Source organism: Carcharodon carcharias, chromosome 19, assembly GCF_017639515.1.
Source record: "Carcharodon carcharias isolate sCarCar2 chromosome 19, sCarCar2.pri, whole genome shotgun sequence".
Classification (NCBI taxonomy): Eukaryota; Metazoa; Chordata; class Chondrichthyes; order Lamniformes; family Lamnidae; genus Carcharodon; species Carcharodon carcharias.
This window is the reverse complement of record NC_054485.1, coordinates 94168703-94394241: the sequence shown is the minus strand read 5'-3', so window position 1 is coordinate 94394241 and position 225539 is coordinate 94168703. Positions and strand designations below refer to the sequence as shown.

General features: G+C 43.3%; 3 protein-coding genes and 1 long non-coding RNA gene across 14 annotated transcripts; 2 read left to right on the top strand and 2 right to left on the bottom strand.

Annotated features, from left to right (window-relative positions):
* Window positions 1–49876: 49876 nt before the first annotated feature.
* On the top strand, window positions 49877–88746 carry LOC121291642 (T-lymphocyte surface antigen Ly-9-like). Of its 2 annotated transcripts, XM_041213107.1 has the most exons (6): window positions 49877–50111; window positions 72035–72361; window positions 75336–75623; window positions 78878–79003; window positions 84051–84124; window positions 87980–88746. In XM_041213107.1, the coding sequence occupies exons 1-6, from the start codon at window positions 49988–49990 to the stop codon at window positions 88160–88162; spliced, it is 1122 nt and encodes a 373-aa protein (XP_041069041.1). In that variant the 5' UTR covers window positions 49877–49987; the 3' UTR covers window positions 88163–88746. The 2 variants fall into 2 exon arrangements, with proteins under 2 accessions (XP_041069041.1, XP_041069042.1); XM_041213108.1 differs by lacking the exon at window positions 84051–84124 and having other exon boundaries at window positions 87980–88175.
* Window positions 74652–183850, bottom strand: LOC121291639 (RNA-binding protein 4B-like). 10 transcript variants are annotated; one of them, XM_041213099.1, is made up of 5 exons: window positions 183560–183834; window positions 181446–181752; window positions 146843–146943; window positions 83924–83953; window positions 74652–75107 (listed from the first exon to the last, which is right to left on the bottom strand). In XM_041213099.1, exons 1-5 carry the CDS (start codon window positions 183662–183664, stop codon window positions 75006–75008), a joined length of 645 nt encoding a protein of 214 aa, XP_041069033.1. In that variant the 5' UTR covers window positions 183665–183834; the 3' UTR covers window positions 74652–75005. The 10 variants fall into 10 exon arrangements, 9 of the variants coding, with proteins under 9 accessions (XP_041069033.1, XP_041069034.1, XP_041069037.1 ...); XR_005946042.1 differs by lacking the exon at window positions 146843–146943 and adding an exon at window positions 101767–101922 and having other exon boundaries at window positions 75006–75107; window positions 183560–183832; XM_041213098.1 differs by lacking the exons at window positions 74652–75107; window positions 83924–83953; window positions 146843–146943 and adding exons at window positions 154045–154356; window positions 157503–158243 and having other exon boundaries at window positions 183560–183684; window positions 183799–183850.
* Window positions 183851–207394: 23544 nt separating this feature from the next.
* On the bottom strand, window positions 207395–219080 carry LOC121291644. The gene is made up of 2 exons (XR_005946043.1): window positions 218771–219080; window positions 207395–208074 (listed from the first exon to the last, which is right to left on the bottom strand). It is a non-coding gene; the product is annotated as an uncharacterized LOC121291644 (long non-coding RNA).
* LOC121291643 (RNA-binding protein 4-like) lies at window positions 207795–216182 on the top strand. Its single transcript, XM_041213109.1, has 3 exons — window positions 207795–208009; window positions 212146–212452; window positions 215532–216182. The coding sequence occupies exons 1-3, from the start codon at window positions 207905–207907 to the stop codon at window positions 216080–216082; spliced, it is 963 nt and encodes a 320-aa protein (XP_041069043.1). The 5' UTR covers window positions 207795–207904; the 3' UTR covers window positions 216083–216182.
* Window positions 219081–225539: the final 6459 nt, after the last annotated feature.

Here is a 225539-nt window from a genome sequence, read left to right as displayed (position 1 = left end):
CACTTTTTAGAAGGATGTGACTGGAGTTGGGCAGTGACTGTATACTGGAAACCCCCAGATCCTATTTCTGTTCACCACCACCACCCACCCACAACCCAGTCCCACTCCTCCTGTTTTGCTGCCTCTCCTCCCTCTGTTTCCATTGCCCTTCCCCTTTCTCTCTCTTCATCCATTTCTTTCATTTAAGGAGAAAGATGGCAAGGCAGAGAGAGAGAGAGAGAGAGAGACATAGGGACAAATCCACAAACAGAACCTCAGTAAACAGAATTAAAATGGCCGTTTATCTTTTCAGTCTCTAGAAAGTGCTAAACTCCCTATTTCAGTTTAGAAAGAGGCTCCTGACTCCTTCAGTACAACTTTTAAAATCACCCTCCCAGGATTTAAGCCACACCTTCTGAAAGGATCTGAGTGGAGCTGGCCAGTGACTACAAGACCCAAAGATCCTGTCTCTTTCTCACTCTACACAAGCACCACCCCCCCCACCCCCCACCCCACCTACCTACCTCTGTTTTGCACCTCCACTCCCCTCAGCTCCCCTCTCTCTTTGCTTCCCTCATTCCCTCCCTCTCTCTACTCCCGTTTCTCTCATTCAGGGGAATGTCCCTATCTTGGTCCTTGTTCCCATCCCTCTTTCTTGTTCTCTCTGTCCATATCGCTCTGTTTCTTTCCCTCTATCTCAAGTAACCTTCATTGAAATGAACTTTGAACTATTTCTGTCTCCCCATCTAAAATAATGACAAATCACATGGCTGTTTGTGGACAGTTATTATTTATTAAGGGTTTGAGAGACAGACAGAGAAGAAAACCTGGAGATGGTTAGACAGGTAGGGAAAGAAAGCTGGAGACAGAGAGCAGTAAATCTCAAGTCAGAACCTCAGTAAAATGAATTGAAATGGCCACCATGCATCTGATTCAACAGTCAGGTTCACCTTACTGTCTAAAACACCTGTATTATTCTGGAATTATAGCTAGACTTTAGACAGCTTCGCATTTCGGACTTTTAGTTTCTTCTTTGTCATGCACTGGGGTTGTGTCAAATCACAAGGCCAGGCTATTTTAAGCCCAGGGTTTCAAACTCCAGGAGCCCAATTCAATAGAAACTGGTTCACTTAAGGAACCAAAAACCAATCATCCCTCAGAGAGCAAACTTAAGCCTGAAGGAAATAAATAGACACATCTCACTTGGGTCCCTGGCTGAAGCCTGTGGAACAGGCCTCAGCCTGTCTCCTCTGGAGGAAGCTTCCTTCCAATGATTCTAAGCTTTCCTTCTTTAGATCTTCATCTTGCAGTGACAAACTAGGACAGCAAGTGTCCAGAGCTCACTCCCTCAAACTCTCACAACATCTCAACACAAATAAATCACAGTTATAAACCAGGTTGAGTGAGGGAAACACACACAACACACACACGTTAAACCAGGTTGGGAAATATGTCTACTCTTTCTAGAGAGAGAGTGTGTAGGGGGTTTATTGAATTGGGACGGGGATCTTTGCCATATTTAGCCTGAGGGAGCTGTATGCAGACCTCCACCCCCTGAACCTCTGACATGTTGAGATGTCTCTTGGTCTGCTTCCTGGGAGACCTGTCCATTGATATGTTCATCGCAAGAAAATACACCTTGCTGAATTTTCCTGACCATTGATATATTAATCCCAGGACAGCAAAACTTTGCCATTACTTGGTTATTTTTTAACATTTCACTGTCAGTACAGTTTGGAAAGATCATATATCCCACACTTGCCCCTAAAACACTCACATTAAACCTCACAATATCAGAGAATGAGGACTTTTACTGAGGTTCAAACTGTGTATTTCACTTATATCAATGTGAACAGTCTGTATGTGTGTTTCTGTCTTACTGTCACTGATGCCATAATATAACCCTTTCTCTCTCCCTGTCTCTCCTTGGGCAGCAATACATGGAGCCATTTCTAGGTTAATTTTAAAACTTTTAAATATTTCCCTTGTTGAGTATCTCACAACAGTTTGAAAATATTAAACATTGATCCCACAATCATCCCTAAAACACTCACATTAAAACCCCCAATACATGACTGGAAAGCAAATGCATTTGAAGTAATGTTAAAATAGCCCTGGTCTATTTTGATCTGCATTATGAATGACTTGACAAAAAGATTGAGGAAGCAATTGTGAAAACAGAATTTTAAAAAGGTTTTAAGCCAGTTTTAGATCTCTATTTCTTTCGCAGGCTGCCAGGCCTGTTCACTGACTGAGTTTTACCTGGTCAATATATAGGCCCAACTTCGGGGCAGCTTTCTATGTGTTATGATAGGAAAAGTGTAAAGAAAATCTTGCCATTTATTTTCAAAGTTTTGGCCAAGAGCTTCCTTCCCCACCCTACCTTTCCGATTCACCTGCCGTGCTATCCCTTCCTTACAATCATTCTAGTACAGCAGACAATGGCTCGATGCTGCTCAGCTGTTCCTCAATCCAGAACACCAAACCCAACTTTAGCTCATTGTGGCCGGCTCCAATGGAGCTGTTGAATACTTGGAAGTAGCAATAATCCAGGTGAGGTGACACAGTGGATGATAAGATGATAATAATAATAGATGAGTGCGATGAGAATCTGCTGAGGGGGTGTGGGTGAGAGTGGCCAAAGGCAAAAAGGTTGAAAGTCAATGGTGGAAAATAAAAAGGTCTGGAAATTTTTTCTGACAAGGAGTTGTGTGATTATAGCACATTTTAAAATCAGTGGTGAAATTCAGATGCTTCTAGGCCATTTCAAATGGGTGGATGTATTAGACTTAAAGTGGGTAGAAACATCTCTTTATTTACCCTAAATTAAATGGAAGAAAACCTGCCTCAAGGATAAGCCTGGAATGGTACTTAGGCAGGCCAGTGTAAAGTAAAATAATGCTGGAATAAAACCCCTGCTGCAGATGAAGAAACTGCCATATTGAGATACAAGCATATGGCAAGGAGCATCTCAGTGAATCCCATGCTTGTCTCACTAGTGCCGGGTGTCCCTGCTCCCTCCACTAGCCCCCGGCTCCCGACCTCGTTCCTGGTCATGCCCCTGGCTGGGTTCCTGCTCTCGGTCCCGGCCTTGCTTCTTTCTCGGCCTCCGCCTCCCCACCTCGTCCTGCGGCTGCAACTTACACACCAGAGGCAGCAATGGGAAGGGAGTCCAGCACAGGAAGTGGAAATGCAGGCTGCATGTGGGGAGCAGCAGCTCCTGGGGCTGTGGCCTCTGCTTCTCCCGAGCACACAAAGGTAGCGAAAGGTTGGTCAGAATGGTGGCAGATTAAAGAGAGGAGGTGAGCAATGGCTTTCTCTGGGCCAGGTAGGGGGCAGAAAAAAGTAACATGGCGTAATTCCTTGATGCAAAAGTCAGGCTATGCTGGAAGTTTCTCATCCATATGGTAGGCCATATTTATGGTGTATTAATTTGATCTGTCTGCCTGTTTTAATAGCCAAGGAGTCATGTCCAAAAGGATTTTATACCAAGTGGTGGAGACATGAAGATCTGCTCTCTGTAGTACCAAGAACAATGAGATGGCGAATCACCAAGAGCTACAAAGAGAGACTTGCCCAGGCTGCTTCCTGTGCTGTTGATGCTGGTCAGCCTGCAGCTGGCAATACAGACAGAGACATGGGCAATGAAGGGGAGACTGGGCCCAGGCCTAGCCAGCAATTGCAGTGTCCTGCCAGGCAGCCTGATCACTGTAATGGGAGTGAACTCACAAGGTAAATTAGCTGGTCCTTGACCATATTGCTCACAGGCACAATCATGTTTCGTGTGTGCCGCTTTTTAATGTTATGAATGGATTACACAGATTCCCTTTACTTGCAGACTGATAGGTTCTCTGGCGATAGACAGGCCAGGATCGGAAGAACATCATTCTTCTCCTCAATCGGGCTCCAGGAAAACACTTAAGGCACAGTATCGGCTTCAAGGAGAAGAGATGAATAGCACAGCTGAAAAGCTTGTTTTTGAAGATGGTAAGGGGTCAACTTTAAAATACTGTCACAACCTAGAAAAAGATGCTTGTCATGCTTTGACATGTATCAGTAGCATGGTCTCGCAATGACCTCATTTTTGATTTGGGATCACACCATAGTTGATATCACTGAAGGCTGGTATCGTCTGGAAATGAAGCATTCTTCTAAGCTGAAACAAAGAATTGCAAATATGTGCATTGCTGGTGCACAAGATTTCTTTCTTCAATAAAATCAATGCCCTTGAAAAATTATCTGGCTGAAACATGGCTGTTAATGGCCAGCACAGCTGTTCTTACTATGTACATGCATTATATGCTTACACTCAGCTAATTCTTTTGCAGTTGTCAACATTGAAGGGTTTTGTGTAAGACTCTGCTTTGCTGGAGGAAGAATTGGATCCAGCGTGTATGTTGGTGGGACAGGGAGCTTATGGGTTATTTAATTTGCCACAAATCAACTCCCTAGTACCAAAAGAATGAACCCAGGCAATATCATCCTTGGTGGTTCCTGGTTTCATGAAAGAAAACCATTCATGGCCACGTACCTGAAGCCATTCCGTGACTCACTGGAAGAATTGTATAAAGTTGGTTCTAACGTGAGATGTGAAATCAATGTCGAGGTACTTCCTCTATGTGGAACCTGCGATTTGCCCGCAAAAGCTGGTGTCATGAACATGACTCAATTCAATGGTGAATTTGGTTGTCCCAATTGCAGACAACCAGGACAAGTTATGGAAACTGGTAGGGGTCATGCCAGGCTATCGCCTTTGACCCTGATAAAGCTGATGGGCCTTGCAGGAATCACAGAGAAACCATTCAATGTGCAACTGAAGCCAATGCAAGTGGAAAACCAGTGCAAGGGATAAAGGGTCCTTCATGGTTTTCAACTCTGGGAAACTATGACTTGATACAAGGAACTGCCATTGACTACATGCATGGTGTCCTTCCAGGAGTTGTCAGGCTGGTACTTAGGCTGTGGTTTCAGCCATAATATCGCCTGGACACATTCAGCATTAGTAGATACATTAACAATGTTGATCAGAGGTTACTCAGTATAAAGCAACCAAACTTCATCTCTCACATTCCAAGGTCTATCAAACAGCATATGGTATACGGGAATGCAAATGAGTGTAGGGCCTGACTTTTATATTAAATCCTGTATTGTTTGGCATTCTACCTGATGATTTCTACCAACACCATCTAGAACCATAGAACCATAGAACACCATAGCACAGAAAAACAGGCCATTTGGCCCTTCTAGTCTGTGCCGAAATATTATTCCGCTAGTCCCATTGACCTGCACCCAGTCCATGACCCTCCAGACCTCTCCCATCCATGTACCTATCCAATTTATTCTTAAAACTTAAGAGTGAGCCTGCATTTACCATGTCAGATGGCAGCACTTTCCACACTCTCACCACTCTCTGAGTGAAGAAGTTCCCTCTAATGTTCCCCCTAAACATTTCCCCTTTCACCCTAAAGCCATGTCCTCTCATGTTTATCTCTCCTAATCTAAGTGGAAAGAGCCTACTCGCATTTATTCTGTCTATACCCCTCATAATTTTGTATACTTCTATCAAATCTCCCCTCATTCTTCTATGCTCCAAGGAATTAAGTCCTAACCTATTTAATCTTTCCCTGTAACTCAACTCCTGAAGACCTGGCAACATCCTAGTAAATCTTCTCTGCACTCTTTCAATCTTATTGATATCCTTCCTGTAGTTAGGCGACCAGAACTGCACACAATACTCCAAAGTTGGCCTCACCAATGTCTTATACAACCTCACCATAACATCCCAACTCCTATACTCAATTCTTTGGTTTATGAAGGACAGTATGCCAAAAGCTTTCTTTACAACCCTGTCGACCTGTGATGCCACTTTCAGGGAATTATGTATCTGAACTCCCAGATCCCTTTGTTCCTCCGCACTCCTCAGTGCCCTACCATTTACTGTGTATGTCCTACCTTGGCTTGTCCTTCCAAAATGTAACACCTCACACTTTTCTGCATTAAATTCCATCTGCCATTTTCTGGCCCATTTTTCTAGTTGGTCCAGATCCCTCTGCATGCTTTGAAAGCCTTCCTCACTGACCACAACACCTCCAATCTTAGTGTCAGCAAACTTGCTGATCCAATTTACCACATTATCATCCAGATCATTGATATAGACAACAAACAGCAATGGTCCCAGCACAGATCCCTGAGGCACACCACTAATCACAGGCCTCCAGTCTGAGAAGCAATCATCCACTACCACTCTCTGTCTTCTCCCACACAGCCAATTTTGAATCCAGTTTACAACCTCTCCATGGATACCAAGTGTCTGAACCTTCTGAACTAACCTCCCATGTGGGACCTTGTCAAGGACCTTACTAAAGTCCATGTAGGCAACATCCACAGCCTTTCCTTCATCTACTTTCTTGGTAACCTCCTCGAAAAACTCTACAAGGTTCATTAAACACGACCTGCCACACACAAAGCCATGCTGACTATTCTTAATCAGCCCTTGGCTGTCCAAATAATTATACATCCGATCTCTCAGAACACCTTCCAATAACTTAGCTACTACTGACGTCAGGCTCACCGGCCTGTAATTACCTGGTTTACTTTTGGAGCCTTTTTTAAACAACGGAACAACATGAGCTACCCTCCAATCATCCGGTACCTCACCCGTGGCTAAGGACATTTTAAATATTTCTGCCAGGGCCCCTGAAATTTCTACACTAGTCTCCCTCAAGGTCTGAGGGAATATCACGTCAGGCCCTGGGGATTTATCTACCTTTATTCGCTGTAAGGCAGCAAGCACCTCCTCATCTTTAATCTCTATATGCTCCATGACACTACTGCTTGTTTCCCTTCCTTCCTTATACACTGTGCCAGTTTCCTGAGTAAATACTGATGCAAAAACACTGTTTAAGATCTCCCCCATCTCATGAGGCTCCACACATAGACGACCACTCTGATCTTCAATGGAACTAATTGTGTCCCTTACTATCCTTTTACTCTTAATATACTTGTAGAAACCCTTCGGGTTTACCTTCACATTATCTGCCAAAGCAACCTCTTTTTGCCTTCCTGATTTCCTTCTTTAGCATTTTCTTACATTTTTTATACTCTACAAGTACCTCATTTGCTCCTTTTTGCCTATACCTGTTATACACCTCTCTCTTCTTGTTAACCAGATCGCCAATATCCCTTGAAAAACCAAGGTTCCCTATGCCTGTTAACTTTGCCTTTAATCCTGACAAGAACATGCAAACTCTGCACTCTCAAAATTTCACCTTTGAATGTCTTCCACTTACTGAACACATCCTTGCCAGAAAACAACTTATCCCAATCCGCTCTTCCTAGAACCTTTTTCATTTCCACAAAATTGGCCTTTCTCCGGTTTAGAATCTCAACTCAAGGACCAGACCTATCCTTATCCATAATTAACTTAAAACTAATGACATTGTGGTCACTGGACCCAAAATGTTCACCTACACATACATCTGTCACCAGACCTGTCTGGTTCCCTAATAGGAGATCAAGTATTGCATCCTCTCTCATTGGTACCTCTATATATTGATTTAGAAAACTTTCCTGAACACATTTGAACACATCTTCTTTTAGTTGAAGCTGTTTATATACTTTTGTTTTATTCATTCAAGGGATGTGGGCTTCGCTGGCCAAGCCAGCATTTATTGCCCATCTCTAATTGCCCTTGAGAAGGTAGTGGTGACTTGCCTTCCTGAACCACTGCAAGGAGGGAATTGAAAATGCTGAGCTTTTACACTGTAGATGGGTCATCATTCATTACTGTGCAGTTTTTGGAGCACTGTACACTGACCAACATATGAGTTTGCATGTGCATCACTTACTTCATTTAACGATGATGTCCAGGCTTTGGGACCACTCTGGGTGTCCGGCTGCTTTTCTTTTGAAAGTCTTAATGGAAAGTTACTGACATTTGTCCATGGCGCAAACAAACCTGTCATGAAGATAGCAAAGGCTGTTACTTCTATGCTTAGAATTCTTGAATTTAGTATGAGATTGCCTCTTGATCCAAGGTTTCTAGCTTCTACAATCACTTGCAAAATCAAGGAACCAAGCGTCCACATGGAGCTGCCATTGCAAAGGATATCTATGCATTAGATAAAAAGACATCAATAACTGATCAGCAGGTATTGTTTGTTGTGGAAAGTGCAGGACTAGCTCCAAAGGCCCTGTTCTCTTTCTTCCATGCCAAGATTCATGGTTTGATTGTGTGGTTTTCGGTGTTCCACACTAAAGAGTAGGATATCATCTGTTTTTATTTTGGAAGATGTAACTTTGCCTGGGTAGAATTACTTTTGAGACTTGTAAGCTGCCCTTGTGTCAATGCCAAAAAACATGAATGTGGCTGTGTATGTGTTGCAGTGGTAAGAAGATTAGCTGTTGTTAGAAGTTAGACTCTGCAATGATGTGCTGACAGGAATTATACTCCCTCATGTATATTTAGTATGAAGGAAATTTGAACAGCTTACAGCAGTCCCTATATAAGATCCGTAAAAGATATTTGTGTGTACATCAGTGTTGGTAAGGCCAGGGACAACTTGTCTGATCCTGAACTTATATCTTTGTCCCCTAACCATGTTGAACGTGATTTGAAATTGTATCATGGCAGCACTACCTTCACCAAATTCTGTCCGACTATAAAGTTTGAAGAGTTGCCACCTTGCACATTTTTGAAGGGTATATGTCCCAATAAATTTTAAAATCCGTTTTGCCTTGTGTCTCGGTTCAGTGTACCTTTCACATTACAGCACTGATTTTACTTAGCTTTTCCCTTCAGGACAAGATTACCCATGGAACTGGCATGACATGGAGGAAGAATTGCTATTTTCCCTTGTTACATTCCAGGTCTTAATTTTAAAACATGCTTTTGCCTTCAGGGCAAATGCCATCGGCAGCAAGGTTGCCTTCTGCATATGATATTTCTCAAGGCTGAAGAGGTACAAAGTGCATCTTCTTCCACGTTTTTATTAACCTTTCCTTTCTTTACACTGATGGAAGTGACATTTAGAATTTTTTTAATAAAAATTTTCTCTCCAAAGCAAACTGATTGCTATTGAACAATCCCACAACCCGTGACAGTGACCATGAATGTGGGGGAATGGACAGGGAATGAAGGGAGGCTGTCAGCTCCAATCAGAAGGAAATTTTCATAATGTCTTATGGCTGAGAGAAGGAAAGATCTGGAATAAAAAATACCTGCTGGAAACCTCCTTCCAGCATTCAACAACAACAACTTGTATTTGTACGGCCCCCTTACGTCCCAAGGTGCTTTGCAAGAGCGCCAACTAAATTTGACACTGAGTCACATAAGGTGGTATCAGGATAAGTGACCAAAAGCTTTGATAAAGAGGTAGGTTTTAGGGAGCATCTTAAAGGAGGAAAGTGAGGTGGAAAAGTGTAGGGAGGGAATTACAGAGCTTGGGATCCAGACAACTGAAGGCACGGCTGCCAATGACAAAGCGATTTTAAAAATCGGGAATGCATGAGAGGCCAGAATTAGAGGGATGCAGATATTTTGGTGGATTGTAGGACCAGAGGGGGCTATGGGCCTAAGGAGTGGTGAGGCCATGGAGGGATTTGAAAACAATTTCAAAATCGAGGCATTGCTTGACCAAGAGTCAATGTATGGCATCAAGGACAAGGTGATGGTCTGGGAACGGTATCTGGTGTGAGTTAGGATGTGGACAGCAGAGTTTTAGATGAGCTCAGATTTATGGAGGTTAGATTGTGGTATAAGAACATGGCTGTAAAGCAGACTGACTAGGGGCTGAGGCAACAATATGTAATCAAGTATTCACCAGGAGGGACACACGGGAACATTCACAGCTTTAAGAACCTTTATTAATGGAAGTTTTCAGCTGTTAAATGGTTGGACATAGTGATAAAACAATAAATTTACCAACAGCTAAACAGTGGAATACAGCACTGATAAATCAGAGTAAACAGATCCATATTGTAGGATTGGCGCAATGGTGTTTGTATAAGTGATTGTGCTTCTTTCTGGGTATTACAACTCCAATCTTGCTCACAAACATTTGATTTTTTTCATTCATAAAGGTGCCATTTGGATTGAAGCATTGGGTCACAGCACCTCCGAGACAACTGAGTAGTGATAGGCTGAAGATTGCTGTTTATTACAAAGACAGCAAAAACAAATCCCAACCCCCCACCCCCCCAGTTGTTAAGATGTTTCAAGAGACTGTTTCAATGGCTGCACTTTGCACACATCAACATAAGTAATTTATTTATATATTTTAAACTCGCATTGTGACTTGCCCATGGCCAACGTATGCCAATTAAAACGCTCAGCTTTGTATCAGGTTCACTTATTCAGAAAAAGTTCCTAAAAGCAAATAATCTCTAAAAATCACCATCAGTGATTTGGTTGGGAACAGATCTGCCAACCTGTGTCTTGAGGTTTTGCACAGTCTATGTCCCAACCTGTCAGCTCATTCGCAATAAACCTTTCAGTCTATGCAATGACAATAGTGTAAATCTGGAAAGCTTTTACAAGCTTAGATTGGATTCAGTGTCATCCAAATTCTTTTATCTAGAAGCAAATTGTTCTCAGCTGAGCAAGCAGAGGGCTATATAACACACAATTTAAAATACATTGAAAATTAAAATTAATAAACGTATTGTACTTTCTAATCTGAGCTCGCGAAAAAGCATTCATTGGAAGTCAACATTGGGGTCACCTCAAATTTGCTCAGTGTGGTGACATCACCCTCAACTCCCCCATCAACCTTCGAGGCACTTGTCGAGGACAATTCAGGTAGAGGGCCACAGATTGTTATGTCCAGGGTCCAGCCAGCCCAGGGGTCTGTTCCATGGAGGCACTTCCAGAGGAGCTCAGACACCACCACTGTCAACAGCCTCTTCCTCCCAACATTGAGTGACAGTTGAAAGCCAAGTGCCAATGTGACATTTCACATCCCACCCACAGGGGAAGATATTCCTCCTCTTTGGTCACTGGCTGCCTAAAGTACAATGCAGTTTTGACTCAAGAACTTGGAAGCAGAGGTTTCATTGGGAAAAGCGAGAGAAAAATCGGGCTAATCATCCAACTTCAGAGACTCTTCCAAAACTATTTGTAGGACAGGAGAAGCTATGAATGCTTTCCTGGGGAATAAGTTAATTGACCCGCTTCCCAATCACGTTCTGAGATTCAAACTCAAATGGAAAGCCACTCAACTTGGAACCAGTGTTCCCATCGAGTAGGGATGTAGAGACATTAATAACCTTCATTTTCCAAACCAGCAGTTGCAGTGAGGGTTACTCATTCATACCAATACATCACTCAGGGACAATTAGGATGGGCAAAAATGTTGGCCTTGCCAGCAACACTTACATTCCATGAAAGAATTTTAAAAAAGTCATATTTAATTCACTAGTGAGACAAGCAACTCTGATGCAGATTAAACCTATACTTCACAGGGGGCACTGTCAGTCTTGCAAAGCATCCCATCAAGTTATTTTGATCTCATTTAGCAACACAATAAAAGTTATAGCTCATGATAGAGCTGGACAAGAAAGGCGGTTTGCAGAACAATCCTGATTGTTATTTGAATCAGGAATTGACCAGACTTTTTTTTAAAAATAGGTTTAAACCCGGTACTAAAATCGCAAACAATCACGCGTGATATTAACATTAGGACACATAGCTTGTATTAACTAGCCAGGTGCTCGTCACCATCATGGGGTAGGGGAAAGAAAGTTTGAAAGAAACGTTCTTTTGAGTTGGATAAATTTGCAGGTACCCTGAATGATGTGCTGCAAAATGGAGTTTCGGGGGAAAGGGAAGGGAAAAGAAGCCATTTCTGCTCGTACAATACAGCTGCCTCAGCAATCCTAGTGATCTGTTGTAAGACCCTGAGCGCTCGCTTTGAGATCTGTAGTTGTCATGGCAGCAACGGGACTGCATGGTAGCCAGCGTGGATTTCGTGAACAAAAACAAAAATACCTGGAAAAACTCAGCAGGTCTGACAGCATCTGCGGAGAGGAATACAGTTAACGTTTCGAGTCTGAATGACTCTTCAACAGAACTAAGGAAAAATAGAAAAGAGGTGAAATATAAGCTGGTTTGCGGGGGTGCGGGGGGTGGGGGGGGGGTGACAGGTAGAGCTGTTTAGAGGGCCAGTGAGAAAGGGAGTTTTAGTAAACACTTTGTCAAACACCAGGAGAGAAATGGAAAGCAATGAAGGTGAACAAGGCGAAAGAGAGAGACAGAAATCCTGTGGGAGAGAAGAGCAATATTTTTGTTTTTGTTTTGGATTTCCAGCATCCGTAGTTTTTTGCTTTTATGTTAGTGTTTAATTGACTACCACTTCTCTTCAAGGAATGCCTACCTTGAAGAAGTATTTCTCTTCTCTCCGACAGGATTTCTGTCCCTTTCTTTTGCCTTGTTCACCTTCATTGCTTTCCATTTCTCTCCTGGTGTTTGACAAGTTGTTTACTAAAACTCGCTTTATCACTGGCCCTCTAAAGAGCTCTACCTGTCCCACCACCCGCCTTCAACCAGCTTATATTTCACCTCGTTTCTATTTTTCCTTAGTTCTCATGAAGAGTCATTTGGAATCGAAATGTTAACTGTGTTCCTCTCCGCAGATGCTGTCAGACCTGCTGAGTTTTTCCAGGTATTTTTGTTTGTGTTTTGATATTCCAGCATCCGCAGTTTTTTAGATTTCGTGAGCTCACTCGGACATTCCACTGCAGCACTGAGACATTTTGTGAATGAAAGCTGAGGTGCTTGCATTATGGCTGGGTTGACAAGAGCTGTCACGGAGGTGTCACATCCAACTTGGAAAAGAACGGGCTCCAAGCAACTGCTCTGTCCATGTAAGCTGCTTGGGTGCATAACAGCAATTGGGAACATACTGTACAGGGAAACCATCAAGGCCGTGCATGAAAAAAAGGTTCCCTTTGAGATGCACGCATGCACGGTGATGCATTAATTTTAAAGTGATAGGGCAGTGACCCACAATCTAACCAATCTCAAGATTAAAGGCATTTCTTGAATTCCTTTGTGGATGCATCAGTGACTTTTTCTCTGGACGGAATCGTCCCAGGTTTGCACTAGATGCAGTAGCAGGTGGGAAAAACAACTTTTTATCCACCAGCCACATTTGGGACTTCTCACGCCATATCATCCCAATCCTGCCACATTAACTATGCATTCCCAGGAAATATGTCTTTTCGATGGAGGGCAGGTTCTTATTCACCCACCATGCTGTCACCTCGCTGCTTCATCACACCGGGTACCATATTTAAAGTGCAGCCGCGCAAACACCTCCCAGTGCTTCCAGCCCAGGACTGCTGAACAGGAAACATGGCCCTGAAAGGCAGGAAGACTGCAGCCCCACCCACCCCTCCAGGGTTACTGATGCGGCCCTCAAGCGCCTCTTAGATGCTGTGGAGGCTGCCACGATGTCCCCTTCCCCCGCTCTGGCCGCAGGAGGGGCAGCAACATCACCAATCCGGCATGGGAGGCAGTGGCAGCTTTGGTTAGCGTTAACGCCCTACAAAAGAGGACAGGCACCCAGTGCTGAAAATGGATAAAAGATTCTCCTCCATTCCGCCAGAGTAGGTCACTCTTCCCATCACTCTCAACTCACACACTCACAAACCTATCACACATCCACATGGATTTCACTCACTGCCACTTCAAGGGACATCACGATTCACACTCTCACACTCACCGTTACTGTCCTCATCCTGTCCAAAGTACCACTCACCATCAACACAGGCCAGGCATACTTATCATCTGGCCTGGCAGACATCCTGCTTACACTCTCTCCATCTCTATTCATACAGCAAAGCTGGCTTACAACAAGAGGGAGCGGTCGCAGGCTGGTTGAAGAATGCCTCAATCAAGGTCCTCGCGGACTGTGAAAACAAAGCCATCCAGCTGGCTGGCGAGGATCTGGACTGTTCCTGTGCTGACAGTGAGGTCAGTGATGCTCTACCAACGAGGATCCAGCAGCGCAACATCCATCAGACAGCCATGCTGTGCGTGATGTGTCCTGTTTAACAGGCCATTGCCATGCACTAATTATCTCTCCTTGATTTTGCAGGGACATATGGGAAGCAGCCAACAGAGTTCATGACCCATGGCCTCAAATCAAGCCCCGAGCAAACCTCTGAAGAGGATCTGAAGGCACCTTCATTGAAGACCCATCACAGCACTCACCCGCATCCTCCATCAGCGCAGAGAGAAATAAACAGAGGACTGCTGGAGGCCAGAAATCCGCTGAGTCTGAGTCAAATGACGAGCCTCTGGACTCGGTCATGTCTCAGTTGCTGGAGCTGCAAAGGCAAGCACGGGAATATCAGGAGGGGATGCCCGCTGTACTCCTCAGATTGCAAGGCACAATGAGGAGTCTGTTCACCTTCACTCTGAGGTGATAACGCTGGCATGCCAGTGCACTGAGGTCAATACCGGTAGGATGGTGGCTGCGATGGAGACCTTGGTCCGGGGCATTTGCCCGGGACTGATGTGCAGGCTGAACTCCATTGCTGACACCATAGTTGGCTTCCAATAGTGTGTAGCGAGGGGGTGTCGAGCAGTTCAGTCTCACTCCAGCTCCCCCTTCACAGGGAGTCGGCAAGGGCTCATCAGGCACCCATAGGGAGGAGGATCAGTAGATGCACACCCTGGAGCCTGGCGTTGGACAGGACTGCTCCGAGTGCCTTCTTACCGGGGTCGAGCTCTGGTCATATACCAGCTGATCGCTGCCATGTCGTGGCACTGGCTGGGTCAATTTGACCCCTCCGCTGGGAGGGGGATACCTCAGCAGGGCAGAGGTGGACCCCCAGGTAGAGGAGGCTGGTCCTGCTCAAGGTGAAAGGCCTGAGCTCCTCGGGTATGGGGTCCATCTGCCACTGACTGACCAGGAGCCCAGAACACTTGTCCCAGTTGATCCTGGCAGAGGACGCAGCAGAGTAGACCTCCTGGCACTCATGCATCCTCTGCAGGTCAGCTGGAGCAGTGAGGCACATGTCATCAGCCTAAGCTGAGAGGACCACCCCGATGCCCGGCCATGCAGAACCAACCCTGACAACCTCCCCCGCAAGAGGCGCAGGAAAGGTTCCACACAGATAGAATACAACTGGCCAGACAGGGGGCAGCCCTGACGCACTACTTTCCCAGAGTGAAGGGGCTTGGGGACCCGTTAACCATAACTAGACACTCTGTGGCAGAGTACAGAATTCGGATCCAGGCAGCAAAACTTTTCCCGAACCCGAATGCCCGCAGAGTCCTGAATAAATATTCCTGATCCACCCTGTCGAATACCTTCTCCTGAAAGGTGTATAATGTCTCGGACCAGACGGATGTTATCAAAAATGGTGCGGCTCGCGACCGGGTCAGGGTGGATCATGTGGTCCAACACGGTGCCTAGGCAAGAAGACATTGTAATCCACACTGAAGAGGGAGACCGGGCACCAGTTTCTTGGTAGCAGGGCATTGACCACCCTGCGCCATGAGAAGGGCATCTGCCCGGTCACAATACTCTCCCCAGGACCCCCGTGTAGTCGTTCCCCTGGACGTCCCAGAATGCCCTGAAGAACTCCACGGTCAGCCCATCCAGCCTCAGGGATTTGCTCCTGAAGAGGCTGTCAAGGGCACCGGTCAGCTCCCCCAGACTTATAGGGGAGTCAAGTATTCCGGTGCCCTCCAGGCCAACCTGCGGCAGGTCCTCCCACAAAACTCTGCGAGCATCCTCGCTGGACGGAGCCGGAGAGAACAGGACAGTGTAATAGTCTCGGACAATGGCCTTGATGCCCTCCGGATCCCAGACAAGGGATCCATCATCGGCCAGCAGCGTAAGGAGCTGCTGACGAACCCCGTGCCTGTTCTCCAGCGAGTAGAAGAAGGGGGATCCACGGGACCCCCCGAGTTGCAGGTCCCGCAGCGCGCCCTTCTTCTCTTCGTATGCCAGCCGCAGGGCCGGGTCCACGTCAGGCTGACGGAGGTGTGACTCCAGGCTGAGTACCACCTTTCCCAACTCCTTGACCTGGATTTCTGCTTCTTTGTCAACCTCCTTGTGTACCACTGACAAAAGACGCAGACATGAGCCTTACTCACGTCTCACCGTAGCCTCAAGGAAGGGAAGCCTCCTCACTTCCTTCTCCAGCCGGTCCAGAGACCTCAGAATGAGTCCAGGAACCGCTCGTCCTCCAACAGCAGGTTGTTAAAGTGCCAGTACGTGGACCCCATCTGAGCGCAGAACAAAGCGAGCTCCGCCCACACCAGACAGTGGTCCATGAACGGCACCTGCCGCACAGAAGCCGCCGGAACGCAGGACACGAACACCTTGGAACCGTAAAGGCAGTCGAGTCTGGACTCTCCAGCTCCAGGTGACACGAAAGTGAAAACACTGGAGTCAGGATGGAGATGTCGCCAGACATCCACCAAGTCGGAGGACCCAACTAGGCCCCTCAACTTAGTCACACCTAGTATGCGGTGCTGGGCACCGTGACGGTCCCGGGCTCCGAGGGCACAGTTGGAATCCCCCCTGAGGATTCACCCACGTCAATGGAGCGGCGAGTGGACACTTGCTTAATGAAGCTCACTTGCTGCTGCACGCCCAGGGGAGGGTACACATTCACAAAGTGAAGCACCGCGGCCCCCAGGTGCACAATAACATGCAGCAACTGGCCTGACACTGACCCCTTGACCACCACCCACCCCCCCACCCCCAAGATCTCCAGCTGGAAATGTGGGGTCAACAAGACAGCCACCCCACCAGAATTGGAGGCTAGGTGACTCATGTAGATTCCCCCTCGCCACTCCAGGAGCCGCATAGCTTTGTCTCCCAGAACAGTAGGAGTTTCCTGCAGGAAGCACACTGCTTACTTCCCATCCCAGAGGACCAAGAAGGTCTGGAACCTGCACTGTGCATCCCTGCTGCTGCTGATGTTGAGGCTGGCTATGGTAGTCTTCATTGTCAGAGTATGTTCTACCATCACCTAATGCAAAGTGCAAGAAGAAGAGGACTATTTTAGTCATTCCTTTCCTTCAGGAGCCCAGCGAGAAATGAGTGGACCCTCCTCTTAGCATTCCAGTCCAGCCCAGGGGCCTTGAGGGACTCGCGGGCAGACCAGAACACAAGAGAAAATGAATGCCACCAGAATAGGGCTGACTGGACCCTGTCTCAGTGACCGCAATTACTCACTAAAAATCCTGGAGCTCCCGTAAAGAGATGGGGGAAGAATTGGTGGGGGTTGGTGGGATGGGGGGGGAATCAAGGGATCCACCACCTCACCTGACAGCGGCTCTAAGTCGTCCCCAGTGCTCACCATCGAAACCCCGCCCTCCTCCAGGTCGTCGACTCCGGCTTCCAATCCCTTCCCCGTGTAGAGTACGGGGGCTGGTTCTGAGCCGCCAGTCGGCTCCACCTCCACCTCAATCCCACCCCATGATCAAAGGCAGAGGGGTGCTCTTTGGTGTCCTCTTGGTGATATGGGTCAAAGGGCAGCGGTGGCTCAGAGCCCCGCTCACCCCCAGGCCTGGCGAGTCCGGGAAAAGCTCCGGACCTCTGAAGCTGGTGCCCGGTGCTGAAAGTTGGGAGGGAGCCTTCCTCGCCACCGCCACCCGAAGACCCATCGGTTGGGGCCATGAATGGGCTGCCGCAGCCCCCTGGTGAGCCAGGTGGCACATCGGGAGCACAAGGTGGGTGGAGGGTGGGGCACCACTGCAAAAGGGCGATACCCTCACCGACCCCCGAGGGGCGCTGCTCAGGGGACTGCAGCAAGGGGGTCGGGGACTTGCGCTTCCCCCAGAAGGCAGAGCGGGGATTTATGGGGCGGAGATGCTGCCACCGTTTCATGGGGGGAGGGGAGGCATCCGACCTCACCAGTCGCGAGCTCCTCCCCCCACTGAGGGGTGGCGTCCCTTCTGGGGCAGGCTGGGGGCTGGGAAGACCTCCATCTGCGTGGCCCCCTGTCGCCTCGACCAGCCCCTCCGGACGCTCCGCCCTCTGGGGTTTGGGCAGGTCCGCCCTCTTTAATACGACCATCAGACGTGTGCCCCACCGCCACCGGACCCAGGAATCTGGGCGGAGACGACGCCGGGGCCGGATGATGATTTTAACCCCTAAGCCGGTGTTTTCAGGGGTCTGGGGGTCAGGGCGGGTTTGGGATGTCTGGGAAGGGGGCCACCTCCAGGTGGCGGGTCGTCCTCTGCGCCATCTTGCGGCGCAGCATCTCCGCACCCCCCCCCCACCCCCCAACATCTCGCCGGCCGCTGAGATGGCGGCGCCTGCCGGGGAAGGAGACGAAGTGGTGGCGGGGCTAAGAGGAGCGGCGGTGCCAGCCACGGCCAACTGGATGGTTCTGGTGGCCTTGGAGGTGGGGCAGTCCTTAGGGACGTGTCCCAGCCCTTGGCAGGCCATCCGCGGTCCAGAAGACCCTATAGGCGGCCCCCTTGTATTCCACATTAAAGCCTCCCCTCCACGCACTCCTCCTGGGCCGGGCAGACAAAAACCTGGCACTGGAAGGGGTGGACGTGTCGGGAGGGCCGTGTGCTTGAGGCCGAGCAGGATCGGCGCAACCCCTGACCTGACCTCCCCCAGTTGATGGAGGTGGGGGAGGAGGAGCTCACTGGGGACGAAGGGCGGGGCATTGGAAATGATGATCCTTTGGGCGGAGGCCTCCAAAGGGGTCCACCGCCAGAAAGGTCCCGCCCACAGTCCCTTTTCTAGGGCCAGGTGCACCGCCCGCTCGGGCCTCAGGAAAATTACGGCTTTTGTACATTTTCGAGGCGGCAACTATGGCTGAGGGGCCGACAACCCCAGCCATAGCCTTGCGCACACGCCTCAGTTGTCATTTTGGGGTAGGCATAGCTCTTTACCCCCAGGGCCTTGGTGAGGAGGCAGGAGGGTGACGCAGATGCAGCTGCACCCGTATATGTTTTCTTTTGGGGGCCCCGCCGCCAGTGACCAGTGACAGCACGGCCTCCACATTTGCTGGGAAAGCGCAGCTATAGGTGACTCTGTTGCAGCTGTAGGGGCTGAGCCACAGCCACCCCGAGTGCAATATTCAACATTATCACACCCTGGGGAGAGGGGGAAAGGATGGTGTAACCTCCCCCTCCGGGATGACAAAAAACAGAGAGGAGCTGAGGGAGGAGGGTAAAGCACAGGGAGACACAGGAGGGAAAGGCTAAAGGGTAGGTGGGTGTCACTCGGTGGAGTGGAGTGGGAGTGTGGGTGGGGGCCTTGATGTTCTTTCCGTAGCAGCGATGGCGATGTCTTCACCAGGCAGCTGGTACTGTCTGGCACACAGGAGTAAGCCCTGTCCCTCTTCACCAGGCAGCACTGGCTACCTGGACTTAGACACGATCAGAGCAAGGGGGAGGTGCTGGTTGGCAAGATCTTAAACAACACACACACACACCCCTTCTCCCCCAAGTCTCTGCGGCGTTCTTCTCTCCTCCCACTACAAAACACACGGCTATCTTCAGCGCTCACCAAATAAAAAGTCCAGACATCCGCCCTGGATGTTAAACCAAACAGTCCTTGCCTCCTGGCCTCCCTGTCCTGCAGCAGCAGCACCTCCTCTTACTCTCACTCACTTTCTCCCTCCCTCCCTCTCCTCCAGCCCTCAGGCCTTGCAGGCTCCAGATACCCAGCAACACAGAAGATGGAAGAAGGCTTGAGGGAAGACAGCAACATAATAATAATAGGAACAGCCACAGGAAAACAGCAGCAGGAACAGCCACAGGAAATCCCACAGCAGCATGAACAGCCACTGGGAATCCCACAGCAGCATGAACAGCCACAGGAAATCCCACAGCAGCAGCAGGAACAGCCACAGGAAATCCCACAGCAGCATGAACAGCCACTGGGAATCCCACAGCAGCAGCAGGAACAGCCACAGGAAATCCCACAGCAGCATGAACAGCCACTGGGAATCCCACAGCAGCAGCAGGAACAGCCACTGCCAGCACCAAGCTGAACCACAGCAACAGCACACAGCAACAAGTTGCAGTTGAGACCAATCAGATTTTCATTGAAGTCAAATTCCACCAGTGCCATGGCAGGATTTGAACCTGGGTCCCTGATAATTACCCTGGGTCTCTGGAGTACTAGTCCAGCAACAATGCCACTACACCATTGCTTCCCTCCCCACCGAGATAAACCAGGAAGCAGAGCCTGGGCACAGGTGTCAACCACTTGTACATAACATTCACTATTGTAAATAAACTTGCAAGAATGCCGCTCTGCCTATGGCTCCTTGTTCTGATGAGTGTCCGTGGCACTCGGATGTGAAACCTTGGTTCCTGCCCAAGATAAAATCAGGTGTCTCAGTCCAGGGCCTCTTCCCTGTGCTCTGTACAGCCTTCAGACCAAAGGGATAGTCCAACCTCACACTCCGTGGACACATAACTGACGCTTCGCTGGTGCTTGTCATTGATGCCAGAATGTCGTGGGCAGGCATCAGATTCTGTGTGTGGTCTCAGCACCTTTAGGGTGGGGCTGGCCCCCATCTCTTCAGCATCTGTGACGAGTGACGCTGTGCTCCTGAAGGGGTCAGGTGCTGAAGGCTGACAAAGGATCAGGTGCATTTAAAGTTTCACAACTGCATCTCCATGATATGACCGTGATCACAAAGTGCAAGCGGGCTGCCCTCGGCCAGACAAAAGTCAAACATTCACAGATATAATGTGAGGGTCTATGGTGTCTCCTCACTGCATGTCAACATCATCCTCCATACATCTAGCAGCTCTGAGGTCCTCCTGAGTTTGGCCAGTGTAAGGGCCTCATCACCATCATCGTCACCTTTGAGGACCTCATCACCCGCATCCCCGTTGACATCCACCTCATCGGAGGAGACATCCAGCTCCTCCATCTCCTCCCCAGCCAGCTCCTCTGCCCATTGCAGCAGGTTGTTAAGGGTGCAGCAGATGACGACAATGTGTAACACACTCTGTGGACTATATTGCAGGCCCTCACCAGGCTGGTCCAGGAATCAGAACCTCATTTTTAGCACCCTTGTGGTTTGCTTCACCAAGGTGCGAGTTGCAGCATGAGCCTCATTATACCTTCCCCTCTGCTGCAGTCTGAGGCCGCCGTAAGGCTGTCATCAGCCATGTTCTCTGTGGGTAGCCCTTGTCCCTGAGGAGCCACCCCTGCAGCTTCTGTGGGCCCTGGAAGATATCAGGGATCTGTGACCGACCTAGAATGTAGGATGTATTTGTGGTGGTCGCATACCAGCTGCACATTCAGCAAATGGAAGTCCTTGCAGTTGATATAATTGACCGCTTGTTGAAACAGGGACGTGAGCACCACATGAGTGCAGTCAACCGCACCTGTGGGAAACCTGAGATCTGGGAAAAGTCAATTGCACCTGTTTCCTGGCTCTCCTGGTCTCGGGCAAAATGAACAAAGTTGTGTGCCTTTGCGAAGATGGCGTCCGTGACATTGTGGAGGCATTTTTGGGTGGAGGCTTGCGATATCCCACAGAGGTCACCTGGGGAGCCCTGCAAGGAGCCACTGGCGTAAAAACTGAGCACCACAGTCATGTTCACAACCACTGGCAGTGGATGCCCTCCGTGTCCCCATGGTGTCAAATCCAGATGTGACCAACCAATTCCCTAAATATACACAGTCTTCGGTGACACTGGTTCTCAGTCATCTGCAGGAATGAAAGGCAGCATCTATAGACCCTGCGCCTAGCTCGGTGCTGACCGGCGACGCCTTGCTGTGGTTCTTCAGCAGCATGTGCAGGAGCCCCAGCCGCTCCTTCTTCCTGAGCATGTTGCCCCTCCCTCTGCGCAGTGAGGCACCTCCATCACTCTCTTCTTCATCCTCCCCGCCCTCAGTATGCAAAAGGCTTACAGCTTAGTCACTATACTCCATGCTCCTGATGTATTCCTCCTGTAGGATAGAAGAGAGAGACACGTGGGTTATCTTGTGTATACTAAGAACCTCTCTTGGTTAAGTCTGAAGTCTTAATGCACCCCATAGAGTGCCACCACTTGGATGACGAGAGTTTAGTGCGCTGCATGGCTGCCTGAAACCCCAGCCACCTCCCCCCAGTTCCACCCGACCAATTGGCAGCTGCTTTGCCCACTGGACTGCGTGCTGTGCTCTCAGCTCAGGCACAGGCATTCTCCTAACCCGAGCTGCAAGGCTGCACTGTTAACTTGAACCATGGGGGAGACCGGTCTAAACCGGGATGATGACCTTACAAGGGGCTAAGAGCATCTCCACCAGTGACTGCTCCATGTCAAGCTTTCGCAACGTGCACAGTTGTCCAACTGTTCTGCAGTCCTCTAAAATGCTTATTAGTTTGCAGCCTGTGCCCAAGGGGTGAAAAGCTTTGGAGCAATTGGTGGGACTTTGATGCCTCTACATTCATTGAGTGGGTAGATAGGCTAGAGGCCCCGCTCCAAGCATATCAATGTGGCTGCATCTGAACTGTCTCAGTTGCAGGGGAATGGTCACTTTATACAAGGTTTCCCTGAAGCGCGGCCACTTCCCTCCCCCCACCCCACTCCGCATGTGCTTGTGCACCACCATCAACTGCAGGGCAGCCCTTCCTCTCGCCCCACCAACTCGCCTCAACAACAGGCAGCACTTGCCGCCTCCCCAACTTGCCTCAACTTTGAACTACAACAGGCGATCTTTGCGAGCACTGCTCAACGTTACTGTGCACGCCACCTCTGAGTTCCCCTCAAAATGCAGCCCGTCAAGTGCAAGTCTTATATATGCTATAGTGATGTGCTCGGACAATCCAGCGTGGGGTGATGATTCCGGTGGGCTGGCCTCATAATGATATGCAGATGTATTACAATGAGGTTCGGGATGACCAACAGTGGGAAATGCGGCCCACCATTGATGAGCAGAGCGGACGATTGCAAACTGGTTTCCTGATGTTGCGAAACCAATTTTTAGCCTTCTCACCATCTTGCCTGCTTGCGCTGCCGAACATGCCCAACACCACTGGGCACAGAAAATTCTGCCCTCTATTTCTCTATCACTGCAAACAAACATGCTTCAACTAACAGAACAAAACGAGATTAATTTATCATGACTAAGGTCAGATCAAATACATTCAGGGGTGGGGACAAGTAGCAGAATGGACAAAATACTGGCTGCAAACAAAAAAAACTACAGAGTTGGGTTACAAAAATAACAAAAAGACAAAACTAAAGGCTTTGTATCTGAATGCACATAGCATTCATAAGAAAGTAAATGAATTGATAGCACACATTGAAGTAAATAAATATGATCTGATAGCCATTACAGAGATGTGGCTGCAGGATGACAAGAATTGGGCCCTGAATGTTGAGGGATATATGACATTCAAGAACAATAGAAAGCTAGGTGATGGTGGAAGGGTAGCACTGTTAATTAAGGATGGCATTGGTGCAAATAACTAGAGATGACCTTGGTTAAGAAGATCAGGATGTAGAATCACTTGGGTGGAGATGAAGTATAATCAGGGAAAGGAGTAACTAGTGGAAATGTTCTACGGGCCCTCTAACAGTAACCACAACTTATATAAGAAGAAATATTGGGTGCTTGTGATAAAGGGATGGCAATAATCATGGGTGATTTTAATCTACATATAAACTGGAAAAAACAGATTGGCAGTAGTAGCCTGGACAAGGAGTTCATAGAAATCCTTCAAGATAATTTCTTAGAGCAGCACATCCCAGAACCAAGCAGGGAGTAGGTTATAGTATTGTGTAATGTGACAGGATTAGTTAATGACCTCAGACTTAAGGGTCCCCCAGGTGGCAGCGACCACAATATGATTGGATTCTACATCCAGTTTGAAAGGGAGAAGAGTGGGTCTAAGATTAGTATTTTAAACTTAAGTAAGGGAAATTTGTAGGCATGAAAGCTGAGCTAGCTGAAGTGAACTGGGATACAAGGTTAGGGGATAGATCAATAGAGAAGCAGTGGCAGAAATTTAAGGGGATATTTCAGAATATTCAGATTAAGTATTTTCCTACTATAAAGAAAAATTCTAAGGGGAGGACCCAGCATTCATGGTTAACTAAAGAAGTCAAGGAAAGCATCAAACTTAAGGAAAAAGCATATAACTGTGCAAAGATGAATGGTAGGTCAGGTGATTGGTCAGAATATAAAGAATGGCAGAGAATTACTGAAAGGTTAATCAGGAAAAAGAAATTAGGGTATGAGAGGAAGATAACTTGAAAGATACAAACAAATAGCAAGAGTTTCTACAGGTATTTAAAAATAGAAAGAGTAGAGTCTCGCAGGGATCTGCGCTGGGGTCTCCACTTCTTACAATTTATATAAATGATTTAGATGAGGAGAGCGAAGACATGATAGCTAAATTTGCAGATGGCACGAGGATAGGTAGGAAGGTATGTTGTGAAGATAACATAGGAGGTTACAGACATATATAGGTAGGATGAGTGAATGGGCAAAAGTCTGGCAGATAGAGTATAATGTGGGAAAATATGGAGTTGTTCACTTTGGCAGGAAGAATAAAAAAAGCAAAGGATTACTTAAATAGAGAAAAACTGCAGAATTCCGAGGTACAGAGAGATCTAGGTGTCCTTGTGCATGAGTCACAAAAAGCCAGAATGCAGGTACAGCATCTAATCAAGAATTCCTCCTTTATTATTGGAGGAATTGAACATAAAAGTAAGGATGTTATGTTTCAGTTATACAGGGCATTAGTGAGACCACATCTCGAATACTGTATGAAATTTTGGCCTCCTTATTTAAGGAAGGATGTAAATGCCATTGGAGGTGGTTCAGAGGAGGTTTACTAGATTGATAACTGGAATGAGCGGGCTGCCTTATGAGGAAAGATTAGATGGACTGGGCTTGTTTCCACTCCAACTTAGAAGAGTGAGGGGTGACTTGATTGAAGTATATAAGATCCTGAATGGTCTTGACAAGGTGGACATGTAAAGGACGTTTCCTCTTGTGGGTGAGTCAAGAACTAGGGGCCTCTGCTTTAAAATTAGGGGTCGCCCATTTAGGACGGAGATGAGGAGAATTTTCTTCTCTCAGAGGGTTTTGCGACTTTGGAACTCCCTGCCTCCGAAGGCAGTGGAGGCAGTGTCATTGGACATTGTTAAGACGGAAGTAGATAGATCCTTGTTCAACAAGGAAATCAAAGGTCACCTGGGCATAGATGAGAATGTGAAATTCAAAACACGAACAGATCAGTTATGACCTTTGTGAATGGCGGAGAAGGCTTGAGGGGCCAAATGGCCTACTCCTGCTCCTATTTCGTATGCTTGTATGTTTCCACTTTTAAGGGAGTCAAAAACTAGGCCTGACCCTCTGCGGAGATGTCTGCCATTGTCCAGCTGCCATTGCTGATTGCCGACTGAATGACATTACCAACAGATGGTGGGGCTGAGTCAATATTGATCTCTCTCCTGCTGTTTGGTTTGAATTTCTGAACTCAGAATGGCATGCAAGAAAGTTATATATATATGTTTGACTCCAAGCTGCAGCTGCAGGCAGAGAGCTTATTGAAAGTTTTGGGCTTCTTTGCATATGATTTACCAATCATTTAAAATTTACAACTGAAAAATTGTGTGCAGAATTAATTTTCAATTTAGAGTATATTCCTCATAGAAAAACCTTCAAAACCTCAGAAGGCCACTCAGCACCTCAGTCCCGTTCTGTCATTCCCTTAGTTCATGGCTGATTTGTACATGAGCTCCAGTCAGGCACCTTTGGCCCTGCCCTTTACACAAATACCTAACAAATATCTATCAAACTCAGTCTTGAAAATTTCAGTTGCCCAAACATCCACTGCCATTTGAAGGGGAGAATTCCAGATTTCTACCACCTTTGTGTGAATAAGTGCTTCCTGATGTTACTGATGAATTTCATTGTTCTAATTTTGAGGCTCCTTCACGGCAAAGTTTGGCTCTGCTGAGCGCTATGCTTCTGAGTCTGTAAGCAGGAGTTGAGTAGTAGAATAGATAGAAAGTTGGCTACAAAAAGAAAAGCAGAGAGTTGGGGTACAAGGCAATTATACAGACTGGAATAGGATGAGAAATAGTGCTTCAAAAGTATCAGTGCTGGGGCCATGCTGTTCACCCTTTACATAAACAATTTGGACTTGGGAATCATAGGTACAATTTCAAAAATTATAGATGGCACCAAATTGGGTGTACACTGAGAAGCGTGTGAGCGGAGGATCCTAGGCCAAGGCAGTCAGCAGCACCTGCAGGAGATCACAAGAGGAGGACCCTGGGGCAGGCAGTCAGCAGCTTCTAGATGAGAGTGTGAGAGGAGGGCCCTGGGACAGGCAGTCAACAGCACCTAGAGGAGACAGAAGAGCTATAAAAACAGAGTGAGAAGTGGCAAGAGTTTGAGAGCAGAGGTGACTGAGGGAGTTTGGTGAGGAGGGAGGAGGTACTCCTTTTTACCTTTCCTCAGAAAGAAGAGCAAAGGCCTTGGTAAGTAGGACCTGGTGAGTAAATTAGAAAAAAGTGTAATATTTTTAACAAGTTGCTGTACTTGGATTTAACTGGGAAGTGCCAAGGGAAATTTAGGGCCAATATAATAAAGGAACATAAATAATCAAAAGTAGAATAAAGTTAACATAAGGGAAGTAGAGTTAAGACTTGACAGGGCAGTTCAGTTGACTGGAATGCGTGCCCTGTAATAAGTGCGAATTCATGGGTGCTACCAGTGCCCTAGAAGATCACATGTGCAGGAAGCGCTGCCAGCTGCAGGAACTTGAGCTCTGAGAGGTGCATCTGGGAGGCTGAGAGCTATGTGGATAGCACATTCAGAAAGGTGGGTCACATTGCAACTTAAGGGCCTGGAGACAGAGAGGGAATGGGTGACCACCAGCAGTCCAAGAGAAGTAGGCAGGTAGTGCAGGAGTCCCCTGTGGTCCCACTCACAAATCGGTTTTCCATTTTGGAAGCTGGTGAGGGTGCTGGTTCTTCAGAGGAGTGTAGTCAGAGCCAAGTTTGTGGCACCACGTGTGGCTCGGCTGGAGGAAGGTGGAAGAAAGAGCAATAGTGATAAGGGATTCATTGGTTAGGGGAACAGACAGGTGTTTCTGTGACTGTAATCGTGACTCCAGGATGGTATGTCACCTCCCTGGTGGCAGGGTCAAGAAGGTCACAGAGCAGCTGCAGGAGATTCTTCTGGGGAAGGGTGAACAGCGAGAGGTCATGGTCCACATTGGTACCAATGACTTAGGTAGGAAGGGGGATACGATCCTGCAGTCAGAATGTAGGAAGCTTGGGAGAAAATTAGCAAGCAAGACCTCAAATGTAGTAATCTCCGGATTACTCCCAGTGCCACATGCCTGTTGGTGCAGAGATAAGAAGATAAGGCATATGAATGAATGGCTGGAAAGATGGTGCAGGCAGGAGGGCTTTAGATTCCTGGGACACTGGGACTGGCTGTTGGGGAGGTAACACCAGTACAAGCCAGATGGATTGCACCTGAACAGAGCTGGGACTGAGTTCCATGTTAGTGCTGTTGGGGGGGCTTTAAACCAACTCAGCAGGGGTATGGGAACCAAGAGAAAATATTAGAGAGGAATTCCAAGGTACACAAAATACCGGGACAGACAGATAGCACTAGTATAGAGAATAGTAAGTTAATAGATGAAGTCTGGGTGAGGGAGAAAGTAACAAAATCTAGATCAGGGTTACTATGCATTTATGTGAATGCACAGCGAAGAGGAAGTAAGATTGGGTAGCTACAGGCACAGATTGCCATGTGGAAATATGATGTTGTGGCGACAACAAAGACTTGGCTCAAGGAAGGGCAGAACTGGGTGTTAAATATTCCTGGGTACAATGTGTTCAGAAAAGATAGGAAAGGAGGAGGGGTGGCAGTATTGGTTAAGGAGACCATTGCAGTGCTGGAGAAAGAGGATGTCCCAGAGGGTTCAAGGGCAGAATCAATTTAGATAGAGCTAAGGAACAAAAAGGATGCAATTACATTGCTTGGTGTAGTCTACAGACCGCCAACTAATGAGAAGGATGTAGAAGAACAAATCTGCAGGGAAATTAAAAAGGGATTCAAGTATTATACAGTAGTTATAATGGGTGCCTTTAATTATCCGAATGTAGACTGGGACAGAGGAAGTGTAAAGGTGCAGAGGGGCAAAAGTTCTTAGATTGTGTTCAGGAAAATTTTCTACAGCAATATGTGCCCAATCAACAAGAAACACTGCACTGTTGGACCTGGTTCGTGGAAATGAGGTGGGGAAAGTATCAGTGGGGAAACATTTAGGAGACAGTGATCATTGTATTGTATGTTTTAGGATGATAATAGAAAAGAATGATAGGCAATCCAGAGCGAGAGTAATTAACTGGACGAGAGCAGAATTCAATGGGGCAAGAACGGAGTTGGGCCAGATAGACGAACTTAAGATTGGTGGGAAAAACTGTAGCTAAACAATGGATTACCTTCAAAAAAGAATTGTTTCGGGCCCAGTCAAGGTATATCCCATCGAAAGGGGAAGGTAGGGCAAACAAATCCAGAGCTCCCTTGATGAAAAAGAAGATAGAAATTAAGATAAAAAAGAAGTGTGCTTATGACAGGTGTCAGGTAGAAAATACAATTGAGAACCAAGAAGGAATACAGAAGGTTCAGAGGAGAGGTGAAAAGTCATTTCTGAGGAGTGAAGGGGGGTTATTAGAAAAGACTGGCAGCCGGATAAAGGGGAATCCCCAAGTCTTCTATAGGCATATAAATAGTAAAAGGGTAGTAAAAGGGTGGTAAAAGGAGGAGTAGGGCTGATAAGGAAATTTGCACATGGACATACGGGGCCATGGTTGAGGTATTAAATGAATATTTTGCATCCATCTTTACCAAGGAGGTAGATGCTACCCAGGCCACATTGACAGATGAGGAAACTCTGTCACTCGAGGGGTTCAAAATTAATAAGGAGGAAGTGTTGAATAGACTGTCAGTAATTAAGGTTGACAAGACACCAGAACTAGACGAAATGCATCCAAGGACAATGAAGGAAGTGAGAGTAGAAATTGCAGGAGTGCTGGCCATAATTTGTCAGTCTTCGTTTAACTTAGGGGAAGTGTCAGTGGACTTGCCAATTGCAAACATTGTTCAAAAAAGGTTGTAAGGGTAAGCCCAGCAATTACAGACCAGTCAGTTTAACTTCAGTGGTTGGCAGGATTCTAGAAACAATTATTCGGGATAGAATTAGTAGCCACATGGAAAAATATGGGTTGATGAGGAAGTGGCAGCATGGATTTTTAAAGGGGAAATTGTGTTTAACTAGCTTGATGGAGTTTTTTGAAGAGGTAACAGAAAAGTCAATGAGAGTAATGTTGTTGATAGTGTGTATATGGAATTTCAAAAGGCATTTGATACAGTGTCACACAACAGACTTGTGAGAAAAGTTATTGCTCGTGGAATAAAAGGGACAGTAGCAATGTGGATACAAAATTGGCTGAAAAATAGGAAGCAGAGAGTAATGGCCAATGGATATTTTTTGGGCTGAAGGAAGGTTTGTAATGGATTTCCTCAGTATTGGTCAGTATTGGGACCCTTGCTTTGCCTGATATATATTAATGATCTAGATCTTGGTGTGCAGGGGACAATTTTAAAGTTTGTAGATGATACAAAGCTTGGGAGTGTTGTAAACTGTGAGGAGGACAGGTGGAACTTCAAAAGGACATAGATAAGCTGGTGGAGTGGGCAGAAAGGTGGCAGATGAAGGTCAATGTGGAGAAGTATGAGGTGATGCATTTTGGTAGGAAGAACCTGGACAGACAATATAAAATAAGGAGTAAACTTCTGAAGGGGGTGCAGGAGCAGAAAGACCTGGGTGTATATGTGCAAAGATCATTGAAGGTGGCAGGACAGATAGGGAAAGCAGTTAATAAAGCATATAATATCCCGGGCTTTATTAATTGAGGCATTGAGTACAAGAGCAGGGAGTTTATGCTGAATTTATATCAGACCTCAGCTGGAATATTGTGTAAACTTCTGGGTGCCACATTATAGGGAGGATGTGAACACATTGGAAAGAGTGCAGAAGAGGTTTATAAGAATGGCTCCAGCATTGAGAAACTTCAGTTACAAAGATAGATTGGAGAGGTTGGGACTTTTCTCCTTGGAGAAAAGAAGGCTGAGAGGAGATTTGATGGAGATGTTCAAAATCATGTGGGGGCTGGACAGAGTAGATAGGGAGAAGCTAATCCCGCTTGTAAAAGAATCAAGACAAGATGTCACAGATTTAAAGTGATTTGCAAAAGAAGCAAATGCGACACGAGAAAAACTTTTTCACACAAGTGGTTTGGGTCTGGAATACACTGCCTAGAAGTGTGGTGGAGGCAGGTTCGATCGAGGCATTCAAGAGGGCATTAGATGATTATTTGAATGGAAACAATGTGCAGGGGCCCAGGGAAAAGGGAGGGCAATGGCACTAGGTCATAATGCTCATCTGGAGAATCTGTGCAGACATGATGGGCAGAATGGCCTCCTTCTGTGCTGTTAAAATTCTGTGATTCTGTGATAGTTAACACTGAGGAATATTCCAGAAAAATACTAGAAGCTGTAGGCTCCCTGTGCATGTTCATCAGTGTTCTCCTGAATGCTGCTCCTTTGAAGTCCTTCTCTGAATTACCTACCTCAGGATTCCCTGTCAACCCTGAAAAGTCCTCCTTACTAACATCTGGGGGCTTGTGCCAAAATTGGGAGAACTGTCTCACAGACTAGTCAAGGAACAGCCTGATATAGTCATCCTCACGGAATCATACCTTACAGATAATGTCCCAGACACCACCATGCACAGAGAGCCTACTGCTGCTAGTATTTTTCTGGAATCTTCCTCAGCGCACTTCCAGGCAGTCCTCAGTCCAACCATCTTTAGCGGCTTCATCAATGACCTTCCTTCCATCATAAGGTCAGAAGTCAAGATGTTCGCTGATGATTGCATGATGTTCAACACCATTTGCAACTCCTCAGATACTGGAATAGTCCATGTGCAAATGCAGCACGACCTGGACAATATCCAGGCTTGGGCTGGCAAGTGGCAAGTAACATTCACGCCACACAAGTGTCAGGCAATGACCATCTCCAACCATCGCCTCTTGATGTTCAATTGTATTACCATCACTGAATGCCCCACTAACAACATCCTGGGGGTTACCATTTACCAGAAACTGAACAGGGCTAGCCATATAAACACTGTGGCTACAAGAACAGGTCAGAGGCTGGGAATTGTGCAATGAGTAACCTACCGCCTGACTCCCCAATGCCTGTCCACTATCTACAAGGCACAAGTCAGGAGTGTGATGGAATACTCCCCACTTGCCTGGATGAGTGCAGCTCCCACAACACTCAAGAAGCTTGACACCATCCAGGACAAAGCAGCGCGCTTGATTGGCACCACATCTACAAACATTCACCCCTTCCACCACTGACACACAGTAGCAGCAGTGTGTACCATCTACAAGATGTACTGCAGGAATTCACCAAGGCTCCTTCAACAGCAACTTCCAAACCCATGACCACTATCATCCAGAAGGACAAGGGCAGCAGCTAGATGGGAACATCACCACCTGGAAGTTCCCCTCCAAGCCACTCACCATCCTGATTGGAAATATATCACTGTTCCCTCACTGCCTCTGGGTCAAAATCCTGGAACTCCCTTCCTAACAGCACTGTGGGTGTACCTACATCACATGGACTGCAGTGGGTCAAGAAGGCAGCTCACCACCATCTTCTCAAGGGAAATTAGGGATGGGCAATAAATGCTGGCCCAGCCAGCGAAGCCCACATCCCGTGAATGAATTTTTAAAAAATGCATTTGCTATCCATGGAGTTGGTACATAATCTGCACTTTTCCTCTACCTGGCTGCAGTCCAGTTGTATCCGGTGACTCACCATCTGAAGCTCCTGACTCTATACTGTGATGTTAGGATTTGTAAGGGATCAATATGTGGATGGTGTAAATGACACATCCCATTATGATGGTTTAGGAGAACACATGAGTAGGAGAGGGGAAGGAGAATGTTCACGGCTTCAGCAATGTAACATCTAGCTATTTCAGTTGTACACAATAAACCAGTTGTTGTTTGAACATACTAACATCTCAGTAATCATTCCGAAGCTAGTCTAACCAACATCCAACATACGTTTTAATGTATTCTGTCACAGCCATCCACTTTATTCATAACCCTGCCAAGGGTTCAGGTGATGCAGGCTTCCAGTTCTGCTCTGTTCCGTGTTTAACAACCACCTTGTTCCCCCAAGAAAGAGGAAAGAATTTCAGAAATTGTATTGCAATCGTGTTTGGGTGATGTGTCTGAGCCTTAGCTCAGAAAGATGGGTGTTGGGCTGTGTGTGTGAGGATGAGTTAAGTATCTGAATGTTAGGCCTTAGTTGCCCATGAATGCTGATGGATGAGTGACGTGATTGTGATGCATTGAGCAGTGTGAGAGGTTGGTGTTCTGGTGTGTAGTAGACATCATGTGAAGATACATTCACCAATCTTGACCATCTGTGAGAGGTCATGGAACTTCTTCCTACATTGTTTCCATGTCGTCATGGCCATATTCCGGGAATTGACCTCCTTGCTGACTCACTCCCATGTCCTTTGGATAGTGGATCTTGAGGGCCTCTGGCCCTGTAGAAACACAGCAGCTCTCCTCCTCTCAACCAACCAGGCTAAGGCCTCCATGACTGCACCTGAGAACCTGGGAGCACTGTCTGTTCCTCCATTTGGTGTGTTTCTCCTTGCAACCATTTCCACAACAGACAGTCTGCTGCATATTCTGTGCAATGTGTGGAGTTCCACTTTAAATGGGGCAGGGAGTCTGTAAGAGGGGCAGGCTACCCGCTGGGCCGCTGGGCCACTATTGAACATGTAGCTAGCCACAAGTGCATTCCATGCTGGTCTGCACAGGGAATCATTAAAATGAGGAAGGGGACACAAAGTTTGCATGCTGCCTGTCTCAATACGACTGAGCACAGGCTCAACACAAATCATGACCATCATTGGTTCAAAATCCTGGAATTCCCCTCCCCCTAACAGCACTGTGGGTGTACCTACATCACATGGACTGCATCAGTTCAAGAAGGCAGCTCACCACCACCTTCTCAAGGGCAATGAAGGATGGGCAATAAATGTTGGCCTAGCCAGCGACGCCCACATTCTGTAAAATGAATAAAAGGGGGACTCCCAAAAATGGGAGCCCCCAAATTTCTCCCCATTGTTCTTGGTCTCCTCTTCAGAGGAAATAGTTCCTCCATATCCACTGTTTTGAAACCTTTAACATTTTGACCACTTCAGTGAGATCACTCCTCAGCCATCTAAATTCAATGCAATCAAAGCCACATTTTTGCAAACGATATAAAAACATGAAATGCTGGAAAAACTCAGCAGGTCTGACAGCATCTGTGAAGCGAGAAACAGAGCTAACATTTCAAGTCCGTATGACTCTTTTTCAGAGCTAAAGGGAAGTCATTTCAATATTCCATTTAGCTCTGAAGAAAGTCATGCGGACTCAAAACGTTATCTCTGTTTCTCTCTCCACCGATGCTGTCAGACCTACTGAGTTTTTCCAGCATTTCCCGCTTTTATTTCATATCTCCAGCATCTGCAGTATTTTGCTTTTACTTTTGCCAATGATCCTCTTAATTGAACCCTTTGTTGCCTGGTATCATTCAGGTGAATCTGCGCTGCACCCACTTCTTAAGGTGCAGTGCTTAAAACTGAATTCAGTGCTCCAGATTAGATGCTGACCACAGTTCTGAGAAGGATCCCTACCAAGAGCACAATATCAGTAAATCAAGTTCCCTCACCTTTTCCTCTAACAGCCACCTTCCCACTTCACTTACATGGTTCTCGTCTTCAGAAAGAACAAGTGAAACCTGCTTGTGGCTGAAACCATTAACTCTTTGAACCCTTGTGCACAGCTCAACAACCCAAGTTGTCTGATGAACATTGCAATGATCATACTCCCTACTGTAACTGAAGGCCAACAACCCTCTCTGCACAGCAACAAGCCGCTCGAGGGATGGCTGTTGCTGTTGCACCATTTGATTCCGATGCCCCGCTCCACCCCACAACTGCTTGCACCTGCAGTGTGACATGTCAGTGAGCCAAAGACCATCAATGCATTTTAACTGTAAAAGTCCCAAGAAAGGGCTGAGGGTATTGGAAAAGCTCTTTCTCTTTGAATCTCTCAATGCCAGTGGACATGGACTGGGAAGCAGAGGTGAGCAGCATTAACTATTTCATCCCAATGTGTACATCATGGTGAAAGCAGAAATGCAGCCCTGGGAACCAAACAGTACGAAGCCTCCAGTTGCCATCCTCCAAAAACAGCTACGTGGACCAAGCCCCAATAACCATTTGTGCACCTCCCCTGTAACCTTCAATTGCATGACCATTACCACATCTCCTCCATCATCATCAGCACCTTGGGTGATTATTACTGATCAAAGCTGAGCATTGCTGACAAACTGCTCACTTCCTGACCCCTCAAAGCCTCTCCACCATCTGTAAGGCTCAGGGCAGGCATTTTAATGGTGCTGCCACCATTCACCTAGATTGCTCGAGAGGCGTGATACCATCCAGAATGTAGCAGTCACTTCACTGCCCACCTTCCACTGAACTTAATATCAGGCCATTCAATTGGATCTTGTTTGTTCCGAACATCAAATCCATTCATCTGCTCGAACTTTACTCGAACCAGTTGCTCAATTTAATTCTTTTGATCATTTTTTTGGCATCTGCTTTAATTGCAGATGAACTAATGGTAGTATAGTCAGCCTTCACTCATATATGACTGTATTATGGATGAGACATTGACCTGAAAAATTGACTCTGTTTCTCTCTCCACAGACACTGCTTGACCTGCACAGTGTGGTACAGCTGAAATTTCCCAGCCTTGTTGTGGCAGGGGTGAAGTCAGAGGGTCCAGGAAAATAGAGGGGAGTCATGTCTGAACAGCTGCCCAACACGTTCCTAGTGCCTGCACACGTTCCCAAGGTGGAGTGGGAAGTGGAGGCCTGCCCACTGGATGGAGCCAGGCAGGTAATTTAAATGTTTAAGACCCCAATGAGGGGAAAATTTGCAACAGTCAGGGTTGCACCCCCCTCCCCTCCCCACCCAACCCCCCACCCACCAACCACTCACCGCTGTCCGGCAAGGTGAGCAGGTCTTTGGAACCGGCCTCCCCATAGCAGTCTGAGAGGACATCAGACTCAGACTCTCCATCCCCACAAAGAGGGGTCCACAGACTGGAAAGGCCATGATCCAACCAGAGAGGTTTCACCAATGATCCAAGGAGCTTTGCCCTCTCCGAATTATTTTAAGGCAACCTCTCAGTCCTCTCCAAGTGGGGCTACCAAGGTTATAGAGCTACTGGCTGGTGACTGGGCCAGCAACATTGGGAGGCCGCCCACCCACCTTAATAGGACAATAGTTGAGAGGTGGCCAGGTAGGAAGCCACATCTTGGAAAAAAGCTCTGCTGGTCTGCCTCCCAGTAAGTATGGCTCGGGACCACCGATTGATCCACCCCACATCCTTTAGCAATCTGCAAGCAAGCATCTGGACCAGGCCACTTGACTAAGCATATCCAACCTTTCCGCTAAATTTAAGCTATCAATTTTCACCTCATCCATTACCTCTGTCATCTCTGTTTCAGCTGACACAATTGTCAATACTCCTCTTCCTTAGTGAACACTAGTATAAAGCACATCGCACATTTTCTAACTTGCCCTGCATCACTGAATATGTATCACATTCTTTGTCTTTGTCTCCCACTCAGCTTACCATGACCAACTTACTTTTTACATACCACTTAAAGATTTTTGGATCAATCTTCATGTGACCACCATTCTTTTCTCACCTTCCTACTTTGTTTTATTTCCCCTTTCGCTTTATTGTTTTAGGCCTGATTCTTTCCTGGAAAATGTGTATCTGACATAATCATATACCGTTTATTTTGTTTCATCACATTCTCTATCTCCCTTGACTTCCCAGGACCCCTGGTTTTGTGTGCCTATCTATCACACTTTTTTGGAATATACCTAGCCGGCACTTCAAAAACCTCTTCCTTAAGGATTACCCCATTGTTCCATTACAGTTTTCCCTGTCAGTCTTTGGTTCCATTTCACCTCTGGCTAGATTCCAGTTTGACTCAATATTGCTCCTTGCTTTTCTCAATTACTGATCTAAACCTTATGATACTATAACCATTCTTTCCCACATGTTCTTCCACAGACATTTGGTTCCTAGCACCAATGCCTCCTTCCTAGTTGAATCAATATTTTCTGCTTTTATTTCAGATTGTCAGCATTCACAGTATTTTGTTGTTGCTTCTGTATCAAGCTTCAATATGTTCGTTCACTGAGGCTGCTACATCAAAGGGTTTCAGTAAGGCCAATCCCTCTATTATTCTTTGGGAGCTTTTTTTCTCATGAGATGATGCTTTATGCCTTGGTGGTTAACTCTGTGTTGAACATTGTCTGGTTTGACTCAAGAGTCCCACTCTGGCATGGCAGTCTCTTCCGCATTTTTTGCAGATGAAGATATTGGGCTGAGAAGATGCAGGATTTGCTGTTATCTGTTTTCTTTGTGTTCTCTTCTCAGCCACCTGAGCTTTCTGTTTCACTTCGTCTCTTCCAATGCCCCTCCAGACAGTCAGCCTCCAGAGGTAACAGCGTCAACAACAGTCTCTCAGTTGCTTGAGTCAATGCCTGCCATCTCCCTATCTCAATGAGCAGGAGTCCTTGTAGAGGAAGTAAGGATATCCAGCAAGTCATGACCTTCATGAAGCCATTAATTACATAATGTTACTGGAAATTTTTTTTTTAGCGGTTTAGCTTGTGGGGGTGTCTGTGTGTCTTGATTGGATTAAAGCCAGCTAGTCTGGGTGCTTTGATATATAGTAGTTTTGAGATGTAAACAGAGAGGCAAAGAGTACACTTGCATTTTGCTGAATCAAGCATTCAAGAGTGGGAGTGAAATCTTACACCTAGCTAGGGGACACCAATCAATGTTTATATTACTAATAAAATTGGTACCATGAAAGGGGTTTTATTGTAAGAAGAGGTGGAGTTCAAAGGGCCTGATGATATAATGAAAATTTACATTCAAAGTGAAGTGCTGGGTCTAACAGAAAGCAATTTTGTGTGGGCAGAGTAGAGTCATGTAACATCAAAGTAGCTGGAAGCCGACAACTGTCTGCAAAGGAACCAAAGTGAAAGGAAACTCATTTTGAACTTGTAAGGTGAAAATGCTTTGCCTGGTGTCTGCTTAAAGTCTACAGGTTGTTGTTGCCTTAGTGAAGATTTGTTTGGGAATTTGTTAAAAAGATATGGTAGTAGTAATGCATTTCCACATGGCTACAAATATGTTTAACTTCTGTAAATTAATAAATATCTCATGTTTGAGTTTGATATAAAAACCTCTCGAGAACTGGTGGTTTTATTCCTGAATTTAGAGCTACATCTCAAACATACCGCCTGTAAATTTAAGTAATGATTCCCTCTGGGATTTTAAAAAAACAGTCTTTACCAACTGCTATGTCATAACAATTGGGGGCTCTTGCAGTATAAAAAATATTTCTAATTCCTTGATTGGTTTGGAATTGGTGAATCTCAAAGTAACAAGTACGAGAAGCACTTTGAATTCAGGAGTTGGTGAGGTATTTGAGAAGTGGTGAGACTGTAAGATGACTTTGGAATTTGCTAAGACTTGTCTGGGTGCAGAATATATAACTCTGATTGGGGGAAAAAAGTAAGTTAACAGAATTGGCAGATAAGTTAAAATTGGGGTTACCTGAGGGTGCTAGGAAATCAGATATAATTAAAAGTATAGCACAACATCTACAGTTGGAAGTGAAACCTGGCACTAGTGAGTCACAGCTGGAGGTAGTAAGATTTCAGTTATAAATGAAGATGCTTGTTTTTAAACAAGCAAAGGAACTGAAAAAAAACTTGAATTAGAAGCAGAGGACAGAGAAATGGCTTTTAAAAGGCAGGAGAGAGAAAGAAAACAGGAAAGGGAATTAGATGGTAAAGATAGAGAAGGAAGAAAATGAAAAAGAGAGAGAGAATTCCAACTGAGAATGTTGGCAGTTTAAAAGGAGATGCCAGTATGTGAGGAAAGACTTATCTCCAGAGTAGAAACCAGTGGGGAGATGTTTAAGTTTGTACAAGCTCTTCCAAGGTTTGAGGAAAAAGATATTGAAACATTCTTTATTTCATTTGTGAAGCTAGCTAAACAGATGAAATAGCCACAGGAAAACTGGACATTACTATTACAGTCTAAGTTAGTGGGTAGGGTGCATGATGTATATGCTTCGCTATCAGAAGAAATGTTGGTGAATTATGATGTGTTGAAAAAGGTTGTTTTTGAATGCATATGAATTGCTTCCTGAAGCATACAGACAGAAATTTAGGAATATGAGAAAACAGCCTCGGCAAACTTATATTGAGCTTGAAAGAGTAAAACAAAGTAATTTTGACCGGTGGATACAGGTGTTAAAAATAGAGACAATGTATGCTGCTCTTAGGGAAGTAATTCTTTTGGAAGAATTTAAGGATTCAATCCCTTTGTTAGTGAGAACTCATGTGGAGGAACAGAGGGTTGATTCTGTAAGACACGCAGCTGATGATTATGAGCTAGTTCATAAAGCTCCTCCTTTTTGTTGTCACCCTTTCAAATTGGAGAAGGATAAAATGTGGGAAGGTGAAAGGAAGGTAGGTAGTCAGGGAAGAGAAGGAGTAGCTGGAAGTTCCCAGGAAGTTTTCTCTCAGAATAAAAAGGAAGGTGCTGAAGGTAGAAATGACATTTGAAAATTGAAGTGTTTTCATTGTAATAAAGTGGGACACACAAAGTCAGTGTGCTGGAAATTTCAGGAAAAATCTATTGGAATCTTTGGGGTACAGAAAAGCTCTGGAAGTAAAAGTACTGTGGGTTCTGAGGTTCAGGCACAAGAGAAACCAGTGGTTTATGTAGAGGTGAAACAGGGAGAATCAGTGTTAGGTGAAGAAATGGGAAGGTATTCACAGTTTACTCAAGAGGATTCTGAGGAGCTGGTTGCAGAAATGTTTAAAGACTTTGTATGTGAAGGGAAAGTATTCCATGTGTACAGAGTGGGATAGGTAAAGATGTTAAAATTTTAAGAGACACTGGGCTAGTCAATCCTTAATGTTGTGGGATAGTGATATTTGCTGTTCAGAGTATTGCAGGAACAGGTAGTAATAAGTGGGGTGCATGGAGATACTAATTCTATTCCATTGTGGAAGGTAAATTTAAAGATCAAATGGAAAACAGGTGAAGTTATAGTTGGAGTGCTGGAAAAATTGCCCATTGCAAGTGTTCAATTTATTCTGGGTAATGATATAGCTGGATTGCAAAAGTGGGTGATGCCTATGGTAGCTGAGCAGCCTGTGGAAGTATTTTCAACAGAGGTGCTACAGAAGGAACATCCTGGATTGTTTCCTGATTGTGTTGTGACGGGATCGCAGGGTCACAGGGAAGGACAAGAAAAACGAGAAAGGCAGGCAGTTCAAAGGCAAGAAGAAGGTGTTGAAATCCAATCAGCTGGCACTGTGTTTGATAACATTGTTCAGGAAGATGGAATACAGGACAATTCAACTGAAGTGTTTCACTCAAAGAGGTTAGTGGAGTCACAAAAAAATTATTTGCAATTAAAGCATTTATAGCAGAAAGCTTATTCAGAAGCAGAAGCAAAATGTATTCCAGTATGTTATTACCTTTGGGGAGATATTTTAATGAGAAAGCTGAGTTCAGATCATGTCTCAGCAAATGAAAACTGGAGGGAAGCGCATCAGATTTACGGCATTAACATCAAGAGCACTTGAGAAAAGAAGTGGGGCCATTTACAGCCAGAGCACTTGTGAAAAGCAGTGGGGCAAGCCATTTATAGCAAGAGTTCTTGAGAAAAGCAGCAGGGCCATTTACAGCCAAAGCGCTTGAGAAAAGCAGTGGGACCATTTACAGAGAGATTGCTCGTGGACTTCATTTGAAACAGAGAGTGGATGAGCTTGTGGACTTTATTTAAAACTGAGGGTGGGTGAGCTTGTGGACTTCATTTAAAACAGAGAGTGGGTGAGCTTGTGGACTTTATTTAAAACAGAGCAGGGAGAATTCATTTAAAAAGAGCACAGAGACCAGCTGATTGGTGAGTTGAATTGGTAAGTACTTCTACTCTTTAGCTAAAATGAAGATCTATAATTAGTGTTTAGATCTCTAGTTTTTATTTTCTCTTTCTTAAAAATAGCCTGTTAAGTATAAGATCGATGCTGGTGTAAATAATAAAATTCAATAAAGGGTAAAGAGTAGGGATACTAGAGTAATTAATTAATAAATTAAGTAAAATAAGATGGCGATGGCTGGATGGGCAGTGTGTTGCTACTGCTGCACGAGGGGGCTGCTGGACACCAAGGTGGTCCAGAGCAGATACCTCTGTAGTAGGTGTTTGCAGCTCGAGGAATTTCAGATCCGAGTTAAGGAGCTGGAGTCTGAGCTGCAGATGTTGCGCCACATCAGGGAGGGGGAAAGTTATCTGGACACTTTGCTTCAGGACACAGTCACACCCCACAGGTTAGATAATTCTAATTTTATCTGTGATCAAGGACAGGAGGGTGTGACTGCAGGTGAAGCAGGTATGGGGATCCAGGGGGGTAGCGTTCAAGGAGCCTCAGCCCCTGAAATTGTCCAACAGTTATGAAGTTCTTGCAAGCTATGTAGACGAGAGCAGGGACTGGAGGGAGGATGAACGAACTGACCACGGCACCATAGTATAGGGAGCCATTCAAGTGGGGGAGGAAATAGGAAGGTAGTAGTGGTAGGGGACAGTATAATTTGGGGGATAGATACTGTTCTCTGCAGCTGTGAGCATGAGTCCAATAGGCGGTGTTGCCTGCCCGGTGCCAGGGTTAAAGACATCTCCTCAGGGCTGGAGAGGAACTTGGAGTAAGAGGGGAGGGATCCAGTTGTTGTCATCATTGTTGCTACCAATGATGTTGATAGGACTAGAAAGGGGGTTCTGCTGAAAGAATTTGAACAGTTAGGAGCTAAATTAAAAAGAAGAACCTCCAAGGTAATAATCTCTGATTACCCCCTGAACTACAGGCAAACTGGCATAAGTTAAATAAAGTCAAGGAGTTAAATATGTGGCTCAAAGATTGGTGTGGGAGGAATGGGTTTCAGTTCATGGGGCACTGGCATCAGTACTGGGGTAGGAGGGAGCTGTTCCGGTGGGATGGGTTTCTCTTGAACCATGCTGGGACTAGTGTCCTGGTGAATTGAATAACTAGGGCTGTGGAGAGGGCTTAAAACTAAATATAGAGGGGGGGGGGGGAGTTCTGGAGAGGGGATAAGTAGGCTTACAAAGCAAAAGAATATGGTGGCATTGCAGGGCAGCTACTTAGGTAATGATACCTAAAGTGTGACAGGAAGGGATAGAGTGTACAAATATAAAAAATGCAGCAAATAGGGTCAAAGGTGGAAATAATGGTAAAAAGGCAAAATTAATGTGTCTTTACTTAAATGCACGTAGAATTCGGAACAAAATCAATGAATTACCAGCACAAATAGAAACCAATGGTATGATCTTATAGCCATTATGGAGACATGGTTACAAGGAGATCAAAGCTGGGAAATAAATATTCAGGGGTATGTGACTTTTCAAAAGTACAGGCAGGAAGGAAAGTGCAGTGGGGTAGCTTTGTTAGTCCAAGATGGAATAAATACAAAAGCAAGAAACGATCTTGGATCAGAAGATGTGGAATCCATATGGGTGGAGGTAAGAAATAACAAGTAGAAGAAGACACCGGTGGGAGTAGTCTATGGGCTCCTAACAGTAGTTATGCTGTCGGACAGAGAATAAATCAGGAATTAATGAGGGCATGTAAAAAACGCAGTATATTGATCATGGGTTACTTTAATCTCCATGGAGATTGAGAAAATCAAATTGGCAGAGGTAGCCATGAGCAAGAATTCATAGATTGCATTCAGGACAGTTTCCTAGAACAATATGTTGTGGATCCAACCAAGGATCAGGCTATTTTGGATCTAGTAATGTGTAATGAGGCAGGTTTAATAAATGACCTCAGAGTAAAAGATCTCCTAGGAAACAGTGACCATAACATGGTGGAATTTAGCATTCAGTTTGAGAGTAAGAAACTTAGTTTGGAAACATCTGTGATAAACTTAAATAAGGATAATTACAAAGAAACGAGGGCAGTGTTGATTGGAGCGGCCTGGGAAAGGAGTTTAGCAGAAAAGGCAATTGATGAACAATGGCAAACATTTAAGAAAACAGTTCATGACTCACAACAAAGATGTATCCCAATGAGAAGGATTGTAGGAGGGGGATAAACCAACCATGGTCAGCCAAGGAAGTTAAGGATAGTATCAAAGTTAAAAGAAAGCATACAATGTGGTAAGCCAGAGGATTGGGAAAGTTTTAAAAACCAACAGAGGACCAAAAAATAATAAAGAGGGAGATAATAAACTTTGAGGGTAAACTAGCAAGTAATATAAAAACGGACAGTAAGAGCTTCTTTAAATATACAAAAAGGAAGAGAGAGGCCAAAGTCAACATAGGCCCCTTAGAGAATGAGGCTGGGAAAATAATAATGGGGAACCAGGAAGTGGCAGAGGAGTTGAATAAATACTTTGCATCAGTCTTCATGGTAGAAGACACCAATAGCATATTAAAAATATTAAATAATCACAGGGCAAAAGGGAGGAGGGGAGGAAATAAATACAATAACTATCACTAGAGGAAAAAGTACTAGGGAAACTAATGCGGCTAAAGGCTGATAAGTCACATGGACCTGATAGGTTGCATCCTAGGATATTAAAGGAAATAGATGCAGAGCAGTAGATGCACTGGTAGTAATCTTCCAATAGTCCTTAAATTCTGGAAAAGTCCCAGAGGATTGGAAAACTGCAATGGAACACCTTTATTCAAAAAGGAAGGGAGAGAAAAAACAGGTAACTATAGGCCACTTAGCTTAACATCTGTCATTGGGAAAACGTTGGAGTCTATTATAATAGATGTAAATAGCAGGGCATTTAGAAATACATAATCTAACCAAGCAGAGTCAGCATGGCTTCATGAAGGGGAAATCATGCCTGACAAATTTATTATAATTCTTTGAGGAGGTAACAAACAGGATAGATAAAGGGGAACCAGTAGATGTAACATATTAACATTTCCAAAAGGCATTTGATAAGGTACCACACAGAAGGCTACTAAATAAGATAAGAGCCCATGGTGTTGGGGGTAGTATATTAGCATGGATAGAGGATTGGCTAATTAATAGACGATAGAGAGTTGGAATATGGGGGCCATTTTCAGGATGGCAACCTGTAACTAGTGGAGTGCCACAGGGATCAGTGCTGGGGCCACAATTTTAACAATATATATTAATGACTTGGTGATAGTACATTCATTTCCCTCATCCAAGTTTGCGGATGACACAAAAATAGGTGGAAAGGCAAGAGGTGAGAATGACACAAAGAGTCTACAGAGGGACATAGACACGTTAAGTGAGTGGGCAAAAATGTGGCAGATGGAATATAATGTGGGAAATTGTGAGGTTATGCACTTTGGCAGGAAGAACAGAGGAGCTGAATATTATTTAAATGGAGGAATACTGAAGAAAGCTGCAGCACAGAGGGATTTGGGGGTCCTTATGCATAAATCCCAAAAAGCTAGCATACAAGTTCACCAGGTAATAGGTAAGGCAAATTGAATGTTGGCCTTTATTTCTAAGGAAATGGAATTTAAAAATAGGGAAGTCTTGCTAAAATTATACAAGACACTAGTTAGACCACACCTAGAATACTGTGAACAGTTTTGGTCCCCTTTTCTAAGGAAAGTTATACTGGCATTAGAGGCCATCCAGAGAAGGTTCACTAGGCTGATCCCAGGGATGGGGGGATTTTCTAACGAGGAGAGGTTGAGTCAGTTGGGCCTGTATTCATTGGAGTTTAGAAGAATGAGAGGCAACCCTATTGAAACATATAAAATTATTAGGATGCTTAACGGAGTAGATGCTCAGAGGTTGTTTCTCCTTGTTGAGGAGTCTAGAGCCAGAGGGCATAATCTCAGAGTAAGGGGGCGCCCATTTAGAACAGAGATGAGGAGGAATTTCTTCTCTCAGAGGGTAGTCAATCTGTGGATTTCTTTACCACAGAGAGCTAGAAGCTGAGTAGTTAAGTAGATTGAAGGCTGAGATAGACAGATTTTCACTCAGTAGGGGAGCCAAGGGTTATGGGGAAAAGGCAGAAAAGTGGAGTTGAGGATTATCAGATCAGCCATGATCTCTTGAATAGAGGAGCAGGCTCGATGGGCTGAATGGCCTACTTCTGCTCCTACATCTTATGGTCTTATAGATTATTATCCCATTAGAGCATAGAAATGACATCCTGAGGATTGTGAATAAAATTCCAATGGGGGGGGGGGGGGTGGTGCGGGGGTGTTGGTGTGTGGGGGGAGGGGGGTGACATTTAGGAATTAGGAAAACACAGGAAAAGATACAAAGTATTTTGTTTGGCCAGGACTGGATGGGATGTAGTCAAATTTTGTAGAACCTGTCATACATGTCAAATAACAGGAAAATCATAAGCAGTGATTAGGCCATCTCCTTTAATCCCAAAACCACCATTTGAAGTACCTTTGACCAGGGTCATGATTGATTGTGTAGGACCCCTCCCTAAGGCTAAAAGTAGAAATCAGAATTTACTGACAATAATGGATGTGTCTGCCAGGTTTCCTAAAGTGATACCTTTGAGAAATATTACAATTAAGAAGATTGTGGAGGAGTTAATTAAATTTTTTACACAATATGGTTTACCTAAGGAAATACAATCAGATCAGGGGTCAAATTTCATGTCACAGTTGTTTAAGGAAGTAATGAACAGTTTGTGAATAAAGCAGTTTAAGTCAACAGCTTATCACGCGGAGTCACAAGGAGCTTTGGAAAAATGGCATCAAACTTTAAAAAGTATAATGAAAGCATTATGTCAGAATTATCCACAGGATTGGGATACAGGAATTCCATTTTTGTTCTTTGTTATTAGAGATGATCCTAATGCATCGACTGGTTTTAGTCCTTTTGAACTAGTTTATGGTCATGAGGTAAGGGGACCATTGAAATTGTTTCATGAGAAATTGGTGGGTCAAAATTCAGAAACTATTTTCCTGGATTACATATCAAATTTCAAGGAAAGATTGTACAGGGCATGTGAGTTGGCTAGGGAATATTTAAAGATATCACAGCAAGTGATGAAAGCGAAGGCAGATAAGAAAGCTAAAACTCGCAGCTTTGTTTCAGAAGAGAATGTAGTAGTTTTGTACCAGTACTAGGTGATTCATTAAATGCAAGATTTAGTGTGCCTTACAAGATTGAAAAGAAATTGAGTGAAGTAAATGATTTAATAAATACTCCAGATAGAAGAAAGTAGCAGAGGGTGTATCATGTAAATATGCTTAAAAAGTACTTTGACAGGGAAGAGGAACAAAAAGAGGTAGTAGTTATGGTGGATGATGAGAAAGAGGTAGAAGTGCAGGACTCTGAAATTGATTTTCCTCTAATCTTGTAACAGTCTCTATCACAAGGGACAAAGTATTTGACAAGCTAATGGGACTAAAGGCAGACAAGTTGCCAGGACTCAATGGCCTGCATCCAAGGAATTGATAGAAGAGAAATTGGTCAAAATATTTCAGAATTCACTGGATTCTGGGAGGGTCCCAGCAGATTAGAAAACCGCTAATGTGATACTCCTGATCAAGAAGGGAGGGAGACAAAAAGCAGGAAACTATAGGCCAGTCAGCCTAAAATCTGTTGTTGGGAAAATGCTAGGGTCCATTATAAAGGAAGAAATAGCAGGACATTTAGAAAAGCTTAACGCAGTCAAATAGAGTCAGCATGGTTTTGTGAAAGGGAAATCCTGTTTGACAAACTTGTTAGAGTTCTTTGAGGATATAACAAGCAGAGTTGATAAGGGGGAACCAGTAGATGTAGTGTATCTGGATTACCAGGAGGCATTCCATAAGGTGCCACAGAAAAGGTTATTGCATCAGATAGGAGCTCACAGTATTGGGGGTAATGTATTAGCATGGATTGAGGATTGGTTAACACACAGAAGACAGAGAGTCAGGACTAATGGGTCTTTTTCAGGTTGGAAAGACGTAACTAGCGGAGTGCCACATGGATCAGTCCTAGGGCCTCAATTATTTACTATCTATATTAATGACTTGGAGGAGGGGCAGAGTGTAATGTACCCAGATTTGCTGACAATATAAAAATAGGTTCGAGGTCATGTTGTGTTGTGGACATAAGGAGACTGCAAGGGGATTGAATGAGTGGCCATAAGGTTGTGAGTGGGCAAAAAACTTGGTAGATGGAGTTTAATGTAGGAAAGTGTGAGGTCATGCACTTTGGTAGGAAAAATAAAAAGGCAGACTATTATTTAAACAGAGAGAGATCCCAAAAAAGTGCAGCACAGAGAGATCTGGGTGTTCTCGTGCATGAAACACAAGAAGTTAGCATGTAGGTGCAGCAAGTAATTAAGAAGGCAAATGGAATTTTGGCCTGTATTGCTAGGGGGTTGGAGTTTAAAAATAGGGAAGTCTTGTTACAACTGTACAGGGTGTTGGTGAGGCTGCACCTGGAGTACTGTGTACAGTTTTGGTCCCCGTATTTAAGAAAGGATATACTGGCATTGGAGGCAGTTCAAAAGAGATTCACTAGGCTGATCCCTGGGATGAAGGGGTTGGACTTATCAAGACTGTCTAAAAAGGTTAGGCCTTTATTCACTAGAGTTTAGAAGAATGAGGGGTGATCTTATTGAAATATTGAGGATTCTGAGGGGGCTCGACAGGGTAGATGTTGAAGTGCTGTTGTTGTCTGGCACACTGACCTCTACCTCACAGAGGCTGAGCGTCAACTCGCAGACATTTCCTCCTACCTCTCCCTGGACCATGACCCCACCACTGAACATCAAGCCATTATTTCCAGGACTATCACTGACCTCATCTCCTCTGGGGATCTCCCTCCCACAGCTTCCAACATGATAGTCGCCCAACCTCGGACGGCCCGCTTCTACCTCCTACCCAAAATCCACAAACAGAACTGTCCCAGTAGACCGATCGTGTCAGCCCATTCCTGTCCCACGGAACTCATTTCTTGTTATTTTGACTCCATTCTTTCTCCCCTTGTACAGTCCCTTCCCACTACATCCGTGATTCTTCTGACACCTTATGTCAGATCAACAATTTCCAGTTCCCTGGCCCCCAACCGCTTCCTCTTCACCATGGACATCCAATCCCTCTACACTTCCATCCCCCACCAGGATGGTCTGAGGGCCCTTAGCTTCTTCCTCGAACAGAGGCCCGAACAATCCCCATGCACCACTACTCTCCTCCGTCTGGCTGAACTTGTTCTCACACTGAACAATTTCTCCTTTAACTCCTCTCACTTACTCCAAATAAAAGGTGTGGCTATGGGTACCCACATGGGCCCCAGCTATGCCTGTCTCTTGATGGGGTATATGGAACATTCCTTGTTCCAGTCCTACTCCGGTCCCCTCCCACAGCTCTTTCTCCGGTACATTGATGATTACTTCGGTGCTGCTTCATGCTCTCGTCGGGACTTGGAAAAATTTATTAATTTTGTTTCCAATCTCCACCCCTCCATCATTTTCACATGGTCCATCTCTGACACTTCCCTCTGTCTCAATTTCTGGTGATAGACTGTCCACCAATATCCATTACAAGCCTACTGACTCCCACAGATAACTTGACTACAGCTCACCACACCCCGCTTCTTGTAAGGACTCCATCCCATTCTCTCAGTTCCTTCGCCTCCGTCGCATCTGTTCTGATGATGCTACCTTCAAAAACAGTTCCTCTGACATGTCCTCCTTCTTCCTTAACCGAGGTTTTCCACCCACAGTCGTTGACAGGGCCCTCAACCTGTCTGGCCCATCTCCCGCGTATCTGCCCTCACGCCTTCTCCTCCCTGCCAGAACTATGATAAGGTTCCCCTTGTCCTCACTTATTACCTCACCAGTGTCTGTATTCAAAGGATCATCCTCCGCCATTTCCGCTAACTCCAGTATGATGCCACCAAACACATCATCCCTTCACCGCCCCCCCACCCCCGGCAGCATTCATAGTGATCGTTCCCTCCGGGACACCCTGGTCCATCACCCCCTACTCCTCAACCCCCACCTATGGCACCTCCCCATGCCCTCGCAAAAGATGCAACACCTGCCCCTTCACTTCCTCTCTCCTCACCGTCCAAGGGCCCAAACAGTCCTTTCAAGTGAAGCAGCATTTCACTTGCATTTCCCCCAACTTAGTCCACTGCGTTTGTTGCTCCCAATGCGGTCCCCTCTACATTGGAGAGACCAAACGTAAACTGGGTGACCGCTTTACAGAACACCTGCAGTCTGTCCACAAGAAAGACCCAAATCTCCCTGTTGCTTGCCATTTTAACACTCCACCCTGCTCTCTTGCCCACATGTCTGTCCTTGGCTTGCTGCCTTGTTCCAGTAAAGCCCAACGCAAACTGGAGGAACAGCACCTCATCTTCTGACTAGGCACTTTACAGCCTTCCGGACTGAATATTGAATTCAACAACTTTAGATCTTGAACTCCCTCCTCCATCCCCAACCCCTTTCCATTTCTTCCCCTTTCCTTTTCCAATAATTTATATAGATTTTTCTTTTCCCACCTATTTCCATTATTTTTAAATCTTGTATGCCCTGCTAGTCTTTCCACCCCACCCCCACTAGAGCTGTAGCTTGAGTGCCCTACCATCCATTCTTAATTAGCACATTCGTTTAGATAATATCACCACCTTCAACACTTCTTTTTCCTTTGTCTGTGACATCTTTTGATTATCTGCTCCTATCACTGCTTGCTTGTTCCTACAACCACACCACCCCCCCACTTCTCTCCCCCACCAGCAACCCCCCCCCCCCCACCACCTTAAACCAGCTTATATTTCATCCCTCTTCTAATATTCACTCAGTTCTGTTGAAGGGTCATGAGGAATCGAAACATCAACTCTTCTTCTCAGTCGATGCTGCCAGCCCTGCTGAGTTTTTCCAGGTAATTCTGTTTTTGTTTTAGATGTTGAGATCTTTCCACTAGTGGGGGAATCTCAAACAAGGGGACATAGATACCGAATAAGGGGGCACTCATTTAACACTGAGATGCGAAGGAAGCTCTTCTCTCAGAGGGCAGTGAATGTCAAGAATTCTCTACTCCTGAGAGCTGTGGAGGCCAAATCACTGCAAGTATTTAAAGAGGCGCTAGATAAATTTTTGATATATCAGGGAGTGGAGGGCTAAGAGGAATTTGTCTGAAAGGGGAGTTGAGACCTGGGGCAGATCAGCCATGATCTTACTGAATGGCAGGGCAGGCTTGAGGGGCAGAATAGCCTACTTCAGCTCCTATTTCTTAGGTTATGTTCTGATAAGGGCAATGCATCTTCACTATTGCACTGGAGTGTCAACCTTGATTTTTATGCTCAAAACCTAGAACAGGATTTGAACTTAGAACCTTATGATTCAAAGACAAGTGTGCTATCAACTGAGTCACAGCTGACACAAGGCTGATAGCTGATGGAGGTTGCACACTGCAGGGCCTCTGAATTGGTGACCTTATCCGAGCAAGAGATGCCGAGGATACATCCGAGACAGGTCAGTCTTTTCTCCTGCCTAGCATGTGTTGTCCAGGACTCAGTGCTGAGAGACAGCCTCTGAGATGTCTTCTTTTTTTCCTCAACTGAAGATTTCCTCCACCGCTGTGGACAGTCCTTGACCGTGTTCACCACATTTCCCGCACTTCTCCACCACCCCTTCTCCTCCCTCCCAGAACCACGAGGAGGTTACCTTGTCCTCATCTTCTCCCTGTCAATGACACCGGATCATAGCCCGAATTACTCACCAACATATTGAGGTCACGGAAGTGTAAAACAGCAGTAGGAGGCACCGAAGCGTGTAAAGAACAGAGCCGCAATGTACATCCTCCGTCGATGCAGCTTTTTCATCAGAGAGCAGAATATGTTCGGACCAATGTCTGTCTTTCCACCCGGGATACTTATCATTTGGTTGCTCCTGGCGCTTTTAAACGACCCACGAGGTGAGTATGTTTTAGATCACGGGGCAACCCAAAATAAACGTCGAGCAATCGACACAGCGGAGAGAGGGCACAATACCGCGGATGCTGGAAATTTGAAATTGAAACAAAAACAAAAAATGCTGGAAAAACTCAGGTCTAATAGCACCTGTGGAGAGAAAAACAGAGTTAACGTTTCATCTGAAGATGAGTCATACGGACTCGAAACGTTAACTCTGTCCTTCTATCCACCGACGTTTGGAATTGCTTGGAGTACAATGCCTTTGTCAATTTAAATGGATGATTTATTTCTCCATCTTCTCTGTCCCTTCCGGTGTTTCGGGGATGCTGTGTATTTGCGACCTTTTTCTGTTTTTGATTATCAACAGTTGCAGATTTTCTTCTCTTTGTTCCCATCCCTGCGCCCATGGGGGTTACCATTTTGTAAGACTTGAACGCTCAGGTTATGCTATGCGGGCACAAATGGGTGTTCAAACAGAAACAAAAACAGAATTACCTGGAAAAACTCAGCAGGTCTGGCAGCATTTCCAGGTAATTCTGTTTTTGTTTTGGATTTCCAGCATCCGCAGTTTTTTTGTTTTTATATTTTTGTTCGAGCAGAAAGGTTACCTCACAAGTGCTGGTTTAGGACTGACAGATTGACAGATCATTCAAAGGGGCCAAGGGTCTGTAACATATAGCAGGGTAAAACAGCTCAGGAGAACAATATATCCAGTCCCATTCAAATGTTTAAATGGGCAGAAGCCCTCGCTGGAAGAAATATGCAAACAGCAAAAGTAACTGAGCTGGAACAGGATGCAAATTGAGGTCACTTCCTCGGTAAAACAATGTTTATGGAAAGCAGCAGCAGTTAAAGCTGGAGGGTCAATAAAAAGGGATTTTCGGTTGGTAATAGGTGGTGTGTTTAATCTTTTCTTTTTGATAATCAGTTTACAGTTTGAAAGTCCCGTATTTCGGAATTAAAGGTATTTTGGCTTATCACCAGTGTAGAACAGGTTCGAAATGGAAATTGGAGAATATATTTATTCGTGTGATGTGAGCATTGGTGATGGTGCCAGCATTTATTGCTCACCCCATTCCCTTGAGATTGTGCCGCTGAGTGAGTGAACAGCTGCAGTACTTATCAATACAGCAGTTAAGACCCAACTAAATAGCTTGCTAGGCCACTTAAGAGGGCAATCATTGGATCTGGAGTCACATATAGGCCAGACTCGGGAAGGCTGGAAAATTTACTTCTCCGAAAGTCATTAGTGAACCAAATGGTCTTTTACAACGATTCAGTAGTTGTATGCTCTGCATTATTCATACTATTGCTTGCAGTTCAATTTAATTAACTGAAATTAAATTATCCGGCTGCTGTAGTGGATTTTAACTAATTTCTGATCATTAGGCTCAATACAGAAGGTTCAGAGGAGAAGTGAAAAAACGAATATGGGGTGCAAAGAGAGAGTGTGAGAAGAGACTGGCAGTTAATATATATGGAATCCAGTCCCCTATAGGCATATAAATAGTAAAATGGTGATAAGAGGAGTGGGGCCAATTAGGGACCAAAAAGTGGATTCATGTACAAAGCCATGGGGCATGATTGAGATGCTTGAGTACTTTGCATTTCTTTTTACCAAGGAAGAAGTTACTGCTCAAGACAACGAAAGGAGGTAGTTGAGACTGGATGAGCTAAAAATTGTTAAAGTGGAGGTATTAGATTAACTGATTGTACTTAATTGGTAAGTCACCAGGGCCGGTTCAGATGCATCTAAGGCTGAGGGAAGTAAGGGTGGAAATGTCAGGGGTGGTGCCAGATGGTCGGAGAATTGCAAATGTTGTACGCTTGCTTAATAAAGGGAGTAAGGATAAGCCCAGCAATTACAGGCCAGTTTAACCTCAGTAATGACGAAGCTTTTCAAAACAACAATTCGGGACAATATTAAGTCATCAAGACAAATGTGGATTATTTAAAGCCAGAATGGGTTTAGTAATGCCAAATCATGTTTAACTAACTTGCTTGACTTAACAGTGAGGGCTGATGAGGCAAATGTGGTTGGTGTGGTGTATATGGACTTCCAGGTTGGCAAACTGTAACTAGAGGAGAGCCATAGGGATTAACTATTTACAATCTATATTAATGACTCAGATGATGGGACCAAGTGTATTTTAGCCAAATTTTCTGACAACACAAAGATAGGAAAACAAGTTGTGAGGAGGCTACAAAGAGTCGGCAAAGAGATATATTTTGTTTAGTCAAGTAGGCAAAAAATTGGCAAATGGAGTATAATGTGGGAAAATTAGGTTGTCCAATTTGGCAGGAAGAATAGAAAAGCCAGATATTATTTGAATTGAGAGAGACTGCAGAATGCTGAAGTACAGAGGCATCTAGGTGTCCTTGTACATGAATCACAAAAATATAGCATGTAGGTGCAACAATTAGTTAGGAAGGCATATGGAATGTTGGTCTTTATTGCAAGGGGGATGAGGTATAAAATAAGGGAAGTCTTGTTTCACCTTTACACACCATTGCTGTGACTGCATACAGTTTTTACCTCCTTATTTAAGTATGTGTATACTTGCATTGGAAGCAGTTCGAAGAAGGTTCATGAGGTCGTGTCCTGCAATGAAGGAGTTGTTTAATGAAGAAAGGTTGAGCAGGTTGGGTCTATACTCATTGGAGTTTAGAAGAATGAAAGGCGATCTTATTAAAATATACAAAATTCTGAGCGGGCTTAACAGGGTAACTGCTGCAAGGATGTTTCCCCTCATGGGAGAATATAGGATTAAGAGGCACAATTTAAAAGTAAGGGGTCTCCCATTGAAGACGGAGATGAGGGGGAATTTTTTTTCTCAGTGGATTATTAATTTTTGGAATTCTCTTCTCCAGAGGACAGTGGAGCTTGGGTCACTGTCTATCTCAGCCTTGAATATATTCAGATTTTTGATCTGGGAGATGAGTGATTTGGGGTTCAGTGGGGGGGGGGGGGGGAGGGGGGGGGTGCGATCAGCTGGAAATTGGAGCTGGCTTTAATCCAATTAAGATACACACAAACACACACATAGAATTCCAATTTAAAAATAATTTCCTATAACATAATAGACATTAATATTTCTTCATGATACCATATAAAACACTAGTTTGTCCTCAAGTGGACTATTGTGACTGGTTCTGGGGACCACACTTTTTCAGTGATGTACAGGCATTAGAGAGGGTGCAGAAAGGACTTACAAGAATGGCTTCAGGAATGCGGAACTTCTGTTAAATGGATAATTGGAGAATCTGGAATCTGAATTGGAGAATAGCCTTGGAGAAGCAAAAGTTGAGGGGATATTTGATAGAGCTGTTTAAAATCATGAGGCAGTTGCACAGAGTAGCTAGGCAGAATCTGTTCCCTTTGATGAAAGGATCCAGCACCAGAGGACACCGATTTAAGGTGATTGGCAAACGAAGTAGTAGCGACATGCTGTAAAACGTTTTAATGCAGAGAGTGGTTAGGGTCTGGAATGCACTGTCTGATGGTGTGGTGGAGATAGAGTCATACAAGGCCTTCAGAGGAGAATTGGGATAATTATATGGAGAAACAAATTGCAGTGCTAAGGAGAAAAAGTGCAGTGAATTGCTACTGTAGAGAGCTGGCATGGACATGATGGCTGAATGGGGTCCTTCTGTGCTGTAGCCATTCTAGGTTTCTATGATTAGTTCATGTCTGTGGATTAAAAGTTAGTAGTCTAACCAGTCTGCCACCATACCAATATAATTGGTATTACACCATTATTCACAATTAAAATTACTGTCAATGTATTTTTTAATTCATTGTCGCTCTTCTGTCCACCCTGCAGTAAACTGGTACAAGCTTCCATCATATCAGCGCCTTTTGTTCTCTTCTGTCTGATTTTTCATGGTACAGCACAGACTGCTCATTTCAAGTTCAGAATATAGCCCAGAAACATATTTTATTGCTTTGTAAATATTTGTATCATTCATGACCGGATACAGGATGTTTAACATAGTGTGTGACAGTGGGGCAGGTATAATTAAACAAGTCTTGATTAGGTTTGGAGTTTGGCGAAGAATTATTTGGAACCTTTTTTCCAGGGGATTTGATGAATTGCGATACACTGCACCAGGATTGTGAAAGAAGTGTATTCGATGGGGATTTTCTCCCACTCTGTGCTTTTTAACATCATAGACTAAGCAAGCTATACGGGGGAAAGGGACCAACCATGGTCAAATTGGTTTGAATAATTTTGAGTTGATGGGGCCTTGCTACTGGATTTCTGATTCCCTCATTTTCTATTGGAATGCTATGGCCATGGAAGAGTTTAGCTATTGGACTGTGAAAATGGAAAATGGGCTTAAATAAGGGTGTAAATATCCATTCATTCATTCAACGATACAGAAGGAGTGCAGTGACACAGGCTTAGGGCTTGTACAGCTAAGTTTCATCCCAGGCAATGCCTTTACCAATTGAGCCATCAAGCTGGCTGATGATTTATCCTCTGTCATCCAACCTGCGTCCTTAGCGTGGCTTCATCTTGTGGCCTTTCATAAAATACATTTCATTATCTGACTTGGATCCTTGTTGAAATGTGATAGTATTTTCAAAAGTATGATAGCAGGTCCTGGCTCTCCACATTACTCACTGTTAAGTCATTAGAATTATTCTGTTCCTAATTTTTAATGTAGACCCATTATATATGTTACATTAATCCATTATACCTAGAGATGGCCACGGACTGCTCTCAAATTGGACAAGTTTCTTCTTTAAAGTTCTTTCTAAGGATATGGGCGACACTGGCTAGACCAGCATTTATTGCCCATCCCCAATTTCCCTTCAGAAGGTGGTGGGGTGCTGCCTCCTTGAGTCACTGCAGTCCATGTGGTGTATGTACACTCATATTGCTGTTAGGGAGTTCCAGGATTTTGACCCAGCGATTGTGGAAATGCAAATAGAATAAATTGCTTTTGCTCCTCATTACAACACACACTATGGGGTTGGTTATCTCAGTTGACTAGATGTCTTAGAGTGTGGTGCAGAGTAATACCAACAGCATGGGTTCAATCACTGTATGGTAGAGGTAATTCATTTCCTTTCCCCATAGGTGTGAGTCATGATTATGAGCTCTCAGACAGAGGGGATCCTACATAATGATGACAACGCATACAGATGTCCAATTTTGTGGATGGAAGCAGTTAAAGCATCTCCATCACTGCCTCCTTAGTGGTTTGAAGCATTTGCTGATAGCTGCTCTGGAATTCCATTTAGATGAATCTCTGTTATGGTTGGACCAAGGCTGGAATAAATTCTGCAGCTGAGTGGTCAGAGTGGGAGTCAAATTGAGCGTTGATGAGCAAACTGAGCATTGGGCTGAGCTGAAAAAAGAGACATGTCGAAGCTTTTTATCTTGCACTCATCAGAACATTCGCAAGATTACTAAATGTAAAGGGAACAAGTTATATTTGTTGAGAAGTGCGTGCTGATTGGTTTTCAAGTGGACTCTGGTAGAGGCATTGCCAGGGAGAATGCACTGGTTAACTGATGACTGACAGTTAACTGCCAAGCTTTGTTTAAGTTCAAACCAGCTTGATGCTGGTCGAGGCATTGCCCTTGGAGAATGAACCAGAAAATGGCTGTCACCTATTTTGTTCAGTTGAAACAGGTGCAATGTGTGTGTACATGTTCTTTCTGTCTGTAAAGAACCCTGTGTATTAACAAATGTCGCTTCCAGCATGCGTAAGTGCAGCACACCGCGAGCTTGAATAATAATCTTAAATTGGTTGTTGGTGTAATTCTTAGGACTGTGTAACAAATGTCCAATCACAGAATCACATCTAATGTTAGACACTATGTTTTGTGTTTTGCAAGCACAGGCTGGTTGGGTACTGTCAGTACCTTGCCTGTTGCAAACAGCTGAAGGGATGTGTTGTTTGATATGATCTGCAGCTTTTGGGACATATGGCCTACACACCTAATAACATTGAAATTCATATATCACACTACTCATTTGTGCAATAAGCAGAATGTCTGAGCTTTGGCCATGGTTCCGATGGTTCTGATTGTTACCAAAGGAAGAATATATTTGTCTTGGAGAGGGTGAAATGAAGGTTCACTATGTCCATTGCTACACGATTTCCCAACATGAATATACCCTTTCAGTCACATTTACAGACCAGGAAGATCATGCATAGATTTTCCTGTGCAATGCTGGCTGAGAAGCCTTTCTCCCAGAGGTAACTGAGCGGATAGATGGCCACTGCCTACTTTCACCAGGTGAAAGACACTAATGCCTTATATTCTTTGCTATGACATTGTCTTGGCAGCTTAAGAATATAAGTAATAGATACAAGAGTAGACCTTTTCCTGCTCCACCCATTCAATAAGATCATGGATGAACTACTGTATCAACTCACTTTCCTACCCTAGCCCCACGTCCCTTGATTATTTTAGTGGCCAGAATTCCATTGAATTTTGTCTTACATGTACTCATGGACTGAGCATTCACAGCATCATGGGGGAAAAAATTCCAAAGATTCACAGCTCTCTGAATGAAGAAATATCTCCTCATTTCAGTCCTAAATATATAGTCAGCCCGTATCTTGAGACTAGACTGTTAATTCAGACTAGCAGGAGATTACACACTCAGTATCCACTCTGTCTAAGGATTTTATATGTTTCAATAAGATTGTCGTTCTTCTAAATTCCAGAGAATATGAGCCTATTCTACTCAACATCTCCTCATAGGACAACTCCTTTTAATTCTAAGGATCACTCTACTGAATCTTCTACCAAAGCAAGTATATTCTTCCTTAAGTAATAGCCACAATCATAACCGATGCTCAGTTTGCTCGAAGGTGTGACCTCTACTGCCTTGTAGGACAAGGGTTCCAGGCACATGGGGACACCATCACCTCAAAGTTCCCATCCAATTCACACATCATTGTCGCTGGGTTAAAATCCTGGAACTCCCTACCCAATAGCACTCTGGTAGTACAACACCACGTGAACTGCAGCGGTTGAAAAAGGCAGTTCACCTGCATGTGAGACTGTTGCTCCTTAATTGCAGTTTTTTTTGAAGAATGGGTTCCTGAAGTGTGGGTACTGAGACCATTCGGTTGAGCACAATTGTTTCTTCATTCTTGGTCGAGGAACAGCACACACTCACACTTTATCTCTTCCATTCTCAAATCCTCAATCTCTTTGTTGCTCAAAACTGCACCTGCTGAAAATACTTCTGACCAACATGGCTTCCAATTTCTCTTTGCTCTGCATGGCCTACTTGATGCACTGCACCGAGCCTCGAAGATTGCAGCGCATTTGTGCATGCACTCATCTTAAAGGAACAATGCTTATGAGTCACTAGCTACTTTCTTGTGAGTGGATGTTGTTGGGCTGTTGTTTACAATGGTAAGATACCAGGGTAGTGTTGGTTACAAAAATAAAAACAAACTGCGGATGCTGGAAATCCAAAACAAAAACAGAATTACCTGGAAAAACTCAGCAGGTCTGGCAGCATCGGCGGAGAAGAGAAAAGTTGACGTTTCGAGTCCTTATGACCCTTTCAACCAAAAAATCGTTGAAGGGTCATGAGGACTCGAAACGTCAACTTTGCTCTTCTCCGCCGATGCTGCCAGACCTGCTGAGTTTTTCCAGGTAATTCTGATTTAGTGTTGGTTACAATCTGGCAGGGACAGAGATGTTGTTGGAACATGAGGGGGGCGGGGGGGGTGGTGGGGGTTGGTGTCTGAGACAATTAGCAGTTTTAACCTCTTCACCCTTAAGTTTTGAAATGATTCTAAGTGATATCCTAATGAATTACAGTAACTATATTTAATGAAGTATGAGTAAGATTCAGTAGTATGAAACTGCAACAGCATTACCATTACGCCTGGGGCAGATCGCCATGTGACTACACCCAATGGCCATGCCCAAGGTCATGTCAGTCAATGTGCCATGTACATCTGTGGTCCCACCACCAGCCCATCCTTCCATGAGGGTTCATCTGTGCCATGGTCCCAAACCTCCTCTGGCCAAACACTTTTACAATGTAAATGCTCTGAGATCCCCTTTCTTACACTCTTGCTATGCTGCAAAGCCTATGGAGACTAATTTAACCCAAAACTGATTTGAGATCAATTACAAAAGGTGTCGCACACCCAGACCAGGCCAGTGTTTCATATCCTAAATGTCATCTATGTTTTTCCTACTCTCAGATCATTATTATTATGTGTTGTTTCAATGCTAGTGAATGGTCAAGGCAAGAAAAATATTGTGATCTTGGTACTCAGGTGCCTTGATTAAGATTCAGGGTACTATTGTTTTCTCTGCCCTATCTTGGTCTCTGAAATTATACTAAGGCGTGTTTATCAATTAGTTCTCACACAGCAGCCTGTTTTCATGCACTGATTAAATTTCTGCTGAAGTTTACCTTTTTACAATTTGGTTCCTTTTGAATATTTGGGGTTAATGAAAGCCCACTCACAGTTTCCCATCAAGCCATCTCTCAACCACATTTCCCAGGGCATGTTACAAGCAGGAATGAAAATGTGGTTCAGTATAAGATTCAGTACAAGTGTCATCACATCACTGCTACTGGAAGCTTGAATATACAATATTCTGGAAGCCCTTTCAAAAGAGAGAGAGTATGAAGTCACATACAATAAAATTAAATAATTGTACAGTTGGTCGTAGTATTTAAGTTGTTTTTTTCTGTTAAATTAGCAAGAAAACCCAATGCAGGGATTTCCCAGTATTCTTAAAATGTGTCAGAGTCAGAGAGGTCTACAGCACAGAAAAAGGCCCTTCGGCCCATCGAGTCTGTGCCAATCAAACAAGCACCTACCTATTCTAATCCCATTTTCCAGCACTAGGCCCATAGCCTTGAATGCCATTGCATCGCAAGTGCACATCCAAATACTTCTTAAATGTTATGAGGGTTTCTGCCTCTACCACCCTTTCAGGCAGCGAGTTCCAGATTCCCACCACCCTCTGGGTGAAAATATTCTTCCTCACATCCACTCTAAACCTTCTGCCCCTTACCTTAAATCTATGCCCCCTGGTTATTGATCCCTCCACCAAGGGGAAAAGTTCCTTCCTGTCTACTCTATCATAGTAGGGTGACTACTCATAATTTTATTCACCTCAATCATGTTGCCCCTAAATCTCCTCTGCTCCAGGGAAAATAACCCCAGTCTATCCAATCTCTCCTCATAACTAAAACTCTCCAGCCCAGGCAACATGCTGGCAAATTTCCTCTGTACTCTCTCTAATGCAATCACATCCTTCCAATAATGTGGATTCCAGAACTGCACACAATAAACTAGCTGTGGCCTAACCAGCATTTTATAAAGTTCCAGCATAACCTCCCTGATCTTATATTCTATGCCTCGGCTAATAAAGGCAAGTATCCCATATGCCTCTTAACCACCTTATCTACCTGACCCACTACCTTAAGGTACCGGTCGACATGCACACCAAGGTCCCTCTGATCCTCGGTACTTCCCAGGGTCCTACCATTCATCGTATAATCCTGTGCCTTGTTTGTCCTGCCCCAGTGCATCGCTTCACACTTATCCAGATTAAATTCCATTTGCCACTGATCAACCCATCTGACCAGCCCATACAGTCCTCCTATAATCTAAGGCTATCCTCCTCACTATATACCGACCTACCAATTTTCATATCATCCACGATCAACCCTCCTACATTCAAGTCTAAATCATTATATATACGACAAACAGCAAGGGACCCAACACCGATCCCTGTGGAACCCCACTGGAAACACCATCCAGTCACAAAACCACCCCTCGACCATCTGGGACCCTCTGCTTCCTGCCACTCAGCCAATTCTGGATCCAATTTGCCAAATTGCCTTGGATCCCATGGGCTCTTACCTTCGTTATCAGTTTCCCATGCGGCACCTTATCAAAAGCCTTGCTGAAGTCCAATTAGACTACATTAAATGCATCGCCCTCATCTATACACCTGGTCATCGCTTCGGAAAATTCAATTTATTTGGTCAGACACGACCTCCCCTTAACAAAACCATGCTGACTGTACTTGATTAATCACTGCCTCACCAAGTGTAGATTAATTCTGTCCCCCAGAATTGCTTCCAATATTTTCCCCACCACTGAGTTTAGACTGACTGGCCTGTAGTTCCCTGGTTTATCCCTTCATCCCTTCTTGAATAACAGTACCACACTGGCTGTCCTCCAGTCCTCTGGCACCTCTCCTGTGGCCAGAGAGGCATTGAAAATTATTGCCAAAGCCCCTGCTATCTCCTCCCTTGTCTCACTCAACAGCCTGGGGTACATTTCATCCAGGCCTGGAGATTTATGTACTTTTAAGCCTGCCAGAGCACTTAGAACCTCCTCCCTTTCTATGCTAATTTCTTTAATTATATCACAAGCCTTCTGCCTGATTTTCATACCCAGGTCGTCCCTCTCACTTGTGAACACTGACACAAAGTATTCATTTAAAACCCTATCTACATCTTCCGGCTCCCCACACAAATTACCACTATGGTCCTTAATGGGCCCTACTTTTTCCCTAGTTATCCTCTTACTCTTAATGTACTTGTAAAATAACTTTGGATTTTCCGTTATTTTACCTGCCAATGTTTCTTCATGCCTCCTTTTTGCTCTCCCAATTTCCTTTTTAAGTTCCCCTCTACACATTCTATACTCCTCTAAAGCTTCCGCTGTTTTGAACCCTCGGTATCTGCCATAAGCTTCCATTTTTCTCTTTATTCAATCCTGTGTATCTCTTGACACCCAGGGTTCCCTGGGTTTGTTGGTCCCACACTTTATCTTTACTGGAATATGTTGGCCCTATACTCTCCCTAATTCCTTCTTGAATGAGTCCCACTGCTCTGACGCAGATTTACCTGAAAGTAGCTGCTCCCAGTCCACTCTGGCCAAATCATATCTGATCTTGTTAAAATCGGCCTTCCCCCAATTTAGAACTCTGATTTCTGGCCCATCCTTGTCCTTTTCCAGAACAACCTTGGATCTAACGGAGTTATGATCACCATCTGCAAATAGTGCAGATATCACTTGCCCGGCTTCATTCCTTAAATTTAAGTCCAGGGCCGCCCCATCTCTTGTTGGACCTTCTATGTACTAGCTTAAAAAGCTCTCCTGGATGCATTTTAAGAATTCCGCTCCCTCTAAACCTATCACACTATGACTAACCCAGTTAATGTTGGGGAAGTTGAAATCCCCCACTATTAGTACCATATTATTTCTGCACTTCTCCGAAATTTGCCTACATATCTGCTCTTCTATTTCTGTCTGACTACTTGGAGGCCTATAGTACACACCCAGCAATGTGATTGCTCCTTTTTTGTTTTTCAGTTCTACTCATATGGCTTCATTTGAGGAGCTTTTAAGATGTCATCCCTCCTTACTGCTGTAATTGATTCCTTGATCAATATTGCAATACCCCCTCCTCTTTTACCTCCTTCCTTGTCTCACCTGAAGACCCTATATCCTGGAATATTGAGCTGCCAATCCTGCCCCTCTCTCAACTATGTCTCTGTGACAGCAATGACATCATACTTCCATGTGTTAATTTGTGCCCTCAACTCACCTGCCTTATTCGTCAGGCTCCTTGCATTAAAATAAATACCATCCAACCTTGCCAAACTCCCTGTGCCTTAACTGACCTTTAATTTCTATGCCTTCCAGACTCACTTGCTCTCTCTTCTAATTTTGGCTGTGCGTCTCCCCCCTGCTGAACCTCCTCTCAGGATCCCATCCCCCTGCCAAGTTAGTTTAAACCCTCCCCAACAGCACTAGCAAACCTTCCCACAAGGAAGTTGGTCCCATTCTGGTTCAGGTGCAACCCATCCACCTTGTACAGATCCCACTGCCCCCAGAAATGGTCCCAATGTGCCAGAAATCTAAAGCCCTCCCGCCTGCAGCATCTCTCCAGCCACGCATTCACCTGGACTAACCTCCTATTTCTATACTCAGTAGCGCATAGCACCACAAGAAATCCAGAGATTACTACCTTTGAGGTCCTGTTTTTGATTCTGTTTCCTAGCTCCCTAAATTCTGCTTGCAGGACCTCATCCCTCTTTCTACCTATTTCATTGGTATCAATACGTACAACGATCTCTGTCTGTTTGCCCTCTCCCTTTAGAATGCCCTGCAGCCATTCAGTGACATCCTTGACCCTGGCACCAGGGAGGCAACATACCATCCTGGAGTCACATCTATAGTCGCAGAAACGTGTGTCTGTTCCCCATACTATTGAGTCTCCTACCCACTCTTCCCCTCTTATTCCTTCCCCCCACCCGATGCAACTGAGCCACTCACAGTGCCATGAGCATGGCTGCACTTCCCAGAGGAACCGTCACTCTCACTGTTTTACAACACAGAAAAACGGTTCTCGAGCGAGGTGCACCCTGGGGATTTCCTGACACCTTTCTTATGACTGATGGTCACCCATTCCCTCTCTGTCTGCAGTTCCGTAAGCTGTGGGGTAACCATGTCTAAAAACGTGCTATCCACAAAACTCTCAGCCTTGCGGATGTACCTCAGTGCCTCCAGCTGCCGTTCAAGTTCCGAAACTCAGAGCTCAAGTAGCTGCAGCTGGTGGCACTTCCTGCACACATGGTCTGTCAGAGCGCAAGGAACATTGTGAAAGCATTTGGTGGGGGCTGTAATTGCTACTAGCCCACATCTTTTAAGGAACCCTGTAAAATGAAACAAAGAACAGTTTATCCAGCTGTAAATAAAGCGACACTTGCCTTGCCAGAAATAGCAACTGATTATAAAGCTACACTGTCCATCAAACACCCTCGGGGCTGTTACAGTATGGGTTAGAAAGAGAGCAAAGCTCCCTCTACACTGTCCCACAATGAACTCTGACGAACTAGTTCCCTGACCCCTTTAATAGTTTTACTAACTGCAAGGATAGAGTTGGCCAATTGAGCCTCCTTCACCTTGTCCCACAGTTGTTGTGGAAGAAAGGGCTGAGCTCTGACTGACAACTTCATCTAGTCTCCTGCCCCCACTGCCAGGATCTGGAGGGGGCTAACTTTCAACTGGAATGCTCATTTTAGGCATGTGTGCTGTGCCTGTACGTTCAGCTTAAGTCTCAAACCAATGTTGTTGTTTGGTCTCGTCTAAATATTTTGGGTGGGGTGCTTGGGTTTAGTGAAAACACACAGGTAGCACACCAACAAGACCAGAAAGTCTGATGGCTCCTCCAAATCAACTGTTAAGCACTGAAGTGCAGTCTGGGGTGCTGAAAACCACGCAAGCAAAAAATAAATTAATAAAATCATTATTATGGCTGTTTTTGAGTGTCCTCTCGTGATCCCTTTATAGAAAGTCATTTAGGCTGCTAAATGCCTGATACCAATGCGTGAACTGCTGTTGAGCGAGTATGCCAATTGGCATTAGAAGACAGTATTGGGTCCTGATATAAGAACTGAACTCTAATAAGGCTCTCGCTGTGTCAGGTGGAAGCACCTGCTGCCCCTGTTGCAAGGCCTACCTGAACAAAATGCACCTTGGGCAGTCACTTATTTTCCAGCAGCTGTTGAGCATTAATCCCCTTCAAAGAGTTTGAAACAGAAGGGATCTGCCCTGAAGAAGAAGCCCAAGTCCAGATGTGCCATCAAACAGAGACCAGCCACTGGCTTGATCTTGAGAAGTTTATATTGGAATGCATTATTGAAAACTATTGGAATGGTTACATTGTCACCAGAAATGAAATACAGTTATACACACTTAAGTGGCCAAATCGAACCCCGAGTGCAGAAAAGATTTCAGAGCAACAGCTAGTTGGTGTAGCCACTTTATGGAACAGAACAGTCCAGTGTTGCTGCAAAAGGCCAAGATTGCTCAGAGATCACCAAAAGACCTCGATGCCAGAATTACCAGTTTCCAGTGATTCATCAGAAGCACGAGTACTCATTGTTCACATCAACAACATGGATGAAACTCCCATGAATTTTGATATGTCCAGCAACCGAACTATGAAATGGAAAGGTTCATTTGGCTCTAGTGAAAAGAACAGGACGTGAGAAGACAAGGTTCAAGGTGGTTCTAGCCTACATGACCAAGAGAACAAAATTAAAATCTGTGGTAATTTTCAAATGTACAACTATGCTGAACAGCAAATTCCCTGCAGGCGTTTTTGTGCATGTCTACCATGACAACAGTTGGATGGATGAGCATGGAGTGAAGTTATGGATCGATAATGTGTGGAATAGCTGTCCCAGTGGCCTACGTAAAGACTGCAGTGGGACATGTTCTGATCTTATATAACCGATGACATCAAGAGGTGCCTGTGAAGAAATGACACTCATACTGCAGTTAGACCCCCAACCACCACCCCCCAACCCCAACTCCAATATAATGGGTGTGTGCCTACACAAACTATTCAAGGATCATGTTTGCACTGAGTGGAATAGGTGGATGGTTGACAGTGGGAAAAAACCTTCACAAAGAATGGAAATATGCACGATGCTCTGCTTAATGTTTTGTATGCTTTTATCAAATCGGAGGATGCTATTAGTACACAAAGTGTCACCAGATCGTTCAAAAAATGCAGATTATCCAACTCAATGGACGGAGAGGCAAGGGGAAGATGATTTCTCATGGAGTGATGATTCTGAGGTGAAGGCCCATATCTGATTCAAAATGAGATCCTTATGGTGATGTAGCAGCCAGTGACTCGGAATGAATTCAATTAACTTTGCATCAGATGCCGAAGACAATGAATTTGACAATTTTAAAACACTGATTGTGGTTAACGGTATCTTTGTACAATGAATTGATTCAATAAACCGTGCCACATCGATTTAGTATGAGTTACCAGTATTATGTTTTTTTTCACATTTCAAAATACTGACCACCTGCACTGGCAATTCACATTTTGTACTTGGCGTTTCAGTCAAGCCCTGTTTTTGGAAGGCTATTTTGAGATTTCAAAGGTTGACTTATACACTGCAATCTATGGTAAGTGCGTTTTTTTCGCAAACTGACTAAATTTCCAATGTATGTTACCAGCCATATCTCTAAATTCAATTGGGGGTTATTCACTGACACTGAGACTCAAGCTGTCCCATTGGGTAGGAAATATAACTCATTGCTGACGTTACTAACTGCTTTGGACAGAAGACCACAATTACAAAATACATGAGCTGAGCAGTTAAGCATAATCTGTAAGTGCAAGACTTTGCATTCCTTTGCTGCTTACCTGCTTCACTGTTGCACAGTTCCATTTCCACCCCCACCTGCTCCCTCTCTGTGGGTCGAAACTACTTAGTTCTCACAATCTTGGTTAGATGTTAGTACTGGTTCAGCTAATAACTCTCTTGCCTCTCAGTCAAAAGGTCTTGGGTTCAGATCCCAGTCCAGAGAATCTAGGTTAACAGAGACATTAAACTGGGGCTCTGTTTGGCCCCTCAAGTTGATTAAAGAATCACGTTACACTATTTCAAAGAAATTTCTCCCTGATAATCCCTCAACCATCATTGCTAAAACAGGTTATTGAGCCACTATCTTGTTGCTATTGGTAGGATTTTGTGCCAACTGGCTGCAGCATTTCCCATATTAAGACAGTGACTATACTTTATTGGCTGTAAAACACTGTTGGACATACTGAGGTCATGAAAGGTGCTATATGCATGCAAGTTATTTGTTATTTTCCTTTAGCCTCCCCTGTAAGTGCAGTGAGGTCTAACATTTCAGTAACTGCTACTGTCTGGTGTTCAGCCAAATGTACCAGACAGTGAACATAGCAGCTTATTTATTACTGCTGAGCCCAAACACACTTGTCCTCATCCAATGTTCACACTCTGAACTTCCAAAAGGGTGTGGGGAGAAGTCAGGAGCAGTAGTCTAAATTCTGTTAATGGGTGTCTAATTCAGTGGCAATATGAGGCAAGAAGCCAGAATTAAGCCATATTTAATGACATAGCTCGTTGAGGAGGCCTTGTGCTGCATTTACTATCCCTGCAGAACTCAGCACAAACCTATCATTTAACAGTTGGTAGCATCTAGTTCATCACAGTTTGAACTGGCTAGGACTGGAATTGGTGTATATGCAAAACACAAAAACTGGTTTTGTAATGGAACATCCTACGTGCTGGTAGTAGAGGGTTGCAGTTTACCCCGTGAGCCTTGCAAAACGTATAGGAGAAGTAAGACTCCAATGAAATATTAAACAATGTATTGGCCCAGACATCTGCTTTTCTGATTCAATTCCTGCTAGAGTTCTCTTTCTTTACTTCCTGTGCTTGATAGCTTTTATGATGCATTCCCTACTCATTCAGCAAAAAAGGAAAATTGTTAATCATTTTTTATCAATAATTTACTCCCATCCTACTCAGAATGAATTCAATTAAGTTTGCTAAGTAAACAGAAACAGCTGCTGTATAGTCGACAACTCTGCAACTATTTACACACTACCAGATGCGTGCAAAGCCTGAAAGTCATGGGGGAAAACAGGTTTTCAATGACATTGCCCTTGAACCAACATGATCAAAATCTGTTTAGCTCATCATCTTGTCTGTTATTTATTGGACCTTGTTGTCTTTGAATTAGCTGTTGCGTTTTCCTACAAAACCAGTAAAACTTGGCCTAAATAGCCAAGTGGTTATGGTACTGGGTTTGTAACCCCAAGATCAAGAGTTCAAATCTCACGATGGCAAACTATGAAACAATGTAACTTCATCTGAAACAGACAGAAACGGGTTTGTACTCGAAAGAGTTACAAAACCAGTGTCAAGTAATTAATTTAACGTGAAACACTCTGAAGACATCATAAGATCCTGTGCTAATGAAAATCTGTGTATTTTTCATTATTGAGCATTCATACTTTATCCATTTTACCAACTTTGTTTCTGAACATCAATTTTTATTCAGACACCAGAGTCTGCTATGCTTTTCCACAGCAATGCAGCTGCTCATGTTTACTTAATCTGGAGGAGAGAGCAGATTGCGATTAATAAGTGTTAGAGAGCCCATGTTAGACAATAACCTCTCTTTCATGTGGGTTTAATGGCCCAACTACCTTTTTCTATTTGACTCATTGGGACTGTCATTGATTGCAAAGTTGTTTACTACTTCTCCTCTCACCCCCACCCCCACTTGCATTTCCAATTAAAACTCTGGCTAAAGGCTGATGATAAGGTAGGCAAACATGACATTACCTCCGAATCAGTCAGGTGTAGACCAGCTAAATGCAGGCCATAAAAAGTATATTAAAAACACTGGGTTTGTTTCTATAGAAATAGAATTGTAAAGCAGAGACTTTATGCTAAACTTGTGAACCTTGATTAGTCCACACTTGGAGGACAATGATCAATTGCACTCTCCATATTCCACAAAGAATAGAGAGACACTGAAGAAGGGGTAAAAAAAGATGTACTGGAATACTCTGCCATGGACATGTTCTCTGCTGTAGATACTGTGTAGGACTATGTGGACTGGAATTGTATTAAATCTGAAGGCTGGGATTAGCAAATGTCAGTGTTTTACATCCCACTTATAATCACTTAAGAGGTCTTTAGTGAAGACTTAACACTTTCTCACCAATAGAAAAGGAAGATCAGGAGTAAGTCACCCCTGGATCATTAGCAGTAGAATATTATACACAAAGTGAAGAAACAAGTTACATTCTGAACCGCGCTCTTTGCACCAACCATGTACAATTTACCGCTCAAATCCTTCTAATCCTGCAAAACGAAATTCCCCCCTCTGCACCCAGTAATGAATCAAACTAAACCTTCCATTATTTAGGATTGACCCCACACCTCCTGGGTTCAACATTTTCTTGGTTCCTCCAGTTTAGGAATTAGGATATTCCAGCTATCTGGAAAAACCCTGTTCCCTCCAGCCTTCAGTCCGATTCAACAGGTTTAAGTTCCAGGTGTTACTGAACTGTCACTCTTTGGTCTTTCTTTGGTGTGTTCTATGTAATTTTGGATTTGTCTGAGTCAGTTCGGGCTATCACTGCCTGCTCACATCTCTCCTTTCTGTTTGCTTCTCCCCAAATTTAACTGTTTCCATTCCTCTCTCGAAGGTACTAGTTCTTGCTGGGTACGGGTCCCTAAAGTAACCCAGTCATCTAGGCCAACTGCTTATTCTTGCTGTGTGTTCACTGACAGTAATTAGTCACAGACTTTTTGACCTCGGAGGGCATTGCAGCTGAAAACAACCCTGCCTTCGCCTGATTCCCACTTGTGCTTCCAGGAGAGGCCACTGGATTGTCATTAGGAGCAGGAACTAAGGTTGATTTTAACCTCCCCTGCCCCAGCAGCCCAACTCTGTGGCCTCTACTACCAACCATCTAACTCACATTAAAGATTGAACCCAGGGCCTTTCCTGAATTGCTCATGCTATACTTATCAACTCAGTGAACATCAGAACAACTAAGCATGAATAATTTAATACTGCCCTTTCTCAAGCTTATCTACTATCAAAGTAAAATCTTGATACTGACATTATCTAGGATTAAGGGGAGGAGAGATACTGACAGGGACTAGCAACAACGGTGAGATTAGTTTTGATGAAGAGAGTCCTTCACCCGATTCGGGCTGATGCTGCCACAATACAAACCCTACCAATTTACAGCTGTGTTTTGAATTATTCAGTGTCCTGGCCTTATTCGCCCTCCTGGAAACTTTCTGCAGCTGTTGCTGACCCTCTCTAATGTGGTAGTTTGTGTATTTCCTCTGATTCACAAATTGCTATCAGGCTAAATAATTTTGGCGATTTATGGGAATGGATTCATTTCACCCAAGCCCTTCCTGTAAATGCTCAATGTTACAAACCAAATTAGAATCTGGTGATATGACTGCATATAAAAGAAATTTGTTTTAATGCAAATCCAGACAGGAGAAACAAATGAATTGTTCAGGGCTCAGAGCCATAGTATAGATAATCAAAAAAAAATGAAGCTTATTTAATTTTATCCTCCCAGAACACCAATTCTCCAGCCTTCCAATTAAAGGACCACAGTTTTATGAACTCTGCTCTCCAGTTAAAATCAAGGCGTATACTGGAAATACATCCAGTGTTTTGGTGATCAATTCATGGCTTCATAAAGAAAATTGCTTCCATTTTTGACATGAGATTTCTTCTTTTAATTGACTCTATGCCCCAATCACTGGGTAGAATCTACACATTCTACAACCACCCAATTTCCTTCTGCAACCTCTGGTGTTTGACAGGAAACTTACTTGAGACAGGAAACATGCACAAAAGACAGGAAACTTACACGAGACCTTGCTGAACTCCCTGACTCCTGGAATTAGCTGTGTTCCTCTCACAGGAGGTAAAAGAAAAAGGCAGCAGAGTACATTTCAAACTTTCGACCCAGGCATAAAACTAGTGTTGTGGATCAACAATGGGTTGGGGGTAAATTTGACTCTGTGCAATAGTGTAGCACAGGTGATGGGGAATCAGCAGCAAGTTTTACATCTCTTCCAATATTTATTTTTTGTTAACTTTCCACAAAACTGGTTTTACACCTGAGCTGCTGAGTCTATCCCAACGTTCAGAGCAGCAGAGAAATTCCTCATTTGGCCCAAACTTGCAAATCTTACAGCCAGGCATCCAGGATTGTAAAGGTGTGGGAAGAAAAGGACATTTAAAAGAAAATGAAAAATTTGTGTGAGGCATGGGTTAAGAGTGGAGGAGTGGAATGAAGTTAGTAATGCTTTTAAAAAGTTCACATGGGCATGATGGACTGAATGGCTTCCTTCTGTGATGTAAGACTTTGAGTAAAGTGAGGTATTAAAAGACAAGAGAGTGATGCAATGCACTGTTTTCACTTGGAGGTGAGGAGAGAGCAGCAGAGCTGGATTGAGGATGGAAAAATCAGAAGAATTTAGCACTAGATTAACATTTTTGTCCGTTTCCTAGTTAAAGGCAGTCAGATTGAGAGGCTGGCTATTGGGCAATGGGCAAGCAGGCTGGCAGCAGCAAGGAAGTGGAGATTTGCAAAGGGGGAAGGAATCTGAGGGCAGTGGGGTAGGAAGAGGGTGATTTGGAAATAGGAGACTGAGAGGGTAGGGGTTAGAGATCAGAAACCGTGGAGAGCAAGATGGTGGTGGTGCAGGGGGGGTGGTTGGAGTGCACAGCAGAATTGAAGATGGGGACTTTGTGTCGGAGGTCGTTGGCAGCGGATGGGTGAGAGGATGCCTTTGGGACCAGAAGCCAGAGGCAGGAGGATGTTGGGGGGTGGGGGGAGGGGGGGGGGTGCGCTACCAGAAAGGGTTGAGATTTGAGTCCTCAGGCATGAGATAAGAGGCCTCAGGGAGGGGCCAGAGCCTTTGTTGGGTGGGTCGGGGAGATTGGAATGGTCAAGGGAGTGTCGGATCTTGAGGGCTTGGTGCGGCATTTATTCTGGGTTTAGCAGTTAAGTGAAGAGGTACTTGCCTCTTGGTTCTAGCTGCCTTCACATTCTTTCAGCTGCCAAGACCTGGATCATCTGAATGGTCAGGGTTAAATTTAAAATTGTGCATCAATGTAAGGCTGCCAACTTATTTATATTTAAATTGCCATCCACCTCCTGGGTGCAGGTTCATCACTCTACTCTTACCCTGACCCCATTACTCAAAACTAGAAGTTTGTGCATGTCATGATTCAGATTTTTAACACTTTAAGCTTCCATTCAACCCAAACCTGATTTCTGAGGTTCAAATGCCTTCCTTTGATTCTACATGTAAAAAGGAATGTACTTAGGCCATTTGTTCATTCATTATGGCCATGTGTTTTGAGAATTTAAGCTGTAGTAACACTTTCATCTCAAATGAAGGTGGTGGTTTTAAACCCTACTCCAGGGTGTTGACCACAAAATTTAGGCTGACATTAGATGCACTGCAGGAATTCACCAAGGCTCCTTCGACAGCACCTTCCAAACCCACTACCATCTAGAAGGACAAGGGCAGCGGTTAGGTAGGAGCACCACCACGTGGAAGTTCCCCTCCAAGTCACTTGCCATCCTGACTTGGAAATATATCGCCGTTCCTTCACTGTCGCTGGATCAAAATCCTGGAACTCCCTCCCCAACAGCACTGTGGGTGTACCTACACCACATGGACTGCAGCAGTTCAAGAAGGCAGCTCACCACCACCTTCTTAAGGGCAACTAGGGATGGGTAATAAATGCTGGCCCAGCCAGTGAAACCCACATCCTGTGAACAATAATAAAAAAAACTGTTCAGTACTGGGGGAGTTGCACTGTGGTCTTTCTGATGGGACGATGGTTAAAGGCCCTGTCTGTTCTCTCCAGTAACTGTAAAATATGTCCTTCGCATTATTTTGAAGAAGAGTAGTGGAGTTTTCCCCAGTGTCATGATTAAGTTATCCTTCAACCAACATCATTGAAACAGGTTATTTGGTCATCATCTCATTGTTGTTTTTTTGTGGGAGCTTACTATATGAAAACTGGCTGCTGCATTTCCTACAACAGTGAATACACCTTACAAAGTACTTCATTGGCTATAAAGTGCTTTTGGAGATTGTGAAAGGCACTATATAAGTGCAAATTTTTATTTCTGTTTATGTTTTGCTGTGAATCGATGATTTGGATATAAGAATCATGTGTTAAATTCTCACACTGAAGATTTCTCTAACTTTAAGAGCCCTGATTTCTGACTGATGCTATATCAGTGTTTGTGTAACTCTGAGATGTGTTTCCGAATTGGGGTGGGGTATAAACTTAACAGGGGTGTAAAAAGATCCCAAGTTTCTTCTTCTTGCAATAATCCTGCAGAGGGGGAATATCTGTGGGATCAGGCACACGCTCTCTGCAAAAAGGGACTTTACAAAAGACATTACACCAAGTTATTGGAGAGTTTGTTCGGCATCAGTTTAGGAACCACAGCAAAGGAAGGCATGCAGTAAAGCGGCAAGTGCAAACAAACCAGAACTAAAGACATTCATGGCTTTTCCTTCTGTTTATGTTCCAGGTCTGGGACAGGCTGATGGGAATCTGCAGGTGAATGGAATTCTGGGACAGTCAGTTACTTTACCGGTAAATTTACCATGGACAGACCCTTTGATAATTACCTGGGACTTCAGAAGCTTATCCACTCCAAAAAAGATTCAAATATGTACAAAAACTCGAAACAGCCCAGCAGAATGTAACAATGACCTTGGACAGAGGGTCAGGTTAAACCTTACTGACTACAGCCTGGAAATACAGACCCTAATAAAAAGTGACCAAGGTTGGTATGAAACTAATGCAAGATCAGAACAGGACGTTCACGAGGAAGTGGTGGAACTGCGAGTTTACGGTAATGTCATTTTAATTAAAGAATGCCTTCTCTGACCTAACCATCCTTATATGTTTAAAGGTGATTGGAAAGATATTCTTGGACTTGTGCCCAAGTGCCTTGGATCACGTGGATGGAATGAATACTGGAAAATCAGATGGGTTGGCATGCATGCCTGCAAAGGAACCTGTGCTGTTTTTAAGTATATGTTAATGTAGGAAAATTAGACTGGTTCCTCTATGCAAGTGACCTCTAACCCACCCAATTTTTTGTTGTGTTTGTGTCAGACCCAGGAGAATATTCCCTGAAATTCTGACTTTTGATGTATATACATAATGCAAGCAGCTGGAATATCATATCAAAGCAAATTTTGCCATAAATATCATGGAAGGATGTCATCCTGTTTCATACTTTCTGTGCTTATCAAAGGCAAAAGTAAACCTGAGAGCAGGAAGACTTAGACCATCATCCTGCCATCATTCATGCATCAAGAAGGACGAATTTCCTGAAGACATGCTTTATTGTCACAAGTATACCAGGGTTAGACTTCCAACTGGCCTGTCGACTCCATCCCAAATCTTGAGAATGGGCTCATTGGCATAAAAAGGTTAGACACCATGCCATTTACTGTGCAGTGAGGGCATTGGAGCTGTGCAAGAGCAGAAATATCAGAGCAGTGTCCAGCTGTTCTGAGAACACTGCAGATGGAGATCATATTTTTTAAAAAGGTGCTGCTGTAAATGCTCAATTGATCCAACATTTCCCAGTTAGGTGCCCACCCACATGAAAGAATATTATATTTTTGCCAAGGCAGGGGCCGAACTAGCATGTTTTCTGCTGACAGAATATCATCCAATCAATCTTGCCTCTTTAAAATGTGTCAAAATGGAAGTGAGTGCCTGCATCTTGCATTGAATTTCAAGTGTTGCAGAACTGGCGTGCTCGTTTCCTCAATCCTACACTTCACATACACAACTTAAGACTTCCTTCTGCCCTTTCGGATGTGCTTTTCAAATGTAATATTTAAAACAACTTCTTAAAAACTACTATGTGGCAAAAAGTCCCAAATCATAACAATCCCTCAATAAAATTCACCCTAAAAGGTAGATTCATCTTCAGTTATCTGCTCAAAGGCAGCTCCAACCCACAGTGCCACAAACCACACAATGGGTAAGGTAGGGACTGAAACCCAAGCTGTTTGGCATCAATCTGATCCACACTGGCCATCCAGCCAACTGAACCAAACAGCCCCCCGCCCCCCGCCAAGGAGCCTGGCTTACATTTTTATATGCATGCTCTAGCCTGGAGCTCTGGATAGTGGTAGTAGAGGTTCCAATTTCTTTCCATCACATGGGTGACCAGGAATCTCTCCTGGTCTTACAGCTTTCTATTAGCATATGTTCGAAGGATTTACAAGATGATGCTCAACCTTGTCTGGTCACATTATGAACACACCTTCCTTGGCCATCAAGCCCTGGGGTTGGACATGAACCCTGGGCTTCTGACTCAGAGGCAGGGCTCTACCACTGTGCCACAAGATCTCCTCATATGTTATTTTTTTAAAAAGAAACTTATCCATTGAGAAGTGGCAGAAAGGACAGGCTAGAAAAGATAAATAACATTAATACCCTGCACCCAGCATCAGAGATATTCAGTACAATGCGGGAAAACTCTCCCGCAATACCCTTGCTCGCAATAAATCTCATTCACCCATCAACCCACTGTGCTTGCTGCCTTACACTGGTTTCCAGTTGAGCACTGCCTTGATTTTCAAAATTACATCATGTTCAAATCCTTCCATGGCCTCACCCTTCTCTATCTCTGTAATCTGTTCCAACCCAAAAACCTTCTAAGATATCTGTACTTGTTAGCTCAGTTGGATAGATGGCTATAGAGTGATACTAACGGCATAGGTTCAAATCCCTGTACTGGTTGCCATAGTTCGTGGAGGCTTGCCTTGCCCCATGATTGATGTGGAGAGGTGCCCCTCAATCTATATGACCAATTGTATATCACTAATCAAGATGTATGCCTATTGCCATTTGTGGGCTGCAGCTAATTACTTATTCTAACTCACTCTCTTGTACATGCCTAATTTTAATTGCTTCACCCTTGATGAACATTCCTTCAGCTGTCTACCCCCTAAGCTTTGAAATTCTCTCCCGAAATCATTCCACTTTTTCCTTCCTTCAAGATGCTCCTTAAAATGTATTTTTTTTTGTTCATTTGAGGGATGTGATCATTGCTGGCAAGGCCAGCATTTACTGCCTAAACCTAATTTCCCTTCAATTTTTCTTTGATAACGTTCCTGTGAAGTGCCATGAGATGTTTTATTATGTTCAAGGCACAATATACATGCAAGCTGTCATTGCTTTGGACAAGAAACAGTGTAAACGTCCACAGATTAGATGGACATTAAGAGGGAATGGTGTAGTACAGAACAATATTATTTTTAATTCATTCTCAGTGTGGCCATTGCCATTGTCATTTGGACCAAATATTTATCGCCCATCCATAGTTGTCCTTGAGAAGGTGGTGGTTGATGGTCTTTGTGACCTCCTGCAGTCCCTGTAGTGAAGGTATTCCCATAGTGCTGTTAGGTTGGGGTTCCAAGATTTTGAATCTACGATGTACAAGGTCTCTTGAGGCAGGTGGGTTGCCGCTGTTATCTGTGAGTTCCTTCATTTGTCCAAAGTAGTAGCTTCCAGCTTCTGATCACAAGGCTCCTTACTGAGGGAGTCAGGAGCATTAGCTTCTGTTGCTTTTTCTGTGGGGGATTAAATAAAAGATGGTCAATTGATCTTCTCCTGTATTGTTATTGAAAGGCAAAGAAACTTAGGCCAGATTAGGAAAGAAGCTCTTGGAAATCCTTCACTGATCCACCAAACTGATCAAACAAGTTCCATTATACCATGTCTGGGAAACACATTCCCTGATATCCACCTACCTTCTATATCTTGTATCATCAATTTTACTTGTGCTTTTCTTTAAACAGAACGTTTATCAAATCCAACAATACAGATAAACAATGTCTCCTCTAATGGGATCTGTAATGTTAGCCTGAGCTGTGTCATGGAAAACAACAGTGATCTGAGCTACACCTGGTGGAGAGGAGCAGAGATGATCACATCTGGTGAGCCACACAGTATGCCCAACAATGTGTGGAATCTGGAAGTGTCCTTAAATCTACATGATAACAACACAATTTACAAATGCACAGTGAAAAACCCTATTAGTGAGGAGGCGGAGAGCATTGATCTCGCAATGGAATGTGACATGGAAGGTTTGTGCTATATCTTTTTAATGCTGCAGTTTCCAGAAGCAGTGAAAGATATCTTTTCCCAGTTTTCTTCCCTTCTATTCTGATAGCACTGAATCTTGCTGGGGACAGTTTCATGGGTACTGGATGGACTGTTGCTTGCAAAGAGGCATTTGGAGTCTAAGTGTGAATCTTCCTTTGCTTTTTCCATTTCGCTCCTGGAAGTGGATTTACTCAAAATTATAGCATTATTAAATTCAATAGCAGTTCTATGTAAGACTGCAAGACTGCCGCCCCCATCAGTTACTCAAGTTGCTGGTAAGCATCGGGACCATAAAGAAATCCTGATAAGCACACAAGTGCTGTAATTGCCAGGGAAGTTTAAACTTTTGATGAGTCAATTTGTGTTGCCCGGAACACCAGGATAATGTCTCTTGCACTGATTTCTTGGGTTGGTTATGCGCTGCTTACCCTAGAAATTATACACTATTTAATATCTTGTATAACTCATTGATTAACAGTGCAATTCAATCCACACCTAATCCCAACCCCCAACCTGACCACCCACACCCCTGACCCAACAAACCCCCTCCCCCACCAACCTGACACAAGTACCCAGCCCCTATCCAACCCCGACTACCCACTCTTATCCCATGACCCACACACCCACTAAAGTACTTGAGACTTTTAAAAACTTATCTGAATATGCAGATAATGTTGTAAAACAGAGGATTCTCCTCGGCGCTGCTCCTCTTCGTCACTTTTATCCTAGATTGCTGCGCCATAGCTTTTTTCCAGCCAGGATCGGGAGTCCTGGCTGAAAGTGTCCACAAAGGTAAGCAGGGAATGATCTCCGCAGGCAACAGCAATATGCACAGTATCGCCGCTGATTGGAAGATCTGACTCATGCATTTTCCTTGATACCTCCAATAAATGTTTAATTGAGTTTCACAGACAAGCAAGATGCCAGGGTGATGGGAAGGGCACTATAAACGGATTGTATCAGTAGACTAAGGAAAGGGAATAAAATAGCAAGTGCTCCCACTCCTCACCATTTTCTGGTGATACCCTGCCGGAAAACGCACACCTGTATGAACATTTGGTGATAGCCAAGAGTCAAATAGCTTGTTCATACTTGTGGTGGGGCAGTGAATGAAATTTTAACTTAACCTGACCTCAGCAAACTGAAGAGATCCGGTGCACCCTGCCCAACTTTACTTTCCATTGATGTCATTGGGCATGGTGTAAAACTGGAGATTCACCCGATCCCATGAATCTCCCAAGTGCCGGGTTAGGATATGATTACCCCTCCCTGTCTAGATGGCTTTGCTACCAGAATGTGGCTGACATCTATGGAACCGTACTTCTACATGAGTCGGTGTATTTCTTAAAATTTATTATTTCACAGGATGTGGGAAGTCAATTGGCTAGGCCAGCATTTATTGCCTATCCCTAATTGCCCTTGAGAAGGTGGGGGTGAGCTGCCTTCTTGAACTGCTATAGTACATGAGGTGTAGGTACACCCACAGTGCTTCTAGAGAGGTGGTTCCAAGATTTTGACCCAGTGATAGTGAAGGAACAGTGTCCCTTCCAAGTTACAGGTCAAGTTGGTGTATGGCTTGGGTGGGGGGGGGGCAGGGGCTTAGAGGTGGTAATGTTCTCATGCATCTGCTGCCCTTGTCCTTGTTGGTGGGTTTGGAAGCTGATTTCGAAAGAGCCTTGGTGAGTTGCTGCAGTGCATTTTGTATATAGTACACTTTGCTGCCACTGTGTCGGTGGTGGAGGAAGTGACTGTTAAGGTGGTGGACGGGGTGCAAATCAATTGGGCTGCTTTCTCCTGGATGGTGTCGAACCTCTTGAGTGTTGTTGGAGTCGCACTCATCCAGGCAAGTGGAGAATATTCCATCAAACTCCTGACTTGTGCCTTGTAGATGGTGAACAGGCTTTGGGGAGTCAAGGGGTGAGTTAATTGCTGCAGAATTCCCAGCCTCTGACCTGCTCTTGTAGTCACAGGTCCAGTTAAGTTTCTGGTCAAAGGTAACACCTCAGGATGCTGATGGAGGATTCAGCAATGGTAATGACATTGAATCTCAAGGGGAGATGTTTAGATTCCTGCTTGTTGGAGATGGTTATTGCCTGGCACCTGTGTGGCGCGAATGTTACTTGCCATTTATCGGCTCAAGCCTTCGCCTTCAGAAGATTAAAATTATTCTTCAGTCAAACTCAATAAGCTGGCAATGGAAACTTGTCAGAATAGGCCATAAGAAGGCTGCCTTGCCAAACCAATTACCACCTCTCTGCCCTTATCTAACTCCCTATACTCCCTGCTTTAAAATTAATGCCTTTAACTTTGCCTGAGTCAGAACTACAAGAATCGGATTATCAATAGCTGTAACTGGTCCATTATCATTTACATCTGCTTAAGCCTTCAGCTTTGGCATTTCATTTTTTCCCGAATTTGGGCTAAACTACCATATGAAATTAGTTGCAAGCAAGCTTTTCTGAATTATTTGAGTCAGAAGAAAGATATTCGGGGTCAGAACACTATGGCTTTAATTGGAAAAATCACAAGTCAAAAACAAGCAGAGAACGAGAGAATCATTGAGCAGGAATCTATGCTGTGTGCCATTGACTGCTGCACTTACTGATGACCAGGCTGTCCTTTTATCTTACCATTTTTGTCTTGAAGAGGCTTGCATTTAGGATTAATCTTGGATTTTGGAATTAAGGCAAACAGTCATTCATTATCAGGCAACATGAGAAAAAACCTTTTCATGCAGCGAGTGGTTAGGGTCTGGAATGCATTGCCTTCAGGATCTGCTGGAAGTAGATTCAATCATGGCTTTCCAAAGAGTATTGGATAATTATCTGAAGAGGAAAATGTTTCCACGGTTATGAGCAAAAGGGAGGGAAATCGGACTGGTTTGAGTTGCTCTTAGAGAATCAGCATGGGCATAGGTCAATTGGCCTCCTTCTGTGGCTGTAAACATTCTATGATAGGTTGAACACTAATATCAGAGGACAACTTGTGTTTATTGTGTTGAAATTTTCAACACTAGGCCTGGACCATGATGCTTCCTTCAGCCATTTTTATTCCCAAAGATTAGTTCTCAGGCCATCCCATGAACATGGAATTCTGGGGTCTTTTATTAGTTCTCTTCACAAATTTGCATTTCCTCCACAATTTCTATTTTAATTTTTTTAAGGTATACTTATTTAACATTCCTATGTGTTAACACATGAATAGAGTCACAGTGAAAATGTTGTCGTCTTTTCAGGTAACAAGGCACGAGGCAACCAACAACTCCACATCGGCCTAATAATTGCTGGGATTACTATATTTATTTTCATCCTGATTACCATATTCTTTGTGTTGAGGAAGAAACATCTCAAGCCCAATGAAGGCAGGTACTCTTGATTGTTCATCTTTTTGTGTCACAGTTTAATTCCAGTGGTTAATAGCTGCTAAGCAGGGCACATAAGGTGGAATTTAATGCCCTCCCCGCACCCCCAAGGCAAGTTTGGAGGCAGGGAAGGGGATTTAATTGGGCAGGAGGGTGCCGGGTGGGGAACATGCAGCCTTTCCACCTCTACCCCAATTAAGTCTGGTGCGGCAGCTTGTGGAAGGCCTTTCCACCCTACTGCCAACTGAGAACGTTAGGTAGGCAATTAATGCACACTTCAGGGTTTCAATCCGCCACTACTGGTATTCACCCAGTGTGGGCAGGGCACTCGTCATACTATGAGCCCAAAAAGCAAATCTTGCTTGCAGGCTCTTGGGGGTTGGGGTTGTCCCTTATTGTCCGGCAGTCACTGCCTAATTGAGGGACCTGGCATTGGAAGGGTACAGCACTGAAAGCCACCCTGCCTGCCCTTGCTGCTGAACCTCCTCCCCTGCGAGTCCCTGCCTTGCAACCCCTTACCTGCCTTCAGTCATCTGGGTCCTTCAGCGGCCCTGGGTCTCTCTGGTGGGTACATTACTGACAGCTGCCATCCCACCAGCAGGCACAGCCTACAATGCTCAGCGGCCGGCCTCTGATTGGCTGGCAGCTGTCTGTGAGTGGGACTTCCATCCCCAGAGACCTAGATCCCAGGATCCCGCTGTCCATTTAAGTGTCTGATTGGAACTTCATATGGCGAGGATGCATTAAATACCGCCCACAGTTTTCCTCACACAAGATCACAGCATTCATTCATAGCTGGATCACTGGTTTTAATTACCATCTAGTCCTTCTGACTGTTGGTAAGAGCTGCTGGAGTGAGACCACATAATCTCCTGAGCAGAATTTCAATATGAATCCTAGAAGTGAATGGACTGTGTCTTAGCACACTTTGGTACTTGATCCATAATGATTGTGTTTGAAATCAAGTTCCAGATGTGAAAGGACAGTTATTAATGCACTTTGAGACTTTATCCCATACCATCCAGATTTGAGATGAAAGGACAAAGTCCAATGCTCATGACACCTAGTTCCTTGGCAGATGCTATGCCATTGCATCAAGCAAGTGGCTGCTGGTTTGAGAAGAAGTTTGATTCGATGATTTTAAAAAGGTTTAATGGGTGCTGTTCAACCTGTGTACTGATTGTATCAAATTAATTTATTTTAAAGCTCTTAAATTGAAACTAGTCACCTAACAGCAGAAGAATGCAACTCATTGTGGTACTGACATAACAACTGATAAAGGTCATAACTGATTTGACCAATGTACTATAGAATATGGACTTCTTATCAACTACAAAAGATTAGAAATATACTGGGTAGGATTTCTGTTCTGGGGTTGGGACACCGATGTCAGGGCCATTTCCAAGTTCTGATCCTGCATGGCATTGTGACACATATGCTGTGATTTTTGAATGAAAGGCCACTTAATGGCCAGAGGATGCACTTATCATCCAACAAAGATGGTGGACAGCTCCCAGTGCTGGAGGGCCAACCTGGTAAACCCACAGGTAAAAAAGGGAGAGGACACCTCAAGATGGTTTAAATTCCATCCCGAAGTCTACCACTGCTCCACATCCATCTCTCCCACCTTGTTCTGCCATCGGGAGATCATCTCCTTTCACTGGCTGTGTTTTGGCCACTGTGGGGAGCCTGCCTGTTGACTATAAGATTCCAGTTGGTGTGAGAGAGCCTTAGTAAACTCCTTAGTTGCTTCAATTGACTACCCACCACTTGGAGTGAGGGGGATGGGGGTGTTGTCTTTGCACCTCCTACCTGGCCTCCTTGAAAATGACCCAGAGGCAACTCTCCCATGATGATTTTTCTACTCAGCAGCCTCCAGTCCCACCTTCATGGCCATTTGAAAATCTGGCTCATTATCTGTGAGCCACTAACTCTAACTATCTATAAAATATCAACCAACAACTTAGACATTTCTTGGATCCTGTGGAATGAGGCCCTTCTCCCACCTTCATGTATAAACAATCAGTAGCCATAATATAAGCACCTTAGCAGATTCTGTTTACTGTAGGTATGCAGATTGTACTAACTGACAGTGATTTAATGGCACACTGGCACCCAAAATGAGATCTTGAAGGAGGATGAGAGAACAGGAGTGGGGGTGGGGGGGAAAGGTTGCATCGAGTTTTTAACGTGTTCCTACAAAAAAATTGGAAAGGAACCAAGATGTCAAACACCACTTGGGGTGGAATTTTTCACTTAGCGTGCAGGCACGCGCCCGACATGCCCAAGTGGAAATAGCGCATGATGATGTCAGCTGAGCGTCCTGGCATCATTGTGCACTTGCGTGATATTTCAGTTGGCGAGCGTGTGTGAGAGTCAGCAGCGCACCTGCCGACATTTAAGAGGCCTATTAAGACCATTAACATATTAATCAACCATAATTTTCGCTGCCCGTTCATTGTTATGTTTGGCTGGTGGGTGAATTGGCCAGGCGGCCTTTGCCCTTTTTGAGGAAACCACATCCAAGGGTGGGATGAGGTTTCCGATATTAATTTTTTTTTAAATTAAAATGTTTGCTCAGAATATATGTTCTGGTGACTGATTCTGATACGTGGGCATTTTCCCCCAGTTTTACAATCTTTATTTGTGGCATTTAAATTCTTCAGCTCCCTTACCCTCTCTGCCTTCAGGGAGTTTTCTGTGAGCACTCCCCTGTGCCTGCGCTGACTTCATCATTCGCCCTGCTCCCGCCCCAACCCCAGCGGCGCTGAGCCTTTCAGCGCGCTGTTCATGCAAGCTGGCTGCTAATTGGCCAGCCAGTGTGAAATCACAGTTGGGGTCTGATCGTGGTCGGGGATCCATTCCTTGGCTGCTCGGGCTTGCCGATCGCGGGCACCCACCGAACTAAAAATCATACCCTAGAATATTGATGCAGTATTGCTATACGCCAGTGTATTTGATAAACACTTTATCGCAGCAGAATTACAGTCTGCTGGACAACCAAGGGCTCCATTACTGCACAAGATCTGCAGCCACCTTTATCGCACCACTGAACACTAGAAAAGAAAAACTTGCTTGATAGGTGAACCTTCTCTTACTTCTAGATCTGATTTCTCTTTTTTTTTCTACTTGAATCATATTATTGCAGTCCGGGCTTTTCCTGTTCTTGAAATCTCCAAATATTCTCTCAGCCTCCTTTTCCTATGCTCCTCCAGTAAAATGATTGATGTGGAAGAGTAGAAGATTCAGGAGAGGAAACTTATGTGCACAAGACATTAAAAACAGCACCTCAAAGTAAATTAGGATGCATGAAAAACTAATGGAATACCAGGCTTTTGTGGCAAGAGGCACAGAATTAAAAGTTGAGATGTAATGGCGAATATATATAAAGCATCAATGAGACCAGTTAAGAGTACTGTGCAGAATTTTAGTTCTACAGTCACTAAAGATGAAGAGGCAATAGAGTGAATACAATGCAGATTAACCATGGTGCTGTGTGGAGTGAGGAAATACCAAAACAGAAGACTTAAGGTTGAGATGTTTTTGTTAGAGCTGGAGATTTGTGTGTTTAAAGTTATCAAGGAATGGGAGAGTACATAGAGGCAGATATTTGCAGCACTGTGTCCAATGACTCAAGGGTCTGGAATAAGGGGATATAAGATTAAAAGTAAGATACTTGAGACAGAGAGTAGGAAAAGCAATTGTCCACAGAGAGTAGTGAGACTATGAAATGTACTTCCAGAATTAGTGACTGAGTGAATGAAGCAGGGACCATAGAATGAATGTCATCAGGGCTGTGATGTCCACATATTATAATTTAGTCACATAGCTCTACGTGACTGGATATTGGTGGAGATGAAAGCCATAACTTTGATGGAGATTCAGTGGAAACAACGTTCTGTTGAAGTTGATTCCAAGGAAATTAAATCCCCATGCCAGCTTTTAGGAATAGGATAGAAAGATGTTTCAAGGGTAAAAAAAGGATAGATACAGGAACAGGGCAAGCATGTGGGATTAGGACTGCTGCTCATTCAGATAAACACTGATATGAATTAATTTGACTGAATGGCGTATTTTGTCACTGGTTCATAGAATTTCACACAAATCACAAAGGTTCAGTATGTTGTCTCCAAGTCTTAAATCACTCTTTTCCAGGACCTGAATAGCTCCTTCAGATTTCTCCTCCTCCTATAATGCCTACAACGTTGGTATCATCAAAATATTGCTTTCTGATATATCAAATCTTCTCCCCTTTCAACTTTGGTGCTGTCCTGAAATGCTTTCCTTGATGCTTCATCTAGGTCTCTCAACAAAAATACTGCATTAACCCTTTCTCTAATTTAGCTTAGTACTGCGCTTGTGAAGTTTGTCTGAACTGAATGCTAATCTTAGGAAATTTAGATCCAAACGTTGTACTTTTTTTTTGGAGTAGTGGAGCTGCAACATGTGACGAGGCCAAACAATTTTTTTTCCTTTAAAAAAAAACTGGGTAACTAATGTCATGAGCATATCTTTTCTCCCAAATACAGCAGACACGGGTTACTACCTGGGTTGTATCAGTTCAAAAATGTAATCATTGTATCCAGTCCAAATTTTGCTTTACTTTGAATAATGGAGGACTCTCAAATCTCACAAATTAGCATTTTTTTTTTTTCAGAGATAAGGCTTAGGACTCTCTTTAATGATCACCAACATCCAGTCACATAGAATTATGTGACTAAATAAGCATAACTGGATTTTACTCCCCTGATGACAGCATATGAATGAGCCTACATGCCACTATCACTGGGTGAGACATTGAAGTGACATAACAACATTTGTAGGGGTTTCCAATGGAAGCACAATCAGATTCAGCTAAGATGTTGTGTGGTTGCATTGCTAGAAAACACTCAGGTCTGGTAGTACAAAAAGTAGGCTCACCTGGATCAGCTTTTGATTGCCGGTTGTCTTCTGCACAGGAAAGATGGAAGGAAATTGGAGGGAATTTATTTTTGTTTTTCAAAGTGCTTCCAAACATGGTTCCAACAGCAATTATTTTTATTCAAAGCTCCTAACACTGAAAGGACAAGTGAACCAGCACAGTACGCTGAAATCAGGAAACCGATCTGTGCCAGGGTCCAGGTTAGTGCAAGCAGCAAAGCCATGTTGGGTCTATCGCTATTATTTTTTTTGGTTCAAACTGGTTTATTTTCAAGACAACTCCTCAGTGCTACTTCCAAGTAGCTTCCACACAAAGTGTTCCAGCTGTGTTATTCTCTACAGCCTTCGCTATGCTAACAATTGACTTCGTCTGGCTATTTTAATAGGGAAAAGCAACATTAATTAAAGCTGCAGATCACATTCAATTCATATAACTCAAACATTTAGTAATGGAAGTGCCAATAGGATGTATCATGCAACAACTCCAAAGACACTGTGGGTTTCTAAAAGTAACACAAAGCTGTTGCTTCTTAATTTGCTTCCTTTTTTCACAAGCATGAACTCTGTTCCCATACCTTGAGGGGTGGGGGGCGAGGGGGGTTGTCTTTGAACACTCAGCTCATACCTCATATTAGAAAAAAAGTATTTTATCTGACTACCAACATATAACTTCAACTTTTCCTGTCCCTTCCTATTTTATCTATGTTACTGTGGTGAGTTGCCCTCTGAACTTTCATCTCTTTTTCCTCCTAAGCTCCAATGAACTGGTCTTCCTCCTCCCTTTATCCTCACACTGTTATAATTCACACTCTTCTACTCTTAGCGTTCTTTTTCAGAACCTGAATACTATGGAGCTCCCTTTATCACTCAGCCTTCATTTCCTCCTACAACCTATGTGAGAATAAAAACCAAAGATTGACATTATCTACCCAATACTTGCTGATGTACCTTGTCTTCCCTACTGCTCCTTTCAGTCACTGTGGGTTCTGGTCCTACATCTGGATTTCTTAGTGAACAATAACAAGATGGTACAAATGGCTTAAATCGCCTTTGTTTTTTTCAAACTCTTATTTTTCAGCCAGATTCTCCTCTGTCCTCAATAAGACATTCAGCAGCCCAAGCATAGGTGGATAAGCTTCTCCCAGCTTCCATCAACGTCACTTTAAAGTTCCTCCAGGTCATACCTGAGAACTACCCACAATTAATATTCCATCCCATTTTCTTCCTTTCTGTCCTCTGAGGAAGTTTGTCCGTATCTTCTTGGGAAGTTCTGCAACTCAAAGTCAGTTGGTTGAAGGCTGGAGCCAGATTTTGCCAACTGTATGATACACTGTGCAAATTTTGACAATGGATTTCAGGTGCAACTCTTAACAAGAATAATTATGGATCCACCATGCGTGGATTGAAGCACTCTCTAACAAACGGCAACCCTGCCGTGCATGCAGCTTTAAATATGACTGTGCTTTAAATGTTTGCAGTGTCCTAAAGACATGCTTGTGTTCAGCTGAGAATTGTTCTCTGGCACCTATATCTGCTTTGCATTAACTCCAAAGTAAATTTTGGCAGTGCATTGTACAAACACTATGCATACAAAGCAGTATTCTTCCTCAAATTCTGATGTGCACCTGGAGTTGCAGGATCAATTAAAGATCAACTTTAGTGAGATATAAAGGATGGAACTGGTAACTTGAGGCCTGCAGAAATGTTAGAACTGTCAAGTAAGCTGTTGTCTGCACAACAGAGGCTGCTAGTGACAGGTGGGGCGTCTCTGGTTCATTCCATTTTCAAGGACAGTGCTAAATTCTACAGAATCTGTCTTGAACAACAGTCGTGTCACTGAGAAGGGAAAATTTATCTGACAGTCCACACTAAGCGCAAGATTATTACTGATCTAACTACTTCCAATCATGATGAGGCCCTGATTCTTTTCAGTGCTGCCTCAACTCAGAATGCCTATTGTAAATTCGGCAAGATTTTACCACCCTACACTTCCCCCACCCATTTGGAGAGTTTTGGCTTAGAATCATTCTCAAGCAAGGGGGAGATTTAACATTCAAGATTTGTTCTCCCAAAGAGGAGTCATACTGGACTCAAAACATTAACTCTACTTCCCTCTCCACAGATGCTGCCAGGCCTGCTCAGTTTTTCCTGCATTTTCTGTTTTTATTTCAGATCTCCAGCATCTGCAGTATTTTGCTTTTATACTCTTTATCCTTTATCATAGGGTTGTTATTGTACTAATACTGATGTTGACACCTTCCATTGCTTCCCATCATTTTGCAAGCTTCTACTATTGTCTTCTGAGTCAGAGGGTTTCCACTGCACTAACACTTATTTGCCAAATTCTATTGTCACATTCTTCTGATTTTTTCATGTCTCTCCAGGCAATATCGTCTTATTACTGCACCAATGTTTTGGTAGTGCACCTTGACCAAGGTCTGCCTTTAACCAGGGCCAGCTCAAGAGATTTAAGTACTGTTTGCATGATCTCCTGTATTAGCCCTGTACCTTAGTTGCAGCAGCCAAGGACTGAAGGAACACTGGAACAAGAGTGAGCTATTCAGCCCTTTGAGCATGTTCTGCCATTCAGTTAAATCATGACAGATCTGTAATCTGAGCTGTTCTGCTCATGAAGAAAAAAACTGATGTCTAAAGTGTTATACTTTGCCTTTACCTATTCCTTTACACGTGAAGTCTGATGGGTCATCACTTCAGTTATTTCGTTTTGGACCAATGAGTTCAATAAGAGTCTCTTTCTGTTACTCTTATACTGTAGGAGCAATATTAACCTGACCCACCTGTACGGAAATTGGCTAGACCAGTTGGAATGCTGGCAGACAGTTGAAGTCAGTGCAGAGTAATATTGAGCAGGGTGCAAAACAAATGTTCCATTTGATTCCATGGGATTTCCCCTGGGGTATTAAGTTTAAATTCCCCTTATGTCTCTATTATTCTCTTGATGTCTGTTACTCCCCCTTTTCTGTCTTATTTTCAATTTTGTCTTCTGTGTTTTTTGCTGCTTTAATTATCTTGTGTCTGTTCTTCTTATTTGTTCTTTCTGGGGTTCTCTCTCTTACTCTCTCTCACTGTGCTCTGTTACTATCCTAATGATTTTTTTCTCTTATTATTTTTCCACTTGTTTCTGTTATTTCTCGCCTGTGGCTGTCCTGGTCATCCTCTGTCGCTCTCTCTTGCTGTCTGCTGAAGTCTAACTACTTCTATTTTTAATTCTGCTACTCGTTATTTTGCAAATCTAACTACACCAATATCAGAAAATTGAGGCTTTACTTCAGTGAGAAACCACAAAGAAGCTTCTCATGTCAAGAGAGGGTAAATTTGAAGCGAAGCTATAAAGAATTGAAGCACATTTCATAATTGGTTCCTGTCAGCTTGGGTCTGGGCATGGGCTCTGCAGCACACTGTGGTCTGCCCCTTGGCTGTAGGATCAGCAGTGTGCTAGCACCATTTGATTTCACAGCAAGCGTGTTGGGTCTGACTAATAATATATGACTGATCTGATAAGAACAAGAAAAGGTGAGAACAGTCAGTGCTTTTATAATTTATAAAACCACATTTTGATTAAGACACATCGAGAGGCCTTGGGTTACTTCCTGTGTTCAAGCTATTCTAAATTTATTTCATTAGTATTTTTCCAAATTAAAATTAAATGTCACGTTGGTGAGCAATAAGGAAAAATTGGAGCTCCACCTACATCAGCCTGACATTTCAGAGTTCTCTCCATTAATACTTTGATGTTATGGAGATATATCTATGTATATATATCCACAATGCAAAACTCCCTTTAAATTACCCTGCACTGCAGAGCTTCCTCTATATTCCTCACAGTACAGAGTTCCGCTGTAATACCATAGAGTGCAGAAAACCCTCTTCATGACCTTGACGTTACCGAGCTCTCCTATATTGCGCCTCTGAGAGAACAATACGCTCCATTATCCTGATGCATTTATAAGATGTATTCCAATTGTGAATCACGTAACTAAAAGTTCAACCTCTGATGTTAAACAACATATCGCACTGAAATTATTTTCTTTCAAGTCGCAGGGACATATATGCCAATTGGATGCAAACAAAAGGCAGCAAAGTCAAGGAGTTCAACTCACCACGATATATGATGAGATAAAATTCAACCCTGATGTGTCGACATCCAAGATGGTGATGCTGAAAGGACAGGAAGAAGTGCCAACGCCTGACTGTTATCTACAGCTACATAAAAGATAACAGCGGGCATGAACTGTGCCCAACAATTCCAGTAGTTGCTGCTCGCCGTGCTCTTGGTCTTACAGCTGACTTGGATTGGCTTGCTTGTGTGCAAAGGCGGCTCAATATTTGGGACTGAATGCAATGAGGGAAATACAAACAGAAAATATTGGAAATACACAGCAAGGCGGTCAGAATAAGGAAAGGAGAGAACGCTGGGTAAAACAAAGAGGATAGAGAAAGTGAGAAAATAGGTAAGGGCATGACTCAGATACAATACCATCTTATATTTAGAAAGCACCTTTTAAAGAAAGTATATATTGCAAGGCACTTCACAGATATACTGGATGATCATGCATAGAAGCAGGTGACGAGTTAAACACCCTAGAGACAGAATTCGTTAATGAGTCGGAGAGGTGTTATAGGTGAGCTGAAAACTGCTGTGTATTTCCACCATTTCCTGTGTTTATTTCTAAATTGTCAAAGTAGAGGAAAATACATTCAGTGTCTGCACATCCTGTTGATTACAATGAAGGAAGGGAGGAGCCAGGTCATGGGCTGGGGAAAGTCCTAAGCACTCCATTTAATAAATAGCTGATGCATTATGTATTTCTCTAACTTGTCGTTGCCTTATGTAAGGAGACACTCTTTCTCTTTGCAGCTTGAATATGGCCAGGATTTTCTGGCCCCACCGCAGCGGCTCCTGCGGCGAGCCTTTCAAATCACCATTGACTTTGGCAGGACCAGGGCTGGAAAATCCTGTCCTATGTTCCCATTGTCTTCCACTGTTTCACTGTGACAACAGTGGCATTTAGAAGCAGCTGCACATTCAACAAAAGAGGCTTTGTTGGTCTGATACAGAAAAATTGATCCATAACAATGGTATACCATTAACCATATGTTACAGTACTGCAGAAAATACGCAGGACCATATAATAGTGCCTTTAACTAGCTTTAATTTTCTTTCCCCCACCTCATTTGCTGACTGAAACTGAGTCACAACTTTTTAAATTAATATTGTTTCGATTTCAGAGTATCAGTGCCAAGATGGGTGTGTTTAGGTCAGTCATGTCTTTTCTAAGTTTTCCTTTGTTTTGTTTTTAGTATTTATTTTACCTCATCTCTCCTGAGGGCATTAACTCCTGTTGGAGCAGAGTTCCTGAAGCCCAGGCCATCCTTCAATATCTCACCCAAATGACTAGTTTTAATGTGTGAGACCAGAGAGTGAGTGTGGGTTATTTAGTAATACAGTAAGTATTAGCTTGTCCTCACTTAATGTTCACAAATAGGCAGAAATTTGCCATCGGTGAGCAGGGGGCAGGGCCCGCTCGCCAACACGTAAAATGAAGTGGGATGATGTTGGGCTGAACCCCTGACCTCATCCCGCCCCATTTAAATTTTCAGGAAGGCGGGGACGCGGCAAAATCAGCTGCAGGCCCGCCAACCTGTCAATAGCCAATTGAGGCCATTGACAGGATCATTTAAACAACTAAAAGACCTGCCCATCTAACCTTAAGGTTGGCAGGCAGGCCAGGAGCCCCGGCAGCAATTAGAAAAAACATGAAACCTCATCCACCAGCGGGATGAGATTTCATGCAGGGTTGTAAAAGTTTAATGAAGTTATAGTGTAAATTATGAACATGTCTGATCTCATGTGACATTGTCACATGAGGGGGACATGTTAGGGAATTTTTTTTTCTATTTTTAATCTTTATCAAAGTGGAAGCGATCTCCCGGAGGCTGTACTTTGCCTCAGGGCGATGTGCACTCTTTCGCATGTGCGAAAGAGCGCACTCTCGCTTTTGGGGAATCCCCCCATCCGCACAGGAAGCGCATAGCGCTTCCCGACGGATGTCAGGCGGGGCAGGCCTTAACTGGCCTGCCCACGTAAAATGGCGGTGCGGCCCGCTTCTCTGGCGGGGTTCAGCTCCCCGCCTGCCGGAGATTGGGTTGGGCTCGCCTGCCCGAGAGGCTAAAAATTCTGCCCATGCACTTTTCAGCAGGGATCAGTGGATAGTGATCAGCAGTGGGAATATTAACTGACCTTTCCCTCCCAATTCACAAGTACCCAAGATAATTATACCTACTGCTATCAGGCTGAGATTTGTTAAACCCTGATAGAACCAGATTGAACCTAGTCTGTACAGATTAGCAGCACAACAAACTGCGAATTGAGCCAGACCAAAAAGAAGCTGACACTGCCTTAACAGTCAATGAAGTAATTCTGAACTCCAGTCACTATTATAATGTAGGAAATACCACAGCTAATTTGCACACAGCAACAGTTCTACAACAGCAGTAAGATATTGTGATGACCAATGTGTAATGTTATTTGAGGGGTAAATATTGACCAGGACACCAGGGAGGATTTCCTGCTCTCTTTTTTACATTCACTTGGGAAGGCAGATATCAGTTTAATGTTACAACTAAATGATGACACCACCAACAGCGCAGCACTCCCTCAGTGTTGCACTGATGTGTCAGCATAGATTTATATTCGTTACGGTAAACTTTTATAAATCACTGGTTAGTCCTCAACTGGAATAGACCTTCTGGTGTCCAGGTAGTACCCCCGGAGATGTGTTGGGAAACCCCTCATAAGTCCCAATGCAAAAGACTCTGCAGGAATTGCCTGGGAAGTTTCAACTTTCAATGGGCAATTCCCTTGCGTTCGAAACCTTTCAAAAAAGTCTTCAACTCTGAAGTAGAGTTGGAGACTTAGGAGGGTTCCGACTCACTTACCTGCATAGTTATCCAGGAAATGTTACAGGTGGAAGAAAAAATCTAAGTCCTTGATTACTATACAACTGACCTTCCCCACCAACTCTCCACTCTCCCCTCCGCAACCCTCTGAACCCGCTCACCATCTGACTCCCCTCTGATCTGACCTCAGCACTTTGCCACCCTACTCAGTTGGCACCCTACCTGCCACATACCACGCTGCCACCCATCACCCTATCATCCATCACTTTGCCACATATCACCCTGTCACTCTATCCACCCTGCCACCTACCACATTGCCACCTGACACTCTAAACAGCTGGCACCCTACCACCCTGTCACCTTACGTCCTACCCACTTACCTCACTCATACTTGTTCACTAACATAGTGTGAAAGTTATCTAAAGGTCCCAAAGCTTTTCACTGTGTTAGTAAATGGAGACTTACAAAAATACGGCAGCTAGTACTGTAAAATGGGGCATGGCTTGGCTTCCCCTGAAGGTCCTGCCCTATGAGAAAGGACTCCAAGAACAGGCATGCTCTGCATTTCTGACGAGGCCCAGTTTGGAGGTTCAGGTGAGAAATGCAGAGCTCCAGCACTGTGTTAAAAAAAAAGGCGCACAGTAGCAATGAGGGTGATCACCACTCCGATTTGGCCCACTGTGTTCCACTCCACGCACCTCACTTCAGGAAGGATTTCAAGGCCTTAGGGAGGGTGTAGAGGAGCTATACTAGAATGATATCAGGATTAAAAGATTTCAGGGAGACAGTAGAGATGCTGGGGTAATTCTCCCTAAAAATGAAAGGGGATTTAATAAGGGTGCTAAAAATTATGAGGGATTTTCATAGAGTACAAAGGAAGAAATTGTTTAGACTGGGAGGAGAGTCTGTAACAAGACAGCACAGATTTAAGGGGCCAGGTTTTTGTCTTTGAGGCAGGAATTGGGAGACAGGAATTTTCCCAACTCCGCAATCCCACCTCTGTCCTGGCAGAGCCCAGCTAGCGTACTTTCATATCGAGGAGACAGGCACAGGTTGCAGTCAGGGGTTGCCATCTCCCGAGGTGACAACAGAGGCAGGTGGATGATGAGGCTGGCAGGTTAGAAATTGCACTCCTGTTTATTGAGACATCAGTTTTTAATATGGTTGTTAGGCCCTCTACTCCTCACACCTTATCCTCCCCTCATATATCCCATGCCCTTCCATATCTCCTATGCTGCCTCCATGTCTCCCATGCCTCTGATACCACACATGACTCCCCATGCCCAATCACCCAGTATGCACTAGGTACAAAACCAATGAACCATTTTACACTGGCAAGTCTTTGGAATGCTCATGAAATTAAAAAAAACAAATCAAACGTTCAAAAATCCCTTCCAAAAACATAACCCATCTTACGTACTCATAAAACTGTCTACCAAACATAGGCTGTGAAAGTCTCATCCTCTTAACTTGTACAAATAAACACACAGGCATTGAAAAACCACTTCAAAGAAAGATTAAATCATTACAAGCTAATAGAATTGTTGATTAAACAAAGCTAGCAGTCCCCTTAATGTTATATAAACAGCACCCCACAGGGCTGAGTCCCTTTACCAGTCTTGGAGCTCAGCCAAGCATTCCTAATGAGGACATCTGTTGACACATTTGTCAGATAGCCTCATTAATAATGCTTGGCTGCGCTCTAAGTTGGCTCATTTCCCAATTCTCAAGCCCGTGCCGCAGAGAAATGGCTTCCCAAAAATTTTTCCTTGTTTTTTACTCCCTGTGCGCAATACTTTGGGAGATCTTTTACTGTGTGTGTAAAATATAAAAGGCTACATTAATGCAAGCTATTCCTTCTCAGGTTGTAAAATAGAATGCCAGAGATAGCCACAATCACTTGCCTATGGAAGCTGTTTATTTTAATAAAGGATTCATTGAGAACAGATTTTCTTTGGTTCAAAGAAACTTAAGGAGAGAGTATTAAAATACAAATAAAGATGACAAGGTGTTAGCACCTGATTAAACACTGATCATCTATCCCAAGGCACATCTCTGCAGTCAGCAGCCAGAGTCCAGCACAACCATAAAAAGGAAATGTGTTAAAAATGCATGAACTGCAGCGTAGGAGTCCTCCGCCAAGATCTGTGAGTCAGGAGGATCAGTTCTCCAACCCCTTCAGGGTTATCATTTGATGCTGTTGTGCGATCGAGAGATCAGGTGTAGCACTGGATAACCACACAACGAGATTATCTCTATATGTAGTAATCCTGTGTGGCAATAAATGAAGTTTTGTTCTGTACACAGACTTTGAGGATTGCGAAGACAGTGGGTGGAATTTAATAGCTGTGGCGATGGCCCATACTGTTTTGAGTTACATTTCATAACTCAGGGTTTTTTCTAATTAAAATCTAAAACCCAGTGACGTATGTAAGTAGTAGTTATGATGAGGTCGCAGTGGGACATGCACTTTACATGATTTACGTGGCATCATAAGTCTGGGAAAAATTGAAGTATGCAAAATTGCTTTTAATTAACATTTTTTGAAGAAAGAATTGAACTCTAATGTTATATATATAGTTCCTAGAGGAGAGCCTAATGCAATGACCCTACCAGGAAATGGAAATGGGGTAAGTTCTAAAACAAGTAGCCAACCTGCAAAGCTGCTGGATGTGAAATGTGAGACCACTGGGTTTCAGGTTTTGCAAATGGTGGTTTACATCTAGATTATTAAACTGAAGTGAAGCAATGGTTGTTAATTGTATGCTAATAGGGTGTTTAATTGTATTCAAGTAGTGGTAATTCATGTGCTTTTTAAAAATTCATTCATGGGCTGGTGGTGGCGCTGGCTAGGCCAGCATTCATTGCCCATCTCTAATTGCCCTCGAGAAGATAGTGGTGAACTGCCTTCTTGAACCACTGCAGTCCATGTGGTGTAGCTACACCCACAGTGCTATTAGGGAGGGAATTCCAGGATTTTGACCCAGCAACAGTGAAGGAATGGCAATATATTTCCAAGTCAGGATAATGAGTGGCTTGGAGGGAAACTTCCAAGGGGTGGTGTTCCCATCTGTCTGCTGCCCTTGAAATTCTAGATGGTAGCGATTGTGGCTTTGGAAAGTGCTGGCTAAGCCTCCTTAGTGAATTCTGGCAGTGCATTTTGTAGATAGTACACACTGCTGCCTCTGTGCATTGGTGGTGGAGGGAGTGAACGTTTGTGGATAGGGTGCCAATCAAGCAGCCTGCTTTGTCCTGTCAAGCTTCTTGAGTGTTGTTGGAGCTGCACTCATCCAGGCAAGTGGAGAGTATTCCATCAACTCCTGACTTGTGCCTTGTAGATGATGGACGAGCTTTGGGGAGTCAGGAGGTGAGTTACTTGCCACAGGATTCCTAGCCTCTGACCTGCTCTTGGAGCCATAGTACTTGTATGGCTTGTCCAGTTCAGTTTCTGGTCAATGGTAACTTCCAGGATGTCGATAATTGGGGGATTCAGCGATGGTAATGCCATTGAATGTCTGGGGCAATGGTTAGATTCTCTGTTGCTGGAGATGGTCATTGCCTGACGTTGTGCAGTGCAAATGTTACTTACCACTTGTCAGCCCAGGCCTGAGTATTGTCCAGGTTTTGCTGCACTTGGACATGGACTGTTTCAGTATCTGAGGAGTCATGAATGGTACTGAACATTGTGCAACTATCAGCGAACATCCCCACTTCCGATCTTATGGAAGGAAGGTCATTGGTGAAGCAGCTGAAGATGGTTGGGCCTAGGATACTACCCTGAGGAACTCCTGCTGTTATGCCCTGGAACTCCTATAGAAACAGACTCAAACTATGTTTGTAATGTGTATCTCTGTAAATAAAAGCCTATGAGCATGTAAAGACTAGGCTCCAGATCTATCCTTCATCGCCTGACTCTCTAGAATGTGTAAAGAGTTTGCCATTCTCAATGACTACACATCAGAACAGGCTAAAAAAGGCATATACCAATGAGCAAGAGTCAATGATTGCTTACCCTTTCTATCCAACCTAAGTCATGAATAATGCTCAGACAACGGTCAACTCTCAGCCAGACTGGAATAGCACTCAAGCAGACTGCAACAATAGAAGGCATTTCCAAAAATTTACAAGACTGTAATATCACCTTGGGATGAAACGTAAGCACAGAACTTTACTACCACATGTCTGGTAATGCAGGTGCAAAACAGTGAGAGTCTAAGGAACAGTGTAATAATCTCTTTATTTCTGTTGGACTATTGTAAAGAACATATAATTTATTTTCTTGGACTGTGACTTTAAAACTACCAGGGCTACAATTAAAAGAAAAACAGAATTACCTGGAAAAACTCAGCAGGTCTGGCAGCATCGGCGGAGAAGAAAAGAGTTGACGTTTCGAGTCCTCATGACCCTTCGACAGAACTGTTCTGTCGAAGGGTCATGAGGACTCGAAACGTCAACTCTTTTCTTCTCCGCCGATGCTGCCAGACCTGCTGAGTTTTTCCAGGTAATTCTGTTTTTGTTTTGGATTTCCAGCATCCGCAGTTTTTTTGTTTTTATCTACAATTAAAAGACATGTTCCCTGGAACAGGATATGGAATATACAAGTTGCTATTTCCTGGAACAAAGGGTGCCAGGTTGGGCAGCATGGTGTTGGAAAGGGGAACTGCCTAGCATAAGGACTCGAAACGTCAACTCTTCTCTTCTCCGCCGATGCTGCCAGACCTGCTGAGTTTTTCCAGGTAATTCTGTTTTTGTTTTGCCTAGCAACAATGTTTTAATTGGCTCCTGATCAGGTGACTAAGATTTTATGTGATAGCTGTGAGCAGAGAGATCCTAGCCTGCAAAGAGAACACACCTAAGTCCTCTCTCTCCAGTGTGTATAAGATTAAATAAATCTTCAAAGCTAGCTAGCTGGCTGTTTCTTCATATCTCTGCAACCTGCTCTCTCTGAAAATACCCCCTGTCAAGGGGAAAAGGGGGAAAATCACCAGTAGAGAAATTGAAAAGCAAGTTTTCAAACAGTGAACTACAGACTGAAAGTGCTGGAAGACCATCTCGTGTCATCAACAACGAACTGCAAGGAATTTCGGAAGGCATCAATCAAAATCAACCCATCTAATCCCATAATCCAGATTGGTTCTATTCAACTGCTTTACCTCACCCTTAAAATCCATGTTTTGTATGTCTTATGTGTTTGAGTGTCTGTGTTTGTGTGTGTAGGGGTTAAGAAGGAACAGAGTTTAATTTATAAAGTTAAAAGTTAGCAGTTCATATTTCTTTCTTTTGCCACTGGTTAAGCATAGTTTGTTTAATAAACAGTTATTTACTTAAGTTTACAAACCTAGTGCTCATATTCTGTTAGCCTAGATTAAACAGTTAGGCAGAATTGGGCAATTTGGTGGCCTAGTCAAACTTTTCGCATTTGTCTCAGCTCGGGGATCAGTGGGGCTTGATATTACAGTGCACTATCCGCAGTGAGTCATGACAACAGTGAAAGATTAAGATGACAAACTGCAAAAGTGAACTTCAAGTGAGTTAGTTATTGGTGTTCCCCAAACTAAAGTTTATGAAACAGCAATGTTTATAAAATAATCATTTTGCATTTGTATCTTTGTCTGTTGTCTAAGAAGATAGTTAAATTGCTTCTTGTTGCAGCAATTACTTATATAAATTCAAAGACTGAACTCGCACAAAACAGGAGCACAATTTTTCTAATGTAAAGCTGCCTCTCAATAAACAGTAAGAGGGCCCAATGATCTGTCAAAGTAGATCCGAATCTGAGCTGAGACGCGCCAAGTCTCTGCCAAGCTGTTTACCTCATTCAGTGTTTTACTGCACAGCAGGAAGTAACAGTAGTAAGAAATTGCAGTCTCTTGGTTTATCAATCATTGAGAAACCACTAATCTGTGTGGACTGCAGCTCCTAATTACCACAATCAAATATGTAAGAGCCCGTTTCTAACTTTGCAATGCTTTCATCATTGTTACCACTATTTAATTGTCCAAATGCCTATGTTTTTCAAATCGTACAATTTGAGAGCACAAATGTAAATATTTCATCTTGTGATAGTCTTCTGAACTATTTTTTTCTACACCCCTCTTCTGTGGTTACTCTAGGCTGTTTTAGAGTACACGCGATCCTTGACTTTACGACTTTTGAGTTATGACAAATGGCACTTCCGACATTTATAAATTGACACTCTGTTTTAACTTTCCCATGTCGGTTTTGACTTTACGATCCCACGACAGCAAACAAGTTCAAACATTGGTACTTGCACACTGACGTTCTGTGTCGCCCATCTTCCTGACTCAAGACACTTAGTTGCTGTTCCAACGCCATTAGTACAGTACAGTACTATATTTCTACACGTATTTTTAGCTTATTATGTAATTTTTCAATGTTAATATGATTGCTATTTACAACATAAATACATTAATGTTGCCATATTAGTCATCTATAATTGATTGAGTACAAATTTCTGGATTATTTTAGTGAAAATAGGGTATCAGGCCTTGGTTCAGAAACCAATCCCCCACTTATAACATTGTTCTTTTGGGAAAATCAGTCCTGACTTATGATGTTTCAGCTTAAGTGAGTTTTTGGAACCAATCGTGTCACAAGTCCGAGGACTGCCTACATTAATTGTCAGTGCATGTAACTTAATAATTCTGAATCAGATAACCAGATAAATGGGGAAAATTCCCAGCCAGCTTATAAGGGCTAAATTAGATAGGGCCAATATTTGGGCAAGGGGGACCCAATACACAGCCTACCAATGTGTTCGTGGTGCAAGTGGGAAGAACAGAAATTTTAGCCTGAAACCAAGCGCCTCCCAAGCTACTGGCTGCCTCTGCACTCAGCAGGGGCAAGGAGCAGTGTTGTACTTGGTGCACGTGATGATCTTCTTTTCTTGAAGGCAGTCTGCCCCTTTTACAGTTAACTTACAGTGAATGACAGGAGACTGCTGAATATTATTGCAGCTTTTTCAATTAATTAATGGGATGTGGATGTCACTGGCTAGGCTGGCATTTATTTCCCATCCCTAATTGCCCTTGAGAAGGTGGTGGTGAGCTACCTTCTTGAACCACTGCAGTTCATGTGGTCTAACTCTGCCCACAGTGTTGTTAGAGAGGGAGTTCCAGGATTTTGACTCAGCGACAGTGAAGGAATGGTGATATATCTCGAAATCAGGATGGTGAGTGGCTTGGAGGGAACTTCCAGGTGGTGGTGTTCCCCTGTGTCTGCTGCCCTTGTCCTTTTAGATGGTAGCGCTCGTGAGTTTGGAAGGTGCTGTCTGATGAGGCTTGGTAAGTGCCTGCAGTACAACTTGTAGATGCTGCACACTGCTGACACTGTGTGTTGGTGGTGCACAACTTGACTGTTTGTTGATGGGGTACCAATAAAGTGGGCTGTTTTGTCCTGAATAGTGTCAAGCTTCTTGAGTGTGAAGCAGTCCGTGTCCAAATGCAGAAAGACCTGGACAATATCTAGGCTTGGGCTGGCAAGTGGCAAGTAACATTCCTGTCAAACTGGTGCCAGGCAATGACCATCTCCAACAAGAGAAAACCTAACCAATGCCCCATGACATTCAATAGCATTACAATCGCTGAATTCCCCCACTATCTACATCCTGGGGGTTACCATTGACCAGAAACTGAACTGGACTAGCCATATAAATACTGCGGCTACAAGAGCAGATTAGGGGCTAGGAATTCTACAGAGAGTAACCCACCTTCTGACTCCTCAAAGCCTGTGTACCATCTACAAGGCACAAGTCAGGAGTGTGATGGAATATTCTCCACTTGCCTGGATGGGTGGAACTCCAATAATGCTCAAGAAGCTCAACGCCATCCAGGACAAAACAGCCTCCACCACCTTCAACATTTACTCCATCCACAACTGATCACAGTTGCAGCAGTGTGTACCATCTAGAAGATGCACTGCAGCAACTCATCAAGTCTCTTTCAACAGCACCTTCCAAACCTGTGGCTTTTACAACCTGGAAGGACAAGGGCAGCAGATGCACGGAAACACCACCATATGCAAGATCCCCTCCAAGTCACACACCATCCTAACTTGGAACTGTAGTGCCATTTCTTCACTGTTGCTGGGTCTAAACCCTGGAACTCCCTTCCTAACAGCACTGTGGGTATTCCTACAACACATGGACTGTAGCAGTTCAAGAAAGCAGCTCACACCACCTTCTCATGGGAAATTAGGGATGGAGAATAAATGCTGGCCTAGCTTGTGATGCTATATCCCATAAATGATTGTACACATTAAAAAAAAGCAAGTTAGGTGCCTGGGCTTTCAGTAATGCTAGTGCATTAGTTAGTGCACCTTGCAGCTGAAGACATGCTCTTTGCTAAGTGATGTACGAATTTGTATAATGGGCTTCCGTGGTCTAAATTTGTGCAATGGCACCAAACCAACCAATCTGACTGCGGGACTTCAGGACAGCACTGGTTCAGCTGCTTTTGGTGAATGCAGGGAACACCCAACCATGCGTCTTTCTCAAGACGGCTCACCTTATGGATCGTGCCAGCAGCAGCTGCTGGTGTTAAGCACATCCCCAGAGGCGAATCTACTTCCATAGTGGCATGGCAGTCTGCTTTCACTATACAAAAGGTATTTTGAAGGACTCAGTATACTTCCTCTCACTCTTCACCTCCTGATGCATCATTTCAGAAGAAAACTTAAATCAAATAATGGAAATTATTTAAAAACAATGTGCCTTCCAGTGGTACCGCTGCAGGTTCCTGAAAATCTCCCTTCTTTTGTAATTTACACATAAGAGGGAGTGACTATCAGCAATTTTCATATCTCAAGCCAGTACTTCTCCAGACTTCCTGCTTTTTTAACTCTTAAAACACAAGGTCACATATTACCACTGGCAACAACATTGGATGGGGAATGGTAGTCCAGTGGTTATATTACTAGACTAGTAATAGAGGATGCATTAATAATTCAGTGAACTCAAATTCAATTTCCCCCATAAATTCAGTTTTCTAAAAGCTGGAAAAAAAAGATGGTATCAGTAAAATGACCATGAAACCTTCTGATTGTCGTACAAACCCAACTGGTGAGCTTACTAATGCTCTTCAGGGAAGAAAAACCTGTGGTCCTTACCTGGTCTGGTCTATATCTGACTCCCATCCCACATCAATGCAGTTGACTCTGCTCCCTGAAGTGGCCTAACAGGTCACTCAGTTAAGAGAAACTTGGGCTGGACAATGAATTTTGGCTTTGCTGGTCTTGTCAGCGATGCCCATATCCTAAAAATTATTAAAATCAATAGCGACTGCTTAACACACGATTTGATAATCTCACAGAGACATTAAACATTTAAATTAAACCCTGACCTCATTGGTTCAGAAGTCTACCATCTGACTGATAAAACAGGCAAACTCCATTACTGATGAAAATTAAGTTGGAAGGGAAGAGAAACTGACAAGCTTAACATGGATCTTGCTTAGCACTGGTTAGATGTAAAGTGTATTGCACTCTACATCAAACTCACGCTATCTGTACCTGATCTGGGAGAGTTGACTGGAAAAGTCTGGGGGGAATTACTAGGGTCTAGGGTTTGGATAATATCCACTTTGGCATCCAATTCTAGTGTCAGAAGTTCCCAGGTAGCTGAGGGAACAATATAAAGGGAGCTTTACCCTGCATTCTATGTTAGCTGAGTGCCAACAATGGCCAGCAAGATTAGCCTACCATTAAGTATGACAAAATGAAGCTCAACCTTGATGTGACGACATTAATGATAAGGATGAAAAGCATATGGGCCAGACTTTTTCAGATGGCGGTGTTTCTCTGCCCACCATCCAAAGAGTCATCAGAGAACACATCCCCGACAATACTGCCTGCTCTGCAGCCACTTAATGCTCCAAGAAGTGTCAATTAGCTTCAGGAAGGACTTCTGCTCCTCACTTCGGAGAAAGTCCCATTTCAGAGAGCTGACGGCTAACCTAATTGGGTGGCAGCTCTCTAGTCTGTGCAACACCAGAAGCTGCAGTGGATAGGACTAGGACTGCAAGTAGTCTCCAGAGCGTAACTCCCAGGAGTCCAGGAACAGGTAAGCTTTGGTGGTCTCAGGGTGGGGAAGGTAGGTGAGGCCTGGGAGGTGGACAGAGGGAGTTGAGGTGTCAGTCAAGAGGCCGCGGGGAAGAGCCTCTGCAGCAGTCAGATCTTTTTGAGGGGAGCCCGATGTTAAATGGAGGCTTCTGATGGAGGCACCCTCCCCCGCACCCCCTTTCGCACTCGAGGTCTGAACAGGGTTACACACATACATATGAATTAGGAGCAGGAGTAGGCCACTCAGCCCCTCGAGCCTGCTCTGCCATTCAATAAGATCATGGCTGATCTGACTGTAACCTCAACCCAACAATCCAGTCTAGCCCCAATAATCTTTCATCCCCTTGTTAATCAAGAATTTATCTAGCTCTGCCTTAAAAATATTCAAGGACTCTGCTTCCACCACCTTTTGAGGAAAAGAGTTCCAAAGACTTACCACCCTCTCACAGAAAAAAATTCTACTCATCTGACTTAAATGAGCGACCCCTTTTTTTAAAACGGTGACCCCTAGTTCGAGTTCTAATTTTTGGGCTTCCGCCTTGCCACTGAGCTCCTCTTGACAGCCTGAAAATTGAGCCTGGTGGAAAACAGCCCTAAAGTGGTTAGTAATTGGCCTCAATTGGAGCAGGGCTTCAGGCCTTGCCCGTCCCAGCATAAAATTGTGGATCGCTCTATGCAGGCGGGATCCTGTCCGGAGGCCATTTGACAAACTTTAGTTCACTCCCCTCCCCGACACCCCCGCCTACGAACCTGCCGGTGTGGATACATATAATTATTTTCCATGAGACAGAATTTTAAGTGCCAAAAAATTATGTGCACTGTGAAAGACACCAATACACCCTGACCTGCATGTGAAGCTTCCCAGTCGTCACTAGTGTATGCCTGTCAGCGTTGAAACGAATCAATGCAGTCAAGTGAAAAAATTCCGTGGAGTATTGCTACAGTCGATTTCACCTTAAGCAGGCTGAATGTTGGACCCTGGATGTGACGGAGCAGGTTTACTGTGGAAATAAAAACAAAACTATTGGAAGCACATTAACACAAAGTTGGTAAACTCATTTTCTACGGCAGACCTACCAAATATCTTTGCAATTGGCATGGGTCACATTCAGCAAAAGAGAGGTAGAGAAGCAGAGTGATTAAGGAAAGAAATCACAGACTCAAGGCCTAAGCAAGTGAAGGCAAGGCACTAATGATGAAGTAATTAAAATCAGTGATGCATAAGAGGTCTTAAGCAGAGGAGTTCAGCTATCTGAGAGAGTTGTGGGGTTGGAAGAGATTACAGAGATAGGGAGGGATGAGGCCATGAAGGGACATGAAAACAAGGATGGGAATTTTAAAATAGAGGCCTGATTCCAACCAGGAGTGCATTGGAATAGTCAAGTCTATTGATAACAAAGGCATGGATGAGGGTTTCAGCAGCAGTTGAGCTGAGGGAAGAGTCATGCTAAGTTACAGACATCGAAATAGACAATCTTGGTTATCATGCGGATATGTGATCAAATATGACACCAAGTTGTGACCAGTCTCGTCCAGCCTCAGACAGCTGTCAGAGAAAGGCATGGAGTCAGTGGCAATGCAACGGCTTTTGTGGTGGGAGATGAAAACAATGGCTTCTGTCTTCCCAATATTTAGTTGGAAGAAATTTCTACTCAGCCAGTACTGGATTTCATTCAAGCTGTCAGACAATTTAGTGACAGGGAGGGTGTCGGGAGAGGTGCTAGTGAGGTAAAGCTGGCTGTCATCAGTGTGCATTTGAAACAATAATATGAAGAGCACAAGAAGTCTGAGAGGGATTGCGCAAGAAGAATGAATCTTTGATTGAAGGAACGGAAAATGCAAATGAGAGTTTGGGGCTATGATGGGGAGGTGTGTACTTAACTCAGCTGAGTGCAGGAGGAAGGGGTTGGTGGTTTGTGAAGGAGTAGCCAGCTGGGAAAGATCCCAGAGGTCCGAAAAGACGGGCTTAGAAAGTTCCCCTGCTCCTGAGTCAACCGTGAAGGTTTGGGTGGAGGCACTTGGGCGAATTTTCTAATAGCCAATCTGAGCCCTGCGCCTTCAGGCTGGATCCAGCCTGCCTGCTATATGTTTCATATCCCTGATGACACAAAAAAACTGCAACATTGTGGGTAGAAAACTTTTATTGCAAATTCAAACAGATAACAGGAAACTCTGAAATCTGCAATGTGTCTCAGTTTGTTTTCACTTTGTTAAACACCCAGGATGTTGTCAATTAACACGCTAAAACAGTTGCACAAGCATTGACTTGTGGCACAATGCCGCAATACACTGGGACTAGATGGTACTGCTGTTGAGATCACACAAGCTCCACCTGCAACCAGGCTGTGGTTCAAGAGCAAACTGTGATACACAGACTCCATCGACGGGGGCGTAACCTCCTTGAAGCCTGGTTCTCTGGGAGCTTCTAGCCATTGCCACTAGGGTGGACAAAGTCTCCAGATAACAACCTCATCTTGCTGCTATAAGACCAGCTTTGAACTAATTCTGCAAATCCTCCTTTCAGCTAGCTGAAGCACCTGAACTTCAACACTTACATGAAGGAACCCTCACTGGACTCTAACAGTCACATGAATTAATATTCCTATTTCTTTTCATCGTTCCAAATTAGTCCTAGTAGTAAAACAATTTTTTCATATCCCCTTCTTGTGTGTTGCAATGACCATCCCCTGGGTTTGAACATGTGAATAAACAACACTTCTGACTTAATCCTAACGACAGTTTGCTGCGTGAAGAGATAAACAGAGTTAACGTTTCGAGTTGGTAAGACTCCTCTTCAGAGTGAAGAAGAGTCATACCGACTTGAAACGTTAACTCTATTTTATCACTCCACAGATGCTGTTAGACCTGCTGAGTTTTCCCAGCATTTTCTGTTTTTTTTCAGATTTCCAGCATTCACAGTATTTTGCTTTTATCTGAGAGTTTGCTGCAAGTCATTTCAAAATATTCAAAAAGCAAAACACCTCTGTTTATGGACAGATGGCAAGAAAAATAAAGGAGTTCAGTTTGCCTCCCTCCCCTATCCATAACAGGATTGTTTTATTTCTTATTATATATAAATGACCTGGGCTTGGAAATGGCTTCTTTTTGTGCTGTAAAATTCTATGCTTTTAAAGAAATGGAGTTTACGGATGCCACTTCCATCTTTATCCTTACAGAGTGGTAGATAATAATACCAGACAGTGAAAAGAGAATATTCCCATTGCCATACAATTTTAAAAATTGTTTCTGAAAGTCAAAGAAGAGGGATGTTCTGGAGAGGGGTGTATGCTAGGGAGGAGATAATGGGGGAGCGCAGATGCACAAGGTTACTGAAAGACTTATTCGCACAACTGTGGAGTGCATAAAAAATTGCCATTATGCTTCAATGTCCAATTTATTGAGCATAACATGGGATTAATATCTGTACATAGCACAATAAAAAGTAACTGTCTTTCAGTGAAATAGTGTTGTTATAGATGATAGATGAACATGGAAACAAAATTTAATGATACGTAGGAAAAATATCTAGAAGACATTTCATGACATGAAAATCAGGAAAAGTCAATGACTGATAGGCATAATGGAGTACCAATACATTATAGAGCAGTCGCTCCCAATGCGATGTGGGTTCATAGGACTATACATGGAAAGCACACACTGTCAAAAGCACACCTATCAACTCACACGTCAATCAATTCATCCACACACAGGTTCGACAGTGTCATGTGGCCACCCATCAGACGATCAATCGAGTGTATCTACTATACATAGTGAAGATTAGTGTATTTTCCATTCTGGCCAGGTAAGTCAATTTAAGTTTTAGATAATCTCTACCAACCATGTCAATCTTCGTAGGCAGCAGAAATTTTAAAAATCAGCAAGTCTCCCAACTTTAACATGTCATCAAAGAATGTTCCAACTGACAATGTAAAGCATAGCAATGGAGGGAAGCCCAAGATGACAACAACATCTAGTATTCAAATAGTGCCTTGAATGTAATATCTCAAGGCATTTCACAGGAGAGTTGTAACTTAAAATTTGACACTGAGTCACATGATTGTATGGAAGAGTGCAAGAGCATGTTTTCTCTCACTTGCTCACAAAGATTGTGATAGGATCAGCAAAAAATTATGTGCTTTAGCTTAAAACAGCTAACAAGAGTGGTTATTGCGGGTTCTGGTTTCTCATTCTGAAATGCACTGACTAGCCTGATGAGAGCTGAATTCTGATGCAAACTGCCAAACACATAACAGCTCACTGACCATTTCTGGGAATGGATAAAGTTTAATCTGTAATACTGTATTCTTAGTAGCTGATACTTTATTTGGTCATGCTGCTTACAGAATTACAAAGACCATATCCCTGAACTACACATGCAATGAACGTTGGATACTGCTAGCTTATGACAATTGTCAATAGTTTGCCTGTGGCTTCTCGTTTCTTAATTGCACAAGCTGCAAGAAATGACCAGCTTTAATCACTGACTGTTCACTGGAGTGTATAGTTCCAAGCGAACTGAGAGAAATACAATCCTGAGGGACTACAACGTATTTGCAGTTAAAAGAGATCAACACCTAATCAATGTGGTATTGGAGCTAATTGGAATCATAGCGTGAAGCTTTCTATTCAATACGACTTCATATCTCACCCTGTTTGGTAAAACAGAATAATCCCTCTGCACCTGTTGTGTATTGAGATATTTCAATACAGCAGCACCCTTTGTAAACTTAAAACCAGTAGGTAAGACCATTAATACTTTCTCTGTTTCAATTATTTGAGAAGAATACCTTTGGTTTTAGGTTAAGTTTCTCTGTCGCTGATGAACAGAGGGCTTGATTGTAACCTAACTCACTGGGCAAGGAAAACAAGTGATTGTGTAGCGAGAGATAGACCAGATAATTACAGGCCAGTCAGTCTGACCTCGGTAGTGGGCAAATTATTGGAAGTAACAGGGAGGATTGATGAGATTAGTTCAGTTGATGTGGTCTACGTGGATTATAGCAAGGTTTTTGACAAGTTCCGCATGGCAGACTGGTTATTAAAATAAAAGCCCATGGAATCCAGGAGAATGCAGCAAGCTGCATACAAAATTGGATCAGTAGCAGGAAACAAAGGGTTTCCAGTGGGGTTCCGTAGGGCTCAGTACTAGGTCCCTTGCTTTTTGTGGTATATATTAATGAATTGTAAGTAAATGTAGGATGAATAATCAAGAAATTTGCAGATGACACAAAAATTGGCTGTGCAGTTGGTAGCTAGGAGGTTGTTGTAGACTGCAGGAAGACATCAATGGACTGGTCAGGCGGACAGAAAAGTGGCAAATAGAATTCAACCCAGAGAAATGAGGTGATGCATTTGGGGAGGTCAACCAAGTCAAAGGATTACACAATAAATAGGAGGATACTGAGAAGTGTAGAGGAAGTGAGGAACCTTGGAGTGAATGTCCACAGATCCCTGAAGGTACCAGGACAGATTGGTAACGTGGTTAAGGCTTACAGAATCCTTTCATTTATTAGCTGAGGCATAGAATATAAAAGCAGGGAGGTTATGCTGGAAAGTATAAAACATTAGTTAGGTCATACCTTGAGAACAGTACCATATGCAGTTCTGGTCACCTCTTCACAGAAAGGATGTAATTGCATTAGGGAGGGTATGGAGAATATTTACAAGGATGTTGCCAAGACAGGAAAATTGCAGCCATGAGGAAAGATCAGATAGGCTGGGGTTGTCCTCCGTGGAACGGAGAAGGCTGAACGGAGATTTGTTTGAGACTAACAAAATTGAGAGGGGCATGGATAGAATGGATGGGAAGTGCCTATTTAGCAGAGAGATCAGTGACTAGACGGCATCGATTTAAAGTGATTGGTAGAAGGATTAGAGAGGAGATGGTAAAAAAATGTTTCACCCAGAGGGGTCTGGAACTCACTGCCTGAAAAGCTAGTAGAAGCAGAAACCCTCAACTCATTTAAAAGGTGTCTGGATATGCACTTCAGGTGCCGTAACCTGCAGGCCTACGGACCAAATGCTGGAAATTGGAATTAGGCTGACAGGCTCATTTTTCGGTTGGTGCAGACACAATGGGCCAAGTGGCCTCTTTCTGTGCCACAAAACTTCAACGATTCTAAACAGAACTACAGTCAATTGTTTTATACTAAATACTTTCTATCCAGTACATTAAATGTGGTTAATTTTTCATTTTTGTTGCCTGATTTCTTCACACCCAGGTGGTTTATTGAAATGCGTATTTGTCTTTGTCATTGTTGGCTGTCCCTCGATTCGAGGGTGACATCTACTCAGGGATGAGTTTCTGCCATGGATCTGCCATGGCATCAACAAACCCTCCAAAATGTGAATTAGATGTTGGGAGATCTGTGGTTTCTCAATTCCTTCCCCCAGTCTCTTATTGATAAGTTAATATTCTTCTTTCCTAGAATATGTTCTCATTTTACTCATATTCCCCCATTGAGCAGTGCATCCCCTGGTAAATATTGGTCCTGTTCATCACTGACCCAGGTAAGAAAATGTCTGCTTAAAATTGAGAGTAACTGGAACAATACATTTAAAGTGTGAATGTTGCGTTCTGTAATGAAATGTCAGTGTGCAAGAAGCCTCAGGCAGATTGGATGTTGAGTGCAACGCATGAGCAGGAATACGGACTGTAATCGTACTCCCGCAGAACCCTTCCAACAGTATGATGTTTTGTGTTCCAGGTCTGAGACAGGCTGATGGGAATCTGCAGGTGAATGGAATTCTGGGACAGTCAGTTACTTTACCGGTAAATTTACCATGGACAGACCCTTTGATAATTACCTGGGACTTCAGAAACTCATTCACTGCAAAAAAGATTCTTGTATGTACAAAACCTCGAAACAAGCCAGCAGAATGTAACAATGACCTTTGGCAGAGGGTCAGGTTAAACCTCAGTGACTACAGCCTGGAAATATAGACCCTAATAAAAAGTGACCAAGGTCAGTATGAAACTAATGCAAGATCAGAACAGGACGTTCACAAAGAAGTGGTGGAACTGCAAGTTGATGGTAATCACCTTCCTTGTGTCAGATCACTGCCCTGATCCATCAAATCAAGCAGGGTAAAAGTTACAGAAAATAGGAATGTCAGTCAGGAAGTTCTGGGAATGAAATTAAAGTAAATCTGCGCTTATTTAAGATAACCATTATTAATTACTTTGGGATTAACATTTGGAATTTAAAATCTCTGATGATGAAACTCAGTTTGCTTATGGGATATTCACAGAAGGAACATTGACAGGATCACTGAGACTACATATACAATAGTTTGACAGACTGTCAGATTAGTTAATTGGTGTGGTTTTTTTGCTTTCTTAATAGTGAGACTAGAGAGTGATTCTAAGTCCCTGTATATTATACTGAATCCCCTACCCCACCCACCCACCCACCCACATGATATGAATTTTCAGTCAGGACAGATGGGGACCATGATTATGACTTGCAGCTCTATTGCCTAATTAGATTCAGAAGTGTGCTCTGCTTGTCTGGTCTGTTATGTGACGAAAAGCCAAGAGCTCTGGCAATATCCAGGCCAATATTCCTCCTTAAACCAACATTACCAAAATCATATTAACTTGTCATTTGTCTCATTCATCAGCTCCTATGATACCCAGATTAGCTACAGAGTGGCTCCATTTTAGGGCAATTTCTCCCTCACTTACCTTGAGAGGCATCCTGCTGCTGTGTTCAAGTTGGAGGCATCTTATTGACCCTCCTACTTCCAAAGACTGCCCACATTCTTAATGGCCCGTTGGCAGCAGGTGTGCTTGGCAGCGTGAGCGGACAATACAGCGAGAAGGCAAAAAGTCGGTTTTATGTGAAATCAGGTCGCAACCATCTGCTCCGCCCGTCAATGGCAGGCCATATTTCCCATCGCCACATCGGGAACCTAATTTCAATACTTTAGCATCTCATTATAAGTTCTGCTCGCTGAATCATCCCCCCGCATGTCAGATCATCCGAGCATGTGGACATGTTCCACAACTGTACATAAGCGATGTGCACCTGGCGAGCTGCTCTTCACTTGGGACTTTGAGGTTTGCCTCTACCTTGCTTCAGTCAGCACTTGTGGTCATCAGCGCGAACTTCACAGGCAGCACCACATCATTTTTAGGGATGGGGCTCATGGGCAGGTCTGTATGTACCAGGCCAGCCATGAGGTGAGGGTGGCATTTCAATAGCTGCAGGACTAGGGCTTACTTGGGGAAAGGGGTGAAGTGGCCTCAGGCAAGAGAAGAATCTGCAGGGCGAAGGCTGTACTGGGGAAGGAGGGGGTCTCAGGGTGTGTGTAGGGCACATGTTCATCTGTGCAAGTGGCCTCAAGATGATGAGGGCTGAGGAGGCAGTCTTTAGAGGAGATGAGGCCAGATGGAGATGTGAGGGTGTGTGTGAGACAGTGAGTGGCGATGTCCCTTGAGCTGGCAGTAAGTGAGATGTCAGTGAATGTGTGATGGCCTTGTGAGTATGTGAATTTAGACTGATGGGATGGTTACCTTACCCTGGCAGCACGGATGAGATCACTCATCCTCTTTCTGCACTACATACCAGCCTCTTCTGTGCAGCGTTGGCACTGACCACCACTGTCACCTCCTCCCAAGCCAGCATGGTGAGATTGATGGACCTCCTATGGTCAGAATGGGGGTGGAAGACATCATGATGCCCTTCCAAAAGGCATTCCAGTGACAGGACACTGAACTCTTCTTGGCTTTCAGGGCCATGTCTTTACAGGAGCAGTCCTAAAGCTGCAAGCATTGAGAACTGTGTGCACCCAGTGTGAGGAAGCAGTGAGGTAACAATTCAGAGGACGCCAGCCAGTGAGACAGTGTGTTTCCTGTGGCTGCCTAATTTTTCACACCCGCTACCACACTTAGTGCAATTCTGGACAATTCCACCCAGTGAGCTCACCCTTTGGTCACTGATTGGCCAAATTGGGGAAAAATCACAGATGAGTGACTGTTTCCCATACAGTGCCAGCTTATGACCCTCATTTGAGGCCAATGGCTGGTTGATGATGCCTGCAGAGAAAATCCTGACACTTGCGTCACATCATTGCTTTTCTCCTTGAAATTGAGGGAGAGTAGAAGTTACAGAGAGTGGGAATCTCAGTGAGGAAACACTGGGAATGAAAGTCAAGTTGATTTGCAATTATTTAAGTTAAGCATTCTTAATTTAGTAAAACTAAAGAATGGCTCCAATGACTCCAAGTTCCTCTGCATGACACAGAAACCCTGCCCACCCACATGACATGAATCTGCAGTCAGAACAGATGGAGACCAATGACTATTACTTTGCAGCTCTATTGCCTAATTAGATTTAATCCAGGGCTCTGACTGCCAGGTCTGGTATTCAGGCAGATGTTGAAGATCACACTGAATTATCTGAAGAAAAGCAACAAGCTCCTGTGATATTCTGGCCAATATTATTCCTTAATCCAGCATCATCAAAGTTAAATTAACTCGTCATTTATTCTCATTTGTGGGTTCCTGATGCGTGCAGATTAGCTGCAGTATTCGCCTGCATAACAACAGTGACTGGACTTCAGAGATATCTTTGGGGGTCAGAGAGAAATTTACAACATTTTTTTACCCAAATGGGCCATGGTTTTTAAACTGTTTTTCACCTCTGTGAAGCAATCACGTGGCTTTGGGTGGAGTAGAGGGTGTATATATTGGGATGCATACAGTATAATAATTATACAGGATGCGTTGGATTGATCAGAAGGCTTTTTCCTGTCCAGCATTACTAGTATCTTTGTAAGTGCTTTCAACATTTCTGAGGAAAGTAACAAGATGCTGGATATGTACAAATGATATTTTAAATAGCATTTTAAAAATGTGCTCATCCCACATGTGCACCACTCCACCCTGCTAACAAGATTTTATTCACTTTCAGAACGTGTATCAAATCCGAGAATACAACTGATCAGCAGTGTCTTCTGAAAATGGAATCTGTAATGTTACCCTGAGCTGTTCAGTGGAAAGTGGCAGTGACCTGATGTACAGCTGGTAGACAGGAGGAGAGCTGGTCACACCTGGTGGGCCATACATTGTGACCGACAGTGGGAGGAAACTCAGCATGTCCATAAATCTACACAAAACCAGCACAGTTTACAAGTACACGGTTAGAAACCCTGTTAGTGAGAAGACTGAGAGCGTGGTCCTCACAGGGCCCTACTGTAAGCAACCAATTAAGCTTATTTCATAGGAGCTAATGGAGCCGCGACTCCAATTAATAATTGAAATACAGGAATGGTTGTCAAATATAATTTGAGTTGGTAGCTTTTATTAACTCAGAGGGTTGGTTTAACATGACCTTGCAAATTAAACATCTACGCAATTTAAAGGAAGTTACAAATTCACCTTGGGTGGTATTACGTTGGCCACCCATTACGCATCCCACTGGATATTCAGTTCCACTGAAGCTGACAAAATTGATTACTAAGCAGGGCACATACGGGAGTCCAATGCAATACTATTTGCAAAACTGCCCAAGACTAATTTCTATCACCAGCTAAATGGTTCCAGATTATTCTGCAACAAAACCTAGCAATCATCAATGGAAAGGATCATTTGACAGGGTGTAAAAGAGGCAGGAGATCCACTGGTGCCAGTTTTCTGCCAGTGATGACAGTTAAAATTATCCTATCTTAGAGTGTCAGCAATTAAAATACTCATTATAGATATTTTCAGTGGATATATTGCCATTATACAAAATATTGCAGTAATATTAAACTTGATTATTGATCCCTCAGCAAGGGATCAAAATCAAAGCCTAACTTATGGTCCCTTTTGTGTATCTTTCTAGGCAGAGGAAAAGAGAAGGTAGATGGCACTCTGCACTCAGTTCAGATCCTGGGAATACGAGCTGTGATATTCACAATCACTCTCATCATCACAAACACTGAGGTCTGTGTCTGAGAGCAAAGAACAGTTGAAGGAAATTAAAGTAAAAGTTTGTTGTATGTATGCAGATTAACTGCAGTGTTCACCTGCATAACAACAGTGACTGGGCTTCAGAGATATCTTTGGGGGTTAGAGAGAAATTTGCAAGAGTTTTTACCCAAAGTGGCCAGGGTTTCTAAACTGTTTTTTGCCTCTGTGAAGTAGTAACATGGCTTTGGATAGAGTTGAAGATGTATATATTGTGATACATAAGGGATAATAATCATTTAGGATGGGTTGGATGGATTGTTCGGAAACAATCTAGTTTGTCAGAGGAATCTCTACACATTGGAAATTTACAGGAAAAATACAGTAACCTTTGATGGTTAATATTCAAAGATACTGACAATAGGATTAATACAGCCACAAGCCCAAGTTTATTCTTTATGCTTCAGCTGATCATGACCCTTGAACCTGGAGATCACTTCAACATAATTCCCGTGTGTCATATGCAGGAGGCACATTAGAAAATGGAGAATATAAAAAATCATGAAAGAAGGATAATATGTTTAGCCCTTCACAAACTTGGTACAAGATGCCCTCTGATGCTCTCCACTCAAATCATGCTAATTCCTGTATGGAGGTCCTGCAGACTGTCCCCATTCCCTCAACAGACCCTCTAAAATATGCCTGCTCAGAGTCTCTACCTAAACAAATGCAATTTTTTTGGGAAGGTTCCATAGGTGAGCCCAGCATAACCATCAAAATTTCATGCTTTTTTTCATTATCATAATACCATCTGTCAGAATCCATGGTGAGATTCACTGTTTGTGTATAATGGTAATCTGCTGTTATAATTCTACAGGTAGTGAGATATGTTTTACAAATGCATGTAACCTTGGACTGTGCAGAGACAAATGGGTTTGCTTTCCTTGAAACAACAACTTAGACTTATATTACCCCTTTAACGTCCCAAGGCATTATAAAACAAAATATGACACCGAGCCACATAAAAGATTAGGTCAGATGACCAAAGAGGTAGATTTATGGAGCGCCTTAAAGAAGAAAGTGAGGTAGAGAGGAGGTGGTGTAGGGAGGGAAATACAGAGCTTGGTTCCTGTGCAACTGAAAGGTCCGGCCACAAATGGCGAAGCAATTAAAACTGGGGATGCCCAAGAAGCCAGAATTAGAGAGTGCACATATTTCAGAGGGTTGTGATCTGGAGGAGATTACAGAGATAGAAAGAAACAAGATGATGGAGGGATTTGAAAACAAGGATGATAATTTTAAAATTCCCTGGAAGTCATTGTGGCTCAGTAACCACAGTAGTGATAGGGGAATGGGGCTTTGTGCAAGTTAAGACAGGGGCAGCAGTGATTTGGTTGATCTCAAGTTTACAGAGAATAGAACCTGAAAGATCAGCCGGGAATGTTTTAGAATAGTTGTGTTGAGACATTAAAAAAAAATGGATGAGTGCTTCACCAGCAAAAAAGCTGAGGCACGAGGTGGATGATATTACAGAGGTGCAAACAAACGATCCTGGCAATGACACAAACATGTGGTCAAATACAATGGCATGCTGTGACCGATTTGGTCCCGGTTCAGACAATTGTCAGGAGGAGCAGGGAGTCAGTGACAGTGGAATGGATTTTGAGGCTGGGGGCACAAACAATGGCTTCTGTCTTCCCTAGATTTAGTTAGGGGAAATTTTTCTTCCTCCAGTAGTGGACGAGCAGCCTGAAACACTAGTGACAGGAACGGTATTGAGAGAGATGGTAGTGAGGTAGAGCCAGGTGTCATCAGCAGGCATGTGAAACGCCGTGTGAAACACAATTGGTTGGAGCACAACAGCTTGAGAGAAAGAGCACTGGAAAAGGATGAATCTTTGATTGAAGGAGGAGGCAGTGCAAGGGGCAGTGGGGGTGGTGGGTAGGTTTGTACCAACACTGCAGTGTATGGCAGGAAGTGGGTGCTGGTTTATGGGTGTTAACCTGTTGAAGACCTGAGCGCTTGGAAAAAAAGGATTTTTGAAAGTTGCACTGCTCCTGAGTCAACTGTCAAGGTTTGGCTGCGGACACTTGAGTAAATTTCTAATAGTTAACCCGGGCTATGGTGGTGGTGGTAGGGGGGAATTCTGCAGGCTGGTAAAACCTGCCTGCCAATGTTTCACATCCCTGATGCAAAAAATAGCAACGTCGTGGGTTGAAACTCTTAGTCACAAATTAAATCCGACAACAACAACAGAAACTTTGAAATCTGCAATGATAAGCCTCAACAGTTGAAGCACTGACTTGTGGTGCTTCACCGCCACACACAGGAACCAGATGGTACTGCAGCTCAGCTTACCCAAGCTCCGCTTGCAACCAAGCAGTGGTTCCACAGCAAACTGTAATAAACATACTTCCAGCTCTGGAGTGTACACAGAAGAAATGATCTAATGGTGAATTTAAGGTCTAATGCAAACAATTTCCCACCTCATTTTTAATTGATTTATTTTTTATTTGTGTACCAGCAAAGAAAACTTAGACAATTTCCTAGATTTTTTTCAATCTTAACTGGAATGTCTAAGATGCGCAGTTTGTTTCAATCTGAGTGGCTAGAAGGAGAATCAAATTGGTGCTTGGAGAAGCATAGCTAACAAGGGATAGATTTGTTAAAGAGAAATTGTGTTCCTTTGAACTTCACTCGGAGGTCAAATTATATTTTACCAACTACCCATTCCCACTCTCTCTCTGTCTGCGTTAAGTGTCATGGTTCTCACTCATGGGCTGCTTATCTCAGCTAAATGGCCTAAATCTAGGTCTTCAAGGGTTGAGTGTAAACCTCTTCAATGCCCAGTGCAAAATGGAGTCATTGATAAAAAATAATCTGGAATCTGGGTTTGCTGTGTGAAAGTTAGCGACAATGAAGTTTCCTAAGTTTGCAGGAATTCCTAACAACAAATGAAATACTGTTGCACGACAGAGTTAAAAGTGAATGCTCACTGGGTTACGCAAACAGCTGGGTCTGCACACTTGGACAAATTTTTCGGCAGTACCCACATTGCAAAACTTGTCAATAATTGAGAACAAGAGAACCTCCTGGACATTACAACTGATTGCTGACTCAAGACTGAGCTCCAACAAAAGCAGTTGAATAAGTTTTGTGTCCAAATTCAAGCAGAGTTCCCCAAAAAGTCAGACAGGCCTTTTAAGAATTCAGCAAGATCTACTACAACTTATCTGTGTGAAAGTAAATTTTCATCACTCACTGGAATGAACTCAACGTATCATCTGCATTTGTGTAGAACACAACTTACAACTCAACTATCACTCTAAACAATGTCTCTAAGCTCAAACAAATAAGCTCGTGTGACACATTAATGACGAGCAGTACTGTTTACTGTATCCATTGTTTAAGATTATATGTATGATACTTGGTACATTTTGGACAATTTTTGGGCATTAAAGGGGTTATTATATTAAATCTATATCCTGATAGGGGTACGTGGACAGGTGTTTGATCTGAAAAATATATGCAGTAAATAAATTTGAGTCTCTGATCTACAGTATTCATTTGATTGCTATATTGTTAACAGGTTACATTTATAAAGCACCTCTAATATTGGCAACTGTCTCAAGGCATTTCACAGAAGCCTCATCAAATAAAAAAATTGACACAGAGTCCAGTGCTGATGATCTAAAGTTTACTTAAGAATATAAAAAAATAGGAGTAGACCATACAACCCCATGAGCCTGTCACTGCCTCAAGTCCAATCTCTTGCCCACTCCTCACAGCCCTTGACTCCCGGACAGATCAAAAATCTATCTTTCCAGGATTTGAATATGTTCAGTGATGGATCATCCATTGCTCTCTGGGATAGAGAATTTCAAAAACTCAGAACCCTCCGAGTGAAGAAATTCCTCCTTATCTCAGACCTAAATGATCGACCACCCCACCAGGGGAAACCAACCTCTGTGTCAAACACGTTAAGTTCCTTCAGAACCTTGTATGTTTCAATGAGATAACATCTTATTCTTCTGAACTGCTGATAAAACAGGCCTGATTTATTCATCCTCAAGTTAGCGCAATCCGCTCGTCTCAGGAACTAATCTAGTGAATGTATGCTGTACCACCTCGAAGACAAGTATATCCTTCCTTAGATATAGAGACAGCACAGTACTCCAGCTGTGGTCTCATGAAGCCCCCACAGAATTGCACCAAGACTCCAGTGTTACTGAAATAAAAGCCAACATGCCATTTGCCTTCCTAATTGATTGCTGTACCTCTGTTCTTTTTATGAGTACACACAAGCCTCCCTAAATTTCAACATTTAAAAGCTTCACATTTCTATAAAGTATTCTGCTCTGCCATTATTACCAAAGTGAATACTATACACTTCTGCACATCATACTCCATCTGCCAACTTGTTGCCCACTAATGTAACCCATCTATATTTCTTTGCAAAAATAAAAGCCAACTACTGCCGATGCTGGAAATCTGAAATAAAAATAGAAAATGCTGGAAAAACTCAGCAGGTCTAACAACATCTGTGAAGAGAAAGACAGAGTTAACGTTTTGAGCCCGTATGGCATTTTCTGTTTTTATATTTCTTTGCAGCCTTATTGTGCCCTCCTCACAGCTCACATACCCATCTAGCGATAGTACCAAAGGCAGTGTTGCTTGCCCAGTGCCAGGGTCCAGGACATCTCCTTGCAGCTGGAGAGAAACTTGCAGTGGGAGGAGAAGATCAAGTTGGGAGTGGTCTACATGGGGACCGCCGACATTGGTAGAACTAAGGAAGAGGTTCTGTTAACCAGGTATGAACAGCTAGGGGCTAAATTAAGCAGAGCCACAAAAGTAATAATCTTTTGATTACTTCCTGAGCCATGAGAAAATTGGCATAGGGTAAATAAGATCAGAGTTGTATATGTGGTTCAAAGATTGGTGTAAGAGAAATGGGTTTTGTTCATGAGGCTCTTGCACCAATACTGGGGAAAGAAGCTGCACCGATAGAATGGCCTTAACGTGAACAGCGCTGGCACCAGGGCCCTGGCAAATTGTAAAATTGCAGCTACAGGGGGGGCTTTAAACTAAGTAGGGTGAGGGGGAATGGAAGAGGAATCCTGTTCTGTCACATATTTCAGGTAAAATAACACAGTTTATTAGTTTTGAATTGGGTTTTATTTTGCTAGAGGGCATTTCAGTCCGTCTTCCATGGAACAACATTTCAACAACATCCTCCAACAGAATAGTGATACTCCTAACTTAAAGACCTGGGCTGTTTCAGCTTTTCATTTTTACTATGAAAATCCAGGAAAAAAAACTAGTGGGGACAAACGGAATTCAAAAAAGCCCACACACATTTGTGGGGAAAAAAATCTGTTTTAGTTTCACTATTGCTAAAACTTAAAACCCAATTAAGTACTTAAAATCAGACAGTCAAGCTGACTGACAACACACAATTATTTCCATTGTAAGACACAATTTTTCTGCTCATATTCAGTTAACAGACTTTTTCTGGGTCTTACTGCTGAACTCCAACTTAGGTAGTTCTTTTTTTAATAAAAACTAATAAGTAAATCTGCAGAATACATGTTTATGGTGCAGCTCCAGTCATTTATCTCCTCAATAACGGTCAGATGTTAAAATTCTTGGGAGCAGTTATAAAACTTGCTTCCAGCAAAGAATGTCTTTGGTGCATGCCTGAGTCAGCCTTTTATTGATGATCTCAGGTTTCAAGCAGCTTATATTGTGGTTAGCTATCAGTGTACTTCTGTCTTTTCTCCATATATAATTTGAGAAGAAAGGCTGACATTTCATCCATTATAAAGAATACAATCCTCACAGTAACATGCAAGGCCTCCTTACAAACATCCAATTCCATAGCCTTCATTTGTTGCCTCGCTGAAAGTCAGCCCAGTGATGCATGTTCATCATATCACTGCACACTGCTTGACACAAACAACATGAGATTATTCAGCCCTGTCAAGCTAATCTCGCCATTCAATTAGATCATGGCTCATCTGTTCCTTAACTCCATTGTTCTGCCACAGCTCTATGTCCTTTGACGTCCTTTGTGCATATTTGTAGATCTTGTTTTTATGTACAAGATGGTGGGAAATTTCTGTTTCATTTTCTTAACAGGGAATCAGTTTTTACAGATCTAACAAGCTGATAGAAATAACAGAATTTATCAATGGTACTTGGTAAAAGTCCTTAAAGATTGGCTGTCACATCATCTTCAAACAATGCCATTACATCTTTAATTTCCATCTGAACCCCTAGAGGAAGAAGAGAGGATCTCTGTTTAATATCTCATCAAAAGGCAGTACCACTGAACAATGTAAAGCACAGCAGTGAAGTGTGGCCTAAGATGGCAACAACAGAAAATCGCATCAATGTAGCACCTTCAACATAATAAAAAGTCCCAAGATAAGTTTATAGCAGGGTTATAAAACAAGGTTTGACACCAAGTCATAAGATTGTTTGAAGAAAGAGCAAGGTTTCTCTTACTTAACAAGGATGACAATAGGATCAGTCAAAAAGAATGTGCTTTGTTTAAAACAGATAATATCGCATTGTTTGTGTGGGCTCTGATTCCCCAGTTCTGTTGAAGGGTCATGAGGACTCAAAACGTCAACTCTTTTCTTCTCCGCCGATGCTGCCAGACCTGCTGAGTTTTTTCAGGTAATTCTATTTTTGTTATGTAAAAGCACAACCAGCTCACTGACCATTTCAGGGAATGGATAAGGTTTAGTCTGTAATATTCTACAGTATCTGATATTCTATTCTGAAATTCTCATTACAGAAGGACTAAAAATAAGGCTACTGTGTTCCACTGTGAGTCAAACCCGTGACCTCAGCCACCTTAAAGGACAAGGGCAGCAGATACATGGGAACTTCCACCACCTGGAAGTTCCCCTCCAAGCCACACACCATCCTGACTTGGAACTATATCACTGTCACTGGGTCAATGTCCTAGAACTCCCTTCTTCACTCTGGGTATACCTCTACCACATGGCCTGCAGCAGATCAAGAAGGTGGCTCACCACTACCTTCTCAAGGGCAATTAGGGATGGGCAATAAAAGCTGGCCGAGCCAGTGATGCCCACACCCTGTGAAAGAATATTAAAAAATGTTGGGTACTGTTTGATTGTGACAATTACCAATAGCTTACCCATGGCTTATCGTTTCTTACTTGCACAAGTTGCAGGAAATTGTTATCTTCAACCCAACAGATCTGCTGCTGGTTAGTGGAGTATATAATTACCAAGTGCTCAAAGATAAAAACGATCCAGATGGGCTGCGATGACATTGCAGTTAAATCAGAACAACACTCAATCAATGGGGTATTGGAGCTGATTGGGAACATAACGTGAAGGCTTCTGTTCAGTATGAGTTCAGGTCTCATCCTGTTTAGTAAGACAGAATAATCCCTCTGTAGCTGCTGTGTATTGAGGTGTCTGATCGTCTTCCATTTGATCAAGTTTCTCTGTCATTGATAAAAAGAGGGCTTTGGGGTGATAGTAACCTAACTCACTGGGCAGGGAACCCCAAGTGATCGTGTAGCATGCTGGTTTCGCACCCTAATCAATTTACTCCCATTGACTTCAACGGACAGTACAATCAGGTGAATGTAACAATTTTGCATCCACTGTCCCCCTCCACTGATCCTCAATTTCCCAACACGCAGGTTAATTCATCAATGCTTGGTCTTCTCAAGAACATTGGTTCAGTGACCATGAAATATTGCCTCATCCAATCTTCAAGTTAATGCACCAGTTGCCAGAACAGATCAGGCAATAACACATGCACCAATCCACCATACTGACTGGCCTTTTTCTCAAAGAAGGCGACAAAAATCTCCCTGCTGAGGAACTAGGGATGATTGCAATGATTGGGTGCTCCCGGGAAGGATGGGTAACACATCCCATAATATTATGAGAATTGGTATTGGATAGAAAATCCCAAATAACTGCCCCATGAGTTTCTGATCACAGTTCGTAAACATCACCATCCCTGGCCAAGACTAAGCAGAATTAGCCACAGTTCAAATGCCAGTTAAACAGCAAATTGCCAGAAATACTCAAAACAGACTCCACCACCGTAACCTGTAGTAATGAACAAATTGTTTTACACTAAATCCTTTCTATGCAATATATTAAAGGTGGTTAATTTTTCATGTTTGTTGTCTGATTTCTTCACACCAAGATGGATTATTACAATGTGCATTTGTCATCATCATTGGCGGCCATCCCTCAATTTGAGGATGACATCTACTCAGGGTCGTGAATTTCTGCAATGGTTCTGCCATGGCATCAGCAATGCCTCCAAAATGTCTATTGAAGGACAGGAGATCTGTGGTTTCTCAATTCCCTCCCCTGTTATTGATGTGTTAATGTTCTTCCCTCCTAGAATATGTTCTTTTTTATTCACATTCCCTCACTGAGCAGTGCACTTCCTAGTTAATATTGTTCCTGTTCACCACTGACCCAGGTATGAAAATGTCTGCTTAAAATCAAGAGTAAGTGGAACAGTATATTTAAAGTGAGATGATGCGTTCTTCGGCTGTAATGAAACATCAATGTGCGAGAAGCCCAGACAGATTGGGTATTGCTTGCAATGAACAAGAGCAGGAATAAGGACTGTAATCGTACCCCCATGATCCATAGCAACATTATGATGGTTTCTGTTCCAGGTCTGGAACAGGCTGATGGGAATCCCGTCTCTTTGCACCTGGTGAATGGCACTCTGGGAGAGTCAGTAATGTTACCAGCGAATTTTCCATGGGCAGCACTCCAGACACTCATCCACTGGGAGGATGATTCCAGTGTTTATGAAAACCAAAATGACCCACCAGATTGCCACAATGAGCTTCGAGAGAGGGTCAGGTTAAAACCCACTGACTATAGTCTGGAAATACAGACCGTAAAAGTGTCCAAGGTTAATGCAGGTCAAGACAGACCATTGCAAAGAAGTGACAGAATTGTAAGTTTACGGTAATCACTTGTTCAGTGACACATTGGCCAGGATTTGACATTGATCGGGTGGGCTCGGTGGAGGTGGGCAGGGGTGGTCGCAGAGCTGAACGCCACCCATGACTGGCTTGGCACCACGATTTCACACAGGTGGGCCAATTAAGGCAAGTGCTACCTGTGCAGGTGGGGGGAGGAAGGAGAGTCAGGTCCAGCACTCTTTCACACATGCACGCAAAAGAGCGCTTCAATCTCCCTGAGGCATGGAGCTGCCTCAGGGTGATTGAAGCGCTTTTTAAAGAAATTATTAAAAACATTAAAAATTTAATGAAACACGTTCCCTCATGTGACTGTGTCGCATGAGACGAGACATGTCTTTAATTTCAAAATAAAGTTCTTATACAATCAATATCAGCTTCAGGGAAGCTCATCCCGCTCGTGGATGAGGTTTCCTAAAAAATGTACAGGCCGCTTGGAGGACGGGCAGTGTAATCTTGGAGTTAATTAGTACATTAATGGCCTTAATAGGCCTTTCAATTATTGCACACCCATCGTATGAAATATCATGAGACAGCGTGGCGACTTGGGACACACGCTCAATGTCATCGTGCATCATTTTACGTTCCTGAATGTCATGCCCACCCCTGCACACAGAGTGTAAAATTCTGCCCATTGATTCCTTAAGTCATGGCCCTGCTCCATGAATTCAGGGAGAGTAAAAGTTACTGAAAATGGGAATGTCATTGAGGAAACACTGGGAATGAAAGTAAAGTCAATTATTTAAGTTAACCATTAGTTTTAGGTTTAACATTTGCAATTAAAAGTTACTAATGATGAAACTTACAGGTTGATAATGTAACATTCACAGGAGGAAACATTGACAGGATCGTTATGTCTACATGTATTGTAGTTTGATCGACTATCAAAATATTCTATCCCTGTGCTTCTTTGCTTTCTTTACAATAAGACTAGAGCATGATTCTAAGTTCCCGTGTATTATTTTCATGTTTAGAATACCATCTGACTCAACTCAATTCAGAAGTTCTGCTATCTTTATTGCAAGTGGGATGGAGTATAGAAGTAGGAAAGTATTGCTATAACTGGCTACAGGGCATTGGGTGAGAGCACATTTAAGTACTGTGTACAGTTTTAGTCTCCTAACGTAAGGAGAGATATACTTGCAATGAAAGCAGTTTAGAGAAGGTTCACTAGGCTGATTCCTGGGATGAAGGGGCTGTCTTAGGAATATAAGAAATAGGGCAGGAATGGGCCATTCAGCCCCTCAAGCCAGCTCCACCATTCAATATCATCTCTGATCTGGTTGTGGCCTTAGCTCCACTTTGCTGCCTACCTCCCATAACCCTTGACTACCTTGTCAATTAAAAATCTACCTAAGTCAGCCTTGAATATATTCGATGACCCAATCTCCAATGCTCGCTGGTGAAGAGAATTCCAAACACTAATGACCCTCTGAGAGAAGAAGTTGTTCATCTCCATCTTAAACATGAGGCCTTTATTTTCAAACTCTGTGTCCTAAATCTAGATTCTCCAACGAGGGGAAACATCCTCTCAGCCTCGACCCTGTCAAGCCCACTCAGAATCTTATTATGTTTCAATAAGATCACCTCTCATTCTCCTAATTTCCAATGAGTAGAGACTATGATGAAAAGTTGAGCAGGTTGGGCCTACAATCATTGGAGTTTAGAAGAATGACAGGTCATCTTACTGAACATAAAGAGATCTGAGGAAACTTGACAAGGTAGATACTAAGAGGATGTTTCCACTCGTGGGGGAATCTAGAACTACGGAGCACAATGTTACAAAAATGGAGTCTCCCATTTGAGATGGAGATAAAGAGGAATTTCTTCTTCTTGGTGTTAACTTTGGAATTCTCTTCCCCAGAGAGCAGTAGAGGCTGGGTCATTGAATGTATCAAGGCTGAGTTGCAGATTTTTCATCAACAAGAGTCAATATTTATGGAGTAGAGGTGGCAGCAGGAAAGTTGATACAAGGCCACAATCTGATGAGCCACGATTTTGTTGAATCATGTAGCAGGCTTGAAGAGCCAAATGGCCTACTCCAGCTCCTGTCTCTTGCTAAATTAGGGGGCACGTAACGAGGGTGATACAGTAACCACAGCCTTTAGTTTTCAGATAGACCAAATTGGTAACATTATAAACCTTTTCCTTGAGACTATCTTTAATTTCTCCATTAGCTACAGTTGGACCTCTTTTCCCATGGGTGTTTTATTCTTTAATAGTGTGGAAGGCAAGCTCATGAAATATATACAGATAGTTTTCTAAATCAATATGTTGAGAACCGACAAGGGTAAAGGCTATTTTAGATTATGTTAAATAGTATTGTGCAATGACAAGGTTAATAAATAACCATGTAGTGAAGGAGCCTCTGGAGAACAGTGATTCTAATATTATAGAAGTTAATATTGAGTGTGAATGTGATTTAGTTAAGCTTAAAATTAGGCTTTAAATCTGAATGAAGTAAATTACAAAGGCATGACGGGTGAGCTGGCCGAGACAGACAGGGGCAGTAAAAAAAATGACGACACATTAGAACAATGGGAACATCTTTATTTTCCAAGCTAAGGTTCTTTCTCCCTGCCATCTTTTACTACTAGGTCTACCCTCCCCCTGTACTTTATTGGCTGCGAAGTACTTGGGACACTTGGTGCATATGAAAGGAGCAAGTCTTTCCTTTTTGTTAAGTATCAGTTTTCCTCATACACTTAAACTATCAATATCTTCGTAATTTTATGCTCCCATCTATGCTATTTATTAAATCACTACCTTTGTGTCATTGGCAAACCTGGATATCTGACTCTACATTAACAAATATAGTTCAGACTCCAAAATAGATCCTTGTGGAGCATCATGAGATAGTTCCTTTCCATTCGAGTACATACTCATTATCTGTCCTCTCTAGCTTCTACCACCAAACAAATTTCCTAAGCAGATCAATAATTTGCTTTCAATTCCATGAGCTTTAATGTCAGCTAATAGTCTCTAATGTACGCCTTCAGTCTCCACTGAGTGTCCAGGAGAGCAAAATGAATTATCCGAGGTCAGGTTAAACTTTATCTCAAAGCACTGGAAAGGAACTTGTAAAGGGAATGGGAAGTACCAGCATCTTGATCCTGGTTGGAAATAACAATGAGGAGGTTGTGCTAAGGAAGCACAGGGAGCAAAGTATATTAAAAAGTAGGACACGGACTGGGAATCGCCAAATGGCTACCCAAGCTATAAGCCCATTGGAATTAAGCTGATCAGATTAGAGAAGTAATTGCATGGCTAAACAAGTGATATGAAAGAAGTCATGGCACCTTCTATAGTTTGCTATAGCTGGATACCTAATAGTGTCTCTGACCCTTACTGCAGGTGTTACAGACTTAAATTTTCTTCCCTATTGCATCATGTATAAATTCCTAGCCTTCGAGGCTCACATCCAGCTCCATATAGCTGTTATGCCTGCTTTACATAGTCATAGTCATAGAAATCTACTATTCACACCCCGAAAAGTGATGTCTGGATACAAGAAGGCATAGACATAAGAAGCACCAGTGCTCCTCTCTGTTGAAATTTTCTACAGGGCAAAAATCAACTTCTGCCGCACAACTCCAGGCTCCTTCCCCCCCCAGTTAGTTCCTAACCACCCACCCCAACACCACTGTATCATTCTCACCATCCAGCCTCACTTAGCAAATGGACATTAAACCAAAGAGTCGCTCTCCCCTTCCATTTTGAGTTTCACACCCCTCATAGCCCCATCTCACCTCTGATATTCGTACCAGTCAATGCTCCATATGGACTTCCATTCTGTATAAGCCTTATTTCATTTTCCACTTATTTCTGTGCCACCCTTCTCTCCTGTTTATAGTTCCATCTGACCTCTATTTGTGATCTCTTAAAACCTGGAACATTAACATATCTGTCCAAAGCTGTACGCTGAAGCCCCTAACCAATGTGCCTGAGGTGTCTTACTTTGCATGAGCAACAGTGATTTGCTGCAATCTTGGTGGGCTAAGATAACAGTAAAAACAGTATAAACTGGAATTTCCAATATTAATTATACATACGGTGAAGGGTATTGTCCTTGTTCCTAATATTATCTATAAGGGATCCTAAAATACAGCTACCATACAATGAATATGCACTGAGAGGTGTCAATTTTCAAATGAGACATGCCACGTCAATCCTCTCGGATGGATGGGATGAATCCCATGATAATATTTTGAAGAAGAGTAGGAGAGCTCCCCCTAGTGTCCTCACTAATATTTATCTTTCATCCAACATAACTAAAAATAAATTACCTACCACATTTCCTACAACAGTGACTCTACTTCAAGCTACTTCATTGGCTGTAAAGCGACTTGGAATGTCCCGAAAGGTGTTACATAAATGCAAGTCTTTCTTCTCTTTTAAGGCAAACTGATTTACATGGAACATTCAGAGTAATTTAATAGTTGGCTCCAATGTAATCATAATTAACACATCATTTCTATACAACCTAAATGGAATGAGTTAACCTCTTCTCACTAGCACCAAAGACAAAGTCAAACACAGATGCATGAACTAGTATTATGAGTATTACTATTGGGGGAGATGGTGGTGTAATGGTGATGTCACTGAGACCCAGGTGAATTCTCTTGGGACATGGTTTCAAATCCCACCATGGGAGCTGGTGGAATTTAAATTCAATAAATAAAATCTGGAATATAAAGCTAGTCTTTGTGATTATGGCCATGAAGCTATCATCAATTGTTGCAAAAACCCATCTGGTTCACTAATGTCCTTTAGTGTCCTTATCTGGTCTGGTCTACATGCGACTGCAGATCTTAACTGCTCTTTGAAATGGCCTAGCAAGCCACTCAGTTCAAGGGCATATTAGGGATGGGCAACAAATACCAGCCTTGCCAGTGACACCCACATCCCATGAAAGAATAAATGAAAAGAAACTTTGCTCAATCATTTCAATTAATAAAATCAGCATTATTGTAGTGTGCCAATGCATTAATAACAGGTACTGTGGTAGAGATTATTAAGCAAAGGAGTGTAAAGCATTACAGGAACAGGCATAATTTAAGGGGATTGCACTATTTCAAGATTGGTCAGGTTTGCTTGATTAGTGCTGCAAATAAGGATTAATGTCCAAATGCCAGATTTCAGGACTTTTCTGTTTTTTTATTTTGACAGTTGGGGGGAGGGGTAGGATATTTTCAATGCTAAGAAAAAAATGTTCTCCAAACTTTAAAGTACCTTGATGATAGGTGGTTAACATGCTAAAATATAACTTGTTTTTCCGATAGATTAAAAGGTTATGCATTATCATATTCAGGCAATCAAAAAACAGCATATACCCATTGCACTGGGAAGCCTTTTAATATGTCTGTCTGGGAGCCAAAAGGAGTCAGGCCTTTTGAAACAGGAAAGTTGTGAGGAAAGTCAAATTTCATTCAAGGAAAAATTGAGATCTTTCACTGAGGCAAATAAATCAGAAATGCTGGAGGTGAGTTAACTACAATCTGCAAGTCAATAATGTCGACACACAGCTGTTGCCCTGCTTGCCATGTTCTTTATTTTGTATTATTACATAAAGGCAAATTTTAGGGATTGAATTAAATAAATCTGATCATAAAGTCTGTACTATATGCCCATCCTTCTTCAAAGTGACTTAAAATTAACATTTGGCTTTGCCATAGCAAATGTTTGCTCAGCCCACCTTCAGCGAATAACACTAATTTCCAGTTCAGGTTACAGGGAATACTATTATACCCAATGGGCATCAATTGGAGGCACAGTGGGTAGCTTCCCTTCTCTGAGCAAGACGTTCTGGGTTCAAGCTCCATTCCACGACTTGATGGCCAAGGAAGGTGTGTTCATAATGTGGCCAAAAGGTTGAGTATCAACTTGTAAATCCTTCCAACATAAGCTGATGGCAGGCGGTAAGAGCGGGAGAGATTCCTGGTCAGCCATGTCATGGAAAGAAACTAGATTTCAATCATCACTTATCCATAGCTTCAAGCTGCAACATGTATGCAAAAGTATACATTGCCACAGCAACTCAGGCTCCTTGAGGAAAGGAGGGGGGCACAATTGGCTCACTCATCTGGGCAGATGCTGTGGGTCACATTAGTGCAAATAGCAGGGGGTTCGATCTCCATTCCAGATGGGGTAGAACTGGGACCTGCCTCCATGCCTGTAGTGGAGGTCGTAGCACTGCGGAGCGGATCTGCTTTTAGACTGAGAACTCAAAAAGAAGGTATTAACTAACACAAAATCAAGATGTTCATAATGTAACTAAAACGATGGAACGGCAATATAGCTCCAAGGCAGGATGCTGTGTGGCCTGGAGAAGAACATGTAGGTGGCTATGTTCCCATGTGTCTGCTGCCCTTGTCTTTCTGGACGTTTCTAGACGTTCTGTCAAAACAGCCTACTTGTCAAGTTGCTGCAGTGCATTGTGTAGATGGTACACAATGATGCCATGATGCTCAGGTGGTGGAGGGGGTGAATGTGTGAGGTTCTGGATGGTATGCCAATCAGGCAGGCAGCTTTGTCCTGGATGGTGCAAAGGTTCTTCAGTATTACTGGAGCAGCATTCATCCAGGCAAGTTAAATGGTGGGCAGGTTTTGGGGAGTCAGGAGTTGAGTTGCTGCATAATTCCCAGCCTCTGACCTGCTCTGGTAACCACAATATTTGTATGGCTGGTCCAGTTAGGTTTCTTGTCAGTGGTGTAAGAATCTGTAATATTTTTTGACTGATTTGATCACACTTTTAATTGAAATCTGTGGTTAAAAATTTATGGAAGCTATCCAACCCAGGGTGGGGGGAGGGGGGGGGGGGGGCATCAATAGTTTGAATGATATAGAGTGCTGTGGCTGTAACAGCTGCAGGCTGGGTTTGTTTCATCACTGATTAAAAAGTGTCACTGGCAACACCTTAAGGCACAAAAAAGTTGTAAAATGAACCAAAGCTAATAAACACTTGCACAGTGCAAATTTCAAGGCTGAATGCATGTGACCACAGACTGTTTCAGTATCTGAGAAGTCACGAGTGGTATGGGACACCATGCAATAAGTGGGCAACCCCACTTCTAATCTTATGTTGGAGGGAAGGCCATTGATGAAGCAGTTGAAGATGGCAGTGCCTAGAAACTCCTGCAGCGATGTTATGGGGCTGAGATGATCAGCCTCCAATAAACACAACCATTTATTTTTGTGCGAGGTATGAATCCAACCAGGGGACAGTTTTCCCCGAATCCCATTGATTTAAATTTCGTTAGCACTCCTTGATACCACAATCGATCAAACGCTGCCTTCATGTCAAGGGGAGAAACTCTTATTTCACCTCGAATTCAGCTCATTTGTCCATGTTTGGACCAAAGCTCAACTCAAAATGAGCACCAGTGAGAAGGTGATTGCTAAGTGCCTTTTGATAGCACTGTCAATTACACCTTCCATATCTTGCTCGTGATTGACAATAGACTAAGGGGGTGATAATAGGACAGCTTGAACTTGTTCTGTTTTTTGTGGCCAGAATGACAGTCCTGTAACTCTTTCGAGTACAAACACGTTTCCATCTGTTTCAGATGAAGTTACATTGTTTCATAGTTTGCCATTGTGAGATTTGAACTCTTGATCTTGGGGTTACAAGCCCAGTACCATAACCACTTGGCTATTTAGGCCAAGCCTATGACAGTGCTGTAGTTATACTAGAACAGCTTGGCTTGAGGTGCAGCTAGTTCTGCAGCACAAGTCTTCAGTACTATAACTGGGAAATTATTCAGGCCTGGTCTTTGCAGTACCCAGTGCCTTCAGCCATTTCATGATATCACTTGGGAGTGAATCAAATTGGCTGAAGATAGGCAACTGTGATGTTAGGGGCCTCAGGAGGAGATCTAAGATAGATCATCTACTCAGTACTTCTGACTGAAGGTGGTTGCAAATGTTTCAACTTGTCTTCTGCACTGATGTGCTAAGCTGCATGATCAGAGGATGGGGGTGTTTGCAGATCCTCTTTCTTCCAGTTAGTTAATTACGCATCATTATTCACAACTGATTGATTGGTTGTGGGATCACTTTGTTCTGTCTAGTGTATTCTGCTTGCCTGATATTATGCTTACAGTTTCAACTTTAAATTCTCCCTCCATGGAACTGTATTGAAGTTCCATTACATCCTGTCTAACTTCTGTACATTATCTCCTGTGCGATCATCAGAACTGAACCATGTTCAGCACCATTTGCAACTACTCAGACACTGAGTCTGTCCATGTCCAAATGCAGCAAGACCTGGACAATATCTAGGCTTGGGCTGACAAATGGCAAGTAACAAGTGACATTCACACCACACAAGTGCCAGGCAATGACCATCTCCAACAAGAGAGGGTCTAACCATCACCCCTTGATATTCAATGGCATTACCATCACTAAATCCCCCACTATCAACATCCTGGAGGTTACCATTGACAAGAAACTGAACTGGACTAGCCATATGAATGCTGTGGCTACAAGAGCAGGTCAGAGGTTTGGAATTGTGCGGTAACTCACCTCCTCACTCCTCAAAGCCTCTTCACCATCTGCAAGGCACAAGTTAGGAGTGTGATGGAATACCTTCCACTTGCCTGGATGAGCGCAGCTCCAACAACACTCAAGAAGCTTGACACCATCCAGGAGAAAGCAGCCCGCTGGATTGGGACCCCTTCCACAAACATTCACTCCCTCCACCACCAACGAGCAGTGGCAGCACTGTGCACCATCCACAAGATGCACTGCAGAAACTCACCAAGGCCCCTTAGGCAGCACCTACCATCCAGGAGGAGGAGAGGGCAACAGGTACTTGGGACACCACCACCTGGAAGCTCCCCTCCAAGTCACTCACCATCTTGACTTGGAAATATATCGCTGTTCCTTTACTGTTGTTGGGTCAAAATCCTGGAACTCCCTCCCTAACAGCATTGTGGGTGTACCTATATCACACAGACTGCAGCAGTTCAAGAAGGCAGCTCACCACCACCTTCTCAAGGGCAATTAAGGATGGGCAATAAATGCTGGCCTAGCCAGCTTCCGTAAATGAATTTGAAAAAATCATTAATTGAACATTGAATGCAATTGTATGACAAATTATCAAATTATCTTTAGTTTTATCAAATTCATGAATCAAAGCTAAGGATGAAGTTTTAATTCAAAAGGGATAGCAACACAAAAGGGTTCTAATTTTTTTCAGTTAATTAAAATCTGAGGTAACAAAAAGAGCTACCTCCCTATAAAGTAAAGTGATGTCAGTATAAGGGAATGAGCTGATTCGTAAGTAGCTGGTGAGTCTTTATCTAAATCTTAAACAATTAATTGACTTAACAGTAATAATTTTAATAAATGGAGGCATGACAGAACATTCTGGTCCTCTGGGATGCATATCCTGTTTCATGTGGGAAGTCCAGGAAACTTGTCCCGGACAACACATACAAGAAGTGTCATCAGCCAGAGAAACTTGAACTCCAGGTATCGGAACTTGACCAACAGCTGGCATCATTGCAGCACATCTACGGGTGAACAGTTTCGTGGATAGCATGTTTCTGGAGGTAGTCACCGCACAGCTTAAGGGTGTACAGCAGAGAATAAATGGGTGACTGCCAGGCAGCCAAGGAAGACCAGGTAGATGGTGCAACAGTCCAAGTCTATCTTGTTGACCAACCGCTTTCCAGTTTTGAATTCTGGTGAGAGTGACAGATCCTAAGGGGAGTGCATTTCGAGTTGCTGCAGAGCACTCGAAGTGGGGTGGGGTGGAGGCATGTGGAGGGGGTGAGGCTGAACAGCTGGCATTCATGGTCCATTTTGGTGCCAACGACATAGGCAGAAAGAAGGATGAGATCCTGCAGGCCAATTTTAGGAAGTAAGAAATGAAACTAGCGGGAGCAGCACCTCAAAAGGTTGTAATATCCACAATACTCCCAATGCCATGCACCAGTGAATATGGAATAGGATAGAGCAGGTGAATGCATTGCTGCAGTGATGGTGTTGGAGGAAGCGTGTTAGATTCCTGAGACATTGGGGCCAGTTCTGGAAGATGGGCCTGTACAGGTTGGGCAGGTTTCAAACAAACTGAACCAGCACCAATGTCCTTGTGGGGCGGTTTGCTTGGGCTGCCGGGAGGGTTTAAACAAAATCAGTAAGGAGATGGGAACCAGGCTGTAAATCAAAGAGGGAAAACAAGATGCACAAACAACACTACAGTAAGAAATAGTAAGGCATTAGTTGGGCCCAAAGAAAGAGGATATGCTGTCAGCAGCAAATGTTGGAAAGAAATAATCTATGATTGGAGGCTTAGCGAAGTGTGAGGTGATTGGCTTTATTCAGCCTGAGGCCTGAACATGGGTGGCGATGGGTCTACCGGAGAGGAAGAGAGGTTTCAGGGAGGTGAGGAAGAGAGATATTGCTTGCCGGAGAGCGAGTGCAGGGGTGACTGCCTGCTTGGGAGGAGGGGGGAAGAGACTGAGGCAAGATGGCGGAGTGGCAGTTGCAGAAACAGCAGGACCCAAGGCAGCTGGAATGTTAGACAGGGCAGGGAGGAAGAATCTTGGTACTTTCCCAGCCATCCCAAATCGCTCTTCACCATTTTAATCCCAACACCACCTGGACCCAGTGGGAAAGAGTGTGTGTGAGAGTGAATAAATGAGAGTGAGTGTGTGTGTGAGAGAGAGAGAGAGAGAGAGAGAGGGGTGTGTGAGAAGGAGGGTGAGTATATATGAGAGAGAGAGAGGTGTATGAGAGAGAGAGGTGTATATGAGAGAGAGAGAGGTGTATATGAGAGAGAGGTATATATGTTGGAGAGCTGTATGAGAGAGAGAGAAATGTATGTGAGAGAGTGAGAGAGATGTATGAGAGAGGTATGAGAGAGAGAGAGAGAGGTATGAGAGAGAAGGAGAGAGAGAGAGATGTATGAGAGAGAGATGTATGTGAGAGAGAGATGTATGTGAGAGAGAGAGAGAGAGAGAGAGAGATGTATGTGAGAGAGAGAGATGTATGTGAGAGAGAGAGATGTGAGAGAGAGAGATGTATGAGAGAGAGAAAGAGAAAGAAAGAATGTGTGTGTGTGTCTGGCTCACTCCCAGTCTCATTGCTCTTACTCACCCTCACCCCAAAACAACACACATTCACACCCACTCACACAGTGGGCATGGGCAAGGGTGCGTGAGAACCCCCGAGACTGGGAGTGAGCGGGACACACACCCTTTAATGGTAATCTTGGTTAATTACTCATTTTTTAAATCATCAATTTTATTGCGTTTTTTTTTGCTCAGCAAGTTGTTTCTTTTCTTTATGCCTCAGCCTTTTAAAAAAATTAACGTTTAATGTTGTGCCAAACCTTATATTTCTGGAATTTGCTCATTGGCCACTTGAGTGAGAAAAACATTGCAATGTGGCCCCTCATGCGAAGAGGTTGGACAAGCCTGATATAGAAAATTACAATAAGGTGCAAAAACTACAGAGCAGTTATAACAGACAGTTTTAATTTCCTAATTTAGACTGGGATACTACTTGTGTGAAGCACAAAGAGCTTCTGCAGTGTGTTCAAGAGAATTTTCCAGGTAAGTATGCTTCAAGCCCAATGAGGGTGGGAATTTGTTGGATCTGGTTCTGGGGAATGATGGGGTCAAATGGATCAAGTGGCTGTAGGGCAACATTTATGCAGATCATAAAGTTTAGGGTAGCTGTGGCAAAGGACAAGGAGCAATCCAGATTAAAAATAATTGATGGAAGGCAAATTTCAATGTGGTGAGAACAGATCTGTCCCAGGTAAACTGGAATCAAAGTCTGGCAAGCAAAATGGTAATGGAACAATGGGCATGTGCAGACTAAGTACATCCCACAAAGTGGGAAAAGGTGGGACAACAGAGGTTTCCTGGATTAAGAAAGAGACAGAGAGCAAGATGGTGCAGAAAAAGGTTTTATATAACAGATGTCAGGTTGACAGAATAGGTGAAAACCAGGCTGAATGTAGGGAGTTCAGAGAGTTTGCAAAAAAAGTGAAGAGAGACTGGCAATTAACATAAAAGGGAATCCAAAAGTCTTCTACAGGCATATAATTAGTAACAGGGTGGTAAAAGGAGGAGTGGGTCCAATTAGGCACCAAAAAGGAGATTCATGCATGGCAACAAGTACTAAATGAGTATTTGGTATCTGCCTTTACCAAGAAAGAAGATGCTGCCAAAGTCATGGTGAAAGTTGGGGTGGTTGAGACACGTGATGGGCTAAAAAATTGATAAAGAAGAGAATTAAGAAAGGTTGGCTATGCAACCAGCACTAGATCAGATACATTTGAGGATACTGAGGAAAGTAAAGGTGGAAATTGCAGAGGCACTGACCATAATCTTCCAATATTTCTTGGATACAGGGGCGATACCAGAGGACGGGAGAATTGCAAATGTTACACGCTTGTTCAAAAAAAAAGGGTGTAAGGATAAACCCTGCAACTATAGACCAGTCAGTTTAACCACAGTGGTGGGAAAGCTTTTAAAAACAATAATCCAGGAAAAAATTAAGTCACTTGGGCAAATCTGGATTAATTCAAGAAAGCCAGCATGTATTTATTAAGGGCAAAAAGTGTTTACTTAACTTTTTTGATCAGATAATAGAGGGTTTTGATCAGATAAGAGGGTTGATGAGAGTAATGCAGTTAATGTGGTGTACATGGAATTCCAAAAGGTATCTGATGAGTTGCCACATTGCCAAAGTGAATAAAAGAGAAAACAGCAACATGGGTATGGAGTTGGCAGAGTGAGAGAGTGGTAACAAACGCTTATATTTCGGACTCAAGAAATGTACCCCAGGGTACTAGGACCATTGCTCTTCTTGAACTATATTAACACCGTGGACTTGGGTGCCAGGGCACAATTTCAAATCTTGCAAATGAGACAAAACTTGGAAGTATTACGAACTGTGAGGAGGATAGTAATGGACTTCAAGAGGACATGACAGGCTGGTGGAATAGGCAGGTGCATGGCAGTGAAATTTAGCACAGAGAAGTGTGCAATGTTGTGTTTTGGCAGGAAGAATTAATACAAAATAAAGGATGCAATTCTAAATGGGGTTCAGCAGAGGGATCTGGGGTGAATGTGCACAAATCAGTTAAGGTGGCAGGGTAAGTTTAGAAAGTGGTAAATAAAACATACGAGATCCTGGACTTTATAAATAGAGAATCACAGACTCTCAGAATGCAGAAGAGGCCCTTCAGCCCATCGAGTATGCACCGACATATGAGAAACACCTGACCGACCTACCTACCTAATCCCATTTACCAGCACTTGGCCCATAGCCTTGAATGTTATGACGTGCCAAATGCTCATCCAAGTACTTTTTAAAGGATGCGAGGCAACCTGCCTCCACCACCCTCCCTGAAAGCGCATTCCAGTGCATCACCACCTTCTGGGTAAAAAGGTTTTCCTCACATCCCCCCTAAACCTCCTGCCCCTCACCTTGAACTTGTGTCCCCTCATGACTGACCCTTCAACTAAGGGGAACAGCTGCTCCCTATCCACCCTGTCCATGCCCCTCATAATCTTGTACACCTCGATCAGGTCATCCCTCAGTCTTCTCTGCTCCAACGAAAACAACCCAAGTCTATCCAACCTCTTCATAACTGAAATGTTTCATCCAGGCAACATCCTGGTGCATCTCCTCTGCACCCCCTCCAGTGCAATCACATCCTTCCTACAATGTGGCGACCAGAACTGCACACAGTACTCCAGCTGTGGCCTCACAAAGGTTCTATACAACTCCAACATGATCTCACTACTTTTGTAATCTATGCCTTGACTGATAAAGGCAAGTGTCCCATATGCCTTTTTCACCATCCCACTAACATGCCCCTCAGCCTTCAGAGATTATGGACACACACGCCAAGGTCCCTTTGTCCTTCAGAACTTCCTAGTGTCATGCCGTTCATTGAATACTTCCTTGTCAAATTACCCCTTCCAAAGTGTATCACCTCACACTTTTCAGGGTTAAATTCCATCTGCCTATTATCTGCCCATTTGACCATCCCGTCTATATATTCCTGTAGCCCAAGACAATCAATCTAACTGTTAACCACCAGGCCAATCTTTGTGTCATCTGCAAACTTACTAATCCTTTCTTTCCCCCACCCCCCCCCCCCCCCCCCCCCCCCCCCCCCCCCCCGCCCGAGTCATCTATGTCGTTTATATAAATGAAGAATAATAGGAGACCCAGCACAGATCACTAAAGCATCCTTCTGTCATCACCCTCTGTCTCCTACAACAAAGCCAATTTTGAATCCACCTTATCAAATTACCCTGTATCCCATGTGTATTTGCCTCCTTTATAAGTGTCCCATGTCGGACCTTGTCAAAGGCTTTGCTGAGGTCCATTTAACTACATTAACTGCACTACCCTCATCTACACACCTGGTCACCTCCTCAAAAATTTCAGTCAAATTTGTTCGGCATGACCTCCCTCTGACAAAGCCATGCTGATCAAACCTTGCCTCTCCAAGTGGAGACAGATTATCTCCTTCAGAATTTTCTCCCATAGTTTCACTACCACTGACGTGAGACTCACTGGTCTGTAGTTCCCTGGCTTTTATCTACAACTCTTCTTAAATAGCAGAACCACATTAACTGTTCTCCAGTCCTCTGGCACCTCCCCCGTGGCCAGAGAGGAATTAAAAATTTCGGTCAGAGCCCTTGCGATCTCCTCCCTAGCCTCCCTCAGCAGTCTGGGACACAAATCATCCAGACCTGGAGATATGTCCACTTTTAAGCCTGCCAGCACCTCCAATACCTTGTCACTCCCTATATCAATTTGCTCAAGAACCTCGCAGTCTCTCTCCCCGAGTTCCATACCTTCTTCCTCATTCTCTTGGGTGAAAACGGATGTGAAGCATTTGTTCAACACTCTAGCGATGTCCTCTGGCTCCACCCACAGATTGCCCCCTGGGTCCCCATTCTTTCCCTGGTTATCCTCTTCCCATTGATATCTTGGCATTTTCCCTACTTTTACCAGCCAGAGCTTTCTCATATCCCCTCTTTGTTCTCCTAATTGCTTTCTTAAGCTCCACCCTACACTTTCTATACTCCACTAATACCTCCGCTGATTTGCTCCCCTTGTACCTGCTAAAAGCATCTCTTTTCCTTCTCATCGTATCCTGAATATCTCTGGTCATCCATGGTTCTCTGGGCTTGTTACTCCTTCCTATCACCCTAGAGGGAACATGTTGAGCCTGTAGCCTTCCCATTTCCTTTTTGAACCCCCCCCTCCCACTGCTCTTCTGTAGATTTCCCACAAGTAGCTGTTCCCAGTCTACCTTGGCCAGATCCTGCCTTATTTTACTAAAATCCGCTCTCACCCAATCCAAAACATTTTTTTGCAACTTATCTATTTCTTTGTCCATAACAAGCTTAACTTGTACCAAGTTGTGGTCGCTATCACTAAAATGCTCCCTCACCATCACCTCAGCCACCTGTCCAGCTTAATTCCTCAGAATTAGGTCCAGCACTACACCGTCCCTTATTGGACCCCTACATGTTGACCTAAAAAGTTCTGTTGTACACATTTCAAGAAATCCACTCCATCCAAGCCCTTAACACTATGTCTATCCCAAAATAAAAAAAAATTAAAGGAACAGAATACAGAAGTACAGAAGTCATGATGGACCTTTATAAAACACTGGTTCAGCCTCAACTGGGAGTAATGTGTCCAATGCTGCAGGTCACACTTTTGGAAGTATGTGCAGACATTAGACAGGGTGTAGAAAAGATTTACAAGGCTGGTTCAAGCCTGAGGGACTTCAGTTACCTGAATATATTGGCGAAGCTGTGTAAGTTCTCTACAGAAAAATGATTGAGAGTAGATTTGGTAAGTGTTCAAAATCATGAGGGGTCTGGACTAAACTGGAAAAATGATTGAGAACGAGAGGCCACCTATATAAGATGAATGGCAAAAGAATCAAAGGGGACAAAGAATTTTTTTTTTTACACAAACTCATTAGAATCTGGAATGATTGCCTCAGAGTGTGGCAGCAGGAGATTCAATCATAGCTTTCAATAGGGAATAGGATAATTATCTGAATAGAAAAGCTTACAAGGCTGTGGGCGGGGTGCTTGGGGCACGGAGGTGGAACCAGCTGAGTTTCTTTTGCAGACAGCCAGCACAGACACAACAGGCTGAATGGCCTCCTTCTGTGTTCTAACTGTTTTATAGATAAGTGGAGAGCATTCCATTAGTCCTTGTGCCTTATAGATGGTGGAAACAATTTTGGAAGGCAAAAGGCGAGATAAATCACCAGAGTACACAGTTGCTGTCTATTCTTGTAACCACAGTTTTTATGTAATTGGTCCACCTAAATTGAGTCAATGGTGGCACCCAGGACCTTGATGAGGGATTTCATGATGGCGATGGCAATGGCAAGGCAAGGTGGTTTGATTCTCTCGTTTGAAATAGTCATTGCGTAGCATTGATGTGGCACGTCACTTACCACTTGTTAACCCAAATGTGGATGTTGTCCAGCCATAAAGCTGCTTCATTATCGGAGGTATTGCAAATGTTACCTGAATTTTTTTTAAATTCATTCAGGGGATGTGGGCTTCACTGGCTAGGCCAGCATTTATTGCCCATCCCCAGCTGCCCTCAAGAAGGTGGTGGTAAGCTGCCTTCTTGAATCGTTGCAATCCAAGTGGTGTAGCTACACCCATAGCGCTGTTAAGAAGGGAATTCCAGGGTTTTTGACCCAGCGACAGTGAAGGAACGGCGATATATTTCCAAGTCAGGATGGCGAGAGACTTGGAGGGGAACTTCCAGGTGGTGGTGTTCCCAACTATGTAGATGCCCTTGTCCTTCTATATGGTAGTGGTTGTGGGTAACAAGGTGCTGTCTAAGCAGCCTTGGTGAATTCCTGCAGAAAATCTTGTAGATAGTACACAACACTGCTACTGTGCATCTGTGGCAGAGGGAGTGAATGCTTGTGAGTGTGGTGTCAATCAAGCAGGCTGCTTTGTCCTGGATGGTGTCAAGCTTCTTGAGTGTTGTGGAAGCTGCACTTATCCAGGCAAGTGGGAAATGTTCCATCACACTCCTTGTGCCTTGCAGATGGTGAACAGGCTTTGGGGAATCAGGAGGTGAGTTACTCGTCACACGATTTCTGGCCTCTGACCTGCTCTTGTAGCCACGATATTTATATGGCTAGTCCAGTTCAGTTTCTGGTCACTGATGTAGCCCCCAGGATGTTGATAATGGGGAATTCAGTGATGGTAATGCCACTTAACATCATGGGGTGATGGTTAGATTCTTGCTTGTTGGAGATGGTCATTGCCTGGCACTTGTGTAGTGCGAACGTTACTTGCCCCTTGTCAGCCCATGCCTGGATGTTATCCAGGTCTTGCTGTTGTACAATAATCATAACACCCCCATTTCTAACCTTACGATTGAAGGAAGATCATCGATTACGTAATTGAGGATGGTTGGTCCTCGGACACTCTGCCAAGAAATCCCTGAGCTCCCCTTTACTTCTGTTGCTTCAGTTTTACCAGGGCTTCACGACACCACACTCGATCAAATGCTGCCTTGAATTTAAGGACAGTCATTTTCTCCTCAACTCTGCAATTCGGCTCTTTTGTCCATGTTTGAACGAAGGCTATAGAGTTGAGTGACACTGGCAACATTTAAACTGAACCTTGGTAAGCAGGTAGTTGCTGAGTAAATGCTTCTTAAAGTGCGGTCGACGAACCCTTTAGTCACCTTCCTGATGATTAAGAGTAGTAATTGGCTGGATTGGATTTCACCTATTCTTTGTGGATAGGACATAACTGGTCAATTTTTCAGATTATCATGCAGAATGCACTGTTGAAGTTGTGATGGAACAGCTTATCTAGAGCTACGGTTGGTTATGGAGCACAAGTCTTCAGCAATACAGCCTAGTTGTTGTCAGGGCCCACAGCCTTCTTTGTGCACAGTGCAATCAGCTGTTTCTTGGTATTATGTGGAATGAATTGAATTGGCTGAAGACTCACAACTGTGATGCTGGGGACCTGAGGAAGAGTTTGAAATGGATCAACCAGTCAGCGCTTTTGGCTGAAGATGGTGGCAAACACTTCAGCCTTGTCTCATGGACTCATGTGCTGGGCTGCCCCACTATCAAGGATGAGAATTTTCATCCTCCCATTAGTTACCTCCGCCAATGAAGGTGGGTGCTGGAGGTAATGTTTTTACCCCTGTTTGTTAGTCTGTTTGTGAACAATATACCTCAAAAACTAGAGAACGGGTTTCAATGAGATCCTCTGCACAGGTAGGGTATGGCCCAAGGAAGAACTGATTAGTTTTTGGTGAAGATACTGATCTGAATCTTGATCCTGGAGTTTTTTTTTATTATTATACATTCATAGGATGTAGGCTTCACTGCCTCGGCCAGCATATATTGCCTATCCTTAGTTGCCCTTAAGAAGATAGAGGTGAGCTGCCTTCTTGAACTGCTGCAGTCCATGTGGTGTAGGTACACCCACGGTGTTGTTAGGAAAGGAATTCCAAGGTCTTAACCCAGCGACAGTGAAGGAACGGCGAGATATTTCCATATATTAAAGGATCCATTAACATTGGGAGATACAGTGAATTAACATTTTAAAGAATGTTGTGGGTTGTTTTAATTAAAATATTGTTGATTGTTTGCGAATGTTGTGGATTGTCTCAGCTGCTCTGGTACAATTTGTCATAGCTGTCAAAATGTCAGCAGAATTTTCAGAGCAGTTTGTTGGATGTCGATTGGCCTGAAGCCTCCTCAGGGAGGTGGAAATTCTTAATAAAAATATTTCTTTTTTCAGCATTGCAGTTAGAGCATCAACCAGGCAGGGGAAAAGCCTCAAGTAAGAGCTGCATAATTTTAATAACATTGAGTTAACATAGCGTGGTGGAGGTTTGCAGCTCTTCACTTGTTATTTAATTGTCTACCACCATTTACGAGTGGATGTGGCAAGGCTGCAGAGCTTTGGTCTGCTCCACTGGTCATGGGATCACTTAGTTCTTTCTATCATATGGTGTTTCTGCTGTTTAGCATGCATGTATCTCTGAGCTGTAGCTTCACCAGGTTGGCACCTCATTTTTAGTTATGCCTAGTGCTGCTCCGAGCACACTGACCTGCACTTCTCTTTGAACCAGGGTTGATCCTCTGGCTTAATAATACTAGAGTGAGGGGTATGCCGGCCCATGAGGTTACATTTTGATTCATTACACTTCTGCTGCTACTGATGGCCCACAATGCCTCATGGATGCCCAGTTTTGAGTTGCTAGATCTGTTCTGAAGCTTTCCTGTTTAGTATGGTAGTAGCACCACACAAAACGAAGGACGGTAAGACAGAACTTCATTGCCACAAGAAATGTTCGGTGGTCATTCCTGCCAATTCTGTAATCTCTGACAGGTAGATTGGTGAGGGCAGGGTTAAGTAGGCTTTTCCCTCTTGGTGCCCCAACCACTTGCTGAAGGCAGGGCCTTCTTCTCTGCCTCGTTGCCTAACTGTCAACCAGAACTTCTCAGCTTTGATCTGATCCTATGTGGGATTGTTTATCCTGCCTATAGCATGCTGCTTCCACTCTTCAGCATGGAGGTAGTCCTGTATTGTAGCTTCACCAGGTTATCACCTCATTTTTAAAGATGCCTGGCACTGCTCTTTTACACTCCTTAATGAACCAGGGATAAACCCCTGGCTTGATGGTAATGGTACAGTGAGGCATATGCTCAGCCATGAAGTTACAGGTTGCAGTGGAATACATCTCTGCTGTTGGTAATGACCCACAGCAGTTCATGGATGTAGTTTTGGGCTACCAGATCTGTTTTGAACCTAGCATAGTTGTGCATCCATACAAAAGAATGGAGGATGTCCTCATTGTGAAGACAGCACTTTGTCTCCACAAGGAGGTTGTGTTGTGATCATCATGAATAGATCACTCTGTGACAGATGAGGTCAAGTTGGTTTTTTCTTTGCATTGGTTCCCTTAGCACTTGCTGCAGGCCCAGTCTGCTGTTCCAGAGCCACACTTGGTGATAGATGCATAAGTCTCCCAAACCAGAGTACATTTTGTGTCCTTTTTACGCATGGTGCTTCGTCAAAGTGGTGATCAACATGGAACAGTCCTGATTCATCAGCTAAGGGAATCAGTTGGTGGTAATCAGCAAAAGATTCCTTTGCCCATATTTGACCTATTGGCATGAAACTTCATGGATTTTGAACTGAATATTCAGGACTCCAAGGGCCACTTCCCTCCCAACTATATACCACTGGTGGGTTTGTCCTGTGATGGAGGAGTCTGGACATGGGCTATAAAGTACAATTCTGTGTGTATGCCTATGTCAGGCTGCTGCCTGACTTGGCTATGAGGCAGCTCTCAAACTCTGGCATGAGTTCCCAAATGTTAGAGAAAATTACTTTGCAGGGTCATCTGAACAGGGTGTACCTTTGTTGGGCCGTCTAAGCAGGGTATGCCTTTGTCATATCCAGTGCCTTGGTCGATATCAGATTGTACAACTGGTTCTATTTTTATTTAACTTTTCAGCAGCAATTTGATACAACCGAGTGGCTTCCGAAGGCAGTCAAGAATTAACGACTTTCCTGTGGGTCTGGTGTCATACATAGGCCAGACCAGGCAAGGATGGCAGGTTTCTTTCCCTAAAGGACATTAATGAACCATTTGGGGCTTTGTGGCAATCCTGTAGTTTTGTGGTCACCATAACCTATACTAGCTTTTTATTCCATGTTTATTTAATTGAACTCAAATTTCCCAACTGCCTTGATCAGCTTTGAACTCAAGTCTATAGATCATTTGTCCAGGCCTCTATACCATTCATCTAGTAACAATTACTATGCTACAGTGCCCAAGAATTAAAATTAAAAAAGATAATTGCCTTTGTCACAGAAGAGACATGTTTTCACCTTGGTTTGTTAGTCTGTAAACGATAAACTCAAAAACTGATTGACAGATGTCAACAAAATTTGATATACAGATAGGGTATGGCCTCATTCTCATATTTAAATCCCTTTATTGCTATGCCTAAACCTACCTTTATCATCCTTTCCAGACCCATAGCCACCCAATCACCAGATTGCTCTATTCTGCCTTTCTTTGCAATCCGCCCTTTCTTCATCCTAGTGTCTTCAGCCACCAAGGCCCCAAACAGGAATTTCCACCCTAAACAACTGATTTTCACCATCTCCGGTTCCTTCCTGAAGATCGTCTTTGAAGCAACAATTTGACAAAGCACTGGTCACTTCCCAAATGTCTGATTTTGTCTCCATGCTGTGCTTTAGGATGTTTTCCCATGTTGAAGGCACTTCATAAATGTAAAATTGTGTTGTTCTAGTTGTTGTTCAATCAATCAGTCCTTTCTTGTTTGTCTTTTGATCATTTCTTCATGGAAGGGATTTGAGAATAGGCTAAAGTTATGTTGCATTATAAAAACAGTGAACCTATACAATTTTTTTAAAAATCCACAGACTGAAGAAATTGAAGAGATCTAGCTAGAGCAGCTAGTCTTTGAAACTGACTTTGAACTGCTACATTTCAGGTAGTAAGCAGTCAGCAAGTTGGATCTGCTTTGCAAGGAGGTGGAAGAGGTAAACTGATTTTATTGACAAGTCTGCTGGTGAATCACTTAACAGGGACCTTAGGAACAAAAGTAGTCCATTAATCCACTCCTGTTCCAGTATTCAATTACATCATGGTTAATCTGTATCTCAACTCCATTTACCCACTTTTGCTGAATACCCCTTGATGCCCTAATCTAATAAAAATCTAACTCAATCTTGGTCTTGAAACTTTCAACTAACCCAACATCCAAAGACTTTTGCAGGAGCGAGTCTCTGATTTTCACTATTCTGAGTGTGAAAAAAGTGCTACCTGACCTAAATGGTCCAGCTCTAATTGTAAGATTATGTATTTTGGTCTGGTACCTCCGCACCAGAGGAAATATATTTTCTCTCCATCTACTTTATCAAATCCCTTCAGGATCAGAGCAACCTCTTTCCCACTTGGTGGAAAATAGAAGAGAGAGATATATAAGCAACCAGCCAGCTCTGCCTGGAAAGGAAATTCATTCCTGCAAGGGTAAACACACTCATCAACCCCAGTTCAAATTCTGAATGAACAGACCAATTGACTAAGTAAACAAACATGACTAAATATACTCTGTACAGGGTAATTACAAGTTACACTTCTCTTAAAAATATCAGAAACACAAAGAAGTTTTTCCTTTTGTCAAATATTATGTTTGAAACATGGTGGTTTGCTTCTCATGTAAATTTTTTTAAAAGAAAGAGTCTTCTGGCTAGCCCTAGCATTGCTACTTTACATTGACTGTTGGTTTGTTGCAACAGACAAAGGTATACCCTTCAAAATTCTCAGAATAAAGAGGTTTAAAAGTGGACATTCCCCCAATCAAATGTAGTCCTCTGATTCAAAAGCAAAATACCATGGATGTTGGATGTCAAAAATAAAAGTAGGAAATGCTGGAAATACTCAGGAGGTCAGGCAGCATCTGTGGAGAGAGAAACAGAGTTAATGACCTGGGAATTTCCAGCGTTTTCTGCTTTTAGTTCCGTCATTCCTTGACTGTTTTGTTCCCCCTTCTATATAGCTACATTCATTTCTAATTTCCTCCTTTGCTTTCTGACTGTTGAAGGGTTTCAAAGACTAGACTGCTCACCACCCCACCCTGACAGTGATAAATTCATGGAACACAGTATTTAAAAGCAGATGGTGTCAGAAAATTTAAAGAGCTGGGCGTTTTTTTTGTGAAAGAAACAATTGAGAAATACAAGTTAACAGGATGGTTTCATGCTTTAGAAAAAACCCAGCTAATCAGCAATGGTATTTTTCCTGTCGGGTTCATCCATAGCTTCCTATATTTCTGTAATATAAAAAGAATAGCTCACATTGTATCAGCTCACACTTTTTCACTAGGAAGTTAAGAGTTTAGGTGCTCTATCACTGATACTATAACTGACCTGAGATCAAGAGTTTGATGTCATCAAAAAAAAAATTTCCCCATAAAGCACTCTCAAATCAGGTACATTATAGGTTAGTTGAAAAGAAAAGCTACCTCCAAAATGCCCCATTGAGCATTACCATATTAGGTATATGGTACACTATCCCATCAAGCAATCCCACAACTTGTGATTCATATAAAATAAAGCTCCTTCCACAACACTCAGGAATTAACATGAACATTTTCCAATCACCAATTTACAAGTTCCAATTATCCACTCCAGCCCAACCACATTATCTTTTGAGTTGTGCTGCCAATAAAGCTCTCAAATTTATGTTGTTGTGCAAGCTCTTGCCCTGAAGGAGCAGGGGTAAGGTTTGACAGACTCATTTTGTATTTGCCCTTTACAGCCATCAGGGAAATTGGACTGAACCTTCCCAGTACAATCACTGTCGGATTGCCACTCCACTCTTATTTTCTTACTCGATGTTGGAGGTCTGCATTTCTGGCCCGGACCTCCCTCTTCAGAAATATACTTGTACTCAGAGTCCTTCTCCATACTACAGGATTGTAAGAAGCCATGCCACGCCACCTTTTTACAGCACTCTGGTAAGTCTTCATTCATTAACACAGTGAAAAGCTGTGGGACATTTAAATAGCTTTGCAGCGTGTTCGTGAAGTGAGTAGGCAGAGTGGGGATTTGGGGAGCCAGAGGATCGGGATATGGCAGTGGTGGGGAGGTACCTTCTGTCTAATATTTACTGGGTAACTATCGAGGAAATGAGTCAGAACCCTCCGAATGCACGAACTCTAACTTGGAGATTTTTTTGGAGGATCCTGGAGAACTGTCCATTCGAAGTTGAAACTGCTGATGGGTAATTCCCACAGAATTGTTGCGTTCGGACTTCCAAAGGTAGCTCATCTTCTGGAGTACCAACCATCTGGAGACCAGAAGATCTTGGCTAAAAAAGTTAGCACTCTGAATCTGTCCCAGTTGCAAAAGGGCAGCATCTGACCCAATCAGATCACCTCAATCCATCACCAGAATGGGGAAACCTTCAGCATTTGGGTGATCTAATGTCCTAAAGACAAAACTTCAGATAGCAGGTATTCAAAATCATGAAGGGTCTGGATAGAGTAGATAGGGAGAAACTGTTCCCATTGATGGAAGCATTGAGAACCAGAAGAGACAGGTTTAAGGCAATTGGTAAAAGAAGCAACAACGATATGAGGAAAATCTTTGACGCAGCGAGTGGTTAGGATCTTGAATACAATGCCTGAAAGTGTGGTGGAGACAGGTTCAATTGAGGCATTCAAAAGGAAATTGGATTATTGCCGGAAAAGGAAGAATGTGCATGGCTACGGGGAGCAGGAGTGGAAGTGGCACAAAGTGAGCTGCTCCTTCATAGAGCCAGCATAGACACAAAAAGCTGTAGGTTCTTGTATGATTCTATGAACATCTAGTTGCCCCATGGGTTGCATTTGATCCCAGGTTCTAATTGTGAATGAACAGTGTTGAAGATATTGTAGTACCTGAATCCTAGTTGCTTTGCCCATCATCTCAGATACAGAACTTCTACATTGTGAAATAGAAGTATACATCAAATGATTGAGTAATTAGAATTCTAGGTGAAAATAACTTAACCTCTAAGAATCATTATACATCCTTTATATGCTAAGGTTTAGGAAATAAATGGAAAATAGGTGCTCACTGTGTTTCCTTTTCTTTTTGGTCTAAGTGTCTATCTCAAAACAGAATGGAGATACAAGTACAAAAACGATTACTAAAGATGTCAAGGACAAAGACAAGACAATCCCACAGGAAGAGATAGTAAAACAGAGCTCACGAATAATCTCTAACATGGAGCAAAGGTTTCCAGTGCAAGGAATTTCAGACTTCATCCTCATAGAATTTCAAACTGCACTAGGGCTGAATTGTCTATTGCTATTGATAGTGTGACTTAGGTGATCTCCTCTTCTTTCAGTTAGGACATTAAGAGGAAGACAGCAATATTTAAAAAATCAGGTGAAATTGCTTGCTACCATTTAGGCTTTTTCCTAATATGTGCCCTCACATTCACATCTAGAAAACTGTTACTGTAAGCATACCAAGTTACCTCTAACTAAACAAGCATTCAGACTTCTGCCATGTATGGCTCAGTGTACCCAGAATCAGTAGTTAATTTCTAATTCAATTCAGTAACTTACTCAGTGGATTCTCCCACGGCTTCCTGTCACTTTTGCCTACATGCTTTAGTCTGGTGACATGTCAAAAAGTCCTCGTTACATTTAAAGGCTGAATACAGGAAAATCAAGACAAGATCTGCAAATAGCACAATATTCAAATAAATTTTTTACCTAGTCAATTCATGAGCAATTACATACCTTTTATTAATAGTTGGGTAAAGCTGTGCTTTAAAAGAACTAAGAGTTGTCGAAGGGGATACAAAACTAAGGAGGGACATTTTAACTAAAACCTTCCACCAGGAACGAGGTTGTACACCTGGTTTAAACACAGCTCAATTTTAGGTTCTGTTAAAGTCAATGGAGCATAAAATAGGAGGAATGTAAAAGGGATTCCCTCCCCAATCTTACCCCGTTCCCACTGACCTTGTAAAGTTAAAATTATCCTTTTCAAAAATAACGTTGACTGCCACTCACAACTTGAGCAGGGTAATGGTACCATGAAGCCAGATGCAGCTAGGTCTACCTGCATTATATTGACTCCTGAACCCAGCCCTTAAAGCCTTATATAAATTCACAATTAGAAGCTCCAAGGCACAGAATTGTCAAAAGTAACTGCAAGGGATTAGTCATACCTCCTTTGAAGCTGTTAATCAAAACCAATTTACTGAGTGATTCACAGATTAATAAGTCACAAAGACATTTTTCCCAATTTACTGTGCTTCATCTACAGTGACTGATAATAATTGTGTGCAACTGGCTATCAGCAATAATATTTGACAGATCAACCCCCAATGATTCCCAATAAAACTGACAGCATACTATGCTCTCTTTTGCTTGATATGAGCCAAACCTCAGATTTATAGCAAACATTTAGCTTACCAGAGAATAACGTATATTCCTTAGCCTGCAAGAACAGCCAGGAGAAACCAGTATTAACTCTGTGTGTGCTGTGATCAGCAAGAAAGGGTCTGAGCGATAACCTTAAAAAAGACAATAATCCACAATTAGAAACAATTAAGGTTGTTTGTTAGGCCATCAATTGCTCAAGTCTGGCCTCTGTACTGTTCCATTCAAGGTTGCATGTTGGATCTCTCGAAAAGAACTAAACTCTGAAGGGCCTACTTTGAATTTCATTTAATGTGAAGATACCTTTTGATCTTCTTTCACTACAAGTCTGGATTTAAAATGGTAGAGAAATATTTAACCCAGGTGAGCTATCTAGTCTTTGCTATACTCCTATCTATGTTGCTGTAAATGCTAAGAACTGTAGGTGGTTCTGTAGATTAAACTTCCTCAGACACATAATTCGAGTTAGAAGAATTACTGTGGATCTGAGAGCTTTACTATTTTAACTCCCCAAAATTAAGCAAGGCATAAGGCTGTTATGGAATCCAGCTGCCTGGATGCCTGCTGCTGCAACAATCAAGAATTGCAACAGTCAGGAAAAAAGCAGTCTGCTTGATTGGCATTTCACCAATTGGTCAATCAACCATCTCTTCCATCACCAGCATGCATATGCAATATCTACATGATGTGGGCAGCAACTTGTGAGGCTTCTTCAACAGCATCTTCCAAACCAGTGAGTCATTACCTAAAAGAACAAGGGCAACTGGTGTGTAGGAACACCATTACTCCATATTCCCCTCCAAGTCAGAAAAGGAGACTGACTTGAACTTATAATCGCTGGTTCTTCATTGTTGCGGGTCAAAATTCTGAAATGGGAATGGTATTGTATCAGTATGTCAATAATCTGGAAATAAAAAGCTAGTAGCAGTTAATCGAGATGAAGAAGCTGTCAGATTTTCATAAAAACTAATAGGTTCACTTATAGGAAACTTCAGAGAAGTAAAACTGCCATCTTTACCCAGTTTGGTCTACATGTGACTCCAGTCTCACACCAAAGTGACTGCCTTTTAACTGCTCCCTTAAGGTGCCAAAAAGATCAACCACCTTCTCAGGGCAACTTGGAATGGCCAATAAATAGTCTCACTAGAGACACTTACAGCCCAACAACAAAAAAGCTTTCCACCTAACAACATTGACAGAGCACCTCTACCAAACCATCTTCCAAAGTGCAACAACAGATGGGCAATAAATGCTGCCCTTGCCAGCAATGACCATATTCCAATAAAGATTTTTTTTAAAAAAGGTGACGAGAAATCTGAAATATATCTGCTTGATGATCTCTGTAGCACCACCCCAGTCCACACTGCCACAACTCACCTGCTACTAAATCATCATCTATGTCTTTGTTACTCTCTAGATTTGACTATTACAATGCACTCCTTGCAGGTTTCCCATGTTCCACCCTCCATAAACTTGGGCTCATTCAAAACTGTCCTGCCCATATCCTGACTCGCATCAAGTCCCATTCACCCATCACCCCTGTAGTCATTGACCTACACTGACTCCATTTGAGTGACACCATGGTTTTAAAATCCTCATCCTTATTTTCAAATCTCTCCATGGTCTCACTGTTCCCCATCTCCAACCTCTGCATGTCCTACATCTGTGCTCTCTGAATTCTGGCCTCTTATGTATCCCAAATTTTAATCGCTCCACCACTCAGTGCCCGTGTCTTTCATACCCTTCATTTTTAAATACTGCAACTAGCTTCTAGAAAAATTAGTTTTAAAATCTTCAGTTCGGCCCCAAGCTCTGGAGTTCCTCCACAACACCCTGCCCCAAATCTCTCCCCTCTCTATGAATCCTTTAAGACATGCCTTCAAACTCTGACCAAAATTGGGCATCTGTTCTAAAATCACCTATGTGGTTCGGTGTCAGATTTTGTTTGCTAATGCTTCTGTTCTGGTTGATTCTGATAACTCCACTTAAATAAATTTGATTAGTTTTTAGCCTAAGATATCAAGAAGCACATTTCAAATCCAGTACATGTTGGGAGTCCACTTTAGGAAAGGGCACAAAGTTCATGATTGTTGAAGACACAATCTTAACAGGTGCAAAATAAATTGAAGAGCAGAATTTTTCAAAGCAAAAAATATTCCCCAGCGTATGCTGGGTAGAAACATCTCCCCATTTCGACAATCTATTAATTCTACTTTGTATCTTCCGATTCATAGGGAGTGAAAGCTTACCTACAGGAGCTGAATTTTGTGTAGGATTTAAGTATCCAAAGCAAGATGGTTGGAAAGGTGGCATAAAATTTATTTGCATCCAAAAAAGTTGTGCACATTTTTAAGTTTACTAGAAGCTAAATGCAGAATTTAAAAATGTGGGGGGCTCTGAGTAGTTTTAAAGACAATGACCATGAGCTTGAAAGGACACATTTGGTCACAGAGATAAAGAATAAAGAACATGCATACCAGTTAGACTGTTTAAACTGGAGGAGATTAAAGAATAGTACAAGTTCTTGAGGGGAAAAACCCAAAGAAGAGTAGCACAGGTTTGAGGATGAAGAAGATTAGCAACAACATGCAGAACTATCACACAAACATAAATTGTGGAAATGAACATGCACTTGCACTGGCAACTGAAAGGTTTGTAAATAGTCAGATAACCAGTTGGTCTATAATCAGATGTTCATATGAAATTTTGATGGGGACAATGTAAAAAGATTCTCCAATGCACTCTAATCCTAACAGGTTGCCCCAAGTCACACAGAAAACCTTGGGTAGAAAGGCATGTGTTGTCACTTTCACCACTGCATTTTCACTCAGGAACAATTACAGACAAAACAACTAAACTAGACTCCAGAACTCATCCAAAAGCATGCCATTTTAACTTTTCGTATACCGTTTATTGAAATAAGCAGAAGCATTCTGGCCGACCAAAGGTTTTTCTTTAAAAACGGGCTCATTTCTACAACATGTGTGATGTACAATGTTGTTTAGCTTAATGTTATGGTTTGATATAATTAAGTAAAATGACAGTGAGCAAGTTTTGGCTCAACTTCAGCTAATCTTGAAGCGAGAACTTGAAAATCAGTACATGTTAGTTTTTAAGTGTTTTAAATCTTATTTTAAAAAGAAACTGTAGTGTGATTAACATTCAATATAAAACGCATCACCACCAACCACAAGACTACTCTGAAAGTCTCCATCACATCCAAGGGAAAATTTCGAACCTTGCTGTCCACTAGCAGCACTTGTTGGAAATTCAGGCATGTAAAGCCCACATTCCCTGATCAGAACAGCAAACTCATGAAATTATCCCTCTAGTTTCCCACTATTGGGAGTATAATGGTGCACATCACCAACTAGAGAACGAAAGCTGTTTACTGCTTCTCAAGTTCCTTTTCGCGATTTATAAGAGGTACGAAATTTGATTAAATAGGTCGGTGCATCAGATAAAATGAAAGGGGTTCCCCACCAACAGGTTGAACATGAAAATCACAACAACTTACATTTATGTAGCACCTTTAATGTAATGAAATGTCCCAGGGCCCTTCAACAGGAACATCATAAAACAAAGTATGGCACCGAGTCACAATGAGATATTAGGTCAGAATTTGGCAAGAAGTAGGTTTTCAGAAGTTTAGATTTTAAAGGGGAAAAGCGAGGGCGAGATGCACAGGCATGTAAAGAAGGCATTCCAGACAACTGCCAAAAGCAGTGGAGCAATTATAATCGGGATTGCACGAAAGGCCAGAATTAGAGGAGCACAGGTATTCCAAAGGGTCGTGGAGTTGGAGATTACATAAAGGGGGACGGGCAAGGCCATGGAGGGATTTGCAAAGAATGAGATATTTCTTGGCCGGGAAATGATGTAGGTCAGGAAGCACAGGGATGATAGGGGAATGGGACTTGCTGAGAGTTAGGAGATTGGCAGTGAAGTTTTGGATGACCTCAAGTTTGAGTGTAGATCAGCAGGAGTGCATTGGAATAGTCGAGACTAGAGGAAAAAAGGCATAGAAGAACCTTTCAACAGAAATAGTTAAGATGAGGCGAAGCATAAAGGTGGAAATAGGCAGTCTTAGTGATGATACAAACACGAGGTCGGAATCAGCTTGGAATCAAATATGACACCAAGGATGCAAAAAGATTGACTTGATCTCAGATAGCTGCCATGGAGAGGGATGGAGTCGGTTGCTGGGGAACGGAGTTTGGAACTGGAACCAAATATTTTGGCTTCAGTCTTCACAATATTTAACTAGAGGAAATTTCTGCTCGTCCGGTACTCTACTCCAGATGAATGGACTAATAGTTTAGCAACAGTGGAAGATTGGAGGGATAATGGTGGGGTAGGGCTAGGTGTCATCAGCGTATATGCAAAAACTAATACTGTGCATTTACTCACTGACACTCAGTTTGAGTTCCGCCAGGATCACTCAGCTTCTGACCCCATTGCAATGCTGGTTCAAACATGGGCAAAAGAGCTGAAATCCAGAGGTGAGGTAAGAGTGACTGTTCTTGACATCAAGGCAGCATTTGACCAAGTGTGTCATCAAGGAGTCCCAGCAAAACTGGAGTCAATGGGAATCAGGGGGAAAACTCTCCTCTGGCTGGAGTCAAATCTATCACAAAAGAAGGTGGTTGTGGTTGTTGGAGGTCAATCATCTAAGTTCCAGGACATCAGGGTACTGTACCAGGCCCAACCACCTTCAGCTGCTTCATCAATGACCTTCCTTCCACCATAAGCTCAGAGGTGGGGATGTTCGCTGATGATTGCACAATGTTCAGCACTGTTTGCAACCCCTCCAATATCAAAGCAGTCTGTGTCCAAATGAGCAAGCCCTGGACAATATCCAGGCTTGGGATGACAAAACGACAAGTAACATTCACGCCACACAAGTGCCAGAAAATGACCATCACCAACAAGAGAGAATCTAACCATCGCCCCTTGACATTCAATGGCGTTATCATCATCGAATCCCCCACTATCAACATGGTTACCATTGGCCAGAAACTGAATTGGAACAGCCATATAAATACTGTAGCTACAAGTAAAAATAAGGATGATGTCACCAATGTACAGCATGTAGATGAGAAATAGGAGGAGGCCAAGATTCGATCCATGGGGGTGAACACCAGAGGTCATGGCCCAGGAGCAAATGATTCTCTGGATACAATCAGATACATAATAATGGATCCAGGCGAAGCTGTTTCATTTAATTAAAGGGATTAAAGGGTGTGGTCAGCCATGTTAAAGGCTGCAGTCAAGTCAAGGAGGGGAAGTTTACCTTTGTCAGTCACATGGGATGACATTTGCAATTTTGAGAAGAGCCATTTCGGTACTGTGGCATAGGCAGAAACCAGGATTATAGCAATTCAAGCATGGAGTTCTGGGAAAGATGGGAGTGGAATTGGGAGGCAATAAAATGTTCAAGACTTGAGACAAAAGGGAAATTGGAGATGGGATGGTAGTTGCATAGCTGGAGGGGTCAAGGGCTGTTTTTTTGAGGAGAGGGTTGATGGCAGCAGATTTAAAAAGGAGAGAAAGTCAACACTGAAGAAAGAGAACCATTTACAATGTCCTGATCTTCCAAAGCACAACTTTAGGGCCAACAAAGCTTCAAAGCAGTTTAGTTCATAAAATACACACAGCAATGATATATTGTGATAGAACGTTTGGGTGCAAGTGAGCTTTTAATCTACCTCTTTGGGAACATACACCAAATCTAACCATAACTTAGTGTGGGCATAAATGTAACATTCTTTTCCCCCATGTAGTAGAAAACTAAGAATGTTAAATTACTTCCATCAATAACAGTATAGCATGATTGCTCCATCAGCTATTTTGAACTGAAAGATTAACCAATTTAATTTAAATGGTTAACAGCTCTGCTGGAATAGCAGAGAAGTGTTGCTAGAAAGGAGTTAAAATCCATTTGCAAATGTCTCCAAATGGGGTAGGGCATTTAGAGATGCCATATGCCAGCCAGAGCAGTGTCCATTGTCTTCTGCCTAACCTGCTGCCATCCCCACTCTATAAACAAAACAGAGGGACAGCCCATTTCAACTCAACATTCATCTATTCTTCAAAAGGATGCCAATTAATTTATTCTGAAGTTTTTGGGTGCATCAGCTCAGAATCACCGACTACCAAGAACAACTTCAGCCAAATCCCATCAGTCATACACAGGAATCAAAGCTTGCACAATATTCACTCTCCCATTTTTTTTCAATCTTTGATTTAAGTTGGATTTCATTAATCTAATCTCCTCACAGATGCTGTGTGATCTGCTGAGTGTTTCCAACATTTATGTTATTTCATATATCCAGCATCTGCTGGACGTTACTTTAGTTTTAATCATCTTAATTCAAATTTTAAGTCTTAAGTGTACAATTTGAAGAGATCAAAAGTATAGAGAGTTGTTCTGTCAAAGAAATCAGAAAGGTATATTGATAGTTCATACTGCTAGCAATGTGCATATTAAAGGCAAAAAGGTCTTTTACTTTACCTTCTGTTGTTTCACCTTACTGCACGCACAATGTTGCTTTGGTTCTTCAGGAAGAACAGCTTAATTATGGAAGTATGTTGTGTTAGGTGATGAGGAAGAGCACTGAATAAAGCTTGTAACAACTTATTTGTCACTCTCCTCTTCCCATTTCACTCCCTTGCTCTGCTGAAGCTTTGATCATTGCTGTGGCACTGTTCTATGTATCCAAGTAATTGTTCTTCACCCATGAATCCAGACAGTGTTGGCAGATTATTCAATGGCAGGAGGTGTCACAGCCAAGCAAATTTTGCTTCTGCCTAACATCCACACACGTGCTTATGAGGAAATCATTTCCTAGCAATGAACAGTAGCATAGGCAGTTAATTTCTCTCAGTCACACCTAATGAAGCAGCCAATGATTCATGAGGTAGATAAACTGATCACTGAAGATAAAAGGGATTCAAGGGTACGGCAAGTAGATGGAACTAACTGAAAAATAGACATGCTTGTTGGACAAGCCAACGGATGTTCCCTGTTCCTGAAATTGCAACAGACGTATATTGACAATTTGGCAAAGCACAGCATCTGCCGAGATCGATATTAGCCTCCATTCTATACACAAGTTTAAGCACACACCACAAATTGAAATTGTGTATAAGTAAATCAGATAATTATTCTGCACAGTATCCGCACAGGTCAGTGGGTCGGTATTGAAGATTCACATGGACGCAACACGCTCAGGCTGAGTACTCATAGTTTATTGTAAATCATATTACAGGTAATCCAAACGCTTCAGGTTTAAACGACTGACAATTACATGAGCCAATCCCGCCAAACAAAAGGAGAAACCCAGAAAGAGAAATTAAAACTTAAAAAAAAGATACTTGGTCACAGTTTGTTGAGAAGATAGTTGAATCAGTAGCTAATTAACACCGATATTTAGATTTAGTGTCTCACTAGTATCTTCCACGCTAAAATCAATAAGCAAAACATATGACCCGAGTTTCTGCACGTACCAAGCGACCCGCGGCTCTCGTCACGATGCAAAGCAAACCTGCGAAAGAAGGGACATTGCAGATTGATTAAAAACAGGCCTTTCAACTCATCACTGCATGGATGCAAACCACTTAAAACATACCACCTCGCGACCTAAGCTCCATTCCCTGTTCTAAACCAGCCAGAAAATTTATTCAGAACCAAGTGATATCCAATTGGCAACTGCACACAAGATGTGACAACATATCGATTCGGATTACTGGCATTAGAACCCATCCCGCAGTACACATACACCAACGGTGACAGGCGCAACTAGTAAGGAGTCAAAACATCTACTTTCCAAGATTCAAGTTCCTGCTGCACATCAGTGATCATTGTTCCCAAACATTATCCGGAAGAGGGAGACTGCTTACTTTTAAAGAGCACCATGCCTCACTATATGAATATTATACATACAGTGGTTCAGTTAAGGAATGTAAATAGATTATAACAACAAACAAGACTTTCTCCTTTAATAGACTTCAGCTAAGTGTGGTGGGAATATTACAAGTTAACATGATGAGAGCCAATACTCCATTTCCCCAGTTCATAAAATTAACTTGCAGGAAACTCAACGTGTTAACCCAGTGAGTAGCTCAGCCACGTGGGTCCCAGGCTGAGGTTCAGTCAAAGAGTTAGTTGATTTCAGGTGGGCTTAGAGGCACCTCAAACGTTTAGTGTCACTGTGATGGTAACACTTCTGTACAATGCTCAAACTTGGACCAGCCCAAGCGAAATGACCTCAGCTGGCAACATGTGAAATCAACAAAGTCTACTTGGCATCAACTAGCAACATATCAGAAACGTTTCCGTCTTCCAATCAATGAACTGATTGTTGACCCATTACCTGCCACAAGAGGTAACCAATCACGAGGATCTCTTGGTTCTATCACCAGACAAAGCCAAAAAATTTTAGCCAGGTGTTTTTTTTTTGCTAACAAATGATCTCATAGAATGAAAGATTACACATTAATGTGTAATGGGCTGAACAATAGCTCCCAACTGTTAAATAGAGCACCGGGACATATTCTGCATGCCACTTGATCACATCATCCAGCCCAGAATCACAGAGCATCAACTTTATTTAAGATACTTGAAAATGTCACGATGTTCAATTGCTTACGGCATGAGTCTTGCTGCAGCAGTCCAAGGGCACTGATCACTGGTCATTCCCTGATCTGTTCAAGTGCAAGCCTAAATTGAAGGTGCTGATATGAAATTCAACCACAGTAAAGCCAAATTTCACAAGGCCCTCATTCAATACATTCCAGCGGGAGAATTGCTAGATTACCATCAAAGAGTGGAGGGAAAAAGGGGTCTCCTTTCTTGTTGCTATGGGCACTTAAAACTAACTGAAGTTCCTTTAACAGTGCCCCACTAGAGATCAACAAGCTCCACAAACAAAGACTGATCTCAGAACCTTCTTGTCAGTGCAACCCAACTACTGCCCTTACCTACTAGATGTCTGAAGGCCTAAAACTGTCATCCACCAGAAATTCACTCATTTTTTGCTTTAAGATGTTGTGTTTTAAACTTGTGAGTTTCCAGCACAGGCAATTTTTCATTTCAGGCTTCCAGTACTCTCAATTTTGTGTTTTGATTTTCTTCAGTAACTCTTAACTCCTGGTGATTTTGATACCCCCAATAATTTGGCAACGTACGCACATCCATTTGCTTGAGAGAGATGTAGTTATCAAGCCATGTATTCTGCTGTAGAACACCTGCTCTGAAGCAAATTGAGGAAAGCTTCTTGACATTTCACACCCCTCCACCCCATCCCAGTTTTACTTCTTTCTTGTTCTCTTTAGTATTAATGTGGCCATTTAAAAATTATTCATCTTCTCACTTTACTTATTAAGCCCTTTACTCAGTACTGAGCCATTCAGGTGAAGGAGGTTCCAAATCTACCCCAGCTCTGTATCAAATTAGTTGATCTCACCTCACTGGAAGCTGGAGCACTAAAGGTAACCTTGGAATCCCTGTGCTAGTAAGGGAGGGAAAATTTAAAATTATCAGGGACCCTGAACTGACTGCAGTCCAGTAACTGTTGGAATGCGTAAGCACGAGCGCGACTGGGTTCAACTGCAGTAATGTGCATAGATTACTAACTGGCTCCTGGTCTCAGTAACCTCCACATTGAGGGACTGAGAAACGCTGACTAAACTGCATCATGGAGAGTTGCTGAACGAGGCATTGCTCAACTACAGAGAACTGCCGAATTTTGCACCAATCGGGTAACAGCCAATAGATGCTTCTAAATATCTCTTGGCTCCTTTTAGCCTCAGTTCTTCTATCTATCTAACCCCTCAGTCACAACTTAATACTTTCTTGACAGGTTTTTGAAGCATTAGCTTGGTGTCACCTAACCACTACATCTCAATTTCTCTTACCTTCATTGCTACTCTTTCTAATCTTTGGCTATCCTGTACAATAGGCCATCAATTTTTACATGGAGTTTTCTCAGCACGAGAAAACAAAAGGAATTATATACATCTGGATTTGGGCTGGACAAAGAAAACAAAATTCTGCCTCTATGGAACTATGTTTCCTCCAAAGTCTGCTTGGCAATGGAAGATAGGCCACAGATTGGACCAGAGGTCCACAGGAGTCTAAGGCAGGGCTAATGTTTGGCTGGCCAGCCTGGTCCACTAATCGAACTGTCCCCCAAGCCTAGTATTCCTCCTACTCTACTCCAAATAACCATGCAAATTCTATGCCCTGATGAGTAGGTTGGCCAACGCTGGACAAGCAGCAGAAAGCATACTAGTGCTCTGCTGTAGCACAATGTGTGGTTTTAGCTCACCAAAATCCAGCAGTGCCTCTGTGGACATTTGGGGCCTCTTACACCTTAACTCTTTGCAAACTACATATCAGCTCCCTGTCCTCAGAAAGTAAGAGTGGGTTTTTCACACCAGGCAAGCACAAACTCTACCTCTGTGGATTTGTTAGCAGTGTGTTTTAGAGACTACCAATCACAATGACAGCTTTTTCTCTGAGTGGGTCACAATACAAAAAATTCAAGAACATGTAGTAAGGAGCTGGATAGACTGTATGCACAAAGCATTAGATCGATCATAACTCCTGTTTATAGGCATTTGAATGAGGTAGAAGCTTCTACTGCTAAAGAGAATACTGACTGCCTTATCATAGATAAATAATCCTCACCTTTCAGTTAGTATGCAGAGTACTGGGTGGCAGGGTACTGGGCGGCAGCTGCAGCAGCAGCAGAGTACTGGGCGGCTGAGTACTGGGCAGCAGAGTACTGGCTGGCAGAATACTGCGCGGCAGAATATTGCGCGGCAGAATACTGTGCGGCAGAGTACTGCGCCGCAGAGTACTGTGCCGCAGAGTACTGGGCTGTAAGGTACGGATCTCTTGCTGCCGTATTTGTAGGGTCATAGACAGTTGTAGAAACTGTTGTGCGCTCAAACCCATATCCAGTGCTCAAGGCAGGCATGGGTGGTGGACGTCGTAAAGGGCTCCTGTCGCGACCATAATACGTAGTGGGAGTCGTCAGTGGCCGCCGCTCATATGGGTTTACTGCAGCGGGGATACGATCTCGCAGGGAAGTGCCAAGAGGCGAAAATGGAGCTGCCCGTCCGTAAGGATCTCCCACGGCTCCGTACGCTCCTGCCCGATATTTCTCGTAGTAATCGACGACCCCGTATCGCTCATTGTAAAGAGGGCGCTCTCCGAAACCGGTTATAGGCCGCGCGGTCATCGAATAGGGATCTATGTAATCGCGTGAGTAGCTGCCATCAAAATTGCCATCGAGACCGCCGCGATCTTTGGGACACTCTTTAGACCAGTGGCCTTCTTTACCACAGCGGAAACAGCCGTTTTTTTCGCCCATCCCGGGTTGCATCCGCAGCCGACTCCTGGAGAGCTCAACTTGCATCCGTTTGCCTTTAAAAGGAGACGCAATACAATATCAGTACCAAGTACATTAACCAGCAGCACCGGCAGACAGATCAGAATCAACGTGGACCTTCAGTTCGTTGGCCAATACAATATATAGATATCACAGCTAAATGAACTGCTCAGTGCAAATTCATTGTGGTACTCAGCCTGTCTAGGAAAGTGGACAGTTCATTTCCCAATCTGTGATGAGTTACTTTACCTCAGCCAGAGCACTTGTACAAGCACTACAGGTGTCCCCTGTAACCCTAAGCTATGGAGTGCAAAATAAAAAACACGGGGAGGTGGGGGGTGGTGGGGAGTGAATTTTGACTTTGGGAAAATTGTGTAAAATGGACCATGTCCGTATGCCATTCATTATGCATGTATACCAATTTTCATTTCCACTGACTTAAATAGAAATTGATAGGCAGAGAAAGACTAGCCAGTCCATCAAGTGTCTTCCAAATTCCTAATAGCTGGAGGATCATGACTACACACATCCTACATTTGCAGCCATATAATCTCCTGACAGAAACAAAATAAAAAACAACACACAGGGCTCCATAAGGGAATAAATATAATAGAAAATGTCCTTCTGATGTCCTCAGGCAACCATACCATGGCCATGGACCAAGTATCATCTATAAAGACACAGTACTTAATAAACACAGACTGCTCTTCTTGTGGAAAATCTGGAAATGAAAATTGGGGGAGAAATGTATAATGGGCAGCTGACCCATAATCACCCATTAAACACCGTATCCTTAAACTCAAAAGGTACTTCCAAGCACTCCTGTTGTAAATTGAGATTTGAGCAAAGACAGGGTTAGACTTTGCTGCAATGCTACCAAAATCTAATAATCTGCCAAACACACAGTGCCTTGGCTCTGTTATGAAAAGCGGTCATTTGACCAAAGTATAGGATAGGTTAAGTGGTGGAACAAAGGCAGATGTATCACACAAAGTTCAAAGAAACATACTTGCTAATTCAGAACAAAAAATGAGATTAAAGTCAAAATGCAGATCTGTCAAGGTGTAAATAACCAATGGACCAAAGGTATCCAGGTAAGTAGTTCTGATGAAGGGTCAACAGCCTGAAGCATTAACTCTGTTTCTCCTCACAGATACTGCCTGACCTGCTGAGCATTTCCAGCCTTTTGCACTTTTTATTTCGGGCATCAATAAAGGTTAGTTCGCAGGGAACAAAACACAATTAAAAAGGCACAGGAATGGAATTTAACCCTGAAAAGTGTGAGGTGATACACTTTGGAAGGAGTAATTTGACAAGGAAATATTCAATGAACGGCATGACACTAGGAAGCTCTGAAGAACAAGGGGACCTCGGCCTGTGTGTCCATAGATCTCTGAAGGCGGAGGGGCATGTTAGCGGGGTGGTGAAAAGGCATATGGGACACTTGCTTTTATCAATCGAGACATAGATTACAAAAGTAGGGAGATCATGTTGGGAGGTGTATAGAATCTTGGTGAGGCCACAGCAGGAGTACTGTGTGCAGTTTTGGTCGCCATATTATAGGAAGGATGTGATTGCACTGGAGGGGGTGCAGAGGAGATTCACCAGGATGTTGCCTGGGATGAACCATTTCAGTTATGAAGAGAGGTTTGATAGACTTGGGTTGTTTTCACTGGAGTAGAGAAGACTGAGAGGCGACCCGATCGAGGTGTACAAGATTATGAGGGACATGGACAAGGGAGCAGCTGTTCCCCTTAGTTGAAGGGTCAGTCACGAGGGGACACAAGTTCAAGGTGAGGGGCAGAAGGTTTATGGGGGATGTGAGGAAAACTTTTTTACCCAGAGGGTGGTGATGGTCTGGCACGCGCTGCCTGGGAGAGTGGTGGAGGTGGGTTGCCTCACTAAAGTACCTGGATGAACACTTGACATGTCATAATATTCAAGGCTATGGGCCAAGTGCTGGTAAATGGGAATAGGTAGGTAGGTCAGGTGTTTCTCACATATCAGTGCAGACTCAATGGGCTGAAAGGCCTCTTCTGCAGTGTGATTCTGTGATTCAGGCTTCAACCCAAGAGGTATAGAATAGGGAAGCAAACAAACAGTACTGCAATTACTGTGATCAGATTTAGTTTAGAGCTTAGTTTAGTTTATTTTTTTCCTGAGCTACCGTTATGAGATTCATATCCCATGCACCTACCGTTCTCCACCCTTTTTTCTATGTTTAAACATCATTTCCACTGTATTTATCCTGAAGTAACACCAGTGAAGCAGGAGCAGATTGCAGAGCAGGTTACAGAAATCTCCCAGACAGTGTATGCAACCCCACTGAAAGAAAGAATGCCATTTCTTCTCTCTGCAGGTTGGGGATGTTGGGTCAGATGCAGGATAAGCAAATCTCTGCAAACAGATCTTAAAAGGATCAGTGGTTGCGTTGTCTAGGATGGAAGAGGGAGCAAGGACTTTAGATTGTTTTGAAAGAAGCAAAATATAAACCTAATTTTTTTTTCTACAAATGTCAAGAATCCTCGAGCATGGATACTATTATTAATTTATTTGCTCAGTTTAAGCAGCAACTTAAATACAAGTAGAGCAAAATGAACTTTATAGAGTAGAAAGGCTCAAAGCACTGGGCAATGAAGTATTTTTTTCAGGCCAAGACAAGCTTTTAAAAAGGACAGTCATTTATCGATTCCATCTAAACATCACAAGGATCCATGGGCTCAGAAGGACTTCAATGAGACAAAAGAAAAGGGAATGGTCACAGAGCTGCAGAACTCAAGGCTAAACACCTTTCCGCATATTTTGAAACCAATTCGCAGGGGGCACAGAGTGCTGCTGTTTGCTTATTTCCTGTAAGCAATGCGGATCCCAGGGCTCATGAGCACGTACAAGAAAATTTATGCTGCAGAGCGGCATGGGTGAGAAGGCACACAGCTTTTATATTCATTCAGTCTTTTCTCCAGGGATAATTGAATTCTGGGGAGAGTAGAGGTGGGAATATATTGCAGGCATTGTCAGTTATTGAATCACAGATATCGTCTCCCTCATGTCTTCCCTTATCTACTGGGATAGTTTAGTTGTACTCCTTTCCATTTTGGGCATTTCCTTGGGTGATATGTTGCTCAGGGTGATATGTTCCCAAAATTAAGCAAGACACATTTATTGAAACTTCCTAAACTGAGCAGCAAAACAAAAATGTCCAAAACAGAAAGGAATCCAACAAAGATAAAACAGAATTATGGTGCCACAATGGGAAAATATATGTTTTATTCCTTGGAGGTGAGATTGTTAGAATTGACCTGACTAAAATAATAATGGAGTTGAAAATAATGAAGGTGTATGTGAGCACTGGCTCTCCATTTAACAAGCTAACCCAGAAGAAGGGACACAATTTCGACAGAGCTAAGCTTACATAAGAAATAGGAACAGGAGTGGACCATACAGCCCCTAGAGCCCACTCTGATGTTCAATCCTATCATGGCTCATCTTTTGCCTCAACTCCACTTTCTCGCCCGGTTAAAAATGAATCCAGAAAAATAATTGCTTGAATGTGGAATGTGCTACCTCAAACGTTGCAGAATGAGTTATGGTGTTTAAAAGTGAAGCTTTGGAAGTAGGCCATAATGAGGGTTAAAAATAAGTGGTTCAATATGGCGAGCTGTATTGAGACTAGAGTGAGGCACTTTGTGGAGAGTGACAAGCACCGATTGACTGGACATGACTGAGTGGCAAAATGGAGGAAATTTGGATACACCAAATTAAATAAGTTTGAAGAAAAAATGGGATAGAACACAAAGTAGGAAGGAAGCAAATGTCAGACTAAATAGACTGAGATTGCTCCATTCCATGGGCTTGGTTTAGCCTCACCGCCTGATCAATTAGGTTACAAGATTCTTTATGCTGTGATTTATCTGAGTTACTTCTTCTGAAGAAGCTGGCATTTAAAGATAGTATACCAGACACCTCCCAGGGACATTATAGGTACTGCACGCGTAGCAATAGAAAGAGGGTGAAAAATCCCATTTCAGAAAAGTTAGCCTGCTCCACTGATGTCATGTGCCCCCCGGCTCATAGAAGCTAGTCAGTCAACGAAGCCCAGACTAGAGAGGTTATTCTGCCCATATCACCTCACCAATGCAAGCAACTTTATCCTTGTTGTAATATAGCTACGTTATCAGCAACATCCTTCCACAAAAATGATGGATCCTCCGCAAGAATCCTCAATCCAGGAAGGGGATCAATATGGCAACTTACAGGTTTTTAAGGATACCATGTTCTACTGTGGTCGAAGAGGAATACAGTCACCCTAACCCCACCCCAAATCCCCATAAAAAATAATCAGTGCTGCCAAGCTCAAGCAACCTTTCACCCCTTTTGGCTCAGGTGTCTGATTGATTGACGCCCCCAAGCAATAGAGTAACTAGGATTTTAACAAAACATGCAGGTCATTGAAATTTTCATATCGTGTCTGCTTGAATATTAAAGCATCCAACAGTACAATTCCTGTTTTGATTCTCTCAAACATGGGTTCTGTCTAAAAAGAATATTTTGAACACTCAACACCATGACCGCAGAGTCTATTACCTTGGAAGCAGATGGAATGAATCAAGAGGAACACAAGAGATACATCACAAAACATTAAAGGCATTGGTTAACTTAGTTTTCCTGTAATGGTTGGTACAAACATATACTCTAATCTATCTAGCTACATTAAAAAAAGTTTGCAACCTACAAACTTTACTTCCCACCTCTGCACATTTTTGGGAAAACCTTTGTATCATCATTTTAACTTAAGAAATAGGAGTTGGAATAGGGTCGTTCAACCTTTTGAGCCTGTTACCCAATTCAGCAAGATCATGGCTAATATTCTACATCAGCTCCACCTTTCCACACTCGCCCTATATCCCTTAATTCCCCAGTGCACCCAAATATCTACCAACCTCTCTTGGATATACTCAGTGTCAAAGCATCTATTGTTCTCTGGGGTTAAGAAATTTCTCATCTCAACCCCAATGGTCAGCTCCTTATTCTGAGACACAAGATCATAAGAAATAGGAACAGGAGTAGGTCATTCTGTCCCTCAAGCCTGCTCCACGACTAAATAAGACAAGGCTGATCCGATTGTGGCCTTAACTCCACTCTCTGGCCTTATCCTCCAAAGCCCTCGACTTCCTTGTAAATCAAAATCTTTCTAACTCAGCCTTGGATATATTTAGTGACCCCGCCGCCACTGCAAGCTGGAGGAAGAGGTACTCCAAAGACTAATGACACACAGGGAAGAAATTGCTCATTGCCATCTTAAATGGAAAGCCTTTTCTTTGCATTCTGTGCCCTATGTTCTCGATTCCCCAGCCAGCAGAAACAGTTTCTCAGCATCTACCTTCTCAAACCCCTGAAGAAATATAATTTTCCATTTGATCACCTTACATTCCACAGAATACAGACCTGGTCTCTCTCTCTCTCTCTCTTCATAGGACAATCTCCTCACCCCAGAACAGTCTAGTAAACCTTCACTGCATTTCCTCAAGGGAAAATTGCACACAGTCCTCCAGGCGTGGCCTCACCAAGGCCCACATAATTGTAATAAGAGCTCTTCACTCTTCTTATACTACAATCCTTTGTAATAGAAACCAACTGCCTATAACCACTCTGCAGCCTCATCACTTACTTTGTACAGTCAGCAAACTTGGATGCATTACACTCAGTCCCCTCAACTAAATCTATAATAATTCTAAATAGTCAAGGCTCAAGCAGTGATCTGTGGTACTCTACTAATTACAGATTGCCAACTCAAAAAATCTCCTCTTATTTTCTGAACATTAACCGATCCTCAATCCATGGTAATATATTTCGTCCAATCACATGAGTCGCAATTTTGTGTTGTAATCTCTTAAGTGACACCTTATTGAATGCTTTTTGAAAATCCAAATACACTACATTGCTAGTTTCCCCTTAATCCCCTTCATTGTCTTTTCTTAATTATACTGTGACTTTCTCAGTTTCCTTTTAGCATATCCCTAATAGATTCTAGCATTTTGCCTACTACTGATTATAAATGAGCAATAGTTCTGCATTTTGTCTCTTTCTCTTTAGTTAAATAGGGGGATTATGTTTGTTTCCTTCCAATCTTTGGAAACAGTTTGGGAATTTTAGGCATTCTGGAAGGTCAAAACCGATGCATCCAGTATCTCTGCAGTCACCTTTGTTTAAAAGTATAAGGATGCAGATGTTCAGATCCAGGGAATTTGTCGACACTGTCGCATTCATTTCTCTAATTTTATTTCTCTACAGATCTGTATGTTCCTCATTCTTGCTAGATCCCTTGGCACTCCATTATTTCTGCAATGTTTTTGTGTCTTTTGCCATGAAGACTGATACGAAGTATGTGTTCAATGCAACGCTTCAAAAACTGAGAGATGAAGAATGCATGAACAGTGAATGAGGTTGCGGGAAATATAGTAATGAATTTTAAAAGATAAAAAGGTAAAAACCTGAAGCCTAGCTAGACACTACTTTCACTACTTTAATACCCCCACCCCACCCCCACCAAAGAATACCCCCTAGGTGAGGCTGCACCCAGCACCAGCAAGGAAGCCAAGGTCGAGCTCTCCCTCCTACCGAGCTGCACTCCACACCGGCACCAAGGCCCAGACTGAGCTCCCTCTCCTCCTAGTCTGCACCCTTCCACAGCGCCAATGTCCACACCAAGTTCCTCTTCCTCTAAGAGTGCATCATGCACCAGCATTAGGCTCTAGGCCAAGCTCCCTCTCCTCAGAGACTGCATCCTACAGCAGCACTGAGGTCCAGATCGTCCTGCCTTTGCTTTGTTCCTCTTTGGTCTCCCTCTCCCAGGCCATGGGCTCCTGCCTATGGAAGCTTCAGAGCCTTGAAGCCCAACCCCAACCATGAACCCAGGGGTGATGCCTCCACTGCTGAGTTGAAGCCAGTCTAAGTCCAACTCTGTCACCCTGGTGCTGCGAAATGACCTGGGCTCCAAAATCAGCCACCTCAAGACCCTGAACCTGTGCTTCTGCTGCTTCTTAGCCAACGTCCACGAGCTGGAGCAGCTCAGGTGAAGTAATGCGCTGGTGACTACATAAAACAATAATATTTTTACAAAGGACTTTAAAAAACAGAATTTCTTATTCACATCATTTGTTATATGATCATTTATAATATGCGAACTTTAATAACTAAATACCGAATGTTATTCCGCTGCTTTATTCCATTTTTTGTTGGTGTCCGTCACATTAATTTTCAAGTGTTAAAATAGGGTCATGTCGGAAAATAGTTTGGGAAGTGCTGGTTTAATGACTCTACCATTTCCTTATTCCCCATCATAATTTCACTGTGTCTCCTGCCAACACAAGACGGCCACCAATACCTGCCTGCTCATGCGCAGAAAACCAATGACATCACTCCACTACGCCCAGTTTGCCTGCTCAGTGATGTCAGTATACCCTCGCGACCTCCTCAGAGACCATAGTGAAACTATATTATTCTATACATTACTGCATATGCTTTTTTAAACTGGAAAAGTGACACATTTAATGAAACCGGTTACAATCTGGGATTTATCTCCAAATAGTCTATTCAATATATTTCAGTCCCACTGGGGGTTAAAAATATGACACCACAATTTTAAATAATTGATTGAATACATATACATATCATTAGGTTCAAGTATTTTCTTCGTCTAGTGGATTTGGAACTGTTGTGTTAACTTTATGGAGCCGTTAAGGACAGATAAAAGTGGCTGCCTAAAGCAGAACTATGATAGAAACATAGAAAATAGGAGCAGGAGTAGCCCATTTGGCCCTTCGAGCCCGCTCCGCCATTCATTATGATCATGGCTGATCATCTAACTCAATAGCCTGCTCCCACTTTCTCCCCATATCCTTTGAATCCCTTTCACCCCAAGAGCTATATCTAACTCCTTGTTGAAAACATACAATGTTTTGGCCTCTACTACTTTCTGTGGTAGCAAATTCCATAGGCTCACCACTCTCTGGGTGAAGAAATTTCTCCTCATCTCAATCCTAAATGGTCTACCCGTATCCTCAGACTGTGACCCCTGGTTCTGGACTCCCCCACCATCAGGAACATCCTTCCTGTATCTACCCTGTCTGGTCTTGTTAGAATTTTATAGTTTTCTATGAGATTCCCCCCTCAGTCTTCTGAACATCAGTGAATATAATCCTAACCGACTCAATCTCTCCTCATATGTCAGTCCCACCATCCCAGGACTCAGTCTGGTAAATCTTTGTTGCACTCCCTCTATAGCAAGAACATCCTTTCTCAGATAAGGAGACCAAATCTCCATACTATATTCCAGGGGTGGTCTCACCAAGGCCCTGTATAATTGCAGCAAGACATCCCTGCTCCTGTACTCAAATGCTCTTGCTATGAAGGCCAACAAACCATTTGTCTTCTTTACTGCCTGCTGCACCTGCATGCTTACCTTCAGCAACTGGTGTACAAGGACACCCAGGTCTCATTGCACAAGGACACCCAGGTCTCGTTGCACATTGCCCCCTCTCAATTTATAGCCAGGTAATAATCTGCCTTCCTGTTTTTGCTACCAAAGTAGATAACCTCACATTTATGCACATTATACTGCATCTGCCATGTATCTGCACACTCACTCAGCTTGTCCAAATCACACTGAAGCATCTCTGCATCCTCCTCACAGCTCACCCTCCCACCCAGCTTTGTGTCACCTGCAAATCTGACGATATTACATTTAGTTCCCACCCCTAAATCATTAATATATATTGTGAATATCTGGGGTCCCAGCACCAATCCCTGCGGTAACCCATTAGTCACTGCCATTCAGAAAAAGACCGTTTATTCCTACTTTTTGTTTCCTGTCTGCCAACCAATTTTCTATCCATCTCAATACACTACCCCCAATCCCATGCACTTTAATTTTACACGCTAACTTCTTATGTGAGACTTTGTCGAAAGCCTTCTGAAAGTCCAAATAAACCACATCCACTGGCTCCCCCTCATCAATTCTACTAGTTACATTCTCGAAAAATTCCAGTAGATTTGTCAAGCACGGTTTCCCTTTCGTAAATCCATGTTGACTCTGCCATTGTTTTCCAAGTGCTCAGCTATTAAATCTTCCATAATGGACTCTAGAATTTTCCCCACTACCGACGTCAGGCTGACTGGTCTATAATTCCCTGCTTTCTCTCTACCTCCCTTTTTAAATAGTGGGTTACATTAGCTACCCCCTAATCTGTAGGAACTGTTCCAGAGTGTATAGAATCTTGGAAGATGATCACCAATGCATCTACTATTTCTCAGGCCACTTCCTTAAATACTCTGGGATGTAGATTATCAGGCTCTTGGGATTTAATCAGCCTTCAATCCCATCAATTTCTTGAACACCATTCCCCTACTAATTCTGCTTTTTTTCAGTTCCTCCCTCTCACTAAACCCTGTGTTCCTCAACATTTCTGGTATGTCCTCCTTTGTGAAGACAGAACCAAAGTACGTATTTAGTTGGTCAGCCATTTCCTCGTTCCCCATTATAAATTCCCCTGTTTCTGACTGTGAGGGACCTACATTTGGCTTCACCAATCTTTTTCTCTTCACATACCTATAGAAACTTTTACAGTCAGTTTTTATGTTCTCCGCAAGCTTACTCTCGTACTCTATGTTCCTCTTCTTAATCAATCCCTTGGTCCTCCTTTGCTGAATTCTGAAGTGCTCCCAATCCTCAGGTCTGTTATTTTTTCTGGTCAATTTGTATGCCTCTTCCTTGGATCTAATACTATCTCTAATTTCCCTTGTAAGCTATGGTTTGGCCACCTTTCCTATTTTACTTGTGTGCCAGAAAGGAAAAAACAATTGTTGCAGTTCACCCATGCACTCTTTGAACATTTGCCATTGCCTATCCACCGTCATCCCTTTAAATAACGTTTCCCAGTCCATCATAGCCAACTTGCACTTCATACCATTGTTGTTTCCTTTAAGGTTCATGGTGATTTGAGCAGCGCCATCTTTAGTCCTGGCACTGCTTACTGCCGCTCACAATGACACCACATAGTAACACATGAAAACTGCGTATGCACCACACTGGCAGCAAATGTAGCTTTCACCTGTCTGAGTCTCTAATAGGTCTGCACTTACTTTCACTGATCTTTTCCTATTTTCGTAACTATCATAAACGTTTACAATCTGTTTTTGTGCCTCATGCTAGCCTGCTCTCATTCTATGTCCTTATCAATTTCTTGTAGCAAATTACTTTGGAAGATCAATGTTTCCTGCGTTATTTGTCCCGATGTAATTGCAGGATCTGGCCAATAAGCAATCCTGTGAATTAAACTCTTTAAACAAGAGGGGAAACCAACCAGATCACCACCTCATATATACATTATTCAAAAACACAGAATTTATAAAACCCATCAAGATTTGAAATTTTGTCACTTTCTATCAACAATCACATTGGCCTATGTGCACTACACACTGATACTAATAACCAGAGTGGTCAATTGGAAGTACATTATGACTGGCTCATGGATATCATGGACAGATGCTCTGCCACATTCCAGGATATAGCAACCTTCTGCTTTGCCAGATTTTTCATGCCACCTTCTTTCTCCCTCTGCCATTCCCCTGTAACTATTTGGACTCATCTTCTGTTTCTACACAGAGCTCATTATCAACTACTTTCACGTTGCGCCATCTTCCTTTTTATCATTTGATTGCTCCTAATATCCGCCCCCTCATATATTTTTCCTTTTGCTTCTTCCCCATCTCTGAACATATTGAAAAGCTGTTCATATCCAACAAGTTCCAGTTCCAACAAAAGGCCATTTATCCAATACATTTGCACCATTCCATTTTCTGTTTCTATAACATTCTATATAGCAATCGGATCTTAAGTACATGTACAATATGATTGACAGGGCCAAAAGGTTGGGGGCTTGACATCAGTAACGACCAACACTCCTGTCACTTCAATACAATAATCTTGAAGCTGAATCACCCACCTAATCTGCTCATGGATGTGGTCATTTTCTGTCAGCTCAATGATTGCATAAGTTCCAGTCTTTTACCCCAGACTCAGTTTCAGATAAGCTACAAAAGAAGCAGGAACTCTGTCGCTTGTGCTTGCACGCACTTTTCCTCTGCAACTACAATTTCCAAGACTGTCGCAAAAGGACTCAGTTTCAACTTCCAGCCTAGATGCCTCCCCCAACCAAATCCTTCAGCTGCATAACTTCAATATGAATCTCCTAGGCTTAACCTTAAGCACAAAGGAACATCTTGCCTGACTATTTAATTCCTTGGTCCCATGTCATTTTACTCACCCATTTCTCATTTCTGAAGTGTGCCAATACTGCACATTTCCCTACATCTTGCTTGTGCAGCTCCATGCTAAAACACCAGTAACTCCCTGTTCTGGATCTCCGCTGATAGGCTTAATCTTTGCTGGGTCTCACTCCTGACTCCATACTTAAGATTCCATTCTCTTCCAGCAACATTCTTCCTGGGTCCTATCTAGACTCAGAAGCCAATTCCCACTTCAACTTATTGCCTTCTAATGTTAATTTTCAAACAAACTACAATCTTTTCTGTAATTCACCTTCAGTCACATTGTATTTCTGTCGTAGGATAAGAAGGCGCAAGTCTGAATAAAAACACAACGATTCAGCATATAGCTATACAAAGACAAAAATGTAATTTCAGTCACTGGCTCCTTTTTCTTACAGCCATGTCAGGTTTCCCCAAAATATAACCTGCTTTTTAGTCACTTACAAGATATGATTGCATCCCCCCACAACATTACACGTTCCTAGCACTCAGTCCAATACCTTTCCATTTCTCAACTCCAATCCCTCTTGGCTCAAGCCCCACTCCACATGAATACTGCCTAATTTTCTCACTCATTGACACACATATTGAATATCTCATGGCCCCATATTCCTTCTCATCCAGTCCAGTACTCAGTTCTAGCAAGTTGCTGCAAACCGTAAGTTTTCAAAAAGATGCAAGAACAGTGAACAAAGACGTAGGGAAACATAAAGGAAATAGTCTGAAGGCAGAAATAGGGACGATGAGACAAGGAGCAAAAGAACAGATTGACAAGCAAAAAGACAGCATGTGTTATGCATGCCGAGATAAAATTACAGCAAAAAGTCAATTTTTTTTTGGCTCTGAGGTGCCACTGAGTTAGAATTTATGGGCTCGAGTCCACTTCAGAAACTTAAATCCAGGCTAACATTCTAACACAGAGCTAAGGGAGCACTGCACGATCATGGGTGCCATGTTTCAGAGATGAGGTGTTAATCAGAGGCCCAGTCTCCTCTCTCAGGTGGCCGTGCAAGGTCCCATGGTGATATTCAAAGAGGAGTGGAAAAGTTCTCCATGGTCTCCTGACCAACATGTGCCCCTCAATCAAAACCACTAAAATGCATTACCCCAGGTCACCATTCCATTCTCAAATCTAGGTGTTGACTGTGTGCAAACTGGCTGGAGCATTTCCTACAATACAACATTGACTGCACTCCAAAAGTACTTCATTGGTGATGGCATATTTTGGGAGGTTCTGGAAGCTGCCAAGTAAGGTCATGATTAGTTAATCATCATGACAACAATACTAAGACCATTTCTGGACACTGATCTCCTGACCTAACTGCATCCAGATACGGCATCCAAATTGTCCCTCTGACAAAATGATGAGAAAAAGGTAATTTTCACCAGAGAATTAGGATTAAAATTAGGCACATCTCCAACCTGGGAGAGCTTGGGACAAATATCAAAGATTCGAACTGGATGTGAACTCCACCCACTCTTGATGAACACAACCCAACACAATTCCCAACAGTAGGATTTCTGGAGTCTGGTCACAAAACTCTAATTCAATTGCGAATAGTACCTTCGCAGAGGGAGTTGACAAGGTAATACACACAAAATAAATCACTGTTCACGTGCAACAGAAATCCACATTAAAAAGGTTTTACAAAACACATTTGCAACTCTTTCAAAAAAAAAAGTTAAGAGAACTAGGAACAGCACAACTTCTCAGGCAAACATTACAAGATTAGCAGCAACTGAAATCAAGAAACATAGCTGAAGTGTCACAAAAAGTGCAGAGACATGAAAACAGTACCTGGAAGAATAACACATAAATTCACTGGTGAAGGGATCCACAGATTAGTGACTTTAGTTTGAAACCTACGTAATAAATTAAAGGTAATATATGCATTCTGTACCTGCATTCAGGTATCACTTTGCCTCAGACAGCAACTGTTTATTCTTTAGCATTAGCTTTCAATTAGTGGACAGAGTTCCAATTCAGCTTACATGAGGATATCTTGCTTGGTCAGACTTATTCCAATACTGAGCAAAAGTACCAAATTAGCACTCACTCAGAGAAACCACATAAGGTTTGGTATGGATTATTGAAAGACGTCGAATTGTTGCAATTTGGAATGCTCTTCGGAATCTGGGGCACGTTAGTGCTTCATTCTGCATCCAACCCATGCTGTACCAAAATGACAGGCACCAAATGAGCAATTTCATCCAGACTGTGGTGTTTATGGTCATTTTGAAATTTGGGCTGACAGGAATTCAAGGTGCAGCTTCTAACAAACCGGCAGAACTAAACTATCTAAAGTCTGCAATTTGGCAGCTTTCTCCCCAGCACCCAACCACCCTTCATCATTCCATGATATAACGAGCCTGTCGCCTAGGAGAGTTCAGTGTATAAGGAGAGATGGGACACGGGGCGAATGGAGAGGCCAGGCTGGGGGGAGAGCGGGAGAGGCCAGGCTGGGGGGGAGAGCGGGAGAGGCCAGGCTGGGGGGGAGAGCGGGAGAGGCCAGGCTGGGGGGGAGAGCGGGAGAGGCCAGGCTGGGGGGGAGAGCGGGAGAGGCCAGGCTGGGGGGGAGAGCGGGAGAGGCCAGGCTGGGGGGGAGAGCGGGAGAGGCCAGGCTGGGGGGGAGAGCGGGAGAGGCCAGGCTGGGGGGGAGAGCGGGAGAGGCCAGGCTGGGGGGGAGAGCGGGAGAGGCCAGGCTGGGGGGAGAGCGGGAGAGGCCAGGCTGGGGGGAGAGTGGGAGAGGCCAGGCTGGGGGGGAGAGCGGGAGAGGCCAGGCTGGGGGGGAGAGCGGGAGAGGCCAGGCTGGGGGGAAAGCGGGAGAGGCCAGGCTGGGGGGAAAGCGGGAAAGGCCAGTGTTGGGGAGAGAGCAGGAAAGGCCAGTGTTGGGGAGAGAACGGGAGAGGCCAGGCTGGGGGGAGAGCGGGAGAGGCCAGGCTGGGGGGAGAGCGGGAGAGGCCAGGCTGGGGGGAGAGCGGGAGAGACCAGGGTGGGGGGAGAGCGGGAGAGAGGACGGGGAGAGCGGGAGAGAGGACGGGGAGAGCGGGAGAGAGGATGGGGAGAGCGGGAGAGAGGACGGGGAGAGCGGGAGAGAGGACGGGGAGAGCGGGAGAGAGGACGGGGAGAGCGGGAGAGAGGACGGGGAGAGCGGGAGAGAGGACGGGGAGAGCGAGAGAGAGGACGGGGAGAGCGAGAGAGAGAAAGAACGGGGAGAGAGAGAGAGAAAGAACGGGGGGAGAGAGAGAAAGAACGGGGAGAGAGAGAGAGAGAGAATGGGGAGAGAGAGAAAGAGAGAGAAACTGGGGAGAGAGAGAGAGAAAGAGAGAATGGGGAGAGAGAGACAGAGAGAAAGAACGGGGAGAGACAGACAGAGAATGGGGGAGGGGGAGAGAGAGAAAGAGAGAGAGACACATGCTCAAAGTGGAAAGGGATGCAGTTCTTTGGATGAGAATGGGAGCTGCAGGGTGGATGAGCTGACTGAACATCCATGATACAGGAAACTTTTCAAGCAGGTGGAGCTGAAAGGAATAAAGTGGTAGTAGGGGACACAATAGCATGGGGGATTGACATTTCTCTGCGGTGAAGAGCTAATGTCCAGGGACATCTGCTCATGGCTGGAGAGGAACTTGGACTGGGAGGGTGAAGGACAAGTCGCAGTCCATGTAGGTATCAATGACATGGGCAGGATAAGGAAAGTGATTGTACATAGTCAGTTTGAGGAGCTCGGCACCAAACTAAAAATCAAAACCTCAAAAGGTAATAATCTCTGCATTATTACCTGACCACATGCAGTCTGGCATAGGGCAAATAAGATTAATCAATGCATGGCTCAAAGACAGGTGTGGCAGGAGTGGGTTCCAGGTAGTGCGGCATTGGCACCAGTACCGGGGAAATTGAGGGCTGTATCGTTGGGACGGTCTACACCTGAATCGTGATGGGACCAGTGTGCTAATGAGCTCCAAAACTTGGTAAGTGGAAAGGATTTTAAACTGGATAGTGGAGGCAAGGGATCAGATTTGGGAAGGTGTGGTAAGCTAAAGAGTAGAGATAAGGCAAATGAGAAATGATAAAGAGACTGTGATAGATGTGTTTTCACTGTCTCTTTCTAAGAGTAAATTGGCAGGTAAGGGCTAGAGGTTACAAAAATAATGAAAGGACAAAACTAAAGATTCTGTATCTAAACGCACATAGCATTTGAAACAAAACAGATGAACTGACAGCTCAAATAGAAGTAAATAAGTACGATTTGATAGCCATTCCAGAGACATAGCTGCAGGATTACATAGATTGGGAGCTGAATATCGAAAGGTACATGACATTTAGGAAGGACAGGAAGGTAGGAAAAGGTGGAGAGGTGGCTCTGTTAATTAATGATGGTATTAGCAAAATCGAGAGAGATGACCCAAATTCAGAAAACCAGGAAGTAGAAGCGGTTTCAGTAGAGATGAGAAATGGAACTACACAGGACAGAATATGAAGGAAGAAATAATGGGAGCTTGTCAGAACAGTATGGCAATAATCATGGGGGATTTTAATCTACATGCAGACTGGAAAAACCTGATAGGCAAAGGTAGCCTAGAAGAAAGAGTGTTTTAGGGGCAGTTTCTGAGGAGAGCCAGAAAACTGGCTGTACTAGACCTGGTATTGTTCAACGAGATAGGATTAATGAATGACCTCATATAGAAGGTGTCCCTAAGTAGCAACAATTATGAGATAATTGAATTCTGCATTCATTTTGAGGGAAGAGGAGTGGCTCCAAGACGAGTATTAAATGAGGGCAATTTTGAGGGCATGAAAGCAGAGCTAGCTAAAGTGAACTGGCAAATGAGGTTAAGGGACAGGTCAACAATGATGCAGTAGCAAACATTTAAAGGGATATTTTAGAATACACAGAATAGATACATTCCAACAAGAAAGAAAAATTCCAAGGGGAGGACCCACCATCTGTGGTTAACTAGGAAGTTAAAAATAGCATCAACTTAAAGAAATCACATATTATTGTACAAGGATGGATGGCAGGTCAGAAGATTGGACAGAATAGGAAGAAAAGCAAAGAACGATTAAAGGATTAAGGAGGGGGGAAAATGAGTACACAAGAGAAAGCTAGCTAGAAATAAAGATAGTGAGAATATCCATAGATACTTAAAAAAGAAAGAGTTAGCAAAGGGTATGCCAGTCCTATAGAAAGTGAGTCTGAGGAATTAAAAATGGAAACTAAGGATGCCAGATGAATTGAATAGGTATTTTGCATCGGTCTGCACCATAGAGGATGCAAGTAACATCCCAGAAACAGATGTAAATCAGCAAGTGTAAGGGAGGGAGGAGCTTGGGAAAATTACAATCACCAGGGAAGTAGTATTGAGCAAATGGCTGGAGCTGCGGGCTGACAAGTTCATCCTAAGATCTTAAAAGGAGTGGCTGGTGAGAGAGTTGATGCTTTGGTTTTAATTTTTCAATATTCCCTTGGTTCAGGGAAGGTTCCATTAGATTGTAAAATAGCAAATGTAATTCCTTTATTCAAGAAGGGACATAGAAAGCAGGAAACTACAGGTCAGCTAGCTTAACATCTGTCATGGCACTTAGATAAATTCAAGGTAATCAGGTAGAGTCAACATAGTTTTGTGAAAGGGAAATCACTTTTAACCAATTTACTAAAGTTCAAATAGTCGTTTGGTAGTACAGAACTTGAATATTGCTGAAAAGAGAGACTTTATTTTTGTCAAAGCTTTTCGTCAGGACTATTTTCCAGAAAATACCTATGTCACAGGAAACAACATATTTATACTGTATGGGAAGCAAACTCTGAATGGGCCCAAGCCATCACTTTTGGCCCTGAAAAGTGCCCAGTCTACCTCACCTTGCCCTTCCAGGGTAACCTATCTTAAAAATTTCAGCAACAGGTGAAGCTAGCTGTTTCAAGCTGCTACTAAGCAACACAGGTGGTATTCGCCACTAACAGGATGCTGCTGTCAAGCCAAAGATGTTCTGCCTATCACACAAATGAGTAATCTGGTATATTAATTTCAGTGCCAGTGGATGCTAGATATGTAGGTCGTACTTCCCAAAGATTGGCGGATCATGTCAAACAGGATGTCCCAGCCGCTGTTCGTAGCAGGCAAGGTACAAGCCCGTGCTTGCAAAACTCAAAACAGTGTTGAACATTAGATTTGATTCCGCGATTGGACAACATTTGCTAAATAATTATCAGTGTGTTAAGAATTACACCGACAACTAATTTAAGATTGTCAGTCGGGCTCACAGTGTGACACATTTGCGTGTGCTGGCAGCTACATATATTAATACACAGGGCTCTGTTCTTTGCAGAAAGAACATGTACACACATTTCACCTATTTCAGCTAAACAAGACATTCATTCGCCGGTTCATTCCCCAGGGCAATGTCTTGACCAGAGTCATGCTGCCTGGTTTAAATATCAAACAATGCTTGGCAGTTAACTGTCAGTCACCACCAACTGATGCATTCCCCAAGGCAGTGCCTCTACTAATCAGAATCCACTTTCCAACCAATCAACACTCTCTTCTCATACAGTATAAATAGGTTGTTTCTTGTGACAATGGTATTTTCTTGCGGCCTGCCCTGATAGTGCAAGACAAAAGGCTTTGACATAAAACAGCCTCTTTTTTCAGCATTACAGGAGCTTGTTGAAGAAGCCACATGTGTTGTGGATAAAGGGGAACCAGTGGATGGACTGTACTTAAGATTTCCAGGAGGCATTTGATAAAGTGCTACATCAAAGATTATTGCGGAAAATAAGAGCTCACGGCATAGGGGGTTACAGATTAGCATGGATGGAAGATTGGCTAGCTAACAGGAAACAGAGAGTAGCCATAAATGGGTATTTTTTGTTTGGCAAAATGAAATTAGTAGTGTGCCACAGGGATCAGTGCTGGGCCTCAACATTTTGAAATTTATATATTGGCTTCGATGAAAGGACCAAAGCTAAAGTTGCTAAATTTGCTGATGACTACAAAGACAGAAAGTAAGTTGTGAAAGTAAGTTGTAAATGGCTATAAAGGGACATAGATAGGTTAAGTGAGTGGGCAAAGGTCTGGCAAATGGAGTATCATATGAGAAAATGTAAAAAAGGCCATTCAGCAGGAAGAATAAAAAAAAGCATATCATTTAAACAGTGAGAGATTACAGAGCTCTAAGATGCAGAGGAATCTGGGTGACCAAGTGCATGAATCAGAAAAGGTTGGTATGCAGGTACAGAAAGCTAATAGACTGTTAACGTTTATTGCTAGGGGAATTGAATATGAGAATAGGGAGGTTATGCTTCATTTATATAAGGCATTGGTGAGGCCACTGTGTCTTGTGTAGAATATTGGTCTCCTTATTTAAGGATCTAAATGCTTTGGAAGCAGTTCATACAAGGTTTACTAGACTAATACCTGGAATGGGAGGGTTCTAACGAAGAAAGGTTAGATAGGCTGGACTTGTATCTGCTGGAGTTTAGAAGAATAAGAGGCAGCTTGATTGAAACCTTTAAGATCCTGAGGGGTCTTGACAGGGTGGATGTGGAAAATCTGTTTCCTCTTGCGGGAAAATCTAGAACTAGGGGTCACTGTCTAAAAATAAGAGATTGCCTATTTAAGAGAGAGATGAGGAGAATAGTTTTCTCTCAGAGTGTAGTATGTCTTTGGAATTCTCTTCCTCAAAAGGGAGCCATTGGATATTTTCAAGGCAGAGGTAGATAGATTCTTGATATGCAGAGGGGTGAAAGGTTATCACAGGCAGGTGGGAATGTGAAGTTCGGGCTACCATCAGATCAGCCATCATCATATTGAATGGTGGAGCAAGCTCAAGGTGCTAAGTGGCCTACTCCTGCTCCTAATTCATCTGTTCATAGGAAAATGACCGACTGGCAAATAAGGGTCATGAGATGACTTGAGAAAAAAGACAGAGAAATGGGGGCTCGAGGGAGGGAAGGAAAGTAGGCACGGGTGTGGTGGGGAGATGCGATGAAGAAAAGAGCGGTCTGGAAAATGGTGTGGTTGTAGGGTCCAGCATTTCCTGCAGAAACAAAAGCAAACGTACTAGTGAGTTGAGAGAGGATCAGCCAGTAATGGGGTGAGTGAAATCTGGGCACTCTGTTGTGCATAAATAGTGGTAGACTGTATCCACTATTGGGCAAATGAGAAAAAGAAGACTGGGCATACTTAGTGCACACAGGGAGCTCCAGGGTCTGATTTTACATTGCAAGCTCTAAAACATGGGGAAGCAGGAAGACAGAGCAAAGGCAAGCTGCAGCTCACAGTAGTGCTGTGGAGCTGAAAGTACCAGTTCTGCTCTTCCAAGCTCCAAAGAAGGTTGGGGGTAGGGATAAAAACATAGTATATTCACTATCATTTCTTCAATGGCTTCAAAGCATTAAAGAGCTACTGTACAACCAGAAAATCTAACTGGAACCAACGCAGCACATGCTGCAATTAGCTTTCCATGAATTTCACAGAAGGGTCCCAAAACAAGCACAGGTGATTACATATTTTAAATGGTCCTCACCCAAATTTGAGACAGCTGCCTGAAAGCAAAGGTAAATAATACGGTGTTGGTCATGCCTTTGGTGCAGAATAAGAGGTGCAAGACCTCATGGCCAAAGCTGGTATATACTGGGCATGTTTTGTGCCCAAACAAATGGAGAGAAATACACACTAATTTCTATCCCAGTGTGTCTGAACTTTTGCTGGAAGTGTCTCATGTCAAGTACCAGCTCAATAATCAGGCCCCACAATACAAATTAAGTTTGACACCCACCCCTGATGCAGAGGGCGTTACTATACATGGAACTCAACACTATACCTGACTCACAAGTGATTGTTGCTGATGGGAAGCAATTGTAATGGTATCTGTTACATTGCCCAGTACAGTAGCAACATTTGCTATTTTGATAAGCCCAAAATGAATTCCAATTACTATAGTTAGGCATCTAACGAGAGGTATTCAACTCAGGGTTCAGTTAAAATCTAACAATATCGCAGGTCACTCCACCTCATGCACCAGCCAAAGGACAAAAGAGATCTTTGATCAAGTTCAGCAGAACTGCATTCAACTCTTAAAATGGCTTCCACACGATTGTGTTTAAGATAAATAATCTGTTACAATTGGATTGCCAGAAGTACCGATGAGAAGGATATGCTAGAGGTGAAACTGCTTCTGACCTGAGTAGCAGAGGTTCAACCAAACTCAGCGCCAAGCAAAAGAGTGTAACATTCACCAGATATTATCCAAACATTACAAATTCTTTTTTTAAAAGTGTTCACCATCAGATGAACATAAAGAGATAGGAAAAGGAAAACCTTAGGAAAGGAAAAAAAGGCAAATTATGTGAAAGATTACTGAGAAGCATCCAAACTAGTTTAGTTTTGCAGCTAATCGGCAACTTACCTGGTAGCAGAAGCTAATCAAGGAAAGAAACACTCTCACACCCAAACCACAATGATGGGAAGAATTGTCTCTCTGCTGGCTGCAAGGAATCTACGCGAAGTTTTGAGCATTCTCAATCTTATCCAGAGAAGGTATTAGCACACTGCTAAACTGAGGCCAAAATGGTCAGTTTGTGCAATATCAGAGAGGCCTTAATATGGCCAATGTGGAAAACTGTATAACTTCAGACTGGTGCAGCAGCAGCAAGTTTTCTCTAGCTTTAGCTCTACTGGTTGTTAAGGCTGTCTCACAATAGGTTTAGAACATGAGAACATAAGAAATAGGAACAGGAGTAGACCATTCGGCCCCTTGAACCTGTTCCACCATTCAATGAGATCATGGCGATGGCTGATCTTCTTGTGTTCTGATTTCCACGTTCCCATCTAACCCCGATAACCTTAGATTCCCTTGCCTAACAAGAATCTACGTCTGCCTTAAAAATGTTCAATGACCCCGCCTCCACCACCGTCTGACGCAGAGAGTTCCAAAGTCGTACAACCCTCAGAGAAAACATTTCTCCTCATCTCTGCCCTAAAAGGGTGACCCTTAAGTTTAAAACAGAGCCCCCTAGTTCTGGACTCACCCACAAGAGGAAACATCCTTTCAACATCCACCTTGGCAAGGCCATTCAGGATCTTGTATACTTCAATCAAGTCACCCTTCGCTCTTCCAAACTCCAGTGCAAACAAGCCCAGCCTGTCCAACCTTTTCTCATAAGACAGCCCACTCATTCTAGGTAACAATCGAGTAAACCTCCTCTGAACCACCTCCAATGCAGTTACATCCTTCTTTAAATAAGGAGACCAAAACTGCACACAGTATTCGAGGTGCGGTCTCGCCAATGCCCTATATAACTGAAGCATAACATCTTTACTTCTATGTTCAATCCCTCTCATAAAGGAGAGCATTCCATTAGCCTTCTTAATTACTTGCTGTACCTGCATACTAACTTTTTGTGATTCATGTACTGGAACACCTAGATCCATCTGCACCTCAGAATGCAGCCGTTCTCCATTTTAGTAATACTCTGCTTCTTTGTTCTTCCTGCCAGTGAACAACTTCATATTTTCCCACATTAAACTCCATTTGCTAGATCTTGCCCACTCACTCAACCTATCTATATCCATCTGCAACTTCCTCATGTCTTCTTCACAACATACTTTCCTACTATCTTTTTGTCAACTGCAAATTTAGCTACCATGTCTTCACTCCACTCATCTAAGTCACTGATGTAAATCGTAAAAAGTTGAGGCCTCATTACAGACCCCTGTGGGACTCCAATCGTCACATTCTACTAATCAGAAAAAGGCCCATTTACGCATACTCTCTGCCAGCCAGCCAATCTTCTATGCATACTAATATGTTGCCCACTACACCATGCGCTTTTATTTTCCATAATAATTTTTGATGTGGCAGCTTGTCAAATGCCTTCTGGAAATCCAAGTACAATGCGTCTACAGGCTCCCCTTTATCCACTGCGCACATTACTCCTTCAAAAAAACTCCAATAAATTGGTTAAACATGATTTTCCTTTCACAAAACCATGCTGACTCTTCCCTAATACCTTGAACTCTTCTCAGTGCCCAGCTATAACTTCGTTAATGATAGATTCTAATAACTTCCCCACAACAGACGTCAAGCTAACTGGCCTATAGTTTCCTTAGGGGCACCGAGGTGCCCCTATACTATGTGCTCATATACAGTACACAGCACTGCACCAGTATAAAATGCTGAGTCTGAAGCATTAGTCCAGTAGATGAGAGGCTGACTGTATAGTTGGTATAGTGGGGAAAACAAACTAATAAATGAATTCAATGCATTATTTCAGAAAGGCCATGTATTGTTATTATGCAACTGATAAATCCCATGCCACTGTAACTACATCCCTCAAGTTGTTGCATGCAATACAGCTGGGGGAAATATTTGCAGCCAGCCTCCCCATTGCCCACTCCCATTGGACCTGCCGATTCCAGTCCACTCGATGGAATGCAATTAAAGGTAGAGAAGTATTACCAAACTTCAACATAGCTAATGTGAAGATCCCATTAACACACAGCTATACAAAGCAGAACTGTTGGGTCTATTGCTTTCTTTCTCCTACATCATGCTTTTGAAAACATCGATATTCCCACTTTGCAATCACCTAGGGTAAAAACAAAAAACAGTGTCCTACAATGGTTGAAAATTACACCATTACTCTTTGCAGCAACATTTTTGAGATTGAGCCTCAGTCATGACTTCAGAGGGATTGGAGGAAACACAGAAATGCTCTACCAGGTCACACGCTGAAAGATTGGAGAAGCTCAGACACTGCACGGTATACTGTGATTGGGTGAACACCTTAATTGCTGAAATCACTCCTATTATCTGCAGACCTGACTGGAAATTTGTGAACAACCACTGAAGTTTATTTGGAACATCTCAACGCCCTGAATGGCCCACACCAATCCAGCAATTTCACCTTTGAACTCTGTGCCATCCAGCCCCCTGATGGCCTCCATGGCATCTTCGCTCCTCTCCATGTGCACAAAGGCGTAGTCCTTAACGATGTCACACTCTAGGACATTTCCATATTCCTCAAACTTGGCCTGCAGCTCCTGGCTGGTGCAGGTAGAGCTCACATTACCCACATGCAGTTTGGTAGAGGACTTGGACACACTCTTGCTGGCCTCCACATTGATGGAGACCCCATGTAGCTTGTAGTGATGCAGGTTCTCAATCGCCTCCTTTGCTGCTTCCCGATCCTTCATATGCACAAAGCCATAGTTCTGTTCAGGTATAAGGAGATGCTGAAATTAGTCATTTATATTAACAAATTAAATTATATTAACTAACCTTTAGACAGTCCGGTTAAATTTCTTCTTCCCAAACAGAAGTTAATTATAGTGTGTCTCATTGTACAACTTATATATGGAGCAATCATATCATACCTTGATGAAGTGACAACACAATGATAGAATAAGAAATTTACAACATAGAAGAATTCCATTCGACCCACTGTGTCTGTGCTGACCAACAAAAATAGCTAACCATCCTCACTGCACTTTCCAACTCTTGGTCCACACCATTGTAGGTTACAGCACATAAAAAGTATACATACATAAGAACTAGGAGCAGGAGTAGGCAATTCAGCCCCTCGAGCCTGCCCCACCATTCATTACAATCATGGCTGATCTCATTTCGGCCTCAACTCCAATTTCCCGCTCTCTCCCCATAACCTTTCAACCCATTACTAATTAAAAATATGTCTACCTCCTCCTTAAACTTACTCAGCGTCCCGGCATCCACTGCACCCTGAGGTTGTGAATTCCACAGATTCACGATCCTTTGAGAAAAGTAATTCCTCCTCATCTCTGATTTAAATCTACCACACCTTAGCCTAAAACATTCAAGCACTTTCTAAATGTGATGAAGCCACCACCTTTTGAAGCACTGAGTTCTAAAACATCCACGAGTGAAAATGTTTTGCAATAACCCCTCCAATCCTTCAGCCAACTGTCTTAAAGCTATGCCCCTGCAACTCTTCCCAAGTTTTTTTTTAGTTGACAACTATATCATGATCCTTCATAATTTTATCCACCTGGAAAATTTCATATCTGATGCGTAGGTCTCCAAAAATAAGGGTACTGGTCAAGCTCAGATCTGGTAAAAACCCAGGATAAATCTGGCAGGGGTGGATGAGAAAATGGCTCAAGGGCGGAAACAGCAGAGCACTTGTCAAAAAGACAATCTTGTCTTTCATTTATCTTTGCTCTGAAGGTTAGCCGCACCATGAACAATCTTTCTCCACTGTTTATTCTCCACTGCCCGTCCCACAGTGGTGGATCTGTCAAAAATTGGTGATGCTGAAACGTGGAATGGTGAGCGCCGGGCAGGAAGAAGTACTGAGTTTTGGGGGGGGGGGGGGGGGGGGGTGAAAAAATTTCTAAGTTAAATCAACGAGTGATCAGAAATTCAATACAAGGAAATCAAATTTACAGGAGGCACGAAATGAAAGGAACGGGGGTGGGGAGCTGTGATATGCCCAATGAAAGGCGTCCCGCATTCACCAGCACCGTGCCCAGGGTGGGGGCAGAAACCTGGCAGAGGCTCCCACGTTGCCACAGAAACAGAGCGCCCCTCCCCCCTTCCCGATGCCACAGAAACCGCGCGCGCCCCCGCTCCCGATGCCACAGAAACCGAACGCCCCCCCCCCCCCGGATGTCACAGAAACCGCGCGCGCCCCCGCTCCCGATGCCACAGAAACCGCGCGCGCCCCCGCTCCCGATGCCACCGAAACCGCGCGCCCCCTCCCGATGCCACAGAAACCGCACGCGCCCCCTCCCGATGCCACAGAAACCGCGCGCCCCCCTCACGATGCCACAGAAACCGAGCGCCCCCTCCCGATGCCACAGAAACCGAGCGCCCCCCTCCCGATGCCACAGAAACCGCGCGCCCCCCTCCCGATGCCACAGAAACCGAGCCCCAGCCCCTCCCCCCCAACTCCCCCCGCAACTCCCCGTTGCCATAGTAACCAAGCACCAGCACGCGCGCGCGCACACATACACACCCCCTCCCCTCAGGCCACGCTCTCACCTTGATCAGGTCGCACTCGCTCACTGAGCCGTATTTCTCAAACAAGGCTCGTATCTCCTCGGCGGTCGTCGGCCGAGGCAGGTTGCCCACGAAAATCTTCACCATTTTTGTTAGAAACGCCCCCTCTACCAAGAAAAGGAGAAACCTCTAGTTAAAAAAAGAGCAGGAACGAGGAGGGTGAGAGACAAAAAGCAAGAAACAAATCTCCACTCAGAAGCTCTCAGCTTTGCTTTTCTCACCCGCCAAGCGAACAAAAAAGATGGCGGAGCAACTCGCTCCGCCTTGCTCCTGGTTACCGCCCACCCCTGTCGGCTTCACACGGTGATTGGCCGGAGGGCCACGTCCATCATTCGCTTTGTTCGTCTTTGACGACTATTGGCCCGAACCTTCCGTCGATCCCGGGTTCCGGTTGGCGAACAAGCTGTCAATCATTGGGCCAGGGCCGGCTGTCCGTTCAGCTTCCGACGTCGTTGGTACTCGTCGCCACCGAGAGGCAACGAGGCGTGATTGAGATTTGAATTGTAAACTGCCAAACGCCTGGTGGGCTGAAAGGAAACTAGAAAATGCTGGGAAGAATTCATCTTCAAAGCGAGGAAGAGTCATACGGATTCGAAATGTTAATTCTGTTTCTCTCTCCACAGATGCGGCCAGATCCGCTGAGTTTTTCCAGCATTTTCTATTTTTATTTCAGATTTCCAGCATGCGCAGTGTTTTGGTTTCGCCATTTGGTGGGCTGGTTCGTAAAGCGGGGAAGTTGTAATAATTTCCAGAAGAGCCATAAAACACAACGATTGTTTAAAATTTGCAGCCAACAGCCTAGGAAGTAATATTTCGTCTCATTTCTATATGTCTTGGTTCTGATGAAGGTCATACGGACTTGAAACGTCAACTGTATCCCTCTCTGCAGATGCTGTCCGACCTGCTGAGTTTTTCCTGGTATTTTTGTTTTTGTTCTAGGAAATAATACTCCTGGGTAATCTCTCTTTTAAGGTATCATGCCAAAAAGGGCTTTGGCAACTATGGATTTTCATGTGTTGGGCCATGGTTATGCTGTAGTGGTTTGCCCATTAATTTCTGCAGGTTCTGGTGGACTGGGAGACTTCATCACTCTTACCACCAATACCTCTCTGGCCACAGGAGAGGTGCCAGAGGACTGGAGGACAGCCAATGTGGTACCATTATTTGAGGGAGGAAGGGATGAACCAGGGAACTACAGTCCTGTCAGTCTAACCTCAAGTGGTGGGGAAACTATTGGAAGCAACTCTGAGGGACATAATGAATCTACACTTGGAGAGGCAGGAATTAATCAAGGCAGGGTTTTGTTAAGGGGTGGTCGTGTCTGACCAATTTGATTGAATTTTTCGAAGTGTTGACCAAGTGTTTAGGTGAGGGCAATGCATTTGACGTAGTCACTTGGACTTCAGCAAGGCTTTTGATGAGGTCCTGCATGGGATACTGATAAGGAAGGTAAGAGCCCATGGGATCCAAGGCAATTTGGCAAATTGGATCCAGAATTGGCTGAATGGCAGGAAGCAGAGGGTGTTGGTTGAGGGGTGTTTTTGGCCTGTGTCCAGTGGGGTTCCACAGGGATCGGTGTTGGATCCCTTGCTGTTTGTGGTGTATATAAACAATTTAGACTTCAATGTAGGAGGGTTCGTCAGTAAGTTCGCAGATGACACAAAAATTGGTGGGGTGGTAAATAGTGAGGAGGATAGCCTTAGATTACAGGAGGATATAGACAGGCTGGTCAGATGGGCTGATCAGTGGCAAATGGAATTTAATCTGGAGAAGTGTGAGGTGATACACTTAGGCAGGACAAACAAGGCACAGGAATACATGATGAAAGGGATCCTGGGAAGTACCAAGGATCAGAGGGACCTTGGTGTGCATATCCACCAGTCCCTTAAGATAGCGGGACAGGTAGATAAGGTGTTTAAGAAGGCATGTGGGATACTTGCCTTTATTAGCTGAGGCATAGAATATAAGAGCAGGGAGGTTATGCTGGAACTGTATAAAATGCTGGTTAGGCCACAGCTAGAGTATTGCATGCAGTTCTGGAATCCGCATTATAGGAAGGATGTCTTTGCACCAGAGAGAGTGCAGAGGAGATTTACCAGGATGTTTCCTGGGCTGGAGAGTTTTAGTTATGAGGAGAGATTGGACAAACTGGGGTTATTTTCCCTAGAGCTGAGGAGATTGTGGGGGGACATGATTGAGGTGTATAAAATTATGAGGGGCATAGATAGGGTAGACAGGAAGGAACTTTTCCCCTTGGTGGAGGGATCAATAACAAGGAGGCATAGATTTAAGGTAAGGGGCAGAAGGTTTAGAGGGGATGTGAGGAAGAATTTTCTCACCCAGAGGGCAGTGGGAATCTGGAACTCTGCCTGAAAGGATGGTAGAGGCAGATATCCTCATAACATTTAATAAGTATTTGGATGTGCACTTGCAATGCCATGGCATACAAGGCTATGGGCCTAGTGCTGGAAAATGGGATTAGAATAGTTAGGTACTTGTTTGACTGGTGCAGACTTGATTGGCCTTTTTCTGTGCTGTAGACCTCTATGACTCTATAGGCATATGGGATTTGCTGGTTGATAATCAACTTGTTTGGCCACATTACAAATGCATCTTCTGTGGCCATTGAGTCCCAGAGTGAGATTTGAACCCAAAGCTTCTGGCTCAGAAACAGGGGCACTGGCTCAGCACCACAAGACCCCTAATCCTGGGCACAGCCTTTTCAAGAGTCAACCTATGAATTGGTGCATAACTCCTGGAATCAAGATTGTTAAAAGGTAAAACGTCATTGTGCATGGTATCCAAAGAGAGGATTGGTAAAACAGCAGCCCAGGGAATGGAGTAACCAAATGGGACCAGATTTGCCTGCATCACTCCTGGGAGCATAATGTGGCATCCAAGAATACTGCAAAAAAAATGCTGAAGTTGTACCAAATAGAATAAAATTTCAATGTGGTGAGTTGGGTTTTGGCTTGTACTTCAACATTAAACTTTTGGCATACCCAATGCTTCTTCACTGGAGCAGGCCAATTGGATTCTGTTAAATCGGACAGTATAATGTCAGACAGGAATAAAGGCACCAACTACATCCCTATTTTTGGCAACAGTCTAAAATTAAGCTAATCTGGTTGCACTATGGTGTTGCAGTGAACCACAAATTGGTGTGATGCTCTGAACTCATGGAAGTACCATCACTAAGATGCCAATTTCCACTCCTGTAACATCGCTTGATTTGTTTCTGTCTCAGCTCATTTGCAGTTGAAACCCCCATTTATATCTTACCTTTAAGCTTGCTTATTCCATTGCCCTCCTGGCTGGTCTCCCATATTCCATCCTCCATAAACTTCAGGCCATCCAAAACTCTGCTCCCTGTCTTAACTCCCAGCAAGTCCCAATTCTCTGTAACCCTTGGACTCACTGACCTACACGGACACGCAGTCAAGCAATGTTTTTATTTCAAAATTCTCATCCTTATTTTCAAATCCCTTCTTGGCCTCATCCATTCTTATCTCTGTAATCTCCTCCAGTTCTTCAATGCTCAGATATGTGTTCCTCTAATTCTGGCCTTTTGTGCATCCCAATTTTAATCGCTCCGCCATTGGTGGCTACCCCAGCTTCAGTTACCTAGGCCCCAGGCTCTGGAATAACCTTCCTTTACATCTCCAAAGCTTTCCCCCTTTAGGATAGTCCTTAAAATCTGCCATTTTGACCAAGCTTTCAGACATCTGCCCTAATATCGTCTTAAGTGGCTCAGTGTTGTAATTTGTTTTATAATGCTCCTGTGAAGCACCTTAAGACGTTTTATGATATTAAAGACACTATATAAATATAATTTGTCACTGAGTTTTGCTTATAATGAAAGAATACTGAACATTTATAACAATACAATCTTTGTTAATTTTCCTTAATATTCATACAAAATATTGCATTTATTTACATCAAATTAAATGCCAACTTAAAATACTTTGCACTAGGCAATAGATTTTTAAACTATGAAGGAATTTTATGAAAAATGTAAGGAACGTATATTTTTATTTCTGTTGGACTGTTATAAAGAACATATCTTTTTATTTTCTGTTGGACCGTGGTTTAAAATTACAATGGTTGCAGTTTGAAAGACATATCCACTGCAACAGGATCACAGAATACAATGCTGAAGTCCTGGAACAGAGTATGCCATGAAAGACAGCTTGGTGCCTGAAAGGAGCCCTGGATCAAAGGAGCTGCCTGGCAACAATGTTTTAAATGGCTCCTGACTAGGTGACCAGGTTTTATGTGAGATGCAGTGCGGAAGAATAGCCCCTAGACTGAAAGGAAAAGACCTAAAACCGCTTTCTCCTGTGTGTGGAAGATTCCAGTCGTTCCACAATAATAGCTATCTGACTTTTCTTCTCATATCTCTATAACCTGCCTCTGAAACTCCCTGTAAAGAGGCAAAGGGAAAAGTCACTTCCAGAGACAACGAAAGTCAAGTGCTCAACTGGTGAACTAAATACCGAAAGTGCTGGAAGACCACCTCATATTAACAAAAACTGAAAGGAATTTGGAAGACATTGGTCAAAATCAACCCATTGAATCCAATTGGTGCTATTGAACTGCTTTATCCCACCCTTAAAATCCATGTTTTTGTGTGTCTTATATGTCTTGTAAGTGTGTGTGTAGGGATTTAAGGAGGGGGCAGAGTTTAAGTTATAGTGTTCGAAATTAGCAGTTCATATTTCTTTTGCCAATGATTAACAACAGTTTGTTCAATAAACAGTTATTTACTTAAGTTTTGTTATGACATGGCAGTTGGTAAAGCTGAGTTATTTAAAATCCCAGAGGGAAGCCTTAAAACAACTGTCGTAACCTATATTTTCAATTGGTATGTTTGAGAGACAGCCTTAAATTCAGGATTCAGATCACCAGTTCCTGAGAGGTTTTTATATCAAATTATATGAGACATTTATTAATTTACACAAGTTAAGCATGTACACTTGGCTACAAATTACTACCATCTTGACTTATAACAAATTCCCAAACTCATCTCTACCAAGGCAACAGCAACCCATAGACTTTAAGCAGACACAGGCAAAGCATTTTCACCTTACAAATTCAAAATGACGTTCCTTTAACTTTGGTTCTTATGCAGACTCAGTAGTAGGCTTACAGGCTTTGATCTTACATTGCCTCTGAGCTGCACACATGAAAACTGCTGTCTGTTATACCCAGCACATCTCCTTGAATGTAAATTCTCATTTTATCACCAGCCCCTTTGAACTTCACCACTTCTAACAATAAAACCCCTTTCATGTTTACAATTTTATTACTAATATAAACATTGCTTGGTTTCAAGTTCTGTCGAAGGGTCATGAGGACTCGAAACGTCAACTCTTTTCTTCTCCGCCGATGATGCCAGACCTGCTGAGTTTTTCCAGGTAATTCTGTTTTTGTATTGCTTGGTTTCTGCTAGCTAGGTGCCAGATTTCACTCCGCTTGAATGTTCTATTCAACAAAATGCAAATTCACCTCTACTCTGTTTACATCTCAAAACTAGTATACATCAAAGCACCCAGCCTGGCTGGCTTTAATCCAATTAAGATGTACACAGACACACCCACAGACTAAACTTTTATTTTTTTAAAAATCCTACATTATATACATTAATGGCTTCATGACAGTTTTCAAAACTGGTGCTTGTATTCTGTTAACCTAAGTTAACAGTTAGGTAGAATTGGGGCAATCTGGTGGTTTGATCAAACTTTTCACATTTGTCGCGGCTCGGAAAACATTGGAGCTTGATGTTGCAGCACACTATCTGCTGTGAGTCGTGACAGAAAACTAAAATTATTTTCAAAAAGGTAGTATACGATTATTCTGCATTTTTTCACTTACAGTGGTGTCATCAACTAATTGCATTGATTTTAGATTTGATTTACTATTTTAGAAAGAAGATGGGAAAAGAGATGTTATTTGTCCAGAGGAGTAAACAAAGTAGCCATTTGATACTGAACAACAATTAAGAATACATAGAGCCAGGATAGTTTTGACAGTCCTTGGAAAAAGGAACCTCCAAAGTCAAATTGCGTTACAATACTCTATCTAGGGCAATGCTGCTAATAAAGTTATTAAATAGAGTTAATGTGTCAGTTCTGTGGTAGACATGATTATCCAAAATCAGAAGACACTTTCTTAAAGGGTGAATGCTTTGTGCAGAAAAAAGTTAAACTTGTGGAGTGGAACTCTACATTCAGAATAGACAGAAATAATCAAGGCTAGCATTTTGTTTTTATTAGATGTGCTGCCCCAAAATTTTTTATTAGTGGCACTTCATTTGATGCATTTTCTAATCTCCATTGGAAATGATCATTGCTCTTTTGCCACCTGAAAAATAAGGGACACGTGCTCAATGTTTTGGGAAAACTGCTCTCTAATTCCCCTTTTGATAATGAATTATTTTTTCTTTAACATTTGAAACTTTCCTTCAGTTTCAGGCTGTAGACTGGAAAAAAATGTTTTATAAATTTTCAAACTAATTGCTAAATAGCAAATAGGAAGTAAAATCCTGTTCCATTTATTAGAAAATTATTCCAGTTAGGCTTGTTCCTTCCAAAAGATGGCATGTTTTACAGAAAGAGTAGCCCAGTCAACCCCTTGAGCCAGTTGTGTCACTCAGTTAGATCATAGGTGATCTGTACCGCAAATCCATTTACCCACCTTTGTTCTAGTTCCCTCAGACACTTAGCTGCTAAAATTCTATCAACCCCAGCATTGAATATTTCAAATGAGCCACAATACATACATTTTGAAGGGGGTGGGTGGGTGAGATCCAGATTTCCATACCAGCTGTGTAAAAATCATTCTCTAATTTCACTACTAAATGGCCTAGCTTTCATGGTGGTGGATGAAGAAGAATAAAGCTTAACTGAGGGAGTGGGAACAGAGAATGTCAAATTTTGTGGGCTGGGGTGAGAAGAAGGTGCGTGGTGGTGTTGAGGAGGGGAAGACAGTCATCACTAAATGAGTCAGGAAAATTGTCACCTCGAACTGGAGATTTGAGGGAGAAAGAGTATAGGTTGAACTGGACAGGGAAGAATTGTGCCAACATGATTGGGAGGCAGGCAAAAGAAAAATGCTCACTTGATCTAAGTTGGAAGTTAAGAAGATAGTGTGGTTGAGTTGAAGGTTGAAAGAGAAGAATGCTAGATAGCATTAAGAAAATAGAGGGACAAGAATACTCATTTAAACTTGAGATGATTGAGGAGGACAAAGTGTCTCAGAAACAACTGGTGTTGGATAATGCTTGATGTCTCTGGGGTATTAAATTGCTTAAAAATAACAGAATCATAGTTTTTATTATGTAAAATATCTAATTTTCCAGTGAACCGTACCCACACCCTCTAGAAGCACTCTGCCAATTTTATGACTTCAATATTTGTGTTTCCCGCTTTGGGTATTTTATGCCTTTCTAGCCTGCTTTGTTTCAGCTGATCAGAGAGGACCAGCATGGATTTGTAAAAATTAGTTCATGCCTGCTGAATCTGATTGAATCTTTTGAAGGTGTGATTAAGGTAATAGACACGAAGAATATCTCCGCATGTCATTAATGTTGTCTTCCAGAACATATTTGATGAAGTACTTCATACGGGACTGTGAGCCAAAGTTGATGCTAATGGAATTAAAGGCAAAATATTGACCTGGTTAGGAAGTTGGCTCAAAAGCAGTAGACAGGGAGTATGGATAATGGGCATGTACACTAACTGGCAGGATACAACTAGTGGTGTCTTTCTAGGATCTGTGTTGGGGTGTTATTGTATTTATGAATGACTTAGTTAATGGGATAGAAAGTCACATATCCAAGCATGTGGATGTTCCTACACTACATGAGCTGCAGTGGTTAAAGAAGGCAACTTACCGCTATATTCTCAAGGGTATTAGAGATGCAAAATAAATCTTCTAGCAGTGTCCACATCCCATGAACAAATTAAGAATAAAGTTAGCTGAAGACACAAAGATAGGTGGATTTGTAAGCAGTGCAGAGGAAAGCATAAATTACAAAGGTATAATAATAGATTGAGTGAATAGGCTAAACTGTGGCAAATTAATGTCAACATAAGCAAGTGTGAGATCATCTACTTTGAAATGTACAAAGATAGATCATATTCTCTAAATGGTGAAAAACTAGAAATGGTGGAGGTTCAAAGAGATTTGTAGTACACGTACACAAATTATTACAGTATCATGACTCAATGAGGGTGGGGCACTGTAATATGAAGCCCCACTGTTCCCCGGGCCGCAACAAAGGTGGAAAAGTTTGAACAAACCATCAGATTGCCCCAATTCTACCCAACTGCTTAGGTTACAGAATATGAGCACCAGGTTTGTAAACTTAATAAGTAAATAACAGTTTATTGAACAAATTGCTGTTAACCAGTGGCAAAAAAAAGAAATATGAACTGCTAATTTCTAACTCTATAACCTAAACTGTACCATTTCTTAAATCCCTATACACAAACATACAAGACACATGAGACACACAAAAACATGGATTATAAGGGTGGGATAAAACAATGCAATTCTGGAGTACAGAGTTCGATGGGATAATTTTAATCGATGTCTCCCAAACTCCTTTCAGTTCTTGTTGATGACACAAAGTGGTCTTCCAGTACTTTCAGTATTTAGTTCATTAGTTGAGCACTTGCCTTTCAATGTCTCTAATAGTGATTTTCCTGTTTGCCTCTTGGCAGAGGTTTTCAGAGATGGAGCAGGTTGTAGAGATATGAAAAGAAAAATCCAGCTAGCTATTATTGTGGAATTACTGGAATCTTCCACACACAGGAGAAAGAGGTTTTAGGTCTTGTTCCTTTCGGGCTAGGAGCTGTTCTGCTGTACTGCTTCTCATACAAAACCTGGTCATCTGGCTAGGACCAATTGAAACATTGTTTTGAGGCAGTTCCCTTGGTCCAGGACTCCTTTTTGGCATCATCCTGTCTTTCATGGCACACTCTGTTCCAGGACTGCAACATTGTATATCTCTCATCGTATTTCAGTGGACATGTCCTTCAACTTGCAGCCATTGTAATTTTAATCCCCAGTCCAACAGAAAATAAAAAGATATGTTCATTACAACAGTCCAACGGAAAGGAAATCATATGTTCCTTTAAAACAAGGAACAGAAAATAATCAAAAAGGTAAATGGAATGATGGCCTTTATTTCTAGAGAACTAGAATACAAGAGGTTAGAATTTACGCTACAACTATATAAAACCCTGGTTATAATCACACCTGTAATACCACGAATAGTTCTATGTAAAACACCTTAGGAAGGATATATTGGTCTTGGAGGGAGGGCAGCATAGATTTACCAAAACGATACTTTGACTCAAAGGGTTAAATTACTAAAACAGATTACACAATGCGAAGTTCATATTCCCAGTAATTAAAAAAGCTCAGGGTTGATTCAAATGAAGTTTTCAAGAGCTATTCAGATGAAAATAAATAATTGGGGACGAACAATATCAATGGAGTTTGAACAGATCCAACCCAGATAAATCAGAAACAAAACTGGCTGACAAAACTGTATTTGAACAATAGATTGTCCTTAAGGAAGAAATAGTTTGAGTACAGTTGAGGGGAGGTGATGGCATACTGGTACTGTTGCTGGACTAGTAATCCAAATACCCAGGGTAATGCTCTTGGGTTCAAATCCCGCCATGGCAGATGGTGGAAATTGAATTTAATAAAAATCTGGAATTAAAAGACTGATGCTGATGACCATGAAACCATTGTCAATTTTGTTTTTGTAAAAACCCATCTGGTTTGCTAATGTTCTTTAGGGAAGTAAATCTGTTGTCCTTTCCTGGTTTGCAATGTTGTTGACTCTAAAATGGACTAGCAAGCCACTCAGTTGAATGAAACTGGACGGACCACCTGGCACCGGAAATTACAATGCCAATCTCAGTCCTGTCAACCCTGCAAAGTCCTCCTTAATAACATCTGGGGGCTAGTACCAAAATTGAGACAGCTGTCTCACAGACTAGTCAAGCAACAGCCTGACATAGTCATCCTCACATAATCATAATGTCCCAGACACCACCACTACCATTCCTGGGTGTGTCCTGTCCCACCAGCAGGATAGGCCCATCAGAGATGGTGGCACAGTTTTTTAAATTCATTCATGGGCTTCAGTGGCTGGGCTAGCATTTATTGCTAATTCCTAGTTCCCCTTGAGAAGGTGGTGGTGACCTGCATTCTTGAACTGCTGCAGTCCATGTGGTGTGGGTACACCCATAGTGCTAACTTTGTAGCGGTGGTATACAGTCCGGAGGGAGTTGCTCTGGTGGTCCTCAACATCGACTCCGGACCCCATGAAGTCTCATGGCATCAGGTCAAATGTGGGCAAGAAAACCTCCTGCTGATTACCATGTACCACCCTCCCTCAGCTGATGAATCAGTACACCTCCAGGTTGAACACCATTTGGAGGAAGCACTGAGGGTGGAAAGTGTGCAGAATGTACTCTGGGTGGGGACTTCAATGGCCATCACCAAGAGTAGCTTGGTAGCACCACTACTGATTGAGCTGGCTGAGTCCTAAATGACCTAAGTGTTTGACTGGGTCTGCTGCAGGTGGTGAGCGAACCAACAAGAGGGAAAAACATACTTGACCTCATCCTCAACAACCTGCCCCTCGCAGATGCATCTGTCCATGACAGTAACGATATGAGGGACCACGCCAAGTCATTGTGGAGACGAAGTCCCACCATCACATTGAGGATACCCTCCATCGTGTTGTGTGGCACTACCACCGTGCTAAATGGGATAGATTTCGAACAGATCTAGCAACTCAAGACTGAGCATCCATGAGGTGCTGTGGGCCATCAGCAGCAGCAGAACTGTACTTGGACGCAATCTGTAACCTCATGGCTCGGCATATCCTCCAGTCTACCATTACTATCAAGCCAGGGGATCAACCCTGGTTCAATGAAGAGTGCAGGAGGGCATGCCAGGAGCAGTACCAGGCATACCTAAAAATGAGGAGTCAACCTGGTGAAGCTTTAACACAGGACTTCTTGCAAGGTAAGCAGCATAAGCAGCAAGTAATAGACAGAGCTAACTGACCCCACAACCAATGGATCAGATCCAAGCTCTGCAGTACTGCCACATCCAGTTATGAATGGTAGTGGAAAATTAAACAACTCATTGGAGAAGGGGATTCCACAAACATTCCCATCCTCAATGATGGAGGAGTCCTGCACATCAGTGCAAAAGACAACGCTGAAGCATTTGCAAAAATCTTCAGCCAGAAATGCTGAGTGGATGATCCATCTTAGCATTCTCTGGAGGTCCCCAGCATCACAGATGCCAGTCTTCAACCAATTTGATTCACTCCAACATGATATCAAGAAATGACTGAAGGCATTGGATACTACAAAGGCTATGGCCCCTGACAATATTCCAGCAATAGTACTGAAAATTGTGCTCCAGAACTTGCTGCGCCCGTGACCAAGCTGTTCCAGTACAGCTATAACAATGGCATCTACCTGGTTATGTGTAAAATTGCCCAGGTATGTCCTGTACACAAAAAGCAGGACAAGTCGAACACGGACAATTACCACCCCATCGGTCTACTCTGAATCATCAGTAAAGTGTTGGAAGGGGTCATCAACAGTGCTATCAAGCGTCACTTGCTTAGCAATAAACTGCTCACTGATGTCTAGTTTGGGTTCCACCAGGACAACTCAGCTCATGACCTCATTACAGCCTTGGTTCAAGCGTGGACAAAAGAGCTGAACTCCCGAGGTGAGGTGAGAGTGACTACCCTTGACATCAAGGCAGCATTTGACTGAGTGTGGCATCAAGGAGCTTGAGTAAAACTGGAGTCAATGGGAATCAGAGGGAAAACTCTCCTCTGGTTGGAGTCATACCTAGCACAAAGGAAGATGGTTGTGATTGTTGGAGGTCAGTCATCTCAGCTCCGCAGGACATCACCGCAGGAGTTCCTCAGAGTAGTTTACTCAGCCCAAATATCTTCAGCTGCTTCTCCAATGACTTTCCTTCCATAATAAGGTCAGAAGTGGAGATTTCGCTGATGATTGCACGATGTTGAGCACCATTCGCGACTCATCAGATATTGAAGCAGTCCATGTCCAAATGCAGCAAGACCTGGACAATATCCAGGCTTGGGCTGACAAGTAGCAAGTAACCTTCGCGCCACACAAGTGCTAGGCAATGATCATCTCCAACATGAGAGAATCCAATTATCGCCCCTTGATGTTCAATGGCATTACCATCATGGAATCCCCTGCTATCAACATCCATTGACCAGAAACTGAACTGGACTATCCATATAAATACTGTGGCTACAAGAGCAGGTCAGAGGCTAGGAATCGTGCAACAAGTAACCCACCTCCTGTCTCCCCAAAGCATGTCCACCATCTACAAGGCACATGTGAGGAGTGTGATGGAATACTCCCCACTTGCCTGGATGAGTGCAGCTCCCACAACACTCAAGAAGCTTGACACCATCCTGGAGAAAGCAGCCCGCTTGATTGGCACCACATCCACAAACATTCACTCCCTTCACCACCGATGCACAATGACAGCAATGTGTGTCATCTACAAGATGCACTGCAGGAATTCACCAAGGCTCCTTTGACAGCAACTTCCAAACTCACGACCACTACCATCTAGAAGGACAAGGGAAGCAGACATGGGAACGCACCACCTGCAAGTTCCTCTCCAAGTCACTCACCATCCTGGCTTGGAAATATATCGCTGTCCCTTCACTGTCACTGGGTCAAAATCCTGGAACTCCCTTCCTAACAGCATTGTGGGTGTACCTACACCACATGGACGGCAGTGGTTCAAGAAGGCAGCTCACCCACCTTCCCAAGGGAAATTAGGGGTGAACAATATATTCTGGCCCAGTTAGCAAAGCCCAATTTCCAGGAATGAATATTTTTTTTTAATTCCCACATAGGAGAAAGGTGGGATAATGAAATAGAGCAGATAAATCAGAAAAAGAGTTTGCATGAAACATCAGGTTGATAACACAACTGAGAACCTGACTGAACATAGAAAGTTCAGACAGGAAGTGAAAATAAGCAACAGAGTATGAAAAGATAAAGTCAAAAAACTGCAGATGCTGGAAATCTGAAATAAAACCTGGAAATGTTGAGAATGCTAGAGAGTATAAGAGATTGGCTGCCAACATAAAAGGGAATACAAAAGTCATGCAAAGACATATAAATCATTAAACAGTAGGAAAAGGGAGGTAGGGCTGATTAAGGCCCTAAAAGAGGATATATACATGGAGGTAGAGGGCATGACTGCGATACTAAGTGACTATCTGTAGAGAAAAAAAGAACGTTTCAGGTCAATGACCTTTCATCTGAAAGGTCATTGACCTGAAATATTAACTTTGGTTCTCTCCACAGGTTCTCTTTGACCTGCTGAATATTTTTTGCATGTGTTGTTTGTATTTCAGATTTCCAGCATACACAGCATTTTGCTTTTGTATTAAGTGACTACTTTGCATCTGTCTTTACAAAGGAAAAAAAACTTCCAAATTTATTTTGAAGGAGGATGTAATTGAAATACTGGATAGGCTAAAAAGTGATAAAGAGGAGACATTAGAAAAGCTGATTGTACTTAAAGTTGAAATGTCACAGGAACTAGAGTAGTTGCATACAAGGATACTGAGGGAAGGAGTTGTGGAAATTGCATGGCACTGGCTGTAATCTTCCAATCTTGTTTAGATACAGGGGCTGTGCCACAGGCCTGGAGAATTTCAAATATTAGGCCCTTGTAAAAAGGGGTGTAAGGACAAACCTGGCATCTATGTGCCTGCTAGTTCAATCTTGGTGGTGGGAAAGCTTTTAGAAAAGATAATCTGGGACATAATTCATAGCCACTTGGACAAATATGAATTAATTGAGGAAAGCCAGCATGGATTTGTTAAGAGCAGATCAGGTTTAATTAATTTGATGGTGTTTTTCGATGAAGTAATGATGATAATGATGTGTGTGTGATGTACATGGAATCCCAAAAGGTGTTTAATAAAGTGCCACATAACAGGTCTGTCATCAAAATTAATGTCCATGGAATAAAAGGGACAGTGGCAGCATGGATATGAAGTTGGTTGAGTGATAGGAAACAGAGTAGCAGTGAATGGTTGTTTTTCGGACTGGAGGAAGCTATATAGTGGGGTTCTTAAGGGGTTGTTATTAGGACCACTTCTTTTCATGATCTATACTAATGGCCTATACTTGACTTTGCAGGGCACAGTTTCAAATTTTGCAGCTAACAAAACTTGGAAGTATTGTGAACTGTGATGATAATACTAATAGGCTTCAAGTGGACATCAACAGGCAGCTGGAATTGAAGGATACGTGGCAAATGAAATATAATGCACAGAAGTGTGATGTGATGCATTTTGGTAGGAAGAATGAGGGAAGGCAATATGTAATAAAGGATACAAATCTAAATGGCGTGCAGGACCATGTGACATGGGGGTATTCGTATTGTTACAAATGCAGGACTTTACAAGATGGTCATATTTTCAAATGTCTCTTGTTACTTAAGTTAAAACAGAATGTCCTAGATAGGGGTAATAGTGATCGTAATAACTCTGCCTGGAGGAAGGCACATTTGACCCAAATCGAAACCAATTGAAAATCAAGTGATAGGTTTCACACTTTGACACAAGATGAGGGTAGCTGTTTTTTGGACACAGAGGCAGAGAGAGAGAGAGACAAAGAAATTACTGCTGTCAGGGAGAAGCAGCAGCTACTGCTCGTAAGAGCAGGGTGACTGTTTTTGTGTTAGCAACTAATAAGAATTCTTGTAAAAGTTGGTTCTCTGTTCAAAAGGAAGGGAACAGGACTGATGGAACTTCTGGAAATTTAAGGAACAAGGAGTTGCTGAGGTGGGCCTTGTTAGTAGAAATCTGTTCCGCAATACTCAGACTGAGTGGAATGATTTTCGAAGCACATCAGAAGATTCAACCTGGCATGGGAGGGAGAAATGAGCCTGCTGGAAGCTAGGAGTAACTTGGGGCTTAATCTTGTATTGTTACTCATCTCCCAGAAGCATAGTGTGAAGTAAAAATGTTCTATATGGCATATTTTGATTGAGTTGTTTAGTAAATGCGGAAATATCTTCCCTTTAGTTTGGTGTATGAGTTGCCAGTTCAGGAACACTTGATCTGCATTGATTTGATTTGTTTGTTACAGTAAAAGTCTTAAAATGTGAAATCCTTTCCATCGGTGAGTTCCGTCAGTCACTGGGAAATTCAACTTTTTTTTTAAAATATTGTCGGCCTCTATGGGGATGGTAACAGTTCCTGGACTTTATGAATAGAGGCATAGAGTACAAAAGAGAGGAATTTATGGTGAAACTATAAAAGCACTAGTTCATGCTCAACAGGAGCATTGTGTCCAATTTTGGGCAGTGCACTTTTGGAAGGATGTGAAGGTATTGGAGATAATACAGAAAAGATTTATGCGAATGATTACAGGGATAAATGACTTCATTTATGTAAATAGATTGGCAAGTGGGGCTGTACTCTTTAGAGAAGTGAAGATTGAGAGAAGGTTTGATAGAGGCAAAATCTTGAAGGATCTGAACAGGGTAGATAGGGAAAATCTGCTCCTATTGGCATAAGGGTCTAGGGCTAAAGGAAACCAATTTAAGGTGATTGACAAATAACCAGAGGTGACATGAGGAAAACCTTTTTAATGTAGTGAGTGGGTAGCATCTGGAATGCACTGCCTGAGAGTGGAGGCAGATTCAACTGCACCTTTCAAAAGAGAATTGGATAATTATCTAAAGTGAAAAAGTTTGCAGAGCTATGGGGAGAAAGCAGGGGAATGGGACGAGCGGGGTAGATCTTTTAGAGAGCCAGCACAGCCATACAGGCTAAATGTGCTGTAACCATTCTATGATTCTGTGATCATATTAACAGAAACTAATGCAGGTGCACTGTCCAAAATCTGGCACCCTCAGGACCAAGGCAGTGCCAGATTTTGGATTTTCTTGGATTTTGGTTACCCAATTGGTTACCCAATGAATTGAAGCTGCTGGTCTCTAAAGGAAGATCCACATTTTTTACATATTTATGTGACGATTGGTGTAAACAAATGTAAAACAGATTTAAGCCCCTGAGCCTGCAGGAAATCTCTACATTGCCATTATAAAGTGTGATGCTCTGCTGCACTGTTGGCTTAAGCGTTCCCTTACTGCCTTTTGGCTTATGTTGCAGGGATCCCTGTAGCTGTTTGAAAGGAGCCTAAAAGCTGAGGGCAGTGGTGACATTCATAATCAGATGCAGTAGAACAGTTAGTAAATGGACAATTATGAAACACAGGGTAAATTATATAAATATTGAAAATGTTGAGTGGCGCCTAGAGAGAAAAGTGTCCGGTGTTTGGACAATTCCGGTTTTCAGAAAGCTGGATTTGGGGAACTGTACCTGTAGTGTACACAGTGAAAAACTATTTCCGCTTGTTGCGGAGTTTAAGACTTGGTTATACATAGCCTAAAAATTAGAGTTGGTTCTTTCAGAAGTGAAGTTAAGAAACAGTTCATCATGCAAATGGGAGTAGAAATTTGCAACTCTCTTCAGCAGACGGCTGATGCTTGATAAATTATTTATTTTAAATCTAAGATGGATGGAGATTTTTGTTAACAAAAGTTATCAAGGAATATGGGGTGAGGGTGGATGTGTGAAGCTAAGTCACAGATCAGCCATTATTTTGTTGAATGGCAGAACAAGCGCAAGAGAACAAGTGGCCTTCTCATGTTCTGATGTCCCGAAAGCTTATGTGACAACTTGCTTGTAAATATTATGGATTTATAATCAGGTTCATTCTGACTTGTCAATTTTGTTGGGGTGGGGGCATGGAGTGGAGATGTGGAGTGGAGGCATGGTCGTCAGATTTTTTATAATGTGGGTAAACTTTGATAGTTTTCCAGGTTATCAAATGTGGTTTGATGGATCAATTCCAGCTGCCTCCATTAGCAAGTAAAATCAACATGGACCAGTTACTACTTCATGTGCCACTTCTATCCAGTCCTTTTGCTCTCTCTACTTCTCTTTCAAAGGTACTCTTCCTAACTTCCCTGTCTGTTTCATCTCTACCCCTGCCCCTTTCATAGCTTCCATTTCCCTCTCGACCAGCAATGCTCTGCTCATTGTCATGCTTAGCTCTACTGCTTTAATTGGAAGTGAATCTCACTGCTGCATATTCCTGTTCTCACCATAATTCCTACCTACAGCACACAATGGTAAATATGACCAATCTGCACTGATTTTTGTCACCAAGACCTAATAAACCATCTCTAAGACCACCTATTTCCATCTCTGAAACATTGCTCAACTTTGCCCTGTCTCAGTGGCCAGAATTTATGGCTCAGCAAGTGGGGGCCCACTCACTGAAGTGTAAAATGACACGGGGTGACGTCGGGCATGCATCCCGACGTCATTGCGCATCATTTGGATTTTCAGTTTGGCGGGCACACAGCCAAGTCGGCTTCATGCCCACCGAACTGCCAAAGGCCTATTAAGGCCTGTTAAAAACTAATATAACTAATAAATTGAGATGCCCATCCTACGTTGGTGGGCAGGTGAAAAACCCACGTGGCCTTCGCATTTTTCATGAAACCTCATCCACTGGCGGGATGAGGTCTCATGAAGAGGTTAAAAATTGAGTAAAATTTTTAAAAAATTCATTGACATGTCCCAGCTCATGAGGGGACCTGTTTGAAATTTTTAAAAATTATCTTTATTTAGATGTTTAAAACGTAAACTAATCTTCCTGAGGCACTTTAGTGCCTCAGGGAGCTTTCTGCGCTCTTTTGCACGCATGCACAAAAGAGCGCAGGCCCCAACTCAGGGAATAGCAACCCCCCAACACCCCCCCGGCCTGCACAGGGACTGCTCAGTGCTTCCAGGGGCGTGTCATGCTGGGCGGGCCTTAATTGGCCTGCCCACATAAAATGGCGGCATGTACCCGATCGGGGGCGCTGATCGGGTTCGTGCCCACTCCCACCCACCCCCGCAAAACCCCCCCAATGGGGGAAAATTCTCCCCAGCTTCTTTGTTGTGGAAATCTTCACTCATGCCTTAATTTCTTCTAGACTCAACTATTCTAATGCACTCCTGGCTTGTCTCCCACCTTCAACCTCCTGTAAACTTGAGGTCATCCAAAGCTTGGCTGCCAGTGTATTGGCTCACAGGAAATTCCTTTTTCCTATTACCTGCGTGTTCGCTGACTTACATTGGCTCTTGGTCAAACAACCATGTCGTTGCCCCTACCTATCTCTATAATCACCCCTAGCCCTACAACCCTCTGAGATATCTATATTTCACTAATTCTGGTCTCTTGTGCATCCCAAATTTTTGTGCTTCCAATTGCCTGGGGCCCAAGCTTTCAATTCCCTCTCTACACCTCTCTACTTCACATTTCCCCTTGAACTCACTTCTTAAAACATTTCATTGGAGGCGGTTCAGAGAAGGTTCACTAGATTGATTCCAGAGATGCAGGGCTTGTCTTGTGAGGAGAGACTGAGCAGTTTAGGCCTATACTCACTACAGTTTAGAAAGATGAGAGGAGATCTAATTGAGGTATATACAATACTAAAGGGGATAGACAAAGTAGATGTGGAGTGGATGTTTCCCCTTGTGGGGCATTCTAGAATGAGAGCCATAGTTTTAGGCTAAGGGGTGGTAGATTTAAATCAGAGATGAGGAGGAATTACTTTTCTCAAAGGGTCATGAATCTGTGAAATTCACTACCTCAGAGTACAGATGCCGGGACGATGAATATGTTTAAGGAGAGGATAGTCAGATTTTTAATTAGTAATGGGTTGAAAGGTTATTGGGAGAGGGCAGGAAATTGGAGTTGAGGCCGAAATTAGATCAGCCATGATCGTATTGAATGGCAGGACAGGTTCGAGGGGCTGAATTGCCTACTCCTGCTCCTAGTTCATATGTAAAACCTAGCTCTTTGGTTTAGCTTTTGGTCATCTGACCTAATATCTTGTTAAGTAGAGGAAAGGGACAATTCAAACTGCTGTCATGAGAGTATAATAATTTTCATAATATATTTCCGGTTCATTGTAAAGTAAGTTTATGGGGTTGTGTTTTACTGTCTTTGTGTGTGATTTAATTACATTTTGTAGCCAAGCAGACTACAGGTTGAAGTTATCAAAAGAAGTAAGGTGCAGAAGTGTCTTTAATATGCTAATGAGTAAACATGGTTGGGGTCTTAGCATATAAGGTGTAAAGGGAATTTGCACCTAAGATAGATGAGGGGGACTTGAATTTCAGAGGTTAATGAGAATATTTGTAACATGAAAAGATTTATATGATAAGAAAGGTAAAGTTTCAAAGACATTTGGACACAATGGAATTTACATTTTATAAAGGGAGAAACATATATAAAGGAGAATGAGGCTATGTGTCAGAGGAAGGCATTGTAAGATCTAACAGAAGGGTGTGAAGCCTCCAGTATTTGTGCATTAAGCCTGCTATCTACATAAATACAAGTTGGAGGGAGCCATTTTGAATTCCACTGTCCAGGGCATTGTTAATTTGCTGGATCTGTTTTAAATCTAAAATCTATTTTTGGACTGTTGCTTTAAAGAGGGTGTAACTGGTAGTCAGGTTAACTAGGGATTTTAGGAGTTCTTTTAGTAGTAATTTGTAGACCTATTTATGTACTTGAAATCTTTTCTTTTGTTAATAAATATTAAAATTTTTAGTTGTTAAAAAATTTCTAAAGTCTTGAAGGACTTTGTACTACTGAATTCAGTGCACACATCTTGAAACAAATACAAATTGCAAAACCGTTGTTTTAGCGGGATTGAGTTTCCCTTGTGGATTCAATCCACCTGGCATACATCATCTGTCACGTCATAACACTGTACTGATTTCCTCTTACTGTAAGCAGACGGTGTTTTGAATTAGTTCTTAAAGAAAAAGCAATGGTGTATTTCCCAAACACTTCAATTTTTGTGATCCAATTTTACTAATAATCCACAGAAACTCGAGTTCAGATTAACTCAGAAGGTTAGTTTCTTGTACACATTCAAAATGTGTGAAAGGGATGTCTGCAACATGACACTCCACATAATCACACAGTACAGGGAGGGGGAGGGAAATAGAGAAAAGGAGTTTTACAGCATGAAGATCACAGAAAAATGAATGTCGATTCATGTGAGTTCCAGAGCCCAATAAAGAACTCTTTCATGTAGGCATTTGAGTTTAGCTAGCTGAAGTTGTAGAATGCACTTTTCAGTTGATGCTGATGCGCAAGATGAAGTAGGCACTCAGAGATTGACTCTGTAGGCGATGGTACAAAATTTTCCAGCAGACTCAGGTTAGATGGGTATGGTGTTCTACCTGGAGGAGCCTGCTTCTTTGTGGCTTATCAATTGGATGTTAAAACAGCCGACTGGCTGTATTTTTCACAGATGCAATGTTAAAACTGTCCAAAAGGCCAGAGGTTGGGTTCATGTGACATGGCTTTTTAATGGTTAATTGTAGCTTAACAATTAGTTTCTGTGTTCCTGGCCAGGATTCTATTGTTCCTCCTTAAGAGGGAGATGACTTGGTGATTAACATCTCTTCCAAGTAATGAGTTTCGTTTCTTCTCCTTTGTGATAGTTCAGGGTGGGGGTGTACTTTCTCTCCTTTTGATGATTACAAGTGATTTGTACAGTGAAGTGTGAAGTTCCAGAAACTAAAAAAATAATTATTTTGTTCTTAAAACTGCTAGGGAGAACTCCCAGGCAGTGGGCCAGCCCTGTGATCAGGTAACTTGTAGCAGCCACCTTAATTTTCTTTGTTCAACAGAAAAGTTCAGTTTAAAATAAAATAGCAGCAAGGATAAAATTTTTATATATACAGAGTTGGGTTTCTTTCCATGCCATAGGAACTCAACAATCTCCTTATGTGGCTTGGTTCCATACATGGTTTTAAAATGCTTTTGTGAAGCACCTTGGGAAGCTTCGTTATGTTAAAGGCATTTTATAATTACAAATTGTTGTTATAGGCACTCTGGGAGTTTAAAACATTTAGCCTAGGTCTGTCCATATAGGTTTTTGCTCCAGCCTGAGTATTGAAACAGCTCTTTTTTTTATTCGTTCATGGGATGTGGGCTTTGTTGGCTGGGCCAGCATTTATTGCCCATTCCTAATTGCCCTTGAGAAGGTGGTTGTGAGCTGCCTTCTTGAATCGCTGCAGGCCATGTGGTGTAGGTACACCCACAGTGCTGTTAAGAAGGGAGTTCCAGGATTTTGACCCCACGAGAGTGAAGGAACAGCATTATAGTTCCAAATCAGGATGGTGAGTAGCTTGGAGGGGAATTTTCATGTGGTGTTGTTCCCACATGTCTGCTGCCCTTATCCTTCTAGATGGTAGTGGTTGTGTGTTTGGACGGTGCTGCTGAAGGAACCTTGGTGAATTCCTGCAGTGCATCTTGTAGATGGCACACACTGCTGCTACTGTACATCAGTGGTGGAAGGAGTGAATGTTTGTGGATGTGGTGCCGATCAAGCGAGCTGCTTTCTCCAGGATGGTGTCAAGCTTCTTGAGTGTTGTGAGAGCTGCAGTCATCCAGGCAAGTGATGAGTATTCCATCGCACTCTTGACTTGTGCCTTGTAGATGCTGGACAGGCTCTGGGGAGTCAGGACGTGAGTTACTCATCACACAATTCCTAGCCTCTGACCTGCTCTTGTAGCCACAGTATTTATATGGCTAGTCCAGTTCAGTTTCTGGTCAATGGTAAACCCCAGGATGTTGATAGTGAGGGATTCAGTAATGGTAATGCCTTTGAACATCAAGGGGCGATGGTTAGATTCCCTCTTATTGGAGATGGTCATTGCCTGACACTTGTGTGATATGAATGTTACTTGTCACTTGTCAGCCCAAGCCTGGATATTGTCCAGACCTTGCTGCATTTGGACATGTTCAGTATCTGACGAGTCGCGAATGGTGCTGAGCATTGTTCAATCACCAGGGAACATCCCCACTTCTGACCTTATGGTGGAAGGAAGGTCATTGATGAAGCAGCTGAAGATGTTTGGGCCAAGGACACTACCCTGAGGAACACCTGCAGTGATGTCCTGGAGCTGAAATGACTGACCTCCTACAACACAACCATTTTCTTTGTGCTAGGTATGACTCCAACCAGAGGAGAGTTTTCCCCCTGATTTCCATTGACTCCAGTTTTGCTTGGGTACCTTACTGCCACACTTGGTCAAATGCTGCCTTGATGTCAAGAGCAGTCACTCACACCTCATCAAAGTCACAAAAGCTACCTGAAGGGACTGTGACCATGGTTAACTAACCTTCCTCATCCATCTTGACTTGTCTGCATCCTTTTATACGATTGACCACACCAGCCTCCTTCAACACCTTGCTTCTGCCGTCCAGTTAGGTAGGCTTGCTCTTGATTGGTTCCATTCCTATACATACAGTGATAGCTAGAGACTCTACTTCAATGGCTTCTCTTTATTGATTATTATCTCTGATGTTCAGCAAGGGTACATACTTTGACTTCGACTATTTCTGATCTAAATGCTGCCCCTAAGTGGTCATCCAAAAACATAATTTCAGGTTCCACATGTATGCTTACAGTACCCAGCTCCATCACACATCACCTTTCTTGATTCCCCCAATGTCTCTGATCTGTCATGTTGCTCTCCTGAAATTTAGTTTTAGATAAGTAGAACTTTCATTCAGTTAAGTATTAGAAAGACTAAAGTCATTGTCTCTGGTCCCTGCTGAAATCTCTGTTCCCTGACCATCAACTTCACCTTATTCCCTGGCAAATCTGAGGCTGAACAAGACCATCAGCAACATTGAAATCCTATTTGATTCTCAGCTGAACATTGACTTCACATTCTCTCAATCACCAAGGACACCTATTTTAACCCGAAGAACATAGCCCATTTCTGCTCCTGCCTCAGCTCATCTATTGCTGAAACATCATCTAAGCCTTTGTTAACTTTAGATTCAAATATTCCAATGTTCTCTAATACAACCTCCAGTCTGCACCCTCCTTAAAGTTGAGTTCATCCAAAAGTATGTTTGCCACTACCCATCCCATTCATCTGTCAACATTGTGCTTGCTAATCCATAATGGCTCCTGATGCAGAAACTTCATGATTGGAAAATTCTCATCCTTGTTTTCAATTTGCTTCATGGCCTCACCACCACCTATCTTTTTAATCTCCTCCAGCCCTACACGTATCTGAGATTTCTATGTTCATCCAATTCTGGCCTTTTGTGCAACCCTACTATTGGTGACTTAGGCCTGAGCTCTGGAAATTTTGGTCTAAACATCTGTGCCTCTCCACCTCTCTCCCTCACTACTTTTAAGACACTCCTTAAAACCTGTCTCTTTGACCAAGCTTTTGGTCACATGTCTTATGTATTGCATAGGTGGGAATGCTGGATCATCCAGCAGACAGGATTGCGTAAAGCAATGCTCCAACATTCCATGGGGTAGGGTTTTCAAACAGCAGCACCTGGAGCTGGTCCACAGAGCTGTTCAGGGGTCATTATGGGGGCAGGGGGCAGCATGCAGAATGGGATTGTGATCAATAGGTCAGTATACCATTGCAGTTTGCAGCTTGACACAGGCAGTCATTGAGAATGATGCTCACTGACTGGAGGGGGTGTTCATTCTGGCTGCATGCTGTTCCTTGTTTGTCTAGACCCGGGAAAAGGAGCACGCGGTGTCTGTTTGTATGCTTAGTAGCTGGTAGGTACTGCAGGGATTGCAGTGTGCGGCATTGACCTTCTAATTTAATTTGCCAAGAGTCATCTGTTTTATTTGTAATTTGGATGTTTATTGTTTGTGCCACTTCAAATGAATTTTTGGTTTGGGCTGATGACTCTGCGTCAAACCAGTATCATCACTGACAATTACAAAGGATGGAAAATGGAAGATATCCCAGCGAAAGTACCGGCATCGAGTGGGATTGCAGGCGGGGTTACACCGATTTGGGCACCGGCCAATCAGCTTCACGTTTCTCTGAATCCTTGCCAATCGGTTGCAAGATTTCTCTGAATCACAGCCAACTGGCTTTAAGATTCTCCAGCAGTCAGCGAATCAGCTGAGAAAGTATCTGACTTTCAGCCAATAAGCTCTTTGATTGACATCTGCTCCCGGGTCGCGTGGTTATTGCCAATCAGTAATCGAGGAACGGAGCAGCCAATGGAAACGGAGGGAAGGCTGTGCCGCGGTCGTCATTTTGAGAGGCTGGATTGGGGCTCTGTGGTTTTCCCTTCCTTCATACTCGTCCCCAACCTGGGCTGACCTACCCACGGCGAGGGCATGGTGAAGCTTTTCGTGGGGAAGCTGCCCCCGGAGGTGCGGAGGGATGAGGTTCAACCGCTGTTCGAGCAGTTCGGCAGAGTCAGTGAATGCGATTTAGTGAAGGTGAGATTAAAAACAGAAAGTGCTGGGGCCGGAGGGCTGGGGAATCTCAGCAGGTCTTTCAGCATCTGCAGAGAGAGAGAAACAGAGTTAACGTTTCGAGTCTGTTTCGGAACTAGTGAAAGTAGAAATGGGAAGAATGACAGAGGGGAAAGAGAGTGTGGCAGGAGGGGGGCGGGCAGGGGTGTGATGGGAAAGAGACAGCGAGATGGGGATAGAGGGAGGAATGGGAGAGAGATGGAGGAGAGTGAATGATGTGGAGAGAAAGGGAAGGATGGGTGAAAGATGGAGGGAGAGATAAGAGATTGGGAGAGAAAGAGGGAAAGGAATGGGAGAGGGACAGGGAGATTGCGATGGAAGGAGAGGATGGAAGGGAACAAAAAGACAATAGAGTCGGGGGAGAGTGATGGGAGATGAGGGCCTGAGAGATGGAGGGAGAATAATGGGAATTATGACAGGAGATAGGTACAGAGAGAGGAATGGGAAAGAGATGGGGGGAAGAATGATAGGCAAATGTGGGGTGCAGAATGGGAGAGAGTTGGAGGGAGGCGGTGGCATGAGAGAAGATTAGGTGAGGAGGGTGAGAGAACCGGGGGTGAGAAAGTAGGAATGAGAGAGACATTGGGGAAGAAGGGGACCTGAGGGCAGAATGGAAGTGATGGAGGCAGAGGGACAGGGAAAGGTGGGGAGGGCATAGGGAGATAAATGGGACCGAGATGGAGGGAGAGTGATCACATATATATCATTAAAATGAAGTTGAGGCACTGGAGAGGGTGCAGAGAAGATGCACAAGGAAGATACCAGATAGTCACCAAGAAATTCAATAGGAAATTCAGAAGAACCTTTACCCAAAAAGTGATGTGAATATGGAAATCTTTAATGAAAGGAGTTGTTGAAAGTGAATAGTGCAGATGCATTTAAGTTGAAGCTGGATAAGCATATGAAAGAGAAAGGAATAGATGGTTACAATGATAAATTTAGAAGTGGAAAGATTGGAGGTGGCTCGAGTGGAGCATAGATAGTCGAATGCACTGTTGGGCCGATTAGCCTATTTCTGTGCTGTATTTCCTATGTGTTATGGTGGTAGGGTTGCCAATCCTCTCGGAATGGCTGGGCGTACCCCAGAATCAGCCACAATCTCCAGGTAGCCAAACAAAGCATTCTGGGAACACATCAGCTCCTGGCAGTGGAAGCCAGACAGGCCGACAGCCAATCACAGCCTGGGCTTGTACCACCTGACCTTCCCTTGTACCACCTGACCTTCCTAACGTCAGGGACTGGCTGTCAGCTAATTACATTTTGGGCTCAGGTATCACCTGACCTTCCGTATGTCAGGAACTTACTCCCGTACCCACAGGAAAGCCTGACTTTGCGTTGGCAGAGGCCACTTGGTGGAAATATCTGAATGGCCTACGGTCCATATGGTCTTCACTGTAATCAGTTGAGGTGATGCCCACTCACTGCAGTGCTGGAGGAAAGGGCGCTGGGTGCTGATCATGAGCCAAGGCTCGGCTGAGTCTAGCTGGAATCTGGTATAGTGATTGTTGTAGTTCGCCTGAACAAAGCATCAGGAGACTCGGGTACAGGCTACGATTATTTATTAATTATTCAAGCGTACTCAGGGAGAGACAGCCTTGGGCAGTTTAAGACTCTGCTGTAAAAGGTTACAAGTATTTATTCCTTATATACGCCTGTGGTCACGTACACATATTTTAATCTTGTCAATTTACAATCACATGCTTCTCCAGTCTCAGTTACTTGTTTCCCGTACGTACATACATCAAGCATTGTTCTCATCTATGCAAGACCACTATATATTGCTGATTGTGCAGGAGCCTGGGCCTCCTTGATCCCAGCAACCACTCCCTGGCCTTGTTCTTTGTTTTACTAGCTTGCCTGTCTCATTTCTTATCCTGTCTAAAACATATCTGCTATCCCAGTTCTGCTTTTCTGCTTACAGTTCTGTTTTTACTGAAACACACTTCTAACAAAATAAAATTATTAAATTGTTAACCCTTTCAGTGATTAATTAGTGTTATTAATATTCATCAGTGTCATATTGAACTGGTGGTGACCAGGTGGACTGTGCTACTCTGTGGATTTCTGTCCCCAAAAGGAACTGTCAGGGGAAGGAATTGTTCAGACTCAATAGTGAAATTCCAAGACAAGTTCATTCCCTCTCACTCAGTGTCAAAGGCCTTTTTTCTAGTTTCACCTGCTCGCACCACACTGCCGGCTTTCTGTGATGTCACGGCTGCTGACGTCTCCTGGAATATGTCTGACAAGAGTTGACAACCCTATTTGGTGGACTGAGAGAAAGATGGGAGTGAGAATGATGAGGAGATGGGGTTAAAGAGAGATATGGGAGAGAGATGGAAATTGGAACAGAGAGGGATAGATGAGGTAGAGAAAGATGGAGGTACAGAGAAGAATGCCAAAACTTGAGAGGAATGGCGAGGAGTTGTGGTGGGGGAACAGGGGGAAAGATAAGAGGATGGAGATACGAAGGGAAAAGATTGATACTGTGGCAAGAGGAGTGTGGGACATGAGGGGAATGGAGAGAGACTGTACAGGTAGGGGGGAGCAGACTGTGTGCAGGAGGTATTGGGATACACGGAAGGTCTTAATGAGTCCAATTTACAGATCCACACAGCTCAACTGATTGATTCTTTCATTAGTTATCTACATGGGAGGGCTGTTGGCATACCTAGTCAACAAATTACAAATCCTCTGATTAACCTTGGGCAATGCTGCATCATTGACTATTGGATTATGAAGTCTCTTCAGTTAATCAAAGTATGTGGGTTTACCAACAAAAATGATTTTTGAGACTGGACTCAAGAAGAACACCTGGTAAGGTCTAAAAATTTGGAACATCCTCCTCTTTCCTGTCTCCCCTACCTTGTATCAGTTTCATTCTTCTCCACCTCCCATATCTCTCTCTCTGCCCCCCCCTTGCCTCCACTTTTGCTTCTCAACCCCTCCAGTTGCTCGCTTCTAGCCCCTCTTGCCATTCTCTGCCTCATAGCTCTCTGTCAGTCAGTTCCCCTGTATGTCTCAGTTTTTTTCTCCACCACATTTCTGCTTATATAATCTCTGCCCACTAGATTCCAGAACCGTTGGGGGCAGCTCAACTGCCTGGAGGTGGGCAACAGCAGCAGGATGGGACCCAGCATTGCAGGCAGAATTGAAGCCCTCCCTGCCTGCCTGGCTCTGGTTGCAGCCAAAGACTATCCTTAGAAGGATTCTTCCCCTGCAGTGGTGGCCTCGTTGCTGTATCTATGTTGCTGTGAGAGTACTTCCATGTTGAAATTCCTTTTTGGTTACTTACCATCCATTGCAGTCCTTTGGTGCTCCAGCTTCAAGAGCCTGTCTGTCAACCTTAATTAGAAAGGTGACCTGTCTCAATGCCAGTTAAGAGGGCATATCCATGGAAATTCCAAAGAGTGACTGTTTCCCCAGAGGTCAGGTTCATGACCTAGAAACAATTCTGACTCCTGTTTCCCACTTCTGGAGGGGAAAATCCAGTGCCCCCCACCCCTTTGGGGAACACCTCTGTCCTGTGGACCAGGTTATTTTTATTCAGATTTCACAGGCATTTAAGATTGCCAGTTGTTAGGAAAGTTAGCACTTAGCTGACTTGAGTGCCTGCTACTTACATACCTTTTCCTCTCTGCCATTTTGATGGGTTGAAAATTTACTCAGCCTCCATAATCTGCTTTTGAAACAATCATAATTCTGGATTAGAGTGAGCTGAAGAAATACATATTGTACCATCTACATGGTATAATATCTTAATTTAAAGTCTTATCTTTGGGAATAACCAGCTTTTATAGCAAGGGACTGAAGCATTCAAGCTGCTTTTCTTTCCCAATGCCCCCAATCCTCCTCTTTGTGCACCTTTCTCGTCCACGTTTCCCTTGTATCACTTTCTCTTATTTGGTCAAAAAACTGGCTGACTTTTCAACTGACCCTTACCAAGATCTGTAGTAAATGCTTACTGCCCCAACACTGAACCTGGAACTCCCCTGGTTCGTGCAACTCATATGTTCATTGTGCAAGGTATTTACCAACGAAGCTTTGGAAATAACTACAAACAAGAGATTAGGCCTAAACTGGTTTTCTTTCCTTTTTTATAGGACTATGGCTTCGTGCACATGGAAGATGTGGAGGCAGCACAGAGAGCGATCTCCCACCTGAATAATTACAAGCTTCGGGGATTCTCCATTATTGTGGCTTTCAGCAAGAGCAAGATTATATCCTCCTCCAAGTTGCATGTCGCCAACGTTAGCTCCCACTGCAGCAAGCAAGAGCTGAGCACTTTGTTTGAGAAATATGGACCAGTCGTCAAATGCAGGATTATAAAGAATGATGCCTTTGTGGAGATGGAAAGAGGGGAAGATGCCAAGGAAGCAATGAGAGCTCTTAGTGACACAGATTTCAAAGGTGAACTAACTGGGGGATGTGGTGGCTATGCAGTCTCTCCAGCAATGGGATTTTATTTTTCCTTGAGATATGTTATTGTCAAAATGCTGACACAAATTTATTCTTTATCCTGTTCACTTTTTGTCATAGAATCTACATTTCACCCCTTCTCCTGAAGATGGTAACATCTCCTGTACATAATACCAGGGATGCTGATAGCATTCAGTAGCACACTTATTTGGTTATTCTACATAGGTGCACCTTGGCAGTCAGTATCAGTTGGCTATTTCGCTTTGGAATCGGTGTTGCAGCCTGAATATGTGCTTGCCCCTCTTGCACTCTTTGTAAAGGGTTGGGAGTTGTAATGAGGAACTGGTGCCTTTTCTGTATTTCTCTCCCATTCCAGCTGGTAGGAGCCCAGCTGTCACCCGCAGATCAACTAACTCAATGTAGATTGGGGATTGAAGCAGGGATCTTGACAGTTTGTAGGCGCCAGTACCACACCAAGTGGGGCATTTAGCTACTAAGACACATCCAGAACTTTTCACAGCAGAGTTTGCTTTCTGGAAGGTGCCAAATACTAGTTTAGGCTGACCACTTAGTCGTCTTACCTCACTTCAAGTGGTGATGTTTATAAGGAGTTTAAAGATTGGGCCAACTGATGGCCAGTCAGCATAGATTTTGACATTATATTCCATCTGCCATGTTCTTGCCCACTCACTTAGCCTGTCTAAACCTCCTTTGCTTGCTCCTCGCAGCTCACATTTCTACCTAGTTTTGTGTCATCAGCAAACTAACACAGAATGTGGAATTGTACCCCAGTCAGAAAATTGAGAACGTAGGAAAGGATTAGTTAGTGCTATATGACTGACTGAGCTAAATGTTTAGGTAGTGGCATATGACTTTGGTATTGTGGTATACCTGTTAAATTGACAGTTCCCCTTTCCCATTTTAATCAGACCAATGGTTTGCTAACTTGGCTAATTGTTCCCTGTAGCACATCTGTAGCAAGATTCTTTTACCCAACAATATGCAATTCTGATCTGAAGCAATGTTATTCAGGTATGATTTTTTGTAGTTGCTTTCAGTTGAGTAACATAGGGTCTGTATTGCGCTGCGCCAGAAATGTTTCCAAGTTTTTTTTTGTGATGTTCAATGGTCCACTTCCAAGTTTGTGAAACTGGTCAAGGCACCATACAGATGAGTGAATGACCTTGCTGTCCTGAAGGGAGTGGTGTATCTATTTTCCTTTGTTCGTCTACTTTACAGTATTGAACTGCTGGTTACTGACGTCAGATTCTTATGGAATGCTTTCTCTCTACCTGTGACATTGTGCACTTTGCAATTAAGCCAGTGATTGAGTGGTGCCTCTTTTCCCCCATTCGGCTTGTATAGTCTTTAGCTTCAGGATGCACATGGTGTGATCAGTTTCAGACATTGACTCCTAGAATGACTTTACCAAGTTCAAAAGCATACAACAGGATATGAAAGTGTGACATGCATAATTTACAAGCCTTGGTTCAAATGATTGTAACTATAAGTATCAGTTCAGTGCTATCTACCACAATTTTCTGAAGAGCTCAATATTGTACTTGTCTGTGGATAAGCCCCACATGTTCAGGTCTTGTTAGACTTCGACATGCCATTTACAAGGCTGTTGATTACTCTCTGATTAAAATGCAAATTCTAAGGCTTGAGGTGGTTTAGTTTCCAACTTCTTTATTAAAATCAATTTTCATTGCGAAACCCATCAATGAAAAGATGATGAGATTTGAAATTCTTGTTTTACATTAGAAAGAACAGCAAAGTAGGCCACTTAGCCCCTCCCTGCTCTCGGTCCATGCCACCTTAGCTTATCATCAGCCTCAACTTCATTTTCCTGCCTGCTCCCTGTATCCCTTGATTCCCTGAGAAAGCAAAAATCTGTCCACCTTAGCCTTAAATATATTCGACGATGGAGCATCCACAACCTTCCAGGGTGGAGAATTCTATATATTCACGACCCTTTGATTGAAGAATTTTCTGCCCCTTCAATCGTGAATTACCAGCCCTTTATCCTGAGACTGCCCCTGTGCTCTAGATCCCCCAATCAGGGGAAACAGTGGGTAGGATTTAGCGGCTCCGACACTGGCGGGCATCTTTGTGGGTGGGACAAGAAAATTTGGAGAATCATTGACTTTTATCAGCTCTCCAAATTTTCCTGTTGCGCCCGCGACAATGCCCACTGGTGTCAGGGCAGCAAAATCCCTTTTAATGTTTACCCTGTCAAGCCCCTTTAGAATCTTGTATGTTTCATTGAGATCATCCCTCCTTCTGCTAAAGCCTAGAGATTCTAAGGCCAATGTATTCAGCCTCTCATCATAGGACAGTCTTCTCATTCCTGGACCCAGTGTAGTGTGCCTTCACCGTACCGCCTGCAATGCAAGTAAATTATTCCTTGGATATGGAGACCAAAACTACATTCCAGCTGTGGTCTCACCAAAACCCTATATAATTGTAGCAAGACTTTATTCTTGTACTCCAATCTCCTTGTAATAAAGGGCAACACTCAATTTACCTTCCTAATTGCTTACTGTACCTACATGCTTTCTTTGTGTTCCTTTTGTGGGTACACCCAAGCCCTTCTGACTTGGAAAAAGTTAATGCAAAAATGTGACAACAGGAAAGAGACTTTGCACCCAGCAAACGTGCAATTCTTTGAAAGAACTATCTATTCTAACTGGATCAATCCCTGCATTTTTTTTTAAAAAGGTGAAGGAATGTCAAATAAATGGATTATTTTTCTGATGACATTGCCAATATTAATTTTGAGGCCGAACAGAGCGCCCTATCTGGGCCCCCTGCTTTCTATCCATTGCTGTCTGAAATCTGTGTTGTCTGGGATTTTGTAAATATAATCAGCAGCCCACATAGACTGAAAACTAAGATGTAAATTCTAGATGACAAACCTCTTTTTGAAAATAAAAGTTTATCATTCCTATTCTCGCTAGCGCTAGGATGGAGGCCAAAGTGTAAATAATAAAATTATAACCCGTAAGCAGATCCACCTGATACCATTAATTTGAATTGAGAAACTTTTTTTGCGCATCCATTTTTAAAGGCAAACGCATCTATGTCGAACTATCGAAGAGTAAAGGGTGGAAAGATCCCCGAACACATTGTCACAAGTGTGGTAAGGAGGGCCACTGGTCTGCAGACTGTCCGAAAAAGCGAGGTGATTTGGAGGACGGGTATTCCCGAGATCGCTCTGACCCTTACTCAGAGTCTCTGCGACCTGAATCACGATATGGAGAGCAGTCGGTCAGTGGTATGGATCAGTTTGGGTTCATCGATTACTATGCGAGGTATCGGACACGTCCTTATGGGGCGACGGTAGAGACCGATTGTGATCAGCAGGCACCTCAGCATACACATTTAAGTTCTCCCACAAGTGTCTTAGTCCACAGTGGTTTCGAGTATCAACATGTGACTCCACAAAATGCTCAATACAGCCAGGAAAGGAGCCCTCTGCAGAGACCGCGCCAGCTATTTCCTCCAAGCAGCAGAGATAGTTTGGAGTGTCCACACCTTGCCCAATTTCCAACGTCCAGTCGATCATTTTATGAGCAGGCGAGTTCGGCCAATGACACTTGTGCAGACTCTGTATATTGATTCAGAGGTGAGTCAGGTTCTCTCCAAAGTTCCAGTGTAAAGTTGTTAGTAATTGTACTAATAAAGTTTTCCACTGCCTCCTGGAGGTGAGTTGTTAAAAGTCTTGACTATTTTCAGTCTTTTAAAATTTTTTAGAATTCAGTACGTTCGATTGCACTCTTAAAGGTGCTGAGTCTTGCTGGGGTATGATTCAACAGGCGCCTCTTCTGCCTAGTACTTGCTTCATTTCCGATGCTAAACAGAGTGATGACAGGATACCTAGTTGGAGAGTAGAAAGATTGAATCTGATCCTGTTCTCGGCTGACATCCACACATTGGTTAGTTATCAGGTTTAGAACATTGGCCACAGATTCATACCGCTAAGTCAGCGACATGGAGTTCAGTTCTAGCGCTGCTTCCCCTGTTGTAGCTGGGGTCAGCTAACTCTGCCTAGACATGGGATGAAACTTGGATTTTCTTGATCCACTCCCTGGTAACAACTCCATCCGTCTCCCTGACAACTAACTGAGGCTGAACCAGACTGCAACCTTGGTATCATATTTGACCCTGGATAATATTTCATTCCATCAGAAAGACAGCCTATTTTCATGGCCATACCTATACGCATCTCAGCCCCTGCCTCAACTCTTCAGCTGCTCAAAGCTCTCATTCGTGCCTTTATTACCTTTAACCTTGACTACCCTGACACACACCTGATAGGCCTCCCATGTTCTACCCTTCCTAATAACTTTGAGGTAATCCAAAACTTGGCTTCCCATGTCCCAACTCACCAAATCTTGTTAGATCACTATGCCTGTGTTCGCTGACCTATTTTGGCTCTTGGCTAGGCAACACCTCAATTTTAAAGTTCTGATCTTATTTTCAAATTGCCCAAAGCCTCACCCCCTTCCGATCTGTGTAGCCTCCTCCAGCCCCACAGCTTTCAGATTTTTGTTCTCCTCTAATTCTGGCCTCTTGAGTATCTCTGATTTTTATCGCTTCAACTTTGTTTGCCATACTCAAGCCTCTGGGCTCTAAATTCTGGAAATCTCATCCTAAACTTCTCTGTATGTCTACCTCATTTTTCTCATTTAAGACACTCTTTAAAATCTACCTGTTTTAACAAGCTCTTGGTTACTTGTCCTAATATCTCCTTCTAAAGTTTGATGTCAAATTTTGTTTTCTGATGCTGTAGGGCATTTTATCTGTTAAATCTGCTACATTTATTAGTACTTGTATTGGATTATGTAGGCTGGCTTTACACTGGACAATATAATTACCACTGAGCTTATCAATATCCTTCTCGGTCTAATTTCTGTTTGGATAGTGGTAATGGCCCTACAATTGACCTCAGTGTTTCCAGGATAAGGTGAGATGAACTAAATTAGCTGAGGTTCCTGCGCTGTCCAGTATGTGAAAGTTAGGTGACAAAAGGATCAAGAGTGCCCTCAGCTGTGACATTACCTGAAGCCAAATCTCATGCTGGCAATTGCTACCTAGGCTCAGGTGAAGAATGGCCCCATGTGGAGATGTCAGGTGACTGCTACTGTTGGCTGAATCCCAGCAAAAAGTCAGCATCTTTGCGGGATGATGGGGAGAAACAGAAAAATAAATGGCTAGTACAAAGCCAGATTTAGCAGAAGATCAGACAGGTGATGTCCTTTAAATACCTTAGTCCAAAATGTCATCTTTGTTCTGCTTACAGGTTCAAATCTACAGCAGCTTGGAGTCTCTGCCATGTGGTAAAGCCTTATGTTATAAATTGTACTGACTGTGTCTGATTGGGCACTTGGGTATCTGCTTTGAAAGACATGGGTTTGATAATAACATTGAATCCTGAGGTTAACACTACAGTAGCTCAAAAGTTCTGGTTGCATTATCATCTTTAAAAATGTAATCGACCGTCAAATTTCAACAGTTTCTCTTAAAAAAAAAGCTTAAAGTAGGTTATTAGTTTGCAATTTCTGGAGTTCTACGATGTCCACTTTGAGATGATTTTTGTTTTCTCTTCCAAAAGGAATTCTCTTTCCAACTTGTACCTGTTGGTTACCAAGTCAATATTGGTTAGGTGAAATCTCTTGTGTATGTGCAAGAGATGCATTGCTATACTTGAATACATATGCCAAAGGTAAACTGCTATGATAAGTCTGATCTGTGGTTTCAAGTGGCACAATGGTACCCGTTTTCATTAGGTCAAGAGTTGCTTTCATACTCTGGCTTGCACAGAAACTTGCATATTTGTAGACTTTGGAACTTCGTGTACAAAACACAGTGCATGTCATAAAATTGTACATACATATGGTAAATGTAGAAATTAGCCAGATGATGTGCTTCAGCAAGCCTGCTTCTCAATGCCATTCCATCCTATTATAATGCAATGATCATAAGAAGTAGGAGCAGGAGGAGGCCATTTGGCCTTTTGAGTCTGATCTGTCATTCAGTAAGATCACGGCTGATCTGATTGTGGCCCTGACTTCATTTTCCTACCTGCTCCCCCAATTGATTCCATTGCAGTTCAAAAATCTGACAAAATCAGCCTTGAATATATTCAAAAACAGAATTACCTGGAAAAACTCAGCAGGTCTGGCAGCATCGGCGGAGAAGAAAAGAGTTGACGTTTCGAGTCCTCATGACCTTTCGACAGAACTATATATTCAATGACCCAGCCTCCACTACATACAGGGAAAAAGAATTCCAAAGACAAATTACCTTCTGATAGAAGAAATTGCTTCTCATCTGTCTTAAGTTGGAGACCCCTTTATTTTTGAAGTGTTTTTCCGATTCCTGTGGAGACCACGAACTTTTAAAAAGAGATATGAATTTCTCAGTGACCAAATCAAAGGATCACAAGATTTTTGTTTTTGTTTTGGATTTCCAGCATCCGCAGTTCTTTGTTTTTACCACAATCAACACGTCGATCATTCTGCTGATCCAATCACTCCGAGGGGGTGGGACATCAATGATCAACTGCTCCTCCGGGTTCTGCGCAGGCCCTTGGGGACAGGCTTTCCCAATCGGAACTATATCCATGCCGCAAATGGTCCAGGCGCCTGCGCACTGACAAGCGGCAGTGTGGAACCATGGGGGACACGTCCGCGGTGCCTGATGGGAATTGTAGTTCTTTGACGCTCGCAGCGGCTGTTGGCTTCAGGAGTTCGAGAGTTCGAATCTGAGAAAATGCGAGACCGAGCGTTTGCCACGTGGGCGGGGCTGGAATTGGAGGTGCGCATCTGTAAATCCTAGCCCCGGGATCGCAGCTGTTTAACCTCCGGTACCTCATCCCCCCTCCTTCACTCCCTGTTTTACCCCCATCCCCCCTCCTTCATTCCCCCCTCCTTTACCCCCCCATTCCCTGATCCCCCTTCTTCACTCCCCCTTTACCCCCATCCCCCCTCATGCACACCCACTCATTACCCCCTCCTTCACCGCGCACCCCCGTATTCCCCCCTTCACCCCTCCATTCCCTCATTCCCCCTCCTTCACTCCCCCTTTACCCCTCCTTCACCCCCTCATTCCCCCTTCTTTAAGGGGATATTTCAGAGGACTCAGAATAAGTACATTCCTACTATAAAGAAAAAATTCTAAGGGGAGGACCCACCATCTGTGGTGAACTAAAGATGTTAAGGAAAGTATCAAACTTAAGGAAAACGCATAAAATGAGTGACAGGACAGATGATCGGGCAGAACATAAAGAACGGCCGAGAATGGCAAAAGGTTCATCAGGGGAAAGAAATTAGAGTATGAGAGAAAGCTAGCTAGAAATGTAAAAATGGATAACAAGAGTTTCTACAGGTATTTAAAAAGGAAAAGAGTAAGTAAAGTGAGTGTTTGTCCTCTAGAACACGCCAGTGGGGAGTTAATAGTAGATAATAAGGAAATGGCAGAAGAAATGAACAAATATTTTGCTTCTGTGTTCACTATAGAGGATATAAAAAACATTCCAGTAATAGCTGTAAATCAGGAGGTGAACGGGAGAAAGGAACTTGGTGAAATTGAAATCACTGGGGAGTTCACTGAGCAAACTGATCAAGCTGCAGGCTGGTAAGTCTCCAGATCCCAATGGACAACATCCTAGGGTCTTAAAAGAGGTTGGCTAATGAGGTAGTCAATGTGCTGGTGTTAATTTTCCAAAATTCGCTCGATTCTGGAAAGGTTCCATCAGATTGGAAAGTAGCAAATATAACCCCTCTATGCAAGAAGGAAGAGAGGCAGAAAACAAGAAACTATAGGCTGGTTAGTTTGACATCTGTCATGGGGAAGTTATCTGAATCAATCATTAAGGAGGTTATAGCTGGACGCTTAGAAGGGCTCAAGGCAATTGGGAAAAGTCAGCATGGTTTTGTGGAAACAAAACCATGTTAAACCAATTTATTGGAGTTTTTTGACGGAGTAACATGCACAGTGGATAAAGGGGAGCCTGTAGATGTACTATACTTGGATTTTCAGAAGGCATTTGATAAGGCGCCACATCAAAGGTCATCACAGAAAATAAAAGCCTGTGGTGTAGGGGGTAACATATTCGCATGGATAGAAGATTGGCTGGCTAGCAGAAAGCAAAGAGTATGCATAAATGGGTCATTTTCTGATTGACAGGATGTGACGAGTGGAGTCCCATAGGGGTCTGTGCTGGGACCTCAACTTTTTACGATTTACATCAATGACTCAGATGAGGGTAGTGAAGACATGGTAGCTAAATTAGCAGATGACACAAAGATAGGTATGAAAGTATGTTGTGAAGTGGACATGTGGAGGTTGCAGATGGATATAGATAGGTTGAGTGGGCAAAGATCTGACAAATGGAGTTCAATATGGGAAAATGTGAAGTTGTTCATTTGGCAGGAAGAGCAAAAAAGCAGAGTATTACTTAAATGGAGAATGGCTGCCTAATTCTGAGGCGCAGAGGGATCTAGATGTTCTGGTGCATGGATCATAAAAAGTTAGTATACAGGTACAGCAAGTAATTAAGAAGGCTAATGGAATGTTATCCTTTATTACAAGAGGGATTGAACATAAAAGTAAGGATGTTATGATTCAGTTATACAAGGCCCCGAATACTGTGTGCAAGTTTGGCCTCTTTTTTTAAGGAAGGATGTAAATGCATTGGAGGTGATTCAAAGGAGGTTTACTAGATTGATACCCGAAATGAGTGGGTTGTTTTATGTGGAAAGGTTTGACAGACAAGGCTTGTTTCCACTGGAATTTAGAAGAGTGAGGGGTGATTTGATTGAAGTATACAAGATCCTGAACGACCTTGACAAGGTAGATATCGAAAGCATGTTTCCTCTTGTGGGCGAAACCAGAAATAGGGGTTGCTCTTTTAGGACAGAGATGAAGAGAATTTTTTCCTCTGAGGGTTGTGCGACTTTGGAACTCTGCCTCAGAAGGTGGTGGAGGTGGGGTCATTGAATATTTTTAAGGCAGAAGTAGATAGATTCTTGCTAGATAAGAGAATCAAAGGTTATCGGGTTAGATGGAAATGTGGAAATGAAAACTCAAGAAGGTCAGCCATGATCTTGTTGAATGGCGGAGCAGTCTCGAGGCACTGAATGGTCTACTCCTGTTCCTATTTCTTATGTACTCCCCCCATCCCTCTCCTTGGATTGATGGTTGATAAATCCCTTGATGAGCTTCATCTCAGAGTGTTGAAGGAGGGGGCTAAGAGAGATAGCGGATGCATTGCTGGTTATCTTTCAAAGTTCAGTAGATTCTGGAAAGGTCCCTGCGGACTGGAAAGTAGGAAATGTATCCCCACTATTTAAGAAGGGAGAAAGAGGGAGAATGGAGAACTACAGACCTGTTATTTTGACGTCAGTAGTAGGGAAAATGTTAAAATGTATTATGAAGGATGTGATAACTGGACATTTAGAAAAGATTGGTAAAATTGGGCAGAGACAATGTGGATTTATGAAAGGGAAATCATGTTTGACAAATTTGTTGGAGTTTTTTGAGGGCATGACTTGCAGCATAGATAAAGGAGAACCAGTGGATGTGTACTTGGATCTTTGGAAAGTTTTTGATAAAGTCCCACACAGGAGGTTAGTTAATAAAATTTTTAAAAATTGGAATGGGGAAACATCCTAGCATAGATTGAGAATTGGTTAACAGACAGAAAGCGGAGAGTAGAATAAACGGATCACTCTCAGGATGGCAGGCTGACTAGTGGGGTACCGCAGGGATCAGTGCTGGAGCACGGCTGTTTACAATCTGTATAAATGATCTGGATCTAGGGATCAATTGTAATATTTCCAAATTTTCTGATGGCATCAAACTGGGTGGGAACATAAGTTGTGAGGAAGATGCAAAGAGCCTTCAAGAGGATTTGGACGGGCTAAGTGAATGGGCTAGAACATGGCAAATTGAATATAATGTGAATAAGTGTGAAGGTTTTCACTTTGGTAGAAATCACAGAAAGGCAAACTATTTCTTAACTGGTAAGAGGTTGGGAAGTGCCGATATCCAAAGGATGTCCTTGTTCATGAGTCACTAGAAGTTAGCATGCAGGTGCAGCAAGCAGTTCGGAAGGCAAATGGTAAGTTGCCCTTCATCGCAAGGGGATTTGTGTACAGCAGCAAGGATGTCTTGCTGCAGTTATATAGAGCCTTGTTTAGACCTTACCTGGAGTATCGTGCACAGTTTTGGTCCCCTTATCTAAGGAAGGATATACTTGACATAGAAGGAGTGCAACAGAGGTTCACCAGATTAATCCCTGAGATGGCAGAATTGTTTTACGAAGAGAAATTAAGGAAACTGGGTCTGTATTCCCTAGAATTTCGAAGAATGACAGGTGACCTCATTGAATCTTACAAAATACTTACAGGGCGGAAATAGATAAAATGTTTGCCCTGGCTGGAGAGTCTAAAACCAGTAGATGTAATCTCAGAATAAGCGGTAAGCCATTTAAGACTGAGATGAGGAGGAATTTCTTCACTCAGAGGGTGGTAAATCTTTGGATTTTGCTACCCTCGAGGGCTGTGGAAACTCAACCATTGAGCATGTTCAAGACCGTGATCGATAGATTTCAGGAGACCAATGACATCAAGGGAAATGGAGCTAGTCTGGGAAAGTGGCATTGAGGACAATCAGCCATGATCTAATTGACTGGTGCACAGGCTTGACGGGCTGAATGGCCTCCTCCTGTTCTAATGTTCCTTCACCCCCCATCCCCCTTCCTTCACCCCCATCTGCCCAACTTCAACCCACATCCCCCTCATTCACCCTCCAGCATCCCTTCTTCACTGCCCCATCCCCCACCTTCACCACACTACCCCCCCCGCATCTCAGACACATGGTTAAATGGATAACATGGGAACTACATTCTACACTGGTTTTCTGTGACTGCTGAGAGACTGTTTTCTCCAGACTGTGGAGTAAAAGTACAAAAGTTTGACTCCCCCAGTTTTGAATCCATCTCCCTTACTGGTGCTGAAGGGCCTGCCCCAGTTAAGATTGTAGATCTAAGGTGCTCCACTCCATGGCCCGGTCCTCAAATCATTTCTCTCCCTCTTAAAGCTGTGTGCTTACATTCCTTTGCGACTACTTTTCTGTTTTGTCTGGTGGTGAATGGCATTTCTTTCTGACTCAAAGTAAAATGGGACAGATTGTAAGAGATCCTCTGTGAATCTGACATCAGATCATCAGATGGTTTTACACGGGCAGCATGTGGATGAGAAATATGTGGGGGCTGAGGATAGACCCTTGGTCAGACTCTAGAGCAATAGGGGTGGGAAGATTAACCATTGCAGGGGATTCTCTGGCTACAACTGAAGAGGCAAAAGTGGGCCAAGCGATAGCAGTCCAACTGACTGGACAACAGGGAAGAGTTGGAGGAGGAGGATAGTGTGGTCGGGCATATCAACGGCTGCAGAGAGGTTGTTTCTCTCTCCACAGATGTCGCCTAACCTGAGTATTTCCAGCAGTTTCTGAACATATATATCAGATTTCTAGCATTCATGGTATTTTGCCATTGTATTCGGAGAGCTGGGTGTGTGTATTTCACACACAATCACAGAGCAGAAGAGGCCCTTCATCCCATCGAGTCTGCACTGACGTGAGAAACACCTGACCTACCTACCTAATCCCATTTGCCAGCACTTGGCCCATAGCCCTGAATGTTATGACGTGCCAAGTGCTCATCCAGGTACTTGTTAAAGGATGTGAGGCAACCCGCTTCCACCACCCTCCCAGGCAGCGCATTCCAGACTGTCACCACCCTCTGGGTAAAAAAGTTTTTCCTCACATTCCCAGCTAAACCTCCTGCCCCTCACCTTGAACTTATGCCCCCTTGTGACTGACCCTTCAACTAAGGGGAACAGCTGCTCCCGATCCACCCTGTCCATGCCCCTCATAAACTTGTATACCTCGATCAGGTCGCCCCTCAGTCTTCTCTGCTCCAGTGAAAACAACCCAAGTCCATCCAACCTCTCCTCATAACTTAAATGTTTCATCCCAGGCAACATCCTGGTGAATCTTCTCTGCACCTCCTCCAGTGCAATCACATCCTTCCTATCATGTGGCAACCAGAACTGTGCACAGTACTCCAACTGTGGCCTCACTAATGTTCTATACAACTCCAACATGGCCTCCCTACTTTTGTAATCTATGCCTTGATTGATAAAGGCAAGTGTCCCATATGCCTTTTTCTCCACCCCACTAACATGCCCCTCTGCCTTCAGAGATCAATGGACACATACGCCTAGTTCCCTTTGTTCCTCAGAACTTCCTCGTGTCATGCCGTTCATTGAAAACTTCCTTGTCAAATTACTCATTCCAAAGCGTATCACCTCATACTTTTCAGGGTTAAATTCCATCTGCCACTTATCTGCCCTTTTGACCATCCCGTCTATATCTTACTGTAGCCCGACACTCAACCTCACTGTTAACCACCCAGTCAATCTTTGTGTCATCCGCAAATTTACTAATCCAATCCCCCACATAGTCATCTATGTTGTTTATATAAATGACAAATAATAGAGGACCGAGCACAGATCCCTGTGGTACGCCCCTGGACACTGGCTTCCAGTCACGAAAGCATCCTTCTGTCATCACCCTCTGTCTCCTACAACTAAGCCAATTTTGAATCCACCTTATGAAATTACCCTGTATCCCATGAGCATTTGCCTTCTTTATAAGTCTCCCATGTGGGACCTTGTCAAAGGCTTTGCTGAAATCCATATAAACTACATCAACTGCACTACGTTCATCTACATACCTGGTCACCTCCTCAAAAAATTCAGTCAAATTTGTTAGGCATGACCTCACTCTGACAAAGCCATGCTGACTATCCCTGATCAAACCTTGCCTCTCCAAGTGAAGATAGATTCTCTCCTTCAGAATTTTCTCCAATAATCCCTTGCCATTTACAAGAGACTCACTGGCCTGTAGTTCTCTGGCTTAATTCTATAACCCTTCTTAAATAGCGGAACCACATTACCTGTTCTCCAGTTCTCTAGCACATCCCCCGTGGTCAGAGAGGAATTAA

Coding starts and splice junctions, on each gene's coding strand:
- LOC121291642 (XM_041213107.1), top strand. CDS start 49,988: ATGTACATCCTCCGTCGATGCAGCTTTTTCATCAGAGAGCAGAATATG. Junction 75,624..78,877: donor AATGGAATGTGACATGGAAG/GTTTGTGCTATA, acceptor TCGTCTTTTCAG/GTAACAAGGCACGAGGCAAC. Junction 84,125..87,979: donor CGATCTGTGCCAGGGTCCAG/GTTAGTGCAAGC, acceptor TTTTCTTTCAAG/TCGCAGGGACATATATGCCA.
- LOC121291639 (XM_041213098.1), bottom strand. CDS start 183,664: ATGGTGAAGATTTTCGTGGGCAACCTGCCTCGGCCGACGACCGCCGAG. Junction 181,753..183,559: donor GCGAGTGCGACCTGATCAAG/GTGAGAGCGTGG, acceptor ATACCTGAACAG/AACTATGGCTTTGTGCATAT. Junction 158,244..181,445: donor GGATGGCACAGAGTTCAAAG/GTGAAATTGCTG, acceptor CTCCTTTTAAAG/GCAAACGGATGCAAGTTGAG.
- LOC121291643 (XM_041213109.1), top strand. CDS start 207,905: ATGGTGAAGCTTTTCGTGGGGAAGCTGCCCCCGGAGGTGCGGAGGGAT. Junction 208,010..212,145: donor GTGAATGCGATTTAGTGAAG/GTGAGATTAAAA, acceptor CCTTTTTTATAG/GACTATGGCTTCGTGCACAT. Junction 212,453..215,531: donor TAGTGACACAGATTTCAAAG/GTGAACTAACTG, acceptor CCATTTTTAAAG/GCAAACGCATCTATGTCGAA.